A 269,862-nucleotide genomic window follows, 5' to 3' on the forward strand; every position below is an offset into this window, starting at 1 on the left:
AATGTCAATTGGGCCGAACAACTCAATATTTTGCAACATTTCTAGGATTCTAGTGACATTTCCAATTCATTATATTGCTCTATCTTGCCTATTAATTAGTTGTTAAGTTTTATCTCTTATCAATTTTGTTGGTTTAATTCACATTTTTAGTTTCAGTGCTGCCCACCATTAGCGCTGCATTCTATGCTTTCTTCTGTTGAAATATTTCGTTTTTGTTGGTTTAGTTCCGGAGGGTAAAATCACGCAGCATATATAAATTCGGATTTAAACCAACAAAACCAGCTACCCAACAAAATGAAATATTTCACGATTTTGTTGGGTACGTTTCTTGTTGGGCGAATTCACACAAGTTGCATAAAGTCTGTAGTCAGTGTTGCCACATTTTCATCTGTACCTGAAGCGAAAAAATCTTTTTCATCTGTACTTTTTCTTCCGAAAATCTGTACCAAAATCTGTACCCCTAAAATTTGTGTTGCATAGAAGGATCACTTTTGTAAACCTTGAAAATATAGCTATATGCTATATGTTATTTATTTAGTTTATGATATTTAAACATATTTTAATTAAAATTTGGAGTTTGTTTTCAAGATTTACGAGATCCTTCTAGGACAGTAGCACAACAGCAACGTTTGCATAAAAACACCAGTCGGCCCTTCACACCGAGTTTCACACAAATGTTTCGTTTTATTTTCCAAGAGTAGCATCTCAAGTGATTACAAGTACACCGAGAAATATATTTCAGTTTTAATAATGGACCTTTAGAAAAATCTGTACCTATCTGTACCTTTTGACAGAAATCTGTAATCTGTACCGTACAGAATCTGTACCTGAAAAATCGAAAAAATCTGTACGTTTACAGATAAATCTGTACCTGTGGCAACACTGCCTGTAGTACACTCTTTGTCTAATGGTCAAATATTTGACCTTCTGACATAATGGTCAAATTTTTTTGACATCATGGTAGTTGTTTGCCCGTGTTTGCCCCATGCTAAAATTGGAGAGTGACAAATAATTATCTTTGACCAAATTTTTATCTGTCAAAAAGTGACAAATATTTGACGCTCGGTCAAAGAGTGTAATACAGGCTTTATGTATGTGGTCGTACTATACCCAGAATAGGCAGAATTTGGCCATTTCAGGATGAATTCCGACAACCAGTGAAGTAGTCAAAGAGACTGCGGGTTCAAGTCCCGTCTGGATGCGGTATATTTTTCCAAATCTGAATCATATTTATACGTAACATTGGCGTTTTTTCTGGTACACGTAGCCCCATAGTACTCACACCAAATTTTCATTGCTGGATTATCTTTGACCAAATTTTTATCTGTCAAAAAGTGACAAATATTTGACGCTCGGTCAAAGAGTGTACTACCGGCTTAAGACATACGTAACACTCAGGAAGAAATCTTCCAAAAAAGTTGGTACAAAATGAACTACTCGAAAGTACCAACCTCTGTAAAAAAACCTTTGTTTGAGTAGTTTATGGAGGTTGTGTACCTGCGCAGCCCTGCATTTGTCTCGTTCCCACTCGAAAAATGCAGCATTGATTTTGTAAACAACTTTTTGACAATTTCTCAAGGGATTTTGTTATGGGCCAAAAAAGTTGGTACAAAATGAACTACTCGAATCGTACCACACTCTGAATAGAATCACTGTTTGAGTTGTTTTTGAAGGCAGTGTACCTGCGCAGCCCTGCATTTGTCTCGTTCCTACTCGAGAAAAGGCTGCATTGATTTTGAAAATAACTTTTTGAATGTTCCTTATGGGATTTTCTTTGAGGTCGATAAAGCCGAAAAAAAGAAAATTCATTTTGTTAATTATTTATCGAGCAGTTTGACAGGACGAGGTACGGAGTACTATGGGGCAACGTGTAACAGAAAAAACGCCAGTGTTACGTATGTCTTATGTATGTGCTACCACCTTAATTGGGTCTTAAAGTTTCAAACGGTTTTCTGATTTTTATATATCACCTAAAAGAGGGCAATTTTCTGAGCAAAACGTGATTCTTAAATAAAAGTTTATCGTTTCGCTTCGATTTTGAAATGAAGAATAAAAAACTGCTCGAAATGCCTTGAATGACAGTTGTCTCATATACCGTACATGGACGAAACGTCAACTAAGACCTTTCGAGCAGTTTTTTTACTCTTCTTTTAAAAATCGAAGGAAAACGATAAACATTTTTTAAAAATCACGTTTTGCTCAGAAAACGCGGCTTTATCGAATGATATATACAAACTGGTATAGCTTTAGGACCCAACTGGGTTGTTTAGCGATATCGGGCTTTTGTATCATTTGAAAGAGCTGTATTTTCTAAGCAAAATGTGATTTTCAAAAATTTTCTATCGTTGTTCTTCATTTTTTATATCACGAATTAAAACTGCTCGAAATCTGCACGAAATCGCTACAATGACAGTTCTCCCATATACCAACTGTCATTGTAGCGATTTAGAGCAAATTTTTATTCTTCAGTTAAAATGCGAAGGATAATGATATAAAGTTTAAAATAATCACGTTTTACTCAGAAAATTACACTCTTTCAAATGATATATAAAAATTGGAAATCCGTGAATAGCTAAACAACCCAATTTGAGTCGCTCTTTATCCCCACCTTTTCTTTGCTACACTGAACTGTAGGTATACATGAACACCAGACTTCTGGATTCCGTGTACAGATTTGTGCCGTATTGCAAATTTATCCAGATTTTTCAGATTGTCTACCAGTTTCTGCCAAAGTTTCTTCAGATTTTCTGAAAGCTGTGCAGACTTTGCTTCTGCAAACTAAATTTGTTTAAGCTGCGAACATTTCTTTGGATTTCAAGAAGTTTTTAGCAGTTTTCGAGCAGTTACAGGCCGTTTTCATAAATCTTTGGCATCTCTGCCAGGGATACCAAATGTGCAGATTTGTCTGCAAAACACAGATTTTTGGAGTCCGTGTGCAGATTTTTATTGATTTGCAGATATTTGCAGTTTTTCCACGGTTTCTGCAGATTTTTGTCAGAGTCTCCTTATATTTGCGCAGATTTTCTTAAAATGTGTGCAGACTTTTACAGATTTTTGCCTGCGCGAGCGAATTTTTTTTGAGATTTTTTTTCAGATTTCGAGCACATTTTTCCGGTTTTTCAAGCAGTTGCAGACATTTTTCAAAAACATCTGGCATCTCTGATCTCTGCTGATCAGTCAGTTATCATCAGTCATATTTTGAAGGAAATGTACTGTGGAAAGAAGTTATGGTTTGTGTCGTAATCGAATGCGTATATCTGAGCGGAAAACATCCGTCGAAATCTGATCGTTTGTGACCGTCGTTCCGACATTGTACGAAATTCGGAAGAGTTATTTGCCGAGTCCCGTATCCGGGTGTGTCGTCTAATGTGGAGTGTCAAGTGACCCCCGTCGCGATTACTCCCGATTGGATGTGTGCAAGTTGAAAGCTTAAAAAACTCGATGATTGGAAAGTACCCTTTCGACGCATTTGAAGGTGGGAAATCAGTTTCGAATGAGCCTTGAAAACCTTTGATGTGCTTTGGAGATACTGTGAAATTTGCTACATGAGATTTAACCTTCTGCCGTTCCAATCAAGCGAAAGTTAAAGTAATCATTACAATGCTAAGCTAGTTTGATAGGGAACAGCAAGGGAAAAAAACCATTTCAGGAATAAGATTGGAGAGTTTCGTTTGTGATTGCGGCTTGAAAAGAATTTGTGTGCATTTGTAACAAAATTTAAGTGTTACTTAATAGGATAGCTCGAGGAGTTGTGGCCCCTAATATGAGAGTGCATTAGCCAGAAGCTATTCCTCTAGAGGTGTGACGAAACGAATTTCATAGCATTGGGGTGTTTGTTGAATGTTTACGTGTGTCGTGTGTATCGAAACAGAGCCTGAGCTATTAAATTACGTGAGTGTGCAGTAGTGAATTTTCAAGGATTTCGTAATCTCTTGAGTTTTTGGTGCGTGATATCAAGAAATTATTATTCGATCGTTGCAGTAAAAAAAAGTGCAGCAGCTTGAAAGCTAGAGGAGAACATCAGTTGACAAGGAATATTTACAAATAACAACTTTGGGTAAACTTGTGTTGGAAGAACATTCAGCAGCTTAGCAGCCAAAATGACACGAGCAACGACGACGGCCGCGACAAAGCCCAAACCAGAAAAAGAGAAACGAAGGTGAGTGATTGCTTCTGTTGTTGCCGAAGTTGTTACTGTATGGGTAGGATGCGCGACGACTGCAGCGTTGTCATATGCAGGCCGGACTTGTTTTCGTCGAATTATGAGAATGTTTTTCAACGATCAAACGAGATAAATAAAAACAAATTCGTGTTCATTCGAGGCAACACGATAATGTTTTATGTTTAGTAGAGCTGCAGTTTGCACGTGATTAATTCGGGTGTTAAGGTATCAATCGAAGAGTCCAACTAGGCAGATAATGTTATCTTCGGAATATACAATCTATCAGCAGACAAGGTTTTCTAAAGGATGAATCTTTTCGTGAATAGGATGGATTTCTTTTTCCGTTTAATTCGATCTTATCATTGTTGGAATAATAATCTATTTGAATAGACCTTAGTTACTGTTTCTCTCCATAGAATGGAATGATAAAAACAAGCGAATAAGGTTTAAGGGAAGGCGACGAAGGCCATTATGTATTCTGATAAAGAACTGTTACATTTTTATACACATTTTTCTAACGGCACCCTATATTAGATCAAGCTTCATATTTTCAGCCTCTAAACTGATCAGAAACAAACCGAAGTCTATCGGGTAGTATTTGCTTTAAACATCTCGATCTATATTATAACATTTGACATAGAATAGCAGATTGCTATCATCTAAGATAATGTAATTCAAAGTCACGAAATTTTCAATAGCAATTTCGGTTTCCCATAGAAGGTCTCTGGACTTGTATGTTGATCAGCGTTGCCAGGTATCCAGATTTAGCTGGATTATCCAGATTTTTGGACATGTATCCAGGTAAACAGCTTTGATGTCAAATTATCCAGATTTTTCATGGATGATCCAGATTTTATCCAGATTTTATTTTCTCTGTTCCGCAAAAAGGTCATCACTTCAATTTTGGCGCGAAATTTTGCAATTTTGTCACCTCAAATTTTGCGTACACCATGACTTTTATCCGAAAAATTAACCTTTCACCCCACGAAATGACTGCCAGATTTTTTCCAGATTTTTATTTTGCCTTTTCCAGAATTTTAAAAAATGACCTGGCAACGCTGATGTTGATCATCAAGTGTGTTGTTCATTCCGAGTTGTGCTCTCGTCGTGTTCGGTCGCAATTTCATTTCGATCTCGATAGTGCCGACCAGTTAATCGCCTTCAAGGTCACCGTGCATTGTATTGCGTGTGCACTGCTGCCCGTTGCCGTCGTCTATTGAAGACAAAGGAACGCATCATCGCCTATTGCTACCGTACGCCACAGACTGTACGTTGTGTCGCTACTGCGAGAGATCCAGTACCCGGCGTACTGCTGTTTGGCTGTACTGGTGCTGCTGTGTGGCTGGAGCAGCTGCAGCTTTTGCTACCGGACTCTTGTGTGAAGGACTGGAGATTGGCATCGCCCGTGCGCTGATTGCGGTGGAGAGCGGCTGCAGAAGATAAGTAGTTATTTTTTCTTGGTTTTTTTCTACAATATTATTTGTTGATTGGCATTTTGCGTGTGTGGCTTTCGCGTCCAACTTGGACGACGAACCGATGAGTCTGATTCTGACGATTCAGTTGGGGAATCTTCTTTTGTTGAACCTGGGAAATCTAGGAAGAGGAAAAACCTTTCTTCTCCTAGGCTTCCTAGGAAAGGACAGAGAAGGTGTCCATCTGAAGTGACTGATACTAAAAAACAAAAAAGTGCTGTAGAAAATCCGGAGCAAACTCCTCCGGGATTGGCAAAACTGAATTCAAGTAAGGAGTTTCCGGCACTTCCAGGAACATCAAAAAACCCAACTGTTCCTTCTTTTTCGTCCAAGATTCAGCCAGAATCTGGACTGCTGAAGTTTTCAGATATTGTGGAATGGATTTTTGAAAATTTCAACATAACTGATCCTCTTAAAAGTCTTCTGCTGGCATTTCTACCAACAGTTAAAACGTTTTTGAAGCAGTTGACTGCTAAATGGCCCCTCCTTGCAGCGATCATATCCTTCGATGGCTAATTCATCGGCTGAGATGAAGGATTCTATCTCTATTTTACAGTGGAATTGTAGAAGTATCATCCCCAAAATTGATTCATTTAAAGTTTTGATTAATAAGCATAAATGCGATGCATTTTCCCTTTGTGAAACTTGGCTCACTTCAAATGTAGATCTTAGCTTCCATGATTTTAATATAATTCGCCTCGACCGAGACACCCCTTACGGAGGAGTACTTCTAGGGATTAAGGAGTGCTATTCCTTCTATCGTATTAACCTCCCCACGGTCCCAGGCGTCGAAGCTGTCGCATGTCAAATGACAATACAAGGTAAAGAGCTTTGTATTGCCTCAATATATATTCCTCCCAGAGCCCAGGTTGGGCAACGGCTGCTCTTTGATTTAATAGAACTTCTTCCCTCGCCACGTTTGATTTTGGGAGATTTTAACTCTCACGGCGTGGTTTGGGGTTCCCCTTCTAATGATAACCGTTCCTCTTTGATCTATAACCTCTGCGACGACTTCGACATGACAATATTAAACAACGGGGATATGACACGCGTTCCGAAACCTCCAGCGCGCCCCAGTGCTTTAGATTTATCTTTATGTTCAACATCGCTACGGTTGGATTGCATATGGAAGGTAGTCCTTGATCCCCACGGTAGCGATCATTTGCCTATTCAAACTTCAATTGATAATGGTTCAACTCGCACGCGATCAGTTGATATTCCGTATGACCTCACACGGAATATCGATTGGAAATTATACGAGGAAATGATATCAGAAGCTGTCGAGTCGATTCAACATCACCCACCACTTGAAGAATACAACCTCCTCGCGGGCTTGATTCTCGACGCCGCGTTGCAAGCCCAAACGAAGAAATATCCTGGCGTGACGATCAAAGAACGGCCTCCCACTCCGTGGTGGGACAAAGAGTGCTCCGATGTCTACACGGAAAAATCCGACGCGTTTAAGGCCTTCTTTTTGGTGAAAGGTCAACCCGACGACTTTAAGCGGTATTTGGAGCTTGAGACCAAGTTCAAAAGCTTGGTCCGAGCAAAGAAACGTGGATATTGGCGCCGGTTCGTAAACGAAACGTCGAGGGAGACATCGATGAGCACTCTTTGGAACACAGCCCGATGAATGCGAAATCGTATAACGGTCAACGAAAGCGAGTTGCCCTCCTGTCCTGTAACAATAACGCGCCTGGGTTAGATAGAATCAAATTCAACTTGTTGAAGAATCTACCCGGCAATGCCAAGAGGCGCTTGTTGAACTTGTTCAATAAGTTCCTGGAGCAAAAAATTGTACCGCCGGATTGGAGGCAAGTGAAGGTGATCGCCATCCAAAAAAACCAGGGAAACCAGCTTCTGATCACAACTCTTATAGGCCGATTGCAATGCTATCCTGTATCCGGAAATTGATGGAGAAAATGATACTCCGTCGTTTAGACCATTGGGTCGAATCAAACGGTCTACTATCAGATACTCAATTTGGCTTCCGCCGTGCCAAAGGAACGAATGACTGTCTTGCGTTGCTTTCTACAGATATTCAGCTAGCCTATGCTCGCAAAGAACAAATGACATCTGTGTTCTTGGACATTAAGGGGGCTTTTTATTCCGTTTCTATTGACATTCTTTCGGGCAAACTTCACCGACAAGGATTTTCACCAATTTTGAACAATTTTTTGCATAATTTGTTGTCCGAAAAGCATATGCATTTTACGCATGGCGATTTGGCAACTTTTCGTATTAGCTACATGGGTCTTCCCCAGGGCTCATGCTTAAGCCCCCTTCTTTAAAATTTTTATGTGAATGACATTGACGCATGTCTGGCAAATTTATGCACGATAAGACAACTTGCAGACGACAGCGTGGTCTCTGTTACAGAAGCCAAAGCTGCCGATTTGCAAGGACCATTGCAAGATACCTTGGACAATAAGTCTGCTTGGGCTTTACAGCTAGGTATCGAATTCTCTCCGGAGAAAACTGAGACAGTAGTTTTTTCTAGGAAGCGTGAGCCTGCTCAGCTCCACTTACAGTTAATGGGTGAAACGATTTCTCAGGTTTTGGTATCTAAATATCTTGGTGTCTGGTTCGATTCGAAAGGCACCTGGGGATGTCACGTTCGGTATTTGATGAAAAAATGTCAACAAAAAGTGAATTTTCTCCGGACAATTACTGGATCATGGTGGGGCGCCCACCCAGGAGACCTCATAAGGCTTTACCAATCAACGATATTGTCGGTGCTTGAGTACGAGTGTTTCTGCTTCCGCTCTGCTGCAAACACCCATTTAATCAAGCTGGAACGATTGCAGTATCGTTGTTTGCGTATTGCCTTAGGTTGCTTGCATTCGACCCATACGATGAGTTTGGAAGTTTTGGCGGGCGTTCTCCCATTAAAAGACCGCTTTTGGGATCTGACTACTCGTATTCTCATCAAATGTGAGGTTTTGAACCCCTTGGTAATTGAAAATTTCGATAGGCTAGTTGAACTTAATTCTCAAACCCGTTTCATGACTGTGTATTTCAATCACATGTCTCAAAGTATAAATCCTTCCTCATACACCTCCAATCGTGTCAACTTATTAGATACTTCTGTTTCTACTGTGTTTTTCGATACATCCATGATGGAAGAAACTCGTGGAATCCCGGATCATTTACGCGTGCAGCAGATCCCTAAAATATTTTATAACAAATATAAAAACATCAACTGCGACAATGCGTTTTATACTGATGGATCACTTCTCAACGGGTCCACTGGCTTCGGTATCTTCAATAATAATTTTACCGCCTCCTACAAGCTCGATAATCCTGCTTCTGTTTACGTCGCAGAATTGGCTGCAATTCAGTATACCTTAGGGATTATTGAAACAATGCCCACGGACCATTACTTCATCTTTACGGACAGTCTCAGTTCTATTGAGGCTCTCCGATCGATGAAGGATGTAAGGCACTCTCCGTATTTCCTGGGGAAAATACGGGAACATCTGAGTGCTTTATCCGAAAAATCTTCTCAGATTACCTTAGTGTGGGTCCCTTCTCATTGTTCCATTCCGGGCAATGAGAAAGCGGACACTTTGGCTAAGGTGGGCGCAACAAACGGTGATATTTATAACAGGCCAATTGCCTACAATGAATTTTTAAAATTTTCACGTCAGAGTACACTTTTCAACTGGCAGGCCTCGTGGGATAAGGGAGAACTGGGGAGGTGGCTACACAGCATCATCCCCAAGGTTTCCACCAAACCTTGGTTTCGGGGGTTGGATGTAGGACGAGATTTCATTCGCATGATGTCTCGGATTATGTCCAACCACTACGGGCTAGATGCACATCTCTTGCGTATTGGGCTGGCGAGCAGTAATCATTGCGTTTGTGGATTGGGGTATCAAGACATTGAACACGTGGTTTGGGTGTGTGCTGAATTCTGCGGCGCCAGATCTCTACTTTTGGATACCCTCAGGGCCCGAGGAATACAGCCCTATGTGCCAGTTCGTGATATTCTCGCTCAGCGAAACTTGCCATACATGCTACATGTTCATAGCTACTTGAAGAGCATCAAGGTGCCAATTTAACAGCGAAACAAAAAAAAACATGTTAGTTTTAGTATTAGATTTAGTTTCAGCTCGTAGTCGGCAGCGAGGGTAAAGAATTTGCCTTTAGATTATAAGATATTGTAGACCATAAGGCATTAGATTTAATTGGCTCCGTAAAACATTAATTTGTATTGTGCTGTGTCAAATAAATGTTGTGTGAACAAAAAAGTGTGTTGTTTTCTGGGATTGTTCATAGCAGCGGGCAATTTGAATTTCAGATGCACTGCCGCAATCGTGCATGTGTTGAACGTTAGTTTGTGTCAGATTACCACTTGGGAAGGTGTCACAAAAACAGCTCCGCCGTGCGAGTTGTTTTTGAATGGTTCTGAATTATGCAGTACTGATTGAATAAATGCTCATCCAATGACCAATAAAGCGAAATTGATACGCACATTCTTGATCGTTTGCCTTACGGAAATTCACAGTGTCGTTGGAGTGAGCTTCTGGAAACGCTGTTATCAATAAAAGGGTAGTTATATAAACTTTGCACAGGTTTAATAGGTATTTCATTTTTTGACACTAGTTCATCATTCAAAATCACGGCTGAAACTATTGAAGGCTGCAAGGCTGAAACAGAGCGGGAACTATTTGGACATTCTATAAGCTGTCTTACAAAACCGATAAATGCCATTTCGGGTTTCAAAATGACGTCTAGGGTTGATTCTCAGCTCCTAAGTATCATTCCGATTTCGAAAAAAATCATAGTATTTAGGCAGTTATTCGGAATCCAGAAGTCATCATCTTGGATTTCAAAATAGCACCTAGAGCCATTTTCTGCTTCTGAGCATTTTTCCTGCTCGTGAAATATTTATATCGGGTGGTAGTTGGCCATTTTAATTTTCCAGAAATCGGAAGTCACCATCCTGGATTTCAAAATGACACCTGCGGTCGATTTTCATCTTCTGATGATTGAAGATGGTTTATCTCGGTTCTGAAAATATTCGACCATTCCAAAGGTTGTATGCTGATACTGGAAGGGGATTTTAAAACATTCGGAAATAACCTGGCATCTATGCTATTCGTAATGGGTGGTATTCGGTTAAACCTCCCAGTTGGTCTCAAGGTACGATGCTGTCCTAACAAGCCAGTCTTCGTTGGTTCGAGTCTCGGCTCGGGAGAGACTGTTAGTGTAAGTAGGATCGTAGCGCCGGCCCCCCTGTCCTGTACACTTAACAGTTGGCTGCGAAGTCTGTGAATAATAAACAGAAAGTCGAGTTCCGAATCGAGATGTAGCACCAAGGCTTTGCTTTTGTCCACTTCCTTCTTCCTTATGTCTTCCGGAACGTCAAACCGTGATTTGGCAACGTAGAACTCCAATCCCGGTATCTGCTTTGCGTTTGCCTTGGTGTAGGTGTCGTCATCCATAACCACACACGCATCGGTTTTGTTAACCACTCTTGAAACAGCATCCTTTCGCGGGATTTGGCCGCCGTCTTTTGTTGATCACGCTGGTTCGCTGCCTTTGAACGCTTGCTGAACGAACCAGGCGGAAAACTTTGCCTTCAGAGCCGCGTCGCGACGCGAAAGGTTCGGATTACGCTTGAAATAATCCAACCAGGCCTTCACAGGGTCTGCTGTCTTCGATTTTCTTCCACTTCCAGCCCGCTGCTCGGTCGTTTGGGATTCCTTAATCAATTTCACCACCCGAGACACAGATGTATGGGTGATTCCCAGTTGTCTGGCGATCCATCTCAATGTCGCAGTCTGATTTTCATGACGGCGCGCATAATTCTCTGGCGATTTTCTCTTGTTTCGACGACATCTGAACTGACAACTGAACCGATTGTTATGAAATTTTGCACATGTAAATAATTCACTCCAGACTAGTTATATCAATCAATTTTTACCCACGAACAAAAAAGTTAAACACGAATTAAAATGGTGCATATTTTTCGAGGCCTTACTTCTTCTCATTTTTCTAATCATGTTTCAATTACTAATTTCGTATAAAAAATTGGTGAAACATCAGGAAAAACTCATACGTTCAAATGTGATAAGAAATCCGACATTTACAAGTTTCGAGGTCTAGCTCCTATTTTGTATATAAACTTTTGCAACGATCAACTTTTTTAAGGTTTTTTTTTATTGGGCGCTCACAAAACTAACTCACTCGAATTTATTACCGCCTGCAACTAGCTAAGATCTCAGCACATTAATAGTCCTTCAAGGCTCTCATTTAGATCCTCTACTATTTCACGAAAAAGGCCGATAAAACAGTAAGCACGAAAAGCGTCGCGAAGCGAGGCTCGTTGCCGTAGTTGAATGTACAGCCGCAAGTAGAGCTGTACATTAAACCATGCCAACGCGAATTGCTTCGCGACGCTATACGCGCTTACTATGTCATCGGTCGAAGATTTATAGGCAACTTACCAACACGCAACCAACTTTTCTTCATCCACGCAAAATGCGACTGAATTTTTGGTTTACTGTCGAAATTTCAATCACATGAAGGTCCCAGTCAAAATGAAACAAACTTACAACAATCTACTAGGCTCATAATTTTTAGAGATGGGGGAAATATCGAATCATCTGTTGACATCTTCTAGGAAACTTTGTACAAAATCATTTCTCAGTCTGGTTCAACATACAAATAAAAAAATTGAAGAACCGTGAACAAAAAGCCCACAAAATTTACAAAAAACAAAATAGCAGTGAGCGGGGGCCTAGTGTGGTTGGTAACGTCTCCGCCAACCATGCTCGACGCCTGGGTTCGAATCCCACCGCCGACATAGGTGTCGATGGTTGTGAGGTGGCGTGATCCACTCACAACCAACCCAACTGGTCTATATTCAATCCTAGCCGACACCGGGAGATTTTCTGAGGCGAAAAATCTCTGGGATCACGCCTTCCATCGCATGAGGAAGTAAAGCCGTTGGCGCCGGTCCGTTAATAAACGAGTCGTGAGTTAGGGACCTGGGTGTGGAGTCGCCTCCCTGGGCGTCGGTAATTGGCCACAACAGTGGCGGAACTAGACCGACGGAAAATAAGCGAGAATAAAAAAAAAAAAAATAGCAGTGAAAATTTAGCAATTTACTTGGGAATATGCGTTCAACTTTGCAGTCAGTAATGCATTTTTAGCTTAAAATAAATCCTGTTCGAGGTATTTTTTTAATTGCGTTAAAGCAAAACTAAAATCAAACAATTTTTAATGAGTAATGCAACCTAACGAACATGTTGACACTAACTCGAAAAAAAATGAAATCTCTGCTATTTTTTTCCAAAAAAAACTAAACTACATTTTCGAAGACAGATCGTGACCGCGATTATTTTGAATTTTATCCAGAATGTCCGAGCAATATTGTTGTCAACCAACTTCTGGATATTTTGCAGGGTTTAAAAAATTTAGACCCTTCAAAGGATCCAGCACCTGATGGAATTCCCCCCCCAGCATGTAATCTCCTCAAAAATATGGAAAAGCTTATTTTTGGTGCTTCTTTTCAAATCTAGGCGGAAATATGACATACTTAATTATCGTGGAATTGAATTTATCTCTTGCAATCTTCTCAAACTTTTTGAAACAATTGGTAATTGTCAAAAATCGAATAACAGACACACCACACGGGATTTTCAAAAGCATTGGAACCACGTTAAAGTTCTTTACACAGACTTTAGTAATTCATTCGACATATAGTTTGAAGGCGAAAGCTACATTTCAAACTGCAAAAAATGGAATTGAGCCTGGTCTCTTCGAATGGCTTGAATCATATTCAGCTAACTTCGAGTGAACAAAAGAAAACAGCTAACACTAACATGCATCAAATAACAAAATTTAATGGAAAGAAATCAAATTCCATTCGAGTTACTTCAGGTGTCCCTCAAGGCTTTCATTTAGGACCACTCCGTTTTATTTTGTCTGTAAACGACATTTCCTTCATCCTCAAAATCTGAAACATCTGAAACGTCGGCATATAGCCGACGACATGAAACTGTATTTGGAATTAAAAAATCAGAAAGGCATCGAAATTAAACGTAAAAAGATGTAATTCAATATCTATTAGCAGAAAACAATGCCCAACATTGTAAGAGCAAAGGGGGCAAATGCTCCGGGCCTTTCGATACGAGAGGCCCCCCTAGTTCTAGGCCAGACGTGAAGACAGAGGGGAGACCTTGTTTTTGCTCGCCAGTTTCTAGCAAAGCGTTGCACCATATCAATATTTAAAATTTTTTTACCTCTATTTTTTTAAGAAAAGAGGGCCCCACGAAAATATCTGCTCCGGGCCCCCCAGCACCTAAACCCAGCCTTGATTGTGATTGCATTAGAACAGTGGTTCTCAACCTGGGGTACGCGTACCCCTGGGGATACTCGGAAGCCTTCCAGGGGTACGCGAAAGAAAAATCAGTAATGGCAATTATTCTCTATAATACTTGATTTGTTGGCCAATCTAGCCCCTAAAACATGACTGTAGCAATCAAACAAGCTACAGTTTAATTTGGAACCTTAACTAGACTACCACAACATGATCTACCATTACTCTTTCCCACTCTGCAAGAACATTCCAAGCCAGGGGGTACAATTGATATGAAAAATATCGCCAAGGGGTACGCGGACAAAAAAGGTTGAGAACCGCTGCATTAGAAAATCAGCATGTAGAAAAATGTAAAAAAGTTGGGGATTTAGGAATAATCTTAGCTTAAAAACCTAGTTTCATTGACCACAATAACACAATCGTACACCAGGAAAATAGCATGTAAGGGTTTGTTGAACGCTTCTGATACAATTTCCGAGACCTGTACACTATTAAAATTGTTTATATCACCTATGTGTGTACTGAAAAATTGCAGTATTGTGTGTTCTCCTCGTCCAGGCATACACGAAGAAAAAATAGAATCAGTGCAGAAACAATTTCTATTATATACTTTTCATGAGCCGAGCTGGGCCTCAGATTGTCTTCCATCATACGAAGCTCGTTGCATATTGATTGGCATTTAAACATTAAAAGAACGGCGAGCGCGCGCAATGGCTTCATTCATTTGTAAACGATATTCTCTCGTAGCGAGTTGACTCAGCAGAACTGTTTTCCAAATTAAACTTCAATGCACCGATTCGACGACTTCGGCACGATATTTTCCTGCTCTTAACCACGGAATATACAAACAATTTAGCGATAAATAGCATGAAGGCTCCCTATGATTTTACAATGTGTCGGCTGACAACACGAAACTTATTTTTTTTAACTTGTGTATGGTTTAGAAAAATAATGTAACTAGACTACTTCTGGTTGACAAAATGAGTAAATAAAAAGCAGCATTATTTTTATTGTTTGTTGACGACGTTTTCTTCTTAAAGATATTTCTATGCATATTCTTAGAAATTAAAAAAGTTAGTTTGAATTGGTTCACGCTTCTTCTGTGAACACTTTGCCTGGAGTCCCAACTCTCATCATGCATCAAGATACGATATGTAAGATGAAACCATCAACCTACAAACTCTGAGCTACAATGCTTATAATAATGTGTAGGATAGAACACATACGTTTTTTTCTTAGAACAATTACGTTGAATCCAAAAAAACGTGGAAAATACCCAGTTTACTAATAGCGAATTTATTTATTCCACTGAGTCAGTGTAAATTTACTCAGGCATGAAAAAACGACATTGCGATTTACGACGCAAGTAAGAAAGAGATGCCAGTTGTTTACGAACTAAGCCCCAGCGGTGGTGAGCTAAAACTGACAAATTTTACGGTGCGTTTCGGTCAAAACTGAGTCGAAATCAAGCGAATAAAAATGGTTTTGACAGCGTTTAGGTTGGCTTCTGGTCAAAACTAGGGCGGCTGTAGAAATAAAGGAATTTGCTATGATCCGACTACAACCTCAAAGTTTCATTTAAACCGAAAATGATCGATAAAAATTTTGCGTATTTATAGGTTTTTTTGGCTACAAACGATCATTACTGCAATTGTTTCCAGTATTAAAAAATATGGATTTAATGAAACCGCATTAACAAAGCATCTCCTATAATTGCTACTGTGAATCATTATTTACTAGAATATTCTAATTGCAACACTTCATTTCACGTGCTTCTATTCTCCGGCACTAAGATTTGTAGATGACAACCGCAACCGCTTCGATGCGAAGATTGTTGATGCCAGGCTAAACTTAGTGCTTACATCCTCACATGTACAATGACCTAAATTATTTTTCTTCTCTACACACCTATCGCTGAATGACATGTAAAACTACTACTGTTGATTGCTTTCGACCATCTTTTCGTACTGCTAGTGCGCACTTTTCGGGATAGCAAAACAAAACACCGCCAGTTTTGCTTGTAGGTACCAAACATGTCTGGATTGGTAAACAACTGGGAAGGTAGATGTTAAAACTGATAGCACGCCATAAGCATCGAAATATGATAATAATTTTGTGCTAAGATTGTGTGGCTGGCTTAATCCGCTTATCACTTGAGGCGGCAATCGTTGCCTCTAATGATACATTGGATCACATATTTGACACAGCAATCAATGCATTTCGAATTTTGCAAAGGAAGTGCGGTTAGATCATGCTCTGAATACAAGAGCCTTCATTGCCAGACGTCGGTCGTACCCATTCTCTCTTGTTCCAGTTGGAATGTTGGCTACTTTAAGTGAACAATTACAGATTAATTTACGGTCAAAGGTTTGTGTATTTGATGTGATAATTTTTTTGTGTTCGTTGCGGCAATGTGGAGTTGAGGTGAATCCTTCCAGATTTGGGAGCAGAGAAGATCCACGTCGTGCAAACAAATCATCATTAGAATGCAATTCACTTCGTGACGCACTACGATGCTTGCTTATATAGCATACAAATCATTGTCGTTAAAAAGTGGCTCATTTGGCGTAACCATGAATTAGTTCGCTAGTATTCTAAGCTACAGGAAACAGATTCTTGTAGCTGCGATCGTTTTGATTGTTTTTCTAACGAAGAATTTGTATCTCATAAATTTCGATGTCAAAGCTTACCCAATAATCAGCCGTGTCACTATAGTATCATGAGGCACCTGCTTAGTATTCTACTACGGCAGTCCTGTCGCCAGGAGCCAGAACTGGTTGTAGTATGATCCAGAAACGTTGTGAAGCTTTGCATAGTCAAGCGGCGAAAAAATGAAGTGTGGAACTTTAATTCCACAGAACAGCGAAGAAATAATTCGCTACCCCCTAATGAGTAAATCCGAGGACAACGTGACTCTGCGCTATTCGGATACTACTGGCTAGTAAATTAGCTAAATTATAGCAGCTTCGCAGTATGAACTGGTTTTGGCGAAGCTCGATGTTAGTTTTCAATAAACCTGTCGTTTTTTTAAATATGCATCTGAGGAGGCAATCTATACAGCGCCTAATCTTTCATCTGGCATAAGGAATCTTTTTTTTTTGCTTGATTAAAATAACCGAAATAGGCCTATCGATTTGAATGTCGTCAATGTAATTCTGGGTAGACAAATAAAATAAACACAACTTTTGCAAGATTCACGTAATTTTACATATTTTCGAAAAATTCCTCTGACTCAGTTAAAACTCAATCAAGTTTGATTAAACAAGTTTCAAAATATTAAATAAAAAACTATTAAATTTTCCTAAAGTAAACTAGGTTAAGCGTAAATTTGGAGAATTAAGTAAAATTCGATAAAAGCTCAAGAAATATAATGTTCAGCAATGATCACTCCATATCAATAATGTAATACTGATGATTTAGCAGGAAATTACAAAAACATGATATTTCCGCAGTTAGTTTTTGACCTTTGCAATAAATCGAGTTGGAATTGGTCTAACGATGATCAAATGAGAGCAAAATTAACAAACTTCATCTTGTGAGTCAATTGAGTTTTATTCAAAGCAAGTGACAAAAATATTGTCGATCGTTAGTTGCCACTTTCTTCGAGCTTCGAACTGTATATGGATTCAACGTCATGAAATAGAATTCAGTTGAAAAAGGAAACCACAAACGTAGCATGATACGTTTGTGTTGAGATCGTCGCTTGCGTTCAGGCTGCGGCAGGCGCTGTATTGAAATTGTCAAAATTAGCATAAGTTTATCATTAGTATATTATCTTCCGTTAGCAACAAAACAAAAAAGTTATCTCTCCACTCAATTTAAACAGAAGCTTCCAGAATCCAGTTGCTGATATCGAATTCGTTTTTGAGATGGCGCTATACTGGTGTAGTATTTTTGCATTAAACTGTTGGTTTTCGAGCTACAGAGTGTAGTTTCAAAACACAAAAAAAAACAAACATCGATTTCGACTTCAATTCTACTACTACTTCATACAAAGTCTTGCCTTGGACAAATTGTCGAACAGTTGTGTGATACATTCGCTCAGATATCAGTCGATGAAAATATTTTAAGCGAGCCAAACAATAACCCCTGTCCCGGCATCACCCGCATCATTCGACCATTTTTTGGTGGAGACGGAACGGTTTCATTTTCACGTTTTCACGCCCGTGCTGAATCGGACTCATGCATCTGTTCAGTGGGGCGAAATATATCCTAGTAACGTGCTGTTATACTCAGATGAAATAGATCGCGCGCATTGTTCACGGTTACGGAATAAAATTTGACGACAAATCCAACCAAATGATCTTCACTTCAAAGCGAAAAAGAAAAACAAACAGTCCACTCAACCAAAATAAACCTCACCGAAACTCTTTTTCACTGACACTGACCGATGCCTTGACAATCTTCGTTAACTGATAAACTGATTTTGTTGTCTTGCTTTCATCGCATGAAATATAATGAGGTGTTTTGACAGTTCACTTTCATGCAAAAAGCGGGAAAGGAGAACTCTGGAAGGATTAAAAAAAAAATTACGTTTATGGATGCTTTTTTTCACTTTCACTCAAGAGTGTCAACAAATATCAACCCTGAACATAACACGATTTGAAGGAGACTTTCCTCCTCCTACTTACTGTAGAGCTTGATGGAATTGAGCTGGTCACAACACTGTAAAATGGTCTGTTCCATTGTCTGCTCTGTTGTAAGTTGCATTTACATGGAGATAGTGACGTTCCATGCCTTTAATAGAGAGCGCAACACGGCGCCCGTTCGAATACGCATGTGTATGTGGACTGTATGTGCATTCGAAGTGTATTAACATTGGTTTGATTCGTGGATCTATAAAGGCGCTAGTCAAAATATTTTTGAGAAGTTCACTGCGATTTCTGCATGTGTGCTGTTAGCGGTATTGCAGTAGTTTTGGTTTATTATCGGATGTGGGTTGAACAATTAATCTACAAATTATTCTAAAATGTGATGAATGTTATTTAAAGCAGATAAAGTCGGTTGGTTTATTTGCTTATGTGATTATTCCGTCCTCGTTACTGGGATGAAATTGTCACCTGTAATATTTTTCACTACGTCTCGATCAATTTCTCAGCAATCGCAGAGCCACATGAACTTATCTTGTACCGGTTAAAAGTTGTAGGTAAATGGAGACATTTTGACGGTCCTGATGGGATCTCTGTTGTCGTTTTTTGCCGATGCTAAACATAATGTAGCTCCAAAGCATGAATTAGTTAGAATCTGGAATTCAAAAAATCATGAGAAATAATCTGGTCCGATCTTGAACCTTAATAAACAGGAGATAGCGTTTTTTTCAAACACTCTTCTTCGTATATTTTCGAAACCATTCTTTACCCCCCCCCCCCCTTCCCCGTGGGCAACTGCTTATATAAATTCTAAAAATTTTGTATGGACCGTGGACATTACACATACCTCTTAATTTCTGGTTGCGCCACTGCATCATACAAGTAAAATAAAAAAATAGAAATATTAATTTTATGTTCGTTAATCGCAAATTTTAATATTTTGTCTGTGATTCGATTATCCGAAATGATTTTTTTTTATGTTTAGGAAAAACGAGTCCGACCTGTATTAGTAAATCTATTGAAAGTCTGGTTAAAAAAAAACGTCTTTTTCTGTGTTACATATTGTAAATACTATTTTCTGTGTTTAGTACTGTAAATCGTAAATGTGCCCAATAATTCATGGGCAGCTTTTCAAAGAATGACAAACAAGTTGTGGGTGGGGCAATAAAGTAAAAATAATCAAATCCTCAGCTCTGTCATTATTGTCTTATTCTATCAAAAGCGCTCTAAAAGATTTTAAATAATATGCTTTACCCTTTACAATCTATTTTTGGCACCTTGCAGACTAGCTTTTCGAGTGTTAATTTCTATCTAAATATATGAAAATGCAGATCTGTCTGTCTGATCCATATAGACTTACAAACTACTAAGCCGATCGGCATGAAAATTTGTATGTAGGTGGAAGGAAGCCCATACAAGTGAAACACAAATGTTTGCATAGCTCTAGAACTAACCAAGTGAATGGAACCAAATTTGGCATGTGGAAGTTTTTGCGAACTAGTAATACTTTCATGATGGTTCGACACTCCTTCCTCTCCAGGAAGGGAGGGGTCCAATACAAATGATACACAAATTCCTGCACAACTCAAGAGCTAATGGCAATTTCAACAATACAATATTTGGATAAATTGTGGAGATAGAGTATCGCTCAGAGGCGTCGCGTTGCTGATGTCGGCTCATGTGCACCAAATATTTGTTTGAGTTCTTTTTCCTGAAATGAAGGAAGAAGAAAATCGATGCTTTAGATTGAAGAGTTTCGCTAGTATGCTTACTTGATTTCATAAGTTATCATATCATATTTCCGATAACTGCATCTGACCGAATTTTAGGGAATAGGGTACCTGTGCAGTGCACATGCTGCACAGGTGGACCCGATGCCACTGATATCTTTACAAGTGCTTCATATATGACTTGTTCGAATTCTGCCTCCTTGACAAAATACAGCCTGATGGGCATTCAAAGAGCAAAAGAGCGAATCCAAGCATGTCCACTAGCACTAATTTTCGCCTCCTGCTCCGATGTTCCATTGTTTACCATAATAAGCTCCGTCTTGTGGTGCGCTAGCTCCAGTTTCATGGAGTGCATTCAGTCTTCTACGATTTTAAGTAAACGTATAGCTTCCAATTGCAATCTCTATGGGCTTGCCATAGAGTTCTAAGGTTTGTCGTCCGCAAAATCATGTTGGAGTACTACCACGGCTGTCTTGGTGACAGAGAGAATAGCATCCACCGTAGACTTACCCCTGCGGAAACCAATCTGGTTGCTCATTAGACCGTTTCTAACTTCCTTGAATCTCACCAGTCTATTGACGATAATCCTCTCTAGCAGACAGAATAATTTATATGCCGATGGACCACCTGGTGGTTCCCGACCTTCCTCGAGAAAACCTATCTCTGTCGCTTTCACTTATCCGGAAAGAGGCTGGGAGATGACTAAGCATTGCTGCACGACCGCCCTGTACAATCCGGGGGCTACCTTTATGGCCGTTTTAATGGCCAGGTTCGAAATCCCGTCTAGTCCCGGCGCCTTGTTCACCTTCAACGAGTTTGCAATAACAAAGAGTTCCTCGTTCGTAGCCGCCTTCTAAACCTCTGCAAGGCTACCGTCACTCACAGTTCGTCGTGATTCAACCGGAGGTCAGTAAATTGGATCGTGGCATGGAAATAGTTCCTTAATCAACCGCGCCAACAGCGCTGGTGACTGTTCGGCCGGTGCCTGCTCTCCTCTGGCTTGGTTATTACGATCCTGAAGGCATCACCCCACGGATTCGTGTTATCATTAGCGCATAGTCTGTCAAAGCAGGCTCGTTTGCTTGCTTTAAATGCGCCCTTGAGCGGGGCTTTCACAGCCGCGAATGCGGTACGACGCTCCTCTCTTTGTATGTCGGTACACGCCCGCTGTAATCTTCATCTTGCACGGAGCGTACCAGCGATGGTCTGCTATCGCGTCAGTTCACTAAAATAACGACCGCCTTCTGTTTCTAGGTTGTCTTATCCTAGGCATCGTGGCGTCGGAGGCCCGCGTTAGTATAGCAATTAGTTGATCAGCACTCGGGTGAGTTCTCCAGCTTCATGTTCTTTTCTGATTGCTTCTCTAAATACATCAACATCAAAGTGCAAAGTTTTCTAGCCACTGATGGTTGGAGTATTGGCTATTAGTGTGACCGTCGTCTACCCTCCAGTTTGTAATCAGTCCCGGGCTGCAGAACGTCACATCGATGATCGACTCCTCACCGTTTCTGCTGTGATTGCACTTACCGCATGTCCCTTAAGCTGGAAGTACAAAGTCAGCAGAACAAATAGTTAATAGTATGAAAATTTGGTGCTCATTCGATGCTCATTTAATGCCATATCGCCGAATTTAATGCTCCATCATTTCTTTGAAAATTGCTTTTGTTTGCTAGCTTAAAAAAATAGCTAGCAGACAATACACGAAAATAGCATTTTAGTCACACACAAAACAGTTCTATAACGGTCAAAAACATTTAATGCTCATTAAATGCTCTTGAAAAAACCTGATTTTCATGATAATTTTATTGATTTTGTATAAATTTTTCAATAATATGATAATAATATGATAATACATGACTAGCTTCAATTTTTCAAACATTCCCTCTGAAAACAATCAGAATCCTTTTGATACGATTAGACACCAACTAAATGCTTCCATATGCGAGCAGTTTCAATAACTTAGGTGCATTTTTAACTAAATATATTTTTTTCAAAAATATTGTTCTGCTAGCTTAAGAAAAAAATTAGCAGAACATTGGCCAGAAACAACTGTTGTAGAATGGTCACAATAATTTAATGCTCATTAAATGCTCTTGAAAAACCCAGATTTCATGATATTTTTATTGATTTTTTCTAAATTTTTCAAAAAAATGATAATGCATGAATAGTTTTAATTTTTTCAAACATTTTCTGAAAACAATCAGAATCTTTTTGATACGATTAGACACCAATTAAATGCTTCCATATGCGAGCAGTTTCAATAACTTAGGTGCATTTTTCATTAAATATATTTTTTTTCAAAAATATTGTTCTGCTAGCTTAAGAAAAAGCATTTTCAAGCAGAAAACTGTTGTAGAATTGTCATAATAATTTAATGCTCATTAAATGCTCTTGAACAAACCGATTTTCATGATAATTTTATTGATTTTTTCTATTTTTTTTTTCAAAAATATGATAATGCATGAATAGCTTTAATTTTTTCAAACATTTTCCTCTGAAAACAATCAGAATCCTTTTGATACAATTAGTATAAGCAGTTGATGTAAAAAGTAACCGAAAAGTACCCAACAAATCGAAAAAAGGGACTAACAGTTGCTAGAAAATAGCCAGAGAAGTTATTGTTATTAAAAAGGGTACGAAATAAGGGATTGGGCGATCTACAGGGAAAGATCAATCTTCAGGATCGATTCAGCTGAGCGGTCCCAGGATCGATCCACCTGAAAAATCGAAGCTGCAGAATCTATTTCTGTTGAATCGATCTTTCAAAGCTCTTTTTTGCGGCGCTGTGAAATTAACTGACCCAGCGCCATATTTTTGACGTAGAATACGTCTTATGGTAATATATACAGGGGTCCAACTTCAATACAGGGACCCAAAAACGTTTTAAACTCAGTCAGTTTCCAACCGATTTCCGTCATTCCTGCAGCAATCGAAAATTGTACTATTGAAAATTGTTGAACCTTGTCGAAACGTAAATGTCGACCTTTGATTGGTCCCTTGCCTTTTCCTAGGATGACAGAATGGAGTACCTAGTTAGTCGGGAATGCACTCGTTGGGCTATATAAGGGACTGCTTTTCCTCAAGCAAGCTCAGTTTACTAGCAGCGGGCAGGAGCGGCGGACAGTAGCAGCGATGGCAGTGGGCAAAGTCGTCGTGGAGCAGCAGCGGGCAACAGCGGCGGCGGTAGTGTTTAGCTGCAGTTCCTACCTTTTTCAGTTCGGCTCCCCTTCTATCTGAGTTGGACCCCACCAGCGGTAATCCAATTCAGATATCGTTGGGTATATAGTTGGGACTTGGGAATATAGCCAGAAACTGAATGAGACTCGCACCGCCAGGTGGTTTGAGAAGCCACCATCATCCAGCGTGTATGTATATAGGGTGTGTGCATATATATAACGCGTGTGAATATCTATAGCGTGTGTCGCTAGCGTGCGTGGCTAACTTTATAGCGCGTGCAAGTCTATAGCGTGTGTGGCTTGGTATATAGCGTGTGTGTTCATATCTACAGCGTGCGTGGCTAGCTATATAGCGTGTGTGGCTAGCAGTATAGCGATAAAAATTATCATATATAGTTGCAAATAAATCACCTCATGATGATTTTAAATATTACAGTAAATCATTCAGAACAAAATCAAAAATTTGCCATGTTGAGAAACAATTTTCAGCTATCAATAAATGGCATGGACAAACATTATTAACCTCTTTTGACTTCAGCTCAGCCTCAAAGTTTACTGCGTGTATTTTAGCATCTATTTGAAGAATGTTTGAGCCAGTGAGCATGAATCACATTATTTTTCGCTCAAGTCCTATTCATTGCAGCAATCGATTGTAAAATTTTCTACGCTACTGCAAACTTCAGAAAATTGTTCCTATTAAACCTAGTTAACCGGGAATGCACTATTGGTCCTCGTCTAAAACCTCTACGTAGCCGCAGTGGCTAAATTGAGCTATCTCATTGCAACTCTATACAAAAGACAGCCTCAAAACAATTCAATTTCATTCTTGTTTTTGAAACGGCAGCAAGTGAAACTGCTTTGAGTTAGGTATTTCAACCAGTGTACTGCCTATAATCGCATACCAGTCCCACCTGCATTCTTGTCGTTTTTTAGAGAAGTTATGGTAAATCTCTATTTCATTATATTATGTCGAAAATATGGGAATAAACCACGCTCAACAACTGAAATAACTTAAGCAAGAAAAATAGCCTTACGCGTTGTTTTCTCAACATGATGAAAATTAAGGTGGGACTGATATGCGATTATAGGCAGTGTACGTGAGAATGAATAATCTGTTATTCATGAAGAATAGAAATCATTTAAATAGTTCATAATGATATGGGGCATATTACAGAAGACGAGGCGAGCAAAATGTTGAATTAGAGAATGCGAGTGAAACATGATGGTGACAGCTGAGTTGAACAGTTTCGCAGACCAGCTACTTGTCCAAAATTCAGCCATCTGCAATATCGAAATTGGTTAGGCAAGTAACCCACCGCTCGCCTCGTTTTATGTAATAAGCCCCAATAACAAAAAATCCCTAAAACATTGAACACCGATTACTCGAAATCATGTTTTTAGTGCTTGGTTCGATCTGGTTGTACTCCGATCACGCACGCAACCATTCGAAAGCCGATAAGACAACATTGGAAATGGTACACGATACTTAACAATCACTCAAAATTGCATAAAAAAAGTTCTGCACGCTGAAAAATATTTTTTTTAAAAGATCGAAAAAAAAAACAAATCGAAAAATAAACGATCTTGAGCTTGAGCTTGAGCTTGATTGAACACCACCGGTTGCCACTTCGTTACTGACCAGGATCGACCAGAATTGCACATCGAATTTATAAATTATTGCTTGGGATTTAGCTATTCGATGTGCATCTCCAATGATCCCTGCATGCTGATCAGTACCGACGCCTGCCGATCCAGAACGTAGATCAAAGGAAGGAAGGAAAGGAAAGTTAGTTTCATACTTGTTGCTAATAGAGGCCGGATATGCTCCGGGCCATCCACATACCACGTGGACAGATTTCGACCCCCCTCCCCCCCGTGGACAACTGCTCATATAAATTCTAAAAAATTTGTATGGACCGTGGACATTATTCGAAACCCCCCCCCCCCCCCAAAACAGTCCACGGGGTATGTGGATGGCCCCTTAGTTGGTTGTCACGTTTCTTTTTTCAAAATTTCTTCGTAGGCATGTAGTGTATCGCGGATCTAATTCTTTTGATTGCGAAAGGGTGACGACGCGCGCATTCGTCTACCCAATCTAACATCTCTCCTACAAATCGACTATTTCAAGACTAAAGAATCGATCTGAAAATCTAAAATCAGGATGGAAAAGATCGATTTAAGATCGACCAATCCTAGTTTTACCCCTTGGTTTGCTGGGTACTGAATTTAAAGTGCTATCTATTCAATGGTAAATGCACCTAATTGATTGGAGCTGATCGGATATAGAAGCATTTAATTGGTATCTAATTTAATCAAAAGGATTCTGATTGTTTTCAGAGGAAAATGTTTGAAAAAATCAAAGCTATTCATGCATTATCATATTTTTGAAAAAAATAGAAAAAATCAATAAAATTATCATGAAAATCAGGTTTTTCAAAAGCATTTAATGAGCATTAAATTATTATGACCATTCTACAAAAGTTTATTACTTGAAAATGCTCTTTCTGGCCATTGTTCTGCTAACATTTTTTAAGCTAGCAGAACAATATTTTTGAAACAAATATATTTAATGGAAAATGCACCTAAGTTATTGAAATTGCTCCGTTATGGAAGCATGTAATTGATAACTAATCGTATCAAAAAGATTCTGATTGTTTTCAGAGGAAAATGTTTGAAAAAATTAAAGCTATTCATGTATTATCAAATTTTTGAAAAATTCAGAAAAATCAATAAAATTATCATGAAAACCAGGTTTTTTCAAGAGCATTTAATGAGCATTAAATGTTTCCGACCGTTATAGAACTGTTTTGTAGCTTAAAATGCTGTTTTCGTATATTGTCTGCTAACTATTTTCTTAAGCTATCAAACAACAGCATTTTTCAATGAAATGATGGAGCATTAAATTCGGCGATATGGCATTAAATAAGCATCGAATGAGCACTAAATTTTCATGCTATTAACTCTTTGTTCTGCTGACTTTGTACTTCCAGCTTAAGGGACATACTTACCGCCGATGTTAGCCAGATCCAAGTTGAGCTTCGCCCTAGTTTCCAACAGGATCCGGCCTCTCGGATTCGAACAGCGACTTCCCAACTCGACAGCCCAAGTGTTGAAGTCGGCTGCGACAACGGACCTCAATTCCATTGACACTTTGTCAACTATCTGGGTGAAGCTTTCGGTAGACCAACGCGGCGGAGCATAACAACTGCAGTAGAACACACTTTCCTGCACCGTGAACCTACCCGTCGTCCATATGACCGCCTTACCAGACCTGTCCGATACCCAGTTACCATTTCCGGGTGGGATGTGGTACGGGTCCGTTACGATGGCAATGTCGGATTGTGACTCGCATACTGTATCTGCTGTGCTGCATAGCAGTAGTTCAGGTTTAATTGAGACACCCTCGCGCCTGCGGTTTAGTAACAGGTTTGCTTGCTGGGCCTTTGCATGTCCAGGGTCTATGCCCGTTCTCAAAGCTCCGGCCAGCCGACCTTTAGTTCAGGGCTTTGTTTCCCTCCTCTAGAGAGTGTTGCTTGTCAAAGGCTTGTTGCACTGTCGCACTCTTCGGTAATCTCGTTCAGGTTCTTGAGCTGGAAAGTCACCTCCTGGGTGAGCGCCTGAACTTGCACACCCTTGCCAAGCACTTTTTGGGCTACCGTTTTATAGGCTTTCCGTTTGCTTCTTTGCGGAGTTCTAGGATCATCTCACCGGTACAGGACCGGCGGATTGTCCTAACATCCGCGCCTAAGTCTTTGAGCTGGGCATCGCCTCTCATGGCCTTTGAGACTTCAGCGTACTTAAACTCATCAGTCTTGAGAATGAGCACGTCGCTCCTACTCTGCGCCTAACCTTTACTCGGCTTATCGGAGCGTTTTCAACGTTTGTCCCGCATTTGTCGCTTAGTGTTTACTACGGTAGTTCATGGATCGTTACCCGTTGCTACACCGTTCTCTCTCATGAGCCGAGTTGGTCCAGTTGACGAGCCAGCCTCTGGGCTTACACGGTTAACACGTCCGTTTGCACACTGCCTGCCTGCAGCTTGCGCACACTTTTCCGCGTCCTCGGCCCTTTCAGGATTACAGCAAACTGCTTCCTTGCATCATCGATGCAGATACGTAGCAACAGAAGAGCTTGTATTAAGTCTTCGATGCGTTGCTACGTTAGTCCGTGAACTTGAGTATCTCCTCAAGTTGGACAGACAGAGCTTCCACACTCGGGAGCGTATTCAGCTAACTTCCTACCGTTGCTACCAGCAAGGCACCAGAGATACGCTCTTATTTTGTCGCCATCGTTGGTGTCGCCCTAGGCATACTCGTCTTTGCACCTACTTCACCGTTCCGATTGGTGTCGCATTAGGCGTATCAACATTCGCGCCTACCTTCCCAGCATCTGATGGTCGCGGTGGAGATCTTGCGATGCCGCCTCTGGCGAATGGGTTAAGCAACCCATCAGCCTCTACCGTCAATTCCTTTTCCATTGTTGTCATATTCATTTTATTTAAATGTATCCGTATGCATAGTGGAGAATACGCCTATTTAGCCCCATGGTGGCCTATGTAGTGAACTCATGGCTAGGGTAGGTCGCCCATAGCACCTCATGAGCAGCTATGTCACCCCCGACAGGCGTAAGTCAGGAAAGGGAATCTGGTCCTAGGACCAATTCCTATCATCTGATCCTTTTCCTGCCTGATTCTCACCAGGAAATGAACGCGGAACATATTGAAAGGACTGACAGGTTCTACGAGACGAAGACCCCTGCATCCGGTTGCCACCTCGCCGTTTCAAGCCGTTGCCACACGACTTTACTAAGAGCTCAGTGCAGGTGCCAGCCCTACATCGTGGTACAGAAACGTGTACCTGCTCATATCCTCTGCTCTGCGACCAGTTGCCATAATTGGAGCCTGACTGGTATCGGTGGGAACGGAGTAATACATTTGAGTGATGGGAGCGGCCCTACTTCCTGCGTCAGAGCTGCTAACGGTTACCGTGGCTTTTACGGGGAGACGATGGCCCAGTGTCAGACTCCCCACTACACCCTGGGCCAGCTTGGGTCCGAGACTGCTCTTTCGCTATCAGTGAACACACATCACGGATGCCCGCTCTCGGCGGTCGTCAGGAGCCGGCAGTAATAATATCAAAAAAAAAATGGCTTGTGAAATTAACAGAATGATGCACACCTACTGCCCATAAATGCATAACAGTCGCATGTGAATTTTCATCACCTTCGAGATGAACCTCAGAAACTTCTTTACATTACGTGTGCTCTCGAAAAATGACAAGAAAAAGTTATGTTTATTACTAAAATGATGAAAAAAATATTAATTTTGGTCAGTCCCATGTTACAAATAAACGCAAAACAGGCTCAGAGCTGGAAATAAGTAGTAGAAAATCATAGTACCTTTCATTAAAAAGCCCAAATGAAGTGTACTAATTGGAACAACAATAACCTTATTGCATATGAAAGCATACGCATACCAATGCAACGACACTGAAAATGTTTTATTTGGAGCTGCAAAGTATAGTCCGGAAAAAGTGTAGCTACACCGCGAAAACGAAAACGACATCAGTTAAACGTTTTTGTCAGTGTGACTTTTATGCGTTTATGGGCAGCAGCAGCTAAAAGTCAACTCCAGACGCCATTCTTTGATTCAAGATGGAAATTTCATGTTTCTGGAAAACAACCGAAATTGGTTGAACACCACTCAATATCGGTATTTTCGGTACCATAATGATGTCCCGAGACCAGAAATCGACTCCACATGGCTTTTGAAGTAGTATACTTCTCTCAGGAAGTTCGGCTACATAGGGATGTGAAATAAAAATCTAAAACCGAAAAAAGTGAAAAATATGTCCAATTTCAAATGCTAATAAATCGGTTAGTATTCGATGGATTTCCTTCGTTCTTGCAGCAATAGATTGGAAAATCTTCTAAGATTCTTCCCAAAAGAAGATAATTGTAATTTTATTATTCACATTTTTGTACTATTGAAAATAGTCAAGCCTTGTCAAAACGAAAATTCGACCTCTGATTGGTCGTTATATGATTGCTTCTCAAGCACGGTCGACAGAATCATATCGTCCCCTTAATGCTAGAACTAGATAACTCGAAAATTGACATTTTGAGAAAAACGAGTTTGAAGATTTGATCAATGTTGGTGATGACGATTCGACTACTAAAATACATCAAAAGTGATATTTATAAATTTTATCAATGCCCTGAATCATTCAAATCTCTGACCAGATATTTTTTTTAATGTCAGTGGGTGATTCGAGGAAGACAAAATTCAAAAATTAACCCGAGTTATCTAGTTATAGCATGCAAAACCATATGTTTTTTACTAGGAATTTCGAGTTATCTAGTTCTAGCATTTGGATGAGCAGGAAAAAATGCTCAAAACTAATGCTTTTTTAATAGTTTCATTTATCTAAACAGTCTTGTGTTGTTTATGCAAACAATTATGTCACGTGTTAACAATAAAAATTATACTGTGAGTTCGGTTTTGTTCTGAAAATCTTCATCCTCTTCACAGATGATCGTCGTTGGCCTCATCGTTCACCACATATTCTAATTCAATTCACCAAATATTCTAATAAAAATATTTGAAACAATCTTCTAGAGCTGGAGGTTATAAATCAAAGAGAGACTCAAGGTCATTATATTTTTCTGTTGACATCGGTATTGATGGACAATAGAATGTATTGGTCTCTGTAATACTCTTATGCTTTGCTTGTTGAAACCACCGTGACGAATTTCTTCCTGGTACGAAGTGTTATATGCCACTTTGAATGGCTCAGATTTTATGAAACGCATTCATGTCATTTCAGGCCACAAAACGACATATTCGCAGAAGTTTTTTTTTTTGTTTAGTGAATCGTTCGTTTCTTGCGACACTGGCTCAACTTGAAATTGCACATTCTTGAGTTTTTGATGGCAAACGATGCCGAAAATATTGTTAAGTTTCATCCCACGAAACCCCGTTTAAAAATTTACAAAAAAGTCAGAGTTATGTATAGATGTGCCTTTGTAGCTTAATTCGAAACTTCGCTAGAAAAGTAATAGAAATAAGGCTTTAACTTGTACAACGTGCTTATAATATGTGTATGACAAACCCTAACAAGTTTAATGGGAATGGTAAATCTTAAAATTTGCTTTTATCTTAGAACTTAAAAAATTTTCGAAGCTAATTTTCAAATGCGTTTTTCTCGAGACTATGCATTTTGAGTGGTAACAATGTTGCACAAAAACCGAAAAAAGAAAAGAAAATGTGTTGTGTCAAGGCATGCATCGAGTTAGATTTATCATCGTTTTTTCGCGTTACGATCTATTTGTTGAAATATTCTGTTATAGCCATGAAAAAGTCAACAAGGAGCCGAGTTATCTAGTTTTAGCACAAAACACAGTTGTTCTACGTTGAGATATCTAGTTTTGTAATTGATAAATAACATTTTTTCTTGTTATCGTATTTTAACGAGTTTTAAATATGTTATAGACCTCGACACGATAAGTATGATGGCATACTTAACTCAAAATCGACAAATTTCAAGTTATCTAGCTCTAGCATTAAGGGGACGATATACCTTGCAATTGAAAATATGCTATTTGGCCTATAAAAGAGCCTGTTTCAGCCGAAGCCGCTCATAATAGTTCTAGACATCGACAACAGCAGTCATCCTCCCTTAGCAGCAGCACTAGCAGTGCAGTGGATACCAGCGATGGCGGAAAGCGGCCACAGCTGTGGCGTAGCAATGGATAGGGCACTAGTTGTAGCGTATTCCAGTAACGATAGCAGCTGGGCCAGCTGATGCAGGGACAGAGAAACCAATGGCAGCGTATAGCTGCCACAACTGTGGCATGGCTATGGATAGCGAACTAGTTGCAGCGGATCTCAGTATCGATAGCAGCTGATGCAATGAGGCACTTTAGTGAAATGCAGTCTCTGTGCGATAGTGGGCACTAGTAAATGCATTCAATGAAAAGTTGACTCATTTTGACAACATGTGAGCCGTCTAGTTTTGAGTGTTATATCAGCATTTCATTGTTTACTTTACTTACTTTTCTGGCGACAGATCATTAAGATCCTATGCCGAATCCAGAATACGTCTCCACAGAACTCGGTCCTGGGCTGCTACTCTCCAGTCTCCCCTTATACCCGCTGCTCTGGCATCCTCGTCGACAGCACACATCCAGCGCGTGCGTGGTCTGCCTTGAAGTCGTCGACCTCTATCCGGTTCTCTACTAAATATTATCTTTGTCGATCGCTTTTTCGCCATCCGTGCAACATGGCCAGCCCACTGTAACCTGCCGTGTTTCATCAGCTCAGCAATATCAGCGTGTTTGTATACAGCTCGTGATTCATGCGCCTGCGCCACATCCCATTTTTTAGTTAGCATCCGAGTATTGATCGCCGGATTCTACGCTCGAAACCCCAAGCGCTCGTCGATCGTCCTCCTTCCACGTCCACGATTCATGTCCGTAGAGCGCTACCGGGATGATCGGAGTCCTATAGAGCGCGAATTTCGTACGGATCTGTAGGCTACGGAACCCGAGCTGGCCGCGCAATCCGTAATAAGCCCTATTCGCTGCCGCAATCCGTCTCTTCACCTCGCGGCTCACCTTGTTGTCACATGTCACGAGAGTACCAAGATAAACAAATTCGTCGACCACTTCGAAAGTATCCCCATCCATCTCCACCGCAGCACCAACACCCGTAAAACTACCACGCTCTCTGCCAGCCACCATGTACTTCGTTTTGGCAGTGTTTATGGTGAGTCTAATTCTCGCAGCTACCCTCTTGAGAGCCGTAAAGGCCTCCCCAACTGCTCTACGGTTAACACCAATTATATCAATGTCGTCCGCAAAGCCCAGAAGCATGTGAGACTTAGTGATGATGGTGCCGCTCATCTGCACACCTGCCCTTCGTATTGCACCTTCCAAAGCTATGTTGAACAGCAAGTTCGAGAGCCGTCACCTTGCTTCAGACCATCCAACGTCACAAACGCGTCCGAAAATTCGCCCGCTGTCCTGACGCATGATGTGAAACCGTCAAGCGTCGCACGTAACAGTTTAATTAGTTTTGTTGGGAAACCATGTTCTAGCATTATTCGCCAAAGCTCGTTGCGTTTCACTGTTTCGTACGCCGCCTTAAAGTCTATGAACAGATGATGCGTCTGCAAGTTGTGTTCTCGAAACTTGTCGAGAACCTGTCTCAAGGTGAACATCTGGTCCGTTGTAGATCGTCCCACTCGAAAACCGCATTGGTATTCTCCAACAAAGGCTTCCTGCTACGGCCTCAGTCGCTGGAACAGGATACGGGAGAGAATTTTGTAAGCGGAATTGAGGAGGGTTATGCCTCGATAATTACTACACTCGAGTCTATGTCCCTTCTTGTAGATAGGGCATATGAGTCCTTCCAACCAGTCCGTTGGTAGTTGTTCCTCAGACTATACCCTTAGGATAATCTGGTGAATTGCACTACACAGCCGCTCGCTCCCAACTTTGAAAAGTTCGGCCGGTAAGCCGTCCTTCCCAGCGGCTTTGTTGTTTTTTAGCTCTTTGCAAGCATTCTTCACATCGTCCAATGTTGGTGGGTCCACAGCTTGTCCGTCCTCCCCAATTTCTATCCTGTTCCCCTCGACGACTCTCCTCCCTTCCTCGCCGTTCAACACCACTTCGAAATGTTGCTTCCAACGCCTGGCCACCTGTGATTTATCGGTAATCAGGTTCCCCTCCCTGTCATTGCACATGGCAGATACTGGCACGGTCCGGTTCCTGATTCCGTTGATCGTTCTATAGAAGCTCCTCGTGTCGTGCCTGGTGAAGCAATTCTCCGCCTCCGCGAGGACGCGATCGTACTGTTTACTTTATCACAACGAATACTTTGTTCGCACTGTCAGTGATAACGCAAAGATGTAATCGGCATTTTATTCTATACTAAATTGAACAACAAATTGTTCTTTTCAGGATGAAATAAAAACCTGTTATTGAAGCGTTGATGTTTTCTCTTGAGTTATTTACATTTTTAAATTTGTAAAAGTTATAAATTTTACTTTATTTTCGTGTCTCAGAACGTACTGAATTATTTTTCCTTCAATCATGAGCACGACATCCGAATAAATTTCATCTCAAAATCTGAAAATTGTCAATTCCCAACCACGACAAGCAACTTACTATATTATTGAAATGGTCAATCCTTGTTGAAGCGCGAAAATCGATTGATCTGATTAGTCAACGTTTATTTACTAGAAAAAATGAATGACACGCAAGCAGCTGGGTTATCTTTCTTGTAAAAGTATTCTTCTTCAACCTTGCGGTCGTGGCTTTGCACACAACCCTCCTGTTATTTTCAATCCAAGATGGCCACTTCCTGTTTCTGGAAAACAACCAAAAGTGATATTCCACACAATATGGGTATTGATATTCCACTCAATATCGTAATGATTCACATTTTTCGTATGATTGACATTTTGAATTCTGAAACGGCGACTTCCTTTGTCTGGAAAACAGCCGAACATGATCGAATACCACCCAATATGGGTATCTCCGGAACTAAAATAACACTCAGAGGCCAGAAAATGACCCCAAATGCCATTTTGGAAAATGGCGACGTTCGATTTCTAGAAAAAAGCCGAAAGTGACCAAAATACCTTCCGTAGGTGGTATTTTGGTCGGAATCGGAATAGGAGAGATGTGAAAAAATCACTTTTTAAACCCACAAATCGTCTAATAGTTTAACATGATTATTGTAATAGAGCTTTTATATTATGTGCGTGTTGGTTATTACAGCACAAAATAGCAGGATTCGCCATAATATTGTTAAGATTACAAACGTAGTGACGTGTTTGCTTTTATTACTGAATAGATTCAGGATGCGTATTGCGTCGTTACCAGTTATAAGCAACCAGTTATAGTAAGCAACTTTTTTTTTATTCTGTTTTTGTTGACAGCACTAATAAAATTCCACCCGAAACAACCTGATGGGCAGAATGATAATTTAGTTTTTTTCCTTCAAGCGGATACAGACGAGCTGCAACTGAACAATTATTTATGGAGATTTTGGTGGCTTAGTTCTACCAACGACATTAAATGAATCGTTCCAACCAAATTAATTTTGTTGTTATTAATCTATGGTTAGTTAAAAATCATGTAATTTTCGAATCACGAATCCCGCAATGGTTCTATGGAACTTGCTCCATTTACAATCTGAGTAAAAATAAATAATCAAAATTAAACAAAAGAATGTTTGAGACGTTAGTTACATAGATGTTTCGGTCTCTGGTTATAACGAAATGTTTTTCTGTCGTTCCACCACAGAAAGCAAATCAGTGCTCCTCAAGCCACGTTATGTATCTTTGTTTTGTTTTTTTGTTTCACACAGTAAGCGAGGAGTTTATCGGAAATATGGGTGAAGGCAAAGTGGACATAATAATGTTCTCACTTTGGCGACGACGGAAACGTGGTCCGAGGCACTGATTAGGAGCGGTGTTAGAGCTTGACCTAATTTTTCTATTGTAGCGGGCCATCATTCATCCTTGATGCTATCGCCCACTTGTTTACATGGTCATTCAATTTTGTGTCTGTTTTCGTTTAACTGATTGCACTGTCTGCATTGCACTTATTGGCTGTGAAATTAAATTTCAAACTAGCAAGAGTCCTAATTGCTTTTTTGCACACATTTATACATCTGAAGCGATAAATTTCGATGCTCACATATACTGTTATGCACTAAACAAAGTGTGCGCAAGCAACAAACCTGAACCGGATCAGCGTACATTGACCATTTAGAGATGTCGACGCTTGATTGTTGCAAGAACTTGCCGTGTAGTTTTACTTTTTTTTTTCATGTACTATTCCAAACAGTCCACATACAAACCTATCTGATAAATTAAATTTTAACTTATCTTCGTGTCTATCCGAACCATTACCAATCAATAAATCACTGTTACGATTGTTTTAGTTGAGTAACATGGACAGAACCTGTTCATTCTCTCTCTTGAGCAGACAAAACGATCAGATTAAAAGCAGTTCCGTATTTTTTTCTTATTACCGCGAGCTGATCACGAGTTTGGTGCATGCAACATCACCTTTATCAAGTTTTTGATTCACTCGAAGGCGATATTTGCTCTGTTGCACGATGTTGTTGAGTGTTTTTCAAAAAACGCAGATTGGTGTAAATGGCTTCAAAACAATATCCATCCGAAGCTCTTGTTTTGAATTTTCGCCTTTGATCACAGGCTTAGGATTTGAGTGCTCCTGAAACGAAACTGTTTAGTCTGCCAGGTAACAAAAAGTCAAACAAAAACATGTTTGGGTATATTTTTTCTGCTTATGAATGGCCATTATAAATCATAAATGCAAATATCGTCAGTGCGTCTTGAACTGTCCTACAGATCAGACGTTTTTTCGGTTGCTTGTGGACTGGTCTTTGACTGCCTATAGCTTCAAAGTTTGTGTTTTGTCAGTGTGTCTTTTAAAGACTACCTGAAAGTTATTTCCCATCAGTCTTTCTCAAGACTACCTACTTTTGAATTTAACATTTGTTTTAACTTTTTTCGTATCACCTGAAATGGCTGGACGGAAAAAGAAACCTCGCATCGCTGCGGGGAGGAAAAGAGAAGCATCTCTTTCTGACACATCGAGTGTCTGTAGTGACAATCCTTTTGATATTTTGCCTAAGCAAGAAGCTGGTGAAATGGAAGTTATTAATAATGAAACTATACAAAATATAAAATCTTTAAAAAAGGAGAAAGTTCCACCTATTGTGGTAACTATTTCTTCTGAATTTAATATATTCAAAAAGGAACTTTCAACGTTTGTTTCTGACGTTAAAGTTACCTATCAGATTGGCCGTAGAGGTGAATGCCGCTTATTAGCCGACTCAGTAAAGGGTCGTGATCGTCTTGTTCAGTATTTAACTGACAAGATGTACAAATTTTTTACATACGACACCAAGAACGCCAAGCCGTTCAAGGTTGTCTTGAAAGGTCTCACCAACGATCAAACCGTTGATGAGATCAAACTTACTTTAACAGAATTACTTGGCATAACCCCTACCCAAGTAATTCTAATGAAACAAAAATCACGAGGCGAAAACAGTCAGCGAACTGGAATTTCCCTTGTTAATTATTTAATTCATTTTACCGCAATGTGGTTAACAACTTAAAATTTTTTGAAAAGGCACATGCTTTGTATAATGTGCGTGTAAAGTGGGAAATTCATAGGAAGTATGGCGGAGGTGAAAAGCATATCACCCAATGCCGTACTTGCCAACGTTATGACCATGGTTCCAAATTCTGTAACATGGACCAAAAATGTCTTAATTGTGGAGACTCTTCTCACAAAAAGGACACATGTCCTGTGAAAGAGAGTAAAAATTTTCGCTGTGCGAATTGTAACGGCAACCATATGTCAAATTTTTATCAATGCCCGGTCCGTTTAGCAATTGTTAAGGCAAGGCAAGGTAAACAAAATTCTCCAAGCGTACCAGTGATGCATAGTTTACCTACTCCTTTGCATACCCGTTTAACATATGCACAGGTTCTCTGTATGCCTGAAGGGCACTGGGTACTGAAATGCCACTGCGACATTCTTGCTGATTGTCTTTTGTGGCGGGCCCCGATTGCTGTGCACAGGTTACGGATTGTTCGTACTCATTGATGGAGTAGAATTGTTTTGTTGTAAACCTGTACCCCAATTAGGTACAACATAGTTGATGAAACTAATGACCTGCTTGGGATTGGAGCTCCATGCTTGGTATGGAGTTAAAAGGTAACTTCCTAAGAAGTTGTACCTAGAGGAAGCAAGAGCTTCGCAAGAGCAAAGCAAATGCTCTGAACTCTCTGGTTCAGATTTGCAGAATCGGCAGGTGTCGTTCAACACTACGCCGATTTTCTTTAAATGATAAAAAGCGGGACAGTGTCCGGTGAGGAGTCCCGTGATTATCCGTAGGTCACTACGATTTAGACTAAGTAGCTTTCTGGCGGTTCCAGGGTTCGGATAGATAAACTGTTTGCCTTGTCTACAACCCTGTGCCTGTTGCCATTGGGATACTATTTCTAGCCTTTCCCAAGTTAATAGTTCGCTTTTGATAGCGGAAATGGACGTACCCAGAAACGGCTCGGGACCAATAAACCGCTGAGCTGATCCCTGTCTTGCTAGTTAGTCAGCGTGTTCATTACCCTCGACTCCGCAGTGTCCGGGCACCCAAAACAGAAAAACTGAATTCTGTCGGGAAAGTTCCCGTAGAGTTTCAATGCATTCCCAAACAAGTTTGGAAGCGCATTTGACGGACTTAAGTGCTAGTAGTGCTGCTTGACTGTCCGAGAATATACCGATTTTCGCATGTCTGTAGTTGCGTTGCAGACATATTTTTGCGCAGATATATATGGCATATACCTCTGCTTGAAAAACGGTGGGCCATTTTCCCAGGGAAAACGTTTCCCTGATACCGGGTCCGTATATACCAGATCCCGTTAGGGATCCCATTTTCGAGCCGTCCGTATAAAAATTGACGATGCCAGGTAGAAGATTAGGCCCTCCATTGTTCCACATAGAGCGGTTTGTTTCAATCACTCTATATGGAATATCCATGTTGGACCTAACGTCCATCCAGTCGGAGACTGTGGTTAATAGCGGAGTTAGTTTGAACTCCCTAAGTATGCGAAGGTGGCCTTCAAGTATGGTTTTCCTCCTTTGCAACCTTAGAGCGTCAAGCTCTGCTTCCTTTTTCACATGAAGATGTAGAGGTAGTAGGCAAAGCATAGCTTCCATGGCTGCAGTTGGAGTTGTTCGCATAGCGCTGGTAACCGAAAGACATGCAAGTCTTTGAACTTTTTTGAGTTTGGCTTGCGCAGTCACTTCGTTCACCTTAGGCCACCACACTAGGGCAGCATAGGTGATTCTTGGTCGGGCAATGGTCTTGTAAGACCAGAGTGCCAAGTCTGGTTTCAGTCCCCAGGTCTTACCGAAGAGAGTTCTGCAGGCCCAGATCGCTGAGATCGCTTTCTTAGCGGCATGATCCAGTTGTGCAGACCAGTTCAGTTTCTTGTCCAGAATAATTCCGAGATATTTGACTTCATTGCTGAAGCCCAGTCTAACTCCACTCAGTATTGGAGGAGTGATGGAGATCGTCCTTCGTCTGCCGAATGGAATTAGGACTGTTTTTAAGGGGTTTATGTTTAGACCCTCCTGTAAACACCATGACATGGTGGTATTCAGAGCCGTTTGCATTCGGCTCGACAGAGTTGCGTCATCTTTACCTCTGACGATGAGGACGATGTCATCGGCGTATCCAATGACCTCGTAACCAAGCTGTGAAAGCTTGTTGAGAAGTGCGTCGACAACTAGTGACCATAACAAGGGCGAGAGAACTCCTCCTTGCGGACACCCCTTGATCACTGACATTGTTACAGACGAATCTCCCAAGGTTGCTGTGATCACTCTGCTAGAGAGCATTGCGTGTATCCAGTTCCTTGAAGTTTGGTCGATTCCCTTATGAGAAAGAGCCGTATCGATTGATGCAAAGGACGTGTTATCGAAGGCCCCTTCAATATCAAGAAAGGCACATAGCGCCGTCTCCTGATAACTTAGGGACTTTTCAATCAACGTCACTAAGCTGTGAAGAGCAGTTTCTGTTGACTTGCCGCTTTGATAGGCATGTTGGTTCCTGTTCAGCGGGGAGTCTTTAAGAAACTCATCACGGATATATTTATCCATTATTTTCTCCATCAACTTGAGAAGCGATGAAGTCAGACTTATGGGTCTGAAAGTTTTAGGTAGGGTTTTGTCCTTTCTTCCAACTTTGGGGATAAACACTACCTTCACCTTCAGCCAGTTATCCGGAATATGGCCCAGGATAAAACTGGCTCTAAAGAGGTTTATGAGTTCGGACATGATAGCTGCGGCCGATTTTTGTAGAAAGATGGGTAGTATGCCGTCTGGACCTGAAGACTCCATAGGGTCGAGTGAGCTTAGAGCCCAACCTATTGAAGCTTCCGTGAACAGTCGACGGGCCAGCAGGATGGACTCCCGAGACGCCATATGTCTCGAATTGTCCTGCCGCGACCCATCACTATTCAGTTCTTCGGTCTCTGTCGATCCAGGAAAGTGGGTGTTTATAAGAACCTCCAGCGTTTCCTTGGTAGTGACAGTGAGGCATCCATCCTCTTTCCTCACCTGTCCTAAACCGTTAGTATGGTCTTTGGACATCGCCTTTTGGAGCCGCGTAGCTTCCGGCAGAGTTTGGATTCTTTCACAGAAACTAACTCTGGATTTCCGTTTAGCCTTGCGTAGCTCGGCGTTGTATTTAGTGAGGGACGCCCTGTAGTCGTCCCAGTTAGACGTGACTTTTGCCCTGTTGAACAACCGCCTAGTTTCCCGACGAGGGTCACTAAGTTGATCATTCCACCAGGGTACGTCACGGCATACTGACCGCTGTGTTAGTGGACAGTTAGCGTCGAAAGCATCCATGATTCTGTTTTGTAGATCATTTGCTGCCGAATTCAGGTCAACAGAATTTCGAATGTTGCTGTAACTGAAGGTTCGTGAATCGATCAGGCGTTCCTTAAAGGATTCCCAATCTGTATTCTTAGGATTTCTGAACAGCTCTCTTTTCAGAGGGTTAGCCTCTATATTAAAAACGATGTGTCTGTGGTCCGACAAACTAGTTTCATCGGAGACATGCCAATTTTTAATCCTTTCAGAAATAGAGGCGCTACACAGAGTGAGATCAAGGACCTCCTGTCTAATAGCGTTGATAAACGTGGGGTTATTCCCTACATTACATACATTGACATCGTTAGAAGTAAGGTATTCAAGTAGGTACTCACCCCTGGTGTTGGTGTCCGAGCTGCCCCAGATCGTGTGGTGAGCGTTGGCATCGCAGCCGATCAGAAACGGCTTGTTGATGGCCTTGCAGTACCGCACGAGCGCAGCAACTTCGGGTGGCGGTATATCACCTTGGTCGCCCGGGAAGTAGGCCGAAGCGACAACCATTTCCTGCTTTCCTCTGGTTGTCGGTACTTCAACCGTGACGGCAACGACGTCGCGTTGGATAAATTCTGTAATAGGTAAAAATTTTAGTTCTCTATTTAGCAGAATTGCAGTCCTTGGTTTGGACTGCGTGTCACAGTAGATTAACCTACCGCGTGTCACAGTAGATTAGCCCATTCGCAGGATCGTTTTGCCTGGGTGGTGGCAGAGTACTCCCGGAGGAGTTACCCGCACGTACCTTCCCTGACATTGCGACGGAGTCTTTCCCGCCTGTGACGTTCGGCCTTCCGCTTACCTTTCGGATGCGTGCTTTGCCGAAACCGTAGTGCAGTTCATAATTTCTACTCTCAACGAGTTTGGCCGATTCTTCGTCAATATCCAGAACTAGTTCGAGCAAGGTCTTTACCAATTTGCGGTTACAGACTCGCCACATTTTGGTAGAGAGATGGTCGTTCTGATTCTGGAGTGAACGAAGAATCTTCTCGTCCGGAGAGTTCGCACTGTCCGCGAAGTAACCGACATACCGTCTGGCCTTCGGCAGATCCTTCATGTGGTATACACGAAGTTGTGCTCCCTCCCATGGTACGAGAGAAGGTACCTCCCTTTCCAACCACTGCACTGTGTCGTTGTCGGCACAGGCAAGTTGCAGGAAGCCATTTTTTAGATGGCAACCGTTAAACTTGGGCTTGGTGGTTGGATTTTCCTGGTCCGCAATGTGATCGAGGATGGAGGTCCGGACAGCCTGAAGCTGGTCCGTTGTGAGTAGGGAGCTGGGGTGGGTAGCAGAAGTAACCGCAAGGCTTATAGCTCCCACCATGTCCCTATATGTGGCCTTCGGGAGCGGCTTCGAACCCGATGACCCCAAACCAGTGCCGTTCCGCAGTTTTTTAGGCTGTGGACACTTAGTACTGGTGTTTGGTGACACCAAGTCGTCCGACCGCTGTCGCTTGACGGCAACTTGGTTCGATTGAGCAGGCTGCTCTGTTGGAAGGAGGGCCAGCTTCCTGGCTTCTTCGTACGAGAGACCGGAGCGAAGATTTTTGCTCAGTCGCCGCCTTTGCGCATTTGAAAGTCGCTTGACAAGGGGTGCCGATGATTCGGGTTTCCCTTCGTCATCGGGCCTTGTCTGTGGACCGGGAACTAAGTCCATTTGACTTTCGTCATTCCCTTGTGGAGAAAGTAGGATTAAGGATGAAGCCGAGGGTCCTCCGTCCAGCGATTCGCTGTCGAGGTTGAAATCATCCTCATGCTCCATCTCCTCCGTTCTGCCCGGTGCGTTTGTTTTTATTGGACTACGCTCCGATGAGTCCATGGGTTCCGGCAAAGAAAGGCTGCCGGTGGCCGAATTTTGTGAAGTTTTGTCGTTCATAAAATTCCCACGAGTCGCTGGGTAAAGAAGAGTCCGCTGCATCAGTGACCCGCGTGATGCAGTAAGGGCTAATTACTGTGAAAGGTGCCCTGGTACTCCACAGGCTCCGTTAGAGGCTGGGTATTTCTTAACCCCCCTCCCCACCACGTCATCCATCGGCACGGGTCGCATAACACCTTAGCTTAGGGGTTTTAACCATTGGATTTTACGCAACAGCCATGGTTAAGAGCTGTTGCAACCATCCTCCTTTACAGGGGCTTTGGACCCTCTGCTACAGTTCTCAATAATTCAAGTCTATTCGTAAAGGCTAAACTGAACCAAGAGAATCGTAACAGGCGGAGTTAATGCACAGGTTACAGGTAGTTCGAACATTCTACCGCCTAATGTTGGTAGTTCGAAAATGACCGCTAATATGGGTAAGCAAAACACGCTAGAAAATAATTGTACACCTATTACCCCAGCTAATATTGCTACCGAAAATATTTTTTCTAATGTCAACTGCCTGGGGCCTATTACGGCAGGTAAACTTTCTTTTTTGCAACAGGCAATGTTCGATCTTATGAACGCCATGTTGCAGGCAAAATCAATGTTTGAAGCCATTCAAATAGGCACAAATTTTGCTATTAAAATTGTTTCTAATTTAAAATTTAGCAATGATTTTAAATAAAACAATTAAAATATTAAATTGGAATGCTCGCTCATTGAAGGCCAATGAGAATGAGCTTTTTAATTTTTTAACAGTAAATAATGTGCATATTGCAATTATTACTGAAACATTTTTGAAACCTAACATAAAATTAAAATATGATCCCAATTACGTGGTTCATAGATATGATAGGATTCAGGGTTCCGGCGGTGGAGTTGCAATTGTTATTCATCGCAGAATCAAACATCGTGCTTTTCCCCATCTTGAGACGAAAGTTATTGAAAGTTTGGGAATTGAAGTTCAAACTGATTCATTGCCGCAGCATATTTACCATTTCAATGCACACGCGAGCTCAAAAATTATTTTAAAGGTGATTTACAAAAACTCACCAGAAATCGTTCGAAATTTTTCATAATCGGTGATTTTAACGCTAAACATCGTTCATGGAATAATTCTCAAAGTAATTCCAATGGCAAAATTTTATTCAATGATTGTTCTTCAGGATACTATTCTATTTTGTCTCCGAATAGTCCTACATGCTTTTCTTCTGTAAGAAACCCTTCAACAATTGATTTGGTGCTAACAGATCAAAGTCAGGTATGTAGTGATTTGATCACACATGCTGACTTTGATTCAGACCATCTTCCAATAACTTTTTCTTTATCACATGAATCAGTTTTAAACCCTATGAGCTCTGTTTTTAATTATAACAAAGCTAATTGGGAAAGATACAAAACTTATATTGAGAGAAATTTCAATAATGAGCTTGATTTGCAAAACGAAGTGAATATTGATTCCGCTTTGGAAAAATGTCCGCAGACGTCAATATCAACGTTCTCGTGACCCTGTTATTAAAACTATTTATAAAGATTTACAGAAAGAGATTAAACATAGATTTACTCTTCTGAGAAATCAAAATTTTGAGACTAAAGTTGAAAAATTGAAACCATATTCAAAACCTTTTTGGAAGCTGTCGAAGATTCTTAAGAAACCTTCAAAGCCTATTCCAGTTTGAAAAGATGGTGAACGTTTTCTTGTATCCAATGAACAAAAGGCTCAAAGACTTGCTCAGCAGTTTGAGAGTGTTCATAACTCAAATTTGAATTTTGTGAGTCCAATTGAAAATGAAGTCACACGTCAATTTGATTTAATTTCTTCCCAGAATTTTCTACCTGCAGAAATAATTGAAACTAACTTGAATGAGATTAAATCAATTATTAAAAATTTCAAAAATATGAAAGCACCTGGTGACGATGGAATCTTTAATATACTAATCAAACATCTCCCTGAGAGCACAATGGAATTTTTAGTAAAAATTTTCAATTGCTGCTTCAAAATTGCATATTTTCCCAAATTATGGAAAAATGCAAAAATTACTCCAATTTTAAAACCGGATAAGAACCCAGCTGAAGTTTCAAGTTATCGACCAATCAGTTTGCTTTCTTCAATAATTAAACTGTTTGAGAGAATTATTCTTAACAGAATGATGTCACACATCAACGAAAATTCAATTTTTGCAAATGAACAGTTTGGATTTCGCCATGGGCATTCCACAACTCATCAATTGCTCCGAGTTACTAATATGATACGAGCTAACAAATCTGAAGGTTATTCCACTGGAGCTGCTCTTTTAGACATAGAAAAAGCATTCGACAGTGTTTGGCATAAAGGTTTGATTGCGAAATTGCAAACTTTTAATTTTCCAATTTTCCTAATCAAAATTTTAAAAAATTATCTTACTGACCGAACTCTGCAGGTTGTCTATCAGAATTCCAAATCTGATAGATTTCCTGTCAGAGCAGGTGTACCTCAAGGTTCAGTCTTGGGTCCAGTCCTGTACAACATATTCACTTCAGATCTTCCTGATTTGCCTCCAGGATGCACAAAGTCATTGTTCTGCGATGACACAAGCATTTCCGTAAAAGGAAAAAGTGTTCGTGTCATATGCAGTCGATTGCAGAAAAGTTTAGATATTTTTTCTTCCTACTTGCAAAAGTGGAAAATCTCTCCCAATGCTTCTAAAACTCAAATGATAATTTTTCCGCATAAGCCTAGGGCTTCTTTCCTCAAGCCAAACAATAATCACGTTGTCAAGATGAATGGGGTTATTTTAAGTTGGTCCGACAAGGTTAAGTACTTGGGACTAATTTATGATAAAAAACTTATTTTCAAAGAGCACATTGAGAGTATACAAGCCAAGTGCATCAAATATACGAGATGTTTATATCCTCTCATTAACAGGAATTCTAAACTTTGTTTAAAGAACAAACTTTTGATTTACAAACAAATTTTTAGACCAGCAATGCTTTATGCTGTACCGATCCGGTCAAGTTGCTGTTCAACAAGGAAGAAAACGCTCCAAAGGATTCAGAATAAAATTCTGAAAATGATTTTGAAGCGTCCTCCTTGGTTTGGTACACTCGAATTACATAGACTTACTAGTGTTGAACCATTAGAAGCTATGTCAAATAAAATTATTAACAATTTTTGACAAAAAATCGTTGCAATCCTCAATTGCTACGATAAGCTCACTTTATAGCCAATAAGTTAGCAATTAAGTTAGTTGTAAGTTTACTTCCCCTTTTCTGACAAGTAGGTTTAAATCCCTACGAACGATAAGTCCTAATTGCGAAAGCAAACAAATCCTAATAATGAAAATTACAAATTTCTAACAGTGTTGAGAAGTCACCATTTGTGATTGGACACACATACTCATTATTTACTAATATTTATCATAAATACTTAAGCTACTAACAAAGCCCCCCCATTAAAAAAATAAATGCAAATATCGTGAATACTAAAACAGGATTTAACACATACATCTCTAGAGTTCTTCTTGGATTTCACTTTGCATACCTGAAATCTAACAACATCTAAACGTTTTTCTGAAAGAGGTCATAGTTTTTTCTAATAATTTTCGCATTTTTATACTCAAAAACTGTAGAATAGTATTTTTCTACAACAATCGTTTCGCTGACTAGGAGTGCAAAAATGAAATATTTCGTTACTGTGTATCTTTTTTATTCTGATTTTGTTCACTGATAGTTCATACAATATTCTAAAGGTTTTTACATTGAATTTTCGTATTTTTTCTTCGAACTTTTTTGGAAATTTATTGCTCAGAAACCTCTATCTGCAACTTACACAATTTGACTTTTTTAATGAAGTTTCGGGCATACATGAATTGGTTTATTTGATCGAAGCATAACCTAGATTAAGAAAAACGATATCTACTTTTGCTTCATTAGAGAGTTTTTGTTTTTTTTTATGATAGTGCAGAAATAAAAGAGTTTTCTTCTAGATCATTTCAAAAATTTGCGAAAGAATACATAGTAAGGCATTTCTTTTCCTTTATTGATTGCCTTTCGCTTGCAGTTCCAATTAACTCTTGTGCTTCATTATGCTGCTCAAATTGGTACGACCAGAGTGAAATTATCAGCGTACGAGGTCATACGGGGTGAACTCTTTTTATAAGGCAGAGCCGTACTGCCTTTGCTCATCAAGAATGAACAATTGAATAGTAGCATAGGAAAATTACCAATAAACACAATCAAATAATGGAATGAATTTACTCAATACATTCATCATAGTTTATCGTATGGGACCACTAAATGATACTGCAATATTCTAACATTGGCCTTTCGGTACGATGCGAGATTTTGGTTTACGAAGATTGTAAAAAAAACGACGAATTTTAGGTTAACTCTCTGATTTTTTGTGATGCAATGATCCTTTGAAGATAATTTAGAGTAAACTTATTTGTTAATCGCTAAAAATATTGTATTTCTCAAACATTATGTTGATATGCTGAGAATGATAAGAAATGATGCACAGTTTGTTTTTTCCTTAAAGCTACATGATTGCATTTTTGTTCAAATAATGTTTTCTCAGGATTTAGTAATATGAGCTATTATTTCGTTATTCTCTTATTTTCTTTCTAAAAAACAGTTTCATTTTGTCAGCAAACACAACATACACAAAATATTTATTACCGAAAAAAATCTCTATATGCAAAATTCAACTGAATTGGACATCATCTCAAAGTATTGGAAAACTGCGGCAATTAGAAAATTTTACACCGAAAATTAAATTATTTTAAGGAAAATGGCTCAAATATGCACAATATGTCGAGATCTGCAAATTATGACTTTTTTTGAAAATTTTTTCAAAGATGTAATTTCATGTCTTATTTTACTGAAAATGTTTTATCTGTTAATTAATTACAGAAACTTATAATGGGGTACCGAAACAAAAGTTTTTGCAAATTTCTAATCCGATATTTGGAAAAATTATTTCCATTTCTCTGACATTCATTTCTCCAGTGATATTAACATGTTTGTTTACATGTTACGCCTTCTACGGAAACAACTAAATCCAACTGTTCAACCACTTCACGAATGCTTCTCACAAAAGCTTTCCGACCCGAAGTACCTAACATTCCCACAAGATGTCCCGAATTGCGAGCAGCTTTTGTTATCGCAGCCGCAACACGAAGTATTACCGATGATTCTGGACTAAACTTTGGGATTTCATTAACATCTCCGCCGATAAGCCGAACGATAGCTCTCCTGTCATGAAGAACTGATGTCCATTGAAGTGGTGTCATCAAAGCACTCATTTATCACTTACTGATAACGCGCGGTCATATAAAGCATAATTTGGCCATCCAGCTGATTAGGCCAACTGCCACTGGATCAGCTTCTAGTAGTCGCACCAAGTCGCGTTAATCATTCGTGGATATTCGTCGGTTCCGGTAAGACGCGCAGTGGTGATCCAGTGCCGATGCTTTGGATCTGTGACAGTTTGATGGTGTGTCGTGTGTTGGTGAAATTTCCTGTAACTACTTGTGTCTGATAACAATCTTAGCTGGACGGTGTGTCTGATTGTGTTTCGGAATTACGTGCAACGTGTTTGCAGCGCTCAGCGAAATGATGCAAAACTGGAGTACTGGCAGTGACGGTTTCGGAAACCAGAGCCCATCATTTTATGGTTCAGCACAGGAGAATTATTATTATCCAAACAAAGCGTATTCCAATTACGACGGATATCAAACAACGCACAGCCAAGCGCCGTTCGCTGTACCGTCTCAAGCGGTCTACAACAATTCGACGCTGGTAGTTCCTCCAGCGGTTAGCAACACCGACTATCCCTATCAACAACCGCCACCATCGTATCAGCCTTACATTCAGCAACATGTGCTTCCTCAGGCCACTTGTCCGCCCATGGCACCCGCCTATATGGAACAGCCGTACGCTTTGCCGAATCATCCACCCTGTCAAGGACCGCCGGATGGACCATGGAATTATGGTTATTGTTACGGGTTCTATGGAGAGTCTCCCTGTCCTTATGTGGACGTTATTGACATGGAAGACTTTATGTGAGTACCAACGATTGGCTCAAACGGTAAACCAATCACTGCGATTAGCCATCAACCACTTAAATGTGGTTTTGACAGTGGTTGATGTTCGCGTTTGTTCCGCTATTGGTTGGTCATTATCTGCTGGTTAGATAGTCGAGATAAAGCAAGCCCAACCCTTTCCTTTTTTTCGTTGCTCTGAAGTCCGATCAACACCAAGCGGTTATTTACAAGTGCAGCCTACTATCGGCAGAAGCAACGGTGGCCAAATTTATGGTTCCGTTTATTTGTTTCTAGTGGTTGCTGGTATATCTCGCAATGTTCACCTGTCATAAAAGAAGCCCGAGAAACATCGTGCACGGGTGAGCTCATCGCGACTGTGATTTATTTTTACGCTATGCGCTACGGAAGGGCCTACAGACGACAATTATCAGATTTATTATCAAAGTAGTCTGCTATTGGCAGCTATTCAACTTGGTAGATGAGATGTTTTTTTCTCAAATTAGCCTAGGTGTCTATGGATGCTGGACACGTTGTGTGTTGGGGAACTTTTGCAGTGTGAGTAGGGCATGGGTTGCAGCGTGTGAGGAAATGCGACGGTCTCGATAAGTACGTCGTTCATATTTTTTGGTGCTTCCTTCTATAGCAGCAGAATATTTATAACTCAGATATCCGAATTCAACCCAGAAACTAGAATAAGCGTAGAAGAAAATTTGCTAAAAAGTGCAAATTTGTTAAAACATCAATTTAATAACCATTTCTGACAACGCATTCCAAGAGTTCCAGTTAAAACTCCGAATCTGGAAGACCAATTTTGGGGAATGCGTATGTATTTAATCCAGTATTGGCTAAAATCTGGATACAGGTTATTAATGATGTGTATACATGTTTGTTCATGTTTATACATGAAACCCTAGTACACTTAACAAATGATTTTTGAAATGAAATTAATGTTCTGAAAAAAAAAAAATCCAATCAGAACAAAATGGATGTCCCTTAAGCTGTAAAAGCAAAGTCAGCTGAAAAATTAGTGCATTTCGATTCTCATTGAATGACCCAACAGTGCAATTCCACGCAAAACCAAGAATCATTTCAATCGATCATTTTTTATCCGGCTGAAACTTCGCATCGATGTTTCTATGGACTAATGATATCATTTTTTCAAAAAAGAAGTTAAAAGCCGTAAATTGAAAATCTTATAATTTCTAGAAGTTTTTTAAAATTTCCAGGAAAATAATCTTGTTATTTCAGTCGAAATGGTTTGTCAAATTATTGTGATGTTTTCAGTAAAGCAAAGTAGTTACGCAGATAGTTTCGATAAATTTTGTTAATTTTTCATGGTTTTTAAAAATATTTTTCTGCTAGTTTAGGCAACATCCATAAATTACGTTACGCAAAAAACCCAATTTTTGGACCCCCACCCCCCTCATGTAACGAAACGTAACGCCAACACCCCCATAAGAGATATGTTGTCACGTAACGCTAATCTTACCTCCCCCTCTTCCCCCATGTAACAAGTTGTAACGCTCAAGGATACCCCCCTCCCCCTCCCATATGAGTATTACGTAATTTGCGGTCTTAAGAAAAAAGTTAGCAAAACAATGGTCAAAAACAGCATGTCCAACCAATAAACCAAATAAAAGTGCACCTAATTTATCGAAACTATTTGCGCATGAGAGCATTTAATTGACATCTTATTGAACCTAAAGGTTTTTGATCGATTGAAAATAAAATTTAAAAAAATTGTATGCTTGGATATTTTTTCCATTTTTTTTTCAAATCAATAAAATTATCATGAAAATCAGGTTTTTTTTTCAAAGGCCTTTAACCCATTATCGACAGAGAGGAATCAGTTTTTACTTCAAAAAATGAACTTCAAACTCTTTTTACTCATCAACTGTATGCACAATTGCCGCAAACTGTATTATATATTGAAGATCAATATATGGCATCACCCGCCGGGAAAGGGTTAATGAGCATCAAATTGTTTTGACCGTTTCAGAACTGTTTGCTGGCTTAAAATATTTTTTTTTGTATATCTTTCTGCTAACTATTTCTTAAGCTAGCGTAACGGAACATTTTCAAAGAAATGACGGAGCATTACATTTACCGTTATGACATTTAATGAGCACTAAATTTTCATGCCACTAACTATTCGTTTTGCTACCTTTGTACTTGAAGCTGTAGGGACATGAGTTGATCCCAAAGTTTTATTTATGTCAGCACAAAATTCGGGACATCATATTTAGGGATTATCTCCTGCGCCGAGTCTCTGTTAATGATGAAACATATGTTTAGCATCTGAAAGATTTGTTTGATTGGTGTGGTATCTTCATCATCCGTGTTTAGCTAACCTTTCAAAGTTTTCTTAGAGAAATAAGATTGTAAAAAAAATTTTTCGAGATAATTGAGTACACATGAGTTTTTCAAACTTGTTTTCTTGAAAAAAAAATTGCAATACATTTTTTATAGGACAAAATTATTATCTACAACTTTGCCGAAGGCGTCACACCGATCAAACAAACCGTTCCGGCTCTAAAAAGTTTGTAATCATCAATACCCTTTTTGCATAAACCTTTTTTACAAATTAGTCATGATTAAAAAAATACCAATAGCACAAAACCACATCCTATAAGAGCATGCGTGCAAAGCTTCATCCAAAACAAAAAAGAAAATTTAAAAAATATTTTGAGATTGTGACTATTTTCAGGGATTGCTCAATTGTAAGAAAAATAGAGAACCATTTTTGTTGAAGGATCGTTCTGCCTCGAGATGCATTCTGTCACGGTAGTTAGAATAAAATTTCCGGTTATACGCAGATTGGCTGCTAAATGAGTTATGTCAATCATTGCCAAAGGCAGTAGGGTTTCATGACAAATTTTATACTTCCTTGAGTTAGTTTTAGATATTAAGTTATTTCTTTAACTATGATTATATTTTGAGATATATTTATAAATTTCAGCCAAGGGCTTTCAGACATTTATTCGAATTTATTATGGGAAAAATACCGAATTATATATCAATGCAATTGAAAAATTTCGTTACCAGTTTTATGCCAATATATTATTTTAAATTAAATTTCGAAACTTCCGTCTTCTTAGTTTGTTAATAAATGAATTATTTCTAACTGATCATAAATATTTCTTTCACTACTGTCATGCGGGGCTTCTTTTGACATGCGCCCCGTTTTAAGCAAAAATATATTTTAAACTTATACAGTATCTTCTACATATAGATAAAATAATGTATTTTGCACCATATTGCATAAACTGTTCTCGTAAATCACTCGTTCGTGCTTGTCAGAACAAGACTGACCTTTAATAGGCGTGCGGAAGTATATTATAGTTGCTAAAACTTTTATTCCAAAATCGATGTTTTTGCTGACATTAATTTTAATAGGCCGATAACTTTATCAAAAAACTATTTCGCCTCCATATTTAGTCATCAGTTTAATTAAATTTCAAATAAAGATAGTTATTTTTGCAAAAATATTGGATGCGGCGGATTTTCTGTCAGCCATTTTGCAAGGTTGTGATTGTGTTTATATGGTAAGAACCTGCCGAAAAACTAACATACCACGGTACCGGTATGTTAGTTACGACGGAGACATATCCGTCGCGGACGCTGCACGGTGGGGCCGTTTTGAAAAAAAGCGGTCTAAAGTCTTTGCTCACTTTTCCTTAAATTTTATAAGTTTGGTGTCTTTGGGAGAATTGTTTAGAATACTGATTAGAATTATCACATTCACTTAATTGCTTTTCAAGTTAGTATTACACTTAGAAAAATTAACTTTTTTGTTTCACGAGATATTCAATTTCTGTCTTCGGCAATGTTGTAGAGCTATTGATTTCATGAAACTTTCCCGAAGACATGAAATTCCTAGGTCTTGTCTCTGGAGAGGTATACTGCCTGTAATCGCATAATAGTAACATTCGACATTTTATGGATTTCGTGCTTTTTATTGGGAAATGCTTGAAATAGTATGTATTTTTTACATTTGAAAAAATATACTTATGTTTGTTTGAAAAAAGTCGTAAAAAATACCAAGTTGTTTTGTCACATAGCGTTAATAACCGCATAATTGTCACACTACTTAACTTTTTCAACTTTTTTGTTAAAAAAGCATCCATCCAAATCCACATCTGGATCCTTTAAACTCGGAGGTTATTCCGGTCCGGTAGCCAACCACCGTGATCCGTTTCTTATGTTCAGCTCATGCTTGTTAAAAACAAGAAAAACTTCATTTCCCTTGTGATATATTCCTAAAGTACCTTGAAAGTGACGGCATAAAAGTATCATTGCAAAAATTTTAACTAATTTGGTACTTCACAAACATTCACAATTTTAAACAATTGATTTTAAAAATTGACATTATTTTACCTTAACATCACTCCATCTCGAAGCGATTCTTTTTTCTTTGTCTCACAATTTCTAGACAATTTCGAAGCAAATAAACAAATTAATTTAAAAAAAAAATCAGATTTATCCTTCCGGATGTTGCCAGGAAGATTATTTTTGTGTTTCAAAACTAAATTTGCGTTTTCGGCAAATGCAGCCGATTTTTCTAAATTTCATCGTGTTTCTCAGGAAATTTCACGTACGAAACATCTATCACCCAGAGCTAATATCAGTCAATCTCGAGATGCAAAATTTTTATGAGAACATTTTTAAATTTCTCAATTTTCATCAAACAATCATATTCATTTGAAAATGTCTGTTAAATTACTAATCTAAGAACTTCGGAGCTTCGTGGCCGCAAGGTGACAGAGTCCGCTTTGCAAACGGGTGGTCATAGGTTCGAAGCTTAGTAGAATCAGGCCACTCAATATCGAAAGGACTTTTAGCATGGGTTTATTCTCAGGCTCTTCCACACGAAAACTTCACTCCGGACTAAAAAACTCGTATCTAAACCTTCGGAAATTTCATCCACCTACAGCATGTTATCCGCTTTAGTAACATGCTTGAGGAGATGATAATGTCGATGAAGAAGATAAGAAAATAGTAAGTCTGAGTGAATACAAGCACACTTTAACACGTAGTAGGTAATTTCTCAATAGGTAGCACTGCACAAAGGAAAAAAAAACAAAAAGTGCTTACGGAAAAAAACGTTCGGACAATGCCACAAAAGATCAAAATTACTAGTCGCAGTAGGGTCCATACAAAAAAATCCAAGAACAACCCAAGAAATCGAAAATAATATTAATTTATTTTTTTCGTTATAATGGAGTGATCCATATGATGAATACCTTTGTGCAAATTTTTGTGATTGATTTTGCGAATTTCATCAATTCACCGCAAAAACAAATCTAGTATCGCTCCAAAAGCAATTTTCAACCAAGTTCAGTTGCGTTTTTGTGTTGAATTTTTAAAATCTTGGACAAACAGTTATCAATATTCAATGTTCTATGTTCAAGGAAATTAATGACCTGAATCATAAGTTGGAACTCTGGGCTGTCTAATTTTTTATGGAAATGAGGCTGTTGCAAATTTTATTTTTTATGCCATCCTCATTCTATGCCATGCCATTTTATGCCATCATATTTTCAGTAAATGATATCTTCGAAAATTGAAAGGGAAGGAAAAAAACAAATTCAGGTCGGTATGCTAATATTGCTAGATTCCCGACAGTGTTGATGCTCAATTTAGCATAAATGAACATAAATAAAAAAAATTAATGATTTTAAATAATAATTTTTCCTTCCGTTGTTATGTATTGCTAGCAATGTCTGTTCCATTGTTGCCTTGTTTTTGATTATCCTCAACTATATTTTGTCGTTACCTTATCTATAGTCGTGATCCATTATTGCAAACATTGGTGATTTGTAACAATTTCTACAACAGCAATATTTGCATGGTCTCAACGGTTTCCCTATTTTCAGATTCATATTTTCAGTAAATGATATCTTCGAAAACACGTTTCCTTTTGAAATGTTAATCTTAAATCTTGTCGAAGTTGGTCTCTTGATACCTGAGAGGCATGGTTTGTTATTTCTGAATCATTCCAACTCATTATTTTTCAAAGCTGTGAGAAATTTGATAATGCTCAAGCAATGAGGAAAAACTGGTTCACAAAACGAGACAACAAATTTATGTAAACGCAGACATAACAATAACAATCGCCTCCAACCGATTTTTTTGTTGGAAGTTCCCAGAAATACGCATCATAGTACATTTGAACAAACCTCGAGATCTAATAAAATAATAAGTATCATCCGGATTACCGATAATCTCTACGGCTTAGGTACTCCTGCACAATGCTCGTGGCTACGGCCGCTTGTCCCCATCCCTATTGGCGCCTGAATTTCGCCGCCACAATCAGCTGTGAACAAGGTACGATTAGCGCGGCTGCGGCGGCGCCTTTGGGACGTTTTCCTGCTTTATCATTTTAATTGCAATTTAGCAGAAGCCAACCGCAACGGCGCACCAATTGTTCAATCGGTAGATCATCTCGAGTGATTTGGTTAACAATGAATAGACAGGGACAAGCGCCTGATGCGATGCAATCATTCTTGGGCTACCGACTGCCTGGAGACGATTCTTGCACCGAGCTTTCAAAATGCCGCCCGCTCAACGCCGGACTCTATTTCTGGAGGTCGCTTTCCCGGCTGGTAGCCAAGTGATAGCAATTACCGTCAGTTATGTTATTGCTCAGTCAAGAGTTATAAAGGTGCACAACGATACTGGACAGTTGATTTGTCAGCAGTAGTAGCACCGCTTGTGTTGGTTTCTTCCATGTTTCACTTAAGAAGCAATCGTCCATATCGATCCAAGCAGAAGCACGTAGAGATTAAGTTTATAGTCCAGACAGATAACGAAAGTATGAAGACCCTACCGTTCAATTGATCAATCGTAAAGGAATAAAAATCAAAAATTTATTGGAAGCTCCAGTAGGGGCAGATGTGCCAGGCAGAGAGAAACTATTTATGTTAAAAAATCAAATGATCTCGATGTTGTTATGTTGGGTTGCTCTGCAGCATGCACCTAATACTTGACTATAGAATCTTATTTTTGCAATTATTTCCAATGTTTTTGATAGTTTAACGTCGATGCTATATTATGGTTTAAAAGGTGTCGTCCCATTGATCTTATTGTTTTACTAAATCAACATATTTAAAAAAATCCCATTCTATCTTTCATTTCAGGAACAATGAAAAGCGCAAAGAAAAATCACGCGATGCAGCTCGCTGCCGCAGATCTCGCGAAACAGAGATCTTTCAAGAGCTAGCCGCACTGCTCCCGATGCGCCAAGAGGATGTAGACCATCTAGACAAAGCTTCCGTCATGCGTTTGTCTATCGCCTATCTGCGGGTTCGAGAAATGCTCGAGTTGTGTAAGTATCAGAGCGCATGTTGCGCCTTACTGGAGGTTGTTAATGTATGAAGGTTTCAGTTCAATTCAGTTTGATAACTTTGTCACTCAATTTATGGACGCTACGCATTGGCAAGCTTTTTGTTTACGCTGGCGCTTTACATGTTATTCACATCTTCACATCGAGATGGCAGCACACTAAAAGCTTTGTTTTTTTTTCATTCCGAACAGTTCCAAATGAAGCCAGCGAGCCGAAGAAAGAGGCCACAGAAACCGGTGAATCGGATGATTCAACAGAGGACGGAATAAGCGACGATGATGATGTGAAGGAAAGCAAGATAGCCTTGGAGGAACTTGCAATTGAAAGTGAAAAAATTGCCCTTCAGACGTTGGATGGATTTCTTATGGTTCTATCAGCAGACGGAGATGTCACTTATGTTTCCGAGAATATTGGCGACTTTTTGGGCATTTCACAGGTAAGATATATCTTCCGCATGTGGAGAGAAGCTAGAGGATGAATTATCGCTCAAAATATTATTTCAGATCGATATTATGGGTCAACCGATCTGGGACTACAGTCACCAGTGTGACCATGACGAGCTGCGTGAAGCTTTGAACGGAAGGCACAGTGCGGCAGAGATTAACAAAGGTGTCGCCAACGGGGACTGTGCTCCGATGCAGAGCCGCGACTTTTTCCTACGGTTGAAGTGTACCCTTACTAGTCGTGGACGGAGTGTCAATATCAAGAGCGCATCGTACAAAGTGATCCATGTTACGGGACACATTGCGTGCAAAGACAACGGCCAGCGGCAGCTCGTGGCCGTTGCCCGTCCATTGCCACATCCTTCCAACATCGAAATACCGCTGGATTCGAGCACTTTTCTAAGCAAGCATTCGTTGGATATGAAGTTCAGCTATGTGGACGATAAGTACGTGTTTGAATAGCGTTAAAATTTTCGAAAAATCATATATTTTATCGCATCTTGCAGAATGCAGTCCTTGCTAGGCTACGATCCAGCAGACTTGATGGGAAAACCGCTGTATGAGTGTCATCATGGTATCGATTCGGAACACTTACTAGCAACATTTAAAAACGGTAAGAAATTTTGATTTATCTCGAGTTTTTGATTGCTGATACGTTTTTCTTGAAATAATAACTCAATGCATTCATTTATTGATGATGGAAGTTCTATGTGACATCACAATTACGATTTTTAGCAACCGAGAGATTTTTTTTGGATCATGTTATTTTCATGAACGCGAGGAAGCGTTGTCTGCATTTGTTAAACAACATTCTGTCGAAAAAATAACGTTAGAAAAAAACGACGCTAAAATAGGTCCCAATTCAACCTTTATTTTTTAAAGCCAGATGAAACTATTTGGAGTAAAGGCAATCTTTTCATGGGAAAATATACCCCGAATTCATCAAGCTACGTGGCATGTGATCCAAGTTGAGGTCAATTGAATAAACTAATTAATGTACCGGTGCTTAGGTTATAAATTATAATCGTCTACTCAAGCACCTAATTTTTATTCATTTATCATATTCTCATATGTATATAATTTATTCTGAGTCCTAATAAATATAACAACAATTCCACTACAAACGATCGAATACCTTCTTATACCATCAGTGCCTATGTGGAACATTCCACATTTTGGTTGTATGTAATAACTGAAATACGTAACTACGGACGGTATACCGAGTTTTTCGATCTTTTGTAGTAGAATTAAATGGAAACATAACCTATTCTCAATATTCAATTCCATTCTACTAAGACGCTCAAAACGAAATTTATTTAAATGAAATAACCTACGAGTGTTGAGTTCATAAAATATTCAACCTTTCAAGGTTTTGTAAAATTTGTGAAAGGATTCCTAAAAATCAAAAAAATTTACTACACTAGCCAAGATTTTATTATGCGTTGATGAACAAATAAAAGAAACTTATAGATGACGGCGATCGATGGTCGACCAACTTTCAAAAACAAATTCACATCTGAAGACACCGACTTTCAATCATCACCTTGCAGCAGCGTCATCGAAAAATTATGTGAATTTTTTTTTTTTAATTTTTAATATGTTACTTATTGAACCCCAAGGAGGTCTTTTCGCCTAGGAAAACGGGTCCCGCAAACATTTTTAAAAATAAGAGGTATAATTGACATTACATATAACATTCAAATTCGATTCTCGAAAACAAGTCATTCAGGAAATCTTGATTTCAATTCAATATCATCTCTGTGCCAAGCTAACCAACGATTGGGACTCTATGGCCTCATTTCCTAATAGTTCAGGAATAGAAAAAACACTACCATTTTAGCACTTTAGATGCATGAAGAGAAGCGCGAGAAATCATAGTTATGTATATTTTTACGCGACGAAAATAGAAATGCTGGTGAAGCCGTCATCCACACTGCTGACTTCGATGTCACGATATATGGTTTATGGGTTATTGATTTTTAATGACTTAGAGTTGTGCAAATCCGAAATATCACCTCTTTTGAACTTTGTATTTGAATTTTATTTTCGTTGTTGGTAAATTGTATATGCAAGTTTTTTTTTTTTAAATTCTGAAACCCATCGTACCATTTTATAGGAAAAAAAAAAGAAATGTTCACCTACCATGTGTTTTGTTACATTCAGTTTTTTCTATCTAGAACACTGCTTTGCAGTTTCGCGAGGAATCGCCCTGAAGTTGTACGCTAAGGCAACATCTTAGTAAGTATCCAAGTTTTTGAGATACTTACTTTAAAAAAAATACAAACGCAAATACACAATTCACATTTAAGTGTTCAAATCCTGACGACGGTTATAAACACTGGCCATATGTTGTACCAATATGAGCCCCAAAACGCAGCAGCCAATTTTTCCGAAAAACGACCCGAACGATCGGAATGATGTACAGAAGCCAAAAATCGACTCCATACGCGATTTTTAAATCCCAAATGGACTTTGGTCTCGATCACACAGGTCTATAAGAGTTATCAGCATCAGCTGACTCTTCTGTTAGCGATGAGACATTCCTTTCAGTCTATAAATAATGCTTGCACAGCAGTGTGTGTAGTTAGGGATGAGCAATAGAATAAGTCGGCAGTGGAATGTGATACGATATAGGTTGTGGAACAGTACCATCTTCCCCCGTGGTTTGATTGGTTAAAACACCATGCCGGAGACAGGGAGATTGCGAGTTCATGTCCCGTCGGGATGCGGTATATTTCTCCAAATCTGTATCATATTTCTAGTTCGCTTATTTTTCACTTTCCCTACTTTACACACTGTCTGCTTAATGAACCCAGATGGAAACTTCAGGTTTCTGGAAAACAGCCAAAAATTGCCAAACTAGAACTAGAATAATGCCCAAAGGCCAGAAATTGACTCCAATTGGCATTTTTATTTCCATGATGCCGATTTTCCGTATCTGGAAGGCAGCCAAAAGATACCATATACCACCCAAAATGAGTATTTGTAGAATCGTAATGATTCACAGAAGCCAATAGTCGACCTGAGACTCAATTTTGAATTTTCATTTGGTAACTCCCGGTGTCTGGAAAACAGCCGAAAATGACCAAATACCACCCAATAAAATATATGTGTGGAACCAGAATGACGCCCAGAGGCCAGGAATTGACTTCACATGCCATTTTAAAATCCAAGGTGATGACTTCCTGTTTCTCTAAAACAGCCAAAAGTGACCTAATACAACCCAATATGGGTATTTCCGGAATCGTGATGATTCACAGAAGCCAAAAGTCGACCTAAGACGTCATTTTGAATTTTGAGATGACGACTTTCGGTTTCTGGAAAACAACCAAAGACAACTGAATAGCATCCAATATGGTTATTTCTGGAATCACATTGATGCTCAGAAGCCAGAACTTGACTCCACATACCATTTTAAAATCCTAGGTGATAACTCACCGTTTCTTTAGATGAAGAAAAAAAAACTTACCGTTTCTGGAAAACCGCTAAATGACTGGATTCCACCCAGTATGAGTATTAGCAGTATCGGAGTGATGTACAGCCAAAAGGCGAGTTCCGATAAAAACAATCATATCAAACAGTTTGTCTTTTGAGTTTGAACGTATCCACTATCCGATTCGTCATGCACTTGCAGACTATAAACAAATCGTAAAGTCAAACATACGATGTATACGGAATCATTAAAAAATATTTAAAATTATTCAAATTAAAAAAAATGGGCGGGACGATGTTTGCCGGGTCAGCTAGTATTTAATATTTTGTGACAATTCTCAAAACTTCACACAGACAACATTTTTTTACAGTGTATACCTATATTTTCATAGAACCGCAGTTATATTACCTTCAGCTTTGCTGAAGACACTATTTTAATCAGGCTTTTTTCGGATATACAATATTTTATTCATTAGGCACATTTTTGAATATATCTTTTCAAACCGACGTCGTTAGTCAATATGAACAACTGATCTCATAAATTGATCCCTTTATCTAAAAGTAACAACCGTGAAAAGTTTTAGCGAAATCGGAAATGACATGATATAAAAATATACATTTTAATTCATTTTCTATGCAATGCCTCTTGAGTCAAAATGTTTCAGACGCTGTTTTTTCTAGTCGAAATTGAAAACTAATCGAATCTCGATGAAAACCGTTGAGTCTGCCAAACGTTAAGATCTGTACTTTCCGATACCAGGTTTTTCTCAAAGTATTGTTTCAAAAGTTTTAGCTACAGTACATTTAGGTGCGCTGATTTTATTCTAGAGTGTCATATAATGTTAATGTATAATAAATGTATAATAAATAGCAATTACCAGACCTGTACCATAAACAAAACACCTGTTATAAGATTGTTATGGGATCCTTTCGGTATGTCAATATATTTCCGCTCATTTTTATATCACTCGCAGAACAAGCCGAGAGTCGGAAGCGGATATGCCAACCGACGAAGGTTAGCCTTGTTAGGTAATACGAGTTGAACAGAGAACAGTGTTCACAGGTTTTGCTTACTTGAACGACACTAGTGAGTTAATCAAGTATTAGAAAATGAGCGGATACAAATATGAATTTTAAAACGAGATGATTAGTTTAAAAAAACTTGATTGAAGAGGTTGAAGAATGTTTCATTTATTCACTCGATTCGCTACTGAATGTTTACTGCCTTGGTGAAGGGGAAAATCGACTGCTGCCCACTTCTACGTAGTTTAATACCGTTTGTTATCCATCGAATTTGATCGGCTGCCATTTCTTATTGATCTTTTAACTTATCAACCCCCGTGTATCGTAAAGCATATCGCTTCGCTGCAAAACACTTGTCATGATTAATTGATATCCTGTGTGGTACATTTTTCTTGAAATCACACACTAGCGCTGCGTCCTTCACAGTTGCCTCGCGAGTGTTACAATCTGCCGATTATTTCGTTATAATAAATGCATAAATAAATTGCTATCGAAGCGGTCATTTATCAATTTTGCAAACCAGGGCTGACCCAGTTCCGCCCGTTTTAAATATTATCTACTAATCGAATCTGTACCGTTCGAATCGCACGTGCTGCTGACTTTGGGCGCATGACCATCGATACTCCGCCGGAGCTAGCTCATGTGTTTCGCTACGCAAATCGGGACGCGCTTAGCGACCATTATGAGCGGCCTCAATTCCGGCCGGTCCTCGCCGAATTTGGGGTTTGCATAATAATTCATTATTTTTCGGTAGGAGGGCGTAATGCACTGCCGAATTTGCAAACAATAGCTTTGCAAAAAGTTTTTTAGTTGCCATAGTCGAGTAGACATCTGAGTTGTCAACCACTACTCAGTAGACAACAGCTTTCGACTGGTTCGAAAACGTTAATGGGATCTCGTTAAATAAACACCTGAGTGAATGGGTACCGGCGTTAATGGAATCACTTGCCTGTTCGGGGGTTTAGACATTGAGTTAACGCGTCACATTAAACACGCATTACTTATGACAAATTGCATCACGTGACCCCGCGCTGTTGTCGCAGAGCATAATCTAGAACATCGGGCTGAGCCGATTAGTTACGCGACGCGCCCATACCGCGCGTACGGTGGCGTCGCAAAACTCTCGAGCTGAGTGAGATGAAGGTACCGCCCGTTTGCAAAACTTTAACTATACCTTGGTCACGCTATTGCCAGGTGCAAATCCTCAAACCAACCGCGTGCGATAGGTGGTGGATATATAAATTAACAACGGCTCCGGAATGAACGCCAGTTCCCGTCGAATGCATTTATCATACGAGCGGTGCGAACGTAATGACCTATGCTGTACGATCGATCGTTTGTACACTTTGTCCGTAATGATCAACTATGCAAGCTACGCGATTCGCCGCTGCCTGCTCCAGCAAAGGCTATATTCAATGTGCATCGATCGGATTTCAAACGTGCGTGCTCAGTATCGTCGATTGCCTAAATTATCATAAATTTTTAAACCGTATTGACAAACTGTACAACATTAACGATCATAAATCTTTTTTCGAAACAAAATTTAATCTACCTCCGCCCGGACTGAGTGAAATCGATTTACGGAAAGGTAATAGACAATTTCCTCCGCATCCACCACTGTACCCTCGCATCTCGTTCTGCGTGCATGTATCCTTTTCACGCAGTAATGATTGAAACCAGATCGCAAGGTTTGATTTAATGTAGATTATTATTGAAGCTGAATCGATACTTTGATTAAATCGCTAAATTAGCGAAGCGATGACTGGCGTCGTGGCGCATATGCGGATCGAATTGTCAACCTGTACCTACCTACTTTAACCGCACGCTACAGAATTCGGTGCGGGTAAATATTCATAGCATGTTGCTGTTGAGGATTTGTGGCTCGCTTGCTGGTCATTCGCTGGATACCAAATTAATTACCCACGATACGTATGTCATGTCAAGTGTATCTGTGGCGAACTGTCGGTACGAGATTGTTAACAACTATTTTCAAACGGCAGCTGTTATTACATTCAAACCAATTTGCAACCTGAATCGTATGGTCTAAGATTGGATTTAAAGAATGTTCTCTCCTAATCAATATGATTTTTATTTTACTAGAGCGATCTATTTTCAGTGTAGTCTTCAGAATTTCACATAAATCTGAGGTTAATAACTTTGTCGATTACACTCAAATGCTGTCGGTGCAGGGAAAAAATATGGAATAAAGTCAACCCTATTGATTCTAATCCCCAATCGAATTGTAATTCTAGTATTGGAAGCGTGTTAATTTTCTTTTTGGTTCCCTGCTGTGATTTTCCTAGTGCTTATTTTACCATTATCCTTTTATTTTAGTTTGACTTAATCTAGACTCTAGATTTGTTCTTTTGCAATTACCGATATTATTGAAAATGTAGGATGTTTTTGATTCCATATAATAAATATAAAATGGATGCTCCAGTGTGAAATCGTGCAATATTTTATCGATTGACGGTCTATACTTTTCAAAACCTTTTTCCGTCATCTGTGTATCTGAACTTTATTCAGTTATCTTGATGGTGATACTAGATATTCAAATCGCCTGGAAATACGCGAAAATTTAATCGACCATTTTTGATTTGAATGAAACCTTGTACACGTATTTGGCTTAGCAAACTGAGCATTTTTCACAGGTGGAGAGATTTTTTACACCCATGAGTTACATTCTAAAAGGGCGTATGCCTTTTGGCATAGGTTTTATTCGAAGCATTGTAGCCCAGAAACCGTTGGTTGTATAGAAAAACTGTCTGAGAATGAGTTGTAGGGAATTAAAAATGCACCATAAAAATATACACTGTACAAAAAAAATGTTTTTGAACAAAAAAACCTAAATTAATCCACCCAGCGGTCAGACCCAGCCTTTCTCATTCAAACTTTTATTTGTAAAAATAGATTTACATGAACGCTTCAATCCAATAAATGTATATTCACTCTTAAAAAATATTGATGTTGTAATCTATACATATGAAAATGCAATCCGGTCTGACTGTCTGTCTGATCCATATAGGCTCGAAAATTACCGAACCGATCGGCGTGAAAATTTGTATGTAGGAGTTTTTGGTGCCTATAAAGGTTCCTATGATAGTTCGAGACCCCTTCCTTTTCTGGAAGGGAGGGGTCCCATACAAATGAAACATAAATTTCTGCACAACTCAAGAACAAACCAAGCAAATGAAACCGAATTTGGCATGTAGATGTTTTAAGGGATAAAAAATATGTCCATAATGTTTTGACACCCCTCCTTCTTTCGGAAGGGAGGGATGCCATAAAAATGAAACACAAATTTCTGCTAACCAACCAGCTAACCAACTAAATGGAACCAAATTTGGCAGGTGAATGTTTTAGTGGTAACAAATATGTTCCATAATCGACCTCAGGCAACATTTTAGATTGTAAGATGGCAACTTCCGGTTTCTGGAAATCAGCCTGAAATGGACGATTCCCATTAAATATGAGTATCTCCGGAACCAGAAAGATGCACAGAAGCTAAAAATTGATCACAGACACAATCTTGAATTTTAAGATGGTGACTTCCGGTGTCTGGCAAACAGCCGGAAATGACCAATTACCATTCAATATGAATGTTTTTGGAACCAGAATTACGCCCAGATGACAGAAATTGATTTCACAGGCAATTTTAAAGTTCAAAATGACGACTTTCGGTTTCTGAAAAACAGCCCAAAGTGACCAAATACCACCCAATATGAGTATCTCCGGAGCCAGAATGTTGCAAGAACACCACTATAAATTGTAGGATGGCAACTTCTGGTTTCTGGGAAACAGCCAAAACTGGCCGATTTTCGTCTGACATGAGTATCTCCGGATCTAGAATGATACACAGCAGCTGAAATCGACACTAGTTATGTTCAAATAAGTCATGTAGTCTTTGAGATAATAGACTTAAGTTGTTTTATTAACAATTTAATACATAACGGTTGCTTAAGTTCGATTATTATCAAATAAAATGGGAACGTATAGGGCAGCCAAACTTTGAAACCACGTGTTCAATCATAATTCATTAGTTAACCCTTAGCCTGCTCATCTGATAATAATATTGATAATATTGATCAAATTGGTTGTGTAGTTTCTGAGATAATGAAGTTTCGTGATTTTCACATTTCGACACATTACAGACAAAGTTACAGTCCGATTATAGTTAAATTCAATAGGGTATTATGAGGCAGCTAGACCTCTCATTTGATACTAATTTAGTGAAAATCGGTTCAGTGATCTCTGAGAAAAGTGAGTGAGTCCAAGTAGTCTTCGGAATATGTTCTTTTCCATAGCTGGATTTCACATTTTTAAACATAACAGGCAAAGTAATAGTCCGATTGCAAAACAAATCAATAGGGTCTTATGGGGCAACTAGACCTTCCATTTGACAGTGGTTTTATGAAAATCGGTCCAGCCATCTCTGAGAAACATGAGTGAGATTAAACAGTCTTCAGAACACGTTTCTGTTCATAACTTTTGAACCACAAGTTCAATCTTCATAAAATTCAAAAGTTAAGGGTTCTTAAGGTAGCCCGTTCATTTTGAATTCATTTTGTTCAAATCGGTTGTGTAGTTTTTGAGATAATGTTCCATGATTTTTACATTTTGATACATAACCACTAAACTAAAAATCCGATTACAATGAAATTCAATAGGGTCTTATGGGACAACAAGACCTTTTATTTGCAATTAATTTCATGAAAATCGGTCCAGCCATCTCTGAGAAAAGTGAGTGAGAATAAAAATCTGCACATACACACACACATACACACACACATACACACACACATACAGAAAATGCTCAGCTCGTCGAGCTGAGTCGAGTGATATATGCCATTCGGCCCTTCGGAGCACTTTTATACTTTCGGTTTTGCAAGTGATTGCTATACCTTTCTAGGAGAAAGGTAAAAATTAAAAATAAACATTAAATTTCAATTAAAAAAAAAGAGTTGATTTTTTTTTTAAACTTGACGTTAATACGCAACTTTTAAAAAAAAGTCCAGGATGGAGAAATAAAAAATATTTTTTTTATGGTAGATTAATTTTGTTATGAAAATTCTAATTCAAACATTTTTCAAAATATTTGAATTCTGATGATTTTATAAGATGCAGAGAGTCATTTTGAATCAAAAAGCTCTTGGTAGTAAACATTCTAAAGGCATTGGTTTTCAAGTTATTTTTAATTTAAGCTCGAAAGATTATAATTATTTAGAAAAATACACTTTTTCTTAATTTGTCCATGGTTTTCCAGCAAAAACCATACGTTCATTGGAATGCTTTATCAAAAATATACAATTCATTCTTTGACAACAAAACGATTGGGCGAACGGTTCTCAAGAAAAGAGTTAAATGTTCTAAGTGATATAAATATATATAAGAATCAAATATTTATTTTCGAGTTTTTTATCTTAGGAACATATTTTTGCCTTTCTCCTAGAAAGGTATAGCAATCACTTGCAAAACCGAAAGTATAAAAGTGCTCCAAAGGGCCGAATGGCATATATCACTCGACTCAGCTCGACGAGCTGAGCATTTTCTGTATGTGTGTGTGTGTGTGTTTTTTTTTTTTTTTTTTTTTTTTCTAAAGGTGGCGGGGAAATCTGCAAACAGACACCTGAGAAGAGAACTCAGGGTGTGGGGATGAGACTAGGGGAGAGATGCTGGGGTAGTTACACTCGCCCAGACACCTACTGATCCCTGTCCCGACCCACTAAAACCCCTCCAGTCTCCAGCCCTGGTCTTCCCGGAACGACGGTTAAGTATTACGTCGGGGAGTGGCTTTTGTGCGTGATGCACCCTCTTTACTCTTATAACCTCCTAGCTAACTACCTGGAGACTGGTAATTAGCTACCACTGGCGTGTTGGTGGTTGACCCGACACACACGTTGCAGCTCCAGAACAATCTGAGAGGCGGCCGCACAGACCGCGTTCCAGATGTCCGGGTCGTCGCACATCCTCCGGACTAGATTGTCCGGAGTAGTGCCAGGCCCGCTCACAGCCATCATGTTGCTCCTCGCTCTTGCGAAACGGGGGCATACGAAGAAGACATGCTCAGCAGTCTCCTCCTCCTCCACGCACTCGGAACACATGGGGGACATCGCGTGTCCGAACCTTTGCAGATATTGCCTGAAACAACCATGGCCTGACAGGATTTGTGTCAGGTGGAAGTTCACTTCACCATGTCGTCTCCCGACCCAGCCGGACATCTCCGGTATGAGTCGGTGCGTCCATCTGCCCTTTGTGGAGTTGGACCATTCCCGCTGCCAGCGGAGCATCGAGAATGACCTTCTGGTACCTCGTATGCCCCTTGTGTCACGTTGGTCGAAACACTCTCTGTCCTCCTTGATGGCGATGCTGATAGGCATCATGCCGGACAAGACACAGATTGCATCGTATGACACCGTACGATACGCACTCGCAACTCTCAGGCACATGAGCCTGTAGGTACTTTCCAGTTTACCACGGTAACTGTTAGTACCTAGCGCTCTGGACCACACTGGCCCACCATACCTAAGTATGGACGAAACCACGCTGGCAAGAAGTCTTCGCTTGCTGCCATAAACCGCTGAGCTATTGGACATCATACGAGATAGTGCTGCAATAGCCGATGAGGCCCTCTTACAGGCATAGTCGACGTGACTCCCGAACGTGAGCTTGTCGTCCACCATAACCCCCAAGAGCTTCAGGGATCGCTTCGAGGTGATGGTGCAGTCTCCGACTCTGACCACCGCCTGTTGCTCCGATTTACGGTTGTTCATAACCGTGACCTCCGTCTTATGATGCGCGAGCTCCAGTTTCCTGGAGCGCATCCAGTCCTCGACCTTGCGTATACAGTGCGCGGCCGTCAACTCGACCTCCTCGATAGACTCGCCGTAAACCTCCAGCGTTATGTCGTCTGCAAAGCCGAAGATCACAACCCCTACAGGGAACTTGAGTTTCAACACCCCGTCATACATGACATTCCACAACACCGGGCCCAGGATAGAACCTTGCGGAACTCCTGCGGTAATTGGGACGCACTTCTGACCCTCCTCCGTATCGTAAACAAGTACTCGATTCTGGAAATAATTTTCCAGAATCTTGTACAGCGACACCGGTACATGGATGCTCCTGAGCGCGAGCGCTATGGAGTCCCAACTGGCACTATTGAACGCATTCTTCACGTCGAGCGTGACGATTGCGCAGTAGCGTATTCCCCTTCTCTTGCGCTGGATTGCTACCTCCGCCGTCTTGATGACGGAAGAGATTGCGTCCAGCGTGGACCTGCCCTTCCGGAAGCCGAACTGGTTACTTGCCAGACCGTGTACACCCTCCGTGTACCTCACCAGTCTGTTGAGGATGATCCTCTCAAGCACCTTGCCCGCGGTGTCCAGCAGGCAGATAGGCCTATATACCGATGGGTCCCCTGGCGGTTTCCCAGCCTTCGGCAATAAGACCAGTCTCTGCCGCTTCCACCTGTCCGGAAAGAGACAGTCATCCAGGCACCTCTGCATGACTGCCCTGAACAGCCCGGGGGCCGTTTTTATCGCCAGCCTGATCGCCAGGTTAGGGATACCATCCGGTCCCGGTGCCTTGCTCACCTTTAGGGATTTGGCGATCACGATGAGTTCCTCATTCGTAACCCTTGCCTCCTCCCCTGCCTCGACACGGCTGTCGTCGCTCACGGATTGGATGCTCGGCAGGTTGGCCGACCATCTCTGGTCTATGTCTGAGATACTGGAACGTCGGACGTGAGACTCGACTGCCGGAGGCCAAGGACTTGGCTCGTGGCGTGGAAAGAGTCCCTCGATGATACGCTCCAGCATCGCTGGTGATCGCTCTGCAGGCGCCAGCGCGCCTTTAGTCTTGGCCATTACGATCCTGTAGGCGTCACCCCACGGATTTGTATTGGCACTCGCACATAGCCTATCGAAGCAGGCCCTCTTGCTGGCCTTTATCGCACTCTTTAGCATTGATCTTGCCGAACTGAATGCTGCGCGGCGCTCTGTCCTCTCTTCTTCGTTTCGCGCACGCTGCATCCTCCGCCTTGCACGGAGGCACGCACTGCGAAGGTCGGCCGTCCACCAGTAAACCGGTGGCTTTCCATTCCTAGGTTGGCGAGTCCTAGGCATGGTGGCGTCGCACGCCCGCGATAGCATAGCAACTAGTTGGTCAGCAGTCGGGCGGAGCCAACTGCCCCCCTCGCGCTCCCTTCTCATTGCCTCTTCGAATACCTCGGCATCAAAGTGCGATGTCTTCCACCCGCGAACGGTCGGAGTGTTGGCTCTACCCGTCGCTTGCCGCCTCTCGTTGTTGTCTACACTATAACAGACCGCCTGGTGGTCGCTATTAGTGTAGCCATCGTCTACCCTCCAGTTCTTGATCAGTCCTGGGCTGGAGAACGTCACGTCGATGATCGACTCCGCACCATTTCTGCTAAATGTACTTTTGTTCCCAACGTTGGCCAGATCTAGGTTGAGCTTTGCAAAAGCCCCCAACAGGATCTGGCCCCTCTGGTTCGTGAAGCGACTTCCCCACTCAACAGCCCAAGCGTTGAAGTCGCCCGCCACCACCAACGGCGTTAGGCCCGTTAGCTCCATGGATAGGAGGTCGACCATCTGGGTGAACCTTTCGGTATACCAACGTGGCGGAGCATAGCAACTGCAGTAGAACACTCCGTTTACCTTAGCAACTACGTACCCTTCTTCTGAGGTTGAGACAACCTCCTGAACCGGGAACTTGCTCGTCGTACATATGGCCGCCAAACTGGACTTATCCGTAACCCAGTTACCGTTTCCGGGAGGGATGCGGTAGGGATCCGATATGACGGCGATGTCCGACAACGACTCAGTGGCTGCTTGGTGTAGCAGCTGCTGAGCCGCGAAGCAATGGTTCAGGTTCAGTTGCGTCACCCTTACGCCCGTGGTTTCGCAGCCGGCTTACCGGCTGGGCACCTGGGGCCTCCCATAAAGTGTTTGGCGTCCCGTTTCCCGGAACATACCATGCACTTGGGAGACTCCACACAGTCCTTTGCTTTATGGCCTGCACCTCCACATCGCCTGCACAGCTGGCTCCTATCGGGCCCCTTGCAGGTCCAGGAAAGCAGGTGTCCGCCTTCAAAGCACCGGAAGCAAATGTCTGGTTGCTGTAGTATGCCCAGAGGACATACAGACCAGCCGACCTTCAACTTGCCCTCTTTCAGGGCCAGGTTAGCGTCCGCCGACGGTAGTCGGAAGGTAGCTATCTGGGTCCCCGCCGGACCTTTGCGGAGGCGGATTGACTCCTTAGCTACCTCCACCCCGCACTTCGCTTTTAGGGCTTGTGCAATGTCGTACCCCTCAGTGATTTCGTCCAGGTTTTTAAGCTGGAGAGTCACTTCTGAGGTGAGTGCCCGCACTTGCACCTCCTTCCCTAGGACCTTTTCAGCTACCGTTTTGTAGGTAGCCCCCTTGTTCTTGGCGTCCTTCCGGAGCACAAGTATCATCTCGCCAGTGCGAGATCGGCGGATACTCCGCACATCCGCCCCCAGATCCTTGAGCTGGGTTTCCCCCCTCATCTTCTTCAAGACTTCTGAGTACTTCGACCCATCCGTCTTGAGTATGAGGGCATCACCCCTACTCCGCGCCTTTTTGACCTTTTTTGGTCCTCTGGCCGCTCCGCCATCATGTCGCGTCGCACCTTCCCGACGCTTCCTACCCTCTACGGTAGTCCAAGGGTTGCCTGTAGCCTCCACCTGTACCTTTTCCGCGGTGGATCTTGAACCGGTTGGCGTGTGTTCCCGTGGGAGTAGCACGACCAATCGTTTCTTGGTGTTCCCGGGGGCCGTTTCCCCCGGGGACTGCCTCGTTCGCTTAGCGACCTGCCCCGTGGAGCAGACCGACGCGAACGAGGGGGCGTCTGTCTGCACCTCTTCAGATGCAGTCGCCCTCCCGGTCCTGGCCGCTTTCTCGGCCGCCTTCACCCGAGCTACGAGTTCTTCGTGCTCCTTTCTGGCTTCATCAATGGTGCTCCGAAGCAGGAGGAGGCTCTGCTTCAGGTCGCCAGCGATGTTTCGCCTGTTCGCCAAGAACTCGATTATGGCATCGAGTTGTTCAGACAGCGCCGCCACTCTTGGCCGCGTGTCCATACACCTTTCGACGGCCTTGACTAGCAAGGGACCGTCTACCGAGATGTCTGGTGTGGACACCGACAGATTCGCCGTTTTTCCACCTCCAGACTTCGCCGCATCCGTCTCCGCCTTCTTCTGCGGAGACCGCTGGATGTCACCTCGTGCGAAGGGATTTGGTAACCCCTCCGCACCCGTCTCTTTTGTTTTTGAGTTCAACATTTTTGTTTATTGGGTCCCCCTACCAGCCGCTATCCTTATCCATAATGGAGTAGTCGCCTAAATGGTCCCAAGGTAGTCTATGCCGGAGCAGTGAGGCCATGGCTAGGGGCGGCTGCCATAGCGCCTTATGGGCAACTATGAAACCCCCGACCGGCGCAAGTCAGGAAAAGACATCTGATCCTACTCCTGCCGGGTTCCCACCCGGCAATGGACTCGGAACGTACTGGAAGGCCTGCCAGGTTTTACGGGACGGAGACCCCTGCACCGGTTGTAATCTCGCCGTTTCAAGCCGTTATCACACGACATTACTAAGGGAGCTCGGCGCAGGTGCCAGCCCAAAATCATGGTACGAAAACGAGATCCGACTCTTATCCTATAGTGATGCGACCAGTTGCCGTAATTGGGAACATTACTGGCATCAGTCCCAATGGGCGGTATAGTGCATTTGGGTGGTGGGAGCGGCACTACTCGCTCCGTCGGAGCTGCTTCCGGCCAGTGTGGCTTTTGCGAGAATTCAGCGGCCCAGTGCCTGAATCTCGCCACGACCTAGGCTAGCTCCCGCTGATGGTCCGGGACTGCTCGCTAGCAGTGAGCACTTCCGTGGCCTTCGGTAATCGCCAATTACCGACCCGTGGTGGCATTCAGCTCTGCCATGTATGTGTGTGTGTGTGTGTGTGTGTGTGTGTGTGTGTGTGTGTGTGTGTGTGTGTATGTGCAGTTTTTTATTCTCACTCACTTTTCTCAGAGATGGCTGGACCGATATTCATGAAATTAATTGCAAATGAAAGGTCTAATTGCCCCATATTTCATTGTGATCGGATTTTTAGTTTAGAGGTTATGTATCAAAATGTAAAAATCATGAAACATCATTATCTCGAAAACTACACAACCGATTTGAACAAAATTGGTTTCAAATGAACGGGCTACCTGAAAATCTCTTAACTTTTGAATTTCATTAAGATTGAACTTGTAGTTCTAAAGTTATGTAAAGAAACGTGTTTTGAAGACTGTTTAATCTCACTCATGTTTCTCAGAGATGGCTGAACCGATTCTCATAAAATTAGTGTCAAATTGAGGGTCTAGTTGCCCCATAAGACCCTATTGATTTGTTTTGCAATCGGACTATTACTTTGCCTGTTATGTTTAAATATGTGAAATCCAGCTATGAAAAGGAACATATTCCGAAGACTACTTCGACTCACTCACTTTTCTCAGAGATGGCTGACCCGATTTCCACAAAATTAGTTTTAAATTCAAAGTCTAGCTGCCTCATAATACTCTATTGAATTTTACTGTAATCGGACTGTAACTTCGTTTGTAATGTACCGAAATGTGAAAATCACGATACATCATTATCTCAGAAACTACATAACATTTGATTAATATTATTATCAGATGAGCGGGCTAGTTAAGGGTTAACTGATGAATTATGATTGAACACGTGGTTTCAAATTTTGGCTGCCCAATACGTTCTCATATCATTTCATTCCTTATAATCGAACTTAAGCAACTGTTATGTATAAAATTGTTAATAAAACAACGAAAGTCTATTATCTCAAAGATTACATGACTTATTTGAACATAACTAGTGCCATACGATCGAGTCATCTCTCAAACTTACAAATAACAAACTTCATAACAATTTGATATGTGGCTCAAAAGTTATGGAAAGACAAGAAATTCAAAGACTATTGAAAGCTATACCTGGTTAGATCGATATATGTGGCCTCAACATAATTTCAATGTGGTATAGTACTATTTGAACTTTTCAAATTCATTGATTCCTTGCGATGTGTTTAAAGTCTGCAAATGCACGACGAATCGGCCATAGGATATGATCAAAGTCAAATAACAAATCGTTTAAAATGATTGGTTTTATCGAAATGACAACATCTTCGACTTTTGGCTTCTGTACATCGCCCTAATTCTGGATATATTCATATTGGGTGGTATTCGGTCATTTTCAGCAGATTTTCTGGCATCAATATAACACCGGAAATACCCATATTGGGAGGTATTTAGTTATTTTGGTTGTTTTCCAGAAACTAAAAGTGGTCGTCTTTAAATTCAAAATGGTGTCCAGGGTTGATGTTTGGTTTCTATGCATCATCTCGATTACGGAAATATCCATATTGAGTATTATTCGGTCATTTTCGACCTAGAAGTTGCCATTTAGCAATTCAAAATAGTGTCTGAGGTCAATTGTTAGCTCGTTGATCATTCTGGTTTCAGAGATACTCATATTGGATGGTATTTGGTTATTTTAGGCTGTTTTTTCACAAACCGAAAGTCGCCATCTTGGATTTCAAAATGGTATTTAAGATAATTTCTGGCCTCTATGCGTCATTCTGGTTGAAGAAACACCCATATTGGGTGTTATTCGATAGTTTTCGGCTGTTTCCCAGGAACTGAAAGTCGCCAACCTAGAATCCAAAATGGGGTTTGTGGTCGATTTCAGCTGCTGTGTATCATTCTAGATCCGGAGTTATTCATGTTAGACGGAAATCGGCCATTTTTGTTTGTTTTCCAGAAACCAGAAGTTGCCATCCTACATTTCATAATGGTGTCTGAGGTCGATTTTTGGCTTCTTGCAACATTCTGGCTCCAGAGATACTTATATTGGGTGTTATTTGGCCACTTTGGGCTGTTTTTCAGAAACCGAAAGTCATCATTTTGGACTTTAAAATTGCCTGTGAAATCAATTTCTGTCATCTGGGCATAATTCTGGTTCCGAAAACATTCATATTGAATGGTATTTGGTCGTTTCCGGCTGTTTGCCAGACACCGGGAGTCACCATCTTGAAATTCAAGATTGTGTCTGTAATCAATTTTTAGCTTCTGTGCATCTTTCTGGTTCCGGAGATACTCATATTTAATGGGAATTTCAGGCTGTTTTCCAGAAACCGGAATTTGCCATCTTACAATCCAAAATGTTGCCTGAGGTCGATTATGGAACAAATTTGTTACCACTAAAAACATTACCCTGCCAAATATGGTTCCATTTAGTTGGTTAGCTCTCGAGATGTGCAGAAATTAGTGTATCATTTGTATGAAACCCTATCCTTCCAGAAGAGGGAGGGGTATCGAACCTTCATGGACATATTTTTTACAACTAAAAACATTTACCTGCCAAATTTGGTTCCATATTTCGGAAAATACACGTTTATTTTAATTTGTCCATGGTTCTCCAGCAAAAACCATACGTTCATTGGAATGCTTGATCAAAAATATACAATTCATTCTTCGACAACAAAACGATTGGATAAATAACTCAAGCGCTAAACCTTAGCCTACCTACACGTTCCTCCTTGCCGAATGTTTTATAAAAAAATATGTGTGTCGTGCAACACTATCTACTTGTTTACTAATAATAACTGTTGGTAAAGTACGCAACCAATAACTACTGGGTTACTTATAACATCTGTTCTCGTATATAAATACGATTGCACTACTCCAGATGCTGTTACTGCTGTGTTTGCATTTTGTGAAGATGAATAAAGTGAAAATGGAATACACCAAGCAAAAATGCTGTAAACCCTTTCCTGATCATCGATGCTTCTCAAGCTTACGCAAATTAAACGGAAACGTTATTGCAAAACTAAAAATATTGAACAGTCAAGCTCATTTTAATACGTCTTTATCAATTTGTGATTCGTGTAGTTATTGGAATAATAGTCAAGCCACCATTCATCCCTTCGGTGTTTACTATTCAGAATCTGGAACAGAACATCAGCTTCATCATAATTTCGGAAGTACTCCATCATGATACTGTTGCGGTTCAGGTGTTCATTGCCAAATTAATGAGTTTTTTGAAAACAACAATAGAGTTGAAAAAAGCGATATTAATGTCTGATGGAGCTGCCTCACAATATAAAAATAGAAAAAACTTTGCAAGTCTTCGCAAGTTCGAAACAAAATATAACATCGATGCAGAGTGGCATTTTTTTGCGACTTCTCATGGTAAAGGCCCATGCGATGCAATTGGTGGCATATTAAAACGAATCGCAGGAAATGCAAGTTTAGCTAAAGAACATAAACATCCCATTACAAGCGCAAAAGAATTGTATGGTTGTAATAAAAATTCATCAAAAATGTCATTTGGTTGGGTATCATATGAAGAATATGAACAAGGAGTAACAGAATGGAACAATATTTACAAAAAATCTATAATAATAGCTGCCACACAAAAGTATTACTCTTTTGTTCCGATTTCAGCAAATAAGATACAAACGAAGCTGTTTTCAAAAGATGAAGAATCATTTACTTATGATGTATATAAAATATAAGGTGAAATTAGTTCTGTAAAGTATCTATGTCACAAAAACCTAAATTAATCCACCTAGCGGTCAGACCCAGCCTTTCTCATTCAAACTTTTATTTGCTAAAATAGATTTACATGAAAGCTTCAATCCAATAAATTTATATTCACTCTTTAGGTTCTAAAATATTGATGTTATAATCTAAACATGGAAATATGCAGTTTGGTCTGTTTGTCTGTCTGTCTGTCTGTCTGATCCATATAGGCTCGAAAACTACCGAACCGATCGACGTGAAAATTTGTATGTTGGGGTTTTTGGTGCCGATAAAGGTTCCTATGATAGTTCGAGACCCCTCCTTTTTCTGGAAGGGAGAGGTCCCATACAAATGAAACATAAATTTCTGCGCAACTCAAGAACAAAACAAGCAAATTAAACCGAATTTGGCATGTGAATGTTTTAAGAGGTAACAAGTATGTCCATAATAGTTGGACGCCCTCCCTTTTCTGGAAGGGAGGGGTTCCATACAAATGAAACTCAAATTTCTGCACATCTCGAGAACTAATTTAATTTATTGAGCTTAAATTTAAAATAACTCGAAACCCGATGCCTTTAGAATGTTTACTACCAAGAGCTTTTTGATTCAAAATGACTCTCTGCATCTTTTAAAATCATTAGAACACAAATATTTTGAAAAATGTTTAAGTTAGAATTTTCATGAAAAAATTAATCTACCATAAAAAAAATTATTTTTCATTTCTCCATCCTGGACTTTTTTTTAAAAGTTGCGTATTAACGTCAAGTTTTTTTAAAAAATATAAAAAAAAATCAACTCTTTTATTTTAATTGAAATTTAATGTATATTTATAATTTTTTTTGGTCAAAAACATTTTTGTTTTGTACAGTGTATATTTTTTTATGGTGCATTTTTAATTCCCTACAACTCATTCTCAGACAGTTTTTCTATACAACAAACGGTTTCTGGGCTACAATGCTTCGAATAAAACCTATGCCAAAAGGCATACGCACTTTTAGAATGTAACTCATGGATGTAAAAAATCTCTCCATCTGTGAAAAATGCTCAGTTTGCTAAGCCAAATACGTGTGCAAAGTTTCATTCAAATCAAAAATGGTCGATATTCGACCATAGGTCATTTCGCGCGATCTTGCTCATATGAGACGTGACTTTCTTTCTTGACGCAAAAAAATGATGGCGAAAATGCTTTTAGACGTTTAACACTCCGGGCACATTTGTTACACTTGTAGTTTCCTATTCAGGATAATAATGAAGAGTGCATGCGGAACAAAGCGGTAATCTAAACAAAATTGTTGTTCGGTAATTATATATACTTCCTAGAATAAATCTAGAATTAGAATTAGAAGTACAAAAAATATTTTGAAGCATAGGTTATTTATGCGACATTCATTAGGACATTTTAAAATGACTGTGGGTGTGATTTTCACTTTCACAAACAAACTGCATAAATTAGATCAGAACACTTCGATTCTGCAACACCTGTTGTTTTCTGTGACATTAATATTGGGTTTCAATAAGCTTGTTTAAAATTAAACTCCGAGAAATTTTTTGGCCGCCATAGCTAACATTCATGTTGAATATAAACAAATCAGTTAATGTGAATGACCTGCTTAAATTTAGATTTTATCTTGCTCAGCAATAAAAGTTGACAAAAAATGTCAAGGAAAAATTTTCGCGAACAATGAAACAATGAAATGCCTAGCACAGAGATGAGAATAGACACCCAAACATTTAGTGTGACATTCTCTATACCAGTATCAAAAAAAAAAAAATACAGAGTCTACCCGTTCCAACAGGTCAGTTATTGTTTGCTTCCATGAACGTATACTAATTTGATGTCTCGAAGGTAAAAGTTTTTCGAAAAATTTGAAACAGCCCACTATCTTAAACAATTCGTTAACCTATTGTTGGGACTTAATAAAAACTGATGTCTTGGAAGAAAACATGCTGGTAAAGGCAACAGTACCGTGCAATACAGGTAAAGCATAGCGCCGCTGGTCTATCATTGCAGCGGTACACGATTTTTATTCGTTTGCAATCTAGGTATACGTGCAAAGCTGCTGCTGATGGTGATTAACAATTTAGCTCATGAATATGGTTACCATAAAAACCATAAAACTTACCTAGAATTGAACATATTTGCAACGGTAATAAATAATTAGTTATTTTTATTTCATTTTATCTTAGATGTTCACCAGGGTGACAATGAAAATCGACTTTTCAAACTTCGCTTAGACGTAGAACTTCTTCTCGAAAAAGCCTCCATGCAAAATTTCAGCTCAATCGGACCTTTGGAACACATGCCTCAAAGCGGTCAAAAAAAATTTTTTCGACTAATGAGGAAAAGTACAGGTAGTAGTACAGGTAGACATCGAAAATTTTTATTGATGCCAAATGTCTTAGAAATGGATGAAACATGTCTGGCTTTCTGGGATTTACAAATTTTCGAACGGAGTAATAATTTTGTGTTTCCCAAAACAAATATAGATCCTAAAAATATTTTTCGAAAAAAAAATTATTAAATATCTTGAAGAGCTAATTTGAATAAAAATTCATGAAAAGTACACAAAGTGTTAGCTTAACATGCAGAAATAAAAACTGTAAAAGTTCAAATTTTCAAAAAAAAAAAAATAAATCCAGAATTGATTAATATGATGTGTTCGGCAAAGTTATAGAAAGTAATTTTGTCATTCCGGAAAAAATAAACACCGTAAGAGAAAAAACATTTAGACAAAAAAGCAAAAATATTATTTAAAATTGAATATTTCAAAAACCCATTTTTTTAAATTTGATTTTATATTCAAGAAAATTACACAATTTTCACAACTTATATTATAATTATCGAGGAACAAAATAATTATCCAGAACTTTGCCAAAGACACTATACCGATCGAACAAATAATTTTGGTTCTAGAAATTTTCTTATTATCAATAGCCACTCGGATTTTTTTTGTTGGGGAATTAGAATTACTTTGCCCATTGATATGTGCTTTTGTAATAAATAAAGCTCTTCGTCAAATCGTAAAAACCAAAATTCACAGGAATGGTTAAAAGGCTATGAAAATTCACAGGAATGGTTAAAAGGCTATTATCTTTCATATTTACAAGTTTGAGCTCTAGGACAAAACCTGTGTTTATCAAAGTAGTACTTTTGTCCTTCCAAAAAAATATTATATGCATTTTATCTTTCTTATTTTTTATTTCTCCTAGTTCAAACAACTACCAATGCTAATCTAGCTAATGTAGTGTATTTTTCGTAGTTGACCTAGGTATTTTTTTATGTTTCATGCATTTTGAATATGTGGTATGAAATATCAATATCAAGTTTTAATTTTTTGGCATTGATTTTATGATTGGAAATCCAAGTGATTTTTCGAAAAAGCATCAAAAACCAAAAATGCAAAATTGTTTTTTTAAAAACAAATCCTGTGAATTTTTTTTTTGTGAAAACCCTTCATTTGATGCTGAACACACCAAACAAAAACACTTAAAGCAAATTAAATCGTGTAGTATTATACATAAACATTGATTGCCATACCTTTTCGGGAGAAAGACAAAAGCCCTTTGTAAAAATATCATGTTATCGAATTCGAATGCTAAAATTTAATCAAGCGGAAACATCGCACTTTCTAACGACCCACGTTCAGACCATTCCCAACGTTTACAGCGATACTAACAGGTACAGGTATGATGAGAACATCCTTCTTATCAACAGAGCAACAATTTCACAGTTCATCTGCTGGACGTTATGCATTCACATCAACTACAGTTCTCAGAACACCCGAAAGAGCGCATCTTGTTTTTTGTTGTTGTTTCGGTATGGCATCATAATGCAACCCAAAGGGAAACATGTTTCGAATCTTACACAAACGGTAATGGTTTCTAGTAAAACAGCATCAGCCAGAGGACAAGTTTCACCTTTTATGCGCTGCCATTGAGAAAGGACTGGCTGCCATCGCCATACCTACACCACAAAGCAAACATCAACCTTGTCCCGATCACTGCCGATGAAAGGTGGCAACTGTTCTGTTGTGGATAAAGTTTTACAGGTTCGGCAGTACGATGGGGTCGCAGGGTTGCTGGTATGCTAAATCTCCACTTCGAATCTCGTGCGTTGTGGTTCAGTCTGCTCGGGGCAAGAACTATTTTCGACAAATTGTGGTGTGTGTCAGTATTGAATTGAAACTGCCAACGTCCACTCTATCAATATTTTCTACCATCCCGTTCACTGCATTTAGTAGTAAAAGCATTGGAGAACGGTTAGGTAAAATATGAAAAAAAAAAAAAAAAAATAGTAACGACATTTATCCATGACCATGCCAATACGATTTAGATACGGGTAAGGTCAGTTTCGTTCTACAATGAGAGGTACCTTCATCTCATGTATTCTCATGAACAGCATCATGGCTGGCGTCCATCAGCAGGGGTCGTGTTTATCTGGCGTGTTCGAACTGACGATGGCATTCACTTTGACGTAAAACTTGGCGAATGTTTACCGCTTGCCCGGTTCGACACCAGCTTCCAATGCAATAAGCATGCTGCTTGATTCGTATCATTTCAAATATTGATGAATAAAATTAGCAAACCCAAAAACCAAGCAGGCTGCCAAGTCAGGCACGTTTCCCTCAAGGCTTCGAGAGGTGCTCGATTTTTATCAGGCTCACAAAAAATACCTCACATAAAAACCAAACTAGACGTAATACACTGCTGTTATGGCTAACAAAGTAATTGTTATACACACGGTTCGGAGACATGAACATAAATTAACCGCCGGTTCAATTTTAAAGCATATAAATAACCGCGGTTTACTTGGTACATCTCCACGCTCCGAGTGCATTCTTGAGCTAAACTTTATGGCGATCCTGGTATCTTCTTTCATATCGTCAAATGTGCTCGTGTTTACATTTTTGTCCCTCGAAGTGAAAAACAACAACAAAAAAACTTGTATACTTTGACAGCAAGTGCAGCGAAAATATTTGAATAAAAAGTAAGTTGATTTCGCTTGTGGCTTGCTTTCTTCAAACACGACAGCAAGTGAAGCGAACTCTGAAGGAAAAGGCATCCCCGTCATTCGTCGACTCGTCGACTAGAGTAGGATGTGTATTTGAAATGCACTTTTCTTCTCGTCGCCAAAGGTGCTTGCCCGATATACAAATCATGCTTCTTTATCACCGTGCGGTCCTGGCGTGGATAGTGTAGTTACCGAAAGGCAAAAGGTTTTTCTCCGTTTTTTTCCCACACAGCAAACAGAAATTGTTGCGTTGTTCACTTTACTTGATTGCGAGCTGAAAGCAGAATGAATGCCGAGCGTCAGTGAAATTGAGGGTAAATAGAAATGGAACGTGGTTTTTGACACCCTGAGTTGAATGCATTTTTGCGGACGGAATGATGGCTTGTGTGGGGAAGCATTGATATACTAGATAAACAAGGCAAGCGTGTCATGACCCAGGATAATGAGCGTAAACTTTCGCTAAGTTATCGTATTTCATCAGGAATTGAACGTCTGAGATTTTGTTTGAGAATCCTAAATTAGAGAAATAATGACATGTAAAGTGTCAAAATAGTTGTTGTCTTGTAGACAATTTATTATTTACCCGAAGCTCAAATTTGTTTTGCAACTTGGTAGACGCTCGTTACGCTTTTTTCCTGGACAGGTATACTAATCATTATTAAAATAGTAATCCCTAAAACGAGGCTAATTTTTTCTTCAACAGGCATAAAACAAATCGCTTCAATGGTTATCAATAAAAAAGTTTTTTGAACCAAAAGCAACAAGAATTTCGTACGTGTGAGTTGTAATTAAGTTCTTTACTAGTATTATTTTTTCATTGTTTTTGCCTTTCTCCTAGAAAGGTACAGCAATCACTTGCAAAACCGAAAGTATAAGTGCTCCGATGGGCCGAATGGCATATATCACTCGACTCAGCTCGACGAGCTGAGCATTTTCTGTATGTGTGTGTGTGTGTGTATGTGTGTGTGTGTATGTGCAGATTTTTATTCTCACTCACTTTTCTCAGAGATGGTTGGTCCGATTTTCATGAAATTAATTGCAAATGAAAGGTCTTGTTGTCCCATAAGACCCTATTGAATTTTATTGCAATCGGATTTTTAGTTTAGAGGTAATGTATCAAAATGTAAAAATCATGAAACATCATTATCTCAAAAACTACACAATCGATTTGAACAAAATTGGTCTCAAAAGAACGGGCTACCTAAAAAACCCTTAAGTTTTGAGTTTTATAAAGATTGAACTCGTGGTTCAAAAGTTATGAAAAGAAACGTGTTCTGAAGACTGTTTAATCTCACTCATGTTTCTCAGAGATGGCTGGACCGATTTCCATAAAATCAGTTTCAAATGGAAGGTCTAGTTGCCCCATAAGACCCTATTGATTTGTTTTGCAATCGGACTATTACTTTGACTGTTTTGTTTAAAAATGTGAAATCCAGCTATGAAAAGGAACATATTCCGAAGACTGCTTGGACTCACTCACTTTTCTCAGAGATGGCTGACTCGATTCCCACAAAATTAGTGTCAAATGAAAGGTCTAGCTGCCTCATAACACCCTATTGAATTTTACTGTAATCGAATTGTAACTTCATATGTAATGTACCGAAATGTGAAAATCACGAAACTTCATTATCTCAGAAACTACACAACCGATTTGATCAATGGTATTATCAGATGAGCGGGCTAGTTGAGGGTTAACTGAAGAATTATGATTGAACACGTGGTTTCAAAGTTTGGCTGCCCTATACGTTCCCATTTCATAAGATTATAATCAAACTTAAGCAACCGTTATGTATTAAATTGTTAACAAAACAACGAAAGTCTACTATCTCAAAGATTATATGACTCATTTGAACATGACTGTCAATTCAATGACTGTCAATGAACATGACTGAATTTGAACATTGAACTGTCTCAAACTCACAAATAACAAACTTCATAGCAATTTGATATGTGGCTCTAAAGTTATGGAAAGAAAAGAAATTTAAAGACTATTTAAAACTTTACCTGCTTTGATCGATATATGTGGCATCAACATAAATTAAATGTGGTATCGTACTAATTGAACGTTCCATATTCATTAATTCCTTGCGATGTGTTTAAAATCTGCAAATGCACGACGAATCGGTCATAGGATATGATCAAAGTCAAATAACAAATCGTATAAAATGATTAGTTTTATCAAAATGACAACATCCTCGACTTTTGGCTTCTGTACATCGCCTTAATTCTGAATATATTCATATTGGGTGGTATTCGGTCATTTTCAGCAGATTTTCTGGCATCAATCTGACATCGGAAATTCTAAAAACTTAAAGTGGTCGTCTTTAAATTCAAAATGGTGTCCAGGGTTGATGTTTGGTTTCTATGCATCATCTCGATTACGGAAATATCCATATTGAGTATTATTCGGTCATTTTCGACCTAGAAGTTGCCATTTAGCAATTCAAAATAGTGTCTGAGGTCAATTGTTAGCTCGTTGATCATTCTGGTTCCAGAGATACTCATATTGGATGGAATTTGGTTATTTTAGGCTGTTTTTTCACAAACCGAAAGTCGCCATCTTGGATTTCAAAATGGTATTTAAAATAATTTCTAGCCTCTGAGCGTCATTCTGGTTGAAGAAACACCCATATTGGGTGTTATTCGATCATTTTCGGCTGTTTCCCAGGAACCGAAAGTCGCCAACCTATAATCCAAAATGGGGTCTGTGGTCGATTACAGCTGCTGTGTATCATTTTAGATTAGGAGATACTCATGTTAGACGGAAATCGGCCATTTTTGGCTGTTTTCCAGAAACCAGAAGTTGCCATCCTACAATTCATAATGGTGTCTGAGGTCAATTTTTAGCTTCTTGCAACATTCATTCATATTGGGTGGTACTTGGTCACTTTGGGCTGTTTTTCAGAAGCCGAAAGTTGTCATTTTGGACTTTAAAATTGCCTGTGAAATCATTTTCTGCCATCTGGGCGTAATTCTGGTTCCGAAAACATTCATATTGAATGGTATTTGGTCATTTCCGGCTGTTTACCAGACACCGGAAGTCACCATCCTAAAATTCAGGACTGAATCTGTGATCATTTTTTATCTTCTGCATCTTTCTGGTTCCAGAGATACTCAAATTTAATGGGAATCGTCCATTTCAGGCTGTTTTCCAGAAACCAGAAGTTGCCATCTTACAATCCCAAATGTTGCCTGAGGTCGATTATGGAACATATTTGTCACCACTAAAAATCTTCACCTGCCAAATATGGTTCCATTGAGTTGATTAGTTCGCGAGATGTGCAGGAATTTGTGTTTCATCCAACTATTATGGACATATTTGTTACCCCTTAAAAATCCACATGCCAAATTCGGTTTCATTTGCTTGGTTTGTTCTTGAGTTGTGTAGAAATTTATATTTTATGTTTATTTGTTATGTTAGTTTTCGAGCAAGGTTGTTAATACGATAGATTATCGTCGATAATCGTCATCGCCGTTACCGATAACGTATGGTATCGTTATTTACGATTACGATAGCGTCTTCAAACATTAACGATATCGGCGATGACGATAGTCACTAGACGTTATCGGTGAGGAAACGTTTTTTTCACTTCGGAGGGTTGGAGACGAAACATCACTAGGCAACAGGAAGAAACTTTTCCATATTTGTTTATGTTTCGCGTCTCATCAGGAAAACAAACAATAACAGGTATCGTTATCGACGTTTACAATAAATTATCGATTAACAACCTTGTTTTCGAGCCTATATGGATCAGACAGGCAGACAGACCGGACTGCATTTTTATATGTATAGATTACAACATCAATATTTTAGAACCTAAAGAGTGAATATACATTTATTGGATTGAAGCGTTCATGTAAATCTATATTACAAATAAAAGTTTGAATGAGAAAGGCTGGGCCTGACCGCTAGGTGGATTAATGTAGGTTTTTTTTTTAATTTTTTGTTTTTATTAGTTGGACTGCCGTAATCTTGCAGACTGACGTAAGCGCCATTTTTTCAAATATGGGGTTCTTATGCCAATTTGTTCGTTATTCGAAGACCCATCTTTTGGTATCTTTCTTTTAGTTGTAACTTATTCGTACGTTGCATAAAATCAAGAAAACAAAATGACGTATGCACCATTTCAATACAAAAGTGACAAGTAACCCGTTCGTTTTTGGGCCGTATTGAAAAACTGATCAAATGGATGTACGTCATAATGTTGTATCACGGCAATGGAGGTGATATTTTTAATTTTTCGAGATGAAAAAGTGATCTAGAAAAACTTTGACATTTATTTAAAGGTATGCGAAAATTTTTTTGTGACAACATTATCTAAAAACACAATTTCTCTGAAGTGCAATGCGAAAAGGTTAGATTTTGTAGTGCCACTAACGGTGGAGTTCTGAACTAAAACTTATTGACTTTTTTTCTTCTGAGAAAAGTATGTCAATAAAACCAGTAAGAAAGTAAATGAAAAAACTTCATAACTGTGAGCTCATATTTTGACAATAACTCTGTTGATCTAAAATTCACGCAATGCATACCTTTCAAAGAATCGCGTCTTCCGAAGTGCGTTTGCTTTCTCGAGAGTATTCGGAATTGGACATAAACAAATGGTGCAACATTTGGATTCTTCGGGTGGTTTGAGCGCGCGTCGCTCGTATATATTCGCGGTGTTTGACATTAAAGATACCTCGTTTGGCTGCGCATTGAGCTAACTTCGCGCGTAACATTTCGTCACTTACCACGGTGATACAACCTTTCCTTTCCGTGGCAGTCGTCGAGATGCAGAGGTAAACTCGGTCTCTGACAACAACGACTTTTACACCTCCTTCCTTACAATGTCCTTCCTTGCAACGTCGTTCCTTACCCTATTGATCGTAAGAACCATAACAAAGTGGTAGCTACTGAATTATTGTTCACTGAAGATGGCAAACTAATCCCAAGTAGCCATATTTGTGAATCCTTCTGCAACTTCACTAGCTCAGATCGATCACGGAGGAGCAACTACAAAATGTGCGGCCGTCAAGTTCAAGCTCTAGCTCAATAAATCTTATGAAAATAGTATGTCAGTAAAACCAGTATTCAGAGAGTAAACGAAAAAAGTTACCGATTTTGAGTACGACTACTTAATGGTCCAGAAACCCAAGTTAGTGAGAAATTGGTATCTAGAGCTTGATTGCAATATTCTAGAGAAAACCTTTTTTCTGCAAAGTTGTTATATATTATGAAGCTCTTATTTTAAAATATCAAAAATTAGGATGATCCAAATTTTCGATGGAATTGAGTATTTACGTTAGTATTAAGCAACATTGTAGAGAAAGCTTTTTCTCTATCTTTAATAATAACCGTTTTGGATAGGGTTTGCAATCCCGGCAACGATTCCCCGGGAATTGCCTTTTCTCGGGATTCCCGGATCCCGGGAATAGGAATATTGATTCCCGGGATCCCTGGATTCCCGAGCTCCTCGGAAAATTTTCCATACAATATTGCAATAAAACTAAATATCGTATCAAAACACGAAACTTACGTCGTAGAAGTGTAGAGCAGCTTCATAGTGTGCATTATACGAAGCAAATATTTGCTTGAAACGACGATCAATATTTGCTTTCCGTGTAATATCAAATTATTTGCTTAATTTATTTGTCAAAAATATATGCTGTTTTATTCAGTAAACAATAAATTAAGAAATATTTTCTCCGTCTCGTGTCTTTTTTTGCTAGCGAGTTTACTACTAAGCGGATAGTTGCTTGATTTTTTCTTTGTTTATTGACAAAAAATGTTGAAACCTGTGAATTGATAAAAAAAGTTGAAACCCATAAATCAATGCGACCAGTCAGTCAGTCAGAAAACTCAGTCAGTGTAACTTGGGTCGTGGCCGCGATTTCACATTAATTACGAAGGCATTCAAATGCTCTAAAATCTGGCTGCCAAACACTCAGCTTTATCTTCAACAAACTAAAAGTATTGGACTCTTCAGTTTCTAATGAAATGTAGCAAGAGCTGGAATCGGTGATTTAGAAGTTTTTTTAGAAATCAAACACCAGCAGTGATACAGCGATCTTAAGCAAAGTTTTACAGAAGGGAACTACATTATTTGGGCCTAACGAAAAATTGTCAGCGGAATTTCTGGAGTGAACTTGAATAAATTTTATTCTTCAATTGATAATTAAATTGTAAACGATTGTTTGAAACTTTTTATCAATAAACTTTATTTGAAATCTCATTTTTACTAAGGACTTTTCCGTTCCCGGTTCCCGGGAATTCCCGGGAAATGAGATATTTCATTCCCGTTTCCTGGGAAATCTATTCTCGGGAATATTGCGAACCCTAGTTTTGGATTGAAAAGAAAAAAATAGATGTATTTTGCTCTAGTTTAGAACATGAAAAACATCTCTTGGCCTCAATGTGAAGGGCTTTCATATGTTTGTGTAAATTTAATTTGAAAATATGAAAAAGAAATAAGGTTGCGTTTGCAGATTTAAATTTTTGGTGTTTTTTTAAACTAGAGATCATTATTTGTAATTTAATCTAAAAAGATCGAAAATCGTTCAGCTGGTTCAAAATTTATGAATTTTCAAAGTAAAATAAATTCAGCATGTGATCAATAATGTTAGGGTGGAAATTGAATGCAACACAGACCTTCCGGCCACAAGCTATTTTCACAAATATTGAAGTTCGTACGAGAAAAGCTAGATCACATCGGTAGGTTGATTGGTTCGTGTTTTGTGTATGCAATGTGTAGAATGTGGTTCAACTTCATTGATAATCGATTTAGATCTTTATTCCGGACCGAGGCTGACACTACTTGTGGCATTCTGATGCTGAAACGCAGGATATCACTTGACGAATTGAACCTTGGAACTTTTAATTCATAATTCAGATATGCTAAACAAAATTATCAATAAGTTCCAGCGAAAAATCGTAGCAATCAACAGTTACAACGAAGTTAAAGTTAAAAAAGATTCATTTTTGTTCTTTTGCTCGTAAATTCTTTTCTTTGGCTAACAATTACATTCACTGTATTACGAGGACAGCTAATAGGGTAGGTGAGCCAGTTATGGCAATTGCACCAGTTATGGCACTCCATAGGCCATAACTGGTTCATGCCATAACAAGTACATTTTTTAGGTATTGCCATAACTGGTACGCTTCCTCTATACGTACCGTGGAATGGGGTGAAATTGATCAGTGGGGTGAAATTGATCACCTGGAAGTTTATGATAAAAAATACTAATCAAAAAATACTGATCTTACAAAACTAGACAATGTTTACGAGTCCTAAAATGCAACTTTTAAAAGATTCACATACCTGTCAAAGTTAACCCTTGCATGTCCGATGCAGTTTAATATATTTTCGAAAAATTCTTCTAACTCAGTCAAAACTCAATCAAATCGAACAAATTTCTAAATAACAAAAAAAAGTATTGAATTTACTTGAAGTAATCTTAATCAGGGGTAAAAAGCAAAGCCTTGGTGCTACATTCCGATTCGGAACTTGACCTTCTGTTTACTATACACAGACTTCGCAGCCAACCGTTAAGTGTACAGGACAATTGCGGGGCTAGCGCTACGATTCTACTAACACTAACAGTCTCTCCTGAGTCAGGACTCGAACCTACGACAACTGGCTTGTTAGGCCAGCATCGTACCTCGAGACCAGCTGGGGAGGCAAATTAGGGGTTAATTACGTTTAATTTGGAGAAGTGACTAAAGTTTGATCAAAGCTCAAAAAATATAATTTTCAACAATGATTTTTCCATACCATCAAAGTAACACTGATGAATTCACAGGAAACCTCAAAGATTTCAATTTCAGAGCTGGTTTTTAAGCTGTTGCAACAAACCGAATTGAAATCGATCTAACAATGTTCAAATGAGAGCAAATTTATCAAACTGCAGCTCGTGAACCAAAATGAATGAACTTTAACCTGAAATATCGTTATTTTCGTTTCCAAACTACTTGTGATTGATATTTTTCAGTCCAGAAATCATCATTTATTATAAACATAAAAAAGCACATTTCCAATAGAATGTATGGATTTCAGGGGTGATCAATTTCACTCCGATTTATCTCATATTACCTCATAGAAATCTCGAATTTATTTCATGAAGTAGACGACAGAAATTTCACCAATAGCCGTAGAGGTTTCCTAGAGCACTATTTTGAGAAAAATGTATATGAAGGTAGTTAATTGGAAAATTTTATAAAAATGGTATATTATTTATCAAGTTATAAATGAAAGAAAAAATCATCTAACACTGTTCAAATTAAAAAAAAAATTGAAGAAATCTTAGTCAATGGACAATTGAAGAAATCAAATTCACATTCGCCGGCTCTTACTTTTCTATAAATGTGTATCTTTAGGAATTTACTCTTTCGATATTATCCAGTCATGAATATTTAGTGAATATCAAAACTGAAATGAAACAAAAATAACTTATAATTTATATTTATAACCGTTGCGAAAATGTACAGTTCTTGTTGAGTAATTTATGGTAATCATATTCATGAGATAAACTTTTAATCATCATCAGCAGCAGACCTGCGGCCAGGGAAAAAATGTACCGAGCGATGACATTTTTTATGGCATTCGAGAGCGTCCCTCTATGACAGTGATAGTGTTGGCAAAATAAAGACAGCCGACAGATAAAATATATTGCGACTATAACGTTGCCGTCTAGTTCCCCATACACGAATGTTTTTTTCTTTGCTGTTATTCCCATGTCGACGATAGCATGTATGGTTGCATATAACATTCGGTATGCGTTACACACATCCTTCACTGCATAGCCGCTCTTTTGCCGAGTTTGCTTTTCTTTGCACGAAGGCTGTCGGCAAGGTGCCGAGCAGTCGTTACGCTTCGTCTTCCCATAGCCTTTTTAACAGCCCTCACCCGACATCTGTCATCAGTGAAGGAAACGGAACGAATATGATGCAATCATCGTTTAATGTCCACATGTACACATCATGAAGTGTTACAGACCGCGACTAAACTTGAATCCTCTCAACACATAATGAAATGATGATATGGTGCGTAGGTTTCTGGGAGAAAATAAACACATGACTAGACTACATCTGCTCTGAGAAGCGATTCGCCCGTTGCGTTTGTCTCTCCATATGCCGGTCGTTAGGGGAACAAAGAATAGCAGCAGAAGAATATCATGTCGCCTGAGCAGCAGCAGAGGTGTGGTGTGGTGAGAAGGAAAGTTTGGGGGAAGGGACTACTTCGGCAGCGGTTGACTTGAGCGAGAGTAGGAGAGCATACATTGTCATTTTCTTTCTTTTTCTGACAAAAAATCTTGTTCATGGGTAATAACATAACAAGATCTGATCGCTCTGTGTAACAGAGACGAATAACTGCATATACCGAGTTGTGCTCATTGAAAACCATATGTTGTGGTGTACGCTAACGACAAGCAATATATCGTAAAAAGGAAAGCAAAGAGAGTGAACCAACACCGATACTTTGTTATTCGCATACTGACGACGATGTCAACGCATCTTAGGCTCCCTTTATATGTATTCAAAATCGCTAGAAGTGATTTTTTTCCATCGCTGTCTGTCATAGGCAAAAAAAAGAGAGGGAAAATGTCTCCGGTGAATTCGGACTGTTACCGACACGCGCTGTTTATGTAGTGCGGACACGACCGTCTGTATAAAAAACAGCTTCTTCTCTTTTCTACATTCGCAATCCCGAAGACATCCTTCAAACAATGCCGAATCGAAACACGCAGTACATTTTACGTTTCCTTTTGTGATGCTCTGTTTCCAACACGTTCTCAATGTAACTATCGGACTGCCCTCACGATAGATATCACGAACAAACAGCAACAGGGAAGAAACCCCTTAGCAGACAGTAAAAAAGACTGTACCATTGGCATACCTGCCTGCGGTTCTCTGCACATACACTGTACGATACTGTTACTTTTATCAAGTTGCATGTTTTCTTTCAAGACATCAGTTTTCATTACATTCTAACAGCAGATTTAGAAATTGTTAAAGAAAAAGGTTTGTTTCGAACTTTTCGATAGACCTTTACCTCCAAGTCATCAAACTAGTCTAATACCCCGTTCACACTACACCACATATTACCTGATATCAGACGATTCGTGCTATCGAGGCCATATCACCATCCATATTACCTGATATCCCATACAATCGAGCTGTCAACGGATATCACCTCGGCTACATGCTATCGCGGATATCGTGTTCGAAAACCAATAATAACCTCCATTCAAGCAGTTGGCAACACAGCCAAAAGACTTTTGACGCAACCTTACAAATTTCGAACTTCTCGTTGCATGCGAGAAAAAAGGAAGAAAATATTTTTGCTATTTTCATCCCGCACATGTTGACAATTGCATATGAGAGATCGCGTTGGTGCGAGCCAACTCGCTGACATCTCTATCCTAATTCCATTGCTCTTGTTGTCTTGTTTTAGCTTTGACATGTTTTTGTATTCTTCTCTTTTCAATTACCAAAGCAAATGTCAAATCATATCAGCTCACTCTAATGTGAATGCTCGAGGTGATATCCGATATCATCTGGCGATATCAGGTGATATCCGGCGTAGTCTGAACAAGGCATAAGTTCATGGAAGCAAATGCAAATTGACCTATTGCGACGGGTAGACTTTTTCTTTTGTTATTGATGAATCAGAGGGAATGGTTGGTGTCTATCCATGCTGTCTGTGCTAGGAATGCTCGCATGTGATTGGTTCTTGTTCTCCTAAATTTGTTCTTGAAACTATTTATCAATTCAGCGCTAAGCAATGAAATGATAGTAATAACTAGCGTATTACAAAATTGTCCAACATATTATCTATCCTACAACATGTTGGTTATTGTTAACTTTGGCGTGGTTATGTTGTTATTATCGTTTGAAATCTGACGCAACATTTGCCAGTTTCATTTCCTTTTTCACAGAATGCATTCCAGTATAGAATACAAAGACGTAGTCCCACGTCAAAATCGGACATAAATTTTTTACATAAAAACGATACCAAGTAAAATTGGTTTCAAATTGAAAGAGCGAATTAAAAAATCCGATTGAACCAAACCGAGTATCAATGCCTATAACACAACTCAGTTACAGAGCTATTTGAAGATGGATATAAAACTTCAAAACAAGTTCATCTTCAACAATTGTAGAACTTCGATCCTACTGGGTGATTTCACATAGGAAATTAAAAATAAACCGATGAGGACTATAGTAATTCTGACACAGCGCCGACTTCTAAAAACGACCGGCCGCATCCTCAAAGTATGAAAGTAGAAACCTGACGAGATTCATTGTCACCTACTAATCCGTCTTCAGTTGTCTACGTGTGACAAAATCTGGTCGTACAGCACGCACTTCACTATTTCCAAGTCATTATGACGTCACACGTGGGTGAAATTCGTTAAGCTGGAAAATCACTAGCATCAAGATGAATGGCGAAGCTATCGCAGTATGTGTTAGGAGGGGATACTTGTGAAGCTAGCTCCCAGCGAACGTATTTCTGGCAATTTGGGATAGATCAATCTATTATTCAACTAGTGCCCGCTCCAATCATAAATCATTTGGTTCGTTCAGCTCACGGCGGTAAGCTGGCAGTTGGCTTCTCATAAGGATAAGAGAAACTGGAGCAAACTGTCAAGCAGCACTCCCTTATCGCTTTAGGAAAAAAGGCGAGGACTCCTTATATTAGCTTCTCAATAGAATTTTTTATTTGCGAATCAAAGCGGGATGCACTAACTTGACAGTAGAAAGGTAGAAACTCGTGTTGAACACCCTTTTCTAGATGTGTTTCACTAAAAAATAGATAAAGAAAACACATGCTCCTCGAAACGTGATAATATATGTGTATGCTCTCAAAGAAAGCATTAAATTAAACGATTTTTGATTACTTACGCCGTCACCTCCAAGTTATATTCATGACGCACAAACGAGTTTAACGATGCAATTTGATGGGTAACAATAGTGTAACAGCTGTTCCTGTCGAATGTATCTACTTTGATTTTCGATCGTAATTTTGTTGTTGTGACTAGCGCATTTCAAATGTGTTTGTGATATTTCGTTCAGTATTCAAAAGCATTGACTTTGTGTTTCAAGTTCCAAATGTAATCGACCTCTATTAAAATACTTCACAGATGCAGCGACCGTAACAAAATTTCATTGCACTATGTCTCTTGGCACTGATAGCCCTTCTGTTCTAATATCAAACCCCAACTGCAAACTTGGTGCCGTTGGTTGTGGCAGCAGTTTTAAAATTTAATGTTTTTTTCCGTTCGGGTTGCTACCAACTCCTTCATCCTGCACCGTTCGGTTCACCCATAACCTACACCATACTTTTACGAATGCATTTTGGGTTAGATTCCTACTCCCAGTAGTGCTCTTGAAACAGCTGAGAAGGTTATAAATTCATTGCATCTCTAGTGATAAATCTGTCCTTCCAAAGTATGTATCTAGATAAAAAAAGTTTATTAAAGCTTTAACGACCACTCAGGCAAAAAAGAAATAAAATTATAATAGAGTAGGTTTCATCTCTTTGCGTCTTGTTATTAATTTGCTCTTGTTAGCGAATAATAGTAAATTACAACAAATGCTTTTCTAAGCATTACTCGAATATATCAAACTTTGTTTGTCGCTATCGATGATGGAAAATTTCGCTTTCTCGCAACATATAAAAGACGCGCACATACGATGCCAGTTGAAGCTGATGCAAGTACGTGCAAGAGAGAATGCAGTCATCGTTATGCCAACAGCACATTATTTATCAGTCAGCCATAAATGCAATTGAATTCTTGATGCGAGCGTTGACAGACGTAAACGATAGTCGTGGTATCTTTTGGGGCTTATGTCTGTGTTGTAACTACTTTTTATTCTACATATTCTGCATGTCCAAAAATGTTATTAATAACCGAAAATGAAAATATCAGTCACTTAGCTTCACGTAACGGTAAGAGCAGTAATCGTTCAACCAATCATTTCAGGGTTATTCTGACGATTATTAGCCACTAAAAACCAACACGGAATCTAATCAGAAGCCAGCACATTTGGGAGGTTTTCCACCTCACTCGATGCGCAATGGAGCCGTTCACCTTTTTTGCCAAATTCTTTCTACTAGGAGTGATCAGTTACACCCCAGAGGGGTTCTGCCCTCGAAAGAGGGAAACTTTAATTTTTCTATGTGGTAACTTTTTTCATTAACTCAATTTAACTGAAGAGCTACTTCATGTTTCTTCGAACGATGCAGCAAGGGAGTAAACTCTTTTTTTTGCAACTAATAGCTTGGAATTGATGGGATGGGTGAATGCAACCAGGTTTTAATTCAATCCAGCAGAACCACATCTTTTGCTGCGATGGGAAAGAATGTTACCGACTCTGTGGTTATGGTTATAGGCTAAAACTTGATGACGAAGCGCTTGCATAGTAATGCTTATTTGTGCAATTAGCAATTTACACAGTTTTTTAATGTTTTTGTACAGTTCACTAATCCAAAACAAATTCAAACCCAATCCAACTCCAACTCTAAATCAGTCGTGTCGTAGCCTCATTTATTTATGAGTTGGCTAAAATTTGAATAATGTGTTTCAACTGCTGATTTTTGAAAAAAAATGTAATCAGTTTACTCAAAAAAGCGAATTCCATTTTGGCGCTTGTAATGATGAAATGGCTGCAAATTACAGCTTCTTCCATAAGATAAGTTGTAGCGACGAACAAAGTTTAGAGCAGAAAATTTTCTGATGCAGCGAAAATCCGGATCTTATTTGGATGCGTTAGACAGTTTAACACCGTTTCCACAGTGTAGACGGAATGTAATTCGCGAAGATGTAAGAAAAGTTTTGTTCGTTCAGTTGAACAAGTGGGCTAACAATTACACATTCAATAGATTTTTTATTGGTTTTAAGGTGATACCCGTTATAGCAACTTTTTAAGGAGTTATATCTACCAAATGCTCAAAAAAGCAAGGCTTTTTTCATGATTTTTTTTACAAGACATTTGAGATGTAAGGTATATAAATAATATATCATTGGGTTCAGCAACTCTTGCAGAAAAGAAAAAATATTGTTATTGCTATTTTTGTTACAAAATGGCGGCTGTGCAGCGATTGCCGTGAACCGCTTTTTTTTAAAGTTGTTCCGCGGCGAGCAGTAGAAGTCGTGCCCAACTACACCTATAACCAAAACAAAAAATTTTTCATTATCTAAATAAGTGTCGCTAGTGAAGTACACATGATTATATTTTTAGAATCCTTCTTCGCAAAATGGCAACGGTTTGAAAAAAAAAGTTCTGTTTCGACAAAAAAATCGACTTTGATTGTTTATAACTTTAGTTTTTGTCAATCAATCGCTTCACTAGATAATCTAATGAAGAAGCTACAGTTAAAATTTCAAGTCAATCGCCATTCGTCAAAGCTCAATCGCCAATCGTCAAAGCTCGCCGATTTTGTAAACATGGTTTTGAGAAAAACGCGTTTGAAGTTTCAAAATGCTATAAATCTTAAGAATCGCAATAACAAAGCCCCTAATATTTTTTCTACCTTCAGTCAGCAATCCCTGCGCCGTAAAATTGTCCTTCCTGGGTTTTATTTTCCACTTCTTTCTTTTTGTCATCTGATGTATGGCTGCGCCTAGCCTCTTTCGCGATGTCGGACATACGATGCTTAGTGACTTTGACACAGTTGGCGCCCGATCCCACGCAAAACTCAAACTTGTCACTCATATTTAAGTACTTTTCAATATAACTCACAGTTAAAAAGTATAGAAAAGCTCAAACAAAGTATGTACACAACGAGAACGACTAAACAAAAGGAAATTCTGAGTAAACACGTTCTGTAGAAACGCTATAACGGTCGAAATTTGATGCAAAGATCTCTATACCTCAAATTTGAAACACGATAACAATCGTAAGTAACTTCTGCTAGTTTACAAAGCCTCGAAATAAAAAAAAACGAGCATCGCCAAATTAAACGAAAAATGTGATTTTGGAGTATAAAAGTTGTTCGGTAAAAATTGATTTAAACGAACTTTGAGTTTAGATCTGTACTTGGGCGATGTAGATTTTGTTTCTTGGATAGTTTTAGTATGATTTAGGCCAATAAAAATAAATGGCGAAAAAAAAAATTTTTTGGTAGATATAACCCCTTAAGGTAAAACAGGATATACGATTTTATATCGTATTTCAATTCTTTTACATGGCTCTATATAATTTTTATATGCAAATTTTCATTGCCCCCATACTGTTAGACAATCTACTTTCAACTTCACAGGGGAAGCAATCTTCAAACAAACGACCAAATGACTCTGTTCACCTTTTTGCCATCATTTAAATGAGCTGTTGCTATTATCCACCCACGCCAGAAATTACCCGACTAATGATGGTCAAAAGCGAACTGACCCACAGCAGGGTCAGTGATGAAGTGGGCTGGCGCTGGAGGGGGTGTAATTTCTGTTCGATTAAGCTTTTAAAGGAAACATAACTTTCCCCGCGTGAATCTCAACCTGTGGGTTTATGAGAGTGCATGCACTCAAAATGGACTATCCGAACGTGACAATAAAAGTAACAGTGCTCAGGATCTTTTTACACTTTTCTTGAACCCCCGCCCTTTCACAACATTTTTTCGATTGAATCTGCACCAGCTGCCAGTTGGTAGCTTCCCAAAGGTGTTCGGAGCGTTATGGCTTATTGTCTTTTTCCTCCTTCTGCTGTTTCATGCTTCGTGGCTCGTTTTCTGAAGTAGATAAAGGAGTCGTCCATTGTGGGTTTTATTAGTAAGCAGCCCATTAAATTCGATGCATGCAAACATTAGCTAGGTGATTTTACGGGTTGCCTGTGATGTTCACTGTGCTGTCCGCTTCTTTTGGGGTGGGAAAACAATGCTCTCGGTGTAAGCGCTTTTCTTTGTTATTCCCAAATTAGCCGGGGTAACAGTTTCACGTGTTCTTCGAGCGTTGTGCTCTGATACCAGAATAGCAGGGTGGGGAAAATGCAACGTAAAGAAAAACATTCCTTTCCATTTGTTCATTTTCAACTTTGATAGATGTAAACAAAACACCAGTCGAATATTGAAATTGAAATGAAGTTGCAGCTAAATAAACTTATTAAGTCCTGGGCAAGATTTATTATGGTTTTGGTATAATTGAATTCCAGCGAGGGAGGGAAGGTCCTGTACCTTGTAATGGAAACACTGTGCAGCCGACAAGGTTGATGTTTCTTTTCCATTCGCAGTGGCTATAGCGACAGGCAAACCGAACCGTTTTTCTTAGAGTCCGACTGCAGCAACTCTCTGTTGACTTAATGCAGTCTCTGGCGCGCCGCACCGAGTCGGGATTTATGGTGGATATCGTAAATTTAGGAAGATTGCTTTGGAACGCGGATAATGCGCTTTCCTCCCGGACGATCATAATCCTCACAAAAGAAATCTAGATTCATGTGACTGTATTTTGGACTGCCTGAACATTATTAATTTATGATTCTAATATGTTTCCCGCTTAAATGGTCACGTTCAAAATAGTGTCCAAGTTGGGTGGATGGCTTGGGGCATAGTTTTCAGTTGACAGTTATCACTTTGCTTGAGGTTAAGGGTGTGCGAAACTGGCTTTTTTGTGTCGAGACGAAACGAAACGAAATTAATCCTTAATTTTGGTTTCATCAAATCAAGGTGGATTTCGAGTTCTCGAGACGACACGAAATTTTGCGAAATTTCGAAAAATAAAAGTAGATTTTGCATCATTTATGGTTAAACCGTTGTTGAAAAACCAATTTTATAAGATTTAGATCGTGTTGCATATCGAAAAATAATTGTCCAATACTTTTGGCAGAAGCATTTTGTGTGGAACACAGTCAAAAGCTTTAGATACGTCTACAAAGATCGCTGAGCATACTCTCCTTCGATCTATATTGGTTTGCATCTGGTCAATCAGACTAACTACAGCACTTGTGGTATTTGAACGTGGTTGAACCCTCAAACCGTCTTCCACTAATTACATTACTTTCGGCAAAAAATTGCATTTCTAAAGGCTAGGCGATAAGATTGAGATTGGTCTATAATTTTCAACTATAGATTTTATGCCTGTTTTGTATATGGGCGTGACACGAGCTTTTTTTAATTGTTCTGGGAATACGCTTTCGAGTATTGATTGTTTTAGAAACTCAGTTATCATAGGAAGAAACATTAATATTCTGCTTCAGAAACTTGAGGATAATCGATTTGATTCCGGCAGAACTCGAGCTTTTTAATTCTCGAAAACAGTTTTCTATTTAATTGACCGATGCAGGAACATGACGATCGATCTAGATATACTACGCGTTAAGGTGCAAACTTGATTCGAGAAATTCGACTTTTTCATTATAATGCTAAAATTCGCACAAACAGGCCGTACTCAATTGTTCAGGATGTTTACATTGATGTAAAATTTCTATTTATGTATAAGTGAAATTCAAATCAACTTCAGTACAGAAGAGAGCAAACATAATTTGCTATGAAAACCGCACACAACTGTACGCGTCAGCAGGCAAACGTTAAAAAAATAATCGCCCTGCGAGAGGATTACGGCTACTGCATTTTAGTCTAATGGTACTAAATAGACATGTCAATTTTTCCCACTACCGGTATTCTGACTAAAAGTTGAAACAATTTCTTCTTCCTTCCTGATGTCTGGGCTAAAAAAATGAGCCAATCGTATGCCGTGCGGGCCGCACAAACATCTGTACAGGCCCAGCATGAAGATACTACGAACTAACAGAACTGGCACAGAATGAAAACGTTATGCACCATCGACCATCGAGAAATTTGTTCAAATGCGATGTCATGCATGACCAGATGATAAGAATCATTCCGTCAATTTCTCTGAAGTCTGTGTTAGGTAAATGAGCTCTCTCCAGTGCAAAGAAAAGTAAACACAATTGGAAGGCCCCGTAGGGGATGTGAAATTGGCTTTTCTGCCGTGGGAGTTACTCTTCACTACAATTTGCTTTGAATAAAAATGACCCAACTCTATGGAAAATGTATGGGGATTTATTATCTTCAAACCTCGAAACGTAATTAGAGAAAAGTGCTAATAATAAAACTTGTACATTTCAGCTATTCAACGACACCTTGATTATTACATTGTGTTGTGTTGTATTGTATTAAAGCTATTAGGCTTTAGAATCTTCCATCCTCAAACGTTACATGCTCATTCAAGTATGTGTCCCAATATAGTGAAGCTAGTCCTACGTCTAAAATGATCCAAAAATAATGCGAAAACTGGTCGAAAAATGCTTCTTTCAAGCAAAATTAATGTGGAAGTAATCCCAAAATTTGCATAAAAAGGCAAAAAAAATGCCTTGTTCTAGTTTGTAAATGCGTAAAAGCTCTAATAATTGGTAGAAAAGCGACAAAACGCCATCCATTTCCGAATGCGGATTTCTCTATCTCTTATTGCTAAAGATCAGAGACTTTTCTTAGTTGCAAAAGTATAACAGAAGTATTTCTGATTTATCAACAAGCAATAAAAATTAAGTGAAATCATGCTAAAAGGTTTCGAAGAATGCTACTAAAAGACAGACAACAAAAGACAATAATTGCTAATTATGCTTCAAATAACCGAAGAAGTTTCTACATGATAAAGTATTCGAAAAAGGTAAATGTTCAAAAAAAAAAAAATTGACGAAGAACGATACACTAAAATAAAAGAAGTGATACCAACCGCTTCTGCAGTGTAAAAAAGGTTCAAAATCATCCCAAATTGCTGTTAAAATTACCCAAATCACGTCTTATATGAAACTTTGAGAAGAATTTCGGAACGAAAAAGCAAAGACCGATGCTCTTCCAAGTGCCATAAGTAAAATAATTTATAAAGATCAGAAAAGGTAAAACTACATCGTTTGTCGAATCGAGGGTTTAGCCTTAAAATTACGGGGTTTCAATTATGCATTTATGTCCCAATCTAGTTCTCAATGTCATCTTCAATGTGTAAAAAAAAAGATTTTTTATAAGGTACTTTTTGAGATACTTAATATTTTGTGACAATTTGGTAAATTTGACACAGAAAAAAACATTTTTTTATAGTGTATATATTTTTTCTAGAAACGCAATTCTATTACCTACAAACTTACTGAAGACACCATTTCAATCAAACAAGCCGGTTTTCTGATATAGAAATTTTTATCCTTCAGTCACCATTTTGGATAAGCCATTTTGAAACAGCAGTCGTGAGTCTACATGAAGAACTGCTATCCTTTAATGATCTTTTTACTAAACAGGAACAAAAAAAAAAGTTTCAGCAAAATGGAAAATGATCGATTTGCGAAGTTGCGTGGAAGCCTCCATTTCCTCCCGCCTGCATTCAAAAAACGACAAGGACACGACCGATTATGTCACAAACACCAGGCAATAAATCAACATTCCAGCAGGAAGATCGTCGATGATGATGAAGATTGTTGGCTCTTTAAAATTTAAAATTTATGAGCCGCGTCAAATAAATACACCGATTAAAAAAATAATCGAATATCCCAGTTGGTCTCGAAGTGCGATGCAGTCCAAAAAAGCCAGTCATCGTGTGCTCGAATCTCGGCTGTTATTGTCAGTAGAATCGCAGCGCTAGCCCCGCATTTGTCTTGTACACTAAAAGTTGGCTGCGAAGTCTGTGTTGAATAAACAGACGGTCAAGTTCTAAATCGGAAAATAGCAACCGGGCTTGCTTTCATAACCCTGGTCGACAAAAGCAAAAAAATAAAATGCCCGAAGTTCAAACTGAAATATATGAAATATTGGAATTTTTTTAACCATTTATGTGAATTTTGGTTTCCCTAGCGAGCTCGGAAGTGCGTCAAAAGGCCGTAGAACCATTGCTCGCCTGGTTCGTCGCTTCTGCGTTTGGAGTTTTTTGCATTGTCGATCATATGTCAACACAGACTTGACCTAGAGCTTCAATTAAAAAGAATTGAAAGATTATAGCTTTTCAACCGTTCCTGTGAACTTTGGTGCTCCTAGACTTAAATAAAGTTTTTCCGTGAACAACTTAAAAGCGACGAACCCGGCGAGTACTTAGTCTGCGGCCTTGTAATGCACTTTCGAGCTCGCTAGAAGCAACAAATTCCCAAAAATGGTTAAAAAGAATATGATTTTTCATATTTATCTATGTTGAGCTCTAGTGCAAAACCTGGTTGACAAGTGTAATCGAAAGAAGTGTGAGTTTCTGAAAATAAATGACGCATTTGAAGTGTTTCAGCTGCTCTGTGTTGTAAATAATGTCAGCCGAATCTTCAAACATTTTTTCATTTTTCATGTACAGTTCACATTTAGGGTTGCCACCTTTCTGGGTCTCTGGGTAAAAGCGAAACTTCTCCGTGCCAGCGAAATTAACTTCAAATCGCTATGGAAACTGCAAAGGTCATAAATTTGAACTATTTGTTCTCAAGTCCGAAAAACTTAGGAATTTAGTGAAGTGTTTTAAGAGTTTTCGGCCTTATTTTTTGAGAATTTCGCCAATTTACTAAATTCCTTTGAAATATTTTGCTGACGTTGTCATAAAAATCACCGATCGGCTGTTAAGAATTGCTAAGATGAATGAAGTAGTTAACTACTAGGTATAAAAATAGCGTAGATAAATTTTGGATTTGGAAATAAATTTTTCAAGAGAAAGCAAAGAAATTTAGAAGTTACTTAAATTTCGAAAAAATTTTTTTTAGTTTTGCAGCAAGCATCCATGTCAGGTGGCAACCCTACTCACATTGGCGTTTAACGAATAGAAGAAGAAATTATGGCTGAAGAAAAATGTTGCACACGCGAAGAAAAATTATCCTTAATATATTCGCTCACAATTTATAAGAAACCAAACGGACAAACTTTTCATAATATACATATATACTTACAGTTTCTGAGAAGACCAGAAACGACAAAGAGATTTAACAATGGTGAAAAATTTTTCTGGCGGTCAGAAAAGACCATGACAACAAACTGATCCAACACAAATGGCTTCATTACGGCTCAATAACGCTTCTTAGGTTCAGAAAATTCGAAAATAGATTATGACTTTGGGTGAAGCTTGAAGTTACTGGCAACAGATCCCAAGACTAGCAAAGTGAAAATTGATTTCGAATTATTTTATAATTGTTCCAAAAGTATATTGAAAATGACTTTCATCATTATTACCTACTTAGTGACAATCGCTACCGATTGTGTATTGAGTAACATGCGCCTAAAAAGTGCGAAGGAAGAAGTCATCCCAAAATAGCCATTGATTGGTCCGGCTTGACAGTACGGATTTAAATTGTTTGCTTCATTCCTAATATTTCTTCACAGTTTCAACTCTGGATATCTAAAAATTTGGCAATCTAAATATCAACTAACTACTTGAAAATTGATTCCATTTATTATCATTTATCCAACGATTACTCCACCTTTAAATTTTTTTTATATTAAAAATATTATACGACAATTTTGATCAAGCGTAATCTTAATCCATGATAATAGAATTCTTATTTACAAATTCGGCTGCAATATTATAAACCATATATTCGTTGATTTCTCTAAAAGGGTAAATGAACATGTTAGAGGACGCTCTATTTCGTAATAGCACACAACTTGTGAATATTAATAATTTAGCATGTTTTCCCTGTCCAACCGAAAGTGTGGATTCAAGGAACGCAGCTGGTTAATCGGTCTTTAGTTTGTGTTCAACATTCTTCAGTCTCTCAACAGTGATCATATTTTGGACGTGGGCAGTGTTTTTGCTGGTCATGAAAAATCTCATTAGTAATTGTTTTTTGTACCGATTTAAAAAAAAAAACATGAATTACAACCAAGTTTTCGCCACCGCACGGTGCGCGACGCTCCGTGGCATGACGGTGGCCTTGACTTGGGGTCTAAATTTCCACAAAAGTTCGTTGCTCGCACGAAACACCGGCTGCAGAAAACCGCCTAAGGCTTTGAAAATTTCCTCAATCTATTTTCAATTCCTCTGCTGCTCTTGTTATTCGGAAACATTATCGGCGTGTTGCGAGGTGACATAACGGCCAGACGCTCGCTATGTTTTCTCAAACCGGGAAAATGTGAAAAACTACCGCGAACTTTCGCACATCTACGATCGATGTCCCGACAACCGGTACTCACATCGCGCTTATGATTGATGGGCGTCGGTTGTCGCTCAACAATTGGTTGTTATTTGTTTTTAGCCAGCGCACCAAAACAAACAAAAGGATTAAGAAGTCATTACCACGCTTTGTTTTTCACTTGGAGTTATACCATAATATATTTGCCTACATTGCTGTGTGTATCGAAAAATGAGAAGAAAAAAACAAACAAACAATCTTGCGTCTCCATTTAGCTCAGTCGTACGGGAATAAAATTGCTGCTGCGAACAGAGTGATGCAGTTAACGTTCGCTATAAATGTCTCTTGAGAAATTGCAAACCCTGCACACTAGAGATTTTCTTCGCGGTGATACTGCTGTACGAAGCTTACGTCAGTCAATTTCCCTGTGTCAAATTTATCCCGCAGCCGAAACCTCAATTGCGAGAGGTCAATTTCCTTCGAACCAATAGATCAAAGATAGGACAGAGCTTCTCGCTCCCGCACGTAAGCTGGAACAAAAAAAGTGTTATTGTACGCTGCGAAACTCATCATCCAGAAAAACAGCCACGTTCGACTCGCCTGTCCGCAGCAGTTGCCAGGAGCAATTGTGCAAACCCGATAAACTCTACCGAATCAAACGAAATCAGTCGATGTCTACTGACTTCCAGAATGCTGTACCTACGTAATAGCGATGTACGGTAGTGTGATTCATTTTGAAAGGGACTCAACAGTACTCAACCGAAGGATGCTGTGGACTTTTCGCCGAGTTTTTTTGCTATTCGATGAGCCGCACTACTGTGCTTTCCCTGCAAAACGTGTCGGGCGCAAAATTAAATCAATTGGATTCGAAATGTTAATTCACGCCAATGAAATTCTACCCCATTGCTTGCTTTCTTCCATTGGCTCTTGATGTGCCCTCTGCACGAAGATCAGTGTGCTGCTGCAGCACTGCTGCACGTAGAGTGCTTTTTTCGCTCGGATGCAGTTTCGCGTGCAATCGGTGGGAGATTCGCTTTCGGTTCAGTGCGGACTGCCAGCAAGCGAGTCCAACTCGTCGAATCCCAGGGTGGAACCATCGAAAAGGGTTGTCGTTGGTCATGGTACCAGTTACGTACGAAGTTGGATTCTCGTCACATTTTTCTGCCCTCAAGTAGGTGCACCAGTTTTCTTATATTACTCGAAGAACAAAAATAACAGATTAGTTTGTGGTGTGTTTTGACTTTGTTTCAAACGATTGTATCACTTGTATTGACAAAAAATTTGCTACTTGGGGAACCCTCGGAACATGGCGTTCCGTTTCGTTTAAAAGCACCATTGTCAGCTACAGCATACCCTGACAAAATTGGCATTCATAAACGTTTTAAATGCAATCGCGTTCTGTACTCTACTGCTGGTGACTCGTTTTGAGCTGTGTGTTGTATTTTTTGTTTCATACATTTCAACAATCGTACAGAACGTAGCTTTCTCTATACCACCATACACGTATTTTACAGCATCATAGAAGTACACTGCTGAGGCAAATCATGTTGGGTCTTAGAGGAAAATATTGGAGAGAAAAGCGCAGTGGGGCAAACATTGTGCAGGTTGATATACTCATGAGCCGTCCCATCATCGCTTGGCAGCGCCATTGCCGTCGACGTTCAAAGTGGTTCGGGAAAACTTGGCATCCTTTCAAATGGTGAAAATCGTGGCATGCCATGTGGCAGCAGGCAGGGTATTTTTCGGCATAAACTGGTTGTTGCACTGGTGCATGCCGTCCACTGATGCCGTGGAAGGACTTTTTCGTTTGATAGTATCAAACTAAACAAAGCCAGCGCTTACGGTACATTTGATAGAGTCGAAAATCTGTTGAGTAGGTAGCTCGAGTAGAAAGGGATGTATTTGCATGAGAAATACGTTTTATGGTGCTGTGAAACGAAGCAGGGCGAACGCTGCTGTGCAGCTGCAGCGCCTGCTTTTGAATACGAAAGCACGTGAATCAAGCGGTAGTACTCCTGTAGCAATTCCTGTTTGAAAAAGTTAACCAGCTTTCATTAAATATGTATCCCTAACAGCTGCCATTCATTTTGTTTGTACGTTTCAATTTTGCTGCTGTTAAAAGGACACCCATCTAATTTCATTTTCTTTACCTTCTCTCGTCTTGCTGCGCTACCCCTCTGGGTGTTGTTGTGTATCAGGAGCCAGCTCCAAAATGCCATCAGGGACTATCATCACGAACGAAGCCAATGCACAGTACCGCTACTTCATTGCATTGCATACAACCTTTCCGTTTCTGTTTCTTCAAGGACACAACCGTGTCCTTGGAAGAGAACAACACACTCAAAATTGACGCTGGTCAGGACTGCCAGGAGTCACCGAGGCAGTCCATTTTAGAACATTTGCAGTAGAGCGATTGATTAATTTTTTTATGTATTCCAGACACGATCCAAATATTTATTTTGGCAGTACGTTTATAACATGTTTTTTTCTCTCGGTGTGTAGAACTAATTTGTTGTTGATTTGGTTGCATCGACCAGCCGGAAGGCGCTGGTATTAAATACCTAAAGTTTTATTTGCTCCGATTAGCATATTAAGGACTTTGGGAATCTTTATTTGTTTCAGTTCATTCCCGTCACGGAAGGGAAAGTGCATTGAACGCGAACTACCACCGAAGACGGGGCTGGTCTTTGATGTGCCTGATGTCGTGTCGTGTTTCTGCGTCATACAATATGAACGACGACGAGAAATGACGAAAATATGTATGCACAGCAAAACAGCGCTCTGTAGAGGGATGTAATTAATTGGGAGTGATAAAATATTAATCACTATAATGCACAGTTTTATCTGTGATTAAATCAAATGGAGTGCTACTTCTCGGGAAAATGGAGAGGTTTTTGTGGCAAGAGCCGTTAAACTTCGCTATCGGACGGGTGAATGACAATCTTTGAAGCGTTCTCTACGAGTGAATTGTTATTCATAGAAATTCACATTGATACTATCTCTGTGTTATTAGGAGAATTGCGTAAGCTTTGCTACTTTGAACAGGGTTCTTAGTATTGAACAACTGCTCGATTTGCTGTCACCATATATTATAATAATAAACAAACTAATTTTACTAGCGAGAATAAAGGAAAAACCCATATGTTGGATATGAAAGTCGAAATCTTTGACCAAAAATTATTTATGATATTTTTTGTTCCAATCTTGAGAAAAGAACAATTAAAATAAAAATTTTGCATCACAATTTTCTATATGATTCAACTTGTTTTACTAAACCAATGTTTGTTTTAGATCATTCTGGGTATACTAGTTAATTTCATTTTGCTACTCACATTCACAAAATCTTAACAACTGTTGCAGAAAAGACGAATTACTTATTTATATTCCAAATTTTGGTTATAACCTGCGCACTTAAAACTTTCGATCAACTCATAATTCTCGATTAAACAGATTTAACTTCCAGACTGTTTGAGATTTTGTTATGTCACTAAAAAACTTATGCTTTCCAAAAACCAAAAGTTGATTTTTGTGTGACGTTATAACAAAATACCATTCAATGGCTCTCTTTTGGATTTAATCCATTAATTTACGAGTCAATCCGTTTGTACATAATTCGAGTCTGCTTCATCTAACATCAAATCATGTTCAATTTTTATCTTTGATGATAAATGTATTATTAATTTGAATATCAAAAATTGAAATAGTAAAAATATAAAAACTTAACTTTTTCAGTGGTTTTGTGTGTAATATAAATTTAATTTAAAAATGTTTGGGTTGAAAAGTTACGTAAAAAGTTACATATTCCATGGAATTAGTTAAATAACCTTAGTCAACAAAAGCAAAAAATTTGCCCTGAAACTCCAAACAGTTACCCTAAAGAGATTACAGCCCATTCCTGTGAATGTTTGTGCTTCTAGTAAATGCAGAAGTGCGTCAAAAGGCCGCAGAGTAATTGATGGAAAGTTTCAAAGTCGAATTTGCACGAACAATAAACAGATCATGTGTAAGCACACCCGGCACAGACCTAATGGGTAGTCATCAACTGCCCGCTGTGATATCCTCTATATCAGTGGCAAAAAATGACAGAACCTTTCCGTCCCAATAGATCAACTGATGTTTGCTTCCATGAGCTAAGATTATCTTCACGCAAAAGTTGGACTGTGCGTAACCACATCAAATCGTGTTGCTCATAACGCATTTGGTGCTCTATCAAATGTTCAATATATCGGACGGCTCAAAATCAGAGCACTTTTGAAGTATCAACCGGTGCTAGTATTGCCATGATGATTTGTACTGGTATTGGTGATATTTCTCAGCATGCTGCTATCGTTAAATCAGTGCAAGCAGTAATCAATACTGATGATCTTGGTACTGACTAGGTTAATGCAAATATGAACTGATCGATTCACTATCATGAATCCGGTCATTCAAAAACATCATCGAATCAATAACAATTAAAAAAACATTGGATTTGTTTGAAACATTTTGCATTTGACGACGACTCTGGTTTTATTCATATGTATTCGGTTCCACGTTACTGGCACCAGCGTCAGTAAACTCTGTTGCAACGAGGCTCGCTATTGGCTGTTTCGGTTGCTGACGGTGACCGAAACACTACGATCGTGTGTGTATTATAATAGGGTTGATATTTGTTGACACTCTTGAGGGAGAGTGAAAAAAAAGCATCCATAAACGTTATTTTTTTACAATCCTTTCAAAGTTCTCCCTTCCCGCTTTTTGCATGGAAGTGAACTGTCAAAACACCTCATTATATTCCATGCGATGGAAGCAAGACAACAAAATCAGTTTATCAGTTAACGGAGATTGTCAAGGCATCGGTTAGTGTCAGTGAAAAAGTGTTTCGGTGAGGTTCATGTTGGTTGAGTAGACTGTTTGTTTTTCTTTTTCGCTTTGAAGTGAAGATCATTTGGTTGGATTTGTCGTCAAATTTTATTCCGTAACCGTGAACGATGCGCGCGATCTATTTCATCTAAGTATAACAGCACGTTACTAGGACGAAAATCTAGTGTATCTGAAAGAGTGCTGCGATCATTGGAAGTGAAAATTGAAAATGATTGGCTGTAATTTTCGAAGAATTTTGCTGGGGAAAATGACTTTTATTAGCACTGATTATAAGCATTCTGATTTCGATCTCTTTCAGGGTGTCTCTGTCAATGTATTCATTGCGCAACTGTTGTGTTATCCTTTTGACACATTCGTTGTGCAAAACCAGAGCATTTAATGTGCGATTTGAGAGGACACATCGGTTGATGTAAGCTTGAACTTTTGCGTGTAGCGACCAAACAAACCGTGTTAACTGTAAAAATATTTCTATCAATAACTAGTTGAACGTTCCCGGCGATGCTCGGGATCAAAGGTTTTTAATTTAAGAATTATCTACTATATAAAAAAGGAATTCCGTAACGCTTGATCTTATTGATGTTATTGCCTCCGTCTCAGTGGTGTACAGTCACCACCATCATTTTAAATCATTCTAAATCAAAAAAATAAGCGGTGATATGTGGGGTTTTTTACATGAAAATGTTTGTTAACGTTCAGGAAAGATATTTGGGGAAAAATCAAAAGTATTTGGTTACTAAAACTTGAGATTTTATTCACAAAACTACGTAAAACAAGCCAAAATATGACTTTTTATGCTGAATTTGCCTCTAAATCAAAATTTAAAGCGATGACATGTGATTTTTCTTACATTAAAATGTTTTTTAACGTTCAGGTAAGACATTTGAAGAAAAATAACAAGTATCTGATTACTAAAACTTGAGATTTTATTCACAAAACTATGTGAAACATGCAAAAATATGACTTTTTATGCTGAATCTGCCTCTAAATCAAAATTTAAAGCGATGACATGCGATTTTTTTACATTAAAATGTTTGCAAACGTTCAGGAAAGAAATTTGAAGAAAAGGAACAAGTATCTGTTACTACAACTTGAGATATAATTCACAAAACTACGTAAAACTTGCAAAATTATGACTTTTCATGTTGAATTTGCCTCTAAATCTAATTTCATAGCGATGACATGTGATTTTTTTTCATTAAACTGTTTGTTAACGTTCAGGAAAGACATGTGAGAAAAAATAATTAGTATCTGATCACTAAAACTTGAGATATTGTTGACAAAACTACGTGAAACATGCAAATTTATGACTTTTTATGCTAAATTTGCCTCTAAATCGAAATTCAAAGCGATGACATGTGATTCTTTTTTGATTAAAATGTTTGTTAACTTTTAGGAAAGACATTTGAGGAAAAATTAAAAGTATATGATTACTAAAACTTCAGATATTATTTACAAAACTATGCGAAACATGCAAATTTATTACTTTTTATGCTGAATTTGTCTCTAAATCTAAATTTATAGCGATGATATGTGATTCTTTTTTCATTAAAATGTTTGTTTATGTTAAAATATAAAATGAATGTTTGAAGATGATTTTTTGTATACAGCACAACAATATCGCACGCTAGCCTGCTAATAGCGCTCTCGATCAACCAGATTAGTTGAGAAAATTTGTTTTCGATATTGTTTTTAGCACATTTTGCATGTTGTAGCATAAGTACAACGATACACCGTGCCCCAAAGCTGAGCCGAAAAAAATTCCAGTTCGAAAAAATTCTCGACCTGATCGAGGATCAAACCCGATATCACAACCGTGTAGGAGCCAATCGACATCGCTCACCACAGAGCCACGAGGACCACATACAGCATACAGAATACAGAAAATCACCTGAAAATATTTTTTTTGAATTTATACGTTTTATACGTATACATGTGAAATTTTGACTTTTTATGCACAATTCGCCTCTGAATCAAAATTCAATGATTTGTGTTTTTTTTTTTCAATAAAATGTTCGTTGTTCTTTCAACATCTACATTTTTTTTTGCAGAATAATCCATGTCTCGAGCATAAACATGTTACTTTTCTGATGTTTTCGTAGTTTTGTGAATAGTTACATATCACGGCATCCGATTTACTTTTGTACTTTTGAATTTGAATTTGATTTTATTAGAGAGCTTTTAACCAGACGGTCATTCAGCTCTTTACCTTACTGTTTTCCTTTTTTTACGTTAATCCAAACTAGAACTCTTGGGACATTTAGCTGGAGGAAAGGCCACGATTCATTGGTTTGAATATCGATTAAGAGGCAGCTTAAGCATTAAAAACATTTTATTTTCTTATTTTCTACGAAGTTTTGTGGATTAAAAAATGACGACTTCCGGTTTCAGGAAAATAACCTAAAGTGATATTTGGTCAACAATTTCAATACTTCCGAAAGTGGAGCTCCATACGTCATTTTATAGCGATGACACGTGTTTTTTTTATTAAAATGTTTGTTAACGTTCAGAAAAGACATTTGAAGAAAAATTACAAATATCTGATTACTAAATTTGATATATTATCCACAAAACTACGTGAAACATGCAAATTCATGACTTCTAAAGTGATATTTGGCCAACTATTTCAATACTTTCTAAAGTGAAAATCCATACGTCATTTTGAAATCCAAAATGGTGACTTCCAGTTTCTGTAAATCAGCCCAAAATCACAAAAAAAAAAACAATCCAATATGGGTATTTCCGTTCTGTGCGTTCTCAGAATATTGAAATACTTAAAGTGAGGATGGAAGTATAAGATGTGAATTATATTTTTGAAGTGAGTTGAGCTAATGCAGCAATGAAATATAAAAAAATCTATCTTCGAAACCTTTGATCCCGAGCATCGCCGGGAACGTTCAACTAGTTTTTTATAATTCATTACTGCTTTAGCACAACTTACTTAAAATATATTTCACATCTTATACGTTCATCATCACTTTAAATACTTCAATATTTTAAGAACAGAACACACATAAACTGGAAGTCGCCATATCGGATTTGCAAACGACGTATGGAGTTCCACTTTCGGAATTATTGAAATGGTTGGCCAAATACCACTTTAGGTTATTTTTCTGAAGCCGGAAGCCGCCGTTTTGGAAAATGTTGTGTGGAGTCATCCCAGTTTCGAATATACCTATACTGGGTGATATTCGGGCTATTTGACAACCTCTTTTTAGAAAATTAAAGTAACTAAGAAGAATTGAGCATGACCATTCATGCTTATTTCTCCTCTTTAATGAAATCTAAAGAGATGCTTGTGATTTTTTTCAAAATGAAAATGGTTGTTAGTGTCCAAGGAACACGTCTGAGAAAAAGTGAAGGTTTTCTGATAATTAACAATTGTGGTTTAATCGACAAAACTATGTAAAAATAAAAAATGACTTTCAATGCTTAAGTCGCCTCTTTAATCTATGTTCAAACCAATGAAATGGGACCTTTCCTCCAGCTAAATGTTCCAAGATCTAGTTTGGGTAAAGGTAAAAAAGAAAATCAAATCCCGTAATGTGTTACTATTCACAAATCTACGAATACATCAGAAATGTAAATTTTTTATACTCGACTCGCACTGATTCAAAACATGGATTTTTCTGCAAAAAATATTTGGAAATGGTAAAGAAACAACGAACATTTTATTGAAAGAAAAATCACATGTCATCGTTTTGAATTTTTATTTAGATGCGATTTGAGCTTATGCTTAAAAAGTCAAAGCTTTGCATGTATAATATGTTTTTCAAAAAAAATCAAAGAAAGTATTTTGAGATGTTTCTTTGTATGCAGAAAATCATCTTCGAAAATGTTTCGAATATGCGTAGTTTTTTGAGTAATATGTCAACTTTTAGCAATAAGATACGTGTTATTTTTCTCAAATGTCTTTCCTGAACATTAACTAACATTTTATTGGAAAACAATCACATATCATAGCTTTGAATTTTGATTTGCAGACAAATTGAGCCTAAATATTCATGATTTTGCACGTTTTACTTAGTTTTGTGAATAATATCAACATTTTCAGTAATCAGATACCTATTATTTCTTCTCAAATGTCATTCCTGAACATAAACGAACATTTCATTGAAAAAAATCACATGTCATCGCTTTGAATTATGATTTAGAGACGAATTAACCATAAAAATCTTGGTTTTGCATTTTTCACGTAGTTTTGTGATTATTATTTCGAGTTTTTGTAATCAAATACCTGTTATTTTTACTCGAATGTCTTTCTTGAACATCAACGAACTTTTTAATGAAATTTTTTGATTTGGAGACGAATTGAGTATAAAAAGTCATAATTTTACATGTCTTACGTAGTTTTGTGAATAATATTTCAAGTTTTAGTAATAAGCTATTAATTATTTTTCCTCGAATGTCTTTCCTGAACATTAACAAACATTTTAATGAAAAATGGATCTCATGTCATCGCTTTTAATTTTGGTTTAGAGGTGAATTTTGCACAAAAATTCACAAGTTTGCATGTTTTACGTAGTTTTGTGAATAATATCTCAAGTTTTAGTAATCAGATACTATTTTTTTCTCGAATGTCTTTCCTTAACATTACAACCATTTTAATGAATAAAGAATAACATGTCATTGCTTTGAATTTTGATTTAGAGGCAAATTGAGCTTAAAAAGTCATAATTTTGCTTTTTTCTCTTAGTTTTCTGAATAATAGCTCAAATTTTAGTAATCAGCTATCAATTATTCTTCCTCAAATGTCTTTCCTAAACATTAACAAACATTTTAATGAAAAAAGAATCTCATATCATCGCTTCGAATTTTGATTTAGAGGTAAATTCAGTATAAAAAGTCACAATATTTCGCATGTTTTACTTAGTATTGTGAATAATATCTGAAGTTTTAGTAATCAGAGACTAATTATTTTTCCTCGAATGTTTTTCCTGAACGTAACAAACATTTTAATGAAAAAAAATCATATGTCATCGCTTTGAATTTTGATTTAGAGGCAAATTCAGCTTGAAAAGTCATAATTTTGCATGATAATGATTACTGTACACCACAGAGACGGAGGGAATAATATCAATAGGATCAAGCGTAACGGAATTCCATTTTTATATAGTAGATATGCACAACTTTATCAGTAATATGCCCAGAAAATACTCTCTCGCAAGTTAGTTTTCCCGTTAGAATAAATAATTTCTAGAGCCAAAACGGTTTGTATGATCGGTATAATGTCTTCGGCAAAGTTGTCGAAGGGGGCCTTCCACATTCCACGAGGAAACTAGAGATGGCCGGGTTTCGGGTCGGGTTAGGGTTTTGTGAAAAAATATTTTCGGGTTCGGGTTTAAAAATGTCGGGTTCAAATCGGGTTTGGGTATGAAAACCCGAAACCCGATTATAAAATATATGAAATCTCGAGTTCGTGTCGGGTTCGGGTTTCACAATTTCGGGTTCGGGTTCCAAAGAAATAAAATTTTCGGGTTCGGGTCGGGTTCGGGTTTGAACGAAAAAAAAAGTTTCGGGTTCGGGTTGGGTTTCGACCGAAAAAAAAATTCGGTTCGGGTCGGGTACGGGTTTTAAAAACATCAAACCCGACCATCTCTAGAAGAAACCTTGAGGGGGGGATGTAATGTCCATTCAATTTTTTTAGAATTCATGTGGACAGTTGTCCACGGAGGAGGAGGGGGGGGGGGGTCGAAATCGTTAAAAATCTGTCCACGTGGAATGTGGATGGCCCCTAATTTATTTGAAATCTATTTAATGTAATATCAAGAGTGTACGCGATACTCAAAGATACAATAACACAATAACAATTTATTTTCACATGATCCTCCCCCTACTGCGGGGAGGGTGTTGAATTCTTGGCCAGTACCGGTCAAAACATAACAATCTCGCTTGAGCTATGAAACAGAATCATCGCATCATAGAAACGACCGAAACGTCGGACAATTGAACTATTTCCCATAATTTATTTTGAGCCTCAATCCGTGGGATTCAACTTATAATACGTAAGAAATAATTACAGATCAAATCGATTTGCAAGAAAGCCATTCATAAGGGAGACTAGAAAATTTTGTCCATTAGACGCAACTCTTTTAAATACTACTCGATAACTTACTAATCATCTACTATCTCTCACTCTTTTCAGTGATCAGCAAAGGCCAAAGCGAAACAGCTCGGTACCGGTTTCTAGCCCGTACCGGCGGTTACGCTTGGGTTGTGACGCAAGCGACGCTTATTTACGATAAGCAAAAGCCGCACAGCATCGTTTGCGTCAACCACGTCATCAGGTAAGTGCAAGAATGTTCCATTTGCATACCAGCTGATACGTTCGTCATACTCCCTGCGTTCCGTAATCGGAAAGTGGGAGAGGATGGTTCGCTGTCTATATCTGTCAAGTATTGCTCTGTCTCTGATTTACGCGGGAACAACTGCACCAACATGGGTGGGAGCTTGGGCACCAGTCGTGCGTGTTAGTGTGGTTTTGAGTTATTTCGAACTGACATGCTGTGCCCGTCGATATCCTCCATATGGCGAACAGCATGTGCTCTGCGTGATACACAGGTGACAGTACTATTTTTGTGCGCGAAGCTACTCATAGTCGCCTGTGGTTAACCCAAACAAACCAAAACTCTCAACTTAGAACATCAACGAACGGAAAAATACAGCAGATCATGCACGTGATATTCGTTTATTCAACTACTAGCAAAATAAACACGAGAAAATTTGAAATAACCATAAACATAACCGGAAAGCCACCCACTGTTTTTTTTTTTGGATTTCCATTTTCCCCAGAACTTCAAGCATGTGTTTGTTAATTGACTGAAAATTAATTATATTTTCTTCGGTTCCTTGTCGCCGTGCTATCGAGTCCTGGAAAATATGTTGCGTGTGGCAACTAGTCGGTTGAAATGGGTCGCCCAGTATTTGACCCCCTGTCGTAAAAAGGATTGCGTGGCATAATTATGCATTTTAGTCGTACGACCTTAATTAAATTTTCAATGCACATCGTTTGAAAATGTACTACTAATATGTCGTACGGGAAAACACAACCGACACCCATTTATTCATGACAATATTCTTCGGGTCGGTGAACCATGGCATCCAGGAACGTGGAAGTAAATCACACAAGATACCAGATCGGTATGACATACAATAGCCACAATTATCTCTAAGCTCCGGAACGAATGTCGAGAGCTTTCAGAAACTGGTACGATAGCAACAACTGCGGCAACTTGTCCCGTTCATTACGAAGCAGATTCTGCACACAAAATAAAATGGTACTTCGACCTTTTTATTGTACTCCCGGTGTCCCGCCGCTGGAAATAGCTGCAATCCGACTAAAGAACCGTAACAAATCACCACTAGCGAGGGAACAGAACTACCGTACTGCCATTTCGTTGTACGGTTTCTTGCTGTAAGTTCAAAAAAAAAAAAGAATTGCCATTTATTCAGTTTCACATTATTTTATGTCCGACTTTATACTTTCCGAATACACCCGAAACTGATGGGTACTTCCGAGTTGAATATTTTGTTTTATCAAATTTGCGTTTTCACTAGCTATGTTAGCAAACTCAGAAAAACTAATACCTTCAAAGCTCGTGAGTTTTTGGTTAGAAAACTTTGAACTATTTCAATCTTGCCGACTTTGGGTGCACCTACGAAATCTGAGCAGATTTGGTTGACTTGCGTCGGGGAGAAAATTCGCGACTTTTATTATACATATTCCACTTCGTCGGCTAACTGAGCGCTGCTCCAAATTGCATTAGCCAGTAACGAGGAGAATGAACTGGATTTCAATTTAGCAGCTGCATTTGTTCGCGATTTGTCTTCACACTTTGTTCTGTCTCTTTCACACTTTGTTCTGTCAGCGAAATGCCCGAGGTGCAGCATTGCGGAATAGAGACAAAGTTTACTGTTTAATGATGCCAAATCGCTCACTTCCAATGTGATTGAAAATTTTCCTTAAAGTTACGTTTTGGTGTTTTGGATTCAATTTCAGCCCCGATTTTAGGGATACCATCATTTTTTTATGTCCTGAGCGGGGGCCTAGTGTGGTTGGTAACGTCTCCGTCAACCACGCTCGACGCCTGGGTTCGAATCCCACCGCCGACATAGGTGTCGATGGTTGTGAGGTGGCGTGATCCACTCACAACCAACCCAACTGGTCTAGATTCAATCCTAGCCGACACCGGGAGATTTTCTGAGGCGAAAAATCTCTGGGATCACGCCTTCCATCGCATGAGGAAGTAAAGCCGTTGGCGCCGGTCCGTTAATAAACGGGTCGTGAGTTAGGGTCCTGGGTGTGGAGTCGCCTCCCTGGGCGTCGGTGATTGGCCACAACAGTGGCGGAACTAGACCGACGGAAAATAAACGAGAATAAAAAAAAAAAATTTTTTATGTCCAACTACCTGCAACGAGACAACGGTCTGCTGAAAGGAATAAAGCCAAACACGTTTGGGGAAGGACTATGCGTCCAATTTGAAAGGAGGAGTTCTTTGTGCCATTTCTTATCTCTATTGCCACCCATCATCGTCATCATCGTTATCGATGCGGTGGGAGAGAAGATTTACGATTATTTGGATACATTTTGAAAACGATTGCTCTGCACTAGTGTTTGCTAGTTGCATTTTCTATACGGTCAGTGCAGACCGTTTTTGACCTCAATCGGCGCACACTGATCGGAGTATATATGGTCTGATAGACCATAGGGCTCCCCATTGGAAGAAAGTTATGCTGTCCGGTTTACTGTGCATTTCTTTCTAACGATCGTTCCGCAATAAACGGGGTAGGATTCGGTGCGTGTTACAGCTTAATGGTTAGTTATTTTTATCGCTTTTTATTTAAAGCTTGACCGCTGTGGAAATATTGCTGTTTGCAAAAAAACGAAAATGAATTAAGGATTTTCGTTGGCCGGAATTACGATGCGCTCTTCTATCATTTTATTATTTTGACATTTTGTCATTACATCATTTTATTATTTTTTCATCCTAACATTCAATAACACTGGCCCACACAGGTTTTTTCCTAGAGCTCAAACTGGAAAACTATGAAAGATTATAGCTTTCCAAGCATTTTTGTGAATTCTGGTACCCCTAGCGCGCGTGGAAGTGTTCATAGGCCAGTTTGAGCTCTAAGGCAAAAGCTGTATTCGTTTTTGTCGACCAGTGTAATTCAATTATTTTGCTATTTTTTTTTAAAAGTACTCTACTATTATTATTTTTTATTAGTTCACCATTATTTTGTCATCATCCCATCGACATATATCATCAGAACTTAATCATATTTTTCTATCGTCATCATAATTGTGGCACAACTTCAAAATTAATTTATCATTTCTTATTATCGTTTTGTATTATTTCCATTTCAAATGCCATTCTCCCTAGTAAGATTCTCGTTTTGATTAGTTTGAATACATGGATGTTTGCCGCAAAATTATAAGTTATACGAAAGCTCAAGATATACATCATATGTCGAACCAGGTCGCTTAAGGTTGCGAAAAAAAAGGATTTTGCGACAGCTGTCTGCTTGTCACAATAAAATACGTCTTTCTTTAGCACAATGGATCCCTCATGATTGAATGACTAGAACAAGAAGCATTTTTTTACATACATTGTAAGGGAATTGCAAACAAAAACTGAAAACAATGTTAGAAATATCGCTCGGAATGTCTTGTTATTCGCGATTTATTTTTACTCCTTCCTCACACGGTGTTGTTTTCCCTCCCACCAGCTGTTCGGATGAAAATACTCCGCTAATTCTAAGTTATCGTCTCAAGTTCAGATGATATTGAAAAAGATAGATTTTTATTATTTTTCAGCATCAGCACATAATGGTCTATGATCACAGGAATGAAAATCTGAAAGCGCGGAAAGTCAACTGATGGGTCATGGTGCTGCGATTAAATCTCTTTAAACACGGTCTTCTGCTTCCTTTTTTTAACCAAATCAGTTTTCGTAGTGATGGCACAGCTTTTCGGTGGAAGAAACGCAAAACGTAGCCTGAAAACAAGTGGAAAATTTTTGTTTTTCCCTGATCGCGCGATATCACACGCGTAATGTGGGTGTCGGAAAATCTCATCATCAGAAGTCGCTAGTGAAATCCGGGAAGAAATGTGTTTTCGCTAAGCGGCCCGAGCCGGTTCCGACGCTGGCTCTCGCTTCGGTCGGATTGTGGTTTGTTTATCACACTTGTTTTTATCGTCTCGAGTTGTCATTAAGCCGGGACCTCGAACCCAAATTCCGAATGCGCATAATTCGGTTATACTGGTAAAATGAATGTTTTACATTGCGATGAAGCGACAAATCTGGGCGCAGCATCTCGTTATTGCAGTACAGACTTAGCCCGATTTAGACAACCAACAATTTCGCACAGTAACTGCTGATATTTTTTATTTAGGAATACGGTCATGGTAATGAGTGTTTATTTCTACTTGCTGGGCTCGCAATTTGTAAGGGATGTACGGTCAATTCAACTTACTGTTACTTAAAACAGATCATGCGTGTAGAACAATTTTTTTATCTTTTGCACGTGCCTTCATAGGGTGCTATTGGGAAAAATAAGAGTATTTTTTGCTTTGTGGCAACATCTTACCATTCTGGGTCAGCATCAGGGTCGTGAACTTGAACCAATAGTTCTGGTGAAAATGTAATCGAACATTTTACCAAATTTGAATTATTTTTCTAAAAGCGCTGGATGCTCTATATTGTCTCATTTTATAAATATTTTTATTTATTTATTTCAACTTTACAAAAAATCGGATGCGAATGTCTCCCGCGAGTAGCGCGTGTGTCTGGCAAGGAATGAAAGTGATAATAACAAAAAATGCTATAATAAATCGAATTACTGCTGCGCCTTTCTCAGAAATACTTCAGCAGCAGATGAATTTTGTTTTCAGCAGCATCTTAACGTGCAGTCATGGTGAAAATTAGATTGCAATGCACGCACTCATGAACACATTCGAAACAATTTTGCTACTTTTGCTGAACACAACAGCGGTATCCTACAAAACGCAGCTTCGAGATTATAAAAAGACCGTGGTGGGTGTCGTTGTTTCAATTTCACTGCTGCTGACAATCAGTGGGTATGTCCACTATCACTTGAGCTTTCAACCGAAATACACACATAGAGATGGAAAATTTCCATATATCAGCAGCCAGTGAAATTTAAACTCTATTACGAGTACCAGTTGAACTTGACCTGGTGTTTAAATTGATTGTCACACATCTTTCGGTCAGTTGCTACTACTGCTAAACGAGAACGTTTTAATGTTGAAATATTGTTATTGTCTTCACGCTTTTTCGATATCGTGCACAGATGTGACGTGAGCTCTTCTCGAGCATCATACATATAAAAGAAAAAAAATGTTGCGGTGGAAGATGCTCAATGGTAATTTTAATTCCGCTTAAATACAACTGAGCAAACAAAAGACACCGTTCAGTCTTATCAGGTCGCGCAATTTACCGAGCACACGGTGCCTTATGAACCCTTCCACAGCTTGCGATTGCTCTGCCCCATTCTGGATGATGCCGCCGGCGAATGGGTTGCGCGCACGAGCGGGGCATATCAGCATAATAAACAACAATTTGATAGTGGTGCTGCTACGAAGTGTGCGAGATCGGCCGCGTATACCGGTTCTATGTTTATTTTGAAAATACAAAAAAAAATCGATTGGCCGCAGCAGTTTGTTGTTTCCTCTATCTGATGAGAACTAGCGATTAAAGTTGTATAATGATTATGTAACGTAGTTCGTTCCTTGAGTAAGAAAAATCCAGTCAAATTTAGTTATTATCCAATCAATGGATTAGTATAAAATAAGGGAAGAATGATGTAATACTTTTTCTCAGCAAACATTGAACGGTTGCCTTTTAATTTGCACTCCAAGTGCAAATTAAATACACAAGAGAAAATGCAAGAAATCATTCATATTTTTTTTATATTTTCACTCCTGTCGCTTCTTTTTCGTTTTTCACTGTTTCTACTGTTATTACAATACTTATTTACTCTTACTTTTTAAAATTAACACAAAGATTTCTGCAACCAATTACTCATGAGAGTAGTCCCACAAGTTATTTGCCTTGACGCCAAAAATTTAGAAAGCTATATATTCATTTTACAATGTCGTCTTCGTACTCTTTTACTAAAAACCCTATACTCTTTATATATTTATAATTCCAAACTGCACTATACATACTTACTTATTTACTAACTTCCTTTTCTGGTGCAACTTCCCTCAGAATTTCATCTGCGTCACAATATTGCGCCAACTTACTCCATGTCAGCTTGTCTTTTTTGAGCTTCCTACACTACCAAGATCTTGCTCCACTTAGTTCAAATACATAGCTCGTTGCACGCCTCTCCGTCGTGTTCAACACCGGGATTGTTGTCCGGCATCCTTACAACATGTCCTTCCCTTTGTACCCTTCCAGCTATTGCGACATGCTAGATATTGTGCTCGCCGCAGATTCGCCATCCTCACATACTCCGCTGAAGATGGTAGAGGACTACCGGTCTTATAAGCGTCTTGTAGTGCACTTGGTACGGTGGCGAAGTTTACCAGACCTCAAGGTCTTATGGAGTCCGTAGAAGAGCCTACTTACAGATACGATACGTCCGCGGACTTCACTACTGTGGTTGTTATCTGACGTTACCAATGATCCGAGGTATACAAATTTGTCAACCACCTCGAACTCATCTCCGTCGATTACTACGCTACTGCTTATACGGGCCTCATCGCACACGATTCCCCCTGCTTTTTTTTATTCTCGCTTATTTTCCGTCGGTCTAGTTCCGCCACTGTTGTGGCCAATCACCGACGCCCAGGGAGGCGACTCCACACCCAGGATCCTAACTCACGACCCGTTTATTAACGAACCGGCGCTAACGTCTTTACTTCCTCATGCGATGGAAGGCGTGATCCCAGAGATTTTTCGCCTCAGAAAATCTCCCGGTGTCGGCTAGGATTGAATCTAGACCAGTTGGGTTGGTTGTGAGTGGATCACGCCACCTCACAACCATCGACACCTATGTCGGCGGTGGGAATCGAACCCAGGCGTCGAGCGTGGTTGGTGGAGACGTTACCAACCACACTAGGCCCCTGCTCTTGATTCCCCCTGCTAGCAGATACTTGGTCTTCAAAGTATTCACCTTCAATCTAACCTTTTCTAATTCACGTTTCAGCTTCGTGTGCTGTTCAGCGACCGTCTGGAACGTCCTTTTGACAAGGTCCACGTCGTCAGCGAAGCAGATGAACTGACTTGATTTATTGAAGATGCTGTCTTGCATGTTAAAGGACATGTTACATTACACCGTCAAGTGCAAAGTTGACCAGAAGGCAGAAAAGACCTTCGTCTTGGTAAATTCCCTTACGTGTTTCAAAAGGGTTTGATAACGCACCCGGAATCATCACACACCACTGTACACCATTCATCGTGGCCTTAATCAGTCTTGTTAGTTTCTAGTCTAGTCTAGTCTAGTCTAGTCTACTCTATCACAGCCAGTACTGGAAAGAATCCTGGAAAATGATATCCATCATTTTTTATATTAAAAAATGATTTCCATACGTTTTTCTTGTAGCGCAATATAATACAATATAATCTAAAAACGGGGACATACCGTACCAACCGATCCGCATGTAAGATTCAAATATGAGTTAGTATATAATTTGTTGGGAGTGATAAAGCTAAGAAATTATACTCCTTTGTTGACCAATCTTCTCGGATGGAACATAGGCATTTCCTCCTTATGTTCGGGTTTCGAAACCAAGGATATAGCGCCTTTACTCGCTTCCTTGATCAGTCTTGTTAGTTTCGTCGGGAAACCATTTCCGTCCATGATTTTCTAAAGTTCTACGCAGTCGATAGTATCGTAAGCGGCCTTAAAATCGATTAATAACTGGGGATTTGATATTCGCGACACTTTTTGAGGATCTACCGCAGCGAGAAGATTTGGTCTTTATTCGATCGCCCATCCACAAAACCTTCCCAAAAACTTCCCACAAACTTTCCTGCTAATCTGGGAGAGCACTTTGTAGACTGCTTGATAGCTTCCTGAACTTCACTTATCGTGGGAGCGGTATGTCCAGATTTTCCAAACAGCGCGAATTCCAAAGGTAGCCCTCGGATTGTTCAGAGCGGTCATGCAGAAATGCCCTGACGACTGTCTCTTCCCGTATAAGTAGAAGTGACAGAGACTGGTATTACTGTCGAAGGCCGGGAAACCATCAGGTGAGTCATCGGCATATAGACCAATCTGTCTGCTAGACACAGCGAGCAAGGTGCTTGAGAGGGTATTCCTCAACAGACTTGTGAGATTCTTCTTCTTCTCTCTGTGCGAACTGTCTCCTGACAGTTCTCAAGATTTAGGGCTAGTGACTAGCGACCTTGTGAGATTCACCGAGAGTGAAGCCGGTCTGTCAAGCTATCCTCTCCGTCACCAAAACAGCCGAGGTAGCACACCATCGTCATTCGCGATTGCGTAATTGTCACGCTAGACGTGAAAAACGCGTTCAATAGCGCCAGCTGGGACTCTATAGCCTACGCGCTTCGGAGTCTCGGAGTGCCGGTGCTGTACCACTGTACCAGATTCTGGAGAGCTACTTCTAGAATCGAGTGCTGGTCTACAACACACATAAGGGTCAGAAATGCGTCACGATTACCGCAGGGGTACCGCAAGGTTCCATCCTGGGTCTGGTACTGTGGAATGCCATGTATGACGGCATGCTGAAGCTTCAGCTCCCAGCGGGAATGGTAATTGTGGGCTTTGCAGACGATATAATTCTCGAAGTCTGCGGAAAGTCAGTCAGCGAGGTCGAGTTGAAAGCCGCGCTATCCATACACGTAGTTGAGGATTGGATGCACTCCAGGAAACTGGAATTAGCGCATCAAAAGGCAGAGATCAACGTAGTGAAAAACCGTATATCGGAACGGAAGGCGGCGAATAATGCCGGTGGATGCACTATCGCCTCATACCGATCTTCGAAGCTCTTGGGAGTAATGGTCGACGACAAGCTTACGTTTGGGAGCCACGTCGACTGTGCCTGCAAGAAAGCTTCCACAACTATAGCGGCATTATCGCGCATGATGTCAAATAGCTCGGCAGTATTTAGCAGCAGGCAGAAGCTGCTAGCTAGCTGGCAACGTCCATACTCAGATATAGCGTACCCGTGTGGTCGAAAGCGTTGGGTACTTCCAGTCACCTCGTCAAACGAGGCAATATGCGTCCTGGCTGGCATGATGCCTATCAGCATCATTGTAGAGTGCTTCGACCAACGTGACACAAGAGGTATACGGACCACCAGAAGGTCAACATCGATGGTCAGGTGGCAGCTGAAATGGTCCAATTCTATCAAAGGTAGATGGACGCACCGACTCATTTTGGAGATAACCAGATGGGTCAAGAGGCGCCGTGGGGAAGTTAACTTTCACCTGACGCAGATACTGTCAGGTCATGGCTGCTTTGGGCAGCTTAAGTTGCTCCAGATCATGGCGAGCGACGCTGCGAATATTGTTGACAACCGAAAGCCTTTGGAGCATTTTGACCATCTGGAGATAGCGGTCAGAATCAATAGGTTCGGCCGACGATACTTTCTGAGAAGAGCCTTCCTAAATGTTCTGTTTATCGTGATCTCCAGGTGTACCGATATAAGAGGGTTGCTGGAAGCAGACACTACGTATGGCCATGTTTTTGGAGGTTACGAAGTCAATGGGTGGAAAGCCGTTTTCGTTCGTGAGCCGGTGTGCGCTGAACTTCCCAATAAACGGTCTAAAATCCTCCTGGCCGACCTGAGCATTAAGTTCTTCGATAACGATTTTGACGTCATGTCTTGAGCAGATATCGTATGCACGCCCTAGCTGCGTATTAAAAGCGTCCTTATCTTCACCTCAACTGACTAGAGAGCTGTGCACATTAATGATGCTAATGTTGAAGAGGCGGCCTCTAATCCTCAACTTGCACATTCTGATGTTCGTTGGGCACCACCCAATCACGGGCTTCTGAATTTTGCCCATCACAATGAAAGCTGGGCCCAGTTCGTATATGATGTCGCAGCTCTGATAGACGGAGTACCCATCTCTATGCCTAGATACCGATACTCCCTTCCAGTATACAACAGTTCTATGATCCTGGGGCTTTGCCGATTGTTCTGATCCGTATTTACATTGTTTGCTTCCTGTGCTGATGGTTTTTACGGCTGGCTTGTAAGGCCTGCACCAACCCCCTGTCTCGCCGAAGGACCATCGTGACAGGACTTTCTTTGGATGAAATTCGACAACTCGTTTTTTTCGGTGAGTTTTGTTTTCACCTTTACCTGCGGGTTGATTGCTTAATCCTCAAACTGTGAGACGAGACAAGCGCAAACCAAAGTATTGTTGGATTTGTAGAGCAAACTATTCTGGACCCGTGAAAATGGCGTGAGAGTTCTGTTCTGCCAACACTTCTGTGCTTGTCATCTGTTGTGGTGAGATTCCATGGCAGTTCGTGCAGTCTGCAATATAGTCAGGATATCAGAATAATGTTAGTTCAACTATAAATTTCTTTTAAAATATTTTCCTCGTTCAGAATATAGTAGCTGTTTACTAATACAACCCAGAAAAGGAATCATTTGAATGAGCTTAAAAAAAAACGGAACTGAAGCGGTTAAAATGTTAGTTAGCTGTTCGTGCAAAATAAGGTTTGCAGTTCCCCTAGAAAATAAATATTCAGATTAGAGTGATGAAGTTAAGTTTAATAATGAACGTTCCATTTCTCCAATATTCATTTCACAACTTCAATGTTTGAACATCTAAGAATCTACTATTGTTGCAATTAAAACCAAAAACTTATGTAAAACCAAACATTCTGACAGCGGATCCAATAACTTTCAATCGCGCAACTGTTTGTGTTGAGTTTTCGTGATTACTGGGCATCAACATTACGAAAATCGAAATGTTTTATCCGAACGCATGGTTTTTCCTTCCCCTAGTTAAAGCTTCCAAAGTGCGTTGCTGTTTTCTCTGCCGACCTCCCCATGCACATTCATTCAGTTTTTGTTTTCGATCTCGTGAATCAGTGGCAAGCTTATTTAGCGAAGTCACCCACCCTACCGCAGTTGCTTAGTAGTAACTTTGTTTGGCTTATTCGTATGTTTGTTTGCCTCCATCCTAACCTGAAATGGAGTCAGATTATGGACGAAACTTGATTAGAATGAATGAAACTCAGGATTTCGGGGCGAGGAAGTCGTTTGATTTTCTCATAGTGGCTATTCCAGACCGAAAAGAATGTCAGCCCTTGTCAACATTTATTGGCTACCAGCCGGTGGTGGGTCACTTATGTATCACAGCAGTAGTGTTTGTTCTTGTAGGGGCAAAAATAGGTCAACGTTGTCTTTACAGCAGCTTTGACGAGCAGATTATTAAATCTTAATGGCTATTTATATTTTTATAATGTTATGAAAATCATGTAAACAATAACCGTGGAAATGACCTATATACTTCCAACAGTTTGTGTGAAGTCCCATCATAGAGGGAATCTTTATATGGTTGTATAACAATTTACTAGCCAACACGTACCAAGCTCTGATTTAGATTTTGGAGTCTCGTTTGAAAAAACTAAAATGACTATACTTAATACTTTTTGTATTGAATGTTACCAATGGAATTGAATTATTCTTGTCTCGCATTTACCTATACTTCAATTTATTTTAAGTTCTAATTCCATAAATCGATTCTCTCGATATTATTGACGCCACACTGGCATTATTACTTTTCTGGCTGCTACTCGAAATGTCACAACCGTCCGAAACAATTACCTCTCGAGTCATGAGGTGGCATAATAAATGTTTCAATGCGGTCGCTTTCGGAACCGTTTCATCTCGGTGTTCTGCATGGGAGGCACATGAACGGTTTCGGTATAAGAGAAAAAAAAACAGAAACTGATGATGAGTATGATGGCAGGGGGAGCGGGGGGGTGGGCATGTTCGGTTCTTGTACCACAGCACTCTCATCAGGACGTTAGTTTTCGCTGTTGTATTCATCGTACATACTACTATTGTTGTCTGTTTCCAACTTGTTCGTATCTGTCATTTGACGGTGGCATCCAGAATTATGGCAACCGAGCCGTAAATAAATTAACGAAATACTCAATAATTACCGCCCCAATCAGCGCGCACGCAACAGTTCGTGTGTAGATAGACTTTTTTTGCTCGATACGGCATCGGTCTCAAACCTGGTGTTTTTTGATTACTTTGATCGCAGTCCGAAATGTCATGTAATTTTATGTTCGAGTATTTATGCATACATATTTGTATTTAAAACTGGCAATCCACCAGAATTTCTGTTAATGACTTTATGCTGTATACTAAAATAGTAGCAGATGGTTCGTTTTATAAATTATAGTCTAAATCGAAAGCATTATTTTCATAACTTCAATTTGAAGTTACAAATGAATAGTGTTAACTCATGTATGTTTCAAATTAGTTGGTATGTGTACGATTCTGAAGATAATATACGCACAAGTGTTCCAAACAGTAATCACAACATCCTGCACAATAAAAATCGATATCTCACTGTTATACAATTCTACGATGAAATTTGTATATCAACCAACAATGTGTACTGATCGCCGAACTCGAACAGTTTCCACAGGATTCACAAGAAAACAATTGAAATGATAATGCTAAGTTAGCAACATTGTGGTCAAAAATCTTTTTTCAGTGTCAAGTGATAGACAACCCGATCAGAAAGAAAAAACAGAAATGTAACAGAAGCTGTTAGTTTGTTACGGGGAAAACCTTACAGGCTGTGTTTTCAATTTGATCCCGTTAGGTGTTAAAATAACAGAAATTATAACAGAAATAATTCTACTAGTATCAAACACATATCAAAGTTTGTTACTAATATATCAGTTTTCTAACAAAATCAGATAGTATACAGAACAGTATATTAGCAAACATTGTTAGAAAAATAGGTTTTGATAAAAACGAAAAATTAGTTAGACTTGTTTCAGAACTACTTCATTTCAAGTTTTGTTATTATAACTCATTCAGATTCAATTTTGTTATCAAAATTATATGGAAAAATTCAAAATTGTATTAAAATATGTTATTTGTATCTCGCGTTGATAGAATTTTGTAATGTTTTAGTTATGCTCTTCTGATCGGGAATCGTCGGCATTAGAGATGTTAATGCGAACCAACATCTTATCACGGAATAACGACATAAACCAGTTATCCAATGATTACATTCCGCTAAAAGATCACGAGCATGCCAATGGTTCGCCTGTACACCACCAAGGATTAGTTCATCGTTGATCACTATTTTGGTATGGTACAACTGTAATAACCACCACGAGTATCTAATTTCAGGACTTTGATATACTGGTGTTGCCCTAGAGCTCAAACTGGATTTTTTTACCAGTTCTTGTGAACTTTGGCGCTCCTAGCCGCATCGAAAGAGCCTCAATAGGCCGCAGAATAATTGCTCATCGGGTTCGTTGTTTTTACATTTGCTTACGGGAAAAGCTTATTGAAATCCCAGAAAACTTGACGCACTCCCGAGGCGGCTAGAGACAACAATACTCACAGGAATGGTTGAAAAGCTCTTTTTTCATTTTGAGCTCCAGTACAAATTATTACCAGGTGTTCATTTCATCTACAGTAGAGCATTTCTCACGATAAACTCTCTGAGATTCACCTACAAGTATTTCCTGCAGTTGCCTCGATGTCTTAAAAATTCGAAGCAGAACTGTGTATACGCTACAGTCGTGATTGGCAGGGTCTCTGTTTACGCTACTACGCTACCGAGGGCGCGAACCGTGTGCACCTTGTAACGAATAAGATCCTTTGAAGAAATCGTAAAAGCGAATCAATGTAAACCTATGCTTCTAATGTTCCGCTGTACATTACCAGTCGCAAAGAGCAAAAACCCACGAAATCTCCCGTCATATGCTTTTCGGTTCAGTTGTTGGTAGCGCCATTGACAATTGATTGACAGATTCGGGTGACGAGGGATGTGGAGGGGTTCCTGTTAAGTCGATAGCACACGGCAATGTGTTAGAATGTTTTCTATTTTAGACTGATTCACATGAGGTCTCCCTTGGGCAATTTTATTCTCAACTTCTTAACAGCTACTGTTGACGCTGACAGGATCCACGTGTTCTATGAAAGTTTGATTGAGCATTAGGTTTATTTGATGAGCATTCTAAAGATTAGATTAAAAAAAAAACACCATTCCTTTCAGCGGCAGTCAGTGGCTGGCCGTCATCGTTTTAGCTGGCGTCTTCCGATGATGTACTTTGATTTATAAACAGTAGGGCAAAAAATCCGATCGGAAAACAAACACTGTTGTTTTAGAAATGTTTGTTCTCTGCTTGTAGAACTAGCGTTGCGTATACAAAACTCGAAGCTAGCTTGAATGTTTTTCAAGCTCTCTGTTTATTGAGCAATTTAGATTGATTGTTATCAAGTTAAGCTGTGGAGAGGCTGAAAGCATTTTTCTTCTTTTATGAAGCATTATTTATTCATGTTGCATAAAAGTGTACACGAAGGCTCAGAAGCACCAGCATTTTTTGCTATGGTAAGCCACACAGTAAAAAGAAGCATGAATTGTGAAAAGCATGTTAGGATTCGAGCAGATGTTTTTGAAAACAAAAAAATCGGTTTTTTGTGACAAAAAATAAAAATAAATCGAACATAATATTCAATTTACATAGTTAACAAGAGCAACTAAAGATTTTATCCCGCATCAACTCAGTAGAATTCAATCATACCAAATTGACTGTCCGTGCACATCTCAAGTGTTAGTCGGACAACAGTTCCAAAAAGTTTAGCTCGAAGCAGAAGCGAACGACAAAGTGTCACTTCACTACCGCCACCATACTGGGGTGAGGGTGGGGGTTTCCACAAACAGATCGAAAAGGGTTGTTGTGGCACAGTGCACAACTTTAAATCTGTTTCCGAGTTTTTCTTGCTAGAATACAAATGAGTGTCGGAAGCGATGTACCAAAAGCAGAGCGACCGTAGGGTGCTAATAGAGGAGATTGGCGGATCACTTCTCTATTGGTCTATTACTCAGGCCACTGAATCCTTCCGTGACATGGCAGATTTGTTATGGTTGAGCTGCTGAATGTCATTCTGTCACTTTTGCCAGCGGGACTACGTGTGTTGGGTACTGTGGAGGAAGCGACGATGGAGGTGTTGATTGATTTGGTAGATAATCATTTATTCAAGTTAGGATTTTGTAACTTGCGAAGGAGAAAGATTTTGTAGATTTGCGCGTCGGCGGCTCTGGAGTCAACTCTTGATTTTACATTGAAAAATTTATCATTTATTTTAAATTTTTTTGCCTTTTTTAGTTCACGTATATGGAAATAATCTTTTATTATATGGAAATAATTCAGTACTAAACCACTGAAAAAACATTAGTGAGTTATGCACGCAGCCATGGGGAAAATATAAATATAAGATTTTATACAAAACATAAGCATTACGCAGTCGTTATACCTTCCGAATAGACATGTGATATCCAGCATTACTATCAAAAAACCAATTATTTTGGCAATTCGATGCCATCGGCGTTTACTTTGCTATCTCTATCCCTGATAATACCAACCCCCTCGTAACATGCAAATACAATCCTTCCAAGCAAATGTAGGAAGCAGCCGCGTTAGAATCTGACGACGCAAGCATAATGATAAATTCAGTAAAAAAAGATAAAAATTCGAGGCCAAAAGTAAACCACAGATGATCAGTCAACGAAAAATATTTCCGAACTATCAAAAATTTTCACGTTCTGTTTTTTTTTGTATGGACCTCACTGCGACCAGTAGTGTTTTGATCTTTTGTGGCATTGTCCGGACGTTTTTGCTGTTCGCACATTTTTGTTTTTTTTTTTTCTACCCTTTTGCAGTGTTACTTATTGAGAAGTAACCTGCTCCGTGTGAAAGTGCTTTTTGTCTTCTCCTTCAGACTTAGTAACCTACTTCCTTCCTTATCGACCTTATCATATCCTCCGCAGGCTATCATTCTAACAGCGTATAACGTGCTATAGTCTATGATATTATCGAAGCTTTAGACCAGTGGTTATTAGGTCTGGAGAGAAGATTTTTGTGTGTAAGAGCCAGAGAATAAACCCATACTTAAAGTCCTTTTTGCTAACGTATAGCTTGGTTCTACTGAAATTCGAACCTGTCACCACTCGCTTGTCAAAGCGGACTCTGTAACCTTGCGGCTACAAAGCTCGACATGTGCTATGTTTGTTTGGATTTAAAGAAATTTTAGAGCAATCGTAATGTATTTTATAAACATTTTAGTAAATAGATTTCTCAAAATGCGTAGAGATGTGAAGATTCGAAAGGTGCTCAAAATATATTTTTAACGCAACAGTTGTAATTAAATTCGGAAATTCCATAAATTCGGAGAAACATAGAGAAGATTTTTTTACACCATTTCGTCATTTGGTGTAAGATTTCTCAATTTTCCCTCATTTGCATACTTATCAATGGCATCTATTTTGTATACCTATCGGTGGTATAAAGTCAATAGGTTTCTAATTTAATGAAACAACAAATAGTTCGACATAATTTCTCTCTGAAGGATTTCTAGCATCCACAAATTGCTGTAGTGCTTTTCGATTGAAACGGCATGGTTAAATATTGATTGTTTTTCGTTCCCTAGAGGGAAAAGTTTTCTATCAGCCGATAGCTGGCAGATGGTGCCATTAAAACAATAGAAACGTTAAAGTAATTATATATATTTCATTCACCGCCCTATAAATTATTGTAATCATTGTAATTTTTCTCTGGGGTTTTCATATACCATAAAGTTCACACGAAGATTTAAAGCTTCGTGATTCCTGGTGGAAATTTAAGCGTTCGTCACCTCCTTCTATCCTGTCAAAAAGAAACACTTTAATACGTAATCTTTCAAACCACAGCAACCGAAAGACCAAGTTTTTCAATAATGCCAAAATGTTTCACTCGATTATGCGAACGCAACTGAGCCTACTCAGCTCGAAGGCATAATTTTTTTGCATTTCCTTGAAATTCGAGAACTAGTGTCGGATATTCTACTCGATTGTTGAAATATTTCTTTATGTGTGAGTATCAGCTCCACTAATAGGGAGGAGGTTGATGGTAAAATTATGATAATAAGTTTTGCAATTCGGTTTCCTTCCGTAAACTGCTTTGCGGGGGGATGAAAATGGGAATATTACCAAACCGGAAAAAAGTAGAATGAGAAAATAATATAGGCTGCTGAGTTCTAGGCTTTGCAAGCCCGTACCCTACTGTCCTTATCATAATTCTACGAAAACCCGAATGCCAGTTCTGTTTGATTCCAAGTTATACCCATTAAATACTTAGTGGTCATTTTTTCAAAGCTCTACAAAAACATGATTAATTAAGAAATAAAGAACATAAACATGTTCGCCTCTATATTTCCCAATTGTTTTGCTGTACCTTCGTTCCGGAATTCAACGATTCAAGCCTGTACCTGAACATAGTATAAATGACAATCTCTGCATAATATAAATAGCTGCTCTAGGAGTACCAATTTTCCAATAAAAATTCAAAAATAAACTGTTAAAAAACTAGATTATTTGAGCTTCTATCCGTTTACATCTCATCATATAATATCAATTTTGCTTCACGCCTGAAATTCTCCCAAAATCTAGCCAGAGCACGTTTTGTTGTTCTCGTTTGGTAACAAAATCGATCGATAAGATTCATAAAGGTCCTCAAAGATTTGCTGTTGTACCACCGGACGATTGCTAACGTCAATACAAACTGATTATCTGGAATAAATGTTCCAACTGTTTCGACAGTAATTTTTCTCGGACTTTTTTTTTTTTGATTGTCATAGACATCTGAGGCCTAAAGCAACAGCTGGAAGCTTATTGCTTGGAGAAAAACTGAACTTTTCATTTCAGAATAAATAATTTACGTTGACGAAAATGGATCGTGACGAGGATGATCCCTGCGGATTGTGATCAAACAAGTAATAAACGAAAATTATCTCCAATATTTATGCCTTTCTGCCATCCGGCATCAAATCGTTGGGCGTTATTGAATTAGAAGAGGAAATTAAGAAAAATTTATGGCCTGTCAAAAACTGGGTATTCGCAGAAAATGAAGCAAACTATTCGCGAGCTTAGAATTTGCTCTGGAATCTTGGGTAGACAGATATGTTATGGTTGAACTCTTCACGTTTTGCTACTTCCGACCAATATTAAACAACTTTATTACTAGCTCGACCCAGTTTCGCTCTCAGTTTTGACGCTAACAAAGTAAAACATCGCACGAAGTAAGTTGGCTGTTTTTTATTTAACCTGAACCGTTTCCACTTTCTGTATCTTCAGCAAATCTGAGGTTCGATGCGAGAGGGAAGCAAGCTGAAGCATCTAACAGAAGGCAATAGCTTTTGCGATAGGCAGCCAGTATGTGCGCATGAATGGAATTTGCGACCCATCTTCGTGTCATGGGATCAGGCTTTAAAACTTGGCTGTTTTGTTGGGCAACATTTCTGCGTCCTTAGCTGATGTTTAATGTACGGAATTGGTGCGATTGTGGCGCTCAGTTAGGGAATATGTTGTAGTGAGTTGTTGTATTCACTAAAGCCACCTGATATGTTGAAAAAATGCTTCCATATTTTTTTTTTCAAATATAAGTGGGTCATTTCATATGAAGTGACCATGAAAAAGCACAAACTTGGACACGACCATCACAGATTTCGCTCAAAGTTGAAGAAATTATTTATCTAGTGTCACTTTGTAAAAATCCCAATTTTGGTGTCGATTGGAATACCCCCCGTCGATTGAAATACCCCTCTGTGGGATCCCCCTCTTTGTTGCAAGATAACGCAATTTTTTGTCAAAACCACTTTTTTCTATTTCCTACAATTTATGAACGTAAGTGTCCGAAAAATACTGATAGATGATTTAAAAAATAAAAACAAAGCAAGGATTCAAAAGAAAAAAATATTTTTGACCGGATGTGTTGCCTAACTATTTGAATTGTTTCGTTTGACTGAAAACAAAATAATTAAATTTTTAGAATAATCATCCTTCTATACGTAATCTTGAACTAAAAGATTTTTTTCTTGTAAAAAAATTATAATACAAAAGTTTATAAAAGAGGTGCGTAAGAGGTTTACACTAATTCTTCTCAGCCTTTAATTCTTGATAATTTTTTCGAGTATTATTGTACATAGGGTAATCGCTCCTACATTCATCTCAGTACCTATATCCATCTCATCACGCTTTTTTGATCAATTTATCGTCAAATTTTACCATATTTTCAACGTAATACTTTTAACCTTTTGACAAAATCGATAAGCAGATAGATTTACTTTCAAAATTTGTAGAAATTGGACGGTAAATTGGACAAATAAGAGAAATAAGATGAATGTAGGTGCACCTAGTTGTTGAGATGAATAATGGAGCGTTTACCATATATATGCCAAATTTCAACAGAAACTAACCGACCCGACAAACTTAGTCCCGTCCAGTTTTTTCTTTAGTTTAATAATTTCGAACATTTTTCTTTTAATCTACATGCATACAAAGATTACCCTAGCAATTCGTTAATAGTCAGCATATGCATGACGAATCAGTTATAGAATTTCAAAATGGTGTCCAGAAACGATTCTTGGCTTCTATGCATCACCCCGATTACGAAAATACTATTTTGTTGAAACCGGAAGTCGCCATCTTAGAATTTGAAATGGTTTCTGAGATCAATTGTTGGCTACTGTGCATTATCACGATTACAGAAATACCTATATTGGGTAGTATTATGTAACTTTCGGCTGCTTTCCAGAAACCAGAAGTCGTCATATTGGATTATAAAATTGCATGCGAAATCAATTTCTAGCCTCTGGGCGTCATTCTGGTTTCGGAAATAATCATATTGGATGGTATTTGACACTGGAAGTAGCCATCTTAAAATTGTAAATGGTGTATGTGGTGTATTGTATCTCCCAGATGGTCTCGAGGTACGATGCTGGCCCTACAAGCCATTCGTCGTAGGTTCGAGTCTCGGCTCGGGAGACTGTTAGTGTCAGTAGGATCGTAGCGCTAGCCCCGCAATTGTCCTGTACACTAAACAGTTGGCTGCGAAGTCTGTGTATAACAAACAGAAGGTCGAGTTCCGAATCGGAATATAGCACCAAGGCTTTGCTTTGCTTTGCTTTTTTGTAAGTGGTTGATTTTTCCAGACATCACCATCTTGGATTTCAAAATGGCATGTGGAGTCCATTCCTGACATCTGAACATTATTCTGAATTCAAATAGATATTGGGTCATTTTCAGCTGTTTTTCAAGAACCAGAAGTTTCTATCTTGCGTTCAAAAATAGCGTCTGTAATCGCAGCTGTGAAGCATCCCGATCATTTCTAACCTTCCTCTCCTCTTTAAACTATGGAGTTGTGTCAAACCATCATAGAAACATTTTTTATCCTCAAAAACTTTCCAAATTTGGTTTCATTTGCTGCATTATACCCCGAGTTATGCCGAAATTAGTGTTTGATTTGTATTGGGAAGGAAGAATGTCCAACCTGAATAAACAAAATTATTGCTCCAAAAACCTTTACATGCCAAATTTGGTTTCATTCACTTGAACAGTTTTTGAGTTGTGCAAAAATTTTTGTTTTTTTTTGTATGGGAGGGGGGCCGAGCCTCCATGAAAATATTTTATGTTTCCAAAAACTAAAACGTGTGGACGCTAAATTTGATTCCTTTCGTTTGATTATTTCTTGGATTATGCAGAAATTTATGTTTCATTTTTATGAGAGCCCTTCTGACAAACAACCACAGAAATATTTCTTGCTTCCAAAAACCTTCACTTGCTATATTTGGTTCCATTTGTTTGATAAGTTCTTCCAGAGTTCAAACCATCATAGGAACCCTTCCCGGTCCCAAAAACCCCTACATACAAATTATCTCGTCGAACGGTTCAGTAGTTTCCGAGTCTATGTGGATCAGACAGCCAGACAGACAGGACTGCATTTTTATATGTTTAGAAGATTTAATTCTTCTTTAAAAATTGAAAAGAAGAATATATAGAAATTAATTTTGGAACGGGCCCTAAAAATGTTTTTGGCGCTCAAAGACTAAAAAAATTTTCGTAAAGCGCAAATTGAATTTAAAGGCTAGGCATCAATTTGATGTTCCTTAGCGGTATATAAAGTTTCAGAAACACCGGTATTAGGGAGTATTTAAGCATTTTCTTTAATTCTACCAAGCTTTCCAGAATACGAAATTCTCTATCTTGGTTCAAAAATGATTTAATGAAACCGGAAGCAGCCATCTCGAATTTCAAATGTCGTCGCACATCGATTTCAGGTCATTTTTGTTTCGGAAATACCAATACTCAAATCAGACGTGCATCTTAAATGTAAAGTGGCTAAAATTCATAGAAAATAAACCAATACTTGAAAGTTTTTCGTACATTTTTCTCGATTCTACCCAGGTCTTTACCCTCTTAAATTTAAACATTGCGTCGAACATCAACTTTCGACCTTTATTCATTACTGAAGACCTAAAAATCCCAGCATATCTCATAATGACTTTTTTTTTGTCAATTAAGAACCATTCTTCTCGGGTTACTCCTTTCTTTTTCCAATATTTCGATGTTCACCTGCATTGTACAAAGAACACGAAGGCCAAGTTTGGTGCAAATCGGTTCAGGCATTCGAAAGTTATGTTAGAGCAAACATACATACATACAATTTTTGACATGACTAAATCCCATTCAAGTTACTTCAGGTGTTCCCCAAGGCTCCCACTTAGGACCACTTCTTTTTATTTTGTACGTAAACGACATTTCCTTCATCCTCAAAAATATTAAAGTTCTAATATATGCTGTATTTGGAAATAAAAAATCAAGAAGACATCAATGTATTTCAGAATGAAATCCACACATTTTACATCTGGTGTAAGAAAAGCCTACTTGGAGTAAATGTAAAAAATGCAATGTAATATCCTTTAGCAGAAAATCAACAACGCCCAAAATTGTAATTGCATTAGGGGATCAGAATGTGAAGAAATGTGATAAAGTTAGGGATTTAGGAATAATTTTAGATTCTAAACTTAATTTCATCGACCACTATAACACTATTATACACAAGGCAAACAACATGTTAGGGGTTATCAAACGCTTCTGCTACAATTTTCAAGACCCGTACACTATCAAAACTTTGTATATTGCCTATGTGAGGTCAATACTGGAATACTGTAGCATTGTGTGGTCTCCTCCTCCTGGCGTACATGAAGAAAGAATAGAATCAGTACAAAAGCAATTTCTACTATATGCTCTTCGTAAGCTAGGTTGGACCGCACATCGTCTTCCGTCATATGAAGCACGCTGCATGTTGATTGACATTCAAACATTAAAAGAACGGCGAGAGTACGCGATGGCTTCATTTGTAAACGATATCGTTTCGCAGAACGTTGACTCAGCAGTACTACTTTCTAAATTGAACTTTTATGCACCCATTCGACAACTTCGACACCGTAGTTTATTTGCTCTTAACCATCATCGTACGGAATACGCAAAAAATGGACCTATAAATAGTATGATGAATTATTATAATCAACACTGCGAAGCCATTGACTTTACGATGTCCCGGTATAAACTGAACCAGTATTTCAAGTCCTTGAGACTGAGGACACAAAATTAATTTGTTTTATGTTCGTGTATAGTTTAGAAATTATTGTAACCAGTCTACAAATATGATTGACGAAATAAATAAATAAATAGATTTTAAGATTTACTCCAGACTTGAGGTTAAGACGCATTATTCAACAATTTAAAGATAGGAAGTATATTATTCTCATATTTAGCTCCAAGTTTTGAATCATTCCCAATGTAGGAAAACAACCATAACCTGGCTAAACATTCGGACTTCAATTTTCACCTAGGCGTATTCCCGGTTGCGATTCTGGAATTAGAATAAGAGGTGTTAGAAAATATTTTCTTCTTTTGTTAATTCTTTTTGTGTTTGAAATTAATTGCAGCGTAAGCTCTCAAATTCAATTTTGTCAATATTTCTATATAAAAATTCAGATACTTTTCTAAAAATCATCTCTTGACTTCTTTTTTCCCCTCGTGTCATTACTCGAATAAATAATACGTCTATGACTACCTCCACTGGAAAAAAACTGTATACCATGTTTGGTGGAATTCAGGCATTCGAGCTGTAGCACACATACATACAAAACTTATCCCCAATATAAATAGATGGCAAAGCAGATCTGAATGTTTACCATATCTAAAGCAAATGAGTTAAAGTTAAAACATAACTAACAAAGAGATTCGTCATTGCTATAACTTATTAACTATGTAGTTTTATGTCGTAATCTTCTCATTGCGATTTTTTTTTATAAAATCTTCTGATGCATTTGACTAGAGGAATAGACAGTCGATAGAATATCAGACTAGCACAGTGTCGTTAAGTTTAGTTAATCTAGAAAATTTTTCTCTCTGGCGGAGTTACGATGCTGCCACCTTCAATTTGTTTATTCTACGTGTGCAGAAAATAGGAATTTCTTCAAGAGTGAATGTGATTTTGGTAATTTTTCTTTGAAATTCCCATACGAGGGCGGTTCAATGAGTGTGAAAAGATGATTCACTTTCGTCAGAGCGAATAATTATAATCGCTGAAATTTTCGGATTGCCGAGGTTGTCAATTTCATACTGCTGCACTATATTTAATAATGAACTAATGAACGTCTAGTTTAGCAAATATGTGTCATTCATCATCACCGAACCAATAACAAAGGCAGCAGCCAAGAGGTTCCAACCTATCGAACAAAATGTTAAGGGGCACAAGCCAAAAATAGCTCTCGAAATGTTATCCTGACAGTTCCAACCGGATTCTCACCCGAAACAAATGCCATATACTTCGAATCAGCATGGTGAATGCTCCTGAAGACGGGGATATGGTGGTAATTTGGATAAAAAATCCCTTGTTCATTGTTGGCACGCTACAATAGATTCGATATAGGAAAAGGTCTCGATTCTCTTCGAGCAGCAGTAGAGATAAAAAGTGGAGGGCCATCAAAAGGGAACCAGTACCCACTCACGAAAAAAGTGAAAGTAAAGGAAAATTCACTCTCGATGCCCGTAGCAGAACAACAACATCCACCTGCCGTGTGTGTGCGGGGTAGTAGCAAAGGCAGTCACGTGTTGTCGGTCGGGAAATGTCTAGTTTCGAAATTCCACACAAACCACGAAAGCTGTCGCCAAAAGAGCGTTCCAGCCGCACACAGAGAGGAGAGCGAGAGTTTGTCTGGTGGGATCTCAAGGATGTAGGAAAGCGAAAACGGCAGCTTTCCCTTGCATGGCAAACGAAAGGAAAATCGACGCAGGCTCAGAACTTTTTAGGCTGCCAGTTGTAACCCATACTAGCTGCTGCCGCAGAAGGAAGGTAACCATTATGCCTTCGACAGGCACTACTACAGGGACATGGATTTTCGTTGCATAAAGTTGGGCTTTCATTTTGCTGTATACGTAGTCCTAATTGGTTTAGGGTGTAACTCGCAAAACTTGCAACTCGCTTTCCCGGTTGAGTAACTCTCAACTATTGCGATGGATTATCAAGAAACAATGCATAATTTTAAGAACCACCCTGTTGTAGGCAGACTTTGGAAGGTTTTTATTTATTTTTATAGCCTTTATGCGCAACGGCAGGTGAACGACAAAGGTTTGTGTTCCCAGCTGATTTTTTAAGTATTTGTAACGAAGACATTTTTCTCCTCAGTCGTTTCTAACAATCAGTCACATTTACTGGTGGTTTGCTCACTCTATATTTCACTACTCAGACGAATGAAAAAACCAACCAAGACTATTTACTGCACGAGTTAGTAATTCGCCGTTAATTTCCAGCTACTGTACACCAGGCTGAAAATCATCACCCACTGTCATCTTCCACCACCCCCCAGAAACACCCCGCTAGCAGCAGCTGTAGCCGCCGTGCGTATAGTAGCACACAGACGGTGTGTATGGATGTTTGGGTTGGGCATAGCTTACAGCTTAAGGCCGCCTGTGCATCGCTCCGGTCGACAGCAGTAGGACATTTTCGGTCCAGTACTAGTTGATGTATGAGCTTTAAGGTGACGTTCTATCGAAAGTAAAAGTGATCAGTTGCAGTATTCGCCTGCTAGACATTACGGCATTACGAAAAATAGTGCAACGAAACTGCAAAACCAAGCCCGCATCCATACTAGATTTTAAAGGGCGAAAGTGAAGATTTTCGGCCGTCTCTATGTGGGCAATAACGTAATTACGTAACATTCGTTGCTGCATTTGCAGTGAACCATTTTCAAAACTGCCAGCAGCAGAACAGGGATGAGTGGTGCCTAAATTGTGATTTCGAGCAGTAGGACAGTTGCGAGTCGCATTAAAGTGAGTGCCAAAACAAATAAGACCGAAATATTGATCTCGTCTTCCGCTTTGCGTCTCTCAGGTCTACTTCCGGAGCCACCAAGCACACCCAGCAACGTATTACATTGCGCGTTGTTTTCCAACTAGAAAATTTTCTCGCTTTATAAGAGAATAATTAAATTACGTCCAGAATAATCAACGTCGCACGATTAAAATACGCTATCCTTCTTCTGCGGTCTTAGTTTTTCCTCTTCCGTCGTGACGTCAGAACGTAAGTGTTAGTGAAGAAAAATCATTCCAGCTCATGAAAGTACGGCTAGATGAATAAATACTTTCGACAGGCTGCTCTCTGGCGACACTGGGTGAAAAATCGTCCTCGTGTTTTGTTCCAGTTTGACAGATTTGAAGAGGCACATACCATTCGTTATCTCGACATTAATTGCTCGTGTAAATGTTGCTTACGACGAGTTTTATTAGGTACAGCGATATTTGGCTGGTAGCTGAAGTGCGTGGCTTCCGAAGCATTAAAAGAGGGTGAGGATCTGGGAAAAACACATAAACACCCTATAAACAAAAGATTCGCGTACGCGAACAAGAATTACATATTATCTGAAAAAAAGTATGTATCAGGCTCTTTTCTGATAACTCAATAGGTTCATATACAAGCTGCCTGATAAAAAACATGAATTTGAAACGATTATACAAAATTGTAATTTCACGAATTAAATCGGAAACTACGCACGATACCAAATATGTCTTCTTCTAAACCGGGGGTAAAGCCGTAAGCCCTATTTTACGACACGTCAACATTTCACTGCACTGTCTGACGGATATGAAATAAAGTGCCCCTGAGAGGCAGAGTCGTCAGACTCCGCTGTTTTGCTTGCATATATTTCGTATCAGATTATGTGCCCTACCCAATCTAGTTCGGCTTGCCGTACACCGAGCCTCAACTTTCGGTTTTGATTTACGACACTTTGTAATTACTCCTGACTATATGGCTTCGGTTTTCCGTCCTACGTAGGTGCAGTATTGTATGAGCTGAGGTCGAAAATGACAAAAAAAATAGTTTATAGTAGAGCTCAGAGTTCGTGAAAGTTTCTCACTTGCTGTTTGCACTAATCAAATCAATTTTCGACATCAGGTTTATGTGAATGAAATTCTGGTGATATTTGGTTTTTCGAGAGTGACTCAAAGTTTTTTTTACTTACTGTGAGAACACGTTAGTTTTTTTTTTTTCAATTTAAAACCGGACTTTTAATTTCAAATCAGGCTGGAATTCGCTTGTAAAACAAACAAACTAAACAGAAAAAAAAGATCTCATCAGAAATCTCTGAACAATATGTCGAACATCAAATCTTATATAATCTTAATAATCCAGAAAAGTCTATGTCTAATGAAACCTTATCCTATTTTCGAACTCAATAACCCATGTAATTCGGAAGGCATTTTCAACCATTGAAATGAATGAAAGAAGCAAATCGTCGAATTCATAATGTTGACAGCTGCAAGTTAACTCTGAATACAACGCAGAGCTTGAAACACCAAAACCCTCGAGATCGATTTTTTTCGCTGGTGCGAAGGACTATTTTGGCATACTGTCCGCTGAATTCTACATGGTTGCAACCAAAAGAGAAACAAAGAAACATCCAGTTCTAGTGGCCCTCACATTGAATTTCGCCCAGAGCTAGAACGATGGAGACTCACATACATACACAGACCATCGAAAGCATCGAACATGATTCCCTCGAACTTATACTACGTGCTAAACCCCCAAAAACTTGTCTCGCTCACTACGAGAGAGTGCGTGAGCATGCGGCCTTGATGGGACCTTGAATTGGTGCTGACGTACACTTGATGGCACACGCACACCTTCGCACGGTAGGCGACACGTGGAACATCCTTATTTCCACGGAACAAGCGCTAGGCACAATATGCGTGGTTATGTGACAAACAGGGAAACTCAATTTCGCTAGGTAGGACTTATATAACAAGTAATTTGCAAAATTAAAGACACGGAAGCGGAGATAAAATTTCATTGAAGTGAAAATAGAATTTTGATAAACTGTACACAGCAACACATCGAAGTTAGATAGGGTATCCTGTTTGACGATGCAGATTGTGTGGTAGAGCAGAGAAATCTGAAGCATTATCTTCATATTCCAAATATGATCGAAATCAACAAATAATGATTTTATTCGATGCTATATAAATATCAAACTACTAAACTGCTACGACACATCATATGCACAATTTCTCCGGCAGGTGAATGGTGTTGCACGTGGAGTCAAGTCGTTGCCCCCGAGCTCGGAAAAGGAAGCAAAGTTTTTTTTTGTATATTATTTCCAAACGTCACGACAACGTTTGTAGCAGCTTTCAACTACGGTTTCCTCAGCCGAGAGTTTTTGATTGCCACAAGCGTAGCCCAGACTTTCATTTTGATTCATGAGATTGCGTTCAACAGAAATTGTCACGAACAGTTGAATTAACCGGATAGAAATAGGAGTTTCTATTTCCAAAATTTTCCATTCCATGAACGGAAAATTTTATTGAGAGACATCCTTTCTCAACTTACTTTTATTAAATCCTTAGAATCCCTCTAGCCTCGCTGATGTGGCCTTCGTTATGAGCAATGTTCATATTTCAGTTTAACGTCCTGTTAAAATATTCATCGCTCATAAATATACCACGACCGAAGTTCTTTGGCTATAGCCACATCACTTTAGTTTCCACTACTAAACCAGTCCTGCCTAGTGTTAGTTGATGATACTATAAGCTATCGTACAAGTACACAAACTTTCTACTTCGACTATCACCAGATCAGTAATCCCAACGGTGGTAATTATACCAGCTGTCAATCGGCAATGACTGACTAAAACAGATGGTTTTTCAAGAGAACACATTCCCAACGTTTTAGTGGCATTTGAATTTATTCAACAAACCACAATCACAATTTTACTGTTCCAAGAATCATTCCTCCTACCATTTGTTTATTACACGGTTGAAGTAATCCCTTAACCAAACCCACCAATTGTTCAACAGTCGGCACGATCCATCTGCTACCTTTGGATCATAATATCAGCAGTGCTACCACAAAAGTTGTGTTTACCGAAAATTTCTCCCCGGAAAAATATTCAATTTTCGTACCGCTGAATAGCGAATGTCTACCTCCTTTTTAGCTAGCCACCAAAAGAAGTAAATAGAGTGAGCCTTTTAACGTGAAAACGTTTTACTATTAAATACAGAATAAACTCTCTGTTTGAAGTGGCCATTTTTCGTTCTTTTTACTCTTTAGGCGTCAGATGAAAAAACCGACGTAATGATGCCTAAACTGTAGCATGAACTTTTTCGGATCCATTGAACGGTCACAATTTTTCCTTTCATGGGAGATCAGAGGAGTTGATTCGCTAATATGTTGTTTCAGAGTGGAAGGGTTTTTTGTTTGTTCAATTTTATTGACGTTATTATGCATATCAGCGGATGTGCGCCTTACAAACTTATTTTTTCTTATATCCGCTTTTTGTACCTCCAATATATTTCTGCTAAAATACAGATTATCATACAAAACTACCCCAGAACTACGCTTTAAGCGCCTCATTTTCCACACCTAAAGTGTTCCAAGTGCCGCACATTTAGCATCACTCAGGCTCCCCCAACCTAGCTCTCCCGCTGCCAAAATCCAATTAGTAACGAAATTAATCTGCCTAACAAAATTTCCGCCCACGCTAACGAGAACACTGTAGAAATTCACCAGGCATTTTTTTGTCTAGCCCCACATTGGCCGCTCAGAAACTGCTAAAAAGGACGAAAACCATCGACACCATTCTTCCGTAATCAAATTCCCCGTTGCACAAGCGGTGGTTTCAGTCACGCGTTTTGTCAAGCGGTGGTAATTTAAATAACTCAGAAAAAGAAAACAGCCATTTCTAGTTAAGAATTTCAGGATACTGACTGGGAAGAATAAACATGTATCCAATGTGTTTTAGTTCACTGAGTGCTTTTTCGACCAAGAAAACAAGTGACCATCCCAAAAACCTATGGTATAGTTGGATTTTTTGGATTTTGCAATATTTAATATTTTTTGCATATTTAACGTCTCTCAACAAGCTCGAAATCGTCTAGAGAACTTACTGTTCATAAATACGACTAATGGTTTTTCAGACCAGCGTCGTACTTCGAAACCAGCAATGGATTAGGCATAACTTGAGGATGAATATAAAAAAAAAAATTTCTATTGGCGTTATAAACAAGGCGCCTCCATTGATTTCAAATAAGTGAGCGCATGGTTGTCTTTAAATTTACAGCATCAGAAAAATAAAAAAAGATATCATGACACTTATAGTAGGAATTTATACCATTCCATTGGCACCACAAACTAAATAAATATTTAATTGCCAGCGAATAGGAGGCTCACTATCAAAATAATAATAATATTGAAAAAAAGAGATATCAGATATGGGCGGAGATGAAAATTCAAAAAATCCAATATGAGATTGCACACACGGTAAATAAGGAACAGCATGTTTGAAATCAGACTAACAGGGTGTTTCAAAAATATCAGAGAACTAGCTAACATATCGAATAATGCTAGAAAGTTCTGTTCAACAATTACTAGGAGAAAATCTCAAATGTTGGCCTGGATGCCTCTACTTGAAGCAACAATTTTAAAAATTCATCAACTGTCGAAAAAATCTTTGGGAAAATAAAATGAAGTCAAATTGGGATTAAACCGATACTTGAAAAATATATTGGAATAGTCGAAAATACGAATTTTTGAAAAATGATTGCGATTTGGAGAAATTCAAATTGCTTTGAAAAATAACAGTCATCAATTTTTATCAAACTCTAGCAGTTGAAAATGTATGAAATTCGCTGGTTAAGATCCTGAAATTGAACTTATATTCGTCAGTGTTTACTGTACGTATTTTTAACAATGTATGTCTATTCGTGAAATATCGTATAGATTCAAAACAAATAATAAATGGATCAATTGCTGTCATTTAACTGTCATACGAGTTGGGCAGTTCCACGGTTTCACCTCCAGCGTGACTCCAACACCAACATAGATACTAACTGGGAAAACACGGCGCAAACCATTCGCAACATCATTTCTTTCATTGGATCTATAAAAAGGCATTAACTGCTTGGTTTCTAGACACCGAGTCGCTCTCGGAGATGCATTACCAAACTCTCCCATCCCTAGCTGATGGAAAGTTTTCCCATTCGGAACAAATTGGAGCGATGGAAAACATGCTTTTCTAAGTCTGACACTGAGTTTGGTTATTGTTGTTCTTGGCAGGGCTTGTAACAACAGAAAGTTATGATTTTATAATGGAAAGCGTTGACTGTTTTGAACCAGTTTTTATTCCTACCAGGCTAGACGTCTCACGAACTTAATTATTATGAGACTTTTGAAGCGAACATGTTTTGCCAGTTAAACAAATCGAAAATTAACTGTATCATCGAGAGGAGAACAGTATATTCAGGATCGTGTAAAAATTTCCACGTCCGAATTTTTGGTTAATTTTAATCTAAATTTCGTTTATGGACTCCCAATATTCAGGACAGTTGCGTCCTACGCATTAAAGGAGATTTATGCATATTTATTCAGTCCTTTCAAGTCTTCAACGTATTTTCTTATTTTGTAGAGCGTACGGTAGCATACAAACATACATCTACTAATGAAGCTATATGCATAATGGTCGGCATATATTGCATCGTTAAAAAACGAGAATCTTCTCCTGTTTTCCCAGTATTGCCATGGAATGACGATAAGTTATGCTGCCGAAAGCAAAACCCGGAAATCTTTTCACATTTGGCACAATAGCATTCCGTTCCTCCGTGCAGGGAGAGTCCCCAACTGCTTCCTTTCCCTCAACTGAATCACACGGTTATGGGTATGCGTTTGTTTTATGTATGACATCATTAACCATGATTACAATCATGTTAGGATAAACGCCAGCACGAGTGTCCTGGAACGGAACCGTACTACCGTAGCTTATTACCATCTAGATGTGCTGCACACTTTGCATTCACACACCGCCGGTCAGAAGCGCCTTGCCGCAGGACTAAACTCCGTCTCTCTATCGAACGGTTGAAAACATTCTACTGGTACACTGAAAATATTTTTTCGTTATTTTCTGCACGCACGTTTCGTAAACATGGGATTCGTAGATTGTACAGCACTGTTTGTACGAATGATTGCGTTCATTTTTAAAACCTTTCGTTATGTATACGAATACGTACTTTGACAGTTCTGACGAAAGTACCCTCAGATTTATTACGGATTGGTTTCGTTGCAGAAAACAACAAAGGTTTTGTATATAATACACACGTTTTCGTGGAATAAACTAAAATATATTTTCAGTGTAGTGTGTCGCTGTAGGAAGCGGTTACTGACACACGAGTTTTCCGTTTTTGGGTCCGACAAAAGTACACCCCAGAGAGTGCAGCTCGAAGCGTTTTCTTCTATTAACTTGTGTGTAAGTATCGTCGTGTTTACAACGATGCTGTTCGTTTTGTGCTGGAGGAGGTAATTTGACCATTATGCCTCGAACTCGTACACATCGAGATAAGTTGCCGTTGCCCAAAATAAATACATTGTCGTTATGGTGCTGTTCTCGTTTCACTCGTGCACGTTTTCCTCATTCACGCAATGCTCAAGACAAACTATGATTGTTTCGATTGTATCTTACAGAATGACCCGTTGTGTTCAAATATTGCCGGACAAAATCTGATTGTCTGCGAGAAATCCTATCCTTGTCCGAGCAATCAAAGGGAAGAGGGAGCTTAAAAATGTTTTAATGGATTACAAACAATAAACTCAGTGTGAATGATCCTTTCAATTACACTGACTCTATTAAATCTGTCAACAAAATTTTGGTTCTTTATGGATCTGACGGTCTGAGCCAAACGAAACCGAGAGAAAAATAAAACAAACTCTTAGTCTAGACTCCGAAGTAGAAACATAGAAAGTTTTTTTTACTGTTTAAACGCCATAGTCAGCTAACAAATTTATAAAATTCGTAGAATTCATCGTTTTTCTGTTTCCTCACTGGGAAACTCAATTCAAGTCTCTGGAGACGTGACACACTTCCGAGGAAGCTAAGGACACGCACTTCTGAGCTGGCTAGGGGCTCCGAAATTCATATGTCGTTTTCGTTTTCGCGGTGTACTACACTTTTTCCGTGCTATACTTTGCAGCTTCAAATAAAACATTTTCAGTGTCATTGCATTGGTATGCGTAATAATGGGATAGCTGTCAATTCGTTTTGTTTTGGTCATAATCGCATTCGTCATTTTGTCTCGTTTCCATTTCATATGTCCATCTCGCAAATGTGCTGAGAAAAAATTTACCTGACACTTTACCACGTGGAACAAAAACCAAAACAAACCAGTTTTGACACATACGTGTGAATGTGTTGGTAACTTCCTACAGCACACTCTGCTTTTTTCGGGTGTCATCAGTGACAGAAAAAGTGTAGGGAGAGACAGAAAAAGGGTAACACGAAAAATCAAATAAAACATTTTCGGTGTCAAAAGTGTCATTTGAGTGTAGTACACCGCGAAAACGAAAACGACAATAGCAACGGTTGAAAAGCTATAATCTTCTATTTTTTCCACTTTGAGATCCAGGGCAATATTTTTCACATCTTTCAGTGTTCGCGACCAACTGTGCGTGTACAGGACAATTGCGGGGCTAGCGCTACGTCATCCAGACTCTAGCAGTCTCTCTCGAACCAGGAATTCGAACATACAATGACTGCTTTGTTAGACCAGTTACATCAGCTGGAAGAGCTTGATGCTTGAACGACACACATTTCGTAGTTGCTCCGTGATGGAAGGAAAGAAGGCAATATTTCAGTCGTTGTTGCTAGAGGCCGATTACCTCTGCATCTCTAATGACTATAAACGGAGAGGAAGGTTACTTGGGTCACCTTGGTCAGTGACGGATTTTTATACTTTTACCCATCCCTCTACTCGCCTATATATAGACTCGACTGCTCTACTTTACCATGCCGTTAGTTATTATAACTACCAGGAGTGGTATTCACATTCAACTGTGTGACTTTTTTCTGGAATCTAGTCTGAGGGAAGGGTTCAACAGGCGGGTGAGGGGAAGCATGGGCTATAAACCCATGCGTTAAAGTTGCTTTGACATCGAACGGTCTAATTCTAATAAGATTCGGACTCATAACCATTCACTTGACAAATCGGACTCAGTGGTTAGCTGCAAATGTTCCTACTATGCGTAGATCATTGAACCCCTTGTGGGGAATTCCTACCTTACGGTTACTTAAGCGCGAACTCAATGCTTGTCAACGTCACTATCGAAAACTTCGTGCACCACTCACCAAAAAACTTTAAGTATGCAAGCGAATCGTACCGTAGATCAGACACACAACTTTTTAGACAATACGTTACTAGCATACAAAGTAACCTCCGCCAAACCCCAAAAAAAATGACAATTTGTTAGAACGAAGCGAAAAAATAATTATGGAATTCCAGCAAAAGTTTATTTAATGCTAACGAAATGCGAATTGTTTGCTGATCACTTTTCTAGTGTTTATAATATAACCATGGTCACTTCTAGAGAAGCTATACTCGCCGCTTCCGATGTCCCAATGACTGAATGAATGATTTCGGCTGATGTTCCTGAGATTACCGAGGAGTTGCTACTAAATCGCTAACATCCAATGCTCCTGGGTCTGATGGTATACCTGCTATCGTCTCCAAACGATGCATAAATGAGCTCGCGAAACCAGTTGCAAAAATATTATACTTGTTCTTACAACAATGCATGTTCCCCTTTTTTTGAAAAAGCTCGCATATTTCTCCGGTATTCAAAAAAGGAAATAGACAAGATGTTATCAACTACCAGCTCAAAATTGTTTGAATCAATTGTGTTTCTCACATTTAAAATGGAAAACAGGTTGATGCTGTATACCTATACAGATTTGAAAGCTGCATTCGACAAAATTGACTATCGAATTCTACTCGGCAAACTCTGGGTGTTTCCGAAAGCCTGGTTCAATGGATGCAATCATACCATTGTGACAGAAGTCTGAGCGTTAACTTCGGATCCAACACATCCCGAAGGCTTACAAACACATTCGGTGTTTCCCAAAGAAGCAACCATGGGTCACTTTTTGTATTTGATTTTTGTGGTCGTTGAAGAATTATCCGTCTGTCAAAAGCTGCCAGAGTTGTTGTATATTTTTGAGGATTGGTGCCAAAAAAAAACCTAAAAGCATCAATAAATGTGCTGTTATTTCGTTTCATCGTGGTAGCAATCCCATAAAGCTACCTATACAATTGCACGTACACCTCTAGCTCGTGTCAACGAAATTAATGACCTTTTTTACAATCATGAAAACTTTGTTTGGCGCTCGTTTCTCACGTTAGGATTCCATTTAGTTTTCTTTCAATGTTTGTAAACATGGCGTACTCAAAGGACGGCATTTTAGAGAAAAATTGTGTGATTTTTAATTAGTTTTCCTGACATAATAAGTACCGCTACTGCGGAATCCAAATCGAAAATGGACGTAGAAACGATCCAACGGGAAAAAAAGAAGCGAAAAAGGCACTTTGATGCAGTTTCAATGTATGACGAAACAAGTATTGCCAAACTTTATGCCTCCATCACTTATGATAAAAAATTGCATAATATTCCACGCAAATTTAAATGATATTCCATATAATTTTCATACAAAATCGTGGTTTACGTCAGAAGCAACAGAAATGTAAATGAAAAAATAATTTACGGTTACGGTCAGATTTTTTGAAGCAGGTTAAAAGTTGGAGGATATCAGAAAGAAATTCGAAAATTTAACATTTTGTTACGTTCATAGGTCGACAAACTATTCACAGTTTTTGAACTGTATTCCAAGATAATAAAGAATATCACTAGAGTCATTTTATAATACTGAAATCAACAGCAAACGCCTATTTTTTGTTGTTTTTTTTTGCTCAAACTTAGGCATTGATCACGTTTCTCCACTTTGTGCTAACTATCCATTACCAGTCGAGTCGAATAGCGCTTTCACAATGATAACCTTGCTCGTGTGGGAATAGCTGTTTGGGGTCTTGCCGTGTCTGTGACAACAGAAGGTTTGCTACGTGTTCGAGCTGGTTATGGCAGTATGATGCGTGCAAAGGAAATGTCCTCGAAGTGGAACAATATTTGTTATAAGTTTTACCTATCATGATTACCAAATTACAGACGAGTTCTTTAACAGCTCATGAACATTGATGGGATCGATACGAATAAAAAATAACGGCTGAGAAAATTCATAAAACTTATTCAACCCTTTGGGCCAAATAGAACGCTACCCACAGCCTAATATCAATCATGTTTCCGGGAAAATACCAACTCAATTTCCTAGTGATTGTTTGATTTTCTTGATTTTTCTTCTTCGTCAGCAGTTTTCCGAGCCCGCAGAGTGTCGGATATTACGTTTCGTTGATACGTCTTCTCGAAAACATTCAAACTGACTTCATGCGGCGAAAATGTTAGCTGAAGCCTCACAATATTCGAACGTCGCCCTTTATGTGGATATTTTTTTTGTTATTCGGATTTTTAATCCGTGACACAAGTGGTATTATGCAAAACACATACTTTATTCTCCAGTGCTGCGTTAAATCTCATCACCAAAACAGATGTCCCCTCACAATTTCTTGCGTGTAACATATAAATTGTTTTTGACACGACGAAAACGCCATTGGTTCGGAAAAATCCCAAACTGGTTTGAATTTCTCAACCTCAAGTAACCTCGGTGCAACGCCAACACATAGCACTGCAAATCTACCGTCGCTGAACCAACTATTCCAAAGCCATAAAAAGAACGTGCTGAAAACTAGATTGAAAAGATCTGCACTCACATTCTGCACTGTTCACCGTTGTCATAAATAACTCTCACCGAGTGTAAACCATAACCGCCGCCGGCCCCACGTGCATCTGGCACCTCATTCGGTATGAATGGGCGGTCCGAAATAAGAATAAGTAAAAAAAACGCAACAATTGTGCACCAGTCACAGTCACGGTAAGCCGCGTCAATAAATAAGCGAAAGCCGGTCATGGGCCGAGACTACACTGGGGGAGAAAACGAACCGGCACTCCCGGTCAAAATGACTCGACCCATTAAACGATGTGGCCACTGGCGCTCAGTCGAGGCCATACAAACTAGGTTTAAACTTTTAAGAATGAAATTGTAAAATGAAAATGAAAACTAGTTTTCCCGAACCCGCCCGGACCTTTTCTGCCGCGAGCTTCCCCACTCCGAGTAGGTTGTTTTTTTTTCTCTCATGATTAGATTTGGGTCCTGTTTCTTGCACTGCTAGCGTGCACAGTCGATAGTGAAGCGCGACGGTTGCAACGCGTGTTGCATTCACATGCAGTGCGTTGCATGAAACTTGTTTGTTGTAAATCTGCAGGCCTATGATCCTCTCACTTAGAGTGTGACTCTCCCATTCTGATTGACGCGTTGCCTGGTGGTAGTGCAAATATTTACATCATAGAGATACGCATATTCTGACAGGGTGAAAAACACGTGATACCTTACTATTTGTGGCGCTCGAATTTATAGAATCAATGATCTTAGATGAAAAATTATGAAGTGAATTCGGCTTCTAAAAGCATTTAAATCTCTTTCGCACATAAAAATAAAGGCAACAAATTGGCGCTGATTGCTTGGGCTGTATCAGGTAACTTGTTACAAACCCTTATCACGGAAAAGCATCTTTCATTGGCAAATTCCATCCAACAGGATTTGCGTAGGCATCGGCGCGAAGGACGGCTACTCTGGCTAAAGCTGTGCTTATCATAGCCGTTGTGTATTGTTTTATTTGTTCGCCACTGATAGTGATGCGATGGTAATGATTACTCTATGTTTGATCAACAAAAGGCACTTTGAAATCGTACGAGAATCACCTCGATTGATAACGACTAGCAGAATGGCATAGCAGGCAGGCTCTGGATGTTCCGCGGTTATTGTAATCGGCTCTGGTTCGGACAATGTTATTGTTCAGCCAGATTATTGTACGCCGTATTGATCTTCTTTCGCGCAGAGACATGCATGTTTCGATTCCTGGCCGCTGAAACAAAGCCTAAACGCATAAATACTACCAGACCAAGACCTGTTATGATCAGAAATGAAATCTTCTGTTATTTTCAGAAGCTGATCACTTAACAATTGTAATCAATAATTACAACTTGGTAAATCATGTTCCATTAATCTTATATCATACGCTCAACCATCTTGGGGTCAGTTGGGAGTATGTAAATCGGCTTGTCAATCTCTGAGATGTTTTTTCACAATTGCACCTATTTTATCGAAATTACGCAGCAACTATGGACCATAGTCTATGAGACAACATTCGCGGCGCCATTACATGGTTCACATTACCCTAGCCGTCCGCTTTCAGTCAGTAGTTCTCCGTATCGAATTGAGACTAACCAGTCAGATTCGAAAGTGTGCCCAAGCGAACAGATGCTCCCCAGTAAGAAACTGGAGTCCAGCCGAGTGGATCGAATTTCCCGCGTCGTCGCGTCGGGATGTTTGCTCAGGCGGCTGCACGGTCACCGGATTTGTCTTGGCAGTTATGCAATGTTGGCTTTCATTTTCCGATTCGCAAAATATGCCGGATGAGTTGTACGGCTGTTTTTTCGTAAAGTAAATTAAAGTTTTTTCAGAAATATTATTTGTAAGTAATCGATTTGTTATTAGTCTAAACCTTTCTAAATTCAACTCGCAATTATTATTTTTTTCACGGCCACCTAGAGCCAATGTCCTGCAATGTGTGCTTCATGGCGATGATTGTAGATACACTCGTATTTATTATGTCACCGTTCGAGTGAGTGAGCGGTAACCAGATACTATATAAGCGTCACATGGGTCATTATACTAGCAGCCGACAGGAGCCCTTCTAGGTCATACGGTTATCCCATATTAGCTCTCGTTAGGTACGTTTGTGCTACCGACTCTCGATTGAACGGGTCGCGCGCGGCGTTGAAGGCCAAAATCCTACGTCGTTCTAACATACGAAACTTCAGTAGCCCAATTGGGGACAGATCGTTATCCCCGAGCCGTCACGCAATATGTGATACATGCCGCTCAGCGCTGCGAGACACCTGCGCCATACCCTGAAGGGGGCGCCATTAATTGCCACTGCTGTCAAGACTGTGACTGTGTACTGTGCTTTTTTTAATCAATTTTAAATATCATCGAAATTGCAAATTATTCTCAGTCGGGTGGACCGTACGTGGTTTGGAGGGCGGCTGGCTGTAATTACAGGGCGCTTTCCGAGAACGACACCTTTGACAAGTAAAAATAAAAACCATAACAACCGCCTACCAGACAGAAAAAAACATACCTCCAAACCGAATGGAATTACTTTGTTATTCGTTAATCTGATTTAATGACTAAATTGTTTCTTACCCTTTTCAAGCTTAACAAAGAACCCCTTTGAAGAATATATATTCATTCTATTATAGAATCAAGAATGTGCTCTAATTTTACCGAATCAAGCCTATATTGTAGCGTGGCTTTAAATGTGGAGTCATCCGGAGTTTCGGCGAGGCCTACTACTCTACTGCACCGGTTGCACGCAAAACGCGCTGGCAACGTCGTTGTAAAACCCTATTGTCGCTGGACTTGTTTTTTGTGAAGCATAACAACCTTCCGAGCGAAACCCGCTTCGCGTGTGCGGGTAGATTTCATGATGGCCATTGCTGCAGTGACAAACTTTATTCGCATATCTCGCATTTTTTTTTCGGCAGATCGTTCTATTGTAAGAAGATTGATACCGGTTTTGTAGGTCATCCGGGGTTTCAAAGGTGGGCTTCCAAGCGTAGCGTAATTTGATTTGTAATTATGTCAATGGTATTGTTGGAAAATTGTTACCTGTGGTTTTGTATTACTTTCATGCCAAACGCAGCACGGAAAAACGGCCATGCAGTCGTTTCCCAAATAAAGGTGAAATATTTACCAATTGCTATCAGTCATGACACTAACCTTGCCCTATTGATGTTGATTATTGTTATTGTAACCTCATCATTCAATTGATTAATATATACTAGGGTAGCTAAAATATTGCATTGTTTAATTTTTTAATGTCTTATTTTCGATGTTGATACTGATAAAAAAAATTACATTTAAAACGCAAATACACTCACTTAATATTAAAAAATATTTCATCACAACATTTTGCCCCGTAACCACAAAGCGGGGGCCTAGTGTGGTTGGTAACGTCTCCGCCAACCACGCTCGACGCCTGGGTTCGAATCCCACCGCCGACATAGGTGTCGATGGTTGTGAGGTGGCGTGATCCACTCACAACCAACCCAACTGGTCTAGATTCAATCCTAGCCGACACCGGGAGATTTTCTGAGGCGAAAAATCTCTGGGATCACGCCTTCCATCGCATGAGGAAGTAAAGCCGTTGGCGCCGGTCCGTTAATAAACGGGTCGTGAGTTAGGGTCCTGGGTGTGGAGTCACCTCCCTGGGCGTCGGTGATTGGCCACAACAGTGGCGGAACTAGACCGACGGAAAATAAGCGAGAATAAAAAAAAAACATTTTGCCCCATCACCCTGCATATGAATGTAAACCGCATTCGAAAAGCAGTTACAAGCGGTTGGGAAAGCTTTGTTTTTACAAATACACTGGATTCCCGTGCTGATAAGGACTCGATTCAACTACGTCAATCCGCTATGCATAGTTTCAATGCGAATCGAATCGATACAAATAATACAAATAAAAATATCGCGTGCACCTCTCCATTTAGGAAAAGTACCAATTGTTGCAGCCGCACGTGTCTCAATTATTCCTTGCTTGAAAAGTATATCTTTTACTAACGAACGGTGAAGCGAAGTCCTTTAGCTGTAAGGTTAATTTATTTGAAGCATTAACTATAACACAAATAAATCCTTCTGTTGTAGCAAGTCAATATGGGTATTCATATAAAACTCGTAAAGAGTAGTAAGGGGCAAAAGTATGCACGGGGTACTTTTTCGAAACATACGAGCAAAATGAACTGGCAACATTGTATGAATTTGCAGCATTATAACGTCAGTTAATCACACATGTAAACACATAAGATTCCATTTGAATGATGTGAAGCCATGAGAAAACTTGTGTTTTGAGCTGTTTTGATCTAATTTTCTTAGTTTTGGAAACTACGATTCACCTATTCGGAAACTACAGAAACTCTGAAACAACAGAACCTTAAAAATATTTTTTATGATGGTTGTTTCTAGGGTGAATTTGTTTTGCCGAAAATATTTTAATGTTTGTCATAAAAAGCAAACCAGTTGGAAAACTCCTTGTGGGGCAAAAGTACGCATGGACCGCGAGGCAAAAGTAGGCACTAAGTTTCTGTAATCGCAAGGAAAAAATGTGTTTTATAACAATGTTTTAGTACAGAAATTATCCAAAAATAACTAGTGATACAAAGAAAGGTGAAAAAATTGTTTCTTCGATTCGAATTTCCGTAAATCCGCTTTTCCGTGAATATGCTTCGAAATTGAGGAATTGTATGGTTTCAATTTTTTTCAACAGAATCTTACAATTATTGGTTCAAAGCTCATATAATAACTTCCACAGACCATTTCAATGGTTTTGGTGATATGCTTTCAAAATGTTCCTTCCGGAACAGATTTACCCGGTAAATTACCTGGAGTTTCCAGTGGCCTTAAAAACAATGAAAAAACAAATTCAAATACCTTTCAATATAGGTAATACAGGTCGGTTTCGGGGTTGTTTAAAAATGTAACAACAATGCCCCGTTCTGTTTAGGCAGTTCGTTTTTAGCAGTTTTCTCGTCGTTTCTTCAACCTATTCTTACTCAACAACCTCCAAAATCAAGGTGTTATGGGTTTTTGTTGCCGATGAGGACTACCGCTATTGGTCAACCGGTTTCGGATTCATGGCCGGAACATACTCCAGTGAGCTAATCTCTCGAAGCAAAAGCTGTTTTTCTAATGATACTTTGGGTTTATTTTGTTTCGTATTTACATCTTCGAAATTATCAATATGACTTATAAATTATTATTACTTGTATATGTATAACAAATGCCGACAAACAGTCTAAAGACAGTTCTCAAATTATTTCGTTAGCACATGTATACTTTAATAGAAAACTCCCTGTTCTTGATGAGAAATATTAAAAATTAAAAAATTAAAATGGCTCGGAAGGTGCGATTATCCAGAGCAAAATGCCCAGATATTGGAAAATGGCCTAGACGCCTAAAATCGAGTAAATCCCAATATGTGTCTTTCTGTAATCGAGAAAATGCCCAGAGACTGACAAACTCCAGACATCATTTTGGATTCCAAAAAGTGACTTCTGATGTCTGTTTCGTTTTTACATCTTCGAAATTATCAATATGACATATAAATTATTATTACTTGTATATGTATAACAAATGCCGACAAACAGTCTAAAGACAGTTCTCGAATTATTTCGTTAGCTTTTCTATACATTAATAGAAAACTCCCTGTTCTAGATGAGAAATATTAAAAATTAAAAATTAAAATGGCTCGGAGGGTACGATTATCCGGAGCGAAATGTTTTTGAAAACTCCGGATAATCGAGTCCGACCTGTATTTTCAACCGGCATGATGCCCAGATATCGGAAAATGGCCTAGACGCCTAAAATGGTCGAGTAAATCCCAATATGTGTCTTTCTGTAATCGAGATGATGCCCAGAGACTGACAAACTCCAGACATCATTTTGGATTCCAAAAAGTGACTTCTGGTGTCTGGAAAACAACAAAATATGGCCAAATATCAGACAATATGGGTAGTTCCGGAATCGGGATGATACCCTAAGACCATAAAATGGCCATTTTTGACGGTTGAGAAATATACAATATGTATATTTCTGAAATTAAAATGATGCTTTGAGACCGGAGATCGATTTCAGACATTTTCAAATTCATGATGTTGACTTCCGGTTCGTCTAGAGTCGTTTTCAAGCCTCTTGGCATCATTCCTATTCTAAATGTACTGATATGAGGTTTATTTGGTCAATTTTTGATGTTTTCCAGAAACCGGAGGTCACCATTTTCGAATTCAAAATGGCTCCTGGGATCGGTTTTAGATTTCTGGACATCATCCCGATTCCGAAAGTATTTTGTCAATTTTCACTGTTTTCCGCAAACCGGAAGTCACCATTTTGAATTAAAAAAATAACGTCTGGAGTAGATTTATGATGTCAGCATCAATTCGATCCCGAAAACACCCATATTTGGTGGTATGCGACCATTATGGTTGGTTTTCGGAAATTTTGGAATCCAAAATGGCGTCTAGGGTCGTTTTGGGTTTCTGAGCTTCATACCGGTTCCGAAAATACCCATATTGGATGGTATTCGATCTTGATTTATTTATTTGTTTCTATGACCTCTAGAAGCTGCAGTAGAATCTATTCCGGAAGGTCCATTTTCGGATCATATCACCAAAACATTCCAAAACTTAAATGAACGTGAACTCAAAGTTCCTTTACACGAATAATTGTAAAATTCATATCAAATATTCATTAAATCCCACAGTTTTGGAACATAACCCGCAGAAAACCGGATTTCCAGGAGTTAGAAAATTGTTTCGCTCTAACGTAACTAAAAAGAATCGGTGCAAGATTAGCACAGAAATGATTAACTTTATTAAGGATTTTTTTTCATGCTACAAACAGAATTCGAAAAACTCTAGTAATTCGTTTTGAAGACAAAAGGTTTTTTTCTGTGTGTACACGTCACTGCGACCAGAGCATAGATCTATTGTGATATTGCCCAGGTGTTTTCTGTACTCCGCACTTCATATTATTAGCAGTAACACTATTGAAGTAAGTGATACGCTTATCATTCATATCAGTGCTTGTGTGTAATTACCTTTCCGTTTCAAACTTACTGCTCTACTATACCGAGCCTCTGTCCATTCTAACAGTATCGCCTAGTCCTAGTTACAATTGCCTGGAGAGAACTTTCATATATTACTCACACCACTTTTATTGTGATAGGGACCTATTTTTGTTAGAAGGAGAGTCAACAGGGGTACTCTTGAATCCAGATTGAAGGAAGGGTACGTGGTGGGGAGCCTGAGAATAAACCCATGCTTAAAGTTCTTTGACAACCAAATGGCCTGATTCTACTAAGATTCGAACCCACGACCACCCGTTTATCAAAGCGGACTCTGTAATCTTGCGGCTACGGAGCTCCCCAAGACCAAAGGTTCATGTGTCGCTTGGAAACGGAGCCGAATTGTATGATAGTTTTTTGCAATAGTTCTGTTGCTAAAGCAATCAGGTGCTACCATTACCCAGCCTTCACTGAGGGTAATGAAAAATACACAGTTTACGGCTAGATATAATATTTATAATATAATATTTTTTGTCGAACCTATTCAAATCTGATGTCTTGCCGGTAAAGCGGTTCGTAATTTTGCGAACAATGAATTATAGACGCATTTCACTCCAACTCAACTGAAGGGCTGGCACCACACTCTTGAAATTCAATGAAACTTTGTGGATGTGTAAGCATTACTACCCTAAGCAAATCTGCATTTCTTTCAAATTTATCTAAACTAAGAATGAATCGATATATCTTAATAAAGACAAGATACAGAGAAAACGTTGTCAATGAATGAAATCTACAGAATTGTCCGAGATATTTTTGAAAATATTAAAAAAATTGAGATCCTACACCAATAAGAATTCATTTTGAAGCAAAAAGTAAATTCAATTCAATTCAATTCAATTTATTTCAGGCTATTACATAATGATATAACAATTTCGAACTTACCCTACTGAACATAAAGAAGTTCTTTTAAAGGGATTGCTCTAGCTTAAGACTAAGTATTATTGGATATTACTGTTTTAATGGATGGTTTCATGATTACATCAGAGACCGTTAATGAAACATGAAATTTCTAGCATTGCCCTTGATGAAAGTTTTCAATTGCCGCTTGAAAGCATGAATCGAGGAAGCTCCGTTCATGATATCTGGCAATCCATTATAGACTGAAGGTCCTACGTTCGAAAATCTTCGTTTACCTATTTCTGTTCTAAATCCTATTCTTTGTATATGATGAGCATGTCTTGTTCTATGGTGGTGAAGAGCGCTTAAAAATGTCCAATTATAATGCTGGTCCACTTCATGGGTTATTTTGTACATTAGAACACTTACTTGGAATTTGTGTAACCCTTTTATAGGCAGAACATTATGCTCACGCAATTTGTAGAGATCCTCTGTAGGAAAAAGAAACGGCAATTTAAATATTGCCTTAAGACATCGGTTTTGTTGGACTTGCATTGGCTTTAGGTATCCGTTTCTGCTAGTTCCCCAAGCAGCAATTCCATACTGATACCGGCTTTGTATAAATGCAAAGTATATCTTCATTAGTACGTGCGTTGGGAGAAATTTAGCTAGCTTCCAGAGAATGCCACCCAGCGATGAACATTTGGAGACAACCTCACGTATGTGTATGTCCCAGCTTAAACGGTTATCTATGTACACACCCAGGTATTTAAAACAAGCCACTTCCTCTATCACCTCACCTTTAACTACTAGCTGTTGATGCGTTGATCTTTCGTGCTTGAGTGTACTAAAAATCATCATTTTGGTTTTACTTAAGTTGAGAGCCAGCAGGTTGTTCTCCAAGTACGCAACCACTCGTTGTAGATCTTGTGTCATATCGGATATCACATGTCCTGCAGTTGATCCAGCGTACAAAATTGCAGTGTCGTCAGCAAACAAGCGAGAGGTTCCGTTCAACTTGAGTTCTGCAATATCGTTCACATAGACGAGTAAGAACAGAGGTCCAATGTTGCTACCTTGAGGGACACCACAGCTGACATCATGGAAGTCGCTTTTACCGCCAGGGATTACTACTTGTTGTTGACGGTTCGATAAGTAGCTACGGATGAATTCATTCGGAAGACCTCGTACACCGTACGCCTCCAGCTTCTTCAATAGCATATCATGATTGATAGTGTCAAAAGCTTTGGACAGATCTAGGAAAACTACGCCACTACATTTTTTCCGATCAACTGCTCCTGAGATGTCATCCATCAATTCCAGTATCACAACTTCTGTTGATGCTCCATGTCTAAAACCAAACTGGTGTTGGTATAGGTTTCCAGTACTTTTGAGGAAGTTGATCAGTCGCGTGTAAAGAAGTTTTTCAAATACTTTGTTCATTGCCGGTAGAACTGAGATGGGTCTGTAGTTTGTTGGATCCTTGACGTCGCCTCCTTTGAACACAGGAAGCACTAATGGTCGTTTCAAGCATGCAGGGTACACACCGGTACAGACACTGTCGTTAAAGCAGTTTGATAACAATTCAGATAACATTACTGAATGCTTTTTCAACGCGAAAACTGGGAATTCGTCGACGCCTGTTGCTTTAGTACCATCCAGGTTCCGAATAATCGAAAGAATTTCGATTTGGTTAGTTGGTTGCAGAAATAGTGAAACATTTGCAAACTTTATCGTACCGAACTTGTTGATGTCTCCATCCGATCTCAAGCTGTTAGCTATACTATCTCCGACTGATGTGAAAAAGACGTTGAAAGCATCGGCCACACTTTTTGGTTCATTTATCTCTATTCCATTGACTAACAGTGATGATTGCTTACAGCTATTAGAATTACTACCCAAAATTTCATTGATGCGTTTCCACAAAACTTGAGCGTTGACAGAGGACGTCATTCTTCAAAAGTATAAAAGTTTGGCTCTCCGCTTACTCTTCGCAAGTCTTCTGTTCGAGTGGTCAAGAAGGGATTTAAGATTTTGATCCTCTCGATTTTTCTTCCACCTTTGAAACAATTTGTTGGATATTCGGCTCAACTTCCAGATGTCTAGGTTGTACCAGGGACACAGGTTGGTTTTTACTGGGACGTTAATGGATACAGTTTTGGAGTACATTCGACGAAGATGTGCGTATTGATTGGTTATAGTTAGTAGCCGATCATTAGGAGATAACTGCCCAAAGTTGTGCGAACTAAGAAAGTATTGAAACTGTTCGTCCAACAGTCGGAAGTTAGTAATCGTTTTCGTTAACGTTCGCTTAGGCTTACTCATTGCAGTTTGGAATAGTGTTAAAACAAAACGATGATCGCTAAAGTTGCAATCCACAGTATAGTTCGTAATTACTTTTGCATGCTCCACATCAGTGATTGCGTGGTCCAGGATGTTATTACTGCTTAGACGCGTCACAATTGTATTGGTTACCGTCATGTTATATGCGGAGAGAAGCTGGATATACGATTGGATTCCACGAGAAGTGCAATTATTTATTGGGAGATTCATATCACCCAGCAGAAAGTGGGGCTGTGCAGGATCTGTTGAAGCCAAGATGGTTTCCACGTTAGAAATAAATCGGCTGAACTCATAGTCTGGTGGACGATATATTCCGTTAATAACAATGGATGCTTAGTTGTTTTTAATTTGATGCCAATATGATGATATCCGCTATCCGTAGAATTAGACAAAACTTCATAGTCCAGACCATCTCTGACAAAAACAGCAAGTCCACCCGCTGAAGTTTTACGACAAGAGAATATGCTTTTGTAGCCTCGAATTGTATAGAACTCGGATCTCCCTTCTTTTACCCATGTTTCTCCAATAAGCAGTACGTGGATAATCGTTTCTAAATTTTGCATAAACTCACAAAGTGAGTCAAATTTTTCAAGGCAGTTTAAGCCACGTGCATTTATTTGAAGCATTTTCAATCCATTAAAATCGATAGGTATGTTAAGATTAACCGCAGATTCCAAACAGAAGTTTTTTGGTTTATTGTCTAGCATTGTGAAATGGTAAACTCCAAATATATATAAGCAGAATACGAATTATTGAAGCTTCGCATGCTTTAAGAGACTCAGCAGATCCGAACGAGATCGGATTGAAGTGGGTTTAGAATCTTGATTGAATTTCATAAGGATAGAACCATCTCGACCAGGCCATAAATACCGTGCTTTCGAGGCTGTTTGGTACTTTTTCAAATTTTGCAAAAGTTCCATCGATAGTGGGGATAATTCGTCTCTGATTAGTACTTTTTTAGACCAGTCACCCGGCCAACGCACGCCTTGAACCATTCCCAAAGATGAGGGACCAAATTTTTTTTTCGCGATTTTTAAGTTTTCCTTACACTGCGTATTCCGGAGAGTAATTCTGATGGGGTTGTTTACGTGTTTGCTTGAAGAAACTCTGGAACACGAAACGATCGAGCTTTTGTCTAACTTGAAATTCAATGTTGCACAGGTTTTCATCACGAGATCCGTAGTGTCTTCATTAGGAACCCGTGGTAAACCCAGCACCATGATATTAGAGGCAATTTCCGTTTTCCGACGATTGGCAATTACAACTTCCTGACGGTGTACAGCTTCAGTAACAGAATTATATTTTTCGTTCAGAAGACTCATCGATCGTTTTAGATATTCATTCTCAGCTCTTAAAGTATTCACTTCCAACTTTAGTTTACAAATCTCGCTTGAGATATCGTCAAATTTGGCTGAGAGAAATTGTTGACTCAAGACAAATTTATCGATAAGTTTATTTGACTGCTCCTTGAGCATGTTATCAAGCAGCTTTGGCAGCTCTGCCATGCTAACGAGTGAATTCGAATTCATTTCTGGGCTCACTAATGTTCACTAGTATGTAGACGATCTGACGTTTCGTGATCAACAATCACAGCGTACTTACACACACTACTCTTTCTGAAGTTGTAGATGGTGTAATAATCCGATATGCATATGTAGATATATGTATGACGATCTTCTGGAATCCACTAAAATGTTGCAATGATAAATAGCGGCAACTTGATGGTGAAGGAGGGCGGAGCGGAGACCAGCAGCGGTAAATGAGAGCACCTGACCTGAAGTACAGTTTTTGGTCCTTAGTTCCAACAATCAGGTGCAAATCTAAGCAGAGATCAGTGCAAATACAGCGGCACAGGCGGCTTATTTTGTGCAATTGGTTCATACATCGGACAGCAGCATCACAACTACAGTGTTTATCATTATCGTTGGATGTTGAGGTAATGACGGGTTGCACAGGTTATGTGATTGCTTACAGCCTTTAAGTGAGGATTTATGGGTAATCTACTCACAGAACGAAATTGATCCTTTGGTGGCAGATGCAGAAGGTTTAGTATAACACATCGAAGCGGGTCATTATACTGGCCTCTGATAATTTCGCGATCAATGTTGTAGAAATTGCAGGAGCTCGCAGGAACGGTGTTTCTCTTCAACAAAGACTCACACAAACTCCATAAATTCTAATTTTTTTTAGCCAAGTGGGTACTCTTACGGTAGACAAGTTTGAAATGAAATTATGGTCTGAATTTTCATTTACTCCCATTACAAACAAATAATTCCTGATCCTATACTGAAAGAAATCATCTTAAAAACTAAAAAATCTAAAAATTCTATTTTTCTAATATTTTGAAATGACATTTCCTCCAAAGTCATCTTTTGACAGTTTTTGTCTAGCTCTTGTCATTACGCATGGGCGTTCCGAAGCAAAAATCGTTAAAAATGCTGGATATGAAAAAGTTTTTGGCAGAAGAACTTTTTTCTTCAAGACTGTCCAGTTTGATTTGTTTGGCAGAGTGTTACGCAACTAAATTGTCTATCTCAAAAACGTGTTCTGCAAAAATAACCGATGTAACCGATATTTTTATAATCCCTTTTGTCTGATAAAACCCTTAAAGTCATTATCTGACCGTTCTATTCATTGAACTACTTGATTAATAACACAAATAATCGAATAAATTTTATTCTACTATTTCCAGTGTAATTAAATCTAAATTTATCATAGAAACATTACATTCATTTTAAGCTCTTATGAACCAGTTTGCGAGAGCCGCAACCACCTTTACAAGGGAGGTTGTAGAAATTGTAGAAAATCTGCTAACCTCAGATTTTTTGGAAAAGAGTAAGTGGGGTTAAAAAGCCTGCCAAAAATTGATGTCCAATAACTGTTAAAAATTTAGAAATGCTAGAACTTTGAGTAAACTGAATCGATTTTCTTGGAAATTGGGATGTTTGTTTTTTCCTATAAAGGGTATAAAGTTACGATTACTGGAAGTTGCTGTCGAGATTGCGTGATGAGAAATTCTCGTTTTTCTAAGAAATATGGTGATTCTCACAGCTCTTTCTTAGTAATAGATCTAGGAAAGAAAAAACTAAACAATACGTTTTATAGGGCAACTCAAAAGCTTTCATTTGACATATTTGAAAAATGCGCTGTTATAAAGATGCGTAAGAATATCCAGTTTTTCTGTAACATGTTTTCGACCATCATTTTGAACCCATTATTCGAGAAGCGTACCTCTGTTTGTGTCGATGTTCTTCAATTGGACTGTAATTTTCATGTTTGTTCATGCAATAATGCAGTAGTTTGCACAATCTGAGGTTTTTAAAAAGTAGTTAGAAGCGTAAATAGGCCTTCCAAAATTTTGTGTTCAAAACTGCTACTTCGTTGCGGTTTTCCGCGCGCGTCGTTCGCATGGGATCGGAAGGTGACACAATTAGAAAAACTTTTCATCCTGACGCAGTCGAGAAGATGCAGTTGAGGTCTCGGACAGTCTTGGCATACTCATCGTGTGTAACACAGAGGTTCATATAATTTGCACAGAACACCGAAGCATGTTGAAAAAAAACGGATGAGTTGATTATTTTTTTCGCACGCTGGAAGCAAATGCACATTGTGTTAAGAAAGCAAAATACGCAACATCAGAAAGCTTGTATTGTGAAGAGTAAACGCATAAAGCTCTCGCAGAGAGACTTTCTCGATTGCAACTGATAAAATATAGATAGCGCACATTCATTGCTCATTGATAAGGGCACTATGATGAAAATTCTAGCTGGTTGAAAACTTTTCTGGCTGTTTCCTTAACAAAGTATTCTGTAGCGTTTACGTAGGGCTCTGCGCTATGCTCACTGTGTTATGCTCACTAAGTTTTTTTATTATCACGGTGTAGGTTTATGATAAATTTAGCCCAGACACAGTTAATTTACTGAATAGCACGCAGCTTTGGCTCGATTACTCGAATGTGTAGTTATATTCCACGCTCCATACGTGCAAAGGCACCGCTCAATTAGGTTGTGAATTTTTTTATGCTCATCACAATGCCTACTTAAAGACTGATGTGATGCAATTCATGTGTTGATAAATGCACAATGATGAGTGACTGGACAAGACTGATCTCGGTCATATCGTTTAGCCGGAGATTGCTTCTACCCAAGTGCATTTGCTTGCTCGAGAAAAGTCGTGATTACTAATTGATAGATTTTTAAACACTTGGATGCTTCTAGAGATGGATGGTCTTCCGGCACGTCCGTTCGCAGTGTTTTACGAAAAAGATAATCATCGTTCGTCTTCGTAACGAGTTAAGTTCGCGCGCAATATTGATCGATTTGGTCACTTTCCACGGTGACATATACCTTTCCTTTCCATGGCAGTCATGGAGGTGCAGAGGTAAACTCGGTCTCCGACAACAACGACTGTTCGATCCCCTTCCTAACAACATCCTTCCTCACCCTAACGACCGTAAGGACGTGGCCAGCGCCGTTATCGATCTATACAGAGCGGAAGCTACTGAATTGTTGTACACTGAAGATGGTTTATTAATCCCAAGTAGCCATATACGTGGTTCTTCGTGCAACTTCACTAGCTCAGTTCCATCACGGAAGAACAACTACGAAATGTGCGGTCATCAAGCTCAAGCTCAATTGAACATTACTACTTTGTTGTGTAGGTTTGTCAAAATGAAGAATAATGGTCTGCCTCTCGATATATCTCCAATGCCTGTGCTTATATATTTGTAAAATAGGACTCTTAGTTGGCTTCGACTCAGTAATTCTCCCGTTCACTCGCTCACTTAAACTGGTCGATACTGCAGCACTTAACCTATATTTGAACTGATAGTTTTCAATTGGGAAACTAACTAAGTCAATCTCCTAACCTATCTCAACGGGCATTAAGTTTAACGAAACCCAACGTTAACCGGACTTCAAGAAAATAATACACTCGAAAAAGCATTCCTGAAGCAAAATATGTAAACTCCAGCGCTAAGACAAACCAGGGTATGCACCTTTGTGAAGCAGTTACTTGGGAAATATGTCACCAGTGAATAAAGATATGACGACGTTCGTTTTGGGTGTACAGTCATCATTACCCAGTGCAACTGGCTGTCCCTTCGAATAATTGAGCAAACAACCGTCTGCCGTACATTCCTAGCCGTACGTTACACTTGCCTTCTCACTTGGTCAAGTAGATCCAGCTATTAGATCTCATTCAAACGAATCATAGCGTATTTCCAGTTCGCGCCAGAGCTCGCACAAATAAACAAATCATCAAATTACGACCACTTGACGTGCGGGCCAGTAGCACGTGATCATTTCAATTTTCTGCTCCACACTTGAATCGAAAGTGCAATGCTCGCTTCATGCGCGCCTTGCTCTTTAGAATATAAAGCCAAACACGCATTACAGGTGCGGTCATAACTTCGAATGCCGACCCCACCTCAGGCGAGTTAAGAATCAAAACTTAACAATTAGCTGCTACACAGCCAAAACAAGCACCTGTTTTAATGTACACACATCATCATTGAACATTTTGAACAAGTTCATCATCGTAGCGCCCATGAAACGAATGATGAATCCCTCCCGACTTACCGCAAGGATCAACCGTCGAAGTCAGAGTCCTACTGGCAGCTGGCACTGTACTTCGTATCACTGATGATAGCCAAAAGTTGGCTTGCAATATTAATGAGCGAGACGAGAGCGATGGATTAGATTATTTCTGCGGTTATTATTTTAATACAAGCTGCAGATTTTCATTTCCCACGACGACGACTCAGCAGTGGCAGCAGGTAGACCGCTAGCAGAGGTTAGAATTTCAATTTACGACGTTCTGGTCCCGGCAGGCTAAGTAACTAGCTGACTGGCTGTCCTTACAATCCCGGTTTGCAACAGCGACTGCGGTGCACCAAGGCCAACAACTTTATCCTAACTTCCAACCACTTTTCAGCTGCTGTTACTGCTGATGGTTGCGGTTTTTTCTATCAGTTGATGCGGCCCTTACACCCTGCAGTTTGGTTTTTGACAATTTTACCAACGAAAAAATACGGATGCAATCCCCCGGTGTCAACTATTAAATTGTTGCAACGTGTTTCTTTGTGTGCTGATACCGTCCTTATCGTTCCGCTGCTGGAAGATTTGAAACGTGCTGACAGGGAACGGTATTGTCGTTGTCGAAATGTGCGGCGGTTAACTAAGGATGCACCAGTTTAGGTTTTTTTTTTTCGTCTCACCACTGACTGGTAGTTGTTCGTGATGCGAGATAATCGAAAAATGTATGCTTGACGGAGTCCGCTCTGTAGCAGAAGAATGGTTTAGGATGCATCCAGTTTTGCCACCGTATTCAGGGGAAAAGTTGGAATGCTTCTTCCCTCAAGAAAGTTTCACTTTGTACTGTTGGGCTATTGGTCGAAATCAAGCTTCCATATGCAGTAACGAGCTCCATTTTTCTTTGTGTAGGGTATTTATGTACTAAAAGTTAACTAAAATCCACTCGCACCAACTGTTCCCGGTTTTCTCATCGTTCGTCATCCTTTCGGTATCGAGCACAGTGCCACAGTCAATCACCTTCGTTCGTCGTAAAAATATAATAATTTCGATAACAAATCTCACTTTGTTATTGTTACGTGCGCATAAAGGATCATCGTTATTACGTGCCGGGATCAACCACCAAGCATGGGAAAATGTAGCAAGTAAAGCTCGTTTCACCGAAGAGGCAACAACTAGTTGTCAGCTTATTCCGATGCCGCCCGGGGACCGGCTAAGGACATGTTTCCGCTGACGAACCCTTTCGGTTCGGAGTAAAAGAAATAGCCTCCAACGCAACACGATGGATGAGATGAGCTTGTGCACGAAATTGTTTATATGTTTTCGAGCTGATAAAAAGTAAATAAACATTAGACAGCATTATCCCGTGTACGCTTCAAAGGGCTGCAACTGGGCGCAATGAGCCGAAACACTAATAGCTGCTAGGAGCGAACACGTTTCACCGTAAATTATGTGTTGGGTAAGGTCCTTGTTTCATGGTATTGCTCGGGACGTTCAGTCACACTTAAGTGATCCCAACTAGAGAACAACCGCATTTTAGCGTTAGCAGCAAGATGTAATTGCATTAAGTGGTAAGCTTTCCTCGCCCAATTTGATTTTATGGGTTCCTTTTATGACTTATGAAGTTTCCCAGTTAATCTGTTGCATCGAATCATTACAGTAACTTTCGCTATGTTTAATGTTACTAAATCGAATTTCCTTAGTTCGTCAGTTTCTATCGCATATCTTCCATTCTTAGAACCTGCATCTACTTATTCGGCGACTGTTTTTGCTGCGGTGAACCGATTGGAATATTTTTGACGATACAGAGAACCATAAACACCTTCCGGCGAGGACACAGATGCAGTCTTGGATCCTTCCAACGAAGTTGTTTCACTTTGTGGCGAAGTATTTCAACCTCGAATCACCCAGCAGAACCGTCGGCTGTCGTTCATGTCAAATTCATGATGAGCAGCCACCGCCGATCGTCAGTAGTCAGTTTTCCCTTACCCGAGGAGGGAGTGTAAACTTCACATAAAACGACATAAAAATGTTTTCCCAATTAAGCTCATCTGTTCTCGTTTGTTCATGTTTCATGAATCGAAAGGACGTCAGTTTTATGATTGCATTGGCCTCACTGTACATGTTGGCAGGAATCGTTTACTGTCATACCAGGGAAGGTTGAACAAGTTTATTAAACTGTATCGAAATTTTTCATAATGTCAGAGGGCAGAGACATGGGAGGGATGGCAGAATTGTATCTACCAGAGATAGCAGCGAGTAGAGTAAGCCATTGAACCACTAAGCAATGCAATTTTTTGTCACACTTAATTTTGCATAAGGTATCGTCAATATTTAATTATTTTCTTATCACGTCAGCGTTACTTTACGTTAGATTTGCGTTACACTAATAATTTTTCCATACAGAAACTCATTTGCTAATAGATTCACTCGACTAGATTCGCCTGTGATTCCATCAAATAAATGTACACAAAAAAATAAACTAAACAAAAATTAGGAACAGATAGAGCGTAGATCGTGGTTTAATTTGTAAACAGTTAGTGTCAAATGTGCCAATAATTAGAATTCTCGATAAATCGGAGTTTGAAAGCTGCATTTGGAATAAAACTTTAGAGACATCTGACAGTAAAATTGCGTTTTGCTTTCTGTTTCAAAGGCTTTTCTGGTGTTCGAAGCATTTTGTTACGATTTTGAACATGAGATTTGTGATTTCTTATGCTACATTTACCAAGATTTAAAAGTATTTAAAAACGGTGATGTTTCCGTAATCTAGAATCATCTCTTTCTGAATGCGAGAAACATTTTCCAATTCATTCATGAGTACATTAGCGTCATTTTATTTTCAGGTATTTCTGGGTTTTGAGTGCTCTAGTGATTATGGGGATCAATTTTCTGTTTTTTTTTGCGATTCTAAGCTCAGCTTGGTCATCGATCGCTGGTCTTTTCAAGCCGTCAGAAGCGTTTTCGACGTTTCTGAGGTTATTTCTAGATGAATTTCTTCCTAAACCTTTTCATTCTCTCAGCCTTTGTATTCTTTATTTTCAAACTAAGTTCAGAAAAAAAAAATCCACGGAGAAATCGGGTTTTATTTTCTGTTTTTGATGCTTACTCGGTTTTTAAAGCGTTTAGATTTTGATCATAATTCGGGCTAATTTCCTTATGCGCCGTGAAATAACAACGTTTCCAGAATTCAAAGCTGTTAGAAATTCCATTTTTCATTATTTTTTGTTTTCTGGATACTTGCAATTTTTTCGTATTAAATTGTTCGATTTAGAATCATTCTTGTTTGTTTTTTTTATTCAGGTTTCAAGAAATTCTCAGCGACTCTATAAGATAATTTGCATCATTTTCTTCTGTGTAAAAGCATTTTTTCGTGGTATTTCTTGCATGATTTGGTATATTTTGCTTATGTACTTAAAGGAAAGTGAAATAAATCTGGAATTTGGAAGAGTTTGATCTGAAATCATTTTCATGTTTGGTTCTATGATGTTGATATAAATTTGCGACCTCTACGTTGTTTTTGCCCTCTTGCATATTGAAACATTTTCCAGTGGTTTTATGATTCCATTCTCCAATCTAAAACATTAGCTTAATTTGAGTTCATTTATTTCTAATATTTCTGGCCTATTTGATAAAGTGATTAGTTGATGATATCTTTAACAATGGTATCTCAATTTCCCCCTGTTTAAAAAACAATTTGTACGATTTTGAACTTAGTTCTGGAATCGTTCTGTATATTGACCTGGCCTTTTTTAGTCATTAGAAGCACATTCGATGTTTCGAAGATTACTTTCAGATGACTTCCCTCTTCAGTCTTTTCTAACCTAAAATTGATTAGTGGTTGTTCTGAGATTAATTTCGCACAACTGTCTGTTTTAGCTTTTTTAGTTTTCATAGTCGTTTGTCGACTATATAATTTTGCTAGTCTTCAGAATTTCTTTTCAACACTCTAGATCCTAATTGTGAACCATTTTTGTGTTGTGTTTATCAAGGTTTTTGAAGGATTTCCAGCGGTTTTAAGTTTTATCAAATATTTCAGCAATTTTCAACATATTTCGTCTTCAGTGGATTTTTAGTCTCCAGAAGCGTTTTCCGGTGATTCTCTTTGAACTATTAGAATCGATTCCTCAGTTAGTGTGAAATTCTTCATTTGCGAAAATTTTCAAAATTTTGTGTCGTGTCAAATAAATGATATGTGAAGGAAAATTTTCAAAAATTCAAAACAGTACATTTGTTTTCATACTTTCATGGGTTGGTCCTAGAATATTTAAAATTAAAAAAACTTAAGTTTCGTGACAACTAAAGAAGTGCATTTCCCGTGTTTTTTTGTCAGTGTTTTTCTCTACCCAAACCAAGCTAACCGACGAAACGAACTTCTCAATCAAATTATCCATCACAAATCGTTGCACCGTACGGTAAGCAACGTTCGGGAAAATTTTCCAACCAATTACCTTCTGCCAGTTTCAGGTGAATAGCTTTTTGATAGCTACTCTCCAGAATCAGGAAAAAAATCAAGAACTGCCAATAAACCATCGAATTTGTAATACGAACCCCTTATAGATGAGAAAGACAGAACAAGACAGCTCTCCACATTTAATAAATGTAAATTTTATTAAAGAAAAAGATTTGATGGCAAAAACCAGAAGAAAGCACACTTGTTTCAATCCACTCAACAGTAACTGATTCGTTCGAAATGCTTCGGGCTGCTTGAAATCGTTTACCTTGCAATCGGGTCCTTGGTGGCTGCTCTACACACGGGTGAGCAGGACGTGTGAAGGATAAAGTTAAACACACTATTATTTTCATGGTATTTGGCTGTTTTGGCGGTTGGCTCTTCTCGTTTTTATGTTTTCAAAGCTAGCGAAAATTCTGCTCCGTCAGTATGGTTCGGTTTTAATCTTTTTTCACCATAAGATGTTTATGTTTTGGAAATTTATTCATTAGATCTATCGCTAGCCGTTTGCTGCTTTCGATCCGAAATGCATGTTAATTTTAAAAAGCACTGTGCAAAAACAGGATACTTCACTACACCTCGCTTTGATTATTTCCAAATAAGTGAAATTATACATTCACCAACACCATTGCACCATTTAGCTACTTTGCTTTGTGATAGACAGTAACGCCAACTAAAGCAACTGCTTCAACCCGACTAATTATTTGTACATATTAGATTAATTACCTGCTTGTAGTGCCGCGGGTTCCAAAATTGTTGAAACTTAATTATCTAATTGCGTTTCGATGTGCATTCTCATCACGTACGCTGGAAATTTTGTTCAACCCGTGGTCCGGAAGGTTCAGTGTGGATTAAATTCGTTTCGGATGCTGCTGATCTCGGAACAGGACAGGTAGAACAACTGTTTTCGAAGCTTAACTTGATGTCAGCAGTTTTTGTTTGAAGTGCTCCAGAGTTATATATTTTTCTCATTTACTCTATTTCATCATTAATTTACGGACTCGTGTCCTTTTTGAGGGAAGATCACTGCTAGTTTCAAAATCCAGTACTTTTCCCCTTTTTAAGACGGTGATAACAACCGTGATGAATAGTCAGTCGGTATATATAGCATAAAAAATGAAAATATGTAGTTGAATTATTTGCAATACTTTTAATGAAACTTTGCTTGCCTGTTTTAGCATTAATTTAATAATTGTAGAAAAGTTGTAGTTTCGCTCCCAAAGTGAAACGTTCAATTTAGACGTGTAAGTGTCGCTTATAACAATCGATTCAGTTTCGTTAATTAGCGAATTCAACATTCAACGATTAGCGAAGTAATGAGTTTTCGGAAAACCTATTAAAAAAAAACCTATCGAAAACATCAAGTTCAACACAATTTCGGGAGTCGTGCGGTTCAGGTTCACTCAAAGTTCGAACGAATGCTAGCACTCCACACTGTGGCTTCTTTTTCGTTTGCTCTGGAATCGCACTAATCTGCTCATTACTCAGCAATTTCCTGTGACCGAAAATATATACGTACGAAGAAACAAACGAATGATAGAGAGCACGAAAATCCGGTGCAAAAAGTCGGTAAAATTAGCAAATTATCTGAGCTTCTCCAGCTATCGTTTCTCCTCGCGCATCTTGTTCGTTCGGTTCGTTCGAAGAGTTGCCAAAAAACATTCTAACGGTCAAGTGCGCTGGGCTCTGGTTGAAAATACTGAAATAGCTCATAGTTCTGTTAATATGGGTTATGTGAAAAGACATTTGCTCAAAAAAATCGATAAGAAAGAAGATATTGATATGTTCTGTTGCTCTACCGTCATTCAACAGCTCAAACAAGTTCTTGAAGAATGCAAGTTCTTTCGAATGTATCGATTGCATTGATTTCACCGTTAAAACAAAAAACATTGCGATCATCATCACCGAATACATACTCCAGCAGAATCAAATAGAAACCGACGATGTACTCTGTTTCTTCATCAAATACACCCGAATAGCAATAACGTTGCATCACTATTTTATAAACTATGTAAAGCTTTTTTGGTTCACATCCTGTGCTAAAATGCATTCGCTGTAAATGTAAAGCTGATCATGTTCAAAAGAACTAGCATGATGGAAGCTGGAAACAACCACCTTTTACCGACATCGGCTGGTATGAACCAGACAGACTCATGCTTTCACGTACTCTAAGCAAGCAGATTTTGACCGACGCTTTAATCAATCGACAGTTCAACATGTGACTAGTTGCTATCTGCCTTTATTTAAACTGGGTCAATTGGGAAACTTTACTACGATCTACGCAGGCTAATGTTAGTTGCCGAGGACAGTGTTTATGTGTCATAAAACATCGGTATCCCCACCAGGACAGTTTGGTAATCCCTCTGTCCTAAATTTTTGGCAGTAGCTATAAACTAAGCGAGCATTAGAAACAGGTGTTCCGAGTGTAAGTCGGCTGGTGAAGCCCTTAATCTTCGTCGCTCTCGTGTCCGGAAATAGCCGTCGCCAACGTAAGGCGGAAAACAGTCAACTCCGACACTCTCAATATCTCGCTATAATGAGCGGATCAATCAAGGAGACGAGGAGGTGAGATATCCGCGGTGACAACGGCCGATGTTGTTTACTATCGTTCGCATCAAAGTGTACGTTCGTTCTTTGTTTCGTTTCACGACTTGAGTGCTTTCAAAGATGAGCTTCACCGTCTCATCATCATAAAGTTTACCACCAAATCTGCCCTGATCGAAACCATTGTAGTAAGCATCCTACTGCTACCGGTGTTAAATGCTAGCAGGCGATCTATTATTATACACCGCGCCACTCGAACTCTGTTGATTGGCTGAATGAAAGATTTCAAATGCTTCGATCTTTGCGAAACACTCGCATGGCACGGAAGGTAGAGGGCAGGCCGAAAAGGGCCACATTCCACACAACGGCGTAGATTGAGTCATTACTTGCGATATGTCGACGGAATTGTCACTCAGAGATAGACGCAATATCTATGCCCGCTCTGAGGTTGTTGAAATCTACAATAACCGCACGTGCTGACGAAATGATGTTGTTTAGTATTTGCTTCTCAACAGAACGACACGAGGCTTCCTCCCTACTCAGTCGACAACGGTAGAAAGGTGCTTTCAGATTTATTTATTTATTTATTTATTTATTTATTTACAAATTACCAACAGGCAGAAATAGCCCTAGTGGTTACTAAAGCATTAATAAACTAATACATCAATACAATAAACTACGGAACATTGAAACAAATTTAGACCTGATGACGCGAGCAGACAGATGAAAATCGAACACTTGTGAAACACGATTGAACGCTTTTTGATGGCCAATAATGGCACTGTTTGCGCTGTAGTTGGTGCGGCGGAATGGAATGTGAAGCAATGAAACTCTGCGTAATACTCTTGAGGGTGCGTTTAAATTGATCTGACGGAGAATTGTAGGGCAATCAATCCTAGCGGTGAGGGCGTCGGAAACCACCATGGCGCGTGCTGTTTCTCGGCGCAGTTGAAGTGTGTCAATATGAAGGAGCTGACAACGGTCTTCGTACCGAGTATTCCGCATAGGCTGTCTCCGAGGGAGCAAACGGAGGGCATAGCGAATAAACCGATGCTGGATGCTTTCGATGCGATGGATTGCGTTGTTGTAATGAGGGACCCAAACTGGACAGCAGTATTCCAGACAGGACCGAACCAGTGAAATGTAAAGAGAAACCAAGCAGTGAATGTTCCTGAAGTCGCGTGTCATTCGAATAATCAGTCCCAACTGCCTGGAAGCTTTCGCAACGATGAAGGAGACATGTTGCTTAAATGTGATTTTAGCGTCGAGAATAACTCCAAGATCTTTAACATGGTCTACACGCTGTAATGGTGAGCCGTTCAGATTATACTCGAAACTCAGTGGGTTGGTTTTTCCTCGTGAAAGTAATTTGTTGGCACTTGGTGGGATTAAGAACCATGCGATTCAGTTCACACCAGTGTGAAAATTCGTTTAACTGTTGTTGCAGAAATAGAGCGTCGCTGTTATTATTGATTTTGAGAAATAACTTCAGATCGTCCGCAAATGCCAGTCGGGGACATTTTAATGATTTCATAATGTCGTTGAGGAAAAGCAGGAACATTAACGGGCCCAAGTGACTTCCTTGTGCAATCCCTGAAGTTGCAGAGAATGATTCAGATAAATCGTCGCCAATTTTCACACTTATCGTCCGTCCTGAGAGATAAGAATCCAGCCAGCTCAACAGGTTGCCAGTGAAACCAAATGGGTCCATTTTTGCAATGGCAATACGGTGGTTAATCTTGTCAAATGCAGCAGTCAGATCAGTGTAGATCGCGTCGGTTTGAGACCTCTCAACGAAGCTATCGATTACATAACCAGTGAAACAGATAAGGTTCGTCGCACAAGAACGTTTAGGGAGGAATCCATGTTGCTCCTCCGCGATGGCGTTCTGACAATGAGCAAATATTGGTTCCATAACGACTAACTCGAACAATTTGGATGTAGCACACAATGCCGATATTCCTCTGTAGTTGTCAATATTGCTACGATCACCTTTTTTATGTACCGGAAACATGTACGCCTGTTTCCAAGCTAAGGGGAATCTTCCAGAGGACATTGATAGGCGAAACAAATGCGTAAGGGCAGTTACTAGTCCAGGAATGCATTTTTTCAGTAATGTGGCAGGGATCCCATCAGGGCCGGGGCAGTTAGAGTTTTTCAACTTAGTCACAGCGGCAATAATTGCGCGATCGTCGATATCGATCGAGGCGATGGAGCTACTTGAAAGGGAGACTTTGCTGGCGGCTGCGGATATCTGGGTAGTGGTAAGAGATTCATCGACAAAAACACTTGCAAATTTAGCAGCAAATAGTCGGCAAATATCGGACGAATTGTCAGCTTTTTCAGTAGCAAGTTCCATGACAGACGGAAGTCCCGTTTCTTTCCGCTGAGCATTCACAAAATTCCAGAACTGTTTTGGGTCGGTTTTTAATTTTCTCTCAATTTTCCGCCTATAATTAGCGTAGCACCGTCTTCTTAGAGTTTTATATTCTTGGTTAACTGACCGGTAGTGATTTCGCAAAGATAACGTACCACTTGCAGAATATCTCTTGAATGTGGCATTCTTAATTCGTTTCAAGCGTCTTAGTTCTGTTGACTGCCAGGGAAGATATTTGTGGGGTCGTACTCTCTTTCGTGGGACGAAACGGGCAATCATTCCGGTAACAATGGAAATAAAATCATCTACAGCCATATCGACATCAGTGGGATTAAGATTATTAGCCCAGTCGAAAATTAGCAGTGCTTCTAGCAATCCGTCGTAATCAGTACGCTTGAAGTCATAACGAGGCTGTTGGACAGGCTCCTGATAGTCTAGGCTATTCTGCTCATCAAAATTAAGAAGAAGAGCCGGATGGTGGGAAACTGTTTTAACCAATGGTGCCGGAGCATAGGTTAGCCTGGGTGCGATGTCTCTAGTGGAGACAAAACAAAGATCAAGGCAGCGTCCGTTCTCGTTCACATTGTTATTAATTTGCTCGAGCATTGCGGCGTTGTATCCATCGAGAAGATTAAGTGCACAAGCATGATAGTTGGAGCGGTCCGGATCGGGATAAAGGAACCCGCTTCTTTTAGGGGCCCAGTATAAATTAGGCAAGTTAAAATCTCCAATGACTACGATCTCGTCACACCTTTTTACTCTATCGTGGATAGCTAAAACGGACTGGATGTGAGTGTCGATTAGCTGCTTATCGCGTGTTCTGTCCGGTGGAAAGTAAACAACGCAAATGTATAACTTTCGACCGGATAACTGGACCGATACCCAAACTTGTTCGAGGATGTTCCAGGCCGCGTCGACGATTTTCCGGGGCTTCAAGCTGCAACGGACAGCGATGAGTACACCTCCACCGGCCTTCTTTTGGCTGTTTTGAGGGCCGCGATCGCAACGGAAACCCTCATACTCGGCTCCAAACAGGTGAGAAGATAAGGTGCGATCGTCAAGCCATGTTTCCGTTAATGCGATGAAGTCGTAGTGACTGTCAGAAAAGGCGAGCAGGTAGTCATCGATGTTCGAGTTCATGCCGCTAGCGTTTTGGTAGTACAGGTGCAGAGGTGAGTTTGTGGCGTGTGAATACGAAATCCTCGGTCCAATAATCGGCTGGGACGACGAGTTGTCAAGTGTTCTAAAATGTAAACACGGATTTTGGCGGTTGTCAGGAGCGTAAAGTGTACGGTACTTATCTTGTGCGAGAGTCGGTTGACTCTCGCTGTCCATAATAAAAGCATTTGTCGGGGCCAATATACTATTGGCGAAATCGGTCGACTCGTGTTTGATCAAAATCAAATTCGCGCACCAAAACTCCGATCGGCCACGTAGACGCACTTAAAGCAGCTTTTTTGAGATCTCTTGGAATTTCCACTCTGAATGAAACGAAATTCAGCTTAGTGAGATCCGCATCTTTTTTCACTAGCAAAATTGCCTTAGGCGTTTCATTGATTCCTAGACACTCCTGTGTCATAGCGGCGATATCATTCACTGTGTGGCATGGATCGAGACGGCTCAGATAGATCCAAAATTGCTGTCGCTCGTCTGCTACAGTTTTGATTTCGCGTTGTATAGTTCTGGTGCCACAAACAGCAGCGGCAGTAGCACGAAATTTGGCATTGTTTTCTCGACTACGCTTAGGCGTTGGTTGTTCGCCCGGCAGACGTTGAGAAAAAAACATCTTTTGGGCTGGAACAGCAGGTCCGCACGGGAAGTGTTTTTCGATGCGAGACGAGAGATCGGTGACGACAGAATTTAATTTTTCGACTGCTTGACACAGCTGTAATGAATCAGCAGCGGGGGCGGTGGTAACGGGTGGTTGCAGCCAATTGTTGAAGCTGCTGGCACAATCATCGCATAGCCAAAATAGATTGCTGCTGTGTGTTGCAATCACCTCCAAAGTCGATCGTTGCAATTGGGGAATGCATGTACGATGGAACAGTGATCGGCAGTTACCACGACAGACGACTTTGTCAATTCCATTGACGGCGGAGCTGCATGTTTTGCACGTAGAAGCCATTGTTCTATCACAGATGAGCGAAGCACCACGAAACAGCAGATTTATCGGCGAACAGATTGATCCAGAGATTAGATCCAATATCACTCGTGTAGAATGCAGTTCGAGAAAGCAGATAGGTCGAAAGAAATATCAAAATTGAGAGCTTTATAACAAAATAAAATCGAAAAATAGAACAGCGCACTAACAACAGATTGTTTGGATAGCAAAACCGACGAATCAAACTGTCGGATTAGAACTGTTGTTTAAACATTAGAACCACTAAAAAAAGTCCACTAATATGAAACAATAATAATCGTTCTTATTTCGCAAGCAATATATACTCTAGAAAAACTAAGCACAAAATTGTACAGCAACATTTTAAAAACATTTTCTGATTCAGTTCACACCAGTGTGAAAATTCGTTTAACTGTTGTTGCAGAAATAGAGCGTCGCTGTTATTATTGATTTTGAGAAATAACTTCAGATCGTCCGCAAATGCCAGTCGGGGACATTTTAATGATTTCATAATGTCGTTGAGGAAAAGCAGGAACATTAACGGGCCCAAGTGACTTCCTTGTGCAATCCCTGAAGTTGCAGAGAATGATTCAGATAAATCGTCGCCAATTTTCACACTTATCGTCCGTCCTGAGAGATAAGAATCCAGCCAGCTCAACAGGTTGCCAGTGAAACCAAATGGGTCCATTTTTGCAATGGCAATACGGTGGTTAATCTTGTCAAATGCAGCAGTCAGATCAGTGTAGATCGCGTCGGTTTGAGACCTCTCAACGAAGCTATCGATTACATAACCAGTGAAACAGATAAGGTTCGTCGCACAAGAACGTTTAGGGAGGAATCCATGTTGCTCCTCCGCGATGGCGTTCTGACAATGAGCAAATATTGGTTCCATAACGACTAACTCGAACAATTTGGATGTAGCACACAATGCCGATATTCCTCTGTAGTTGTCAATATTGCTACGATCACCTTTTTTATGTACCGGAAACATGTACGCCTGTTTCCAAGCTAAGGGGAATCTTCCAGAGGACATTGATAGGCGAAACAAATGCGTAAGGGCAGTTACTAGTCCAGGAATGCATTTTTTCAGTAATGTGGCAGGGATCCCATCAGGGCCGGGGCAGTTAGAGTTTTTCAACTTAGTCACAGCGGCAAGAATTGCGCGATCGTCGATATCGATCGAGGCGATGGAGCTACTTGAAAGGGAGACTTTGCTGGCGGCTGCGGATATCTGGGTAGTGGTAAGAGATTCATCGACAAAAACACTTGCAAATTTAGCAGCAAATAGTCGGCAAATATCGGACGAATTGTCAGCTTTTTCAGTAGCAAGTTCCATGACAGACGGAAGTCCCGTTTCTTTCCGCTGAGCATTCACAAAATTCCAGAACTGTTTTGGGTCGGTTTTTAATTTTCTCTCAATTTTCCGCCTATAATTAGCGTAGCACCGTCTTCTCAGAGTTTTATATTCTTGGTTAACTGACCGGTAGTGATTTCGCAAAGATAACGTACCACTTGCAGAATATCTCTTGAATGTGGCATTCTTAATTCGTTTCAAGCGTCTTAGTTCTGTTGACTGCCAGGGAAGATATTTGTGGGGTCGTACTCTCTTTCGTGGGACGAAACGGGCAATCATTCCGGTAACAATGGAAATAAAATCATCTACAGCCATATCGACATCAGTGGGATTAAGATTATTAGCCCAGTCGAAAATTAGCAGTGCTTCTAGCAATCCGTCGTAATCAGTACGCTTGAAGTCATAACGAGGCTGTTGGACAGGCTCCTGATAGTCTAGGCTATTCTGCTCATCAAAATTAAGAAGAAGAGCCGGATGGTGGGAAACTGTTTTAACCAATGGTGCCGGAGCATAGGTTAGCCTGGGTGCGATGTCTCTAGTGGAGACAAAACAAAGATCAAGGCAGCGTCCGTTCTCGTTCACATTGTTATTAATTTGCTCGAGCATTGCGGCGTTGTATCCATCGAGAAGATTAAGTGCACAAGCATGATAGTTGGAGCGGTCCGGATCGGGATAAAGGAACCCGCTTCTTTTAGGGGCCCAGTATAAATTAGGCAAGTTAAAATCTCCAATGACTACGATCTCGTCACACCTTTTTACTCTATCGTGGATAGCTAAAACGGACTGGATGTGAGTGTCGATTAGCTGCTTATCGCGTGTTCTGTCCGGTGAATGTTTAAAAACATTTTCTGAAAATTTGAGAAAAAAAAACCTTTTAAAAATAAGCCGTAAAAGGCAAATGTTTCGAGAAAGCTCCTTTGTAGATTACCAAATCCTGCTGAACGAAAACTCTCAAATTAACAAGAGATGATTATTGTAGTCTTCAAAGAGCGCAACGCTGTAGAATGTCGAAAAAATAGATTTTTATTTCGAAAGTATCTCTGGTGGGATGCTGCTGCAGAAATTCTTGAAGCTTTAGAAATTTTAAAGTTTGTGAATCGTACCACATGCGTACTGCACCCATCGATGACTAAATTACGAAATGTTTTACATTTAGCCAACTGTTTTCCAATATATAGGTCAACCGTTGTTGATTCCTGTAAAAATTCTCACGAAACGACTAGTAACAGTTGAAGTATTTCCTCTAACTCGCCGATGTTGCATCAGATTGTATGAAATTACTCCAGCCCCCTTGTCGCACACAGCATTCTGTACGACTACGAAGCTTAAAAAGGGTTAAGCAAACTAACGTAATATCGAACCTTCATTCCAACGTGTGTGTTTAAAATAAAACCAATCAGAGATAGTTGTGTTTCGGACGGCGTCATTCGCATTAGTTCAACCTCTCCCTCATGCCTTCGGTCGGTATGTCGAGTAATAAACGCAATACGCCCTGAGTATACACACGTAGGCCTGCATTGGTGAACTGCCAGGTCTCGTCAGAGGGGTATGACATTATTGTGACGCCGCCGGTTGACTCACCACACACATTGCAGACTCGTTTTCTACCTAACCTTTGTAACCTGGGGCTAAGTGTTGAATTTGACGTCTGTCAGTCTGGTTGAAAACAGTTCCAGGGGTGCGTTATGTTATGTAGAGCAAATTTCGAAAATCCGTAAATCATCACTCGCGTTCTACTATTATCTTTCTAGCGGCATCACGCCAAACCAGCATCAAAACGACCGAAGTTGTATCTGATATCTCAACAACCGTGACAGCTCACGATTTCAGCGAACTGCGCCGCGCGATTGTTTTGCCATTAGTAAGCTACTCTATCGTCTGACCACCTCCCACTGCTCCCGCGTTTGTTCCCAGTAAACAAATATCCGCGGTGTGTGTTAACACTATTACTATGCAGTAAAGTCTGGTTTTATCCAGGTGGCAGTTGGCGCGATATTCTTAATCGCAATCGAGGTAAGACTGGTGAAATTTTCGCTGATTTCATTATTATCAGCCGTGTATTAAAAGGAAAGCAAATTTTTGCGTAACGCCGACTTTCCGTCTGTGCTCTACTGTTTCCAAAGCGCTGTGCGCCACCCAGCTGTTACAGATCAAATATCAGCACCTTGCACTACACCCAACATCCCACAGCATTTTCTCTTCCTGTTGTGTTCAGGAATATACCCAGAATGCACCAGAAAACCGATCATTCGCGCCGCAGCCGCAGTCTGTCTGTAGATAATGTTCAATTTAAATTGCGCAATAACGTTTCTACGAGCGACGCTCCTCTACCCGAGCATACCGGACTCCCCTCATCACCAGTTTCACTGTATGTAATTATCTTCGACATGTGCATCCTCTCGGAGCTTCTCCATTTCCCCATCGGGGCACCCTCCGCTCCCAAATGGTCGATACTCTGCGATCAATTATTGAGTAACGATTCGCCAGTCGTACTCTTCTAGTGGGGTTCTGTAACACTCTTCCGCGGATACATTGCACCATACACCAATTCGCATCCGGAAATTTACGTGATTTTGGTTCTATGTAGCGATACCGGAAGGAGAAGAAAAAGCCAACGTTCGGTGGAATATGCAGTACGATTACGTTACGTTTGTGCTGGTTGGCAAATACATTTAGCGTGCTATTAGAAACTGAACCAAAATAGTAGATTATATAATAACAGCAGAAATTCGATCTTCCGTTAAAAATGTAAAAATGTTCAAGATCTTTTAAAAATCTGTTCACGTGGTAAGTGGATGGCCCCTTAATGAAATTCTACCTTTCTTCAATTCAAACATTTAAAAAGAAAATATTCTAATGATTTTCAAAGACATTTTTCACCAAAAACTTCATAATAACTAACTTCCTACAAGCATCTGTTGTCAATTTATTTCATTCATGTTGAAATTATCCTTGTAGTTAATTTTTATCAAAACTTTACATTATTCCAAAACTTTTGGTAAAAAGTTAAGGATGCAGAAATGTAAGTCGAATTGAGTGTGATTTTTTTTTTCAATTTTGAATTTTAAAAGAATAATGAAATTCCAACAACGCATCATGATTCTAATTCTAATTTCAAATAATAAGGCTCTTGGTGACTTACTTCCTGAATGCATTAAATTTTGAGATATTTCAAAGCTAGGATTGAGCAATTTCAAGCTTTATTGTGATTATTTGTGTTTCGTTCCAGATTTTTACATTAAAATTTTAAACTGTTTCACAATTTATTGATTTATTGATGATATTCATTTTATCCTTTATTCATAATTAGTATCATTATAATTTAATTTCAACCTTAAAATAATTGAACATTTTTCTTCAAATCTAATACGTGTCCAAGTTGTTTAGTTTGATAAAAATTGAGTCTCTACTTATTAATTATAATTTTATCTAGATATGGGTTATTCCATACGAAGTGACCACGAAAAAGCACAAACTTGGACACGACCATCACAGATTTTGCTCAAAGTTGGGAGAATTATTCATCTACTGTCACTTTGGAAAAATCCCAAATTTGGTGTCGATTGGAATACCCCCCCGCTCTGTGGGACCCCCCTGTTTATTGCAAAGTCACGCATTTTTTGTTAAAAATCTCTTTTTTCTTTTTCTTACAATTCATAGACGTAAGATGTCCCAAAAATACTGATGGATGATTTTTAAAGAAAATAAACCAAGGAATCCATAAAAAATATAAGTTTTGACCGGAAGTAATGCCAGACAATTTATTTTTGTATTTTAAAACTAAATTTACATTTTTCGGCAAATGCAGCCATTTTTATTTGAAATTTGATATTTTCATCGTGTTCCTTGGAAAATTTCACATGAGAAACAACTATCATCCCGAGGTAATGTGAGCCAATCTCGAGATATAATATTTTTATGAAAAAAAATGCAAACTTCGTAATTAATTTTTTTTACAATTTATAGACGTAAGACACCCGGAAAATGGTGCTAGGTGAATTTTGAAGAAAATAAACCAAGGAACCAGTAAAAATATTATTTTTGACCGGAAATGTTGCCAGATAGATTATTGTTGTATTTTAAAACTAAGTTTGCATTTTTCGGCAAATGCTGCTAATTTTATTTCAAATTTGATGGTTTCATCGTATTTCTTGGAAAATTTTACGTAAGAAACACTTATCATCCCGTGGTAATATGAGCCAATCTCGAGATATAGCATTTTTACGAAAATAGTTCTGAATTTCGTAATTAATTTTTCGTAAAAATGTTATATCTCGAGATTGGCTCATATTACCACGGAGTGGTAAGTGCTTCTTACGTAAAATTTTCTGGGAAACACGATGAAACCATCAAATTTAAAATAAAATTAGCTGCATTGGCCGAAAAATGCAAATTTAATTTTAAAATACCAAAATAATCTATTTGGCAACACCTCCGGGCAAAAATAATACTTTTTCTGGATTCCTTGGTTTATTTTCCTCAAAATTCACCTATCACTATTTTTCGGGTGTCTTACGTCTATAAATTTTAAAATAAAATAATTACGAAATTTACAACTTTTTTCGTAAAAATGTAATATCTCGTGATTGGCTCATATTACCTCGGGATGATAGTTGTTTCTTATGTAAAATTTTCCAAGGAACACAATGAAATTATCAAATTTAAAATAAAAATGGCTGCATTTGACGAAAAATGTAATTTAGTTTTCAAATATAAAAATTATTTATCTGGCAACACTTCCGGTCAAAACTTATATTTTTTCTGGATTCGTTGGTTTATTTTCTTCAAAAATCATCTATCGGTATTTTTCTGACATCTTACGTCTATGAATTGTAAGAATAAGAAAAAAGAGTTTTTTGACAAAAATTGGGCGACTTTGCAATGAAGAGGGGGGTCCTGAAGAGCGGGTGGTATTCCAATCGACACCAAAATTGGGATTTTTCCAAAGAGACAGTAGATGAATAATTCCCCCAACTTTGAACAAAATCTGTGATGGTCGTGTCCAAGTGGCATGTACACATCGTATGGAATGACCCATATGTATTTCAGTTTAATTTAGCTAGGTTTTCAATATGAAGTTAATTTTTTGTCAAGCTTTCGTCAGTTTGATAAAATCCCAGGATTGTATCAACTTAATGTGTTGAACATAGATCAGTTAGTCATAAACTTCTTCCAAAGATAGGTAGAGGCGTTCAAATCAATCTAGCTCTTAGAAAAAAATCGGGCTAGTTAATTGATGTCCACTAATACGACACGTTTCGCTTTCCCAAAAGAGGGTTATCAAAAACGGTACTGATAAACAAAATACATAGAAAAATCTAACGCCAACTTTACTGAGAGGCTGGCAGCACCATCTCAGGATTCAATGGAACTTTGTCGGTGTGTGAACTTGGCTTAGAGTAACCACTTTGATATTTTTTTGGAAATTTTTCTATAATAACATTTGAAAAGGGCTTCAGTCATTTTTATAAATTGATATACCTGAACAATGACAAAAGATAGAGATAGTTGTCAAGGGATGACTTTTAGGAATATGTTTGATCTTCTGGTTAAAAATATTGAAAAGTTTGATTTCGAAATCCTACACTAAAAAAAAACATTTTAAAAACAAAAAGTGATTTCTTGTTGATTTTCAAGAAATCACCTTTTGTTTTTAAAATGTTTCTAAAAATCCTAATTTTTTTTAAAAGCATTTTAGATAGACAATTTAGTTGCCCAAAATCAAATCTGAATAAATCAAAGTGCTCACTCTTAGGGGGCCAAAAAACTTCTCTGACAAAAACTTAACAACAGTATACAAAAAATAAACCAATACAACAAAAAAAAATTATTGAAATTGGAAAACCGTGACATTTTTGATTGCCCGTAATTTTTGAATACTACATGACTAACAAATCAATCATTCAGGTTAACGCAAATTTTCCACCAAAGTTCTCGAAGTTTACAGCATCAAATCTGGTTTGATGTTTAATTATAGTTCTATAAAGCACAATAATTGTTTGAATAATTCTTTGTAAAAAATAAAGCTCAACAATATTTAGCTTCGAGTTTTTTTTATAATGGTCCATCCAATTTGATTATTCTAACATTTTTCACGAACCTCTATTTGACACGTTACAATGGAGATTCAGTACTTTTCCGAAAGTCACCACTAACGTTGCAAAAAATATGGGAAAACAGTCAACCAGATTACCGAGTGCAAGTCACAAGCCATCCGGCGTAGGACAAAGAAAAAAGCTCGACATTGTATATTGTCAAAACATGTAGCATCCATCGATGCGTTTATAAAAATTTCACGTGATTTCGGGAAAGATTTTTCGGGACGCTCAGTAACGGTATGTGGGTTGGGGGTGAATGCTACCCACACACAGCTATTGTCTCCTATCGTTATGTCATCGTTGCGTGTTTTCACGCCGATATAATTAGCGGAACCCAGAAATAACCCAAATGAGTGCTGTTCGCTTGGCGGCAACAGCGTTGGGGGATATCCGATCATGTGATCCAACCCTAGTTTATTTTCCATATTTACCACGTGCGTTTCACAAGCATGAAACCGTGAAAAAAAACCACCGCTTAGCCCGAACGATATCGTGTCACCTGACAAGTCTAGCTTATTATTTTTTCTTTAGCTATTTTATGAGTTGCGGTGCCCATCACCAATGAGGAGAGAATATGGGAAGGCGGACTCTCTTTTTGTATTAACTCTGGCAGTAGCGAGTATACAAAGTAATCAGTTTAGATTTATGATTGAGATGAAGCAAAAATGTAATATATACCGCTCAACCGTTCGATTTGGTTGTGTTGGGCATGTGTGTTAATCTTGTATACTGTGAAATCTCTCAGTGTATATCCCGAAAAAGACCTGATTTATGGTTTGCCCTAATGGACTACTAAAATTTTCAGTGTTTACAACATACTTCACGCTATGGTGAAACTACGTTTGATCGGCACCATCCTCTATTTACGTTTTTTAATGGTGAATAAGTATCCCTTCATTCACTTAAAGAATTTTTGGGTTCATTTGAAAAGGAGTCATTGATGCACTTCTCTAATTTGAACATTTTCTGTCATCCTGGATAGCTTTTATCTACTTGACACAATTTTACTTAAACGCAACAGGTATAATTTTATTTAGTATCTCTCATGTTGCAGTAAATAAAAAATGTCTTGATGGCAGAACATTCAAAACCAATTAATAGAAATTCTGCAAGCCAATTTCTGTTCCCGAAAACTGAAATGCACGAAACCTATGCAAGAAAGACTGCTGGTGGGCTTCTATGTTGTTTTTTTTTTCGGCAGTGTTTCCTCGGAGCTAACTTGAAACGCGAGCAACAGGAAAAGCACAATTTCCGCTGCCAATGAAGTGCGAGTAGCCTTGGTCGAGAGTGAAAATGCGAATGAAAATGAAATTGGAAAGCTATGTACGTTATGTGCAGGAAACAAATGCAAAAGCCCGGGTTTATTTTCTGCTTTTGTTCGGGACAGAACACGGAGAGGAATACAGAAAGAATTTTTCCAGTGCGCGATACTACATAAATATTAAGTTGTAGTTATATATTCAAGCTAGGTTACATGATGGCAACGCTGCTAGCTCCCCGCTTTTTCTGGTACCCCCTGGATCTTCCATCCGAAATGTTGAATGGAAAATACCAACGGAGCACAATCGCAGCAGTGCAATAATTGCTCTTCTCTCACTGGTGAATCACGGCTGACGCTGAGAGTGTAGTGCTTCATTTTGCTTCTTCGAAGGTGTTTATTTGTCACGGCGTAATACATGCTATCGTCGCGCGACAGCTGCTTCCTGCCCAGAGGATACCAACGATTGGAAGTCGCACCACACCGGCATAAACGAGTTTTCCCTGTCCGCCTCAACTACCAACTTCAACTTCATCCACCAGCTGCTCTCTTCCCAACGGCCGCGTAGACGTCTCTCAGCTGTGCCCTGGTCTGGAGCCCTGTTTTTTTAATGACCGTGTGCGTATACATAACTCACACAACCGAAAAACAACATTTCAACGGCAGCAGCATGTGCAGAAAATTTTACAACTTCCATCGCACTACTGCCGTTTGCCAGTGAATCAGTGGCGGAATTTCATCATTTCTGACGAATTTTACCTATCTTTCTATATGCTTTTTTCGCCACCATTCGCCAATTATCACGTATCTATGCTTTGCCTTTATACGGGGGCTCCAGCTTACAAGCACTGGTTCCATCAACTTCAGGTCGTGGTTCGAGTGTCGTCATAAATGTGCAAAAAAGGTGAGGCCTTTGGTGTTCCCCGGGCGGACGGTGCGCCGTGAAAGTATATGTCGAGAGGCATGACACGGCAACTTCGACGGCATGTCACTGGCGAATCAACGGGAATATCGGTGTAGTAAAAACCTGAGTTAACTGAAGAAGGACTGAAACTGCTTATAGGTGGATAAATTTCGGCTAGTCGGGAGCTGGATTTTTTTCTGTTTTGTAGCTTTTTTGGCAATACGGTGTTCCCGTTCTAGTGGTTCCAACAATTGGTGTCGACCGGTTTCACTCTGCTTCAAAAGCTGTTGAAGTTTATGTTAATATTTTAGTTACCAAACTGTGTGACTAAAAAACAAATTGAGAGTTTTTGTGATTGTCGCTTTGATACATTCTATTTCCTGTTCTTCTTTAAGGAGCTAAATGAATCCTCCACTTTTTATTTGAAATAAAATGGTTTTGATTGTTCGTCTACACAAAAAAGTAGAACAGGATTTCCAGGATATTCCCGCTGGTATTCACCCCAAATACCATTCGTGACACCCTTCTAACAGCATATTGCCGGAGCATCGCCAGTTCCGTTTGAGTTGAGTATGAAGTGTTCTGTGGTAGTACTACGATATTATTAAGCATGCAGCGGTGCGAACTGACACACAGACGATACCACGTCACAGACCGCCCGTAACACTCGTTCTCTCTCACTCTCTTTCTCTCGAAGATAGAGATAACCTCAACGTTTAACTTGCTCTGGATGTTGCTCTCGCGACCGCCTGCAACCACTTGGCGGGCAGCGCTACAATTTTCCATCCATCGAAAAGCAGTACGCTTCGGTGACGAAAAACTCAGTTCGAATCGCGGCGTAGTTGAAGCAAGTATCATCTCGGACCAAGTGGCGCTCGTAGGAAACGCAGAACATTCGCCGAAACCGCGCATTGGTGCGACCGTTTCGCCTAACCGAGTCCTTATTTTATTTCCCTTCTCTGCACATCTTCTGTGTCCCTTTGTATTGTGTTGTACTTTAGTCCTCGTCTCCACTAATAACCGGTATCGTCGCGTAAATCAGACAGGACTCCGTTTCCCCTTGTCCCGTAATCGTTCTTCGCTCTATCCAGTAGCACTGTCCCGCTTTGGTATTCTCGCCATATTGTTTTTGTAATCAAACGAATACCCACCAGTAACTCGGTTATTTGCCAACAACGAGGCAATCTATCGTAAGTTCGAAACTTCATTGTTTGCATCTATGGCGCGATAAATGTCGCCGCGTACACAACTAACCGTGCAGGAAAAGTGTTCACATATCCGTGAAGAATCGCCGAACTCAAAGCGAAGAAGATTCAATTGAACTCTGAAAGACTGCCAACCATATTCGGGGTGTAAGCGCTGCGAAGTGAAATTCAAGAAACGAAGGGGAGAAGACCGTTGGTTTCTGCAATTTCATGTCTCGCATCGGAGTGATCGCAGCGAAAAGACAAAAAATCGCGGAGAAATTGCCCCCGAACAGAACAGAAGCAGAATCATTCGAAGCGCTCTTGCAACTCCGTACAGAACACCGACTCAAACGTCGCAGCTCGCACACGCTGTACCGATGCTGAACAAACAGATTTCATCCGCGGTTATATAACATTTTGACGACGCTAAATTCTGCATCGCGCGAGTGAATAAGGTATAATGGAAAGAAGAATTTTCGAGAACTCTGGGGAGAACAGTGTGGTTAGTGATGCTGGACTTTCCGGTTAAGTGGACGGAGACCTGTGTGCAGTTTTGAATTAACAACCACTGACATTTTTTTTACATAACTCGACACGTTGCATGGTGAACGAAGATCTGATCCTCTGTAAACACCGTCGAACAGCATTCGAGCAGTGTGGTAGTGCTAAAATCGTAAAAGCGCGATGTGCTGTATCGAGAACTGCAGCAGCCGCCCTCCCCGAAATAAACTGAAGTGCATAAAAACGCTATATATCTATATATGTCGCTCTCGAGGCGTCCGTAGCAGTGGACGTTCTTCCAAAGAGGACTGGTTTTGTGTGTGTAGCAGTGCTCAGCCGACTTAATTCGATTCAATTCGTTTCTTCTGCCTCTTTTCTGTTTTCTGCTTCTCGATAAATCCGCAAAAGGGGTTCGTTAGTCACATCGGTTAACCATTGAACATTCTTTTGTCGCAGTTGCATTACCAGTGCTAGGATTCCCGAAGCTGCTTTCAGAATCACGCGTGTTTCTTAATGGTTCTAAAACTTTGTTATTTTGGGGAAATTTATTAAAATTGAATAAGTCAACGTTAGAAGTACCGTGAATCACATCACATACTAAAGCTTTCAATAAAAAAAAGACTATCTAGCTGAGATAGATCTCCCGATATACAGACTATTCGTGTGGTTTACTCAGTTTTTAATGATAGAGAAGAAGAAAAAACACACACGATAAGATAGATGACCCGCTGTGATTGAGATTAGTGTCACGACAACGATGCTGGATTGCGAATTGCAGTTCACTAGATCCAAACCTTTTTTCTCTTTTATTTCTTTCCTCGTGCAAACCGGATTCCCGCGGCACTGGGTTCACGAGTTGAGCAAATGAACAGAAGGTGCAAATTATTATCTTATCACCGTTTCGTGGATGATGACCGGAAAATACCGTGGGAATGTGATGGTGTTTCAATGTTTTGTGCCATTTTTTACTTGGGCGAAACACGGTGCTGCAATTACTGGCACTGATAAGGTTGTATCACAAATATATAACTTGATCGACCAGCTTAATGCAAATTGTTTATGTTACTCCGTTTTGTACATTACTTTGCTTTAAATCCAAATCCAAATAGTGAACAGTTCGGTGTTTGTTAATATCTTGATACGTTTCGTCCAGTTATTTCTAGGCTTGTGCGAAAATACCAGTTTTTCTTAATGATCGTTGCAATCAAATTTATACTCAAGCGATTTTATAATAGACAATTAATCTATTGTGATAATACTCGGGTGTTTTCTGTACTCCGCACTTCATATTATTGGCAGTTTGAAGTAAATGTTACGATTTTATTTATATCCGTGCTTGTGTTTTACCCTTCCGTCTCAAGCATACTGATCTACTATACCGAGCCTCTTTTCATCCTACCAATACCACAAAATTACAATTCCCTGGAGGGAGCTCACCTAACGTTCCTCTTTGGTCAGCTTTATTCTAAAAGGAGCTTATTATGTCAAGAGGAAGGAGTCTTATCAAAACCTAGTTTCCTGTGCCAATATGGTTAGTTACAATTACCGGGAGAGGATGAATATTGCACTGGTCAGTTTTACTATAAGAAGGATTTATTTTGTCGAGAGGAAGTTATCTTATAGAAACCTCGTTTCTCCTGTCAACTCCGCATCACAAACACAATTCGCTGAAGAGGCTCTTAATACTAAACCTCTGGTCAGTTTTATTATAAGTAGGATTTTATATTTTGTCAAGAGGAAGGAGGAGTCTCACCGAAATCTCGCTCTTCCAGCCAATATCGCGCCATAATTACAGTTCCCTGAAGAGAACTATTACACGTTATTCAGAGCAGTTTCATTAAAGTTCAGAGGGACTTATTTTTGTTTGGAGGAAAGTCAACAGGAATACTGTAGAATTCAGCTTGAAGGAATGGTATTTAATGGAGAGCCTGAGAGTAAACTCATGTTGAAGTCCTTTAACAACCAAATGGCCTGATTCTACTAAGATTCGAGCCCACGACCACCAGCTTGTTTTTGAACTACCAGCAAAAAACGCCCTTTAAATAAAAATCCGTAGTTCTTGACCAACAAGGTAAATGTGTGATCCAGAAAAATCATTGATTCTTTCTTATTGGAAAAAAGTATGCGGGTATGTGCCGTAGTACACAAACGCAGGTTTGACGTAGGACTACGATACTATTCGTTAACTAAACTGATGGCCCATTTCCTCCTAAACATGTATGCTTGTTCTTCGCTGCATCACTTGTGTTTTCTCCAAAATTTTGGTACAAATGCGATACAAATTGACATTTCTCTCCAATGAAAGTATACTCGCAATCGTTTAGCCTACCTTTTTGATGTCTGGGTTAGAGAAATCAATCAACCGCAAATGCATCGCAGATTATCATCTCTTTAGTACAAGGGAGAGTAAACAAAATTAGCTAAGAAACAGGTTGCACAAACATCTGTGGACGAACCAACAACACGCGAGCTGACGAAAATTTCACATAACAAAAACGTTATAAACCTTCGACCGATGTGAGAATTTTGCCCAATGAGATGTTATTTGGTTGGCATTGCAAACTAAACTAGCGCATACAACCGTACGCATCAGCAAACATACGACAACTGAAAATAATCGCATTACGAAAGTGCTTATACATCATTTCCACTACCAGACTGCTGCAATTGAAACCAATAGTGGCTCGTTGTCTTCTGAACGGTTATGCTCCAATACGATGCCGACTGCTTGGCATTGTTTGGTCTACCTTTTTGGTATCTGTGTTAGGGAAATAAGGCAATCGTGTGGAAAATGTATCTGGATATTTGGCTTTAAAACTTCTCCGAAGTTTGAAACTTTTCCGAATTCAATACCGGCATAACTCGAAATACATAATTTCTAAAAAAATGCGTTTGAAAATTTGCGCTGAAAATTTCTTTTTTCATTTTCGTGAAGATTTTGAATTTTAAGACTTCCTATTTTTATTGAACTTTTTTGGTTTTATTATGTGCATGTAATAAACGAGTCGTAATCTCATTTTTCCGTCTTTTCAGAGATATTCTAGATTTGTGCAATAAAGGCACATCTACTTATATTTCTGGAATTTTTGTGAATTTTGAAACGGGTCTTTGTGAGATGAAGCTTAAAAGTATTTGGTATCATTTGCCAATAAAAACTCAAAACTGCACAATTTTCAGTTGTCAGTATTGAATTTATCATAACAAGTGGCGTTAGCGGAATCTTGTATATTTTAGCTTTCCAACGACATTTTAATTATTGAATTCGGGACAGTTGTATGAGAGCTATTAGCATTTGAAAACTTCCATTCTGCCAACAGAAAACGTTGCATGCTCGACTCAGTTTTCACAGATTGTACCCTAGTATAGTGAAAAAAGACGTAGTCCTACGTCAAAAGTTTAAATATATGAGGAAATGATTTTTAAATAATTTTAAACAAAACAAATATTTTCCAGTTAGTATCATGACCTCCCAGCTGGTCTCGAGGACGATGCTGTTCTAAAAAGCCAGTCGGCGTAGGTTCAAATCTCGGCTCGGGAGAGACTGTAGGATCGCAGCGCTAGTCTCGCAATTGTCCTGTACACCAAACAAGTTGGGCGCAAAGTCTGTGTATGATAAATAGAAGGTCGAGTTCCGAGTCGGAATGTAGCACCAAGGCTTTGCTTCGCTATTTTTTTGTATCATGAAAAATAGTTATCAGTAGAAACAAAAAAATGTTTTGAAAGGTTTTTTCTCACAAAAACTCATCTACAGGGTGGCAACGTGAAAGTGATACACTTTATTTATGTCATAAAACTCAAACAAATTTTTATTTCTCTTCGGAATCGATTTCAAAAACATCTATAAGTAGAGCAATTCCACAAAAAATTTCACTATTTTTTTATAATTTGTCATTTTTTATTTGGCTGAAACATTTCAAAACCATAACTTTTTTTCTTGATTTCTCCATGATCGAACCGGTCGCATTGTTTAGGTAATCATTTGTAGATTTTATAAAAAAAGAAATTTTTAAAATGAATCTTTTTCAGATAATCAATTTTTAATTTCTCTTTCAACTTTTTTTTTCAAAAAATCAATAATTTTTTTAGAGTGTATATTTTTTTCGGAAAGCCGAAATTACTATCCACAACTTTGCTGAAGACATCACACCGATCAATCAAACCGTTTTGGCCCTACCATTATTTGTAACCTTCCCCGAATAGCATTTTTATTAGCATCTCAAAAATGAATCGTGTTCCGAAAAATTCAACCAATAGCACAAAATGGCATTTTTTGCCTATAGAAACGTCTCTGCAAAGTTTCAGTCAAATCAAAAGTGATCCATTAATTTGGTTGCCCGTTTTTTCTGGAATTGCTCAGTAGTAAAATTACAATGTACTTAGTTGAGTACAAATCTTCCTCTTTTGTGTTTGATAACGGCCCGTAGACGCTTTTTGAAGTCATTGCAAGCTGCACGCACAACTTCGTTCGGCATTTTGTTCCAAAACTTGACCAAACGTTTTTCAAATGTGTCCAAACTCAAATGCCTAACGTCGTTCAACTTTCTTAGCATGTATCCCTAGATACTGAAGTCAGGCGGGTTCAAATCCGGTGACGATGCAGGCCATTCAGATAAACTGATGAAACAAGGCAAATTCTGCTTACACAATTTCTGAAGGATCAATGCCTTATGCGCTGTTGCTGAATCCTGTTGGAAGCAAAAACTGTCTTTCTCAAAAAGCTTTTTAGCGCGAGAATGCAAATGGCCTTTGATGACGTGTTGCAAGTAGTACTTCTTTTATTTTCACGCCCCTCTCAATGAATAGCAACGGTAATTTCCCTTTGGTTGATAAACCTCCCCAAACCATCACAGCCGACGCATTTTGATATCGCTCGACTGTTCTTTTACCGGTACATCCAGAGTAAAAAACTTTTCGTTCCAAAAAATAATGTGACCTGCGTGCGTTTTCAGCAACAACCGAGGTTTAGCAACCCTGCCGGCAGTATTTTTACAAGGTAATCCGTGAATTTTCTGATTCTTAAAGGCTGAATATGCAAAGTCCTTTTTGATAACATTTTACATGGAAGTGTGGCTCAGGTTAATTTCACACGCCATTACTCTTGGACCTTATTTGTTCTCTATTTAAATCCATTGTAAAATGTTCTTAAAAGCGAAACTGAAAACTGACTATATTTATTTCGAATAATCAGTAATAATCTGTTTCATAGACGAACTGACGGAAATATTGATGATATGTTTTTCGCTCCTGTGCAGAAAGAAATAAAAAGATTCCAGTTTGCAATTTCTTGTGTCTTTGAACAAGACTTTTATTTTTCGAAATGACCGTTATGAATAAACAACATAAATCCACACTTATATAATTTTGTATATAGAATCTATTTAAATGAGACGAAATATTTACCTCTTAACTTCTCGGATATGAAATCGTAAACATCATTCAATCTGCGGTCCATTTTGTCGCCAAATCCTGACTGGATAAGCCTGTTGAGTGGAATGTTTCCCTGAAATGTATAATGTATCGGCATAACCAGTAATTTCATGGCCAATCATTGCAACCACCGTCACCATATCTTGCGTAATGGAAAATTTCTTCCGTCGAATTCATCATCAGCTTCGTCATGTTCTCTGTTTGCCAAAGGCAAACACGGAGACCTCTTTTTTGCTTCTTCTGTCAAAATGCTTTATCGACCACGTCGAATCACTCACTTTGTTTAATTGCTGCCCTGCTCAAAGTCGAATTTTATAGCCCTCATCACTTCCACGTTTTCATAGGATGTCGCCTTCGCGAATATATTTTTGCTAAGCAAAAATTGAATTCAAATTTTTGGCCTTGCATCCAACCAGTTATGTATCAGCAACGTGCCGCCTAGTGCGAGAAGATTACTCTCAATTGGTTTCCCGACTGACTGCAAGCAACAGCAACAACAGGCTTACGAACACCTCCTCTAGGCGGCGGTTTTTGATTGAATTTAAGTAACACGTAGCAATCTTATTCCCAAACCTGGTCCGACGGCTGATGTTTAGTAAGTTGTCTTATACGCCCTAGAAGGAGAAAGTCCATCTGCGTGCATAAATTGAATTATGACACAAAATGGGACTCGATTGGTGCCGTGATATAGTACAAAACAATGTGATTGAGTCCCCAGCTAGAACAGAAGTAAACTTTTAATAATGCAAAATTCCATCTTCAGACCCTTTTATTTACCAACCAACATTTCGAAAGAGTACCGCAGTTCGTTTGCATATCGACTAAATATCGCGTACTCATTCTTACACTGGAAACTTATTCCTTCACTGATTGTTTACATGAATAAATTTAAAACTCTCAGAGTCCTGCCGTAATATTGCGGCTTCCTACCCAGTAGCCGAAGCCGCACGGTCTGCAATCAGCGAAAGCCTCGTGTCTTGTCGTCTGCAGTAGTACTGGTAGAGAGTAGTGGACAGCTTGCTTGCGTGTATGAATTATATAATGGATTTAATTGTTTTCAATTTGTCTCGTTTAGCTATGTGTCGTCGTCGGATTCGGAATCGTTCGGTTTCAGTTTGTCTTCGGTTCACGATAGATAGAGCTTTTTAGTTGCGATTTTTTTCCACTTCGGCAATAACGGCGGAATTGTTTGTTTTGATAACGCAATGAAACTATTTTTTTAAATGCACAATAAACAACATATTTACAAAAAAATTATCGAGCTAAGACAGTAGCCCACTTGATAAAAACCATTCAATGGAAATAAATGGATAAGCAAAGAAATGCAAGATAATTAATACAATTGGTCATAGCTTATTTTTTTTAATTCTGTGATACTTTGGTTCAGACGTTTATAATCACAATCGAAAAAGCAAATTCAATTCACATATAGTTACCACTGGCTTCTAAATAAAATTAAAAGGACATTTTTTTCACAACATGAATTAAAAGGACATTAATAGATGGAAAATATTAAGTAAAAGTAATAATTGAGCAACAATATTCCAGCACGGCGCATAAAATTTTTCTTCAACGATGCGTTTTAACCGTGTTTCCTAAGTAATCTTCTGTTAAACGTCATAGCTGGTAGAAAAATTGTTTTCAAACGTGACCTCTTAGCCAGCATCAGTTAATCCGCACCGAAATGATTCGATAAGCCGCAGTAGTTACGCAACCGATCCCCTCGACCACCGCGCTAAGCACGATAATTACAAATTGTTCGAGTACCCCCGTGCAGTGAGAACCTTTCACCTCCATGCTCACTCTCTTTGTCTGGTTAAACCTTATCAGCTGTCGAAAAATACCACCGAATAAATAAACAACCACTGAAACATGTGTTCGTTTTTCTGGTTTGTGTCTGTGTTATAAGTGCGTGTGGCGGCACTTGCATAGACGGCACTTCTCAAGTCTGAAGCCGTTTTCAATTCAATCGAAATTAGAAAAATGCTATCATTTGCTGCGCCGCTCTGTGCGTCCGGCATTCGTGTTCATTTCACCAGCTCTCTTATTTTGTATTCCTCGACGGATTTTGTTTTGTTATTCCCGAGACGCTGGCAAAAATAAACCTATTTTCAAATTTCGTTCACTTGTCACTCGTTTGCCACACGCTCGCGAAAGAGTAGACAAAAAAAACTTGGGGTGACTTTATAGCCATCCAGCAGATGCAACTGTGGAATATTTATGATTGACGGATTTTTTCGTTAACAAACGCAAACAATGTTCGGTTTGGAAATTCTGTGCAATCAAAGGCGGTCCGTTGTTACGATGATGTCGTAATCGGTTGCTACCGTACTAATGAGCGTCCATTAGTCAAGTGAAGATGAGATTCTTCCTGTAAGCAACTTCTGGGGCCAAATTGTCTGTAATCTCGTAATGGTACTACTGCAGCATGGTAGAAAAATAACTAATATTTCATCACAAACTGCTGCACCCTGGCCTAAGGGAGTGGGGTCGTGCTTGAGTAATGAATTGAAAATTTCTCCCATGTGGAGGAGGACAAACAGCAGCAGAGCACCGAGAGAATGGTGCGATCCAAATTGATGGTTAAGAGCGATCGCCGCTATAAATAGGATACGGGCGAATGGCGTATTGATGCACAACAACGTGAAAAACAAGTCGGCAGATCTAGGAGTAAATGCCGACAAGCAGAATCGGAACGGGAGCCGAGTAGGTGTGTTCCACGCGAGATCACGCTTGAACGCTAAGAAGCTGGAAAATTGCATGTTCCGTGCACGGGGAAGTTTTCTTCCGCGAAATTAAAAGTTGAAACATGTTATGTGGACACAATCAACTCCATGTTCGAGTTGAAAAAAAATCGTTTCCTATTTTTTATTTTCTGTTGGTATCGTATTCAAAGGAGTATGAATGTGTTGAAGTAATAACAAAATGCCGCTTAGATTAGAACATCAAAACTTTCTCTACTTAGTCAGTTCAAAGACATGTATTAAATATTGCTATATCTTTTTATGGCCATTAGCGAACGATCCTTTACGTGATTATGCAATGCTGAAACGAGTAATGGATTAACGAGTTTTTTTTTACTGGGAATTTACTCTCTGCCATTAAAATGAAAGTATTTTCCTGTTGAAATTTCGTATTGCATTCCGTAGTAACGCACCGTTAGATTTTTTATCCTCTTTATATAGTGGTATTGTGATGTGTTCCTTACTTCATGCGAACCATAGTGAAAAAGTAAGCAGAATCTAATTTTTTATACGCAATCCCCAAATCAGAGATTTTAAAGAGCAATACGCGCGCGCGATTTTCGTAAAAGCAACTCTCGAGAGTCTAGTCCGGTTCGAATTTCCACAGCCCTGCGGGGCAACACAGAACAGAAAAAAAGAAGTGCATCGTTTTGGTTAGTTTACTTTCCTTAGATTTTCCTTCTGAATTCAGTGTGCAAGCGGTCTATGTAAAGAAAAAATGCTCGTTCTGGGATCTGTCCGCGGTAAAAAGTAGGGCGGAAAAATGTAAAGAAAAGTAAATTTACCTCGCGCCGTGTGTTGTGCTGAGTGATGCTACCAAAGTAGAGCTTCTGCTGGACGCAATCCCTTCAAAATCCCAAATTGAAATTTTTGCAGTGGTGTCGAGAACAAAGATGAAATATACTCGTGTGCTCAATTGGAGGCACGTCAGCAAAAATCAACTGCGGAATCACCAACATCAACCGCTACACAAGCAGAAGCTGTCGCAGTGACGGACACCGCAGTGAAGACTAGTGATAAAGTGCTCAAAGAAAATATCAATCACATTAATACTGATAATCCCACTACCAAATCCGAACTATTGTCGGAAAATACAGCGAAAAAGAAACCACCAACAGAGGAAGTGATTAAAGTGCTTGGAACAGTTACTGGCAACAGCATCATTCGGAAAGTTACCGCTGCCAGTGTACCACGCCCAGTGTCAGTGACGGCATCAATTTTCAACTCCGTACCGAAGAAAGAACCATCGACCGTTACAATAGGCACTGGTGACAAGCCAACAATAGCTGCATTGCGTAAGGTTCCCCAGTCGGTAACAGCGAAACTATTTGTTACTCTCAATCCACAAACCACCAGTGGAACTCCACCGGATCCTGCACCGACTGCTGCTACGGTCAACTGTAACAAACCGAAACACGCGACCGATACTATTTTTGCCCCACGCACGCAAGATATGAACAAAGGGTTCTTGATGTTCTCGGAGGAGGAGCCAGGATTAACAAGTAAGTAAATTTGTTTTGGTGGTTTGTTCCACATATCGACCAAATGACAGAAACATATCCCTTTTTACCAGATTTTTACCACCTTATTATTTATCATCAATCATCATCAAAATGTAATAATATATTCTCTATGCAAAACTGTACAGTAAACAAACAGTTCCAACTCAACCGCGATAACTTCAGAAAATCACCTGATTCCTTCCCCACCCGGGTGCAGGGAAGATGAAGAAAGAAAAATCGATGGACTACATTCTCCCAGCCGATGGAATATAGCTCTAACCCGGTTCTGAATACTCTTACCCTACTCCATTGCTGCTGAGAGCACGAAAAAGAAACTTTGCGCTTCCTTCGACAGTTTTTTTCCAAACGCGCCTGGGTTGAGTTAATAATTAGGGTGATACGTCTCAGACATCGAAACCGTACTGCGGGACTTGTGTTCACGCACACGGTATGGTGGCGATGCATTCGTGAAGAGCTGTTCTTTTTATTTATATTTCCACCAAACACTGAACTTCACAATAAATTCAAATTCCGCAATTTCTCTTCACAAATGTGTGACTTTCAGCGGTCTTCGTGCATCGCTTTACGAGAAATTTCATTCTTAATATCTTATAACTTGGTACTGAGGATTGTATTTTATCGAAAACCAAACAAGTGGGAAAAACATCGCGGCGCACTGATATTGATATCAAACTGCAACTGCGGAATGGGTAGATATACTTATCAAACAAAGAAAGGTTACTACGGAACAACACTAAAGCAGCCTTTTATGATTGAAAAAATGCAAATGTTTTGAGAGCATAGTCATAAGATGCTATCAAGAGTCACTTTCACTTTTTTCTTTTGTTATGATGAGTCCGTCTTTGGCTTCTAGAAAACTTTTAACTTAACTCGGATTCCTTTTTTTCACGTTCTCTTACTTTTAGAAGCGTTAATTGGTATTTCTGAAGCTCAAGTTAGGGTCATCCTCTTACTGTTTTGGCCCGTTTTTTAAGAATTTTCCTGTGATTCTAGGCTATGTTTGGGTCTTTGGAATCTGTTCTCAACTATTCTTTTTCAACAGTGTTATTTGCGTGATTTTATGTTAACTTGAAACCACTTCGACGTAGAACTACGTATTTCTTCACTATACTATATTTTGGTTTGGTGCAAAAACAAATTTCGCACACTTGGTGCGAAGACTCAGATTTCCCGACCTTGCTCTTAAAGTTCGTATTGAGCTAGAGTAATAATCTGAATATTCAGTAAATCTATCACGTTCAACCCGATTTCTTGCAGTTTAGTGATTTTGATGGCATTTTGGGAAAAAATTCTTCGAGGAATGTTTTACCCCAAATGGCGTATCTTCTAGTAAGGTGGACAGTTCTGATTATCCAAATTTTCAGCGAAATATATATATCAAATCTAGAAGGAAAACTTGTGATTTTAGCTTTTTTTTGGTTTTTGGAAAAAAAAACTTCTAGGGCCGTTTTACTCCATTTGACGCACTTGGCTTATCCCTTTCTGACCGGGCCCATATAATTGCGTAGGTAAAAGGTGACTTGAACAAAACCTACTCTCTAGCCTTTTGAACGGCCTATTCATTGTCTTATTTCCACAACGCTAGTGTCAACATCGCAGCTACTACGAAAAATTAAAAACCGGAGCAAGCAAGTGTTTTTATATAGAAATTGGTTCGATTTAGGTTTTGTTCTCCGTCATTTTTTCACCTACACAATTGTGTGGGCTTGATCGGAAAGGGTTATACATGAAATTAAAGCTCTTGAGTTAACCTTCTAAACGTTATATACAAAACTTTTTTCTAGCGATGTTGAAAAGAGTAGGAAGACCCTTAAATTAAAAAAAATTATAAGGAAAATGTACTTTTTTTCGTCATGTTACCTCTTTACCATATATTGTGACCTTTGCCATATATTGTACTATTAGTGTAAAAATAGCACAAATTTAAAAAAAAATCCATCAAGTCTAGCAAGAGTTATTGCACTTTTTGTGATTTGGACATTTTTAGACATATCTTCTTTGAGGGCCGTTTTACCCCACTTAACCTCAATAGAAAAAATTGAAATTTTGCAAAATCTCCTACCTTGAATAGACAAACAAACGCTGAAAATTCCAGATCAATTGGAGAACATTGAAACAACATGCGGTCGCGCCTCCCACTAACTGGCTCTTAATGCTCTATAAATTTGATATTATTTTACTTTGTGAAATATAATAAAATCATTCCAAAATTAGGCAAACCGTTTTCTAGTCAGTTTTCGTCCAATTCAAGATCTATTTTTTATTTAATGAATGCTTTTATGTGGGCAAACTCTTAGAACTATGATATCCGGCTTCAAAAAAAAAATGGCGATTCTGAGCCTAATTATAATCCTAAATAATTTGAACCTGTTTGGTATTTGAACAGTATTTCGGAACCGTTCGAATAATTTTAAATTTCACACTGTTTCCTATCATTTATATCCCTCAATTTAACTTTTTAATGTGTAAAAATGTTTCTTCGTTTTAAATTTACACAGTCCAAATATGAAATTCAATAGCAGATTATGATACAAGTAGATTTGTTTGAGTGTGATAACAAAAAAGCATACTCCGAATGTCGCCATCGTGTGCTTCTCACACATGATGTTTAAAGTTGCCAATTAGTTGAGAACAATCATTGAGCCGAAACATGGCTGTCGAATCCGTTCAACGACTATTTCACAGCTTCTGCTAATCGCAATCAAGTTGTGAGGGTCTGAAATTGTTTCTCCGAAACCATCCGTAACTGGCCTCCATTAACCCAAGTAGACAAATTTAGCGCTTCGCAGACCGAATTGGTCTTCGTGTTATCTGTTATCTTTGTGCCGGCTGTGCTGTTCTACATTTACGGATACATACATGTACACTTATCGCTAGTCAGCCGTTTTGGAAACGTTTCGAAAATATCGTGATGGCCTGAAGTTTGTTTACTTTCACGGCGCGGTCTGCCGCCTCAACTAGTCAGAATGCAGTCTCGCCGTAGTTGATGTGTTATCGTAGACTTTGTGTCGCCAGCTCAAACCAATATTTTATGTTTCACTGTCCACTGTTTTATGACACATGGATGATTGTAAGTTGGTGGTTAAAAAGAATGTTAGTGATACCAAACACTGCTCACAAGGAAAAAACATTTTTTATCACGAGAATGTGAAACACCTGCATACACCTAGTATACAGAAAAAAACTCGCATTTGATAACACTTATCAGGTTCATGGTTGAAATGAAGCATGAAACAACATTAACCCAGTTTAGATGCGCTGTCATCGATTTTTCCCAAAGATCCCACCAGCATTAAACGATGCGTGGAACTCGCAATAAAGCCACATTTTTATTTGAACCCGTAGGTGGGCTACACTGAAATTTTTCACTATCTGCCAGGAACGTCCAATACTCTGACGCTCTAGCGAAAGAAGTCGATGGAAAAATTTTGCTGTTTCTATCGAGGGTTGGTAATTTTCGTACCTTTTATCTACCCACCCTCCCCATTCAGCAATGCTTTCCAGCTTGTGAGGAATAGGAGAAACGACGTTTTCGGGGGAGCTTTCGCATTGCCCCAGTTGCCTAGTTTGTTTGCTATGTCCGTATCCATCTTTTGGATTGCTCCAACGTCGCACCACTGCTACTGCGCCACAGCTGATAGAAGGTGGAGGAGGCTGGGCAGAAGTCCGTTGTAATAGAGTACCCGACCGAACTGTTCCCTTCTGCTGAAAGCAAGAAAGTTTTCTAGCCAATTTTGTATTCATGGGTTGCGTTACAATAAGCATAGCGTATGAAGCCTCAGGTGATAGCACACAATGAATTGAAGATGGCTCCGCGTGTGCCAGCGAGATGTGAGCTGTGACGGAATGACAGCCATTACGAACGTCACTGTTTGATGATGATGTTGATACAAGTAGTGATAATTTAGACTGATGTTACGGGAAATATGACCAGCAATATTTTTGGCGTTCTTTGTTTGTCAAACTGTCAAATTTGTGCGCCGGATCCGTTTTTTTTTTTGTAGCAGACGTACTTCCGTTGCAACAGCCCTAGAAAAAGAGAAAGAAGAATCGGTCGATTCCTCTTTTAGTTGGGAACAGCTTTAAGAAAATCAGCTAAGGCAAACGAGAAAGTCGTTCTCGTGACATGTCATTTTGGGAGGCAGCGTTGCTTTCCCAATGGACCTTCATTGACCTCATTTTCGGTGGCAACTATATACGCTCTGCTAGGCTCATGTTTCATCCTTTTTCCTATATTATTTTGTCCTGCCCATAGGCAGCTCCAATTTGGGCTATATTCAGGGCGGAATGCTAAAATAACATCACCCATAAATTCCATAAACTCTACTATTTGTTCGTTATTAGCTGGTCTGGTGTTTTTTTTTTCTAATAGTACAATGGGCTTTTCTTCCTTACTCTAGTGTAAATTGCATCAATATAATCCCATTTCATGGTTTCTGTCATTGGTGGTTCAAATGTCCACGATAACTGTTCATCATGTGTTAATGTTTTTTTTTTTGTTTTGTTCCAGTGCTAAAAGATGAACCTGACGATTTAACGCATCTGGCACCGACGGCGGGCGATGCCTGTATACCTCTGGAAGAAACTGGTCCCTTCTTCAACGATGTATTTGACGATTTCATGATTGTCGATAACTATCAATCGTTGCTTGAAGATGAACTGAACTGCCTGGAAAGTGCCGAACACAGACTCGGATCCAGCAGCAGTATATCAGTCACGTCAGTGGCTTCCCCCATCACGGTCAATGGAACCACTATCACAATGGTAGCTCATCACAATCCACAGAACGGCAGCACCGCTAGCAGCCAGCTCTCGTCACATTCGTCGCCATCACCATCGCTATCGTCCTGTTCGTCGTCGTCCCTTTCATCGCCCTCCACAGCAAGCTCTCCGCTGAACATCTCAGCCACTTCGCCCAGCGGTATTGGGACAGTTTCGTCATTAGGCTCGGCATCGGTGACATCACGTAACACTTTCCCCGGTCAGAACTGCCATAATGTCGATCCAAGCAGCAACGATCCGTTTATAAACTACCGGGATGAAATCTGTGAAGTTAGCCATTCACCGCATTTACTGTCGCCCGGATTGTCGAAGGTGGGTATTAATTTGCTATCATGTACCATTATCTGGGATTGAACAGCGAGATTGAATGTATGTGTTTTATATATAGTTTCCAAAATCACTAATCTCATATTTCATTTTGGGCAATAGATTACCCAACTAGTCTCAAAAAACGTTTTTCGTAATGGTTCATTGGCTTGCTCTGATGTTAAGCTTAACTATAGTACTAAACATTGCCCAACACAATCCCTGCGTTCTAGCAGCTGTACTGCTGTCAGGGTCGATATTCCAACGACGATAGGACCCCAATTTACATAATCAACTGCACATTATCAGTAGCTTAGCAACAACAACAGCAGCAGTAGCTAGACTGCAGTTGTATAGCTGGCTAGCACTCTAGAGTCGATAGAGCGAAAAACAACTGCTAATCGATGGGTGTCCTCGAGGCACTTCGCAAATAATCAAACACACAGTGATCGTAACACTACTGACAGGAGGCGGCAGGGGCTACAGAATCTCTCTGCTCTCGAGTGTGACTGGAAGTAGTAAACTCCAGCACACCGCGTAGCGCGCCGTACCAGCCGCGATAATTATCTCTAATTTTTATAGTTCGACCAATTAAATTAAACGCAAACACAGCGTTTTGCGACGGGCTAGCGAACCTTTTGACCCTCGCAGCGGCCGCTTTTGTCAGCCGCCTCCTCCCCTGAAAATGGAAACGCGTCTGCTTTTCGGGGGCAAGATAATGTATTCATTCTCGTAATTGAATAAATGTAATCGTTGTAAATTACCGGCTAATCACCGCGGAGCCAAACCACACCAATCGCTAGACGGATTTTCATTTTGGCTTGGACACGCTGAGTAAGTTTCGATGGTACTAGCTCCCTTCAACATGTTTAGTTTTGCTATACATCAAGGAGATGGCGCTGGATTGACCCAGTATAGAACTGAAATGTTATCTGTTGATCAGCATGTTCTCGCGTGAGTCTTATCTGCTACGGTTTTTGTATACACAAAGTCATTAAATTGTTATCAACCTTGTCAGAGACGTGATCCCGTCGCATGCCTCCGTTTTCGATATGTTCAACGGCTTCAAAAGATTTGCAAAAGATAAGCTACGCTTTTCGACGTGTGGTATAATTACCCGATAATTGTAGATTCCGCCGCTAAAAATATCCACCTGCGGCTGAACTGAACTTTAAGTGGCGACATTGACATGTACCTACACAGAAATCTAGGATATCTGTTATCTAACAGTTTCGTAGCTAAACAATGCGTTTAATAGCATCTCGTTATCCTTCAAGACTTTTCGGAAGGTAAATGCCGTCCTTTTCATCGTTTCCTTCGAAGTCACGTGTCTTGCAGCGGTCGTTTATTGTTTGCATTTTTTTCTTCTCAATCAAGCAGCCATGCATACACACTGACTACTCATCACACTTGACACTGCAGCGCTAAATGGCCTCCGACTGCGCTAGTATCTTATCAAACAACAAATATGCGAGAAGCGAAGCCCGTCCAAGTAAACCCATTCTAGTGGCCGTGTTCTGGTTACACCGAACTAGTCAGTGTTGACAAACTATGGCTCTCTGCACTTTACATTGCAATCGATGAGGAGAGATGTGAATGGTGCCTGTTTCACTCATTTGCATCGAGTATTATTTATACCGAATACCTAGTTTTCCGTGTCATCTTTAAGCGCTACTGGATTTACCGGGGTAGCATAAACTCACACGTGATACAAGATCACTAGGCAACAAAATGCCGATGTGAAGGAAAATGACTGACTAACAAACATTCCACTTGAAGCGTATTCTTTGTTTGCGAGAGTCACCAACAATTTTAAGACTATTTGAAGCTCATTACACTTAGTCCGCTCACACCCTATTATCCTAAAGAAGACTTTAATGTGATGTTATACAGACACAAGGACACCTTTTAGGACGCCTTGCCTAAATTTTCGTTCTCGAATAACCTCGTAATGCTCCCTTAAATAATATACAATATATAGTTGAAGTAACAAATTCATATGGTTGCTGCGAAAACAATGTTCTACAAACAGATGCCTTGGCTGGGTGTTGGTATCCGATAGATCCTATGAAATCGTACTAGCCATAGCTTTGAGTTTAAAGAACAGCAAGATTTAAAATTAGATGATTGGAATATCACCAACACTAGAGAAATCGGTCGTAGTGTATGATCGTAGCAGCTCCGCAATTTTACTGTACACTCTTTACAGATTGCGGAATATGTGTCAAATAAATAAACAGCACGAGTCAGATGTCAGATGGTTTGTTATCTAGCAATTTTATTCTAAATCGATAATGAATTGAAATGTGATAAAAAAACGCTATAAGAGTGGATAATTATCTTGTCACCATGAGATCAGTTAAAATACTTTAATATTTATTTTGTTATGAGTAAACTCATTGTAAAAACTCAACTTATTTTGAACCATAAATGATTGAGCTACATCAAATATTTCAATCGAAAGTGGCAGTTTCTTTTGCTATCCACAAATAAAATTATTTGTCGTATACTCAATTTCTTGGGGGTTTTTGGCATATCCTTTTATTTCTGCCATCATTGAATATTCATACATTAATAAATCATTATCCTAAAAGTTGAAGTAAACCATTTATTGCCGGTTTTTCTAGCCATTTATATTTCAGTCCGTTACGTACACAGCAGACTTGTCGCTGTGCCTTGGTATGCTGAACGGCATGACGCGAAAGAGAGTAAAAGTCAACGAAAGCGAAATTACATTGGAATCGATATCAATCGAACCAGACTGTAGGCTCGTACTAAAAAACATTGGACACACAAGAATCAATATTCGATTCATATAGCGTAAAAGGTACACTCGAACAATTTGCGATAATTACACTGGTGAAAACAGGTTTTGCCCAAACTGGAATAATTATATATTTATTATTCTTTGTGAATTTTGACGTTCCTAGCAAAGAAAACCTAAAATGAGTTTTTCCGTAAGCAAACGTAGAAGCGACGAATCCAACGAGCAATAGCTCTACGGCTTCTGGACCCACTTCCCAACTAGGGGCACCAGTATTTACCAGAATTCAAGCTTGGGGCAACTTTATTTGCTTTTGTCGACCAGTTTAATAGTTAACGGGTTCTCTAGAATTAACACGACTGAATTAAATTCATTATATATTTCACTTTAATGTCTTGCTGTTCACTATTACGATATTGGTAACAATAGCATCCCCTAGGGGTCAGTCCATTAATAATGCTGTTTTGTTTTATTTCAGAGTCCCGGAGGAAGTAGTATACCATCGCTGTGCAGTCCGAACGGCTCCGGCTGCCCGGAGGATGAGCTTGCATTTATGACACTAAACATGGACGACGATTTGGACCTGTCGATGCGGGCTCCATACATATCGATGAGCGAAGTGGATGATCTTCCGCTGCTAACATCAGACGATTTGATGTGGGGAGCTCCGCCAGTATCAATCGACGGAACTAGCGGTGCCGGTAAATATACAATAATCAAGCAGGAATTTCCCGCCGTTTCGCAACAAATAAACGCAACATTGGCCGGCGGCAAGTCCGAGCCTGCAGCAAATGTGCGAACTGACCTCAGTAGCAATAGTAGCACCAGTAACTGCAACGGCAGCGGTAATGAAAACAATTGCAATATCGGGAACAAAATCATCGATTCCAGCCTGGCAGCTCTGCTGTGCGGCAACGTAATTAACATACAGACGGCGACAATACAGCCAAACAGCAACCATCAACAAATTTTAATACAACCGCAACAGACACAGACTACAACTACGGAACAACAACAACCACGACAACTGACCAGCGAGAAGAAAATCAAGCTTGTCGAATCTAATATGTTGCCCCCGATGGTGGTTATAGCACCAGGATTTAAAACTAGTAAGTTATCTAACAGTACTCGGAATATTTGACAGGACTGTAGCTATAGTTTCTGTTGAAAAGTGTGGCAACCGATTAGTTTTGATTTTTTAGAGTTATACACTCTATTATACATGCGTTTCCTTCGTTAAAGAGATCCAATGGAAACGCGTGGTGCTTTGTTGATTAAATTTTTGAAACGCAGTTTTCGAAACCAAGCATTCAAAAAAAATCGAATGTTCCCTATCGTTTCTCCTACGCAGTCGTGGATTGATACAGTTGTCGCCTAGAAGAACCATAAATCAATGCACGGTGAAAAACGGTGTGCGCGACCAAACTACATGCTCGTGATGTTTTCAAATTAAAAATAGCACCCAATATCGCAGTTAAACTGACAACGTTCTATAAGAATCGCGTCGTATTTATTTGATAGTATTTTCGGATTCACTAGCCATGTTCGGTTCCCGGAACTATCGAGGGCCACACTTTACAAGTGGTTAGGTTACTAAATGAATGATATTTGTATTCACGAATTTCTTGACTCACTTTTAGGCAACACAATCGAAACCTGGACCATGAACGATCTGCTACAGCTGAACGGAGCTGGTACTGCTGCCGAAAGCAATGCTACAACAACGACAACAAACTCAGTAGCCTGTAGCCCCAAACTGAACGCCACCGTAGTTGCAACCTCGGTTGTATCGAAGAAAAACTCCACTCACAGCAGCAATACCTCAACGATGCCGGCCACCAACACAAATAAACGCTCCCACACGACCTCAGAAAGTGGTAGTGACACAACCAGCAAACGTGTCAAGTCAACTACCTCGGTCAATACACATCAACAGCAACAGCAATCTCCGACTTCCTCACCTCAACTGCTCCAGCAGTTGATGGCCCCGTCACCGGTTCCCACCAAGGCGAAGTCCAAGTCGAAAGTCGGACACGAACAGTCAGAGCACCGGTGGGCAACCAGCAAACTGATTGGCCTGCAGGAGCAATCTTCGAATTCGGTTCTGATGAATTTGCTCGTCAGTGGATGCGATGTAAGTGCTGGGTATACGTGTTTTCCACGCCCAAGCAAGGCTGCCAAGGCCTAGCAGACCTGTTACAGAGTCTCTACCGGAGGCAGCCTAGCCATCCTAAAGAAGTTTTTGGTTCCCGCGAAGCTTCAACTTGTTCGTAAATGAGCTCGCAACTGGATGCCAATTGGTTTCCAGTTGCCTCTCAATGAATGAAAACTATAGAAGTACTACCATCTTGTCTAATTAGGTGTAAAGAGACTAAACCATTACTGTGATAGTTGTTATAATTATAGTTTTAACTCGTTGAAACAAAAAAGTCATCATCATCATCATTATTGTTATACAAACAAAACGAGGGAAATTATTTAAGCAACACACTCTAAGTATGTTATGTTTTTAGTTGAATGCATAAAAAGAAGCCTCTTGCTATTTGTGTACAGTTTTAAGTCGTTGCGAAATCAGGAACTGTGAAATCAGGAACTGCGAAATCACATACCTGCGAACAGTTTATTTTTCGAATAAAAATTGTTGACGTAAACGTAAGAAAAAAACAACCAGCAAATTCGCGTATCATTTCTTGTTGTCCCTTTTGGTTTGCTGCAGGTTGACTCGATTTATCATTATTTCTTGCCGTTTTCATGTTGCAAAATTGATTGTTGAATCGGAAACACGCTCTTAAAACGAGACATTTGCGTCTTTTGCCTTTCTGTTCGGAATAATTACAAAAAAAGACTTCAAAATTGTGTAAAAATATCGTCATTGTAGGAACAAAACAATAACGAAGAAACCAAACGTAATCCTTGCTTGACTTTCTCAGCAGCAACAAAAATGTGCGAAAAATGAGAAAGAAAGCGGAAAGGACCTAATCGTGACGTTTCTGTCGTTGAGCCCCCGATGGTACAAAGAAAACTGTTACAAACAAAACTTGCAAAAAGATGCGAACTTAGATCTTCTAACTCAGCTACATACTATCCATATATAGCTTGTACAAAGGTAAACAAAGTAAGTGAAGACAAAACTACCGTCATGATCGAACATACACCATCGCGTAATAGTTGAGAGAAAAAAATAATCGAACCTCAAAATGACTGTAGAAACAATGTTTGTACACAAAGAAGTGCACTGCGGATTTGTTAGTGGTTGCCCAAATTTGTAGTAAAATTATCAATATTAGGCCAAAAATTGTTACAAGCATCTTTTTTTCACGGCGTCACATTAGTTGATCAGAACCACCATGTTCCTCCCATCGCGGTTTTAGGCACGTGATATTGCTTTACAAAGAAATAATACATGAACGAAAACGCTGGCAGCACGATTCAGTTTTAAGCACTACGATAAATCGTGCAAATGCCACGCTTCCACTTGTACAGGCTGACAGTAAGATCCGCCGGTATGATGCGATGATGAAGATGCAGAGAATGCGCAGCGCAATAGTGTAAACAAATAGTCATACGTAAGGTTGTTAGCTACTATCATTCTGTACGAAGATGCATCTACTGCAGCGTTCAGTCAGCAGTGCATAGCACAGAAAAGTATTTTTATTAGTTTCATTAGCCCGCCGGTTGCATGCGATGTCATCCCTCTGGCCGCTCCCGGTGTCACTTTTTTTTTGCTACTCTGCTGTAGCCAGATGTAGTTATATTCCTCTGTCATTTGATCAACTCATGAATAGAACGATATCGCGTTAAAGTGTTGCTTGACTTCAATTAATTACAGCAGAATTGCCAGGTTCCTTCATTTTTTCCCATTCTCAAAATAGACTTATCGAACAAAACGTAAAAAGGTGGGTGTGTCGTCGTCTGAATGCATAGAAGAATGCACCCGGTGATTATCTAAGAATTGTCGTCACTGTCGCTGCTACCGCTCTCGTGCGTCTTCATGCTATTTCCCCAGTGTTTTGGAAGCTTTTTGCTCAGTGATGGGAATTTAGGTTCTGCTGTATTACCGCATATATTGGAAATGTGGCATTATTGCGACAGTTATGCTCTCGCATCAGCTAGTTTTAACAGTACCTACATAATCCTTATGTAATGTTACGGATTTATGACGGTTAAATGCTCATATTCCAATCATAGGTATTTCATTTTTTTTCAAATAATCTGTACATGTGAAGCTACTGTTAAATTTCAACGTCATGTTCTTGCATGAATTGTAAACACTCGAATTACGTTATCCATGGAATTTTCCCATGTTTTTGTTTTTCTTTATTGCAGTGTTTACTATTCTTCTATCTTCTTTATCGACCTTTTATCGCCTCAAACATGTTACTAAAACGGATTGCATGCTACGGGTGACTAAAATTTCCACAGGTTTCAGATGAGAGTGTTCCAGTCCAGAGAGAAGTTTTTGTGTGAAAGAACCTGAGGTTGAACTCATGCTTGAGTCTTTTGATATCAAATGGCGTAGTGCTACTAAGATTCGAACCTTTGAAACTGAAACCAACCAATAACGAAGCAAAGGAAATTTATTCCAAGAAACCAAACGGAACATTGTTAACATACATAAAAAATGGGCAACTACTAACAAGCTGTGCTTTCTTGACGAAATTTACTCAAAAACCATTCGATCCATCTTCTCATTACAAAGTAAATTATAAGGTAGTAAGTCACCTAACGACCAGAAAAACTATATTAGCCATTCGCGAAGTTATAAGTAATAGAGGTAACAATCATATGATCGATTGAGTAAATAAACCAACAAAAAATCGGAAAAGTGGACTAAACTTAAAATGTCAAACAAACTACGAACCAAAATTATTATTCAACAAATAATTGAAAGCTTGTATCTTCTGTTACTCGGTGCGACTAAGCAGCCAGAAACACGAAAACTATGAACGCCACTCGAATCGATTCTGCCTTAGGTGGCATGATCGACGCTATCTCTCTGTGTCCTGCGCTGGTCTTCTGGACAACGGAAATATTCCCGCGGAAATCAACGGCTACCCGCAAGCTTTAAGTAACTGATGCCGTACTGCACGGCACCTAAGTAATATACCACACAGAAGACTGAATAACGAATTGGACTCCAGAAAGTTCGCGAGTTTTCGCGCGTGATTTTTGAGCGATGCAGTCGATCTGAAATCGGTTTGTGAATATCCTAAATTTTGACGTTATTCAAATTGAATTGACACCCGTATCTGATCAACTCACATCACAACGGTATGAATCCACTAGGAATGCGGGAAAGAAGGCGTAATGTATAAATACAATAGAAACTTTTTAAACGTAGTAAGTAAGAGAGAATATCAACCATTTAAGTCAGAAGTAGCGTTTTGAGGAGCTGTTGGGCTTCAAAACAAGGTAGCGATAAAAAAAAACTAATTAGTACACCAATGTTGATGTTATTTACACCATTATTCACCATTAGGGTAGAGCGAGGAATAATATGGATGCGATATTTTGCTCTAATTTTATCAACCGATACTGACCTCAAACTCTACAAACGAAAACGAATGCAATAAGGTTTGATCAACACACAACAAATATAAAAAAGGATATCCAGGTAATGTTATTTTTTACAATCGAAACGGACAGGTACAAACCGCATTTTACCGTCAACAACTCAGAAAAATTAGACTTTACGGTACGCTTCGAGTGAATCGATCAAAATTTGATTGACTAAATTGATGAACAAATGTAAAAGCAAATAGTAGCGACCATCAAATTCCGCTGCGGCTGGCGGTTACGTTGAATACGTTGATTTTTTTTGTTATCTAGATGTTTATCGATTGCTGGGCAGATGTGAAAGTTTCTTCCCCTTCCTCATCCCCCCTCTGTCACCCTTTCGCGCACACACTAAACCAAGAGGTGAGGAAACCTCGACTCGTTCAATTATCCTTCGTTAACAGTTTAGTCTTTACTGAGCATGTTTACGAGAGAAAAATCAACACACAGACTTCACTCTGATAAACGCATCAACGGAACGGATTTGCATTGAACATGAAAATAAAATGTTTTACGGAGCATTGAATAAACAACTGCAGAAGGGAATGTAAAAAAAAAAAGAAATAAACAAAGAACTGATTAGTGAATGTTAAGGTTGTTTTTATGTGCGTATAGGTAAGAATTCGGACACAACCGAAGGATAAGTTTCAAATGTCAGAAATAGTTTCGCTGTTCTTAATAACTGCTTTTGACACGTTGAATTTTTCTTCGACCGCTTTGGAATGTTCATGTCGTAAAACATTCGATTAGACCGTACCACCGAAAATTGGTCAACTGGTTGTTAAACAATCAAATTTAAAGAGCGACATTCGTACGATGAGTTTAAATTTTTCTTTTCCGTTCCTCCTGGAACCATTGGTGTTTTATGAGCATATTAGTATTTAACAAATTGAATCCTTTATATTCATGATGAATGGTCGTACAGCAATAATCGTCGCAAAACGCAAAACAGATGAGTGTGATTCTTCATCTTGTAGTTTTCGGCTAAAATACTCGAGAAGTGGTCATATTTCAAGTTTTTGCACGAACTCAACCATGACCTTGTTATTTATCACGTTGCAAACCCACACCCGTCTGTCGTCGCGATAATCCAACCATGTTTTCTATTCGAACTCGAATGTTTTAGTAAACGTCGAGATAACGCAAACACACCTTAATCGAACATTTCTATTCCAACCTGGCTGAAGTACAGACTCGGGGATAAAAAATCAAGCCCGAAATATGACCACCTCTAATGTTCTTATCAACCTTTAAAATTAAGAAAACAATCAAGAGTACCGTCCCCTGTAGCGAGAAGTATATGTATATTTAGTTTCTTCAGACTGTAAGAAAGGGAAAGTCGAATACAGATTAGTTTTTCCACTAAGTGTACAATTAATAATGTCTAATTTCATAGAACATACCAGCTGCTGAAAAAAACTGCTGCGTGGAGCGAAAACTGCCTCCCGGGTGTTACTGATTTTATATCTAATGTAAAGCAGCTACAAGAATCATAACGATAACGACTACTTTTACCAAAACAACTATGAAACAAAGTATTCGGGTCAAACCTTTGATTAAATTCGCAAATAAAAAAATACAATCGGATCTGCTTAAATGTAAACCGACAGCATTTGTGTAATGCGTAATAACTCTCCGCGTGAGAAAATTACCGAATAATACAGAACAAAGAAAAAAAAATTATACAGAGTATGTCTCAAGACTAGACCTATGCGGTAGTTTGTATTTTCACTTTTAGATTTTAATGAAACTTAAAAATTGAAGAAAAAAAAAACATTACTAAAGAGATACACTAAATTCAGATAACAGAAACAAATATTACTTGGGATACAGAGTTACGTACATAGATTTCATCGTATAACTAAAAGCTGAATAAATAACCAAACATTGCGACACAAGTTCGGTCGTAAGTTGAAAGTACGAATCGTGGGGAACCATTTATGGCGTCACCAAATTGCTACAATTATAACAAAACAAACAAATCGGTCAGAAAGAAAAGATGCAATAAGTCGAACGAATATTTATGACTTAATAAAAATCAAAAAATACACACATACACACACAAACAAAGAAATAATGATAAAGGTGAATTGTTGATTGCGAGGGTAGCAAAACATTGAAACACAGAGGGACTATTGCGATCCCACCAGGATGAGGCAAGTCAGGTCTACTATTACTACTGATAGCAACAGGCTAGAGTATGAATATTATATCCACACTGCAGACAATGGAAGAGATAAATAACCCGAATAATAAAGTCATGCAAATGTTGAAAACAAAAAATCGCAGTTTTTTGTTCTAATTGTGTTTTGATAATTTATTTTGTTATTATATTTCGTAATTTCAGGATGAACCAAGCAAATAATGTTGAGATAACCAGGTAATTTTTATCAACTTTGTGTTATGAATTAAAAGAGTGTTTTACAGTAAACAATGGGGCGATATTTGCACGTCAAGACCAGATTTATTAATTATACAGTAGCACTGGGTCAATCACATGACTGTGGGTGGTTGTTTGAAAGAGAGAGAGAGTATATTACGTAAGATCGAATCGAAAAGCTCACCTCCATTAAGAAGCTTCATTCACCATTTCCCAATCCTGCCCTTGATACTACTTGATACTGGGAGAAAGTTGAGTAAAATTTCGCTCTCGGTTTTCATCGGGATGAGATGACACGCTATATGCTAAGAAAATCTCATTTTCCACAGATTTCTCCTTTTCACTATGTACCAATTGCTCCACCACCTAAATACAAGTACGAGATGAGGCGAGAGTGTTATTCAGTGCACGTGATCCGTTCAGATATGATGACGTAGCAAGACGCAATATTGATTATTCTGGCTGGTGGAGACTGGTACATGCATTGCATAACTGACTAAATTTGTTATGACGTACTACTCTGTGCGTAGACTTTTTTAGGAGACCGTAGGAAGACTGAATATGATGAAATGCGATGACTCCAAACCTTTTCTTATCATTTTTGAACTGTTGAACAGTCGTTCATGAAAATTTATGTTTGGGGCCACCCACATTCCACGTGGACAGATTTTGAACGATTTCGACCCCCTCCCTCCCACCACCCCCGGGGACAGCTGCTCATATAAATTCTAAAAAATTTCGTATGGACCGTGGACATTACACAAACCCCAAGGCTGTCCATGGGGTATGTGGGCCCCTTTAGAGATTTTCGAGGAGCGGGCATTTTTCTATAATTTCAGTGTTGGTTTATTTCATTAAATTTATTTCATGAATAAGAGATGATTTTTTAATTATAAACATGAAATTTTCCAATCCGATCACCATCACCATGTTTTCTTGAGTATTTTTGATGATATTGCTCATGAAATTTATTCAAAACGAGTTTCCGGTATGGTGTGAGTTCCTGGTCAGTTCAACATCACTGCCGCTCATAGCAAGTCCGTCCCATTTGCTTTTTAGTGCTGACGAGAAAACAGCAATTGAAAATCGTAACGCATTAGGTGAAATTTTGCACTTAAATGCTTTTTCAATCAAGACCATCAACAGAATTTAGTACTGCAATGACAATCTAACACTTTTGCATCTTAAAACTTGTATAACCACCGAAATTTGATTAAAATTTGTTAAAAATCATAAGCTGGGACTCACATGCGATTACTTTTACGGTACGTAGCCAGAATGATAGCAAGTCAGTTCCATAGCCAGCTACAACCGTTGCACAGTGGTCTAAACTCGAAAAATCGTGATCGTTTTAGATTTCACTGTGAAATATTGATTTTATGTACCCAGTGTCTTCAGCAAGTTTATTCCATATAACAGGGCCTTTCTTTTGGTGTTTTTTAATTTTTGATCAATCCCCCTAGTAGTTAGATATAAAAACTATTTTTTCTAATTTACAAAATACCATATTGCTTTCTTCGGTAAAGTTGTAGGAAAATTTATGAGAAAAAAAAAGCTGAACACTGTAATCTTCTATCTGTACGTCTGACATGACGAAATAGAGTTTTACGAGGAACACTCCTCAAAATTAGTTTGTCGTCCATAACTTTTTCTGTGATTGTCGAAACAATCCAAGATGTTCTAAGACTTTGTTTATTCTGCTAAACCTCGTATTTTTGTAGAATATTTTGGTTTGATATTTTCATTTGTTGTAAAGATATTTCTAATTTTTTGCTGAAAAAAGCCATATTTTGAGTCCATATTTCTCCGAAGGTTGCCGATAGTAGCAAACCAGACTGTATGCATTTGAAAGTTTGTCAAAAGAACTGCATTACTCAAAAGAGTTCAACTGTTTCCAGTTGTATCCAACCGAGTACTGAACGAAAGGGAAACACCCCTCGCAATGAGTTTTTGTCCATAACTTTTTCTGTAATCGTCGAAACAATTCAAAATGCTCTAAGGTTTTGTTCATTATGCTTAACCTCGCATTTTTGTAGAATATATTGGTTTGATATTCTCATTTGTTGTAAAGATATTTCTAGTTTTTTGCTGGAAATAGCCATAATTCGAGTCCATATTTCGAGTCCATATTGCTCCGAAGATTGCAAATTATTTGCTTGCATTTATAATCCGGTATTTTTGCCACAGGACTTGATATAAATGTATCTAAGCATTGTGGAGCCATCCTTCAAGCTGTTGCTTTTGGTAGAAAGTTGAACAAAGAAAAATTCGATAGAAATTGCATTGACACGGCGCGAAAATTAGTGGAGTTATATCAATGGTACTATCTACCTGCATCAGTACACAAAATACTAATTCACGGTGCAGAGATTGCTGACTTTTTGGTTCCGATAGGACAGCTCTCGGAAGAAGCGCAGGAAGTATTGAACAAAATTATACGGAAAACACGAGAACATCAAAATATGGCTATTTTCAGCAATAAAACCAGAAATATCTTTACAACAAATGAAAATATCAAACCAAAATATTCTACAAAAATGCGAGGTTTAGCATAATGAACAAAACCTTAGAGCATCTTGAATTGTTTCGACGATCACAGAAAAAGTTATGGACAAAAAACTCCTTTTGAGGGGTGTTTTCCTTTCATTCAGTACTCGGTTTGCTTTCAGCAAAAAATAAGAAATATCTTTACAACAAATGTTAATATCAAACAAATATATTCTACAAAAATGTGAGATTTAGCAGAATAAACAAAGTCTTAGAACATCTTGGATTGTTTCGACGATTACAGAAAAAGTTATGAACGAAAAACTGATTTTGAGGAGTGTTCCTCGTAAAACTCTGTTTCGTCATGTCAGACGTACAGATAGAAGATTACAGCGTTCAGCAATTCTTTTTTTATAGATTTTCCTACAACTTTGCTGAAGAAAGCAATCTGGTATTTTGAAAATTAGAAAAAATAGTTTTTATATCTAACTACTAGGGGGATTGATCAAAAAACCAAAAACGCCGAAAGAAAGGCCTTGTTATATGGGTTAAACTTGCTGAAGACACTGGGTACATAAAATCAATATTTCACAGTCAAATCTAAAACGATCACGATTTTTCGAGTTTAGACCACTGTGCGTTGATGAAAAACAAACTACTACAAATCGATGGCGGTGCTATAGCTTGCGTTTGGAATTAATCCATCGCTGGTCAATTCATAATTGACCTTCTCTCGTGCTTCATTGAACAAGTTTTTTGTGAGAAGCATAACACAGTGTACCAACTGCGCCGCTCAAAATAAAATAAGATTTTGTTTTTACATTTGATACTACTGATAAATTCAAAATCAGTTTAGGTGTAGAAACTTGTTCTATGTAAATTTTTCTGAGAGCGATCACACGTTCGTGACGGCGGACAGCTTCCACGTAGCAGTGGAAGCAAATATAAAAGAACACCTATAGTTTAGGAAAATGTTTCCTCCGTTGAAAAACAGCTAAGTAGCGTACCGAAGTATTTGGTATAACTGAAAAATTCTTCAAAACGAAATTCACGACAATAATTGAACAACTCTTAACCACATCTTTACATAAAATACGGATGAAATACGAAAAGTAGTATTTACTAAAGAATGTTTTAACTAACAATACAGTGACACACCTAAAGCGTTCACTGTCAACAAACAACAGCTGAAGGAAGCTACTGGTGGAAACTTTGTCTTGGAGAAAACATTGTACTATCAGCTAGAGCCACACGATGTAGAACGCGTAAAATTTAATCAAACCTCCTATCGAATATCACTTGGTACATCCAATTCTTAACCTGAAGACCATAAATTGTGGTAAATATCACATTATTCATAATCATTATTGGCTGTGGGGTTGAATTGCGAAGGTTTTTTCAATGGGACCGACTTGCGATCACTTTTGCTATGGGACAAACCGACTTGCTATTTTTTCCATAGTTCCTCAGAACGAACTATTCAAAAATATTTGTTTTATCAAAAGTAGATGTAAAAATGAATCGATTCCATAAATAAACTCAAAATTGATAAAAATGCATTTGGGACGGACTTGCCATGAGCGGCAGATCATCTAGATAGTAGTCAAGAGAGAGTGGACCATAAAACATCTTTTATACCAATTGTTGTACACAATTGTACGGGATGGAAGTACCGGCTTTAGCGCACACTTTGGCGCACATTTTCACACTGCAAAGATGTTATATACAATCGAGCGACTTCAAATTGGCCCTCCCCCTGGTAGGTAATTCTAATTAAATCTTATTCATAAAAGAAGCAAACAGTCTTGAAAGTCGTTAGAGCCTAGAAAACATTCCTTGACAAATTTTCTCTTACTCTTATCTAAAAATCACTTTGTTTTTGAAATGAAATATTTTTTATTCAAATTGAATTTTTTAAATGATTTTTTTTCAGGCGGTAACGCCTGCACACTCTTGAAGTTTCATTGAATTTTGAAAGGGTGCTTCCAGTCCCTCAGTCGAGCTGGTGCAAAATACTTCAATAACTATTTCGAAATAGTATGGTGGCTCTGGAAATAATAATTACATCTGGGGCCGAGTTGCGGCCGGTTTCGGAAACACTCATATCATATTTTTAACTGGTTTACAGAAATCGGAAGTAACCATCTAGCTTTCAAAATGGCATCTGAGGTCAATTTATACTGGGTGGCCATTTTAGGTTATTTTCCAGAAACTGGAAGTTACTATATTGGAATTCTAAATGGCGTCGAAATTTGCCCTCTGGATATCATCCCGGTTCTGAAGATACCTATACTGGATGGCATTCGGCGCTGTTTTCATCTCTGATTGATCGAAATCTGCATTCAGAACTGGGCTCTTCATTTTTCCAATAGTGCAATAGTTAGCATCATAAAATCACAACTCTCCGCCCATCAAAAATCTACACGCAAAACTTTTCCTTATTACTTTAGATTCTAAAGTTTAGAAGCAATAGCGCAAAATTGCCTTTTAGGTAACAAATCCATTCTTAAAAGGCAATAAAATTCTTCCCCAGTCAAGTAATAACACATACTGTCATATATTTAGCACGTGTTACGGGAGTACGACTATCTAATAATGGTCGTTTCAACCACATGCAATTTTTTTTCTGTCGAAAATGCTCCCTTTCTGTCTCAAGTAAAAAGAAAAAAATCACACACAGTCGCATATGTTGCTCCCTTTCCGTCTCAAGTCCACAGTCGCATATGTTGCACATGTTAGGTCTCTGCTAGGCTGAATGCCAACGCGAGCGATCGGGCGAGGTTCTTGCCGTAGGTAAATAAACAGCCGTGAGTAGAGCTGTTCATTAACCTACGGCAAATACCTCGCCCCATCGCTCGTGCTGGCATTCAGCCTGGCAGAGACCTTACAAGTTTCTTCAATCTCCAATTCATCCGGTGTGCGTGTATTAGTTCGCTCGTTGTATGCATACGGAGTAGCGAAAAAATATGACAAAAGCTGCCAAGCAGCATTTCCCCCGTCATAGAGTATGCAAACGTTGATGATTTCAAAGACTTGAAATGCGCCTTAAAATGACATCACGATCTGTAAACTGCGTTAGAAAATAAACAAATACATTCGCTTCCTTGCAAGCTATCTACAGCACATAATCAATGGTTTATGGAAACTCATTTGGACCTGTTTGAAAATACAAAACTTGTGCCCATCCAGAACAATATTCGCAACTTCGGCAACTCTGGTCAGACAGTATTAGGGGCCATCCACATACCACATACGTGGACAGCTTTGGGGGGGGGGGTTTGGCTAATGTCCACGGTCCATACAATTTTTTCAAAATTTATATGGGCAGTTGTCCACGGAGGGAGGAGGGGGTCAAAATCGTTAAAAATCTGTCCACGTGGTATGTGGATGGCCTCTTTCATATTTTCATTTCAAGTAAACACTGGGGGACGAAACGAAAATGTTTTTTATTCTCGCTTATTTTCCGTCGGTCTAGTTCCGTCACTGTTTTGGCCAATCACCGACGCCCAGGGAGGCGACTTCACACCCAGGACCCTAACTCACGACCGGTTATTAACGGACCGGCGCCAACGGCTTTACTTCCTCATGCGATGGAAGGCGTGATCCCAGAGATTTTTCGCCTCAGAAAATCTCCCGGTGTCGGGTAGGATTGAATCTAGACCAGTTGGGTTGGTTGTGAGTGGATCACGCCATCTCACAACCATCGACACCTATGTCGGCGGTGGGATTCAAACCCAGGCGTCGAGCGTGGTTGGCGGAGACGTTACCAACCACACTAGGCTCCCGCTCAAACGAAAGTGTTTCTAATTAGACATTTGAGGTTGACGGTTGAGATTCTGATTATGTGTGGATGAAGGGGACAAAAATAAACCAGATCATTGCATCAATACAAATGCAGCGAGTGAAGTCTTGCTAACACATGCATTGCGGTGCTTGGCTGTATGTTCTCCTGCAGAAACACATACAAGCGTGTGGCCGTATAATTTTTATTACTTTTTGTGTATAATGCGCAGTCATGAGACACAAAAAGTAATAAAAAATTGCCCTCAAGTAATAAAATGTTCCCCGTTTGCGTTGGGTGTATTGAACCCTAATTGTATGACAACCTTCATTATATGTCAAATAGAGATACTCAGAGAGCGATAAGCGATGAAAAAAACCGTCAATTTGGCAACTAGGTTTCACGTGTCAGAGGTGCCAGATCTCTTCTCAAAACGCATTGTTGACTAACTTTTTCATTCGACTCGTATAACTGATAGTGACGGTGAAAATCATGGGGATTAATAAAATGCATCACGAAAACTGTGAAGATGTTAAATTTTATGTTTATGTTTAATTTTATATAGTTTTAGCATAATTGATCATTATTTTGTTGATCATATAAAAGGTTTGTGAACCACCGGCTAAAAATTACTGTGATTAACCGATTTTGGAGCATTCTCAATTCATTGTTAAGCAATAAAACATGGAAAACGTGTGAAAATAAATATATCCTTAATTGCATTTGATTGCAACACCTTTCAATGTGTTACCTTTCTTGTTCGTTTGGCTCTGCTTTTGACATGCTCGTTTGGCTTACAACATTCTCTTCGCATATCTCTCCCTTTGAGTATTGCTAATGTCAAAAACATCTAACTAGTTTTAGTTCAATGGAAATATCCAATGAACTAGTATTTGACAACCTACATCAAATGTCAAATACATCCGTCATTACTGCTCAAGGAAAGCTGGATATGCTCTATGTTCCATCACATGGGACGTAATATATGAATATGATGGGCTGCGCATGATGAGCATATCTTTCATCCAAACTCACAAGCTGTACACTTGTAAAGTTCGAAACATACCTTCACATATTTTTAAGTAAAAATGTAACTTTTAACTTGACCTATAAGTATCTGTATAGGCATTTCAAATAACATTAAACAAAACAGGTAGAAAATAAAAATTATTACTTTTTAGACTAACCCTCTAGTGCCCCACTTAATTTTCAAACGGACTCCGGTAAAATCACAATGAATCTTCATAAACATTATAAAAGTGTTAATTGTTTGACTGAAACCCGTCTAAAGGCGGCACTGGGCACTAGAGGATGAAACAATGTCGTTTTCGTTTTTAAATTTCATAACGGCAAACATTGTTCCATTGTCACCTTATTATGATTTATGAAAATTCATAATAAATTCATTATAATTTTATAAAATATCTCTAAGATTGTTTTGAAAGCTAGAAAAAAACTTGTTTTACTAAGTTGCGTTAAATTAACGGAACAGCAATATTGTAGAACAATCTTCAATTCTATCTACAAAGTTTTGGTCACTCTAATTTTATATGTAATGTTGTCTACCTCATCATATGTGATAATTTAGTAGAAGAAAGTTTTTTCTCTAGAATATAACTATCGAGTTCTAGATCCAAATTTCCCCCTAAATTCGTTTCCTAGAACGATGTACTTGGTGTCTCCATCGATCCAACAGTGAAAGGAGGCGCACGATTAACATTCGCAATGGTGTGAGTGGGAGCTTTTGTTGTGATTCAGTAAGATAGCTCTATATCGGTTATTTTAAAAAATAGAAAAAAAAACTTTTTTTTACAAAGCTACACAAAGTTGACGGGACTACAACATTGTAGAACATCATTTAACACTATCAGCAAAGATAAGAGAGTTAAATGCTGGATTTCATCGAAAATTTGGGTCACTTTAATTCGTGATTACAGGTAAATGTGCGCTTCATTGCACGTTTCAACTATGCAGAAGAAAGTTTTTCTCTAGAATATTACTATCGAGCTCTAGATCCAAATTCTTCCCTAAGCTCGTTCTCTAGAATGCTGCCGAATAATTAACTTAGCGTCTCCACCGATTCAACAGTGAAAGGAGGCGCACGGTTAATGTTCGCGTTGGGATCATTTGTCGCGTAACTGAAATGGCTAGGAGCACCAAAATTCACAGGAATGGTTAAATAGCTATAGCTTTTCTTTTTTTTCTAGTTTGAGGTCTAGGGCAATGTGTTGACCAGTGTTATCTGTCCTATTCGGTACTGCTATGAAGAGAGTGATGCTTCATAATAATCGCACCGTACCACTCAGGTGAGACTCGAAAGATTTATACATACATAATTTTCAATGACTTAAGTGGGACTAAGAATAATATATTTTTTACATTGACAGACACACTCCATTTACATTAACTAAAACGTATCAAAACGATATACAAACCCCATTCGATTTTGGCACGTTTCGTTTTTGGCACGGTTCAATTTTGGCAACATAAAAACTTTGGAGGTGTTGCCACCAGCAACCATCCAAGCGTTGAATTGAATTTTCGCTTCAGTCCGGTAGGCATCGGACAACACTGTTCGGATTGGTTATATAATTGGCTATTGAATTTTTGAAATATTGATATTGCTGAATTTCCTTTTAGAGGACCTCCCTGGATGCTATGCTTTCTGGACTTGGTTTTAATAGATTTAAGATCACCTTTTTGCCTGGATTAGAGCAAAAAAAAAGCTTTCGTTTAGCCTGTTCAATAGGGTGTCCCAAAATAAATCGATGTTGAAAAAGTCAAGGTGCTCAGCCCTAAATTGAAAGATAATGTTATTTATAGCATTTTTGTAGAACATTTCGACTTTCTAAAAGGTCGTTTTCAGGTTGCACAAACGTGATTTATGAAAAAATGACTTTTTTAAGCTACAAACCCACTTTTTTGCACTTTTTTCAATTCTGTTCGATTCCGAAATTTTTCCATATATTTTTTTTATTTTTGTGGGGTTGTTTTTGAATATTTTGCCTGGTTTGGTTTAGCATTGTATTCAGTATTTTTTATAAATCACGTTTGGGCAACCTAAAAACGACCTTTTAGAAAGTCGAAATGTTCTACAAAAATGCTATAAATAACATTATCTTTCAATTTAGGGCTGAGCACCTTGACTTTTTCAACATCGATTTTTTTTTGGGACACCCTAATGTTCAAACTATTAGGAGTGAACTATTCGAACTGTGTTTCAACGGAAAGCATAACACTTTCTACAAAATTACAGCGAATGCGAACGCATGAGCATTTTGTTAGAAAATCTATATCTGTTCAGTGGGTCTTCCAATCTTATTAGCGTCTTGAATATGAGATAAGAAGTATGATGGTGAAGTTTACTGGACCTTAAGCTCTTTTGGATGCAGCAGAACTTCTACATAATTCTCGTCAAAAATAAGACATTTTTCGTTGGAATATTCGGTCTATCGAATTAACCCAATGACATTTCTTTACAGTCTTGCCTTTGGCTATTTCCACGCTTAGCAAGCAGCCCTCAAGAGGCATCTTTTCTAGCTCATCAACATCTGGCAACGTTGCATCAAGGTTTTGAACGTAATTGGGTCTTAGATATAGATTGGATTGGAGACCGCTATCAGCCCCCAGGCTAAGCGTGCGATATTGTTGTTGTTTATAGAGATTGGATTAGGAACGAAGTCTTCAGCCCGCACTAGTGATAGGGATAAGAGTTACTTAAAAGACTTTATGTGGTATTCAAATTCCAGTCGTTGCTGGTTACAGTGTTGTAGTTTTTTTTTCTAACCACCTTTGCATTACGCACGTGTGATTTGTTAAATCGAATTTAGAAAGTGATCTCGTAATTTTGAACATTTATTTACATTACGACTGCTTGGTTCATCCTAATCTGTTTGTCAGAATAAAACACAATTAGAACAAAAGAAAAAACATTGTTGAAGCTTCGCACCGTTGACATATCTCTCAAGCAAAATTAGCGAACAGAAGGTAATAATTCTTTTTTATACTTCGTTTCACAGAACATTCCCGAATCTCCGCCAGAGATATTGATAGCAGTAGAGGAATCAAATCAAGCGTCTACCCACGAACGCAGCGATTGTAAGTGATTTTTTGATCCTGCAATTTCATTCATTTTGTAATGCTTCCTTTTGTATTACTTCCTGTACAGTGAGCGATGACGATGACGATAATGTCCCAATTCTGGCCAATCCAATGATGAGCAGCGGAGCACCGCTGACCATTCAAACCGACGACGCTCCACTTGTGCTCGAGAAACGCGACCTAGGACGCGCCGGTGATGACGATTTCATGATGACCGTTTCCCCCAGCTTGCTGACACCGACAGACCTGGAAATTTGGCACGCCATCAAACAGGGCGTCTTAGATCCGAAAAAGATCCCAATTACATACCAGATATCTCCGATGGTCGGCAGTGGAGTCGCAACAAAAATGTCCAAGTCTATGGCCACTACTCCGACCGCTCAGCTAGAGCTGCAAATGCACGAGGATGACGGGGCGGACTGTGGAAATCTGCTAACTGTTCTGGATCCGGCCATGGCTATCAGCAGGCTGCAAACTGAAATGGAGGAAGACGAGCAGGACTATGAGATGACTATCCCCGCCAATGCCATCATGCAGAATAGTCTTATTTGATTGTGTGAAAAACTTTAATTTGTTTTCTATTCAGACAACTGACAAGTCAATCTTTTCCGCAGTTTAAATCACTTTGTTTAAGCTAAATTTCTCGAAAATCACTACGATTTATTAATTTACAGTAAATGATTTGGGTTTGCAATATAGCAGCGGTAATTAAAGTAGTAATGCTAGTTTTGGCCATTTTTTGTAAGAATAAAAAACTTTTCTCGATCTTTTCGGTTGTATGTTTAGAGAAGTTCAATGGTTCAAAGTAAACGATAATGCTCAGAAGTACATACATACAACAAAATCAAGTTTTACATTTATGAAAGCGTTAGCGTGATATTTCTATGGAAAAAGATCGAGTGGAGTCTTGTAGTTGATGATTGTTGACACATTTTTTTGTAGTTTTATATGTTGTTCAAGTCTAGGTTTAAAAAAGAAAAAGTAATATGTTCAAAGTAATTTGTCTGAAGTTTCATTTATTTGGTGATGGTTACGATAGGAGTTTGTTTTTCTTCTAACAATAAATCGATAAAGTACAATGACACAAAATGCGAATTTGGAAATGGAGATTTGACGTGTCGCTAGGTTTATCAACAACTGGTATATGTTTTTTTGCTGTCCTAAATTTAAAAAAAAACGCAACTATATAATCTCACTTGTATAAAGCAAACGTAACGCATTTTAAAAATCGAACAACAACCAGGTTGTAGTCTCTCTGGAGCACAAAGGTTTAATATTTTGTTGGTAACAATTTGAAAACAATCTCCAACTTTGCTTTTTTATTTCCATTGTTTTTTTATTTGCATTGAAATATATCACTTAACAAGTTACTAAATAGAGAGAGAAAACACAAAATTGCATTTTAAATACCAGACAAATTGAACAAGTATCAACCAGATTGTCGATCGCAAACGTTAACCCTGCATTTTAGCCCTTTTTGTCAGTAGTGTTTCATATATTGTTATAAGAATTATATTCTGTTTCAGCACTTTTTCATAAAACACCGAAGAAAATAAAATCTTCCAATGACAAACACACGAAATAACAAATGTTATTAATGGATGCAAAATATATACAAAAAATCGTGGAGGTAAATCTTTCCTTTTCTATTCACACTTGTAGTATATAGTTTATGTATGTAATATTACAACATGAAATTAGCTATAATACAGAGAATTTATAATAGTACTAGTTTAACGCATGCAATATGTTTTTCTATTTTGCAATATATCACAGCTTTATTCCATTATTCACAGTTTACGGGAAGAAGGGAACTCCATTCTCAAATTAGCTTAGCACATTGAAAAAAGTGAACCCAGGACATGAGTTGATTGTCATTTGCTGTTACTCGAAGTTACCAGATGTTGGCTGCACCTCAGAATTCAATCAATCTTTGTGGGTTTGTAGGTAGTAAGGATTGCTTGAAAACTCCATGGAAGAATGGTGTCTTAACTCTATACTCTATACTAACTCTTTACAATGTACAATTGGGTTGTTTAGCTATTCACGGATTTCCGATTTTTATATTTCATCTGAAAGAGTGTAATTTTCTGAGCAGAACGTGATTTTTTTAAACTTTATATCATTATGCTTCGATTTTTAAACGAAGAATAAAAATTCGCTCTAAGTCGCTACAATGACAGTTGGTATATGGGCGAACTGTCATTGTAGCGATTTCGAGCAGTTTTAAATCGTGATTTAAAAAGCGAAGGACAACGATAGAATTTTTTTTTAAATCACGTTTAACTTAGAAAATGCAGATCTTTCAGATGATATAAAAAACTGATATCTAGATAAACTTTTCAAAAGGTCCTATCTGCTTTCATCGTTTTTCCGGAGCGTCTTTTCATTTTGGTAATGGTTCAGCTTTAATAACTCTCCCAAGCATGGGTTTCGTTCAGAAGGCTGGAGTGATCCCTACGCTATCGACCCGTGCAAATAGAGTGTGTTAAAAGGTGTTTAATAAGTTGTGGTGATTAAAAGAAAGTGATCGATCAAAAAATCGATCAAAGCAGATAGGACCTTTTGAAAAGTTTCTCTTGATATAGCTAAACAACCCAATTTCCTAAAATCCATCATTTACGAATACAATCAATTTTCATATAAAAACTAACATGGCAGCAAATAATAATAATAATGGATTAATGACCTTTTGTAAGATTCAGCCGTTTGTGCAGGTAAATCTAAAAACGTTTTTGTGTATAGTATAGTTTTTGGGTATTTGCGTACTAGATAAATATTATAGTCTTTTCCCTTAGAAGAAGTAACGTGATCCATTTGCCTTAAGATTTCTGTATGAATCTATTGGAGGAATTATTTTTGAGTGCGACAAGTTTTCTCGCGGAAAATCCTCCTAGAATTGCACGGGTGCAACGTGATTCGTTTAATGGAAATGGGATTTGCGCACTTTTCGTGGAAGACACTAAATAATATGACTGGATATACCCGCGCACCTCTACGGCTGTTTTCATGCCTTTTGTTAAAAAAATTCTCCCGCAATCGACAATAACTTCTCTGTTCATGCACTATAATACATCAAAATAAGATACCTCAATTTAACTTACTTTGAGCTTCTCGTCAAACTGAGTGGAATAATCGAGTATAAACGTTATTCTCAATAAGCGTGTATCGTGTACAATCAAAAAGTGACAGCGCGCAAAACAAGACAAATCGTGTTTTGTTTAAGTGATAAACTTAAAAATTCGTTTCAAATATTTTCCGCTTATTTTTTTCATTAAAATTGTTTCGTTGGCGAAAACATGGCACAACAGAAAGAAAAAATTACGAAACAAAGTAGAGAACAAGCCACTTCTTCAGCGGTTACTACAGAACTAGAAGAAGATTGCTATGGGCCGATACTAATCGGAAAATTAGAGGTAAGTGGGTTTCCGGAACCTGCTCTGTTCATCAACCACAATAAGTTTGATCGGTTCTGCAGGTAAATGGCATCACAGCACAGGACATCAAAAAGCTAGCTGAGGCCGGATTTCACACCGTTGAAGCAGTTGCGTTTGCTCCTAAGAAGCAACTGTTGGCAATTAAAGGTATTTCCGAAGCGAAGGCTGATAAAATTCTAATGGAAGCAACGAAGTTAGTTCCGATGGGCTTCACAACGGCCACTGACTTTCACCAGAAACGTTCAGAAATAATACAGTTGACTACTGGTTCTAAGGAGTTGGATAAACTACTGGGTGGAGGCATAGAAACAGGAAGCATCACGGAACTATTTGGAGAGTTTCGAACTGGTTAGTAGATAAATTCTCGCTGAACATGTGAAAAGGGCCCAAGTGCCATATGTAAACAAGCCACAATTTCACGTTTTTCAATGAATACAAGCTTAATCTACTCGTACAAATAAGATTGTTTGATTAAGAGTAAATTCTTTTTTCAATAAATCTTATTGGTAAGAGCAGATTTCGCTTGTATTGATCAAAAAACGAGAAAATTTGGCTTGTTTACATATGGCACATGGGCCCTTTTCACATGTTTGGCGTGAATTGTTGAATAGTTTTTGTTTACCTCTTTTCAACGTATACTGTTAGGTAAGACGCAACTTTGCCATACGTTAGCAGTTACTTGTCAGTTACCCGTGAGTCAAAACGGTGGCGAAGGAAAATGTCTTTATATTGACACCGAAGGTACGTTTCGACCCGAAAGATTACTAGCGGTTGCAGAACGATATAAGTTAGTAGGAGCGGATGTATTGGACAATGTTGCATATGCTAGGGCGTACAATTCTGACCATCAAATGCAACTGCTAGTGCAAGCGTCAGCAATGATGGCCGAGTCCCGATACGCTTTACTGATAGTAGATAGTGCAACGGCATTGTTTCGCACGGATTACAGTGGGCGTGGTGAATTGAATGCGCGTCAGGTCAGCCTTGGTAAATTTTTACGAATGTTGCTGCGGTTGGCTGACGAATTCGGGGTAGCTGTAATAATTACGAATCAAGTGGTGGCCCAGGTTGATGCCTCAGCAATGTTCAATCCAGATCCGAAAAAACCGATTGGTGGACACATTATAGCACATGCCTCAACAACTCGGCTGTATCTAAGGAAAGGTCGGGGAGACACTCGTGTGTGTAAAATCTACGATTCGCCTTGTTTACCAGAGAGTGAGGCCATGTATGCCATCAATGCGGATGGCATTGGTGATGTTAAAGAGTAATTTATCGTTAAGGTTAGTTTGTTGAAGCTTCACATATTCTAATAGTTGCTAGTCCTTATGTCGAGGATATTTTTTCATTGAATGGGAATCTTTGGGAGATCTTTTTTTTCGAAGGTGTATCCCAGATTGTTAGTAGGTAATAATGACACTTACGCGGACGGTTATTGGAGTTTTTTTTTGCATTTCTAATCGAAATGAACCTCACGACATTTATAGTTATTGATTTTACCTATCATAGTAGAGTACTTTGTCTTAGATAAAAAAAATAGTAGAGTACTTTATATCAATAAATATGCAAGTAACGATAATTACGAAGTCCTTTTTGAAATATTTGTCGGTTTTTCCAAGTCGACCCCAAACTAGAAAAATAAAAATGGTGTTGATTTATTTTCAACAAACTTCATTAATGCATTATATCTTTAGTTTGTAGCTGGTAATCTTGGTGTTTTAGATTGTGTATTTGGAACGGGGCTCAGACAGTGATGGGTAAGTAGTATATTTGTAATGTCTTTATTCGGTAGTGCCAAACCGATGTTGCACTTTCGCTCTAATTTTTTTCCTATAGCTATAGCGAAAGTATAGCTTATCCCAGCTGCGAGGGCAGCTGTACGATGGCAAGTACGATGATTTGGGAACTTCTCAAAGAATCGCAAAACGAAATTAGGTATTTTTGTTACTAGAACTTAAATAGCACTTTATAAGATTAAAAACCGTTCCGCCGTTATATAATCATAATTTCAGCTAGCGACATTTATCCACAACTGTAAAAGTAGCAAATGCTAGAACCATTACTGAATTATACACGCTAAGTATGTAACTGATGCAATGGCTCATTTTCCTAACACAGACATCAGAAAAGAAGACTAGGAAGCATCTTTTTTGACTTTTCGTTGTATTTTCAAGAAATTTGAAAGCCATTCTGTGCTATTGTTGGTAAACAACAGCTTCAGTCATGTACTTTAACGGTTGTCATTTTATCAAAGCAACGTTGACTGTGTTGCGATATTCGCTACGCGTAACTGTATATTACTCCGAATCATTTATCAATCCGTTTGTCATAAACCGATTGAAACCTTCAACATCGAGAGTAGTATCTGATGTACGAGCGCCTTTTTTGTTGAATCAGTTGGCTCAACACGTTTGCGGTTCGTTTTTGCATTCCGAATACATGGAATTTGTTGGTTGAAGTGATCAATCATGCTCATAACATATGGGTTATGAACATGAGTGATGTAATCATCAACTAGAATCATTTCAACATCGACAACGAACTTGCAATTTTAGATTTCTTTTTTTATAATTTTATGAAATCCCTCAATTCATTCCGTTGTTAAGTGTGAGCTACACAGCTTCAGTACAACAAGCAGGTTTTGCAGTACTATGTCTAAGTTCGCGGTATGATGATCTTCTGTAAAAAAATACCTAAATATTTCTTTTCGGGCGAACTATCGAGGGAAGTCTCCGAGTAGTATTTTTCTCATAGTAATGAACTCTGGATTTCAATATTACGTCTAAGTTCGCGGTATGATGATCTTCTGTAAAGAAACTTACCATAGGGAATATTTTGTTGTCTGTGCTTACTACCTTTATATCAGTAATCAGACTATACAGTTAAGTAATTCCTCCAGTTACTGGAAGCCATCACGTACCGGTCGCATATAAATGAAAATCTAGAGGACCTTTACGTGCAGTTACATCTTAAATTAGACGCAACTGCTCTATTTGCAGTAACACGATGTTAAACGGTTCAGACTGCAGAATAAAATTGTAGTACTAGATTTGATGGAAAGTCCTTTGTAAAGCATCCCATTTTCGTGCAGCCGGTCGAATCCAATAAATTCTCGAGGTTTACCCCAGATTTTTCAAGGTGTTTGTTTTCATTTGAAGATAGTTGAGGTTATTTAGTCCTAGATTTACCATTTGCCAGAAACACGATCAAAACAAAACTCAATGAAACATATGAAGGTGCGGAAAAAAAGTTCGTCAACATAAGACAGTACATCCAAAACATCGTCATGGTTGAAAAACAACATGAATCGAACAACATGGTTCGTGTATCGAGTGTGAGACCACGCCTCATTAAGTTTAGTTTAGCTTTAGGGACCGATAGATCTAAGCTATAAACAAGGAGAGAAAAAAAGTTTAGTTTATTATTGTCTTCATAAACACTAGATTGGCATACTTGTAGCTTTAGCATTATTCTCTCGCTATCTCCTCACCTTTTTTTTGCCTCATTTAACGAAATCTACCACTGTCAATTTTGAAAATGGTGAGGATCTAAGAGCAAGCGCACCGGTGAGTTGCCATTTGAGTTGCTATTTTCACAACGCCGTTGCTATTTTGGATAGCAACCGATTTTCGCACCAATCGTTGCTAATGGGGATTACCAATTCCACTATTTCTTTTTCACACCGGCAGTTGCCAATTTCTGAAGACCGTCACTAGCCAGCGTTGGCAAAATTTTTGTTTGTGATGTATTTCGCATATATTTTGCGGATCTAGTAATAACCAACTTATCCGTCAGTCAATCGTTTCCGGAATGATCTACGTTCTTTCTACTTCATTGTTTCCGTTCTCCCAAGTTATCGATAGCATAATTCTTTTGCAGATTTTTTTACTTGTGCGTACATAATTTTTTTCATCTTTATATGTTTATTTAAAGTAATTCCGTAAAACTGGGCATGTCCCGCGACGTTGGCTCAAACGACTATTCTACTGAAAGCTGGCGAACTGTCATTAGTTGTATTCTGTATTTCATGCTGTCTCGGTTCCCACAGTTTGCTATTATTATTTGAAAATTTGCCGTCAAAAAGAACTTAAATATAGAACGCGTAAATTGTTTTCGATTATTTGATTGATTCTACTGCCGCGAATAGCATGTCAGTCCCACCTGCATTTTCAGCAAGCCGAGAAAAACGCGTTTTTATATGATTTTATAACATTGCTTTTTTCGAGATGGGACAATATGTTTGGATGTTTTCCAGTTTTTCATAACAATGTTCATGAGCTCATCCATTGTTACGAAACTATGCATTGTTAGCTACCATTTACGCGTAATAACACAATTTTACTGAAAATGCAAATGGGACTGACTTGCTATGCGCGGCAGTCTAGTGATGAAGAAAGTGATTTCGCAAAACAAATTTCCTTATGCGCGATTAAGAAAATGGTTTTTGGAAAGATTCGGGGCGACTCTCAGCCTAGTAAATACCCAAAAAACCGCCATACGGAGGAAGGTGCCATCCAGCGTTTTAACAACGGTCTATACCGATGACCATTCCCAACGCCGCTTTCGAACGCATCTTAGGTTGTTTTTGAAGATTGAAACAGCGGTAAAGGAGAAAAATGGTTTTTTATACAACGACCGAACGAAACGGGAAAATAGTTAGTAATACTCCCGAGCAGATTTGCTTAAACCTTCCAGGTTTATTTAATAATATTGGCCAATCTTGTGAGGATTTGAGCTTTCCGCATCGTTTAGGTTGCAGACCGAAATGCCAACCAAAATGGTCATCTCAATAAAAAACCTTACAAAATGTTTACCTGCCCGAAAAAACACCCTGTGCAAAATTTCAGCTCAACCGGAAATAAAATTGAGTAGTGGTTCATGCCGACACTTGCGTCCTTCGACGTGTTTAACAAGCGAGGCAAAACACTTCGTCTTCCAAGGCCGACCAATTGAGTCCGCATTCAAAACACTCATCATCTTCGTAATATTATTACGAACATTCACTATCGAGCACAAAAAAAAACAACAGTTTGATATTTCATTAAATAGCAACGATTCGGCTCGTTGCTATCGCGTTGCCAAATTAATTAACTCGCTATACTACCCGAGGTGGGATTGCTATTTCCCAAACCAACATAGTAACGCCCGGTGCGGTTGTCGCGTTATGGTGGGAGTTGCCAAACTAGCTTTAGAAACTTCAATTTAGCCACTGGTGGGCTTGCTCTAAGAGCAAGCGCACCGGTGAGTTGCCATTTGAGTAGCTATTTTCACAACGCTGGCCGTTGCTATTTTGGATAGCAACCGATTTTCGCACCGGTCGTTGCTAATGGGGATTACCAATTCCACTATTTCTTTTTCACACCGGCAGTTGCCAATTGGCCCTGGCACAAGTAAAAGAGATTTTTAAGGCTGTTCGCACCTACGCGAATTCTCATATGCAATTGTCAATTCATGTGTGAAAACAAAAGCAAAAATATTTCCCTCCTCCACTTTCGCAAGTAAAAACCAAACCAATATCAACAGAGTCGTCAGGGCCAATTTCTGAAGACCGTCACTAGCCAGCGTTGGCAAAATGTTTGTTTGTGATGTATTTCGCATATTTTTTGCGGATCTAATAATAACCAACTTACCCGTCAGTCAATCGTTTCCGGAATGATCTACGTTCTTTCTACTTTAGAAAAGGTTCCCTCCATTTCACGTCACTTTGTTTTAACTTCGTTTCCGTTCTCTCAAGTTATCGATAACATAATTCTTTTGCAGATTTTTTTACTTGTGCGTACATAAATTTTTTCATCCTTATATGTTTATTTAAAGTAATTCCGTAAAACTGGGCAACGTTGCAACGTTGGCCTATATGACTATTCTACTGAAAGCTAGCGAACTGTCATTAGTTGTATTCTGTATTCCATGCTGTCTCGGTTCCCACAATTTGCTATTATTATTTGAAAATTCGCCGCCAAAAAGAACTTAAATATAGTGACGAAGAAAGTGATTTCACAAAACAAATTTCTTTATACGCGATTGAGAAAATGGTTTTTGGAAAGTTTCGGGGCGACTCTCAGCCTAGTAAATAGCCAAATATTGACCGCCATACGGAGGAAGGTGCCATCCAGCGTTTTAACAACGGTCTATACCGATGACCATTTCCAACGCCCCTTTCGAACGCATCCTAGGTTGTTTTTGAAGATTGAAACAGCGGTAAAGGAGAAAAATGGGTTTTTATACAACGACCGAACGAAACGGGAAAATAGTCCCGAGCAGATTTGCTTAAACCTTCCAGGTTTATTGAATAATATTGGCCAATCTTGTGAGGATTTGAGCTTTCCACATCGTGTAGGTTGCAGACCAAAATGCCAACCAAAACGATCATCTCAATAAAAAACTTATACAAAATATTTACCTGCCCGAAAAAACACCCTATGCAAAATTTCAGCTCAATCGGAAATAAAATTGAGTAGTGGTTCTCGCCGACACTTGCGTCCTACGACGTGTTTAACAAGCGAGGCTGAGGCCGACCAATTGAGTCCGCATTCGGAACACTCATCATCTTCGTAATATTATTACGAACATTCACTATCGAGCACAAAAAAAAAACAACAGTTTGACATTTCATCAAATAGCAACGATTCGGCTCGTTGCTATCGCGTTGCCGAATTTAATAACTCGCTACTACCCGAGGTGGGGTTTGCTATTTCCCAAACCAACATAGCAACGCCCGGTGCGGTTGCCGCGTTATGGTGGGAGTTGCCAAACTAGCTTTAGAAACTTCAATTTAGCCACTGGTGGGCTTGCTCTAAGGGAAAAAAAGGTAGTGTGCCTGGATAATATTATAGCGAATTTCGATATTCCACCAGCTCACCTCGTTTTTACCTGGAAGCAACCTAACTGCTGTCAAAACCCTTCTTTATCAAGGGGATAGCATCATGCTATCTCTTTCTAATGTGAGAGTGAAGAACGTGAAGAGTTCCTGCAAACATTCATGTTAAATGGGATTTTTGCTGGACTTTTTTCATTTCTGTCAGGGGAACCGCGGACCGTTGAGATGTTGGATACGCAGCAAATATATGAGATTTGACAGCGATGCACTCAAAATATTTTTCACGTTATTGTTACGTGAAATTTCCTGTACTTATTCATTTTCTGTCAGTTTTCATTATTTATGTGACAAACATAACATCTACGTGAAAATCACATGCATACTATGTTTTATCACGTAGTATCTACGTGAACTTGGCAACGTCAAACAGAATGAACTCTCCGTGCGAAAATATACAAGAATCAAAATGGCGAAGCTGTTGTGTGATTCGGTCTCTGAACATAAAATTGATTTCATCGATGGCTTGCCAATGAGTGAGATTTAGAAAAACCATAATTCGACATGGAATCTTTAGCTTACAGATTCTGTACAGATTCAGTTCAAAGATCCAGGAGTTACCTGAACATAAACAGTAGCAGCTAACAGTAATTATCGACGGTGAAAGTCTTAATATTTATCAGTGTTTATGTCGTTCAATCCATTTTCGAATTGGAAATTTGCATGCCCGTGCGATTTATCTAGCAACATATTTCAAAAAGTTCTGAAATCTAATTTCTCTCTTAAGAATTTGGGAAACCACAATCGAAATTAATACGTTTTATAAAACCGGTAGTTAAATTCTACGTGAAAATCACATGAAACGCATATGTCTACTGAATAATATTCACAGGATAAATCATCCCACCAGATCATGATGAACTCAAATGAGAATCACGTAAAATCTACGTGAAAATGAACGTGATAAATATTTTGAGTGTAGCATAGTCCTGTTCTTTTTTCGCTCGATTTAGACTTGGTATTGACCTGGGAGTTGCTCGAAAAAATATTCATCGCAAAAATTTTTGTATTCATTGTCGTTTAACAAAATATTTTGGTTTGTTTTTACGTAAAGGCTTTGGTTACAATACAGTTGGGTTGTTTAACTATTCACGGATTTCTGATTTTTATATACCATCTGATAGAGAGTAAGTTTCTAAGCAAAACGCGATTTTTTAAAACTTTATATAATCATTCTTCGATTTTTAAATGAAGAATAAAAATTCGCTCTAAATCGCTACAATGACAGTTGGTATATGGGCGAACTGTCATTGTAGCGATTTCGAGCAGTTTTTAATCGTGATTTAAAAAGCGAAGGACAACGATAGAAAATTTTTGGAAATCACGTTTTGCTTAGAAAATGCAGTTCTTTCATATGACATAAAAAATGATATAGCTAAACAACCCAATTCATCACGGTCGAACTCAAAACTCTGAAAACAACATTTATACAACGGCAAATTGAAAAAAAAAACACTAAAAAATTAGTCTGTAAAATTTACACATTCAGCATTCCTGATTTTACTAAAAACTTCGTTCGAGTCATGCATGCATTACAGCAAGAAAATAGTTACATGCTATCAGAAAACGACGCATGTGCGTGTTCTTTGTTTTGAGTGTAGTATTCGTTTCTCCCTCCCAGGAAGCGCACCGTGAAATTTGTCAGCTTCAACCCAGCACCGCACGTGCTTAGTTTGTAAACAATTATCTCTTTCTTACTTGCGTCGTAAATTGCGATGTAGTTTCTTTATTCATCGACAGATTTGTCCTGACACAGTGGAATAAAGAAATTTGCTATTGGAGTGACGCCATGCCATCCTAAGTACACTGGTAATACTGAACATCCTTTCCCTTTTCTACGCGCGAGTTTTTTTATTCCTGTGTGGACTTACCACTGCGACCAGAGATTAAATCTATTGTGATATTGCCCAGGTGTTTTCTGTACTCCGCTTTTAATATTATTGGCAGTATCACTATTTATGTAAGTGATACGCTTGTCATTCATATCTGTGCTTGTGTGTAAGTTTTACCTTTTCGTTTCAAGCTTACTACTTTACTATACCGAGCCCCTGTCCCTCCTAACAATATCGCCTAATTACAATTGCCTGGAGAGAACTTTCATACGTTACTCACACCAGTTTTATTATAACAGGGACTTATTTTTGTTAGAAGGAGAGTCAACAGAGGTACTGTAGAATTCAGATTCAAGGAAAGGTACTTGGTGGAAAGCCTGAGAATAAACCCATGCTAAAATCCTTTGGCAATCAAATGGCCTGATTCTACTTAGATTCGAACCCATGACCACCTGCTTACCAAGGCGGACTCTGTAACCTTGCGGCTCAGCACGAGTTTAATAGCTTGTTTGCCCAATTGGATAATAATTTTTATTCCAATTTTGACAGTGTCGCCATTCTATATCTATATTTACAGGCACTCTAGCAAAGGGTAAAACGCAAAAAAGGTGTTCGGCTGGATGGGGTAAAATATGCAGTTTTCAGTTTTTTTTTTCAATTGTTACAAGCCCTCCAAAAAAAAAAATTTAATGAGGTTACGTTTTTCTGTCTCACAGCCGCGGGCCACCGGTTGGGAACCACTGCTCTAGGAAATGACCCTGACGACTCTGCTGGTATTTGTCTGTTCTTTGCTTGAAAAACCTTAATTAATCCACCTACTGGTGCAGAAACCTTTGTTATACTAACTAATAATATAAGTATATAGTAATATACTTGTAATATACAGTAATATACAGTTATCACCCGATTATATCTGTACCCGATTTTATCTGCCCCCGATTTTATCACATTTTCACCCGATTTTATCATCATAAAACATTTCATTAAAAAAATGTCAGGGTGAACTGATTTTCTATTACGCTTAAATATTTAAGATATTTTTCATAATTCTGTGTATCATTCTGGATGCAGTTTACATTAAAAATTCAACCGATGCACAATGTTACATTTTGCTGTTTTCGTGCGAATAATTGAGTAGTGATACAAATGTTTATTATAACCGTATAATATGTTCGGAGAAGTTTCAAAATATTTGAAAACGCATCTTTTGATGTAGAAAGCTGAGTGATCAATCCTCCTAAAAGTGAGATAGAATATTTACTTTTTCATTAGATAAAGATAGACGCTTGGTGTCTTAGGCAAAGTATTAGGTGATCTCAAAACAAAAAACTTTACAGAAGACATCATGTTTGGGTCTCCTACGAAAGGCAGAAAATTGAAAGGCAGAATCACGAAAGGCAGACTCACGAAAAGCAGAATTACGAAAGGCAGAATATTTCATAAGGCAGAATAACGAATGGCAGAATCACAAAGAGCACGAATGGCAGAATCAAAGAATGGTCTATTTTCTTTTAAACAACACACACTCTCGGCCTTTGGCCGACTCTATTGTCCAAGTGTATGCTGTCCTTACTCGCTACCGCTCGTTCGGACTTAACTAAGGGAAAGAAAACCTGTTTAAATAATCCTAGAAAACCAATAGATCAGTTGTTTGTATGCGAGAGGCCGCCACTTCCGACGGCGGGTCGGCGGCCGGCTCGGACCGCGGAAACCACGGCGGCTTTGTGCCGCCTCGATTCCTTGCCCTCGATTATGCGTCTTCGCCGCATGAATTGTTTTATGTTAATTATAACCAACAAGCCGTTGAGACTAGTGTAAGTTATACCTAACATCGAAAGATTACTCTCCGCGATGCCATAAGAGTCTTGAGGAGCTGAGCCAAACCGGTTTGCGCGTTTCGGATCTAATAATTAGGCTTGAATTGCACCCCCTATCAAAACTGATCATTGCTGTGTGACTAGTTATTATGTCTGGTTACCAAATAATATCAAATAATAAATGTAGAGTAGCAGCTTTGATACCGTGACCAGGATTCGCACCAATTTGCCATCACGCACTTGGCTATCGTGAGTCAGGTTCTGCTATCAGTGATTCTGCCTTTCGTGCCCTTCGAAATTCTGCCTTTCGAAATATTCTGCCTTGTGTGCACGGTCATAGAGTTCTGCCTTTCATGATTCTGCCTTTCGTGCTTCTGCCTTTCGTGATTCTGCCTTCTGTGGCGAACCCTCATGTTTCTATCTCTTACATATTGCAAGCAACATAAAGTTTTCTATGAGAAGGTATTAAAAATCGTTATTTACATTTTGAGATTTTTCTGGTTGCAATATGTGAGAGATATCAGCATGCTGTCTTCGGCAAAGTTTAGTGTTGTGAGAACATCTAATATTTTGCTTATGGTACTGCGCTACAAAAAAGCAAGTAATTCATTTTACCAATTCAAACAAAAACATGAACGAATAAAAAACCTATGTGTGTTTGTGTGTGTGTGTGTGTGTGTGTGTGTGTGTGTGTGTGTGTATGTGCAGATTTTTATTCTCACTCACTTTTCTCAGAGACGGCTGGACCGATTTTCATGAAATTAATTGCAAATGAAAGGTCTTGTTGTCCCATAAGACCCTATTCAATTTTATTGTAATCGGATTTTTAGTTTCGAGGTTATGTATCAAATAGTAAAAATCATAAAACATCACTATCTCGAAAACTACACAACCGATTTGAACAAAATTGGTCTCAAAAGAACGGGCTACCTGAAATACCTTTAACTTTAGAATTTCATAAAGATTGAACATGTTGTTCAAAAGTTATGAAAAGAAACTTGTTCTGAAGACTATTTAATCTCACTCATGTTTCTCAGAGATGGCTGAACCGATTTTCATAAAATCAGTGTCAAATGGAAGGTCTAGTTGCCCCATAAGACCCTATCGATTTGTTTTGCAATCGGACTATTAGTTTGCCTGTTATGTTTAAAAATGTGAAATCCAGCTATTCAAAGGAACATATTCCGATGACTACTTGGACTCACTCACTTTTCTCAGAGATGGCTAACCCGATTTCCACAAAATTAGTATCAAATGAATGGTCTAGCTGCTTCAGAAGACCCTATTGAATTTTACTGTAATCGAACTGTAACTTCATCTGTAATGTACCGACTTGTGAAAATCACGAAACTTCATTATCTCAGAAACTACACAACCGATTTAATCAATATTGATATCAGATGAGCGGGCTAGTTAAGGGTTAACTGATGAATTATGATTGAACACGTGGTTTCAAAGTTTGGCTGCCCTATACGTTCCCGTTTCATTTGATTATAATCGAACTTAAGCAACTGTTATGTATTAAATTGTTAACAATACAACGAAAGTCTATTATCTCAAAGAGTACATGACTTATTCGAACATTACTAGTGTCATACGAACGAGTCATCTCTCAAACCCACAAATAACAAACTTCATAAAAATTTGATATGTGGCTCAAAAGTTATGGAAAGAAAAGAAATTCAAAGACTATTAAAAACTATACCTGCTTTGATCGATATATGTGGCCTCAACATAATTTAAATGTGATATCGTACTATTTGAACGTTCCAAATTCATTGATTCCTTGCGATGTGTTTAAAGTCTGCAAATGCTTAACCAATCGCCCATAGGATATGATCGAAGTCAAATAACAACACGTTTGAAATGATTGGATTTAATCGAAATGACAACATCCTCGACTGTTGGCTTGTGTACATCGCTTTAACTCTCAATATATTTATATTGAGTGGTATTCGGTCATTTTCAGCAGATTTTCTGGCATCAATCTGACACCGGAAATACCCATATTTGGCGGTATTTAGTTATTTAGGTTGTTTTCCAAAAATTAAAGTGGTCGTCTTTAAATTCATTATTCGGTCATTTCCTACTGTTGCCTAGAAGTTGCCATTTAGCAATTCAAAATGGTGCCTGAGGACAATTGTTAGCTCCTTGCATCATTCTGGTTCCAGAGATACTCATATTGGATAGTATTTTAGGCTGTTTTTCACAAACCGGTAGTCGCCATCTTGTATTTCAAAATGGTATTTAGGATACTGGTTAAAGAAAAACTCATATTGGGTGATATTTGGTCACTTTGGACTGTTTTTCAGAAGCCGAAAGTCGTCATTCTGGACTTTAAAATTGCCTGCGAAATCAATTTCTGTCATCTGGGCGTAATTCTGGTTCCGAAAACATTCATATTGAATGGTATTTGGTCATTTCCGGCTGTTTGCCAGACACCGGAAGTCACCATCTTAAAATTCAAGACTGTGTCTGTGATCAATTTTTAGCTTCTGTGCATCTTTCTGGTTCCAGAAATACTCATCTTCAGTGGGAATCGTCCATTTCAGGCTGTTTTCCAGGAACCGGAAGTTGCCATCTTACAATTCAAAATGTTGTCTGAAAGCGATTTGTGGCTCCAGTGCATCATTACGGCTCCGGAAATACCCATATTGGGTGGTATTTGGTCGTTTGCGCTGTTTTTCCGACACCGGAAGTCGCCATTTTGGATTTCATAATGGCATTTGGAGACAATTTCTGGATTTTGAACGGCAAACTGCTTAAAGAAAAACTCATATTGGGTGTAAAAAAACATAAACATATATCAGCTGTTTTCAGAACCGGAAGTCGCCATCTTAGAATTTAAAATGCTATCTGTGGTCGATTTTAGCTCCTGTGTATTATTCAAGATCCGGATATTATTATATTGGGTAGAAATCGGCCATTTTTGGCTGTTTTCCAGAAACCGGAAGTTGCCATCTTACAATCCAAAATGTTGTCTGAGGTCGATTATGGAACATATTTGTTACCACTAAAAACATTCACCTGCCAATATGGTTCCATTTAGTTGATTAGTTCGCGAGATGTGCAGAAATTTGTGAAGAAATATGTACTTCCAGAAGAGGGAGGGGCGTCGAACCATTATGGACAAATTTGTTACCTCTAAAACCATTCACATACCAAATTTGGTTGTATTTTCTTGATTGATTCTTGAACTATGCGAAATTTGTGTTTCATTTTTATGGGACCCCTCCCTTGTAGAAGAGGGATTCGGGTAAACCATTATGTACTTATTTGTTACCACTAAAAACATTTACCTGCCAAACTTTGTTCCATTTGGTTGATTAGTTCTCGAGATGTGCACAAATTTGTGTTTCATCTAACTATTATGGACATATTAGTTATCCCTTAAAACATCCACATGCCAAATTCGGTTTCATTTGCTTGGTTTGTTCTTGAGTTGTGCAGAAATTTATGTTTCATTTGTATGGGACCCCTCCCTTCCAGAAGAGGGAGAGGTCTCAAACTATCATAGGAACCCTTATCGGCACCAAAAACCCCTACATACAAATTTTCACGTCGATCGGTTTGGTAGTTTACGAGCCTATATGGATCAGACAGACAGACAGACCGGACTGCATTTTTATATGTATAGATTACAACATCAATATTTTAGAACCTAAGGAGTGAATATACATTTATTGGATTGAAGCGTTCATGTAAATCTGTTTTTACAAATAAAAAGTTGAATGAGAAAGGCTGGATCTGACCGCTAGGTGGATTAATTTAGGTTTTTATAGTCACTTTTTGTTTTTGAATTTTTTTTTTCAGTACAGGATCTCAAATTGAATTTTTTAAATAGTTTTTATAAAAGCTCAGACAGTTTTCTCAAATTCATCCCTTGACAACTTTTCTCTATCTTTTGTCATTATTCAGATATATCGATTTATGAAAAAACAACTGCAGCTTTTTTCATATGTTTGTACAGATAAATTTTCCAAAAAAAAAATTAAAATCGCTGATTTTACGTATTTAGTTATCGATTTAACATCTTCAATAAAAAAAATAAAATTTAAAAAATGTCCCGATTTTATCACTTTTCCTATTTTATCACGCCAAAAATCATCAGGGTGAGATACAATCGAGTAATCACTGTACTATTTATAGTATATAGGTCAGTAAATCACAAATCGTATACCAACGTAAGTTCAATTTCAATAATGAATGAAATAATTTTAAAAGATAGTTTTCAGAGGGTGAACCAAAGACGATCATTGAATTAAAGCTTGACGTGGTTTTCGCATATATTATGGATATTGTCACTGCAGTATATAAGTCTTATTATTTCGATCACAAACCAATTTTTAAATGCTGGCCTCTAGCAATTTTTTTTTTCGAAATAATCGAACATGGGGAAACAGTAATAGCACAGATAGCAGATATCCAAGCTAATTTTGCCTCATGTGTAAAAAGACGCAACGGTTTTTTAGCATGTCGCAATACGCAGTATGGTGGCGCTCAGAACACTTAGTGGTCAATGATTGGACAAAATCGATAGTTTTCCAGCTCTTATCGTTATTATTGCAACAAAAAGCGTTGCCGTTTCTTAATGAAGAAATTTTGAGCAGTCGTAATTTGTACATAATCGACAATATTATTCAATCCCAGTTAATATTTGCGATAAATTTGTTTGTTTTAGTGTTCATATGAAAAAATACAATACACAAACCTCACAAAAACAGTGCTATATCGTTGCAAAAACAGCGACTCTACTATTTGTGAATTTTCATGCGTCTGGCAGCTTTGACTATAATCCAGCGCTGCCATCGCTGAAGTGGTTAAAGTCGCAAATTGCAGAAAGATGTCGTTAGCATTCCAAACGAGTAAGAATTTGAAATCATTCACACGATTTCGAGAGTTTTTTGTTCTAGCTTGGATATCTGTTATCTGTGGTAATAGATAACAATGATGCTGATTTCATACTAGAACAGCAAATATGTAAGTTGGTTCAATATTGTTAAAAAATTAGAACATTGTTGTTCAATGTTCTAATTTTTTAATTCCCCATAATCCAGGTTTGAATACCACATTTGCTTTATTTTCCAAAATCGCAGGACCCAGAGTTATGAATCAGCATCAAGTATTTTATACGAATTGTAGCAAAAGTCTACAAACCTGCTCTCAAAAGATAATAGTTCAGAATTACACAGGAGAAAAATATAACTATTGATGAAAGTTGTCAATTTAATTCTATCTCAAATGCATTATCTGAAAATGAAGGTTTCCCACGACATTTGAGAATTTTGTATTTTCAGAGTGTAGTCGGAAACATTATTCTTTTCGAAGGCTTAGGTTGTATGATAAAATTCAAAATAAAAAAAATAAGACTTTATAAAATTTGCTGCGAGAACGAGAAGTATCATATCAGAGAAGTATAATATCTTAGAGATAAGTGATTTTTCACCTGCGCACACTTGTAAACGTGTATCCAAAATGTAAATCATCGCACCTCGATGTTCACAATTTTTTAACACTTTTTCTTATTTTGCCGACTACGTTCACCAGCTACTTTGGATTCCTAGTCACGGGTGAAAAGTTTATTCAGAACCGAATTTCAAACATAAAATAAGTGTTCAACTGAAAATTTTTCCAGCTGTTCAAAACGTAGCATTGCTAACAAAACAGCGATTTGTTTAACATGTTTTCCTCAACGGGTGGCACTAACACAATCGTATGTAAATAGGTCTATAGATGTATATATACATCTTTGGCAAAGCTTTTCAAAATATCTGCATCGCTAATTGTGTTACATTTGCACACTGTGGGATCAGATTTTACAATACTTACAATACAATGCTTGGCTCCCGAGAGCTGTAAAAGTTTCTCATGTCGAATTCCAAATTCGTTTTCGCGGTGTAGCTACACCGTCCCGGACTACACTTCTCAGCAAAAAAAAACTTTTTCAGGGTAGTTGCATTGGTATGCGTAATAATAAAGAAAGCTGACAATTTGTTTTGTTTTAGTCATTATAGCCATCGTCTTTTTGTCTCGTTTCCATTTCATTTTTCCATCTCGTAAATGTGCTGAAAAAAAAATTACCTGACACTTTACCACGTGGAACGAGAACCAAAACAAACCAGTTTTGATACATACGTGTGAGTGTGTTGGTAACTCCCAAAAATACACCCTGCCTATTTCGGGTGTAGTCCAGTACAGAAAAAGTGTAGTCAGTTATCACAATGTGCTTGTTCTTCAGTAATTAGAACCCCATTCTGCTTGTACCTGTGTCGTAAGGACCAAGCATGTAAAAGTTCACTCACTAGCAATATTTCATGCAAATGTGTTCTTTGATTTATCAGTTATCGTTCAACTATTTCCACTCACGTACAAGTTTTCCATAGAAACGCTGCTGATTGTTTTTCGCTTCTAACAGTTCCGAATACCATAGAAGGAGACTGAATGATTCAAACACGATAGTATTTATTGTATCCAATTTCACTTGCACTCAACATTATCGCGAGAAGCTTTGAGATATTATCGCCAGTGATACAAAATTATGAATCCAAATGAACGTTAGATTGCGTTCAATTGTTTGCTTGCCGGAGCAAATAGGTATCATCAATGCTTACGGAAATTGTAGCATGGTGCATTAGCATCTGATACTTGAAATCACCAAGAATCATCGTGGTATATCACGGTGAAAGCACGACGTGGAGTAGCCGAATTACGCCTACAAGCAACCAACATTTGAAAGAATCATTGCGATCGCTTGAGTGCAATCGTTTACGATTCTTTCGTGAAACACTCGCTATATGTTGCTCGCTCCGCCTAAAGCAGGCAATACTGAAACAAAATCATCAAAGAAAGCTACCATATATTTCTTTGCTCTAGGTTGTCTCTTGCAAGCTTGAGAATGTAACTTTCAATAGCGATGGTTTGCTAGGATTGAAAGCTTATAAATAGCACGTTCAGAAATGATACCCGAATGATTGTTATGCGATACGAGTTTTTCCATCCTTGGTAAGGACACAGACAAACAGACGTATCAAGGGTTTTCATGTGGATCAAAATAACGGTCATTTCAAATCAGCGGTGGTGGCGCTGATGTGCCTTTTCCTTTGAACTCAGTTGACAGTATTCGAGCACCGTGCTACCAAATTCAGCAGAAAAGCTGAAAGTTTTTTTTTTGCGGAATATGTCCAGTGATGTCGCACAAGTTAGTCGGAACCACAGTTTTCTTAGAATTTTGATGGTAGTGGTACGCTGTTTGTTTGTGGTAAGTTCTAGGTAGTTAAGACGATTGAGTAAGGGTCTTGAAGTTTTACACGGTTTCCTGATTTTTATGTATCAGCCGAAAGAGGGTAATTTTCTGAACACAACGTGATTTTCAGAAAATGTATATTGCAGTCGTTCGATTTTTAGAGGAAGAATAATAGTAGGAGGGTGGTATTCAAGACACGACTGCATGACGTTGACTACCGTATTCTTATATTCCAATAAAACAAATAGTAGAGGGAAATGCAACGCTTCTTTTACAAAACTTCAAGGCACCAAAAGGTGCCAGTTGCCGATTATTCTTGTTTACTGGTTAGTCCGTCCAGAATTCCAGCCATTTTAGTTTTTTGCAGTAGTCACCAGCATTACGGGTGAAACCGGCACGAGATGAACGGTACTATTTTGTTTTTCCTCCCTTCAGCTGCTAACACCTAGCGTCCGTATGTAACCGGTACGGTTTAGTAATAAAACTGATGGGGTGAAATGTTCGAACGATACGTTTTATACCAAGGCTCCGTCAGATAATTAGAAAGAAAGGAGGAGCTAAGTAGATGATGGAATGGTAAGGAAAAAATGTTTTCTTGAAAGCTGCGCCGGCCGCTGTCGTAATATTAACACCAGCACAAACATGTATTTTTGCAAGGTTTTTTCCGCTAGCAGCAGCATTTTGTAAAACAGAAAATTCAATCAACCGCTTCTCCACTGGAGCTGCTCTTTTAGACATAGAAAAAGCATTCGACAGTGTTTGGCATAAAGGTTTGATTGCGAAATTGCAAACTTTTAATTTTCCAATTTTCCTAAACAAAATTTTAAAAAATTATCTTACTGATCGAACTCTGCAAGTTGTCTATCAGAATTCAAAATCTGATAGATTTCCTGTCAGAGCAGGTTCAGTATTGGGTCCAGTCCTGTACAAAATATTCACTTCAGATCTTCCTGATTTGCCTCCAGGATGCACAAAGTCATTGTTCTGCGATGACACAAGCATTTCCGTAAAAGGAAAAAGTCTTCGTGTCATATTAGTTAGCCTATACACCAGAGAGACGCCGAGACACTCACCGTTAAGGCAACTGTCAACATCAAAACGGGCGATCTGTATAATTTTGCATTGCCGTTATCCGTTTTGATGTTGACAGTTGCCTTAACGGTGAGTGTCTTGTCATTTCTCTAATATATAGGTTCCCTATGTCATATGCAGTCGATTGCAGAAAAGTTTAGATATTTTTTCTTCCTACTTGCAAAAGTGAAAAATCTCTCCCAATGCTTCTAAAACTCAAATGATAATTTTTCCGCATAAGCCTAGGGCTTCTTTCCTCAAGCCAAACAATAATCACGTTGTCAAGATGAATGGGGTTATTTTAAGTTGGTCTGACAAGGTTAAGTACTTGGGACTAATTTATGATAAAAAACTCATTTTCAAAGAGCATATTGAGAGTATACAAGCCAAGTGCATCAAATATACGAGATGTTTATATCCTCTCATTAACAGGAATTCTAAACTTTGTTTAAAGAACAAACTTTTGATTTACAAACAAATTTTAGGACCAGCAATGCTTTATGCTGTACCGATCTGGTCAAGTTGCTGTTCAACAAGGAAGAAAACGCTCCAAAGGATTCAGAATGAAATTCTGAAAATGATTTTGAAGCGTCCTCCTTGGTTTGGTACACTCGAATTACATAGACTTACTGGTGTTGAACCATTACAAGCTATGTCAAATAAAATTATTAACAATTTTCTTCGACAAAAATCGTTGCAATCCTCATCTCTTTATAGCCAATAAGTTAGCAATTAAGTTAGTTGTAAGTTTACTTCCTCTATTCTGACAAGTAGGTTTAAATCCCTACGAATGATAAGTCCTAATTGCGAAAGCAAACAAATCCTAACAATTAAAATTACAAATTTCTAACAGTGTTGCGAAGTCACCATTTGTGGTTGGACACATACTCATTATTTACTAATATTTATCATAAATACTTAAGCTACTAACAAATCCCCCCCTTAAAAAAAACAATTAACCGCTTTTATTATAAAACTACGAGGCACCAAAAGGTGCCAGTTGCCGATTATTCTTGTTTACTGGTTATTCCGTCCAGAACTCCAGCCATTTTAGTATTTTGCAGTAGCCACCAGCATTACGGGTGAAACCGGCACGAGATGACCGGTACTATTTTGTTTTTCCTCCTTTCAGCTGCTAACACCTAGCGTCCGTATGTAACCGGTACGGTTTAGTAATAAAACTGATGGGGTGAAATGTTCGAACGGTACGTTTTATACCAAGGCTTCGTCAGATAATTAGAAAGAAGGAGGAGCTAAGTAGATGATGGAATGGTAAGGAAAAATTTTTTCTTGAAAGCTGTGACGGCCGCTGTCGTAATATTGACACCAGCACAAACATGCATTTTTGCAAGATTTTTTCCGCTAGCAACAGCATTTTGTAAAACATAAAATTCAATTAACCGCTTCTATTATAAAACTTCGAGGCACCAAAAGGTGCCAGTTGCCGATTATTCTCATTTACTGGTTAGTCCGTCCAGAATTCCAGTCATTTTAGTATTTTGCAGTAGCCATATATTACTTACAGCCACCAGCATTACGGGTGAAACCGGCACGAGATGACCGGTACTATTTGTTTTTCCTCCTTTCAGCTGCTAACACCTAGCGTCCGTATGTAATTGGTACGGTTTAGTAATGAAACTGATGGGGTGAAATGTTCGAAAGGTACGTTTTATACCAAGGCTTCGTCAGTTAGTTAAAAAGAAGGAGGGCTACATAGAGAATGGATTGACAAGGAACGCAAATAAACATCGGAAACAGAAAGTGACAACAACAATAACAACAAAGTTAGATCGATTGTATCCGTTAGTGTCGACTGTGCTTGGGAAGAGAGGAAGTGATTGGCTGTGCGGTATGATTTTGACAATCCATTATTATCACCAATTTTTCAATAGTGTATCTCGAACAATAGTTTGTTTTTGTTACATAAATTTAACCGTAAAAGAATTTCTGATCGATTGATGCCAAAACCTCGAAAACCTAACTATAGATGACTGCAAAATAAGCGCTCAAAACCTGACCACTTTTCCCCGGTTTTCTCTGGTTGAATTACTAGATTTTCAAATTCAGGTACCTAGCTTCGACATAGACGTTAGTCAACGTCAAAAAACTGCTCGATCGTCAAACTACAGTTCTCTCATTTGTTTCCTCCAAACTGTAAATCATCGCAGCTCGTCCCGCATAATCAATAACCATAAAACGTGCCTAACAACAAAAACACTATATCAAGAAGACTGGGAACTCTGCCTGAGATTGAGCGACAGTTTTGTCAGCGCAGTCTTTTGAGTAAAAGTGGCACTGACGCATGCTAGTGTGTGTGCTGGCGATGCGAATACGAGCCGAACGCTCCAGCTGGACTACCGCATACACACACTCTGTCTTCGCAGCGATGCAATTACCAGCACTTTCATAGCAAACTTCCATCTTTATTGGATGGAGTGCGCTGTTTGATTTGACGCTTGTCATTTGTATGGGATCGATCCAGAGATGCCAGTCATTTTGACTAGCAATGGGCAAGATCGATCCGATTTCTGCAAAATCGATCTTTTTAGTCGATTTATCGATTTTTTGAATCGATTTCTCTGCGCGCGATCTTCTGCTGAATCGATCCTTTGGATGGCAAGATCGTTTTTTTCCGCCTGAAAAATAAATGTGTGCAAAACGGATTGTAAACAATAGTGATTGCATTTATTGTTGCTAACGTAATCTGCGGCCAAGTTCCGAGAACACTTTTTTTTTAACAGAAGAAAATTTCTTTATTGATAGTATACGAAATTTTTTTCTTCTCTCCGAAAAAGTGTGTGCTCGGAATTCGGACACTGATCTGAAAAATGTGTCAATTTTTTACCGGGATGTCCATAGTTGAAGAATGGGCTAAAATTCAATAGACATGAAACCGAGAAAAACGCATTTCAAATGTTTTTGTTGGTTCAAACAATTGTCTACGTCCATGACAACTTTTTTCATGAGTATGTCACCACCCCCATATCCAGCATATCCAGCTTTTCACGAACGGTAATGGCGTATAGTGCACGCAGCCCATTTTAACGTTTTCTGTAGGTCAGGGAAGCTGGATAACCTTGTCGTCGAGTTGAAAAAGAACAATCCGCAGCCAAATTAAGTCCCTCAAGTATTTTTAACGCAGTAACCATTTTTTGCCTTTGTAAACGCGACATCAATAGACAAACCCGTATGAAATTTGGCTAATACGCATGCGTTGTGAAATATATCAAGGATTAGGGGTGGGTTAAAGGGCTCTTTTGCAAGAGCGGCTCTAAACCGACTCATGGTTCACAATGATTCACGAGCGTTGACAGTTCGTGTTGTCTCAGCAAACTTCGGGTTCACGCGAACCAAACAGTTCTGGAGCGCCCAAAGAACCGTGGTTCTTTTTCGTGAGCCGTTCGTTCTTTCGCTCTTTCCTAAGAACCGGTTCGTATGAACGGCTCGTGAGCCGTTCGCCCATCACTAGCGAGGATGAAAAGAACGACGAGACAAGTTTGCACCTCGAACTGAATATAAATTACCAGACCACAAGACCGTCTCGAAAGTTTGACATATATTGTATACAATCATTACTATCTGATTGGTGTACATTGGGGTGGCAATGGAAATTGACTTTGACAGTTTTATTTAAAAGTTGTGTTCAAAATTTTGCCTTCACGAACAGTTAGCAAAATTTCAATTTTGGATAACACCCGACCTCGACGTTTTCGACATTTCTAATGACCAGTTCACATGATGTAATAGAGCCCATCTTGATTTCAAATCCCATACTCCAAATTTTCCGTGAAACTAGATGTATGTATGTTTCAAGATACGCGATATCACGTGATATCTGCTATAGTGTGAACAAGGCATAAGACATTTGGCACAAAAAAAAACTATTACAAACTGTGCTTTTCTTCATAAGTCGAGAAAGTGAAGTTTAGACCAAATACTCCTGAATTCCGATTTAGCTGAAATTTTGCATTGCATTGGATATTGAATTTACCATTTTGGATATTAGCCAACATTATTTCATATTTGCTACCTCTGCAAGTGCACTTTTTGAAAATTGGCTTCCGTAGGGACGTTGTTTACTATCGTTGTGGGTGTTTACTATCAAGCACCAATTTTTTGATTTAGGTGGAAAAGGCATATGCGCTTATTTTTCAACTATGAGTAGCGGGGTATTCGTTAACTCAAATATTGCAAAAGTTGAATTGAATGGTCGTGTATATGCCGTGCTGTATCCTGTTCTGCATGGTGTCGCGCTCGCCATTTTTGTTTATTTGAGTTTGTTCTGCGGATGTTCCGATTTTTTTTATGAATTGGGTTGTTCAGCTATATCAGTTCTTCATATCATCTGAATGATCTGAATTTTCCAAGTAAAACGTGATTTAAAAAAAATTCTATCATTGTCCTTCGCTTTTTAAATCACGATTTAAAACTTCTTGAAATCTGCTCGAAGCCGCTACAATGACAGTTCGCCCATCTACCAACTGTCATTGTAACGATTTAGAACGAATTTTTAGTTTTCATTTAAAAACCGAAGGAAAATGATATAAAGTTTCAAAAAATCACGTTTTGCTTAGAAAATTACACTCTTTTGGATGATATATAAAAATCGGAAATCCGTGAATAACTAAACAACCCAATTAGAGTCAGGTTTTTTAAGCGGTTTTTTTATACGCGGATTTTTTTACGAGTTTTTTTACCCGGATTTTTGAGTTAACGCGGTTTTTTACGCGGATTTTTAAATTAACGCGGGTTTTTACGCGGATTTTTGAATTAACGCGTTTTTTTACGCGCCACCGCGCTAATTCAAAACAATTTTCGCGAATTTCCGAATTAATGTGGGTTTGGAACCAGAAACGTTTAAGTGTTTATCTAGTAAAAGACTTAGTCCAAAAAATACCCTCCGCCCACCGAAAGATCCGGAATGACCGTCAAAGAGGACAATTTTAAATACTGGTTCTAGAGCGTCTCGGGTTTTTTCTAAAGCCCTTCTTGCTGGACTACTTTATGCGGATTTAAAAAAAAGTGTTTTTTTACGCGGATTTTTAAATTAGCGAGGTTTTTTTTACGCGGATTTTTGAATGAGCGCATTTTTTTACGCGGATTTTCGAATTACCGCGGTTTTCATGCGTTTTTTACGAGGTACGTATCCCCCGCGTAAAAAAAAAACCTGACTGTATACAGGTTTGGATTGCTCTTAGTGCATCCGAAACAATAGACCATTTCACGAACTGACAGGTGTCACGAATCCTGCTGATGTTCTTGATGCTTTCACGTGCATTATGTCAGCGGTTCCAAACTTTCTGTCAAAATTTCGTTCATGAATCAAATTCCCGAACGTCTCGTGGAATGGTCTATGGGATGAGCGACAACGAAAACTTTTAGTAGAAAAAAAAGCTAAGAGTACACGCGGTTAAAGGAGATGGCAATAAACTAAAAGAGCCGTATCGTTAGTAGATGTTGTGTACGAAAACTCGATGAACATGATTAATAAACCAGAAAACGCAAACAAAACAAAATCTCCATTTATATAACCAAAAAAAGTCGTAAAAAGCTTATACCGAACAAAAACCGATTTTTTGTTAAATCGATTTTTCAGGCTCGATTTTCTTATGAATCGATTTTATTGATTTTGATTAATCGATGCAGGAGAATCGATTTTTGTTCAAAGATCGCCCATTGTTATTCTTGACATGATGTTTTTACTAACAACTAGTTCGGGATATAGTCCCGACTGTATGGGTTATCGTTGAACCATATGGATTATCATCCGTTTATGGTAATTGGGTCCTAAAGCTATACCGGTTTTTATATATCATTTGAAAAAGCCGCGTTTCCTGAGCAAAACGTGATTTTCAAAAAAAAACGTTTATCGTTTTCCTTCGATTTTTAAATGAAGAATAAAAAAAACTGCTCGAATGGTCTTAGATGTCGTTTCGCCCATGTACGGTATATGAGAGAAAGTCATTTAAGGCATTTCGTGCCGATTTTTATCCTTCATTTAAAAATCAAAGGAAAGTGATAAACATTTTTTAGAAATCACGTTTTGCTCAGAAAATTGCACTCTTCCAGCTGATATATAAAAATCAGAAAACCGTTAAAAACTTTAGGACCCCATTGATTATGCGGGGTTGCTTCGACTTTTATCACTTTTTAACATTTTTGGTCGATTATGTCCAGCCGCTTCTTTCGATTTCTGATCACGAATGAAAAAGTTCATTCAGAAACAAGTTTGAAACATATAATAAGTGTTCAACTAAATAATTGTCCAGCTGCTAAGAACATAGCATTGCAAACAAAACAGCTATTTGTAAATATTTTCCTCAACTAATGGCACTAACACATTCGTACGTAAAAAGGACTATATCGTACATGGGCGAACTGTCATTTAAGGCATGTCGAGCAGTTTTTGATTCTTTGTTTAAAAATCGAAGAACGACGATATTTAAAAAAAAACATGTTTTTGCTCAACAAAAAAAAACATTTGCTCAAAAACGCATCTTTTTCAAATGATATAAAAATATAGTAGGTATTCAGCTTTTTACGCACCATAATGACGGTCGCTATGATGCGTATTCGTAATATGTGAATCTCTCTGCTCATGTCAGATTTGGGATTTCTGAAAAATTGGCGACACAAATGTTGCCAGATATATTTTTCTTTTGATAAAATGTAGAGCAACATATCAAAAGTGCCTATCTGCTTTGATCAATCGGTTTCTTTCAACCACCACGGCTTACTAAACAAGTTTCACGAAATGTTCTTTACACCATTTGATAGCGGAGAATCTAATCTAGCTTTTTAAATGAAAACCACGTTGGAAATAGTTACTTTAGCTGAACCATTAAACAAATGAAAAGTCAATCAAGAAAATCGATGGAAGTAGATGAGTTGCTCTACAAATATATGAAGACTTCAAACTGACGTGAGCAGAGTTGTTAAAAGGGTGGGTCATTTATTACGAACTTCGCATAATATCGTCCGCCATCATGGCTAAATGGGTTGTTTGAATGAAACATACGTTTCAAAAGTAACTTTCGCAGTGAAGTAACTCACAGTTTTTGAAAATTGTTTTTCTTTATAAAATTAGCGAATTAGCGATTAGCGTTTCGAAGGTCAGAATTTTAGCGACGCTAGCAGTTTGCTAACCAGGTCCAGGTGCTAACCAGGCGAAATCGCTAACTGAATATTTGCGTCGCTAATTAGCGATTATCGAATTAGCGAAATGGTGCCCACCAACTGTTATTGTTGAACGGAAAATATCTATTGAGCGTATACAAATGTTTTATCGTTGCCCTTCGGGTTTTCAAACATCAATTGAACTGCTCGAAATCCATCGAACGACAGTTCGCCCATGTCATTCAATAGATTGACATTAATATATCTCTTTTCTAACTATTAAAAAGTACGATGTTTGTTAGGGTCGAAATCTACTTTATATCAAAACGAAATAGAATGAGGAATGCGCCCTTTTTGTTGTTTACGTTGGTAAAAGGCGACACTTGACTTCGTCTTGATCAGAGTCTATGTTTATAATAAGAGTCCCGCAAAGATGAAACCAAAGGAACCAAATCAGTGTCAAACGAGGGTACCAATCGAGCAATGTAAATAAACAAGGTGATAATGTTAGGAGTACAGACGGTGTTATGAACAGATACGCAAAGAGTGAGGTCGAAAACTCCAAGTGAACCGTCAAATCGAGGCTCCAAGTGTGCAAAGTAAACAAACTCAGGAGTGTTACTTTTCGTACAGAATGTGTATTGTAATCAGTATAATTGTTGTGAACCACGTGCAGTTATGGTTTGAACGGAAAATGTGTTTGTTATGCTTGTATTATGAGTAATGCATTGGAAATTAAAAAAATGTATAAACAAGCTTTGAAACTCAGTTATATATCCTTACAAAGTTTCGGAATTTTATTACACTTTCTAGTGCGTATGAAAAGTCATGCGAAATTAAATGTGGTTGCCAGAATTGCTTGGAATAGAATATTAGCAAAGGGTTGCCATATTTACTGCTTTTCTCTTTGCGTATCTCTTTATAACACAGTCTCTAGTTAGGAGTGGATGCAAAGCCCAACAAGCAATTTTGTTGATTTACAGCTTAATAAGCTATTATTCAGTAGATTTCGATTGAACTATAGTTTAACAAGCCGTTATCCAACAAAATTGTTTGCTGGGAGTGTTGTAATTGAGCGTAATAAAGAATACTTAGTTTTACTTACACATTTGAATCCAACATAAAACCTGTACACTGGTTCACTTAAATTTAACAAAACATCACCGGTGTAATCTTTCAAAACTGTGTACCTTGTGAAGAATTTCAAAAAATGATATTCGCTTATGCATGGTGAAAAACAGAACTGTATAGTTCTTGGCAACAAACGGCACAAAAACTGTGTTGCCGAAACGACAGATTTTCTCTTCGCGCGACTCTATATATACATAGACTCTGGTCTTGATGAATGGGCTTAATCAAAGTTGTCAAAAAAATAAACATTAAAAGCAAAGGGCGTATTCCAATACAATAACGTAAACACGGCGTATAGTAAAGGGCGATACTGTCGACTAGATGAAAATAAGACGCATAGTAAAGGGCGATACTGTCGAGCAGATCTAAATAAGGCGCAAAAAGAAAGGGCGATATTTTGAGCAGATCGAAAAAGTTGCATAGTAAAGTGCGAAACTATAAATTCTCGTTCTCGTGTAAAGCGACTGAAATTTAGGTTTTAGGCTTACCATGTACAAAGCTAGAACAATTTTGCTTTTAAAGGGTGATTTCTTAAGAATTTGGTTTATCTTAAAAAAACGCATAAAAATTACAAAACTGTATGAAATCTTTATTTGAGCCGATAAATTGGTTTATGCCATTTTTTTTTCTTCATCTATAATTTATTTGACACGGCACAAATACAATTTAATGTTTAACGGCGCCAATTATACCTGGTAGCTTACTTTCTAAAGTATCTTAATAACTAAAAGCAAATTTTTTATCCTCGCTGCCGACTACGAGCTGAAACTAAATCTAACTTAAAGCTAGAATGTTTTGCATTAAAAGCACTGATTTGTTGTTTGATGGTTTTCTATCGCCATAGGTAAGCAGCCTATTGAATATGTTCCGCTGCTGGGCCAAGATATTACGGACTGGCATATTGGGTTTTCTCCCTCGGGACCTGAGGATATCGTGCGGGTCTAGTTGCTGTTTCCGGATCCGGGGTCTTAACGTGTTCTTGTCGTTTGGTTGGATGTAGGCGGAAGGGAATAGGATTAAACTGGGGCGTGGATGGATTTCAGGAAAACGTATACAAGGGACATGTAGGATAGGTCACGGCTCGCCAAGACATCACGAACAGGAACAGCCGGCTGCCTACTTTCGGCCTGCAGGGAAGCTATTGATTTAGACCTGGCGTCACGGTGTACAGGGCATGACCAAACCACATGCTCTATGTCGTGATAACCTTCACCACAGGCACAGATACCACTTTCCCCGAGCCCAACACGACGGAGATGCGCGTCAAATCTATAGTGATTGGACATAAGCCGGGACATCACGCAAATGAAATCCCGACCTACATCCAACCCCTTGAACCACGGGTTTTTTTTTTCCTGTAGGAGCCTATGACCACTGCTACCATTAGTTAGATATATTGTGGTATACTCCGCGTTAATTTTTATGCACTGTCAGTTCGTTCCATCACTATGGGTATCAGTGATAGTCGCACCCAGACTTTGCATTTCACCCCAAGAAGGTATGACTTCTTTGATGAAGTTCCTTACCTTCATTTTTTCAGCAGACCAAATCTCGTTAGGCGTGAGGATACCTTTTCCAAGAATACGCAGTCTTTGCTGAATTAATGCGCTGCATTGGCACAGTAAGTGTTCCGAGGTTTCTACTTCAGAATTACAGAAACGACATAAGTCATCTGTCAGTTTACCTATTTTTTTAAGGTGATACTTACTCGGACAGTGCCCAGTAAGTAGGCCAGTTAACGTACTCAGATCAGCTTTATTCATACTGAGTAGGTTCCGTGTGATTCTTTTACATGGTGTAATGAATAGTTTAGATTGTCTTGCTTTGGAATAAGCCTTCCAGTTGGCATCAATCATCATTGATTCCCAGCCTCTTAGCTCAGATTTCAAACAGGATGAAGATACCCCACAGAATGGCTCCGGCCCGACGAAAGCAGTTGAAGAACCAATTCTCGCTAAGAGATCGGCTTTTTCATTTCCTTCTATACCACAGTGACCAGGCACCCAGTATAGATTGACAACGTTTGTTACAGTTAGTTGTCGTAGGGATTGAATACAATCCCATACCAACTTCGACTGACATGTGTATGCTTTTAAAGCATTGAGAGCTGCTTGACTATCTGAGAAAATGCAGATATTGGCATACCTATATTTCCTAGCCAAGCAAATACTTGTGCATGTTAGAATAGCATTTATTTCCGCTTGAAAAACTGTGGGCCACTGCCCCATTGGAATTGATATATTGATTCCTGGTCCAGTGACCCCAGCGCTCGTAGACTCGCCCATTTTAGAGCCATCTGTATAAAAAATGACTGATCCTGGACGAACCTTAGGACCTCCTTCATCCCATTCGGTGCGATTGGATTCAATCACTTTGAAAGGAACACTGAAGTTAGTCTTAGAGTCTATTCGATCTTCATTCATGGTTACTAAGGTGTTCAGTTGGAAATTTTTGAGGATTCGTAAATGTCCCTGTAGATCTCCTTCCTGAAAGAATTTAACACGTTTTAGCCTAAGAGCACCTTTTTCGGCTTCAAGTTGTACATACTGATGTAAGGGTAGAAGATATAAAAGAGCTCCTAAGGCTTTGGATGGTGCACTGGCCATTGCTCCTGTTGTTGATAAGCATGCCAGACGTTGTAGTTTATCTAACTTTTTCTGAGCTGATAATTGTGAAGTTTTAGGCCACCACACTAGCGAGGCATAAGTTACTCTGGGTCTCACTATTGCCGAGTATATCCAGTGAATCATCCTCGGCTTGAGTCCCCATTTTTTGCCAAATGTATTGCTGCAAGCCCAAAGAGCGTTGTTTGCTTTTGAGATCGCATACTCTAGATGGTCGTTCCAGTTGAGCTTGTGGTCAAGCATAACACCTAGGTACTTGGTTCGCTTGGATAGCACCAACTGTGTGTCTCCCAACTTAAGAGTTGCAATATTATACTTTCTATTTCTTGTAAATGGAATAATGACTGTTTTAGAAGGATTGACGCTTAGTCCTTCCAGGTTACACCATTTAAGTGTGTAGTTTAAGGCGTATTGCATTCTATTGGAAATAGTAGATCCGCATTTACCCCTAACTAAAATAGTAATGTCATCAGCGAAACCGATGATTTCGTATCCTAGGTTCGTTAAGTTGTTAAGAAGATCATCGACAACAAGAGACCACAATAAGGGAGATAAAACCCCTCCTTGTGGGCAACCCCTTGTTGGTTCTGTCGTTAAAGTTGATCTTCCTAAATTGGATGTTATCAACCGGTTTGATAACATAGCGATAGTCCAATTCAAGATGCACATGTCAAAACCGCGTTTTTTCATAGCATTTTTTATAGATTCGTGAGAAGCATTGTCAAATGCTCCCTCAATATCAAGGAAGGCTGTCAGTGAGATTTCTTTAGCCTCAAAAGACTTCTCTAGTTTTGAAACCACCGTGTGGAGTGCTGTTTCAGTTGATTTACCAGTTTGATAGGCAAACTGAAATTTGTTTAATGGTCTACTTTTTAAGTAAGATAATTTGATGTGTAGATCAATGATTTTTTCCATCATTTTCAAAATGACAGAAGTTAGACTGATTGGTCTATATGCTTTGGGACTCGTCCTATCACGTTTTCCAGCCTTAGGAATAAATATGACGCGGACTTCTCGCCATTTACTCGGAATGTAGCTTAGTGTCATGCTAGCCCTGAACATCTCCACCAGACAGGGGACTATAATATCCTTGCTTTCTTGTAAAAACACTGGATAAATCCCATCTGGCCCCGGCGATTTGAAGGGCTTTAAGGAATCCACTGCCCATTCAACTCTTGACGTCGTGAATATTACACTGGCTAATTCTTGAGCTTTAACCTTGTCGTGAATTGAGCTAGGTTGAGCCATATAGAAGTCCTGTGCATTTTCGGAAGTCAATTGAGTCGAGCCTGGGAAGTGTGTATCCATCATGACACTAAGTGTTTCCTGAGAGTCTGTTGTGAACTGACCGTTTTCGTTCTTTAAGCGGCCAAGCCCATTTGTGTGATCTGTAGAGAGGGCCTTATGGAGTCTAGCTACAACAGGCAAGTTTTCAACTTGCTCACATGTACGCTTCTAGTCCCTTCTCTTTGATTTTCGAATCTCTCGATTGTATTCTGTTAGACAGCTTTTATATTCTGTCCAATTTCCGGTAGTTTTAGCTTTGTTGAAAAGCCTCCTTGACGATTTTCTTAGCTTTTCAAGTTTATTGTTCCACCAAGATACGTTCTTACTAGAAGTTTTCCGTTTCAACGGGCAACTTTCTTCGAAGGAATCTATTATATTAGTTAGAAAAGATGAGGAAACAGATTCGAGTTGCTCAGTGGAAGAGATGTCCACTGAGAGCAAAATCTTGTTTGAGAGTGTGGAATAGTAGCTATCCCAATTAGTTTTTCTAGGATCTCTGAATTTTTCGGACACGAGCTCCCCAGAAACATAGTTGAACATAATTTGTTTGTGGTCCGACAATGATTGTTCTTCTGACACGTGCCAGTTCACAATCATTCCAGATAGTTTAGCGCTACAAAGTGTTAGATCAAGAACCTCTTGTCTAATTCTGGTAACAAATGTTGGATCATTACCTTGATTACAAATGTTTATGTTGTGAGAAATTAAATATTGAAATAAACACTCACCTCTAACGTTGATGTTACTGCTACCCCAAACCGTGTGGTGGGCATTCGCATCACATCCTATTATGAGCTGTTTGTTTTTTTGTTTGCAGTGTTGAACAAGCGCAGCAACTTCTTTTGGAGGAATCTCAGCGTTATCTCCTGGGAAATACGCAGAGGCAACGATGATCTCCGTTATCCCACGAGTCGTTGGAACCTCCACTTGTATTGCCACGACGTCTCTACTGATGAATTCTGTAACGGGTATAAATGTTAAGTTTTCCCGTATAAGAATTGCTGCTCTGGGAGCAGTATGTGTACTATCATAAAGAAGCTTACATTTTGGTGTAGAAATTCCTTGAACTCTATTGTTGTTGGACCAGGGTTCTTGGATTAGAGCCACGTCCAAGTTGTCTCGAGTGAACCTGCTACATAGGACGCTGCTAGCTCCTTTGGCGTGATGTAGGTTCACTTGAATAAATTTTATTTTATTGGACATTTTTGTTTGGTTTACCATTTTTCAGGGGCGTGTGATTCTCCCTCTGATTGGAGTGGTTTCCAAATGTGCGTGTGCTCGATTGGATCGTATCCCTGGCTTCAGGGCTTTTTGATCGAGCTTCAGCGATTACAGGTTTTCCAGAGTCAGACAAAGGGCACGAGTTACCACTCTGGACAGAAATGGGACCAATGTTGTTTGACCCTGAGGTCTGTTTACCATAGGCATCATTGATGCCCTTGGCATTGCCCTCTGGGATTGTGCGATCGGTTTTACCAAACTGTCCAAAGTTGCCATTCCTCCCTTCGTTGGAGACTACAGTTTTGGATTTACCTGACGATTTGGTAGATTTTTTAAACAATATCTGTCCAAATTTATAGTTGATGTGCATATCACGATCAACTAGCGTCTTCATCGACGCACCGTCGACCGTTAGTGCCCACTCAATGTGCAGATTGTTGATCACCGAGCGATTCAGGATTCTCCATGCATCGGTGTTCAAGTTTTCATTTTGGCTTTCGATGAGCGCTTTAATGGTGTTGTTGTCGTATTTGGAGCTTTTTGGAAAAACAACGTCAAGAATATCTTTCTTTGGAATGTTACTTTCGTCAACGGCGACGAGCTCCGCACAATCCCAAGGAACTAAGGTAGGGACAGTTTTAATCAACCACTCAGATGTTTGCTTATCGAGACAGTTGATTATCATGAACCCTGGTTTATAAGTGCAATTAGCAAACTTTGGCTTCAATTGCTCCTTACGGCACCAAAAATAGCCTCTTCGACGAGGTTTTGTTGATCTGTACTTAATTCAACGAGAGGATAATTTTTTGGGAGTATTCCTACTTTGACTCGACTAGTGACATCACTGTACGAGAGTTGCTTGGGTATTGCAGGATTTACGGCACTATTCTGGCTCTTTGGCAGCTCAGAAGTGGAACCTCTTGCAACATCTAGTCTTTGGTTCACAGAAACTGAACCGTTGCGACACAATGCAGCTTTACCCACCCAATCCGTCCTAGTTTTGCCCGAGTCCTTGATTAGCTTTGGATAAGGTTTACCGTCACCGGATCCACTCAAGTCCAATGCATTACTAGGTCGTTTGACCGAGTTTACTGAATTAGCAGGAAGATGCTTCGCTAGAACCATTTCACGGGCTGTAGGTTTATCGTAGCCGCGTTGAATCAGCTTACTAATGCGTTTTCTCATTCCTCCATTCAGTTTAATCGGTTTTTTGATGTTCGATGTTGTCGACTCACCGACCACCGGAAGATTTTCTACAGGGGTAGAAATGGCGTCACATACTCCTTGACTACAGTTTTTGATGGTGACATTGATTCCATCATCCTCGTCACTCAAAACGTCGTCTAGGGCAACATGATCAGGAGTATTGAGAATTGACGACGAACACGAAGCAACATCATCCAGCGATTTGCTCTGTAGGCCATCGTCCATCGGATTTTCATCAATTTCCATGTTTGTGGATGACTCCATTCAATTTACAAACTGTAGAAAGAAAGTTAATATGATTGCAAGAAAAAAGAGAGAAGATAGAGAAGAAAAGAAGAAAGAGAGAGGAGAAAAAAAAAGGGTTTTTTGTAAATTTTTAAATAATTTTTTTTTTTTTATTTTAACTTTAGTAATTTATTATTATTATTATTATTATTTTTTTCCTTTCTTTTTCCCTTTCTTCATGCGTGTTCATTTTGTCAAGATCATTACTTTAACGCAAAGAAAAAGAAAAGAAAAAAAAAAGTGTAACTTAAATTTGTAATTTAAAAATATTATGGTTGTTTATAAAACAACATCGCATCACTGCCAGAGTATATCGATTTCGATATCGATATCGTGTGCAAGATATGTTGCACGCGATAACGATTGCATGCAAGATCGATTTTCGACCGCTGTGAAACGTTTACGTTTTCGACAAATGTCAGTTTGCTTGTGTGATCGCACATCTGCTTCTCATCACTATGCGGAACATACAATCACAATTTGCGTGGCACACAGCACTTATAATTTACCTTCTCCTTTTGTATTGATCACTGTTGTACACCAAAATCACTTGTGCGAACACTCGTTGATGCCACTTATTTATTTCACGAAGAAAAAAAAAAAATTCTGAACCACGGGTTCGTCGACACCTTGGGGATTATGGAATGTAACCACCTTCCCAGTTCCCCTCTGGTCCAAGCATTTTGCCAACTGATGATCGTATTCTGACGTACAAGTGCGAAAAATTCATTAAAGGCAATTGGTCTTTCATAAATATCACCGTTTGTTGCGCCCACCTTAGCCAAAGAGTCCGCTTTCTCATTGCCCGGTATCGAGCAATGAGAAGGGACCCACGCTAAGGTAATCTGAGTAGATTTTTCGGATAAAGCACTCAGATGTTCCCGTATTTTCCCCAGGAAATACGGAGAGTGCTTAACATCTTTCATCGATCGGAGAGCCTCAATGGAACTGAGACTGTCCGTAAAGATGAAATAATGGTCCGTGGGCATTTTTGAAGTAGAATACTTCTCTCAGGAAGTTCGGCTACATAGGGATGTGAAATGAAAATCTAAAACCGAAAAAAGTGAAACATATGTCCAATTTCAAATGCTAATTAATCGGTTATTATTCGATAAATTTCCTTCGTTCTTGCAGCAAAAGATTGGAAAATCTTCCAAGATTCTTCCCAAAAGAAGATAATTGTAATTTTATTATTCACACTATTGTGCTATTGAAAATAGTCAAGCCTTGTCAAAACGAAAAATTCGACCTCTGATTGGTCGTTATATGATTGCTTCCCAAGCACGGTCGACAGAATCATATACCTTGCAATTGAAAATATGTTATTTGGCCTATATAAGAGCTTGTTTCAGCCGAAGCCGCTCATAACAGTTCTAGACAGCGACAACAGCAGTCATCTTTCAGCAGTAGCACTAGCAGTGCAGTGGATACCAGCGATAGCGGATAGCGGCCACAGCTGTGGCGTAGCAATGGATAGTGCACTAGTTGCAACGGATCTCAGCATCGATAGCGGCTGATGCAGTGAGGCACATTAGTGAAATGCAGTCTCTGTGCGATAGTGGGCACTAGTAAATGCATTCAATGAAAAGTGAGTCGTCTAGTTTTGAGTGTTATATCAGCATTTCACTGTTTACTTTATCACAACGAATACCTTGTTCGCACTGTCAGTGATAACGCAAAGATGTAATCGGCATCTTATCCGATACTGAATTGAACAACAAATTATCCTTTTTAGGATGAAATAAATACCTGATGATTGAAGCGCTAATGTTTTCTCTTGAGTTAATTTACATTTTTAAATTTGTAAAAGTTATAAATTTTATTTTATTTCCGTGTCTCAGAACGTACTGAATTATTTTTTCCTTCAGTCATGAGCACGACATCCGAAAAAATTTCATCTCAAAATTTAAAAATTGTCAAACCCCAACCATGACAAGCAACTTACTATATTATTAAAAATGGTCAATCCTTGTTGAAGCGCAAAATTCGATTGATCTCATTAGTCAATGTTTATTTACTAGAAAAAATGACAGACACGCAAGCAGCCGGGTTTTCTTTCTTGTAAAAGTATTCTACTTCAACCTTGCGGTCGTGGCTTTGCACACAACCCTCTTGTTTTTCGATAATCCCTAGGGTGTACTGAATTGCAGCTAATTCTGCGACGTAAACAGAAGCAGGATTATCGAGTTTATGGGAGACGGTTAAATTGTTATTGAAAATACCGAAGCCAGTGGACCCATCAAGAAGTGATCCGTCAGTGTAGAACATATTGTTGCAGTTGATGTTTCGATATTTATTGGAAAAAATTTTGGGGATCTGCTGCACGCGTAAATGATCCGGGATTCCACGAGTTTCGTCTATCATGGATGTATCGAAAACACAGTAGAATCAGAAGTATTTGATAAGTCGACACGATTTGGAATATTCGAAGAAGGGTTAATATTTTGGGACATGTGATTGAAATACAATGTCATAAAACAGGTTTGAGAATTAAGTTCGATTAACCTTCCAAAATTTTCAATCACGGGACGGTTCAAGACCTCACATTTGATAAGAATACGAGAAGACAGGCTCCAGTACGGTTTCTCAATGGTAGTACTCCAGCTAAGACCTCCAAACTCATCGTATGGGTCGACTGCATGCAACCTAAGGCGATACGCAAACAACGATATTGTATTCGCTCCAGTTTGACCAAATGTGTGTTTGCTGCGGAGCGGAAGCAGAAACACCCGTATTCAATAACAGACAATATCGTTGTTTGGTAAAGCCTTATAAGGTCTCCTGGATGGGCTCACCACCATTGTCCGGTTATTGTACGAAGAAAATTCACTCTTTGTTGACATTTTTTCATCAGATACCTCACGTGAAAACCCCAGGTGCCTTTAGAGTCGAACCAGACACCAAGATATTTGTGTACCAAAACCTGAGAAATCGTTTTACCCATTAATTGTGTTTGAAGCTGAGCAGGTTCATGCTTCCTAGAAAAAACTACTATCTCAGTTTTCTCCGGAGAGAATTCGATACCTAGCTGTAAAGCCCAAGCAGACAAATTGTCCAAGGTATCTTGCAATGGTCCTTGCAAATCGGCAGCTTTGGCTCCTGTAACAGAGATTACACTGTCGTCTGCAAGTTGTCTTATCGTGCATGAATTTGCCAGACATTCGTCGATGTCATTTACATAAAAGTTGTAAAGAAGGGGGCTTAAACATTAGCCCTGGGGAAGACCCATGTAGCTAATGCGAAAAGTTGCCAAATCGCCGTGCGTAAAATGCTTGTGCTTTTCGGACAACAAATTGTGCAAAAAATTGTTTAAAATTGGAGAAAATCCTTGTCGGTGAAGTTTACCCGAAAGAATGTCAATAGAAACGGAATCAAAAGCCCCCTTAATGTCCAAGAACGCAGACGCCATTTGTTCTTTGCGAGCATACGCCAGCTGAATATCTGTTGAAAGCAACGCAAGACAATCATTCGTCCCTTTGGCACGGCGGAAGCCAAATTGAGTATCCGATAGTAGGCCCTTTGATTCGACCCAATGGTCTAAACGACGGAGTATCATTTTTTCCATCAATTTCCGAATACAGGATAGCATTGCAATCGGCCTATAAGAGTTGTGATCAGAAGCTGGTTTCCCTGGTTTTTGGATGGCGATCACCTTCACTTGCCTCCAATCCTGCGGTACAATGTTTTGCTCCAGGAACTTATTGAACAAGTTCAACAAGCGCCTCTTGGCATTGCCGGGTAGATTCTTCAACAAGTTGAATTTGATTCTATCTAACCCAGGCGCGTTATTGTTACAGGACAGGAGGGCAACTGAAAATTCTGCCATCGTAAAAGGTGAGTCTATCGCGTCGTGGCCCGGATACGCATCGCGAACAATATCTTGCTCAGGAACAGAGTCCGGACATACTTTCCTGGCAAAATCAAATATCCACCTACTTGAAGACTCCTCGCTTTCGTTGACCGTTACGCGATTCCGCATTCTTTGGGCTGTGTTCCAAAGAGTGCTCATCGATGTCTCCCTCGACGTCTCGTTCACGAACCGACGCCAACATCCGCGTTTCTTTGCTTTAGCCAAGCTTTTAAGCTTGGTATCAAGCTCCGAATACCGTAAATAGTCGCCAGGTATACCTCCCTTCTGGTAGGCCAAAAACGCGTCGGATCTTTGCGTGTAGACATCGGAGCACTCTTGGTCCCACCACGGAGTGGGAGGCCGTTCTTTAATCGTTACGCCGGGATATTTCTTCGTTTGGGCTTGCAACGCGGCGTCGAGAATCAAGCCCGCGAGGAGGTTGTATTCTTCAAGTGGTGGATGATGTTGAATCGAATCGACCGCTTTTGAAATCATTTCCTCGTATAACTTCCAATCGACATTCCGTGTGAGGTCATACGGAATGTCAACTGGTCGCATGCGAGTGGACCCGTTATTAATTGAAATAAGAATAGGCAAATGGTCGCTACCGTGAGGATCGTGGATTAACTTCCATGTGCAATCCAACCGTAGCGACGTCGAACATAAGGATAGATCCAAGGCGCTTGGGCGCGCTGGAGGTTTCGGGATACGTGTCATTTTACCGTTGTTTAAAATAGTCATGTCGAAGTCATCGCAAAGGTTATAGATTAAAGAGGAGCGATTATCATTGTAAGGGGAGCCCCAAGCCACACCATGAGAGTTGAAGTCTCCCAAAATCAAACGTGGCGAGGGAAGAAGTTCTATTACATCAAAGAGCAGCCGTTGCCCAATCTGTGCTCTGGGAGGAATATATATATTGAGGCAATACAAAGCTCTTTACCTTGTATTGTCATTTGACATGCGACAACTTCGATGCCTGGAATCGAGGGGAGGTTAATACGATAGAAAGAATAGCACTTTTTAATCCCTAAAAGTACTCCTCCATATGGGATGTCTCGATCAAGGCGAATAATATTAAAATCATAGAAGTTGAGATCAATATTTGAAGTAAGCCAAGTTTCACAAAGGGAAAATGCATCGCATTTGTTTTTATTTATCAAAACTTTAAACGAATCAATTTTTGGTAAAATACTTCTACAATTCCACTGTAAGACAGAGATAGAATCCTTCATATACGCAGTTAAATTAGGCATCGAAGGATACAATCGCTGCAAGGAGAAGCCATTGGGCAGTCAACTGCTTCAAAAATGATCTAACTGTTGGGAGGAATGCTGTAAGAAAAATTTTAATTGGATCGGGTACATTGAAAGTTTCAAAAATCCAGTCCACAATGTCAGAAAATTTCACTAATCCAGAGTTTGTTTCATCAACTGGAAGTGCAACAGGAACAACTGGGGTTTTAGATGTTCCTGGCAGTGCTGGGAACTCCTTCTGGGACTTTAAATTTGCAAGCCCAGGAGGAGTTTGCTTCGGTTTTTCCGCAGCACTGTTTGGTTTGTTTGTAACTTTCATTTCACTTTGAGAAATCTTAGGACCTTTTCTGGGAAGTTTAGGAGAGGAAATATTTTTCCTCTTTCTAGACTCCCCCGGATTGGCGTAAGATGTTCCCGCTGGTGAATCGTCAGATTCGGTTTCATCAGAGGACAACAGATCAAAAGGTTTTGATGTAATGGGAGAAGTGGTAACGGTCTTCTTCAGCATCTCAGCGTAAGAACGCTTCGAACGCTCTTTGAGAGACCTCTTTATTTTATCCCTGCGCTGCATGTACACCGCACATGTCGAGAGCTCATGCTGACTCTCCCCACAGTGAATGCATTTTTCAGCATTTTTACTGCAGGAATCATCCGCAGGATTCTCCCCACACTTGCCACAACGTGCCTTATTGCAGCAGTAGGGGGCGGTGTGGCCTAACTGCTTACAATTCAGGCAGTTCATGACGCGAGGCACATATAATCGCACAGGGAGACGAACCCGGTGGATCGAGACGTGGCTTGGTAGCGCTGACCCGGCGAACGTTACTCGAAATGAGTCTGACGGAGTGTATACTGTTTTGCCACCGATGATCGATGCTGACCGCAATTGCTTGCAGTCGAGCACCTTCACATCGGGACATCTGGTATTCTTGAAGCACCCTTTAGCACTTTGCAAAATACACTCGACGGACAGACTCGAATCGGTTATGACACCGTCGATCTCCACGTCTCGTGCGGGTATGTAAACGCGATACTCGCGTGTGAAGAGCTCAGAGCAGGCTATATCGTTGGCCTCTTTCAGGTTACTGACCACGACACGGAGCTTGTTAGGCCGGACCTTGGAAATTTCGGTCACGCCCTTGTACTCCTTCGTCAGGTCTTTAGAAATCTGCAAGAGGTTCAACTGTTTCGATTTCGGTCCCGCCTTTGGCCGAAAATAGACAGCATAGCTGCCCTGGGCTCCGTCTGGGTAAAGCCTATGGCGAGGGGGGACTGAAGAATGAACAGGGGAGGGGGTAACAGAAGGGTCAGGGTCAGAGGGGTTCGGGGATGGTGGCGCGAAGGCGAGGATCTACATCCATCCCGCTAAGTCTAGCGCACTAGCGCCGACAAGAGCACGTACCTTTTTACTTCTGCCTTCCAGTAAGGTTGGTTGTCCGATCGTTCGAAGTTGCAGCCGTTACAGCCAGCAGCACCAATACAGCAGCACCAAACAGCCACCAGCAGCGAGCCAGGTGTGAGATCACTCCACACAGCGATACAACTCAACTGTCAACTGATGGCTTCTTCTTTTTCCTCTTTTGTGTCTCGTCCACTGCTGTAGCACAATTAAGCCAGCAGCCAAATCGGCTTACGCACCAGCTGGCAGTCACGATGCGAAACAGTTGCACAAAGGCGCGACCTTGAACCCAGATTTATTTCACTCGACCAGGCAAACAATGCCAACACTTGTTCACACGTCTTTTGTTTTATATTCTATCGCAGCGATCACCAAACACGTCCGATACTGATGCGTGTTCGGCACAGAATGATTTATGCCATTTGTTTTTTAAAGATAATTTCATTTAAATGTTGGCCATACGAAAAGTTCAATTTTTGGTCACTTTTTCGAGCATTTCGGCTGGTATCTCGCGAATAACGCGTGTAATGTTGTCTTTCAAGGGTGGAATTGTTGTTGGCTTATCCGCATAGACGAGAGACTTAACGTAGCCCCACAAAAAATAATCTAGCGGTGTTAAATCGCATGATATAGGCGGCCAATTCACCGGTCCATTTCGTGAGATGAATTGCTCACCGAACTCATTCCGCAATATGTCACGTTGCTCCGTCTTACTGAAACCACATGGCTCTTCCATTTTCGGCAAAAAAAATCAGAAATCATCGCGCGATAGCGAGCGCCATTGACCGTAACGTTGCGATTTTGATCATCTTTGAAGAAGTACGGACCAATGACGCCTCCAGCGTGTAAACCGCACCAAACCGTGCATTTTTCTGGGTGCATTGGCAATTCTTGTTTTGCCTCTGATTGCTCTTCGATCCAAATGCGGAAATTTTGCTTATTAACATGCTTGTCACTCTCCTCAGTATGTTAAAGGAGAGGAGAAAAAATTCACCGCGCACTTCCCTTCCAGTATGTGCCTGCGTGTATCAAATGCTTTCACCACACTGCTTCTTTCTCACTCCAAAGTGTCTCAACCAGCTTACAGAGAGACAAACACACTTCCAGCTCACCCCACATCTGATAGAAACAAGAGGGGTGAATCACTCTACAGAGAAAACGCAGAAGTGCACAACAGTGTCCACTGGCGAGTAGTTCGGAAGGTGAAAAAAACCTACCGGGAAAAATGTAGTCCTCGTGTAGCTACGAACGAATTCCACCAGAGTAAATTCGACCGGCACGAGCGACACGAGCAATGCAGTCTATTTTTTTTTCTCCCAATCTCTTTTCCTCTTCTGCCATGCTCAAGAAACCAACTGTGAAACGCACCGCAGATAGCTCTGCAGTGTAATTATTGTGCGTGAAGTCCACACGTGTGAAAAAGTACACTATCGTTCATTGTCTTGCAAGAAAGAGATTTCAGATTTCACCGCAGTGCGTTCAGGTAGCTCAACAGAAAAAAAAAATCGTTTGTCGCTCTCTTCTAGCACGAGCGTATTGATTTGCTCTTCAGTGTGACGGCAGTTGTCTCCGCAGTGCAAGATGTTCTCGTGCACTCTAGAGGTTTACTGATGAGAAAAGACAAGCATGCTTATTAACATACCCATTCAACCAGAAATGAGCTTCGTCACTGAACACAATTTTTCAGTAAAAAAGGGGATTTTCGACAAGTTGTTCTAAGGCCCATTCACCAAAAATTCGACGTTGCGGCAAGTCGTTCGGCTTCAATTCTTGTACGAGCTGTATTTTGTAAGGTTTTACCTCAAGATTCTTTCGTAAAATCTTCCATGTAGTCGAATAACACAAGCTCAATTGCTGCGAACGGCGTCGAATTGTCATTTAACGGTCTTCCACTACACTGGCTGATACGGCAGCAATATTTTCTTCTGTACGCACTCTATGTATACGTGTTGGTGGGTTTATGTCCAACAGAGTAAAACTGGTTTGAAATTTCGTCACAATAGCTGGAATAGCTTGCTCAGTAGGTCGATTATGACGACCATAAAACGGTCGTAATGCACGAAAAACATTTTTCACAGAGAACGAATTTTGGTGATAAAATTCGATTATTTGTAAGCGTTGTTCAGGCGTTATTCTGTTCATGGTGAAATGGCAAACCAAACTGAGTACATTAAACCTTGACAGCTGTCAGAATTCCCGCGTGAACTTTCAAATCTGAATACACGAAAAACAAAACAGCAAAAAAATCACCCTTTATTAGAGTATTTGGATGACAAATATATTGTTCCACCGTTATTTAGGATTTGAATTTGTGATTGAAAACTTTGTTTGAAAACTTTGTCTCTTTTGAGTTTTGTAGTCATTGTAAGATTTGCCCTACTCACGAAGTAGTCCGGAATTATATTTTCTTCTGCCTTCGTTGAGTTACGCCCTTTTCTCGGTCCAACCTAATATTTAACGTCATCTCTGTTCTTCTTTCTTGCTAATTTTCGTTAAATTTGCTGCACCAGTGTTGCTGATATTTCGGATATTTCAGGTTATCATTGAAAAAATCATTGAAAGAGACAAAAATACTTGCTTTAGTTGTTGATCACTTGTTGACAGTTCCTTACGAAGTTCGATATAAGTGCGAGCAACCATCGATATCTTTTACGGTAGCAGGGTATTTGTTGTCGTTTTTTGTTGAGAGAGAAGAGAGAGAATGATAGTAAATCCATCCTTTCATCTGTCATTCCATACATCGATATTTTGCACATGCGTGAAAGGGACAGTCGATCTTTAAAAAAATATGGATTACTGTGTAGAGAGAAATCAGAGAAACTCATTTGAAGAATTCTCTCTGGTGAACCCGCAGCCAGGGATGCCACATGTACAGATTAATCTGTATTTTACAGATTTTTGGCCGTAGAAACGGTACAGAATCTGCATATACAGATATACAGATTTTCGTCGAAAAGTACAGATTTACAGATTTTTCGAAATTGACATTAATTTTTAAAAACAATCCAAATTTTATTTCATTAAATATTGAGCAAATTGAACAT

General features: G+C 39.0%; 2 protein-coding genes across 3 annotated transcripts; both read left to right on the plus strand.

The window, feature by feature from the left end:
• Nucleotides 1-3,161: 3,161 nt before the first annotated feature.
• Nucleotides 3,162-224,913, plus strand: LOC129729310 (protein similar). 2 transcript variants are annotated; one of them, XM_055687920.1, is made up of 13 exons: nt 3,184-3,475; nt 3,982-4,159; nt 54,961-55,148; nt 55,358-55,602; nt 55,670-56,055; nt 56,116-56,222; nt 112,701-112,842; nt 196,369-196,994; nt 201,526-202,109; nt 205,346-205,976; nt 206,508-207,001; nt 223,091-223,169; nt 223,240-224,913. In XM_055687920.1, the coding sequence occupies exons 2-13, from the start codon at nt 4,101-4,103 to the stop codon at nt 223,722-223,724; spliced, it is 4,026 nt and encodes a 1,341-aa protein (XP_055543895.1). In that variant the 5' UTR covers nt 3,184-3,475; nt 3,982-4,100; the 3' UTR covers nt 223,725-224,913. The 2 variants fall into 2 exon arrangements, with proteins under 2 accessions (XP_055543814.1, XP_055543895.1); XM_055687839.1 differs by having other exon boundaries at nt 3,162-4,159.
• Nucleotides 224,914-226,364: 1,451 nt separating this feature from the next.
• On the plus strand, nt 226,365-228,208 carry LOC129729438 (DNA repair protein RAD51 homolog A). The gene is made up of 3 exons (XM_055688042.1): nt 226,365-226,588; nt 226,651-226,957; nt 227,255-228,208. Exons 1-3 carry the CDS (start codon nt 226,472-226,474, stop codon nt 227,878-227,880), a joined length of 1,050 nt encoding a protein of 349 aa, XP_055544017.1. The 5' UTR covers nt 226,365-226,471; the 3' UTR covers nt 227,881-228,208.
• The last annotated feature ends 41,654 nt before the right edge of the window (nt 228,209-269,862 follow it).

Source organism: Wyeomyia smithii, chromosome 1 (assembly GCF_029784165.1).
Source record: "Wyeomyia smithii strain HCP4-BCI-WySm-NY-G18 chromosome 1, ASM2978416v1, whole genome shotgun sequence".
NCBI classification, from domain to species: Eukaryota; Metazoa; Arthropoda; class Insecta; order Diptera; family Culicidae; genus Wyeomyia; species Wyeomyia smithii.

Excerpts from the sequence above, each read along its gene's own strand:
- LOC129729438 (XM_055688042.1), top strand. The coding sequence starts at position 226,472 with ATGGCACAACAGAAAGAAAAAATTACGAAACAAAGTAGAGAACAAGCC. Across the intron at positions 226,589-226,650 it reads TACTAATCGGAAAATTAGAG|GTAAATGGCATCACAGCACA; the intron begins GTAAGTGGGTTT and ends TCGGTTCTGCAG. Across the intron at positions 226,958-227,254 it reads ATTTGGAGAGTTTCGAACTG|GTAAGACGCAACTTTGCCAT; the intron begins GTTAGTAGATAA and ends GTATACTGTTAG.
- LOC129729310 (XM_055687839.1), top strand. The coding sequence starts at position 4,101 with ATGACACGAGCAACGACGACGGCCGCGACAAAGCCCAAACCAGAAAAA. Across the intron at positions 202,110-205,345 it reads TGTCGCCCGGATTGTCGAAG|AGTCCCGGAGGAAGTAGTAT; the intron begins GTGGGTATTAAT and ends GTTTTATTTCAG. Across the intron at positions 207,002-223,090 it reads TGCTCGTCAGTGGATGCGAT|AACATTCCCGAATCTCCGCC; the intron begins GTAAGTGCTGGG and ends TTCGTTTCACAG.